Genomic DNA, 285,875 nt, shown 5'->3' with positions numbered 1-285,875 from the left:
ATGTCATTTTGGGCTTCATAAAGTGAGATGGATTGAGCATAAGAAGACGTCCCACTGTTCGGACTATGAATCATCAGCAGGATAAGGAGCCGTCTGTAAAATCTGCAGGTCACAGATCAGACTAAAGCACATGCTCCTTTAATGACTCATTATTGTAATCATTCATGACTTTGAGTTATTGATAGCAGACTGACGGGGTTGCGTCTGTAACAAATAAACGCTCGATCATAGGTCTAAAACCGCCTACAACATCATGGGTGCCATTCAGAACCGAACTGGGAATGATCATTTAATTCCTTGAATTTGATTAAGGTAGAAAACAGATGCTGAAATTTGAAATGAGGAATTTACTTTAATTCCACTGTAATTGTAATTGAATTCTAAGACATTCTTAAATCTTTAATTTCAATGAAAATACTAATTTACAGTACACAAACATGAGCATACTCTTAACATATGGAACATTATTATTAAATATAATTAATAATACTAATTTATTGAATATATTCCATTCAATAAATTCATTTTCATGTGTAGACCATAATGTAAGAACACTTGCTAAAATTTCACACATTGATTTACCAGTCAAATGACAAATAGTCCAAATTAATGTTGTAGGCCTATTTGTTTTTTTTGTGCAAAACTTGAACTAATGAAAATCCTCTATTGTATTAAAATATATTGATAAAAAAATCTTTAGAAATTAGAAAATATTTCACATTTACTCAAATTTTTTTTATGATGATTATCTTTAAATAACTTATTTGATTCCATTCTAAAATGTATTGATAAAAATCTAATTAGAAATGGCTTTACCGAAATATTTGTGTGTCTGTTTGTATGTATTTTTATATCACATTTGAGTATTGCTTAGCAACATGCTAAGGTCCGACTCCGCTGGAACGGATGGCTGAGTTTCCTCTGCGCTGCTGCCTATCACGAGAGAGCAGACTTCAAGGCACAGCTGGCTCGGAAACACAGAGAAAGTGTATTTCTTATTGCATGCTGTCCTAAAAAAACAGGCATGATTTATATATAAATGAATATTAGTGAATTTCTGAATGTAAACATGCTATTATACCATTACAAATTTGCAAGCTCCATCATAGATGAAGGTGTTGTTAATACTGCATTGACCTGTTAAGGTTTCTGAGCAGCATAAATGACACCAAATGAGAGTATACTGGGAGACAAAAGAGTTATCATGAACATCCAAGCGGCATGCACCTCTCAATGGAGCTGTATTTCGTCACATCGTTTGTCTTTACGGTTATTGGGAAGCTGTAAGAAGCTTCGTTTTTTACAGCTGAAATATACAGCGTTGGTCATGTGATCTAATTTCCTGAACCCCAGAGGAAGTGAGTCAATGCAGATATTTATGCATTCAGATCCTCGGTCCAAATGAAAACTGGTGCCGTCTGTCCTGCGATCAGTGAAAAGGTGCGTCAACAAATGACCTGTGGTTATTCCATCGCATACTGGGATGTTTCAACAGAGTTTGTGGATTAAGCGTGGCCTGCAGGTACAGATAGTGCAAACATTATCTATTTCAAACATGCATGGATTTGTCAAACAGAGCATAGACATGTAGGAGTTTCACCACGTTATTTTGAAGATATCAAGGCCAATAATGCTGCACATGCTGCTGGTCCATCAACGCATAAATTGAATAATAAAGATACTGCAGCATCTTACAAAATACACTGATTCATCATTCACATGATCTTAAATCCTATTGTTTTATGTATGTACAACAAACTCACTGGCCACTTTATTAGGTACACCCATTTAACTGCTGTTAATGCAAACATCTAATAAGCCAATCACATGGCAGAAACTCAATGCATTTAAGCATAGACATGATCAAAACGATCCGCTGAGCATTAAGCTGAGCATCAGAATGGGGAAGGAATGGGATTTTTAGAGACTTTGAATGTGTCATGGTTGTTTGTACCAGACAGGCTGGTCTGAGTATTTCAGAAACTGCTGATCTACTGGGATTTTCACGCACAACCATCTTTAGGGTTTACAGAGAATGAAAAAAAAAAAAAAAAAAATCCAGTGAGCAGCAGTTCTGTGGGCTGAAAATGCCTTGTTGATGCCAGAGGAGAACAGCCAGACTGGTTTGAGCTGATAGAAAGGCTGGTTTATGCATGTGTAGTGCTGGTCTAGATGGTGGACATGTTCTCCAGTATGGTCTTGCGGGGTTGAGTGTGAGTAAGGTGTCTGTATGCAAGCAAGCAATGTTTTGAAGACAAGCATTGCTTTGGCTTGCATATTTCTATATTGAACACATTAATGATGTAAAAGAAAAACAATATAAGGTTAAAACAGATTATTTATTGTAACTTCTGCTTCCTCGGTTGAAAGTAGAACAACATTTTTTAAATTGTTTTAGTTATGATTACATTTTTTAATCAATGTCATCTGAAGTTTTCAATAACAAAGAACAGATTAAACTGGTTAAACGTTTTAAAGGATCTGTCTCCTGTTTCAAAAGATCTGTGCAGAAATCAATTAAAAGGAGTTTGTGTACATTGCAAAACCAAAACATTTAGAGATATGAAAACCAAGAAAAATGTCAAATAAAAGCATAAACATAAGCAGTTTGTTCAACAACAGGAGTTATGAGAAGAACTCTTTCAATGGTATATCAATGGCATGCTCATCTTCCTGTATACAGTTAATAACAACTTGATAATGAAAGTTCATAATTGAAAGTTGCTGTTTTTAAAGAGTTTCATACTCATTTGGGAACTTGCGTGTCAATATCCAGCTGTCTGTCACCGATTCCAAAATATGCACATAGTAAACGGCATGTTATTGCAGTCAGGAGCATGAAATATGTGTGTTTCCCAACCTTGCACCTGGAGGCACACTAACACAACACATTTTGGATGTCGTAAAACCAAACTGTTTTTTTAATAAGTGAAGATGGTAATGCTGTTTTTACAGTTGTTTAAGCATCCTCTGGTGAGATTTCATTGGCTACGTTTACATGCAACTAAATAATCCGTTAGTAATCGGATTGACGGCTCAATCGGACTGAAATGCCTTCATGCAAACACCTTATTCAATCCGAGTGAGCTTGATACGAATAAAATTACGATCTGATTGGAAGGGGTGGTTTATTCCTTTTCTAATCTGATCGATAGGACATGAAAACACTTGATCGGATTAAAAACCGAAACTGGAAAGGACTGTGCATGTGCAATGACGTAGAAATGTCCTAATGACGCGTGGAACGAGCTGTTGTTGTTATTGAATGAAATGTCATGAATGACTGTCATGTCCTTCTAAAATTCTCCTTCCACACATCATCTGTGAAGTCCTGTCTGCTCATCTCTTCTCTTTTTTTCTGTTCTTGCTGTTCCTCTTATCTTCAGTGCTCATCTTCCTGCTTCTTAACTGCAGGTGTCATCACTAATGTTCAATCATCACTCACAGGGCCCTGTTTTAACGATCTGAAACGCAAGTATCAAACGCAAAACGCAAGCAACTTTGTGGGCAGATCTCGGGATAAATGACTCTTGCGCCCGACGCAAATCTAAAATGGGTTGGTCTGAAGTAGCTTCATTACTCATAGGTGTGGTTTGGGCGTAACGTGAAATAAACCAATCAGAGCATCATCTCACATTCCCTTTAAGAACAGGCGTGCTTGTTCCATGGCGGATTGCTATTATAACGGCGGATTTGCCAGACGCACGCCAGGAGCGGTTCACAGCCGAGGAGACTGACGTTCTCGTCAGGGCCGTAAAAGACACTTTATCAGGTGTCCTTATATCTTGCCACTATTGGTCAAACAGGTTTGATCCGTCATTACTACAATTAGCCTGAATAATTTGGGTAAATGTGTAAGCTAGATTTATGCCTATTTTTTCACATATTCATGGACACCACAATGATTTCCCTCGTGTGGTTTGCAAAAATGGGAACTGCTGCGTCTGTGTAGATGAGAGAAGCAAAGTGTATGCGCGTTGTGCACACCCTACATTATGGCCAAGCATGCGCCCTTAAAATATCATCTGAATAACGCGCCACTGACTTTAGACGAGGTTTCTCCTGGTCAGTGGCGGAATTGTTTTTTAAACCTGCAAAATAGCACCAGGGAACGTTTGCGCCGGAACACGCCTCCTCTTTTCGCTGAACCGCCCCTGGGAGCGCAAGTTCATTCCCTAATTTACTGATGTACGTCTGTGGAGGGAAAAGTCCGCTGTGCGTCGGGTGCAAAATAGGAATGATACATGCGTCGGTGTACACAGTTAATAGCGCTGGGTGCAAGATAGGGCTCGTAGAGTAAATCTACTTTATTTCTCTAACTGCAACTCTGTTTTGGTTTGTTTTAGGTTTAATTCAGGTCTCCTCTGTCGGAGTAGAACTGGCTAGGTGGCGCTGTCACAAAAAAAACGAGGGTCCTAGAAATGCGGCCCTGAAACTGCAGCCTCTGGTATTGCAGGAATAAAGAATTAGGGAAAAATTCCATCAATAGCGAGGAAAGAGTTAAGTTATCAGCCTATATAATAAAATCCACATCGCCTCAAATTGACCCGTGTCACCAGAGCATCATCACAGTTGTGATTGTTCAGATCTTTCACCTGCATTTCCAGTTGGAAGTCACTTGGTGATTTTCCTCCAATTTCCCTATTCTGAGGAGCGCTTTCACACGCCAGCGTAATGAATGAAAATCAGTGAACCGCTGAAGCTTGAAGGAGCGAACCCAGATGCAGTCGACTGGCGTCTGTCCAGCTCTGTGAACTCGTCAGGAAATCCAATTAGAGAAGTGAAAGTCATCTCTGACCTGTGCCAGTTCTCCAGCCAGTTCTGCTTCCCCTGCTATCTGCATCAACACAAGGATGAAATGAAGCCAAAGTCGGTTATTCAAAAAAAAAAAAAAAAAAAAAAAGCTAACTGGCAGTGAAAGAATAAACAATTTCACTGGAGTGTCGTCCAGTGGAGGTCTGGTCCTGTTTGGACAGCCTGCCATATGTAAACTAATTATTAAATCAGATTTACAGTATTAGAAGAGCGGGAATGAAATCTGGAGAGCAGACAAACTGGGCATCTGAAGCACTGAGGATTGTTTCCCTCTGCAGAAACACTAATTCTCTGCAGTGATCTTCCGTCAGTCGCATGGCTTCTGTCATCTTTTGTTAACGATGCAAATTTGACTGCAGTAATTAGTTGCCTGGCGTCGCTATAACCGAGAATAAATGATTTCTGCATCAATAATTCATTCAGCACTGTCAGTAGGTGTTTGAATCCCATTAATTAGCTTGAATATACATATACATATATTCAGGTTTTTTCTGGGTTTTTCCTGTTCTGCAGAACCTTCTGAACTCTGTAACTTCAATGAATCTATTTGTGTTGTCATCCAAGATCGTTTTTCTATAAGAAGATTTAGCAGCATTCAGAAATCTGTTCTGATAAAGATCAGACTGCTCTATTAATTACAACAATTATTTTCATATTGACAATGAACAGGATGGAAATAAAGAGATCAAGTGAGTCGTTACATGAAGACGTCATCTTGAAGTTAATTCTATTTTCGTCATCCTGTCAGTCATCTCTCCTTACTCTCGTCACGTGATAAGTGAAATCTGACTCTTGCTACACTGTGTTGCGACTCTAACATTGTCCAACCGAACAAAGGCCCTGTTTACACCTGGTATTAAGATGCATTTAGTACAATCGGATCACAAGTGGACGACTGTAAATACCGGTGTAAACGGGGTCTAAAACGCTTTAAGCTTGTCCATGTTTTGCCACTTCCACTTCTAAAACGCATTAGACCGGATTGCTTTCTTAGTGTAAACGCTCATGTGGTCGAATGTGTTCAAACAGCCACTAAAGACCGTCTTCTCTCCGTCTACTGACCGAATGAGTGAACATTATGGGAAGAGCGCTAGTCAGACGGGATTTAACCTTTATCGGCTGAAGACCCAAGTTTGGTTTGAAGAAGAAAATCGTACCAAGCACAATGTTCTCTCTCCATTTCCTGATTTTTAACACACACTCACAGCGTTCGGCTGATCTCGCGGCTCAGAGCAGAAATTAAAGCTTATGTTTTTCTGTCGTCTCCAGGCGGGTTCATATGTAAATTGCGTGAGCTTATTTTGCATTAGATTGAAAGATCTGAAAAAGCCCATACATTTACCCTCCCCTTGAAGAATTCAGGACAGAAGTGGTTGAAAGTGAAAACAAGAGATGGATTAAAACACCAGGTGATCCGATCGACCAAAACACATTCTAATACCAACTGTAAACAGGGCCTAATTGGTTTTTATTTCTATATAAAAGCAAAACAACAGTGGGGCGGTGCCACAGTGACCAAGTGATATAATCGCTGAACCAAGTGTGCCGCACAAGTCCTGAAAAGTGAAGCCAAAGCATTTCGATCGCCCCCTGGTGGCTGGCTGCAGTATAGGTCATAAACCCCGCCCTCTCAATGTAATCCAATGGGGCGTGAGCCAAACAAAAAAAATCCAATTACACTTTAAATTATTTTTTCTGTCATTTTAGCCAGTTCTTATCATGCAGACACATGTTCAAGTGTTTGTTTTTCCAATAAGTTTGGTTTTAGGTTATTTGATGCTATAAAAACAGGGTGTAACGTTATGATTGACAGCTGTGCTCACTAATGAGTCGCGGGAGCATGAATGTGGGCGGGACCTTGATACCACGGCTCCACCTCAGGATCAATACTGCGCAGACTCGGCTCTGAATGACGTAATCGGCAAAGACCGTTACTGGGATATTTTGGCTTCATTTATATACAGTGGAAGGAAGCAAAGACTTACTTTCTCATTCATGTACTTTTCATGTATGTCTTTTGTACCTTCAGTATTCATAAATACTTGTAATATTGAAACATTTTGTTCATCATTATTAACAATTCCTTGTTATGAAAAGGTAAATAAAGAAAAATTATTGAATAGTTTTGGTCTATAGCCCTTATTTCGCTCAGTTTTTCTGAAGTGAGAAGATCTGTTTTGTCCTGTTTGACATGACAGACACTCAGAGCAGGTTTGTGGTGTCAGAAAGGAGACACGTTTGGCCAGTCCAGCTAGTTGCTGTAAAGATAAGACTGGAGTAGGTGATTCAGAAAACTTCAAAATGAGAAATGATATCTGGATGCTCTACCACCAGATAAGCGCTTCATCATTAGGGCATTTCATTCCTTTCCCCCCCGTCAGCCATGATAGACAGGTGTGTCGCAATACCTGAGGGGATTATCCCATCCCCAAACCAGCCACAATCCATCTATAACATTCAGTTGTTCCAGCCTAATCCTGATTTTGAGCTGAAATGGCATTTATAGTCTTCCTGTAAAAGGAATGTTTAAAAAAAAACAACAAATAATAATAATAATAAAAAAAGATAATTATATATATATATATATATATATATATATATATATATATATATATATATATATATATATATCATTCTTAAATCTAGCTAAATTGCTTAATATATTAAGTCTTGTTTTCTGAAAAGTTAAGTGTTAGTTTTTTTCTCGTTTTAACCATAAACTCACTTAATTTTGATACATTAAATATCTTTTTCAAATTTGTTATAGTTTTAGAATGACAAAACATTTTTATTTTTATAAATACCAGCCTAAAGTGTTATAAATATTGAATGCTTTGGAGCACAGACTTAAATTTGGTCTCTTTATAAAGACGACACTTGGTAGATTATTCCTGCAGTCAAAAAGTAAAAAAAAGTTAACTTAAAGTTATAGAAGTTTAAAGGAACATGATGACTTTTTGGGACTTTAGCTTATTCACCGTATCCCCCAGAGTTAGATAAGTCCACACATACCCTTTTCATCTCCGTGCGTGCTGTAACTCTGTCTGACGCACCCACCGCTAGCCTAGCTTAGCACAAAGACTGGAGGTAAATGGCTCCAGCTAGCATACTGCTCCCAATAAGTGACAAAATAACGCCAACATTTTCCTATTTACATGTTGTGATTTGTACAGTCACAGCGTGAACAAATAACAAGGTCACATGAGACACAGCCATCTTCTAACTGTATACATACTGGGAACTATATTCTCAGAAGGCGAAGCACTGCTACTTGGGCGGAGTGATTTGCGAGGGAAAGTTGTGCTTTAAATTTGAGATAGATATCTCAAAAAATTAGCTTTCGGTGACATTTTGTGTGCCAAACGTTTCCACTAGATGAAATTAGTTTCCCATTCATTTCCAATGCGCTAATTTTTGACCACTAGGAGTAAAAGTGTGAATATGTTTTTCAGGACCATTTTTACCTTTTTTAATCATGTCCATGAATTTTTTTATTTTTTTCACACAATAAGTGCCAAAAACTTTACCAAATACCACTCAGATGAAGTAAAAAACAACAAACAAACAAAAAACACAAAACGTAACGTTTTTCGGTTAAAAATAACAGAAGAGCACTAGAGGGTTATTAAGGGTGCATGAATATGCATTATGTATTATAATAAATATAAAAGCATAAACTCACTTAATTTTGATACATTTTTCAGCAAACAAGACCTAATATGTTATCTCATAGTAAGTATAAGTAAATGTATCTTTATTTAAGAATGTTTAGCTATTTGTACTGGAAAACAAAACAAAGAAAATAATTTTTGCAGTGTTGGTTTTGTGATTCCGCCTTGGGAAATGTGAACCGCAATGAGATCAATCAATGGAAAGGCCAGGAGGGAAAACAGCTTGGATATACTCAGACACACTAAACCAATGGTAAAATCTTATAATAGTCTGGAAAAATCCCCAACAATGAAGACAGTGAAGACCACCGGGACGCATGTACACAAACCGGCTGAAATCCAAGACATCCCCAAGGAACAAAGAAGAAAGAAAATAAAGCAGCTCTATCATTTCACCTTGAATGCATTTCATCAGGCTTCTCTTATCCCGCTCCGGGTGGCTCTGGACCCCGTCACTCTGGGGACAATGTTGGCTGTCACGGCATGAGCGCTGCCCACTGAAGCCTGACTGCTGGATTGTCAAAGCCTTTGGAAAACAAGACCCTCCTTTTCCGTACACAAGCCTCGGAGACGTGCGCGGTGCGGAGCGTTAGAAACACGGGACTAAACGAAGTCCTGACAGTTTGACCAATTGAACCGCGGGTGTAAAAGACGTGGGGAGAAGTGAGACAATCGGAGCGACAGAGTAGGAATGAACTTAGTGAAAAGTGTTTAGCCTTAATGAAAATGTGTCACTGCAAAGCCTTTCTGCTGATTAACAGGGGACACTTTGTTTAAGAAGAAAAAATATCCCCAATCTGCTCACTTGTTTCTTTTGATTGACACAGTTACTGTTCATTTGCTCAAAGGCTTTGGTCCTGGAATTATTTTTCCTTTAATCTTAATTATTTGAGATGAGATGAATCAAACTACACTGAAAAAATATGGTTGTAAAATCAATCTTCACTCTGAAATTGCCAGTGAATTTCACAAATAATTACAAAGAAATGCCAAGTAACACATTAGCCCCTTTCACACAGTCTTTACTGGTAAATAACCAGTAAGAGATCATGTGTAAACAGGAGGACCTTTTCAAAAATACCAGTAAATTGGTTCCAGCAATTTACCAGTAAAGCCACTTTTACACAGAGATTCTGGAAAATACACTGATAATGTGTCCGGGAATTTGTCCCGTCCCGGGATCATTTGATTTGGGTTCATTCACACTGCCAGTGATTTTCTGGAATCTGCGCGTGCGTTCAAACATCAGGATGTGACGTATACTGTCTCTGCAGCGTCTAAGTTTGCTTATGATCTGCGATTTCCCGAAACCACGCTCGTGCATTTCGTTCCTGATTTGATCATAAACTAGCGCATCGCGAACCGTTCCACTGAGCTGGCGAAGGATCTCAGCTTCAGCATCATCACTACAACACACTCCTTACATTATTGATTATGGCTTTTGTTCACACAGGTGACGGGACTGATCCCGGCAATGTTACTAACCCCCTTTCACACAATGCATTGATCCCGGGAAATTGCTGTAAAATTGGTAGAGTGCCTTCTGTGTGAACGCAAACACGAACAAAAGCCAGGACCAATGCCGTAAGGGGTGTGTCGTAGTGATGACGCACGTGCTATCGCGCAACTCTGTTGCTCTTAGAAGAAAGTTTGTGTTCGTCATCAACAAAGAAAGAACGAAAAAATGGCCAGGGAGCTCCTAACTATCCGCGCTGAAGCTGAGATCGTTCGCCAGCTTTGTGGAACGGTAATCAACCAAAATTGAAGGCGCGATCTGATTGGTTGAATTCTACAGGATGTCCGGGAGACGTGTGTGTCGCGTTATTTAACGATCCGCCTGGAAACAAATGCCGTGACGCCAAAACCCTATCGTGGAAGAAGAAAGCCATTGTGTTTACAATGAGCGCTTATCTGGATCAACTAAACGCTGGATTTTCAAAAGTATGGGAAGTTCACGGCTCTATTGTTACAGTAAACTTGCACAACATTGTGAATGAATAATTTATTACATGCACACCGGTCTGTTATTGTAGGGACATCGACATGTTGTCACGCCTCTAAACATGACGTGGAACAAAACGAACTGTGACTGGTTGCATTACATGTCAGTTAAATGTACTCTTGGGCGGTCCTCGGCCAAGAAAAGCTGCAATAGAGTCCAGACCTTCTGCTGTCAGTCTGAAGCTCTGGCTACGCGAGACTGGATCAAAGATTTTATCCCTTAAAACTCATCACCCAAATGACATATTTAAACGCTTTTTCCTTGACAAAAATTTTCTTCATGTCTTAAAGGTATAGTGGAGGATTTTCTTTTTCCAGGTGAATCATCAAGACTATTGGTCCTCCTAGTTGTCAATCATTCTGGTGATATGTTTACGTAAGGCCGTCGTACGTGCTCGTACCTAGGTAGTTTTCGCTTTCTGCGCATGCGCACTTTCAGGTGTATATGTGTGGTGAGCTACGGTTTCAGCCGTTCATTGAAGCTCGCCGTTCTCACCGGGTTTTATCAAAATGTCTGAGGGTCGCAAGAGAAAAAGTGTCTATACGAATTGTATGACAAGAAGAGAAAGGCCTCTGAAGAAAGAAACAAGACCAGAGTGTTTTTGGGAGAATATTTCACACGCTGGCGTGCGCTAAAAGCACAGGCTGGGCTTCCCACTGATGCCTCAGGAGCGAAGTTTCTACTCGACAGGTAAAGTTTGGCATGCTATTTGGAGAAATCCATTTAAAATCACTGCTAGTAAAAGTTAATGTAAGCTATGATTAGCGATGCTAGCCCTGGCACAAGTCACGCGCCGCGCAGACATGGTAAACATCTCAATTTGTCTAAAGTAGCCTTATGACCAAATGCTAAAAGGTATCACGCTGAAATGTTCTAAAACCTTGTGTGTTCATTTTTGATAATTCCAATGTGTTCACCATAGTATTTATTACACAAATGCAACAAGCTACTTCTCCATTGCAGATCATGTCTTGAATCCTCACTCAATCGATCAGTATAATAAGTAAATAAAACATGGAAGGGCATTTGACATTTTTCCTTGCATGAATGTTTTTGAGTTAGTTTAAAATTTGAGTCTGACATAGTGGAAAAAGTGCAAATCTTCTTTTGGAAAGTAGGCTTGTGTAAACCATGCCGACAGCAACTTGTAAACAGAGCGTGCATGAGGAGAACTAGGCTCGTGCATGCTCTCTCGTGCACACCACTATACCTTTAAAGGTCCCGTTCTATGCCCCTTTTCACAAGATGTAAAATAAGTCTCTGATGTCCCCAGAGTGTGTATGTGAAGTTTGAGCTCAAAATACCCAACAGATCATTTTTTACAGCATGTTTAAATTGACATTTTTTGGGGCTCAGAAAAACGAGCCGTTTCAGTGTGTCCCCTTTAAATGCAAATGAGGTGCTGCTGGACGACACAGGGGGCGGAGCTTCATGAGCTCGTGCTCAGTCTGTCAGGAAAAATTCATCTCACGGAATGATGATAATATCAGAAACTCTCAGTAACGGCGTTCATTTCGAGTCGGACAATAATGCCTACAGAGTCAGAGAGCTGTATAGAGATGAAACAGGTATGGTTTAGTAGTTTAATTACGGTTATTATAACGTATTTGTCATCTGCTTGTAGGCTATGTATCCATTATTTATTAATAGCCTACAAGTCTGCTGTCTGAATGATGATCAAACATGTACTGATGAGTTTAATAAAGTTTATTGTACATCACAAAAAAGATGAAGCGTCAGTTTTACTTCAGAAAATCACCGTAAGAGCTGAGTAAACACAGTAGGCTAAGTTATAAGAAGTGCGCAAGTAGCCAGTAGAGTTGAGGGAGCATTCCTGTGGGCGGAGGTTAGTCAAGAAACGGTTCTGGTGATGTCACTAATGCAGGATGTAGAGGGGTGTAGTCCAATCGAGCCGTTTTTTGTAGTCAACTTCTGTTAAATAAAATATCTAGCTTGGCATTGAACTTTGAGCTTTATTATTTTACAGATATTATTTATGCTCAAACAGCAACATTACACACTAACTAAAGTTTGAAACATGGAATCGCATGCAACGGGACCTTTAAAATAGCTTGAATGTAACTCGACACCTTTGCCTCATTTAGTATAAGCGGTTCTATGAATATGCAAATGAGCCCCGCCTCCACTCACTCACTCAGCTCAGCTTCAAAGCGTGTTTTTGAGACTGTCTTTGGTTCACTGCAGTTTTAAGGGGAAAATACTCAGCAATGGTGTCGACTTATGAATCTGCACATGGTTTGTCTTAAAGCATATTAAAAACACCACATAGACATACACTCACCTAAAGGATTATTAGGAACACCTGTTCAATTTCTCATTAATGCAATTATCTAATCAACCAATCACATGGCAGTTGCTTCAATGCATTTAGGGGTGTGGTCCTGGTCAAGACAATCTCCTGAACTCCAAACTGAATGTCAGAATGGGAAAGAAAGGTGATTTAAGCAATTTTGAGCGTGGCATGGTTGTTGGTGCCAGACGGGCCGGTCTGAGTATTTCACAATCTGCTCAGTTACTGGGATTTTCACGCACAACCATTTCTAGGGTTTACAAAGAATGGTGTGAAAAGGGAAAAACATCCAGTATGCGGCAGTCCTGTGGGCGAAAATGCCTTGTTGATGCTAGAGGTCAGAGGAGAATGGGCCGACTGATTCAAGCTGATAGAAGAGCAACTTTGACTGAAATAACCACTTGTTACAACCGAGGTATGCAGCAAAGCATTTGTGAAGCCACAACACGCACAACCTTGAGGCGGATGGGCTACAACAGCAGAAGACCCCACCGGTACCACTTATCTCCACTACAAATAGGAAAAAGAGGCTACAATTTGCACGAGCTCAACAAAATTGGACAGTTGAAGACTGGAAAAATGTTGCCTGGTCTGATGAGTCTCGATTTCTGTTGAGACATTCAGATGGTAGAGTCAGAATTTGGCGTAAACAGAATGAGAACATGGATCCATCATGCCTTGTTACCACTGTGCAGGCTGGTGGTGGTGGTGTAATGGTGTGGAGGATGTTTTCTTGGCACACTTTAGGCCCCTTAGTGCCAATTGGGCATCGTTTAAATGCCACGGCCTACCTGAGCATTGTTTCTGACCATGTCCATCCCTTTATGACCACCATGTACCCATCCTCTGATGGCTACTTCCAGCAGGATAATGCACCATGTCACAAAGCTCGAATCATTTCAAATTGGTTTCTTGAACATGACAATGAGTTCACTGTACTAAAATGGCCCCCACAGCCACCAGATCTCAACCCAATAGAGCATCTTTGGGATGTGGTGGAACGGGAGCTTCGTGCCCTGGATGTGCATCCCACAAATCTCCATCAACTGCAAGATGCTATCCTGTCAATATGGGCCAACATTTCTAAAGAATGCTTTCAGCACCTTGTTGAATCAATGCCACGTAGAATTCGCCTTTGGCTAAGCCACACCCTAGAATGTAGATTGACCAATCACAGCGCAGCCAAGAACGAGCTCCGACAGAGGTCCGACACTTTTTCACAGCGCTCCATTGACTTTAACGCAGGCGTCTCATATTTTTGGTCTTGGCAGGCTATTACCGTCGAAGTTTTATCAAAAATATGGTTAAACGTTGTGCCTGGGGCATTTGTAACACAGATACGCGTTTCCCAGAGAGGTTGGAGGGGGTGTCCGTTTTTTCCCCCTTCCCAAAACCGAAGACAAGTCCTGACAAGTGTCGTCTTTGGATTAAACTGTGTGTGTGGACGTCCTCACAGTAAGCTAAACTCCTCAAGGATCAACAAGCACACTTTTGTGTGCTCTAAGGTAAATTTTGCTTTTAACCTTACTGTGAAGTTATACTAGTTAGACCGTTTTATGCTGTTTGTTTTAGCTAACTTTGTTATTCAAGATACTTTGTTATTCAAAATAGGATAACGTTAACGTTATGTGTTTGTATCTTGAATAACAAAGTTTGCTAACATCCAGCCGCCAGTCAAAACATACAATCCTGACTTAACTTATGTGATAACTAAACTATCGCTAAGCTTGCTTACTAGCACCTCGATTCTTCATTAATTAGGTAGAGAACCGAAATCATAACCTAAAACGGTCTAACTAGTATAACTTCACAGTAAGGTTAAAAGCAAAATGTAGCCTACCTCAGCTCAGAGCACACAAAAGTGTGCTTGTTGATCCTTGAGGAGTTTAGCTTACTGTGAGGACGTCCACACACACAGTTTAATCCAAAGACGACACTTGTCAGGATTTGTCTTCGGTTTTGGGAAGGGGGAAAAAACGGACACCCCCTCCAACCTCTCTGGGAAACGCGTATCTGTGTTACAAATGCCCAGGGACGTCGTTAGGCCTATTTTAGGGGGGCTGAAGCTACCCCAAAATATTCCTAAGCCCCCCTAAATGATAATAAGCACAACAATAACAATTTGATTTATCAATAACCGTATCCTCATTCATATTTAGACGCAACAAATATATATCCAGCTACAAAAAATAGCCGAAAAGTCGGAAGTTGGACAGAATTGCCAACTCTCACGCATTCACCGTGAGACACACGCAATTGACACTTTTTTTAATGTATATTCCTCATACATAATATCGATCAATCAGTGTTTTTTATCAGCGTGAAGAGGTCAATAACATAGCTGGAGAACAATTATGTCACATTTACCTCAGGAGAGCCATTTAATGGCCATAATATAGGCTAGCACGTAGTTGGCAAGAAAAAAAAAAGCTATAGAGAGTATTTTGCTAATTCTCTAAATATGTGTTCTATATTACATATTTATTATATTTTTACTTATATCATTAAATAAAGTTGTTGTTATTATAATAAAAAAACGCATTATATTTAATTTGAGTTATTTTTAACCTTAAATAATACTACCAGCTGATAGATGTCTGTATGTTTACAGCATTGGGTGAGTTTTTATCTTGAGAAAAATTAACACTTATCTTGAGTTATTTATCCAAATGAGTCAATATTAAATCAAATTACAATAATTGAATTGAAATAATAAAAAAGCGTAGCTTACCAGAAATTGTACCATGCACCATAAAATTTACATATTATTTTACACTTATGCTATAAAGCTTGAAATGGGCACTTTTTGTGACAGCAACCCTATAATTTTTGATCAATGGCTTAACTTCAGAATTTGAACTAAAATAATTATTCTTATGATTGCTCTGAACACTTCTGACTACGTTCAACAAACATTAAATTACTTATTCATAATAATAAAAATATAGGTGTGACGGGGTTGAGACTAGGGTAACAGGGTTGAAGATGGTAACAGGGTTGAAGAGACAAATATACAGCTAAACATATAGTTGTTTTTACTCAAATTCACTGTAAGATTTTCTATAAACGCAAGTTACAAATACCCTAGGGGCTAAGCCCCCCCTGTCTTCCAATCCTAGTGACGTCCCTGCAAATGCCCCAGGCACAACGTTTAACCATATTTTTGATAAAACTTCGACGGTAATAGCCTGCCGAGACCAAAAATATGAGACGCCTGCGTTAAAGTCAATGGAGCGCTGTGAAAAAGTGTCGGACCTCTGTCGGAGCTCGTTTCCTGGCTGCGCTGTGATTGGTCAATCTACATTCTAGGGTGTGGCTTAGCCAAAGGCGAATTAAGGCAGTTCTGAAGGCGAAAGGGGATCAAACACAGTATTAGTATGGTGTTCCTAATAATCCTTTAGGTGAGTGTATAAACAATATAAAAAAATTTAATTATTTTTTACCATAGGGGGACTTTAAAACTAAAACTATTAAATAGTTTTTGGTAATAAAATATAATTTTTACAAAAAAAAAATGGCAGCTAATGGAAATAAGCAATAAAATTACTGAAACTGAAATAAGAATAAATTAAAGCTAAATAGATATATACATAAAAAAACACAACAAAATTACAACACTTGTAATATATAAAATATTAAAATATTTATAAATACTAGTATAATAAATAATACTAACATCACAATGATTTACAGCACCTAAGATACATATTTCATTACATACAAAGAAATTTGAATGGCTAACATTTTAATTGGTATTGTTACTGCTAAAAATCTGTTTCTCTGTGATGAAAATGAACAGGATTTTTAACTCAGTCACTATTTTAGCTAATAAAAGAAACCCCCAATTGACTTGAGCTCACAATGATTCAGTAACAACATTAATATGAGTTCACTCTGGGGACACATGAATAAAAAAACAGCTTGAAATGACAATCGAAATGAACCATTTCCATCTGATCTACTGGCAGCTGCACAAACACACGTGTGAATTATGTTTCGGCAACACATGGAGGCGTAAATGAATCCCTGAAGACGCATCGCAAAACCACAGCCGAGAACAAACAGAGGACGCGGAAGGAATCGGGAAACAAACACCTACGACTGAGGGATGCAGCGATTCATCCTCTCTCTCCGTCTGGGATTTCTGGGATTGGAGGCCGAGGCCTGCGAGCGGCGATGGATTGGGAGTCCTAGTTTAAAGATCATTATGCAGATTGCTCCGTGTTACAGCATCTCCATTCCCGAAATGTAATTTCACGTTCTTCGGGATGGAACGATCGGAAGTCCATTACATGTTTGAGAAGACTAATGTTGTCAGTGTTGTCAGCTAGTCAATAAATCAGTGTGTGTCAGCCGACTGCGCCTGGCACGTTTCAGACTCCTCATTAAGTCTGTGTCGGTGGATTAAGAGTGTTTTTAAAAAAGCAGGATTAAAGATTGAATAAAACTGAAGGTGTTTATTAACACAGTCATCAAAATATGTTCTGCCACGCTAACAGCAACTGAAGGCCCTGAGGAGGAGATCTCTAAAGCACTCGGTTAACAGCCAGTTTACCTGCTGATTTCTGTATTGATCGGTGTATAGGAGGGAATATTGGCTGAACTAACTACTGTAATTACAAATCACGAGTCAGAGTCCGTCGTCAATCCCAGGAAATAAGTGGATTTAAGGAGCCACTGACAGCAGATTTATCAGGGAACGACTGCATTCACATCGATTTGAAGGTTTAGCTATTTTCTGTTGTTAATTAGTGGTGTTTGACAAGTCAGCCATTGCTTGCACAACAACATATGAAATCTAAAAATCATCATTTATTGACCTTCATGCTTTCAAAAAAATGTCTGAAGACTCCATTACTCCATTTTTTTTTTTTTTATAAAATGACCACAAGGTTGCTATATGGAAAGCAGCATGAAGCTGGAATGAATGAATTAATAAATAAAAATAAAAATAATTAATAAAAGCACTACATAAGAATTAATAAAATATGAAAAATTATTAAACATTCAATAAAAAATGAAAATGACAAAATAAAAAAGAATAAAAAATATATTTAATAAATAAATTAATAACACTAATAAATAATGAAATGACACAAATAAATAATACAATTATTAATAATAAATAAATAAATAAATACAAATAGTTCATAAAAATAATAAATAAATTATTAAAAATATTACAAATTAAATAAAGAAAGAAAAATACAAAAATAATGTAATTAAAAATGATTAAAAATATAATAAATAACTGAAATTACACAAAAACTGAAATAAATCATTTTAAAAGTAGTAAATATAATAAATAAATGATAAAAATGTAATGAAAAATAAAGAAAGAAAAAGACACAAAATAATGCATAAATAAAAAATATATAAACACTACATAAAAATAAGTGAATGATTAAAAATGGTTAAAAAAAAGTAACAATACATAAATAACAAAAAAAAAGGACACAAAGGGCTTTAGGGAGCCCAAATAAAATGACAAACTGGCTTCATTTGCATTGTTTTTGAAAGTTTTTCAATTTTCTGTTATTAGTGGTGTTTGATAAGTCAGCCGTCACTAGTTGGTTTACATGTTAAATAAAGCCCAAACACACTAACCTGATCGAGCTTCATTCCTCAGATCATCTGTGATGTTGAGGACAGGTGTGCTGTTAAACAGGTGAAAGAGTCTCAGTGATGGAGGGATGCGAGATGTTTCAGTCACTTTGGACGAAAGCATCTGCGGAACAAATAGATGTAAATGAAGTACACGTATACAGAAAAGACATTTTGATTTCATTTGTTAATATAATTAAAGTGATGCCAGTAAGTGGCAAATATTACACTTTCAAAATGCAAATGATAAACAGCACCTCCTGAACTCCTGTTGGAAATACCAGGTGTCGAGGAGACACAAAAGAGTTGGGATTGGGTCATGTTTATTCATTAGTGCATATTAGCATGTACTTATATAAATATATTGGCAGAGAAACTAAGCTCTCATTAATAAAAAAGCCGTGACATCTGGATCACAGCAATGCTGATTCCCAAATCTTTCAAGTTGTTGGCAATGTATGAGCAAATATTAGAGGTGATTATGTGCCCTTTTTAACAGGATTATGCTCAAAGTATGACGTCATCTTACCCTTCAAGGTCCAATTAAACTGAAAATCTCTCAGCTCATTCATAATTCATTCATTGCTGCATTAAAATAATAATTAATTTGCATCGTTAAAACAACATGACTGTTAAGGACCGAAACAACGACATATGAAATCCGTCATTACACGGTATTAAAGTTCATCTAAAAATCATCATTTATTGACCCTCATTCTGTTCCAAAACTCTTCCAAGAACATTTCTGAAACCATGTTTACACCATTAACTTTTATAAAAAAAATAGAAGAAAAGTTTATAATGACCACATTTGAGCTGTTGCTGGAAAAAAGCAGCATGAAGCTGAAATAAGTAAACAAATATCTCTTCATAAAAATAATAAGCAAGTGATAAAAAAATAAAAAAACAAATAATGAAAATGCCACACAATAAATAAAAATACTATAAATAAATAAATAAATAAATGAATGATACAGAAAATGATGAAATAAATAATTAGCACTACATAGAAGTAAAAGATTAAAATAATAATAAATAAATAAATAAATAATGAAAATGCCACAAAAAATAAATAAAAAATACAAATAAATGATACGGAAATGATTAAATAAATAAATATCAGTACATAAGAATATATATATAACATATAATACAAAAATAAATAAAACATACAATAAATGAATGAATGAATGAATGAATGATACGGAAAATGATTAAATAAATAAATGAATCAATATCACTAAATAAAAATAATAAGTAAATGATTAAAAAATAATAAATAAATAAATAAACATAATGAAAATGCCACAAAATAAATAAAATAATACTATAAATAAATAAATAAATACATTATACAGAAAATGATGAAAAATATAAAAATAATAAGTAAATGATTAAAATACAAATAATGAGAATGCAACTAAATAAATAAAGAAATGCTATAATAGTATATTATAGTATATAATATTATAATATAATAGTGTGTGTGTGTATATATATATATATATATATAAACAAATAATACAGAAAAATTATGAAATAAATGAATAAATAGATAAAAATAATGAAAATGCCACAAAAATAATAAATAATAAAAAAGATACGTAAAATGATGAACACATGATAAATAAAATAAAAAAATTATAAATAAAATTAAACTGCATACAATATTGGAACGATATGAAGTTAAAGAGTAAATAACAAAGCGAATTTTCATCTTGTCTCTTCGTCAAATTTGCATTCATTGGAACTTGTCAAAGACTCAATAGACCACAAAAAAATCTTTCATTTTCTATCCTTTATGTTCAAAGCGTTTGGTTCTCTTCTAGTGGTCAAAGCCACTTTAATATCCCAGTCCCTCCGCTGGCAGGATTCAAAGCCTCCTCCTCGCGTGGCTCTTTCAGAGATAAGTTAAATTGACTTTCACGGCCTAATTCAAAACGTACATGTTAAATAATTAGCATTAAGACTGTTATATTCATAGCCGAACTCTCAGAACTCTTAAGCTCGGGCAAAGTGGCTCTTGATAAGTTTGTCTGCTTAACGGAGGAGTAATTACAGCATTAGCATTCCTCACGTAGCCCGACTGGAGGCCTTTAATGAGAACTCAATGAGGAGCGCAGCGGCCGGTCAACTCTGTATAATCACACTGCTGTTTACACACACACACACACACACACCAGAAAATGAACCCTTCACTGGTGGGACCACATCACACCATCTGAGCCGTCAAAAACAACACTGTGTGTGCGCCTGACCGGCAGATTAAAGAGCTGTCATACATTATGAATCAAATAAAGCAACACGCTCCGAGAGGATGCATGGTACAGTGATTTTACTATGGTAATCTAGCAAAGTTACCCTTATTCAAGGTAAAGTCACTGTGACACACACAACATCCACGTGGATATAAATTGGCAGAAACAATATTAACCTAAAGATAACCTATTTATTAAATGATTACATTTATTATTAAAAATGAGCCAATTGATCAACTGAAGGCTGTTTGCAATTAAGAAATATAGTGCATTAATTAACAGCAAAGAAAGCAGGAAAATGTAACATTCATCAGAAATCCCTTTAAGAGCCAATCATCATTTTAATAGTTTGTTTACTCTAAAACATTTACATTTATATATTTGGCAGACACTTTTATCCAAATTTGATCCACATTGCATTTCAAGGTACACATTTTTACATTCTTATCAGTTCTTACATGTAAAGAACAGTTCTTATGTATTCTTACATCTAATAAAACATGTCAGTGTTATTTTAGTATTATTCCTATACTATTATAGTATTTTTTAATATTTTGAATTAGTTATTTTTATATTTTCAGTTTTCATTTCTAATTTTAGGTCATTTTTTTAGTGCTTTTGTATGGAAGCGTATTGCATTCACTTGAGGAAAAAAATCTACTCTGTTTTTCTGAATTAATGAGTTAATTATCTGAATTATGAGATAATTAAGTCATTAATTCAGAAAAACAGAGCAAATTTTTTTTAAATGAAAAATTATCTCATAATTCTGAGATAATTAACTCGTTAATTCAGAAAAACAGAGTAGATTTTTTTCCTCAAGTGAATGCAATACGCTTCCGTACTTTTGTCATTTTTTTTTGTTTTAATTTATATATTTTTTATATTTAGCTTTAATTTATGTTTTAGTAATTTTAACAGTTCAACTCAAACATATTTCATTTCATTTTTAACGTTTTTTTTAAGTTAACCTTTAAAATTAAGTAATTTCAATAAACAAAAATTATTTTTAATAGTTTTAGTTAGAAATAACTAGAACGTGCATGCATATTAACCACGGACCAGCTTGACTGATTTGAAATATGTTAGTGAAATGTAAACAAAGAGTTTTATGATGAGATTTAAACGTTTTTGCTCTTTCCCCAATCCCAGCAGATGTCTATTTAAAGAATTAATTTATATAATAAATAAGATGGCCACCAACTGGACTAACTTGCCTTAAAGTTGAAGTGCACAACTATAGACTGGGCTGAATATAATAATAATGGCTCAACCAATTGAGCCAGAACGTCCTTTTTATCCGACCAATAGGAGACGAGATGAGAAGTCATTATTTCTGCAGTTCTGTGTGGTGATGTTAGAGGAGCATGACACATAATAAAAGGAAATATTGCACGGCTGTGGATGGTATGCCTACAATTCACGGACAAAAAGAAGTTTGAGGTCATTACAGAAGACACTCATGCATCGCAATGGCTGTGCACTGAATGAAACCGCACTAGTCCACGAACACTTGCAAGGTCACCGGTTCAAATATGTGTCTGACGGCACCAGGGGTGTTGAATTAACCCCAGGACTGCTGGTTATATCAACCCTGCTGATCTTCTGTGGCCTTGAGCAAGATGCTTAACCTTCACATGTGTCAGGTGACCCTCAGCGGCCCCTGAGCACTTGCCAATTGGCGTAAAATAAATCAATTGAATCTGGGAAAGCATAAATTATTAAAACATTTTGATTCAGGAGCTTTTCTGCAAGAAAAATATGAATAATTAAGAACTGTCTACACTTATTAAATATATTTGGCTCCCATTTTATTTCAAACATGGAATCTGTTCCAATAAAAGAACAAATTATTTACATTTATACCATGACCATGTTTTGCTGGAAACTTCTACTTAATTAAAAGTACAGAAAATCTGTCAGTGCTCAATTACAATGTGTAAATGTGTTCCTCTTCATATGCGATGGATGTGTTTGTAGACTTTTTAAAGCTCAATCTGTTGTCGCACAAGTGACTTTGCAGAGCACTTTTTAATTGGCTCGGCCTTGAACAGGCGACAGTGGCGAATGGTAAAACAAACCCAGCCGCGGGCGCTAAACATGCGGCTTCACTTGAGTTATTATTCCAAATGAGACCCTGACAGTCATCAGAACACCAGGAGAGAGAAGTCACATTAAAAAAAAGTGGTAAATATGCTATTTCTGAAGACTGTATGTCTGATCACTTAAACAGCACACTGTTATTATAAAGTCAAATAAAGTCACTGTTATTCTAGTATTAGTAATATATTATTATAATATAAAGTATTATATATATATATATATATATATATATATAGAATGGTTTTGACCAGTAGCAAATATATAGACTACCTGGTTAAAAGTTTGGGGTTGGTAAGATTTTATTATGTTTTTGAAAGAAGTCTCTTCTGCTTACCATGGCATCATTTATTGGATCAAAAATACAGTAAAAACAGTAAAACTGTGAAATATTATTACAATTTAAAATAACTGTTTTCTAATTGAATACATTTTAAAATATATTTTATTTCTGCGACGGCAAAGATGAATTTCCAAAAAAAAAAGTTTACACTGTTTAAACATTTTTCACAAAAACTGTTTTCAACATTGACAATAATCAGAAATGTTTCTTGAGCAGCAAATCATCATATTTCAATGATTTCTGAAGGATCATGTGACACTGAAAAATTCAGCTTTGCATCACAGGAAACAAATTACATTTTTAAATGTATTCAAATAGAAAACTGTAATAATATTTTACAATATACCCCAAATGGTAGTGTATCTCTCCTCAACAAAACACATGATTTGAACGATCATTCACGTCTGGAGCACAAATGTCATTTTACACTTCAATAGGTTTTAAGTTGTATGACTTGATGTCTGCATTACACCGCATGATATTTGACGGCAATCTTTTTGTTCGTGAATGGCATGGTGTAAAAGCTTTGATAAAAGAGAAGGGAATCATGTCATAAACCTTGACATTTATTCCGCTGCCAACATTTACTCTCTGAGTGTGGTAAATACGAATGGCCTCTTTTATGACACAAGATTAAGTGTGAAGAGACCCACCATGGCGATGCGTTTAAATGTGCTTTAATGCTGTAAGGTCATGCAGAAACGCTCCATCCAGAGACATTGCTCATGTGACATTAAACAGATTCTGACAGCAAAACTGGCCGTTTCTTCATCTTGGAAATGCGGCATCTGTCTCATGTAGTCCAGAAGCCGGCAAAATACTAATCCATCAACAGTTTCTTTGTCTCGATGTAGAGCCGTGACCTTGAGCTGTAAACAACAGCAGTGATGCATTACAGAGCAGAGGGTGAATAATTACACTGAGATACCGATGCCCTTAAACGCAGCGGACGGCAGATATGAATATGGAAAACAGATGGAAGATATTGTAGAATAGATAATATAAGTGACATAAAGATGCTTTAGCAGATTATTTTGAATGTTTCATTTATTGTTAAAGTATCTCGAACTTGGTTTAAAATTTTTAAATGTTGCAAAGTTCCTTCCTGGATTATTGTATCACAGAACAGAAACTGCATAGCAGGGTGATAAAACACTCAAAACACCTTAGCAACCGCAAAGCAATAACCTGGCAACCACTTACAACTCCTTAACACGATGGAGGCATGCACTACAAAAAAAGTAAAAATCGAGCATTATTTATTTTATGAAGTAAATATCATTTTTTAGTTTTAGCCTTAAAACTGGTATTTCTGTATCTGACAGTCACTTTTCCTCAATTTCATTTATCAATTGTTTGCAATCGTGGGCGCTTCTATGTCAAAACAATAAATAAAAAAAACATTATTAACAAAGACAATCTGCTGCAATCAGTTTTGACAATCCACACGCTGAAGGTGGTTGAGGTAAAGTGATAAAACTAATGAGCACTCTTCGTATAAAACTAGGGTGTTTTAATCGATGTGAGGATGCTTTTGAATTTATGTTAAGTAGGTAAGTAATCTCAGATTGAGATTATTGATTGATTGATTGATTGTATTGTCTATTTTTGTCAAGCGTGATGTCTCGATTTTCTGTTGCTGCTGTAACACCTTAATTTCCCCTCTGGGATTAATAAAGGAAATCTAAGTCTAAATCCAAGTTTTGGAAAACAGCCAGCAAATGAAGTTTAATGTAGCTCACAGACAATAAGTTTCAACAGCAGAGGACAAAACAAGGACAATAGCTGCTGCAGTCAAGATGCGAAGATGGCAGACAGGCGTTTTTATCCAAAGTGACTTACAGTTGAGGAATACAACAGGCGATTCATCTTAAGAAGTGCCAGTAATACAAAGTTTCAGTCATCGTTCAAGATAGTGTAAGGTAACAGGGAGGGATTCTGGAATAATGAGAGCATATATACAAAGGAATAGTGAAAGAATAGAAGTCTCTTTTTTTTAGCAGGATACAGTCAAGTGTTAAAGAGAAAATTGTGAGGGATTTGGCTGTCTGGAAAGGGTTGGGAATATTATTCCACCAGCAAGGAACAGTGAACGAAAACTCCTTGAGAGTGATTTTGTGCCTCTCTGCGAAGGAACCACTAGGTGCCGCTCACTTACCGACCGCAGGCTTCTGGAGGGAATGTAGACCCGGTAGAGGTAGGAGGGCGCAGGGCCATTTCTGTATGTGTAACCCGTCCTACTCGACCCGCTCCGAGCAGGATTCGAACCGGCGTTTCAGGCATGGGAGGAGGGTACGCTAACAAGGTGCAAACACGCTAGCAGTCTCTACCGTCAGTCGCTAATGCACCTCATAATGCCAGGTGAGTGAGGTTTACATGCGCAGCTCTTAATAGCTGGCCTTTTTACGCTCAACCCCCTCACTCCCATCTGGGTCACGGCACCAAATGAGCGGGATTTGACCGGCGTCTCTGGCATCGGAGGCGGGCATGCTCACAAGGACGCACACCACAAGGTCTCTACCGTCAGTCACTAATGCGCCTCTTGAGGCCAGGGGAGTGAGGTTTACTCGAACAGCCTCTATTACACTCAACCCCCAAAACCTTACTCCAATCCGGGTCACGGCACCAAATGTAACCAGTCCTATTCGACCCGCTCTGAGTGAGATTCGAACTGACGTCTCTGGCATGGGAGGTGGGCATGTTAACAAGGACGCTAAAGACCACAGCATAATAAGGTTTACTTAGACAGCTCTTACTAGCTGACCTCCGTTACATACGCAAGCATGGATGACTTGAACTTAATGAGAGCCGCAACCAAAAGCCAGTGCAGAGAGATAATGTGACGTGACGTGGTCTCTCTTGGGCTCATTGAAGACAAGACGTGCTGCAGCATTTTGAATCATTTGCAAAGGTTTGATTACACATGTTGGAAGACCAGACAGAAGAGCATTGCAATAGTCCAACCAAGAAATGACAAAGGCATTAGCGAGAAGCTGTGTTTCTTCCTTAGGCCTGATCTTCCTAATGTTGTTCAGTGCAAACCTGCATGATCGTGCTGTTCTTGCAATATGCTCTTTAAAGGTCAGCTGATCATTAAGGATTACCTCAAGATTCCTGGCCGAACTCTGTGGGATTATTGTTGATAAACCTAGCTGGATGGTAAATGTGCTGTACTGATGGAGAGGCTGGGAAGATAAGAAGCTCTTTGCTAGGTGATGTTCTTTCATCCAGGCTGAGATTTGAGACAGACGGTGCAGTTACCGTGGGATCTGGTTGAAATGAAAATGTGTCATCAGCATAGCAATGCTAGGAGAGTGCATGTATAATGGGTCCCAGTGATGTAGTGTATATGGAGAAGAGGAGGGGTCCAAGGACTGATCCCTGAGGTACCCCAGTGACCAGTTGATGTGATTTGGATACCTCCCCCTCATCCATAGAGAAACATTTCTTCATTATCGCAGCATAGCTCTTCAGACGGGCTAAACAGCTTAACAGGAGCTGAAATACTGTAATTGATGAAAATATGAACATGCTGAATTCAAATGGCTTTTCACTGTCTTATCTGTTCTCAGACTATAATCAAAGACGGTTTCTCCTGCTGTAATGGGTTTGGTAGAAAGATGAAATTGTGTGATATTCTGATTCAGAATCACAATTAATGTCTCATTTTTTTAAATGTCAAAGAAATGTTTGTGTTGGGTCTCAAATGTAGGAATATTGCATGCTTAGTCAGTCCACATGTAATATTATTGCAATTTTTAAAGTATTAATTTCAAAAACGAAAAATTGCAACTCATTCCTCTTCATCCACAAAAAAGATATTGACAGAAATGGTCTTCTTATATTTGTTATATTTAATAATTTCATACAGAGAAGTACAAAAAGCCAATTGGATTCAACAGAAATGTAAAGTCAGTACATTATTCACACAAGTTTATATACTCATGCACATAATAACACCTTTGTTTTGTACAAAATGGAAGGAACTTGTATGATTTACTAGCACAAAACCAGTTTTATGTTTTACATTTTGTGCAGACTGATGACTTTACATTTCTGTTGACAAAAATGTCTCTCTGTGTATGAATACTGCATTTTGAGTTACGCTATTAAGTTAGTCCACAGAATTTGTCAGGTTACACACTATAAATCACACCTATGAAGTCAAATGCTCCTAAAAGTTTTTGGGAGAGAAATTAAACATTTATCACCATCTACAATAAGCTCTTAACATATCAGATTTAAAATAATGTTTGACTGGCATAGGCCTATTATAAAAAAACAAACAAAAAAACAACAACAACAGACAGACAGAACACTCCAGCAACCTGATAGCAACGTGCTGGCAACAATGCAGATCACCCTAGCAACCTCATAGCAACACCCATGGCAAGCTCACAGAACACCATAGCAACCTCACAGCAATGTATTTGCAACCACACAGAAAAACACCCTAGCAACCTCATAGCAATGCCCTGGCAACTACACAGAACATCCTAGCAACCTCATAGTAATGCCCGGGCAATCACCATTCACACTTATCCTAACAGCCTTGCAACCACCCAGAACACCCCAGCAATCTCATAGAAATGCCCTGGCAACCATGCAGAACACCTTAGCAACCTCATAGCATTGCCCTGGCATATATGCAGATCAACATAACAACTTAACGCCCTGGCAACCACCCAGAACACCCTAGAAATCTCATAGCAATGCCCTGGCAACCATGCAGAACATCCTAGCAGCCTCATAGTAATGCCCTGGCAACCACCGTTAACACTTGACCAGCCTAACACAAATCCTAACAGCCTAGCAACCTCATGGCTACTCCCTAGCAACCACACAGATCATCCTAGCAGCCTCATAGTAATGCCCTGGCAACCACCGTTAACACTTGACCAGCCTAACACAAATCCTAACAGCCTAGCAACCTCATGGCTACTCCCTAGCAACCACACAGATCATCCTAGCAACCTCATAGTAATGCCCTGGCAACCACCGTTAACACTTGACCAGCCTAACACAAATCCTAACAGCATAGCAACCTCATGGCTACTCCCTAGCAACCACACAGATCATCCTAGCAACCTCATAGTAACGCTCTGGCAATCAATCAAACAGAATACCTTAGCAACCTCATAGCAATGCCCTGGCAACCACCTTTTGCATCATGTATAGGCATAAAATATAGTTTTACCTGTTATGCAACTATAAACAACATTGTGTAACCGACCAGTGAAAAACAGCTTATCCATTTATGAAACAGCATCAACAATATTACTTAAATTTTCCCAGTATTTACTTCACAAACACAGGGAGACAGGGTCATAATTCACTTGACACTCTAAAGCAGGCAGTGTGGCTGTGAGTTTTGCTCAAGTGCTGTGGGATTATCGAGCTACGCGCGGCTGGAAAGACTTATCGCCGGGCTGAAGGTAAGGTAGGCGACTATCAATAAAACATGAGCAGCAGGCTTCACATCTAACAGATCGCTCTTATTTATGTAGGCTCCTCAGATCCGTATCTGCTGCTCACAAAACCCTATGATCTATGTCTTTACGGTATCAGATCTCTCAGGGCTTTGGGAACGCGGCTCAATTAATATCTCATGTACTTACAGATGTTACGGCCCACAGCTGCACACTGCTTTCACCGCGTCTGGGTGCGGAGGTGATATTGAAACACATTTTCTGGAAATCAATTCATTATAGTGCAACTTGAGAATAAAATGTATTTGTGCACTTCACAGAGGGAATCTTTCAGATGCCATAAAATATCATGTAGGCCTTTGTTTACTTTGCTAATATTGTATTTCACTCTTATTTCATATTGTTTATCGATACCAAACGCTGCTTCACATTTATTCCACGACTGAGACTGTAACATAAGAAAGCTCATGAGGTGATTCCGTGAATAGCATCCGTAGGAACGAGCACACTATGAGCATTCAGTCTGAGTTTTGTTGCAGTGCCCCGAACGCGACCCCGTCAGAATATACAGCGTGTTTCCCGCGGCGGGTTGACACGACGGGGCACGACGCACAACCAGAGGACCTCGGCACACCACGGGTCTCCTTTGTATCAATAAATGTCACATTAATATTCTCAGCGAACTGCACATGATGATTATGATGGATACAAACTGACAAGAGGAGTGTGTAGTGTCATTTGTAATTGGCCTGTGCGTGGAGATGTTTTCCCGTGTAGCGTTCAGTCCCACAGGATTGCTAATCAGATATAGACTGGTGGTAATTACCGAGCGAACCTTCAGTACGAGCACCGCAGAGGATGGACGGACTTCAAATGCTCTAATCAATGTTTTATCAGTGGATTTGACACCTCACTGAAAGCATTCAGATTTAATTATTGTAAACACTGCAACTTATGATGACTTTAAAAGAAGAATATGAATGAATAAACAGACTTAACAGCAGCAGATATCATAAGCGTAATCATGTTTTGATTTCAATGGAAGTAAATGCACCTGCAACACGCTCTGATGTGGTCATTCATTAACCAATGAGGCAGTTGTGATTTCAATCCAATTTGTTTTGATTTCACACCGACCCCTCAAAATGGATCTTGCACATTCTGATCCAGTACTTCTTTTAGAGTTTTTATCTGATGGATGATAGCAAAAATTGGTCATTAAAAACCCCACATACTGACAGACTTCAGTGTAGACTTTTTACATAAACCTGCAACCATTCTGAAAAAGAAACCTAGTAACACTCTAGCAACCACCCAGAACACCTTAGCAACAGCAAAGCAATGTGATAACAACCTAGAACACATTAACAACTGCATAGCAATACCCTAGTAATCACACCATACACCTCAGTAACCATATAACATTACACCGAACGTTTAGAACACTATAGCAACCACATAGCAACTCCCTGGCAATGATCCACAAAACCATAGCAACTGCATAGCAATGTGCTGAGCCCTTAATAAACACAGAACAATGCCCTAGAAACCACCTAGAACACCACAGTAACAGCAAATTAATGCAATAACAACCTAGAATTCCTTAGCAACTGCATAGCAACACCCTAGCAACCACACAGAACACCTCAGCAACCATATAACATTGCACCAAACATTTAGAACACTTTAGCAACCACCAGGCAACTCCCTGGCAATGAACCACAAAACCATAGCAACTGCATAGCAATGTGCTGAGCCCTTAATAAACACAAAACAATGCCCTAGAAACCACCTAGAACACCATAGTAACAGCAAATGAATGCAATAACAACCTATAACTCCTTAGCAACTGCATAGCAACACACTAGCAACCACACAGAACACCTCAGCAACCATATAACATGGCACTAAACATTTAGAACACTATAGCAACCACACAGCAACTCCCTGCAATGAACCACAAAACCATAGCAACTGCATAGCAATGTGCTGAGCCCTTAATAAACACAAAACAATTCCCTCCAGCAACCACTTAGAACACCCTAGTAACAGCAAACTAATGCAATAACAACCTAGAACACTTTAGAAACTGCACAGCAACGCCGTAGCAACGATCCAGAAAACCCCAACAGAAACCATAAAGTTCTGCGCCAAAAACATTAAAAACACTTTTGGATGGACAGAAATTTATAACCAAATTTTCTTCTGTGTGGTCTGTATAATCATTCACGGATTGGATCGCACTAATGCTCGAGTCAAACACCAATCTAATACTGGCATATGATGTATTTTACCATTCAGTGAATATAACACTGCAGGTTTTACACATCTAAATGAGAGTTTGACCTTCATCTTTACGTTCTAGCACGGGTGATTCACGCAGGTGAATAACTGCTCCTCCATTTCAGAGCAACATACAGTGCTTAATGTAAAACAATACTGAAATGTCATTTACATCTCAGACGAGGGGCTTGACTCTGTCACCCAACCTGTAAATGGCATGATATGAAATAGGCCATCAATAACTCACATGATGAATCTGAGCGTGTTTTATCAGAATATTTAGAGCGAGGTCCTGGTCTGAAAGTCCTGCAGAACCGCCGCAGAAGAAAGCACTCATGCAAAAAATGAGAACGTGCAATAGATTACGGCCACCGCTGAGAGAGATGGGCTTCCTCGCACACCACGATCAATGCACACATCAGAATTCACAGCAGACGCTCCTCACACTTTTCCTGCTCTGTTTCAGGTGTAATGAGAGGCTGCAGTGCACTATGGGTAACACACACGCTTCAGACAAATGTTTAGGCTGATGGTGTGAAAAGTTTGATCATTTTGAGAATAATCTTACTTTTGTTCTCTTCATTAATTCATGGAGTATATGTATAAATGACATATCTAAATTAACTTTAAATAATTCCAATTGATTCATTCGAGCCTTCAGGGGAAAAACTCACTTTAGAAGTTCTAATTTAACATCCGTTTTATTGCTTCGGTAAACATCTAAACACTCTACAGGGGTGAAGCTCATTAAAACATGTTCATATTTCAAGATGAAGTGAAAATGCATGATTTTCGGAGAGGCTAGCAATAGCGAGCTAGCTTTGAAAGCATAAGATCCCACCCTTCCCTCAGAGCATCTCCAAAGCCACACCTCCTCAAAACACATGAACGCGAAAAGCAGGGAGCAAACTAAAGCGTTAAACTACCTCAGGTCTCAAAGCACATAACATTACTATAATAATGAAAATAAACAACTTAAAGAGCGCTGACCTGAATCACCTGACTGCTGCAGATTCATTTCACCGTTGATAGTGTTGCCATTGAAATGCAATTATAATATTATGTGAATAGACTCTCAACCAGCATAACAAAAAATCAATAAAATCTGGAACAAATCACCCTGCCTGCCTTTAAACACGGTCACCGTGATTTTGCCAAGTAAGACATGTTCCTGGATCAACATATTTTGTTGATCCTGGAATAACATTCCTGCCCCAAAATTTAGTCCTAACCCTATCCCTACCCTTAAACCTAACCCTACCCAAACTTTTCCCTAAAATCAGAGGGAAATGATAGGTGAATAACACTGATGTTGAAGCACCTCACCCTGGTTTTAAGCCTAAACTTGACATAAACTGTAAACTTGTTCCTCAAATCTGATTGGTTGATTGGAAAGTTGTTCCAGGATCAACAAAGATGTTGATCCAGGAACATGTGGTACTTGGTGAAATCACATTCACCCTTTAAACACATTATTTTCTTACTTTTGGAGTGAAATATGACCCGAGTATGTTCTTCACAAGACTTTGACCATTATGCCCTGATGCTGTGCTGCGAGTGATAGTGAATTAGTGTGAAAAGCACACGCCATTAATCTTGCTCATCTGTCATGACAGGTTTAATTACGAGGGAGGGACGAGTCACTAAACAAGAGCATCATCAACTAAACATACAGTTTCCTTTCATTTAACAATGTGAAGTGCAGCGTAACTCACGGAGGAGATCCGCAGCTCTTACAGGGACGAGCTCTCGGGTTTCTGGGTTCTTGCACACGTCAGGCTGAGCGATTGTCTGAGTCATTGAGCACTTCAGTCCACTGTTATAGAGAAATAAGATTAGACAAAAGATACACTCACATGCCATTAACAGAATATGAAACACACAGAATAATAAAGGTCTTACAGAGTCATCTAACCCTGGCTGGTAGGGTGAACCGTGTTAAAATTACAGTTCTACCAGAAAGATTCTTATATTTATTTCAATGCCTTCCCATCTTCTTATCCAAAGCTTTTTTTCAACAGATTAGACAAATTATTTCCAGTTTTATAAAACCCCTAGGATTCGGAAAGAGTTTCTCCAGAAAAATGGGGGTTTAGCTCTCCCTAATTTCTTATATTATTATTGGGCTGCTCAAGTTCAAAAGATAGTCTACTGGATGCACTCATCAGATACCACTGATTTGTGAGAAACAGAATCTAAATCCTGCACAGCAAGCCCTAGTAACATCTATTCTACCTATTAAAATAGCACAATATACATCAAATCTGGTTGTTCATTCTACTCTTAAAATATGGACCAGCATTTGCAGTTAAGACAAGCACTGCTTCAGAGCCCAATATGTACTAATCATGCATTCCTCCCTGCCTAACCAAACTCCGCATTCAAACAATGGCAAGATAAGGGCATTGCTCAATTTGGTAATCTTTATATTGATGGTCTTTTTGCTAGTTTTAATGATTTGTGTTCCAAATTCAATCTTAATCAAGCTGACCTTTTTCGTTATTTACAGATATGACATTTTGTGAATGCCCGAAGCCCATCATTTCCACATATTCCATCTAAGTCCTCCTGCAGACTCTCTTTTTGAAGCTCCCCTCCATCTACAAGGTTTTATTTCAAGAATATATACAATTTTCATGTCTTGTCTAGGAACAGACAAAGTTAAAAGTGGATGGGAGAAAGAATTTGGAACAGGATTTTCAGAGGAATTCTGGAGCAATGCCCTCCATAGAGTGAATGGTAGTACCTCTTGTGCCCGATTGAGTCTTAGTACAGTTTAAGGTTTTGCACCGTAATCCTACTTTTGATAAGACCTGTATGAGATGTTACACTGGAGAAGCGGATCTGACTGTTTTGGAATTGCCCCACACTTACTGTTTACTGGTCAACCATATTTGATACACTCTCTAAAGTATGTACAACTGAAGCCATGTGCTGAATTTGCTATATTTGGTGCTCCAGGTGATGAATCGAATCTGACTCAAAGACAACTAAACATTATTGCTTTTGCATCCTTATTGGCTCGCAGACGGGTGTTATTACATTGGAAATCTACAAACCCACCTAAAGCATCGCATTGGCTTTAGGGTTTGATGTTATGCCTACACTTGGAAAAGATTAAATATTCAATTAGAGGTTCCCATAAATTCTCTTATGTCTGGCAACCCTTATTATCTTATTTCTCTGGCGTAAATGTACTTTTCCTGGAGAGTAGTGGGATTTACATTGGTATTGTAACCTTTTCTTTTACACACACCTCTCTATATCACAATCTCGTGGTCGTTGATGCTCATACATGTGCTCCAGGTGTTTTTCCAGGTATTTACATGTGTAAATATGTAGGGCTTGTGTTTATTATTGTATCATTGTTACACCTTTGATTGTGGTGTCTTTGTTTAACTGTTGCATATTTTTATTATTTTATTTTAATATTGTATCATTATTATTATTGTTATTTTCAAAAAAAAATGTCTTAGAGAGTTTGATCGATGTTTACTCTAATAAGCATAAAAATACATCACAAAATTAGATTGGATACATTTTTAATTACACATCTTTTTTTATTTATACTATTCAGTATTGCACAAAAATATTTATTTTTCTCTGACCTTATCACAATGCGTTCTGGGATTGTCTTCTCCACAAAGGATAAATGCATCATAGGAGGTTCATATTTGCGGAATAATTACTGTGTTTTGCTTAGATTTAGCAATGCTCTTCATGTCCAAAGTGCATCTTAAAATGTTCCCTACACAGGCAGCTCACTGGAACAGAACATAATTAAAGACACTGTACGACATCAGGTTAGTTTTTTATTCACGGTCAAAATCTGTACAAGAAATTCCCTCAAAATCTGGAGCTATTACTAAAAGATCCTAATGAGCTCCAGAAAAACCTCCTCTGAGAACAAATGTAAGCATGTATCTCTACAAAGCATAAAATCACTATCACATATAATTACTGGGTCCATTTTTAATTGCTCTAAAACAATTGCACAAAATATATTTCTAATCAGCATTTGATTATTTATTTATTTTTTCACTGACCTTGCACAGCTCTTCTCCACAAAGAATAAATGCATCTTAGGAGGTTAATATTAAAATGTTCCCTTACTGGAACGCATTTAAAGGTTTAGTTTCGTAATCATAAAGTCAAAATCTGTACAAGATCGCTAATGAAATTCCTTCATAATTTGTAACCAATACTAATGGGATACAATTAACATCCCCTGCGAATCTGCCAAGAGTCAAATAAGATCCTGTTGGATGAACAGGACCAGTGCCAAATTATGATACACACTCCATTAGTAAATCCTTTGGGATTTTTGGACTATGAACTAACTAGAGAACATGAATAAACTCTGGTATGCACAAACGGATCTAGATGAAGTTGTTGTTACTATAAACTGTATTATTACAAATAGAAGCTTTTTATCAGCAGTAGATGTGTGTGTTGATTCTGTCTGACAGGCAGCGTGTTACTCTGCTCTCTATAACCAGCCCAGAAAAATCATCCTTTATTCAGTGTGAGAAAGAAAGGATTGCGCAGAAGACAAGTGACCCTATTACCACCTAATGGACTCTGGGTGGTCTTTCAGCTGACGTATGGAAGTCATTCTCACAGACGCTTCAAAGAAATCAGCAGACATCCACCTGAATCACACACACAGAACTCATAATCACATCTGATATAATGACACTCATTTCACTCATACGAGAAATCATTTGGATATTATGAATAATGTATAATGATCTAGATTAATTTGTTCTCATAAAAACAGTGTGATACTCTCATGGTAAAGTGAAGAGATGTAAATATGAATACAATATTCGCACAGTATATAATGGTTCTGTATTTACAAGACACTTACCATGAAATTACCACAGTCAATGTCCAAAAACATGTTATTATTATTATAGTAAAAATAAAGAAGTGTGAAGTCCGCACACTGACGTTAACTGCTTCCAAATGGATTTTATTAAGCAAGGCAACGTTTCGACCCTCAGGTCTTCATCAGGCACGTGTTTTTGATTATTATTATAGTACCATGACCCCAAAAAGAACTGCAATGTGGGTTTCATGGTACTGAATGAACACCAACATACACTCAAAAAAATGATTCAGCCCCTTCATGACACATTTAAATTTTGTTTACTTCGCTTAAACGCATCTATATTTATATTTAATGAGTCTAACATAAAATGTAGAAATAGTGTCATCTATACAATTTATTTAAGTTTGATCAACTCAATTTAGTTAGATTTAGGAAACGCACCCCAAGATACTAAAAAGAAAAGCATGGTATTACCATGGTAAATGCCATCATACTTTACTGTAAGTATTGTTGCCATTTGATTTAAGAGGTTTCCAACGGTTTAGCCTCACTAAACCCTGAGGATACTTGATGAGTCACTCTCTTAGTGAAATGAAGGGTGATCGCTAATGTTGATTCCAGGACTCTGATGAGCTTGATTTATGACGGACCTGCAGTAGTAAAACTCCACGGATCCTTTCATTTTTCCTGTGTGACATTGAGGACGTCAGAGAGCACAAATGAGCACGCCTTGAACTGCCTATGTAGGAAGTATTTTAAGCAGCCTTTTTTCATTGTATACATATGTATATAATATATATACATACAATTATTTCATTCAATACTAAAAAGCAGTGAACAGTGAATGAGCCACAGCCATCTTCTAACCGTATACATACTGGGAACTATATTCTCAGAAGGCGAAGCACTGCTACTTGGGCGGAGTGATTTACTCCAACTCTGAGTGAACTCTGCTCCTCACCACGGGGCTTCTCTGTGAGCAAATCACTCCGCCCAAGTAGCAGCTCTTCGCCTTCTGAGAATATAGTTCCCAGTATGTATACGGTTAGAAGATGGCCGTGTCTCATGTGACCTTGTTATTTGTACATGCTGTGACTGTACAAATCACAACATGTAAATAGTAAAATGTTGGCATTATTTTGTCACTTATTGGGAGCAGTATGCTAGCTGGAGCCATTTACCTCCAGTCTTTGTGCTAAGCTAGGCTAGCGGTGGGTGCGTCAGACAGAGTTACGGCACGGAGATGAGAAGGGTATGTGTGGACTTATCTAACTCTGGGGATACGGTGAATAAGCTAAAGTCACAAAAAGTCGCCATGTTCCTTTAAAAACAGGATTACACCTAAAAATAAAAATTCTGTCATCACTTACTCACCCTTCAAGTTGTTCCAAACCTGTATGAGTTTCTTTCCTCTGTTGAACACAAAAGATATGTTAAAGAATGTTGGTAACCAGACAAATGACTGTAGCCATTGACTTCCACAGTATACCATGGAAACTCATACAGGTTTGGAACAGCTTAAAAGTGAGTAAATGATGACAACATCTTTATTTTTAGGTGAACTATCCCTTTAAGTCATTCACACAGCAACATGTTAGGGTAAAATGTATAGAATGTATCATAGGGATATCAGAAATTATGCATAATTAACATAGACGAGTTTACATGCGGTGTTTGGATGACCTTTGGATCTTCTCGAGGATCAACTCCCATAAACCATTTTGAGTCAGTGTTGCCATGAAACCGTTTTCATTTCAGCCGAGCGCGTATCATTTCAGCCGGGCGTCATTATCGCCATCATCAGCTCAAATTAAGTGTAGAGCAACACATCAGTGGGAAATCTGAATAAAACATGCAGCCTGATTAGACGCCTTAAAACCTGTGACAAGCCGGGTAATGGAGACGCCCGCGCGTAATCAGGCCTCGGTCACCGATCAAATAAACCCGCCGCTCCATATCCTTCCGAACTGAGTGTCTTATCATCCGCCATGCCAAGGTCATGATAATGTGTGCATTTAATTGCTGATACACTTGATTATGTGCAAAATATTGAGGAGGTAAATTGGAGCACGCTGCTTTGCATTTTAAAAGGTTCCTCCTGCTGTTCACGAGCCTATTAAAGTTTGGCATATTGACTCGAGAAGGTTTATAATTTGGTGCAGAAACATTTTCACTCTCCCTTGAGAACTGAAAGATTTAAAACCATTGCAAACTTAAATCAGCCACTTTCTTTAATGGATCCTTAAAAAATTTACCTAAAAAAAAAAAAAAAAATGAACACGTACTGCATTAGATTAAACTTTGAAGGGTCATAGCACTTGCATATTGTTGTCCTACTGTTAGTTTAACTACTTCTATTCTTCTCATTTGTAAGTCGCTTTGGATAAAAGCGTCTGCTAAATGAATAAATGTAAATGTAAATAAGTATGTAGCCTACTTATATTACAGTATGTAAAATCAAACAAAAGCAGTAGATAAATTTACAGTATTGATAAACAGTGGAAGTGTATGGAGGAAGGCATTTCATGTGGATAAACATTATAATTAGTGATATATTAGATATATTAGAGTATATTAGATGATTAATATATTGTTTGAGAATATGGACTATCAGCCACCTGCTCTAAAGCCCATTTTGAGCAAACTGTAGTTAAAATACACTGTTTCAAAAGTATAACAACAAAACATTATTTCTTATGTCAACATAGCATTATGTATTGACCTGAACTCATGATCATGGAAACTCAGTGACTTTTGCATGAGAGAAATGGACAGTTTCTGGACTGAAAACCAGACGTTCAAAGAGGACCCTTCACTAAAATGATAATTAAGACATTTTACATGTATTTGTACACAGACAAATTTATATGAGTGTTTTAACACAAACACTAGACTTCCGCTGAAAGTTAATTGCATTAATGCAAACTATTGTCCCCCCAGTTTTTACAGGCTGAGAGATGTTAGTTATTTTGCACAGTGACGGACAGCATATCACAGATGCAGCGCGCAGTTTAACTGGTTTTGAATGTGGAACCTTCCTTGAAGCCCATTTAAATGCATTGTAAAGCAACATTCAAAATCTGTCAACAAATATTTCATATTTGCCTGACATATTCATATTTGCACTGACACAGCAACACTCACACAGGGTAAACAGTCCATCATCCACATCCATCCATCTGAAACACACTGAACGTGTCTGAACACACTGAGTGTGGCATTACGCAATACTGATGCTTTTCCATTCTGTGTGCCTGTGAAACACACACACAGATATGTGGGAATTAACTGAATAATCAGCTGTGTAAAGATGTAGCTGGAACTATGGAGATGATAATTACTGGTGTGAGCTTCAAAATGCGTGATTTTCAAACCAGTTCAGCGTAAATCCCGCCCTGCAGCTGTTTCCATTGGTTACGGATGGGGGGGGGGGATGCTAACAGATCATAGACGGACGGACGGACAGATAGATAGATAGATAGATACATAGATAAATACATAGACAGACAGACGGGCAGATAGATAGGTAGATAGATAGATAGATAGATAGACAGACAGACAGACAGACAGACAGACAGACAGACAGACAGACAGACAGACAGACAGACAGACAGACAGACAGACAGACAGACAGACAGACAGATAGGTAGATAGATAGATAGATAGATAGATAGATAGATAGACAGACAGACAGACAGACAGACAGACAGACAGACAGACAGACAGACAGACAGACAGACAGACAGACAGATAGATAGATAGATAGATAGATAGATAGCCAGACAGATATATATATATATATATATATATACGCAATGGATAAGACACATGCCTTTGGTGTGAGAGACCCGGGTTCGAATCCACTGTGAGACACCAATGTGTCCCTGAGCAAGACACTTAACCCCTAGTTGCTCCAGAGGCGTGCGACCTCTGACATATATAGCAATTGTAAGTCGCTTTGGATAAAAGCGTCAGCTAAATGAATAAATGTAAATACAGACAGACAGACAGATAGACAGACAGACAGATAGAAAGATAGATAGACAGACAGATATATATACCGCCACAGGGCGCCAGTGGCGAATTTGCCTATCTTGGTGTTCTCTGGCAAATGCCAAACGTCCTGCACGGTGTTGGGCTGTAAGCACAACCCCCACCTGTGGACGTCGGCCCTCATACCACCCTCATGGAGTCTGTTTCTGACCGTTTGAGCAGACACATGCACATTTGTGGCCTGCTGGAGGTCATTTTGCAGGGCTCTGGCAGTGTTCCTCCTGCTCCTCCTTGCACAAAGGCGGAGGTAGCGGTCCTGCTGCTGGGTTGTTGCCCTCCTACGGCCTCCTCCACGTCTTCTGATGTACTGGCCTGTCTCCTGGTAGCGCCTCCATGCTCTGGACACTACGCTGACAGACACAGCAAACCTTCTAGCCACAGCTCGCATTGATGTGCCATCCTGGATGAGCTGCACTACCTGAGCCACTTGTGTGGGTTGTAGACTCCGTCTCATGCTACCACTAGAGTGAAAGCACCGCCAGCATTCAAAAGTGACCAAAACATCAGCCAGAAAGCATAGGAACTGAGAAGTGGTCTGTGGTCACCACCTGCAGAACCACTCCTTTATTGGGGGTGTCTTGCTAATTGCCTATAATTTCCACCGGTCGTCTATTCCATTTGCACAACAGCATGTGAAATTGATTGTCAATCAGTGTTGCTTCCTAAGTGGACAGTTTGATTTCACAGAAGTGTGATTGACTTGGAGTTACATTTTGTTGTTTAAGTGTTCCCTTAATTTTTTTGAGCAGTATATACAGACAGACAGACAGACAGACAGACAGACAGATAGATAGATAGATAATGTTCTTCCCCTGGGTCTCGCGAAGTAGGAGCGTTTAGCCTTCTGCTCTGAGAAGAAAAGCAGAAACACACACGCACACACACACACACACACACGTCTCCCAGGAAAGGTGACCCTCAGCTCACAGCTGAAATATGACATCTAAATATAAAAGATTTGATCAGTGTTAGTATCATAAAAGTAAACAAAAGCAGCGCAGCAGGAGTGTGTTCTACCGCATGTCATAGGAACCAACAACACAAGCTGTGACTGTGTTAGTGGGTTTCCTGATGCATTATTAATAATCTTTCACCAAGACATTTAGAATCTTCTTTTCTTTGGCTAGAAATTTTTTTTTTTTTTTTAATCCTTTACAAATATAGATTTTTGAATCAATATAAAAATGTGGGAACAAGTGTTGAGATTTTCTCGGAGCACATATCTGCACATTAGCTCATATGAGGAGATTATAATGTACAGTAAGAAATTATTTCATTAATAATACAAGATGAACCAGTTAACACGTGCTCAGAACACCATTCAAGACACAGTTCTCCCAAAAATCAATCCATCCATCCATCCATCCACAAAGATTAATAAATGCTTTTAAAATGTAGTGTTCATTGTTAATGCTAGCTAATGCATTAACTTATTAAATGAGACCTTATTGTAAAGTGTTACCAAATTTTGTGAGATTCACAGGCCTTGACCACATAGCTGACTGAAATTTAAGATTTCTCTTGAATGTGGATATCACACCAGTAACCTAGTCATAATCTGTGTTTTTCCCTGTCATCATCGCTCAGTTTCACAGTTTGCCACTGTACGTCATTTCTTTCAAATCACATCAGAGGCATTAGCGTTTCACAAAATAACAAATCCAGCTGCGCCGAGTGGAAGTCAGAAAGCATGCGGGAACGTTGCAGTGTTTTGTGCTTCACATGAGGCTGTCAGAGACACTTTGTTCACATGTGATCCTGTGGCTCTTGTGCTGATGAAGTATTTGACAACATGATTTAACGTCACATGCTTTTGACCAAAAACATCACAGAAAGTAAAAAAAAACATCTTTTAAATATGCCTGCAGACTTCGTTTCGGACTTTTGGAGATGCTTAGTCAACATGAAATCAAAACGCACTGTTTACTTGACTGTCTTAAAGGGGACCTATTATGCCCTTTTTCAAAGTCTTGATGTTGTTTTTGGCTCTACTAGAGTAGTTTTTGATGCTTAAATGTCCAAACAACACATTATTTTCCACATTGCTGCAGCTCCTCTCTTCCCAGTCTGTCAGTAACACTCTGTTTAGTTCCTGTCTCTATGAAAGAGACTGTTCACACACTGTCGTAATCACCATAATTAGGACATTCCAACTTGTGAAAAGCATTCACATCCTCGTAGATCTTGTAAACTCGTAATTGTCTGAGAGCTTCGACTTGTACCACATGACCGCTGTACCACCTGACCTCTGCAGATTCATGTGGGCATTGATAGTGTCACTAAAGCAATGCATTATTCCCAGTCTGAGGATATGAACTGCTCCGAGTAACGTCACCTGTTGTCATCTCGTAATCACAATATGGCATGAACGCAGCAGAAGCCCCTCCTTCTGAAAAGCACACTGTGCTCTGATTGGTCGGCTGGATCAGTGTGTTGCGATTGGTCAAGCGCTCCCAGTGTGTTTGGGAAATGTCCCGCCCCTTACCATAACCACCAGTTTCAACACACTTCTAACTAACTCAACCAGGCCCCGCCCCTTTATTCTGCATATTAATTATTTAAATGAGGAATATTGTGACGTGTTCGTTCCGGGAAGAAAACTCAAGACTACAATGGAGGAATTCTTTCATAAAAATCTAAAGAAATGAATGAATTAAGAGACAAAAAAGACTCAAGAACCAGAGACACAGGTTGTCCACAATAAACAACTGTCATAGGATGTATTTTTTTGTTCCAAATGGCAAATCATTGAGGAAAAGCACGGGAAAACGGCAAGAGTGATAAATACGGAGTGTACAGCCTTGTGCTTTTCCACAAAATCTCAAGTCTTTTGCACGAACGCATGTATTCACAACAACATCACACTCGCCAACTCACATTGATTTGGATTTAGTTACACAATGATCGCTTCTTTAACTCCGTTAAACGTAATACTGAGCACTGAATCGGTCAAAGGCAGAAGGAGAAAGTGACGTTACAAAGTTTCATTTCAAAAGAATATTTACAACCAATGAATGTCATTATACACACCTTAGAAACCGTACTATTGTGCCAAATCTCTGGACAATAAATGTTTTATGTACAAAAAGGGCATAAACCGAGGGACACGTCGCTCCTTTTCAGCTGCCCCGTCGGATGACAGTCTCTCGGACGGTTTCCCATAATGCACCGTGAATGTTAATGTCTCTAGACTCGACAAGGCATTTCAGTCCATTGGTTTAACTGGATTAGTCCGATACGAGGGGAAAGAGCGTCATATGAAATATTCTTTTTGGTTGTCACTGATAATGCCCAGTGAGTTTGGATCCGTGTTAAAGGGTGTTTCGGGACTGTCGTCTGTTTTTCCCGCTTTGGGCTCTTGGGTCTGAAACGTCTCTTTCCGCCGGTACAGGAATCGCGCCATCACAGCCAGCGCGGCGAGACTCACAAATATCACGACGGCAATGACACCTGAAAAACAGCACAACAGTGAAGAGATCTAGACGTCATGACGAGAGTACATTTCTACATCTCTGGATGATGAAACATGCAAAATGTGTGATGGTCACACTGTGACGAACTTAATAAAATAAAATATAGTAAATAAAAATATAAATTAATCAGGATAGATATTATTTTATATTCATTATATGAATACTAATAAAATATGCAATGCATTTATTTACATTTAAATTAATACATATAAATAATAAATACAAATTAATTAATATACATTATTAATATATTGTAAATTAATATACATTTAAATTAGTTATACATTGAACTAATATGCATTCATTAAATTAATATATATAATTTATAAATAATATATAAATTAACAAATAAAAATTATAAGTCATTATGAAAACTGAAAGAATTCCATATATATGGTTTATGGTGATAAATCAAAATTGGATGTAATAACAGCAAAAAAAGATTTAGGGAACTTTATGTAAATAATATAAAAATATGAATGTATTAATATAAATGTTTAAATAATTTAATATTAATTGATATTATTGTACATATAGAGGAAAGAATATTATAAATTAATATAAATGTAATGAATATAAAAATATGTGTAATGAAAACTGAAGGAATTCCATATCTTTGTTTTATGGTGATGATTCAACTTTGGATAACTACTGCAAATTAAAAAGATAAAACATTAAAACATTAAAAATTCAATATCAGATGAAAGAACAAGAAAAAAAATTGTGGAAATGTATATAAATAATATACATATACAAATGAATGAATATACAATATGAATATATTATAAATTAATTTACATTTAATTAATATAAATTAGTTAAATTAATGTATATACATTAAACTTATATTTATACATTAAATAAATAGGCTACATATAATTTATAAATGAAATATAATATAAAAATTATAATTCATAATGAAAACTGAAAGAATTCCATATATATGGTTTATGGTGATAAATCAAAATTGGATGTAATTACGGCAATACAAATTTAGGGAAATGTATGTAAATAATATAAAAATATGAATGAATTTAAAATTATTTAAAATTAATATTCATGATATTAATATACATATGTAAAAGTAAAAAATATTATACATTCAAATAAATGTAATGAATATACAAAAATATATAATTTGCAATTAAAACGGAAGGAATTCCAAATCTTTGTTTTATGATAAATCAATTTCGGATAACTACTGCAAATAAAAAAATACACAAAAAATTCTAGTCTTGCACTTAATGAGGTTAAATTGAATAAACGCCATAAAGCATTCAAAAGTAATCCCGTAAATTGGTCATTTAGTGGCGTGTGGATTGTAGCGCCACAAACTGTTTAAACCGCAGCAGGCGGACAGTCAGAGGACTGACGCTTCTATCATGTCACAATCAATCGTAATTTACACGGTGTTTCTGGACCTGTTAAATACAGACTATTAAAAAGAGAGAGAAAGTTGGCAAAAAAAACCCTTGGACTGTCGCTAACCATCAGACGTGTTGTGAATGCTTCTTCGCCCTTAATTCTACACACTGTCAGAGCGAAACGCCTCTAAAATGTTTCTCTCCTTTGTGGCCGGTTAAGCATGGCACATTTAATTATAAAGGGTAAAAGAAATGTCTAATTGAGGCACCACAATAAATCTCAACTCAATTTAATGCCACATTACGGTGGCTGTGAAAAAGGACAAAGTGTTTTCTGGATTGTAGCAGAAGCCCCTTAATCAGAAAATAATTTCTTTAAATGTTTAATTAGTTTTGAAGACCTTTGTTAATTTCATTCTATTTACCGATAACTTTGGAGAAGTCAGTGTGAATGCAACTGTTAAATCAGTCATTACCGAGGGCCACGGAGAGGTTTTCTGATTAGTTTTATAGAGTCTTTTAAATGCACACGGAGGCTGAGCTTCCCAGTTCTCTTTGCATGACAAATAATCCAACGTCTTTGTCATTCAGTGCAAGTTTTAGCTCACAAAATGGAAATTCTGCCATTGTTTACTCCGGAACGGCTCTTTCTTCCCGTTGAGCACAAACGGAGCTGTTTAGCACAATGTTGATGCTGCTCCTTTCAATGCAGTTTTCCTATAGGCCGGACATCACTTTTGCTCACTTCTGAACTTTTATTCTGCATTTCTTGTCCTTTTTGAAGCTCAACTGAATAGAAAAGAGCAGGTAAACATTTCCCTTCGTCTTCCACAAAGTTAATGAAGTCAAAGTGGATTGGAACGAGCAAATGATGTTTTGGGTGATTTGTTCCTAGAGCAAGACAAAGTCGATATGAGCAGAAAGCAAGCAAATAATAATGAATGAAATGAGGAAAGATGAGGAACGGAGTGTTTCTCGAAAGCGTGACATCCATTTACCTCCGATCAAAGCCGAGTCGCTGTTGATCGCATTGACTATGGGCTCGCCCGCACCTACTGTACCCACATGATCTACAGCAGAGGAAGAGACACAGAGATCATCAGCAGGATTGAAGCGCTTATCGCTCGCAGGTCGCGGCTCATTGAATACGCCGCTTCAAACGCAGAGGCAATACAGAAATGATTATGCAAATGAAGGTCTTTCTCACGCAGATTAATACAGCGATCAGCCTTTACGATCATTATTGCTCTAATTTAATTAGCACTGCGGATGGATTCAGTGAGCCAGCGACCAAAGTTTGCAGAAATTCCACTTTCAGGGGGAATCTTGGGAAAAAAACGAAGGAGAAGTTTGGAAAAGAAAGTCGGAGGAAGATATAGATGCCAGAGAGAGAGAGAGAGAGAGAGAGAGAGAGAGAGAGAGAGAGAGAGAGAGAGAGTGCGCTCTTGTACCTCAAAAGTGTTTTATTCAATATAAACACGTCAACAGTTTAACTAACTATAACCGCGATTCAAACTGTTGCTCTGAACAGCTAGAATCAGTACTTGAGCTGAAAGATAAAACTGAAAGTTTATACTAATGCTAAATTTAGAGTTTTATTGATATTTTTGATTGACCTTCCAGCATTAGTACAGGTTCTTAAAGACAATTATCATTAAAAACACTGAATTATGTTGTTGTTACAATGAAACATCAGGACTAGACCAACCATGTAAAACAGACAACATTTTAAAATGGACCAAAATATACAAATTAATAATCTAAAATCGAATTGCTCATATTTTCAAAACCCACAATCATTTAGGAGTCTGTACATTCAATGACAAGCAAAATTCGGTTTGCACTGAAGTGCCTGCATTCATGAACTTGTGTAGAGTTTCAGGCCTCGATAGTTTAAACGGTGGGTTGATATTTACTCAATTCACTAAAACATGATTTATTAATCCACTGGCAAAGGCTCTTGGGACTGACACAAGGATTATCGGTCGATGTTGATCTATAAAAGACCAAATATCAAGCGATTAATTGGCTTGACCAATAAACCAGTTGAGTGCATTAGTAACCCATCCACTTTTCCAGCGGCGGTGGTTGCCGAAGTATTTTTCCCACTTATTTTTTCCTTGGAGATTTTGAAAAATTCTTCATTAAAGCCATTATAAGCCATAAACCAAATCACATCATAGACAAATATACAAAACTGTGTTATTTAATGGCTTCAACAAGGGAAAGAACTTCTCAAAAAAAAAAACATCTATGGAGGAATATAAACCTATATATTTAAAGATGGTCTTTATCTACATGTATTGCAAAATGCACATACACACACATATTTAAGTAGTCTGTGAGCGATTATTTTATATTCACAGAGCTTCATGGGATTCTCTGCAGAATTATGGGTAATGTAGTTTTTCATCAGGAATTCTGTTGTTGAACATGATTATTTAAAAAAATATGTTGAAATATTGGCTTCAACTAAAGCATTTACCATTGATTAGCAACCTTGTAGCTCATAGTAGGTCATTGTTAAAAATCAATTCCCCTATGGAGAAAATGAATGGGATTTTTACTTCCGGACTGTTATGTTGTATAACTAGGGCAAACAGGGCTGTGTTCAAGTTTTGCTGGCGTTACCTGTGAGAGAATGAGTCGTCTCAGCTGCGTAGGGGTTTGACGGTACAGACGAGCCACAGCTGGATTGGGTCAGAGGTCCGGTGACTGTGACAGGACTCGTGTCTGGATACAGCAGAGCCGCTTTCAACGGAGAGATGGAGTTAAACTGGACCACAGACAGACAGCCAGTGAAGCCCAGAGCGTTCAGACGGCCGATCTCTGGATCCACTTCACCAGATTCTGCAAAGGCACACATCTGAGCATTCAATGAGATCTCAATCATATCTTCTCGAGACAAGTGGAAGCTTTTCTGCTTCTCCTGAAAAAAAGACCCCAATGATCTCTCACGTGTCTCATCTAGAGTTCAGAAAAGGATCTCTAAATACCCAATACCCTGCAATATAAAGACACAGATCTCAAAAATATTTCAATTGTTTCTCTCGTATAGCAATTACATGGAGATCTAATGAAAATGTTTGATCAAGTCACTGCTTTTTAGGTGTTTCTCTTGAGAAAAAGACCCCAATGATCTCTAGAGTTTCAGAAGAGATCGAAACATCTCAGACCGGACTCAGATTTACCAAGATAAAACAATATAAAGTAAAAGATCTCAAAAATATTTCAATTTACTTCTCTCTGAACGAAAATATGTTCTAACAATGTTTTTAGTAATGTTCCCATTAAGTTGTGAAAATGTTATTTCTGAGTGTTCTATGAATGTTCAATATATATATATATTTTATATCATTCTGTAAACGCTTTGGGAATGTTACATTTGAACGTTCTCTGAACATTCTGAAACAAGTTGTAATATTTAATACATACATCCATACAATAAAAAATGTTGGGTTGTTTCAACCCATGTTTTGGGTCCAATAACCCAACCTTTGGGTTAAAAAAATTATATATTTTTTTATCCAACGGTAGGGTTTGTCCATATTTGACCCCAGACAACCCAACATTTTTTTTAGAGTGAAAATGTTTCAGAATTAAAAACATTTCCATGAACAATCTATAAACGTTTTTGTGCTAAAGTTTTGAAAACATTATTAAAGATCAGATAACTTTAAACAAACATTCAAATGATGTTACTGGAAGAATGTTTGTTCATAACTTTGAGATAGCTTTACCACAATGTTAGCCTGAGTCCTGAGAACATCCCCTGTTTTCTGGATTAATGGAGATCTAATGGAAATGTTTGGTTAAGTTTTCTGCTCCTCAGGTGTTCCTAATGAGAAAAAGAGCCCAATGATCCCACACGTGTCTCCTCTAGAGCTTCAGACTAGATCAGAGATCTCATTATGAACTCAAACATTTCTCCTTAAATTCTCCCAAGACCAAATGATCTGAGCTGCTCCCACATTCATTTTATATGTCAACTATTGATTTATTTCTATTTTGTTTCTTCTAAGGAAACCCAGGAGAAACATCTGACACAAACTTAATCAATACATAACTTGTGAACTCCATTAAGCTTGGAAAGAGCAACCACTGAGCAACAATATTCTTCACAGCATGTTCTCACACCCTCGGCAACTATACAGTACTAGTCTCACTTCAAGCGCACACTAGAGCACAACTGAACACAAAACCATGCGATTTAGCTTTTGTGCAGGACATCTCGAGCGAAAACCGCATGTCGCATTCCATTCCGCAGCAACGGCAGAGAATTGAATTGCCTGAAGAAAGTCCTTTTATTCAGATATTGAGGCAGAGGCGACTCAATGGTCAATGGGCATAATGTATTTGACAAATAAACATGTCCATGAACATTTTTCTTTATTCAGAATCCAGATTTAAGGTCTTCTGTTTGCTTTCTTTTCGAATTCAATACATTTTTCATTACAAATTATAGTATCAGCATTGCACTTTGAGTGAAAAGTTAACCCTAAAGAATATTTAATACATTAAAAGGCCTCTAAATGGTCAACATGATCAAAACTTTCCTGAAAAACCAGTTGCACACAATCTATACATGCATGATTGATGGTTTATACTTTTTTTTAGCAAGTAAAGGCCTTTTAGTATAATTGTACAAACATCCACATTCAGGTTTGTGTGTTTTTCCTGTGAATTCTTTACTGAAAATGAATAGCAATAACTTTCATATTGTTAGTAATATTTCAAGACGAACACTTACTGGACTGAAGCAACTTATGTTAACTTGATTATCCATTGAAAAATCATGATACAATGTGAAAAATCAATCAAATTTGATTGTTGAAATGATGCAATCAAATTTGATCCATCAGGCTTTTGAGGAAAGTTTATTTGTTCATCTCTCAATCATCATTGTATTGCACTGCATTATGTTTTGAAACTTTGATCATAATTAAGCATTTAAACCATCTAAGACCTATGGGAGATATAAAGTGACAAATCGCATATAAAACCAAATTGCATATTTTTGCTCAGTTTTGGACTTTGAATAAAATTTTGGTGTTTTCATGTCCATATTTTGCACTATAACATACTGTATGAGTCATAAAAGCCTGATGCATCAAATATGATCAACAGATTTTTTTACAAATATTTAAAGGTCCAATAAACTTGCATAAAAACAGATTTTTCTGTCAGGCTTTACATTGAAAAATTGAAAAATGAACAAATTTGAGAATGTCTTGGTATTTGGAGTGTCTCTCTTCTGACACGAACCAAACCTGATGAACATGTTCTCCAGCACGATTTGAACATCTGTTCGGCATCATTTCAGCTTTGAACGGGCCTGTACTGGTCTAATATTAATCTTCAGGAGCTCACATTTGATTTAGTTTTCATTACAAGTCGATTTCTGGCCGTGATCAATAGTGTTTGCTGGAAATGACACACAGCCCACTGTCAGCCACACACTATCTGAAGGGTTACAGCAAATGCATTTCATGTCACATGTTCATATGAAAGGTCATTTGAACACACAGGCTGCCACATGAGAATGTTTCCCTCCATAAAGTGCCGCCAACCTCGACCTGTACGACATTACGACGAGATTGAACCAAGCTAATTTAGCTCATGAGCATCTCTAGGTAACTAGAAATGACTGATGGGGGAGGTACAGTATAAAACATTATAAACCATCCATCATCACTGATCATAAGCAACCATAAAAACCTCTTTATTTTCTTCATATCTGTAAACCCTGCCGGTAAACCTTACAAAATGATCATTTCCAAAAGTCACCATAAAATAAGTAATTACATTTGTGCAGTGTATTTTTTAGGACCATTAAGATTTTTTTGTCATGCAGTTGTAAAAACCATCCTGAACAAAAATGTTTTATTAAAATCAGCAAATATAAAGGAGGTATAACAAATGCTACAATGCAGTATTTATTTATTTTCACATTTCAGTTAAAAATATTACATTCAATATATTTTGCACTAGAATGAGAATTTAGCAGCAATTTATGCTACTACTAAAGTGTCATGAGAATAATGTCAATGCAAAAAATAAATAGAAAAATCCTGAATAGTTTTTTTTTTAAATGCAAGGCTGCAAGCTTCATATTTTTAAACGTCTGCTGTATTATTTATTAACTGAATGTTTTATTCATCTATTTGGGTTGTATGACTAGAAAGTTGTGTGCTTCAGATCTTATTTATAGGCATAAAAAAAAAAAATCAACCTGACCTATTTCACGTCCCCCACAGACGACAATAATAACATCTAAAGTCAATATTAGTCTTATCTGAAGTAAATAGGACAAACCGTACTCTATACACACACAGGCTGAGGAGTTCGCCTGACCGAACAAACAAACTCCTGATGCTTCCGCTTCCTCCAGACATTTTAGCATCTATGATGGCTAGAAAAGCTCTAAAAGGAATATAATAATATATAATGGCCACTTACAGTTACTGTACATAATTCAGAGACATTTCCTCCTTAATAGAGAAACACTGCGGTGATGTTCAAACTAGAGTATTTCTGCTTCCTGAATAGGATATACACTATGTAAGACTTTTGGTTTTTGCTCATTTATTTTGATGCCGGATACACACTGGATTTATAATGGTTCTTTATGACTGTTGCTTGTCAGACTGTACGAACATGATCCCTGCTGTAAGCTGTGTCACACTGTAGGATCTCAGTTGTGATTTTGATCATGGCGATTGTCGTAGGAGAAGCTACAGTGCAGGACTGTGTCTCAAAACTTTGCCAATGGCAGAATTTCATTGGAGGTCAAATTTGATCACAATGGTCATTAACCGACTGTCGGAAAAACATGTCAAACTAGCAATTTACAGACTATTTCGTCCTGGGATCATCTTTTAGGATTTGCAGAGTTGCCAAAAACTGGAATGGCCAAAACCATACAGTGTCGAAATCATACACTTTTCCAGTCCTAAAAATGTAATCCCTAATATTCCAGGTGACCGTTGACAGTGATGTTTACTCACCGAGCACTTTTCCGATGACGATAGATTTGATGGCGTTGAATTCAGTGTCTGATGTTAGATTGAAATCTTCTTTTGCATGCTGATCGACCTACAAAAGATGCAACAAGCCACAGTTAAAACGGTATTTCCGCGTCATGTTTATTCATAGCAAGGTCATATTCGTCTGGAAGGATTTGAATTAAAACTGCTCTTCAAGGCAACCATAAAGCACATTACTGCTGGCTGATTCAAAACCAGAGGATGTTCTCCGGTCCGGCCGTGTGTCTGCATTTAAAGTGTGATTATTGCGACAGTTCAGACTAAGTGCTGAGGTCATGGATGGATCCGCGCTCCCGACACGACCTGCACCGCCACAGAACATCGACTGTTATTGAGCAGCACGTGTCATGCATCAGCGCTGCAGTGTCCTCATCAAGTCCTCCTTTTCAAACTCATGAATATATGCATCACCGTTTAATATTTAGATGTACATGGTAGCCTTTTAGAAAGAGATTAAAGGAATATTCTGGGATATTATCAACTCATTTACAGACATTTCTTTGCTACAGCCATTCAAGGCACTACATGTGTAACATTAACAGATATCACAATACTCTTCCCAACCGATTAATCAAAGTAAATTAAGGCACTTTTTCTTGTATCAAGTTTTCTGAAATGTTTTGTTTAAATGATGCATAATCTAATTAAATATGCACTAATTTGCATACATTTTCAGAACATAAATCTGAACATTGATTTTGGAAACAAACCATAAATCACAAAATACTGTCAACAGCCAGAAATGTGTTTAGGAATGAAATGTTTTATAAATCAGGAGAATGATATATGAACAAAGCCCTCATTAAAAACCTTTAAAAAATAGGTAGGAAGTGTAAACTGTAACGTTTGGTGTGAGTAAATGCTACTGTCACGATCCCTGTGCTGTGTCTTGTGTTTTGTAGGACTTTTATGTTGAAGTGTTGCCTTGTACCTTGTTAGTCACCATAGTTACCCTCATTAGTTCTCATGACATTAATCACCAACACCTGTCCCTTGTTAACCTGTGTATGTAAACCTCTGTGCATCAGCTGTTGTTTGTCCGTCACTGCTCCTGTATGTGTGTTCCTGTTGTTGCTCCCCTGTCTTCTGTGTGGATTATTCTCTTGTTCCTGGACTGGATTATCCGTGTTTGTGTTTCTCAAATAAACTGGTGCTTGCATCTGGATTCTCTTCCTTGTCCCTGCTCACATGTAACAGCTACTGATATCTGGCTCATTTTGAGAAAATGGTCTTTAAAGATATACTGTATGTTGTAATTGAAATCTACAGATGCAAATAGATAAAGTGTACTAAAATAAAGACTTAAATGTGTATTTTGTATGTTTTTTTCCCCACTAGTCTTAGGTCGTGTGTCCACCAAAGCGTTTTTAGCCAGCTGAAAACGCTAGACACTCTGCCAAGCTGTGGGCGCTTGAGAGCGTTTTGGCAGCGCAGCATTTTTTCAGTTGAGACGCTTTGTTGCTATAATACAGAATATCCGTGGCACAGTTTACTTGTAACCGAGTTAATTTGTTTCATACTAAAAATAAATTTTTCATCCAATTTGTTCGGTTAGCTCTGCTGGTTGATGTCGTTGTACAGAAAGAATGTTGTGACAGTTGGTCGGTGTAGTATTTGTCCCGCCCCTCCTCCACTGTGATTGGACGGCTGGGTAAAAAAGTGACAGTAGCCGCGTTTCCATTACAGATTTGCGCAAATGTTTTGCGCTATTATCTAAATATCGATAAAAAACTATTGCGAAATGACGGCGTTTCCATTAACCGATGTTATGCGACTAAAACGTCCTTTTTTCTCTCGCGATATAAGTCATTCCAAAAATCACGGCAACTGACGTTGGTTTATAACATATCACAGCCAACGCATTAGACATTATTATTATTAATGGAAGGAGTACGTGGCGTGTTATCCAAGCATCAGGGAAAGACCTTATAATGCGAACGACACATGGAGTTTCTGGGTGTTTCGCCCTCATTTCTGCTCCGAGGTTTTGATTGTGTCATTTCTTTGAGATTTAGAATCCAGTATTCCTATAGTCTAATTATTATTTTTTTTTAATGAATTTAATAAAGAACTCTGTCTCGTATTCTGTCCAAACGATCCATGTAGGCTATTTTGTGTCCATTCGTTTTTCCTTTTTTAACCCGTAGTTGAAAAACGAAAAATGAACGGTTGTTGTCTTTTTAAAACGCAAAGTTGAACACCAAAATTTTAATTTGAACTGGCTACACCAACTGCTGCGCAAAAAAAAGTAAATATCGAAGAATTTTCAGATTTTTGTTTAGGACTTTTTGCCCCTTTATTAAACATTTAAAATAGTCACAAATTAATATGGAAAACATCTCGATTTTACTGGTTTTCTAAGGCCAAATTAGAACCTGGAATTGATGTTTTCCCGCAGTGCTGAATGAGAAGAGCCATTAATATTATTAATAAACTATTGTTTTGGCTAAAATCACATCTCCATCTCCGCTGTTAAGCAGATGCGCTTTAGAGAGAAATGCACCTTTCATACGAATTACAAAATCAGAAGGTATTAGCTTTCGATTCGAATTTGTTTGTTTTAAAGTGGACATTTCAAGCTTTATCCTATATTTTGTTTCAGTTCTCGCGCCCCAGTTTACGGAGATCATGAAAGTGCGTCTGATTGTTTTCTTTTACTTTACAAAAGCACAACGTTTTATTTTGTTATTGTGAGTTTACACAAATAAAAGTAGTTGAGAATAATGTATTATTATTTTCTGTATGGCCAGAAATGATAGAGTATTTTTAAGTTGTTTCCACTGTTGATAGGAAAATGCAAGTGTTCACGCCCGCGCCTCTGTGCCATGCAGTGCGCGCTCCTCACGCTTTGTTCTTTTTTTGCATAAAAGCGTCTTCTAAATATAGCCTATTAAATGTTAAAATAAAATAATGTAAAATAATTATTAGGCCTATTTGCGTAGCTATACATGGACCTCAAACACACCGCGTCTTCTAAGTCAGGTGACTGTAAATGCGCAAAAACTGTTTCCATTGCAGTTTTGCGAAATATTCCTTTTTCGAATTGCCTGAAAAACCACCTCATGAGAGCGTAAAAACTTTTTTGCGATAAACGGGAGTTTTTGCGAAATTGACGTGTTTCCATTGAGCGTATTTTTAATTCGCAATTTCAATTTGCGCAATTTGAAGGGTAATGGAAACGCGGCTAGTGATGAGCGCTGCGTTTTACCCAAAGTTGAACATTGTTCAACTCTCGGCGACCTGTAAAACACGCCGAGTGCTCAGCGCTTCAGCGTGAAAAAAACGCTCAGTGCCTCGTTACGCTCATGGCGTTTTAAAAACGCGGCGCTCCCATTGAAAACAATTGCAAAAATATGCCAGCCGCATGAAAAAACGCTTTGGTGGACACACGGCCTAAAATCCGGCGCAATGCAGCGGCAAGCGCAATGCAAGTGTTTTTGCTAGTTTCAGCCTGACGCAGTTATCATTTTCAAGTACTGCGCCGTGTTGTTTAAATAGCAAATGCATTTGCACCCATTTGTGCGCCCATGGGTGTGCTGGTCTGAAAACGAGTGTGTGTTCTGGTGCATTGTTGGAGCGTTGCTATTTTGAGGAACAGAAATAGACTGCGCCATTGACCAACTGAAACCTGGTCTAAAGTCAATGGCGCAATATTTTTTTGTGTGTTATTTAATGAGCGCATTATTAATGTGTGTCTATAGGCGGGTCCACAACACGCGTACTCTCTGCTTATTAAACACACAGGGACGCACAGCAGCACACAAACATGCCAAATATTTAAAATAAAACCAGCTTAGACCGGCAAAATAGGGCCCAAAATCTACCAGTGCATGAAAAAAAAAAAGGGGGTTTTGCCTGAAAAGGTTTAAGTTTTGGTGATGATTTCCCTTCACAGATGCTGTTAATCTGTGTATGTTGAAAACGCCCAGAATATCCCTTTGGTGCATTTAACCCCATCCCAGTTTGATGAGAAATGCAGAGAGATGCAGTTTCAACAGCGTCCTTCAATGGGCCACAGTACCTGAACACTGAGCGCCTCGGCGAGTCTCTGGACGCTCACTCTGTGGAGTTGCCCGTTGGCCAGGTTCCTCGCGCTGGCTCGGAAAACCTCCGCCTCTCTGTTGTGCTGCAGTTTGTACTTGATGTCCAAATGTCCTTTACAACAAAGAGCATTTGATTTTCTACATATCTGAGACAAACAGAAACATCAAAAGCAACAGAAGCGAGCACGCTTCTGCAACTATAAAGCTTCATCTTAAGAGGATTAACATTTTATCCTCTTTGAAACAAAACTGATGCCGAAATAAATGAAAAAAACGAACGTTTCATCAGTTTTGGGAGAATTTAATCATCTGTATACAAACAAAATGTTTTAAGCAGTCTTTATTTAGCTAAAACTAGATTTTTACAGGTTTTGCATGTGACAAACAGTATTCTGAGTGGTTTATAGCATGTTGCTCTGGATGGTCATTTCTATGCTAATGGGTCAGTTGGCTTTTGCTTACAATTTTTGGTGAACCAGTTAATTAATGTGAACTGCATGTAACAGGAACAGGAACAGGAAGCTGTCAGCCCGAGCGCCAGGGTTCTGGAGGCTGTTATCTAGTCTTCTGGACTTTCTGCATAATTGGACTAGCAGGTGTTATTGGCACATGCTGTCTGGAAGGGATGAGCCAGATCCAGAGTTTCCTCCTGAATTCTGCTTCTGCAGCGTGGGACGCCACAATAATTGGCATCAAACATGGTACATAAAACAAGACTATTTTGGGCAACTCACTTTGACGTTTGGTTAATCAAAATAGCATGTATTTACACACTGTCACATAAACATCCGTTCCAAATTCAATGATTAATTTGCAACACTATATTCTAACCAGTTTAGTATTATTTATATGCTATTTATTAAAAAAATATTAATATTTTGACTTAGCTTTAATTTTTATATATTATAATTTTATATATTTTTAAAGTTTGCATTTTAATTTTGTCATGTGGTTCTATTAGTTTTTGTTTTATTTCAGTTTCATTAAGTAACTTTTCAAATTTTTGTTTAAGATATCTCATTATTAGATTTTATTTCATTTCAGCATTATTTAAACGATCAGAAAGCAAAATAAACGATAAAGAAAATGAATTTTAATAGTTTCAGATCTACTTTTTGTCAATTTTATTAGTTTTCTTATAAATATTTAATTTTAGCTTTAATTATTTCAGTTAGTTGCCAAGGCAACATTTCAAATTTAAGTCTAAGTTTCTCATCGAATAATTTTTTTTTTCAGCTTCATTTCAACTATTAGTGAACAAAAGAAACAATGAAGAAAGTGATTTTTAAAAGTTTTAGATTTAGTTTACAATAACAACACTGGTTCAAAATAGAACTTATGTAATACATTTCCAGCAGCAAATATTATTTATATTATTATAATATAATATTTATATTTATAAATAATGGACATTTACATAAAAAAGGTTTTATTGCATCACACTCGGTTAGGACACTAACTAGGCGTAAGACTTCATAAATCAAACTTTCTAAGTCTTTTTGCATGATTCATTAAAAAAAAATTGACTCAAATAATCTTTTAATTGAACTAAATGTTTTGCAAAGAAGATGCAATAGAAAGATGTGTAGTAAATGTATTGTCTTTGCATTATTTAGTGGCTCGCAGCCTGTTTATCTTGTCACATTCAATTCTGTAAACTCACAGCGTAGGAAAAATATTATTTTTACATGGAAAAAACTTTTTTTTTTGCATTTTGCTTGGTTAGGAAAGTGCAAGACTGATTCAAATAAACTTCATGAGTCTTTTTTGCATATGATTCATTAGAAGAATTGGCTCAAAAGAATCTTTTAATCGGACTACAATGGTTGTGTTGTATTTATTGTCTGTGCAAAATATTTTGGTAGATTTAGGAAACCCTATAAGACGTGTCTCTGATATCCATTTGCAGTTCTGGATGAAAGTTGGGGAACTTTTTAAAAGACGAGAGCTTTTGAGAAAATTCCCTCTGAGAATTGGACAAGGAGAGCCTTAAAAACATCTCTGGCACGCAAGATCACAGACGCATGTTTACATGCAGTCATGAAAGCGTCGAGGTCTCAGGAGGGAATAAATCCCCCGCCGGCATGCGACGTGCCATTTCCCTTTATGGAGGATTTCTGACAATATACAAAGTAATTTACTGTGGCTGACATCCCGGTGTCTTCAGAGATTCCCAGACTCATGCTAATCCAAATGAATGTGCTTAGGGTGCATGGAACCAAACCAGAGAGGAAGATTAGAGAGTTTCAGACCGTTTCTGTTGAGCAGGACGGCGAGGTATTCTCTGTAGTACGAGTTGACGTAAAGCAGCAGCGCTGGCGCTTGGCTCGTCCTGAAGCTCAGCGAAATGTTCTCTCCTCTCAGTGTTAGATCAGAGTAGATGGAGGACGACAGCGCACTAATGTTCCTGTTCAGCTCGTACGGCTCTTTAAACGTGTACGTGACGGATGTTCCGGGTTTGAAGAAGGCAGAAACATCTGGAAGTGAGGTCAAACACACCTGGATTAGGATTATACATATGCAGAACTATCATCACTGTGCTATATTTACATTGACTTGGCAATTTGGCCCAATTTGTTTTCCCCCAAATAATTTGTTATTGATATTCATCAAATATTAATTTAATTTTACATGTTTGTTAGACCTCAAGTATGAATGTAAAATTAACTTGTTAATATGAAAAATCTGGATTGTGTGTTTTCTAAATTAATACAAGATTTCATCCCAAATGGTGCCTAATGAAGCGAATTTAATCAATGTTTTCAAATGTAATCAAGTGAAAATATAGTAATTCATTTTCAACCAAATTTTTTACTAAACATTTTTATACAACAAAGCGTTTTTATTTTTTGTCAAATAATAAGTGCAAGTGCAGCAAAACACAACTTGTAAGTTATATTTGTAATTAAAAATGGATGAAAAGTATCTTAATTGTATAATATTCCTTAAAATAATAATAATATCTTGAAAAATATTATTTTACTATACAATAGTAATACATTTCTGTCATAATTCCTTCAAGTTAAACTGAACTTTTATTGTAGCCTGGCTAACGTCAGACCAAGTCTCATTTGAGACTTGGTCTGGGAACCACATGTTCATTTTCTCGTATTTGAGGCGTGGTTTACGAATGCCCAGAGCCGTTTATTGGGCGCTATGAATGTCTATCAAATGCGCCTGTATGTAGCTCATAGCCAATCGCTTCAATTATACCAGATGACGTATGTAGAGTGACAGAAATTCGACGAGGAAAAAGACGATGGGTCAAAGATTTATTTGTACACGATGGCGTTTAGCGAATATGACCGTTTGTGCAAGATAAACATGAGGGTAGAAGGTAACGTCGAGTCTGATGCCATGTTGGATCCATAGATATAAACAAACTGCTTCGGTGTCGTCATCGTCTTGCTGCTCCCTCCCAGTTCTGTGATTCTGTGGTTCCCTTTTTCAGGGGAAAATTTGGTCCATGGTGTCCAGACTGCCTAGCAGCGTGAATAAAATCGCGCTGCGAGCAAGGCAGTATGGGGAAACCCAGGCTACTTTTATTGTGTATTTTATGATGGATTTTATCAAATGAAATGGTGAATTGTTGTTATTGCTAACTAAAACGAAAATCATTTTTGGTAATTGAAATTCTTAAATAAATAAAAATATTAGATGAAAAACAAAATAAAAAATAAAATGAAAATTAGAAATGATACCTTGGAAACTAACTGAAATAAGTATTAAAATGACTAAAACTAAAACTGAAATAAAAAGAATATTTAAAAAATAAAAACTAATAAAATGACAAAGCACATAAGAAAATTACTAAAACAAAAAATAAAAAATACTGTAAAATATTATGAAATATTATAATAGCATATACAGTAAATAACACTAAAATATACGGTGACCGGGAGGGGACATGTTCGGTTCACATAGTTTTGTCGTGGCCACAACATATAAACTCAAGGGAATGTGATAATAAACGGTAAATACTGTACATATACAGCAGTCGGAGATGAAGATGACTGATGAAATAACATTTTACTTTGAATTAGGAATGTCATACAAAGACAAAGACATAAAGACAGTGCGGTCTCTGGCATTAAGACATGGGTACGTAAGTGAAAGACACCTGAAGCGCATTCTTAAGTTGAATGGGCTTTTTCGTCGGAAATTTGCTGGCTTGAATGAAATACTCGGGTCACGAATAAAGTCCCGTTTAAGGCAATTAACAAAAACAAATTATGAGAAACTTAAATTAACAAATAACAAAGTAAATTATGACCGGGGTAAAAGGAGAGCCTGTGTCGCGTGTGAAGATTCGGTTCCCACATGTTATAAAACTCGTAGCTACGAGAAATGGATGTAGTTCCCTCAACATATTAAGTCGTGGATACGAGAAACGGATGTCATTCCCTCAACATACGATCTCGTGCCCATGACTTAATATCACGTTCCCTTGAGTTTATATGTTGTGGCCACGACAAAACTAAGTGAACCGAACATGTCCCCTCCCGGTCACCGTAAAAATAACACTGAAATAGAAGTATAATAAAAATATAAAGCAGAAAATATTGGTAAGCAACATTTCCTGTTTTTTTAAAAGGAGTGGTTGATTATGATTTGACTTTTCTAACTTTAGTTAGTGTGTAGTGTTGCTGTTTGAGCATAAACAACATCTGCAAAGTTACAACGCTCAAAGTTCAAAGCAAAGGGAGATATTTGCTTTTAAAGAAATCGCTTTTTAAGGACTACAACAAACGGCTGGTAGAGACTACACCACATTCCTCATGGGTTAGTGACATCAGCAACCCTAAAATTTACATAAACCCCGCCCCCAGAACACGATTTATAGATTATCAAGACAGAACATGCTAATCAATGACTAGAAGATAACTACACATAAGCTGCATAAATTCACCAACTAACCATTCAGAAATGTCCTGTTGCTTCTACATGTTGTCACTTCTTCTAGAGTCTCTCCATCATTGTCTGACTCCGGTTTAAACATAAAAGGCTATTTTTTTTTTAAATTTTCAGTGCATGTGTGTGTGAGTGCAAGCTGTTGAAGCTCCGCCCCCTGTGCCGGGAGCAGCAGCTCATTTGCATTTAAAGGAACAGACACAAAACGGTGCATTTTTGCTCACCCTCAAAAAGTGACAATTTTAACATGATATATAAAAATATCTGTGGGGTATTTTGAGCTAAAACTTCACATACACACTCTGGGGACATCAGAGACTTATTTTACATCTTGTGAAAGGGGCATTATACCACCCCTTGAAGTAAAATATTTGTGCAATGACCTTTGAGTTCATTATCGCCATTGAAGATTTGACAAATATTGATATTGATATACAGCCCAGCTGTTAGGGTTAACACATTTGTTTAGTGTACCTTTATGACAGAAGGTTCCAGTGAAGGGTGAGAGACTGCAGTCGCAGGTGAAGCCGTTGTAATTCTCCACACAGGCGCCGTGATTCTGGCACAGGTCCCCGTAGCTGCTGCAGTGTCCGGGACATCCCGGCGTCACTCCGGGCGTGATCTCTGCCCTCTCCTCCAAATCCAGCGTCTTCCCGTTCAGCTTCAGAGAACGAATGCAGCCTAGAAATCCTTTCTGCCTGGAAGCGGTTCCTCCTGAAAACACAACCGGACACAAGCACAGTCGTTCTCCAGTCCTCGAAAACACACAGCTGTCACAAAGCCATTTAAAAGACAGGATGATGACAGCAGAGTTACAGGGAAAAGACGGCTTTTATCGCGCAGACAGTGTAACCTTCGCGAGTGTTGTCAAGGGTTTGAGTCTGAACTCGTTCAAAACAAATGATCGCTGACCCTTTTTCCCCCACTGATGTGTTGAATCTTCTGTCATTTTCTGCTGTCAGTCTTTCACTGTGGTTTTGTCCTTGATATGGTAATTGCTTTTGGAGGAAAATTGTGGGGGTTTTTTTGCATTCTGTTCCTGCAGATGACAAGCTATAAATACAGAAATAATGCGCTCGGCATACATTAGTGCTTAGCGTTTTAGTGCTAATTCGTTTGAGCGAACACCTCGCTGTGCCAGCTGTGCCATATAATCATCTGTGAAATATTCAAAGCAAAGTTTGAAATGCTGTTAAAAGTTTTGACATACCAGTGATGAAATATGAGACAAAGGCAAATGTGTATTAGGTCCCTTCAATATTTCAATGTTCTTAGACAGAAATCAGAGTACATTGAGAGCAATTGGAAAGTTTTAAGTCCCCCACATTTTTTTAATGCTTTTTACATTTTCAACCTTCATTAGTGTGTAATGTTGCTGTTTAAGATACAAAAAAAAAGCACAAAGTCCCTCAAGCGGGAGTTCTTCTCTATATCAGTGTCAGTGTTTCTGAACTCCCTGAAACACTTCCATTGTAGTCTTGTAGGAACGAACACATCACAATATTCCTCGTTTAAATAATTCATACGCAGAATAAAGGGGCGGGGCCTGGTTGAGTTAGTTAGTAGTGTGTTAAACTTGCGGTTATGCTGGGGGCGGGACATTTCCCAAACACGCTAGAAGTGCTTGACCAATCACAACACACTGATCCAGTCGACCAATCAGAGCACAGTGTGCTTTTCAGAAGGAGGGGCTTCATAGAGACAGGAACTAAACAGAGCGTTACTGACAGACTGGGAAGAGAGGAGCTGCAACAATGGAGAATATGGGAAAAAATAATATAAAACTATAATACAATGGGTTTTTTTTTTTTACTCAAACCACTTAAGTAAACTTAAGGCAGTATAACTACTCGCAGTATAACATTGAATAACTACAATGATGTATGAATTTTTATTATGATTTTTGCTATATAATAATAAGAATGAGGTTTATGTCAAATTACAGCAAAGAATATACTGAGTAAATGTGGTTAATTTTCACTAAAATAATATCAAAATGCAAATTAAAAAAATAAAATAACTTAATGGTCCTAAAATATGCATCAAATATAAAAATAATATAAAATAAAACAGCGTTTTTATTGTTAACTGAAACTAAAAATATTAAAAATCATTTTCAATAATTAAAAAAAGCTGAAAAAGACTGAAGTTTGAGATCTCAATATAAACTCTCTAGATTTCTTATAAAATTATCTGAGCTGTAATCCACATTATTTCATAGCTTATTATTTGTATTTCTCCTATTGGAGAAAGGTGATACTTGAGGTGAATCATAACTGAGATCTTCTGTGTCTTGTGTCTGCGGCAGCCTCTCAAAGCGGATATCTTGATAAAAATAGCTTTCTTTGCCATGTAATGTCCTGAACATAATATACGCAATACTGAAAACGTCTCCTCCAGTACAACGACTGACATGTTTTACCCAGAAGACCTCAGACCTGCATTATAAACTGGTTGAAATGGAGGTCTTCATACACATGAACAGTCATGGGAACCTCCGGATCCAATTGCTTTTGAGTGCTGTACAATAGAATTAAAGATTGATCTATAATGACACTACTTTCTCAACACTTACTGGAAAACTCATTCCCGCTGAGTTCCTCCAACAGAGACACCTTTCAAATTTGCCAGGAGCTCGGTCAAGGTCAACAAATCTAACTTCACAGAAAACACTCGCGTTGGCTCCTGATGAAACCTCATATTTCAGGTCCATATTTTCACACCAAAAATCAAAAGAAAAAATAGAAAATTATATTTTGCATAAAGAAAATTAAGCCTGTTTTTAGAACCATTAGGACTTCTTGCATTATTATTTTTTTTCAAAATATTTTCAGGACATTTACTTACGAATTCTTCTTATTATGATGCATCCAGATGTTTTATATTTGTTATAATTCTAATTATTCTTAATTACTCTTTATAGTGAAAAATACTATAATACAATTTATCTTTCTTCATTATAAAGGCTGTATAACAAATACTACAATTATGTATGAATACCTTTAAATAATACATTATTATCACTCCATTACAATAATCCATTAAAATAATTTTGGGAAATTCAAATAGCTGAAAAAAACAAACAAATATTAGATGAAAACTGAAGCAAAAAAAAAGTTTACATTGAAGAACTAAAATCGCTAAAAGTAAAACTGAAATAAAAATAAATTAACATTATTTAAAAAAAACAAAAACTAATAAAAATGACCAAATTACTATAACTTTAAAATTAAAATGAATCCATTGTTGGTAGTATGTAAATAATACTAAAATAACACTGAAATAGAAATGTAAAAAAAAAAAAATTTGATAAATATTTTGGGGGTAAAGATTTATAACAAAAATGTCCTCTTTTTTTTAATTTGGAGTGTTATATGGTCTGGACATGTTGTTCTTCGTGAGATTGACACAAAATGGACAAATAATGGCTGTCCAAAACAATGATAACAGCGATCCGATTTCTGAACAGCACACAGGGTGAAAAGACATAATTTTTCTGATAAATGTTCTTCCTACCCACAAATAACTGGCTGTTGAGCTGCAGATGAATGTGTCCATCAGCGGGAGCTTTCTGGAGGGCAGCGGGATGGTGGTCCACGTACAGCGAGGCTTCCTTCACGTTGCGCTCGGCTCTCACATGATGCCAGCGGTTGTCATTCAGAGCGCCGGGTGTCTCAACCCTCACCTCGAAGGGACCGTTTCCCACATCGAACGAGAAGACCACTTGATTCGGAGCTGGAAAGAGAAACACATTTGGTTGATGTTCATCATTATACTAGCAGATTGACATTTCGCTCCAGTTAATAAGACGAATGAGACATGAGAACCGTTCCAAAAGGAATCATGATGAAGGAATCTGTTGAGTGGCAGATGATGTTTGAGGGTTTGAGAATAATCCAAAAACAACACGCTGTTCTCTAAACGGCTAAAACTTTCAATGATGATAAGAATGAAACATCTATCAGCTGCCTTGTGTGTGAGGTGAGCATCTCGCTGATGAACACACTCATAAATAGAGCTAAAAACCCATAGGAGAGAAAACTCTCACATCAAAGTCACATCTTACACCCGACGCAATACAGCGCCAAGCGCGACGCAAGTGTTTTTTGCTAGTTTCAGCCTGACGCAGTTATCATTTTCACGTCCTGCGCCGTGTTGTTTAAATAGCAAATGCATTTGCACACATTTGTGCGCCCATGGGCTGCTGGTCTGAAAACGAGTGTGTGTTCTGGTGCATTGTTGGACCGTTGCTATTTTGAGGAACAGAAATAGACTGCGCCATTGACCAACTGAACCCTGGTCTAAAGTCAATGGCGCACAATTTTTTTGTGTGTTATTTAATAAGCGTGTTAGTAATGTGCGCCTATAGGCGGGTCCACAACACGCTTACACTCTGCTTATTAAACACACAGTGACGCACAGCAGCACACAAACATGCCAAATATTTAAAATAAATTACAATGTAAAAGATTAATATTGTGTACATAAAGATATGGTGAATCCGGCTTGTCCTGTAGATGTTCTGCTTGCGCACTTTTACCTCGCGCACGAGCAGATCCGTTTGCGCTCTGGAGACGCGTTCGGTCTTTCCACTATCAAATTCCGTCATGTAAATAGCGAATCCGCCATGGCGCGAGCGCAACTGGCATTTAAAGGGAATGGGAGATGAGACTCTGATTGGTTTAACACAAGTAATTTCCAAAACACACCCATTACTCATTATGAGAATAGGGACAACCCTTTTAGACCATGCGGCGGGACCGCTGACCATTTTTCCCGTCGTTAAACTAGCAAAAGTGGATTCGGACACGCCCTAAGTGAACTTGCGCCCTGCGCTTTAGACTATGCGCTTAGATTGTTCAAATAGGGCCCCAGATCTCTTAGATATCAACTGCTTCTCCCAGAAACCAATGGGATGAATTGGAGTCTTTTGTACAAGTCAGGTTAAGTCTAGTTTCACGTAGCTAGACCTATAGACTGGCAGAAGGCCTTGCAGCTTTCATTGGCCTTAAACCGGCCAAGACCACATCTGACCGACATGTAAAGCAACCAATCACAGTTTGTTTTGTTTCAGTTCATGTTTCGGGGCATGGAAATCTAAAGTTGACGTCCCCACAACTACAGACAATGGCGCTGTGAACTTCACATACTTTTGTAAATGCAGCGTTTAGTTGATCCTGATAAGCACTCATTGTCACAGATATAAACACAACAGCTTTCTTCTTCCATAAGGGGATTTTGGCATCACGATGGGCGAACCATTAAAGAACGCGACACACACGTCTCCCGGAAACTTCAAAACTCCCAAAGTTTGCCATTTTGTGTGCCATATGCATCAAATATTCCATGGATGTGCTTTCTGAAGCTGAGACTAGGTCAAATCAAGACAAGTCACCTTTATATAAACACAGCTTCACAGTAATAACAAGAAAATAACAATAACGGTCACGCCATGTCACTTTGTTTCTTATCAGTGCGAAAGAGACTCAAATAACCCAGTCGATTTTTGTCTTACAGACAAGTGTTATACATCATTATAAACTGTCCACTTTTGTGTACACTCACAGGAAAAACTAAATGTTGTGCTTTTCGCAAAATAAAGAAAACAAACATGATGCTCGATCTTGTACATAAAGAATTATTAAAACGAGAAGCATTTTAGATTTATAAAATGAAATCCCTGGCTCCTAATGGCATGGATGAAAAATCTGATTTTTCTGTTTTCCTATAATTAAATGGAGAGATAATTGGATGAATACATGGTTTGTACAAATGTTCTCAAATAAATGAAACATTCTAACTGTGAAGATCGATGCTGATTAAAGAAGATGTATTTCTGATGACTTCAATCATTAGGTCTTTCACTGCTGTGTATTTGATGTGGTTCACAGCAAAAATGTATACTTAGTATGGAATTAAATGTATTATAAATAGATTTTGGTATGTTTTTTTATAGGATATGTCTTGTTTCTCATGTAAATTACTGGTGGGTGTGATTAACATGGTTAAAAAGATTATGCTCTCTGTGGATAATTGCTAATTGAAGTTGACGTTGAGTGATTTTGAAAAACCTAAGATGTTTAACTGACTAATCTTGATTACGTCAATATAATTAATTGTTTAAATAGCGGATGGAGTGGATTTAACACACTGAAAAATGCCTGTGAGCTGAAACGTACATGTTATTCAATTAAAAAGATGAGTGCGGATCATAGCTCTATTTTGTCGTAAAAAAATTACCTAGTTTTTTATTTTAATAAATTGTTTTTTTTTTTTTTTTTTTAGTAGAGTGTAATATTTGTAAGCTAAATATCCTATTTTTCATTTGATTTTGGAGTGATATGTGACGTAGACATGTTCTTGACAGTTCCTCTTTGTGAGACAAAGGAACAATCGTTCTTCCTACCAATTCCTAATTATATCTAGTTTCCACATCTTAGTTTCTTCACATATGTTGAAGACTCGGCAGAACTTCAGGCTCCCGCCGCTCCGTCTGCAGGATTTCACCACATCTGAATGAAGACCCCTCGCGGCTGAGAAAGATCGGCACCTTCTGTCATGAAGCACTTTCTAATGACAAAAATCTCTCCAAAAATGCTGATGATGTGCTAAGACCTCTTTATTATTCAGTGCACGCGCGGCACAGCTGACGCTCAGGGTGAGCTACAGAAAACACACTGCTGGAGCGTCTGTGTGGGAAATATGACACTAAAGTGAGATGCTTTTGAAAATGTAGAAGCAAGCGCATGCGAGTCATCATCTCAATCGTTATTAAAGGTTTTTTAAAGACAGAAATGAAGATTCTGTCATTATTTACTCACACTCATGTCACTACAAACACTTTATTTCTTCTATGGAACACAAGTGGAGATGTATAGATGAATGTTCATGCTGCTCTTTTTCATATATGAAAGTTCTATATTCAATATACACTATATTCAGGGCTTGACATTAAAGGGATAGTTCACTTTGAAATAAAATTTTGGTATGTTTTAGCTTACCTCAAGGGCATCCAAGATGTAGGTGTCTTTATTTCCGCAGTAGTTTCAATTTGGATATTTTTAGGTCAAACCGTTCTTGTCTGTCAGTCATATAATGCAGGTCTATAGTCACTGTCTCAAAGAGCATGCACAGAGTCCAAATTAAACAATTCCCCATCGTCCAAATTAAACAATTCCCCATCGTAAGTACACATTGATGGCCTAAGACACGAAACGAGCGGTTTGTGTGAGAAAATGAACAGTATTTATATCGTTTTTACCTCTTGTAACACAGCACACGTCCAAATGATCTGACGGCGCGGGCGGGTATAGATATATACATAGATGTCGCCTTGGCTACGGTTTTGTTCCAATGAACTGCAGTAGCAAAGGCGACATCTAGTGTATACATCTATACCCGCTCGTGGGCGGGTATAGATATATACACTAGATGTCACTTGGCTACGGTTTCGTTCCAATGAACTGCAGTAGCCAAGGTGACATCTATGTATACATCTATACCCGCCCGCGCCGTCAGATCATTTAGACGTGTGCTGTTTTCAAGAGATAACAACGATATAAATACTGTTCGTTTTCTCACACACACCACCACCATCTATAGGGGTGGTGTGGTGCAATGGATAAGACACATGCCTTTGGTGTGAGAGACCCGGGTTCGAATCCACTGTGAGACACCAATGTGTCCCTGAGCAAGACACTTAACCCCTAGTTGCTCCAGAGGCGTGCGACCTCTGACATGTATAGCAATTGTAAGTCGCTTTGGATAAAAGCGTCAGCTAAATGAATAAATGTAAATGTAAATGTCACACAAACCGCTCGTTTCGTGTCTTAGGCCATCAATGTGTACTTACGATGGGGAATTGTTTTAATTTGGACTCTGTGCTAGTGTTTTGAGACAGTGACTATAGACCTGCATTATATGACTGACAGACAAGAACGGTTTGACCTAAAAATATCCAAATTGAAACTACTGCGGAAAAAAGACACCTACATCTTGGATGCCCTTGAGGTAAGCTAAAACATATCAAAAATTAATTTCAAAGTGAACTATCCCTTTAACACCTGCCAACCCGCCAAATGCGGGTGTATTTCAACAGTGGCGTGTAACGCAGTCACTCCTATTAGACACTTTGGCAGGTTGAATTTTATATATAATATATACGATTGTAGTCTTTTAAAAAGGCATGTGAAATAATAAACTAAGTGCACTGCATTGTTGTCAAAAATATTAATTTTTCGAGACATATTGACACTGAAATATCTGAACCGCTTCCAATACTCATTTTCCGCAGAATAGAAACACGATACCAACAGCGCTTTCTCTCTCTCTTATCTTGACACATAAACCCGTCTCTCACTCTCTCACTCACTCTCTCACTCACTCTAAACCACATCTCAGTACTAAATTGATATCTTCGCTGGTTATTGTGCTTAAACAGTCAAATACATACAAAATAATATCATAAAAAATGCCGGTCTTGGCGAGAATTCATGTAAACACAGTTAGTTATGTTTTAAGTGAAGGTAAACAGTTGAGAAAGAAAACTGAAATCTGCACGTCAGGTCTTAAAGTGACAGCAGCCTAATTAATAGAACAACATGTATATACACTACGGTTCAAAAGTTTGAGGTCTGTGCGGTTTTTAAAAAATAAATTAATACTTTTATTCATTAAATTCATTTGAAAGTGATATTTTTAATCTTACAAAAGATTACAAAAAAATGTATAATGTTTCTATTTCAAATAAACGCTGTTCTTTTGAACTTTCTATTCATCAAAGAATCCTAAAAAACTGTTTCCACAAAAATATGAAGCATCACAATTGTTTTCAAAATTAATGATAACAATCAGAAATATTTCTTAAGCATCAAATCATCATATTAGAATGATTTCTGAAGGATCATGTGACACTAAAGACTGAAGTAATGATGCTGAAAATTCAGCTTTGATCACAGGAATAAATTACATTCTATAATATATTACAATAGAAAACAGTTATTTAAAATTGTAATAATATTTAACAATATTACTGTTTTTACTGTATTTTTCATCACACAAACACAGCCTTGGTGAGCAGAAGAGACTTCTTTCTGACCATCAATATTTGTAAACCTTTCTCAAACAAAGCTTTGTCAAGTCAACATTCGAAGATTTGCTTTTCCAGCTACTTACAGCAACATGAATTTCTTTGAATTTAAATTCAGTTTAATTCTATATCCTTAGATTTATATTCAAAGTGCAATTCTGCAGGACGTTTCTTCAAATCCAGGAAGAGAACTGTAATTTAAAAGGCATTTTCAATCCATCTCTGAATGGTGCACAACCTCGATATGGAAAATAACAGTTGTTGTCACATGAAGGAAATAACATACTGGCGAGCAAATCACAATTTTAGCTTGAACTATTCCAGCAGCCCACAGCTCAGATCTCAGACGTCATTGTTTTTTCCATCGACTTCTTTGAAACGAACTTCCTCCGAGTTCCCGTCCAACATGAGCCGCCTAAACAGGCGGCCAAACCAGTCAGAATATAACGAGAGGTTAATTGAGCTCTTCCAGCCAAAGGATTTGTCATTATAAAGGAACAAGTGGCAAGGCGCTGTAAGGTCTTCACATACTCTATTCTCATCCATCACACGAGCCCATTACGTCCAGGAATTTAACAGCTCTTTTATGCAGTTAAAGAGTTGCGTAATAGACAGGGACCATGTGGCGGAGGGGTGTAATAAAAATCTAGACACAGACCCAGAGGACATGGATTTTATAGGGTTCGGATGAACGCCAGACAGATAGTGCTCATCTAGCAGCAGTCAAAGTGGATTTCACATTTTGCGAGGGAAATGAAAGTGGTGTTTCTGCATGATTTTTAGTGTTTTGTAATGCGGTTTCTAGCATCTTTTGCTTTCTTCATCTGTGGGATTTTTTCAGCTGTTTTATGGTCCAGCGGGCAAAAAGAATATTATATTATGAACTCCCAATTCTCATTACTGAAACGCATCCATATATACAGTGCTATGCATAAGTTTAGACACCCATGCTAAAGTTGACTAAAAAGAGGAATAAAAAATCATCTTTTGGAAATTGAACTTAATGCCTTAATTAAAAATATTAGGAAAAATCCAACCTTTAAGGACACCAATTTTCTTTGTGAATGAATAATGTATCGTAAATAAATAAATGTTCTTCCTTAAAATACAGGGTGCATAAGTCTGAACACCCCTATGTTAAATTCCCATAGAGGCAGGCAGATTTTTATTTTTAAGGCCAGTTACTTCATGGATCCAGGATACTATGCATCCTGATAAAGTTCCCTTGGCCTTTGGAATTAAAATAGCCCCACATCATCACATAGCCTTCTCCATACCTAGAGATTGGCATGGTTTTATTTCAGTTAATAGCCTACTAGCTGGTTTGATTTGCATTGAGAGATGATCTTATGGAAAGTACCCCATGCCAATCTCTAGGTATGGTGAAGGGTGTGTGATGATGTGGGGCTATTTTAATTCCAGAGGCCAAGGGAACTTTATCAGGATGCATAGTATCCTGGATCCATGAAGTAACTGGCCTTAAAAATAAAAATCTGCCTGCCTCTATGGGAATTTAACATAGGGGTGTCCAGACTTATGCACCCTGTACTTTAAGGAAGAACATTTATTTATTTACGATACATTATTCATTCACAAAGAAAATTAGTGTCCTTAAAGGTTGGATTTTTCCTCATTTTTTTAATTAAGGCATTAAGTTCAATTTCCAAAAGATGATTTTTTATTCCTCTTTTTAGTCAACTTTAGCATGGGTGTCTAAACTTATGCATAGCACTGTATTACTTTTAAAACTTCAATTAAACAACTAGAACTATTTCTATTTTTTTAAACATATCGAAGCCATGACCTTGGCATTATTAGCGTCACACCGTGTCCTTAACCACACGCGACGCGATAAGATTCCAGCGACAGGCAGTGGGTGTTTCTCAGAACCAAGAATGCAAAGAACAGACTTGTGTTCTTGGGGAGAACGCTCTTGCTACTGTAGTTGTTCTTGGAAGAATGAACTCACAAGGTGACGAACACACAGAACACTGCTGACAGTTTGAGACGATGTGTTCTTGCTGGTATTGCGCAATAATACCCCTGCACAGACGCCGTCTGCAGCACCCAAACATAACGAGAATTATTGACGATAACAGCCAGGCTTTATCGCCCAAGCCTACCCTCAGCTCAGTCGAGTCTGTGAGCTGACTGGCCGGTTGGCTCGCTAGCTAACTTAACACCCGCAGGCGCTTATGGAGATTCTCACTTCCGAAAACGTTTGAGCACATTTTTGATTCGCCATAAATTTTCGTAAAAATGGCAATATTTGAAATCTACAAAGTTGATTTCTCGCATCAAATGTTCTCAGAAGTGAATTTAGTGATGAAATGGCGTACGAAATTGTAGAAAAACGACTTACTGTATTGACCTGCCTCTCCTTCCTCAAATGCCGAAATGAATGCTGGGATATTTCTGCCGTCAAGTTCACACAAGTTACCAACCGATGCATCCTCGGTAAAATGGGCATGTCAAGAACAATTCCGGGATTTTTAACCGTTCTTGCCAAAATGCAAACTTGTGTATATAGGGACAGTACTTGGGCCACAAAAGAAGACGTTTCACAAGAACACAAGTACAGACAAGAACACAGATTGAGAAAGGCCCAGTGTGTCTGTCCACACTAGACGCGATGCGACTGTGAGACGCCACAACGTCAATCAAAAATCACAGCCAATCAGAACGGCGTGTGGGCGGAGTCTCGTGGGAAGTGCAGAGCACGGCACTCGCAAGAAAATGGATAAGTAGCTACATAATGAAATTAACAAGTATTACACCATTTAAAAAAATACATAGGCTACTGAGTTACTAAAACAATCTTTGCCAAAGAATACACTTGTTTGTTCACAGTTTGAACGTTCTTGTTCCCATTTGTTTAATTTCAAGATCTGAGGTGAATTATATCCATTGTTGCTTTTACAGCTACAAAGCTGGAGCACTAAATGACATTCAAAGTCACATTACATGCTTTTAACATTAAATAAAGCACATAAACAGTGCCTGAGATTATCATTGCCACACTTTGTGTTTTTGTTGTTCCAGCGCGACGTCACAGAAAAATAGAAACCGTTTCTAAGATAGAATCGTCGCGTGTCGCCGTCGCGCCTGGTTAGGACAAACACTCTGATTAACCTGGAAAAGAACCTTTTATTGTGTGTTGTGGCGTCGCGTCGCGTCGCGTCGCGTACAGTTAGGACACGGTGTTAGATCTACAGGAAGACATGAGGAATCATTCATGTCTGGAGCATGAAAACAAACACTGAAATTTCATTCTTCGGTTTAGGCCTTCAGACCACGAGTGATCGAGATGCTTGACTTGGCAAACACTGCTAATAAAATGACCAAAGGTCTTAAATTGATCATATAGAGGGTTCTCACTCTGAGAGCATTGCAAACCAGTGGAGCACATCTCTACATATTGGTTCAACAGCTATTCTGTGGTAATTTCCCTGGAGGAAAGTGTTTTGTGATGTCTATATTTTCAGCCGACAGCTTCTCTGGATTATTTCTCCCTTTGGTGGATAAACAAATACTCGCTAATGTCGAAACTCAACACACGTATGTATGTAACACCTTGCAAATATGAGCACACACACACACACACACACACACACACACACACACACACACACACACACACACACACACACACACACACACACACACACACACACACACACACACACACACACACACACACACACACACACACACACACACACACACACACACACACACACACACACACACACACACACACACACACACTTCTGCTTGACTCAATCACTACATCATTACATATTGATTCATTCGAGTGTTTTTTCCTACAGGGGTGAATCTCATGAAGCCATATTTCACCACAAAATCAAAAGAAAAAATTTAAATTTAAATTTTTACATTTTTATGGCTAAGATTTTAAGGCTATTCAACATAAAAGATTAAGACATTTCAGCACATTTAAACACCAAATTATCACTACTGTAATGCATTCATATATTACTTTTACTACTCCAATTAACATACAATATATATATATATATATACACATATATATATATATATATATATATATATATATATTATAATTGAATTTTCAAATTATATTATATTAAAAACTCCCAATTCTTTTGTAATGCATACTAATGTATAGTAACAGTAACAGTATTTCAATAATTAAATGTTTAAGTAATATAATATATTATTCTCCCAATTCTCATTACTTTACTACTCCAATTAAATAGTAAAACTACTTCCATAAATTTATATATATATAAATTTATATATATATATAAATTATATATAAAAAAGTATCATGCATGTATGTTATATATATATATATACATATATATATATATATATATACATATATATATATATATATATATATATATATATATATATATATACACACACGTATATATAAACACACACACATATACAGTGCTATGCATAAGTTTAGACACCCATGCTAAAGTTGACTAAAAAGAGGAATAAAAAAATCATCTTTTGGAAATTGATAAAGTTCCCTTGGCCTCTGGAATTAAAATAGCCCCACATCATCACATAGCCTTCTCCATACCTAGAGATTGGCATGGTTTTATTTCAGTTAGCCTACTAGCTAGTTTGATTTGCATTGAGAGATGATCTTATGGAAAGTACCCCATGCCAATCTCTAGGAATGGTGAAGGCTATGTGATGATGTGGGGCTATTTTAATTCCAAAGGCCAAGGGAACTTTATCAGGATGCATAGTATCCTGGATCCATGAAGTAACTGGCCTTTAAAAATAAAAATCTGCCTGCCTCTATGGGAATTTAACATAGGGGTGTCCAAACTTATGCACCCTGTATTTTAAGGAAGAACATTTATTTATTTACGATACATTATTCATTCACAAAGAAAATTAGTGTCCTTAAAGGTTGGATTTTTCCTCATTTTTTTAATTAAGGCATTACGTTCAATTTCCAAAAGATGATTTTTTATTCCTCTTTTTAGTCAACTTTAGCATTGGTGTCTAAACTTATGCATAGCACTGTATTTATTTATATATATATATATATATATATATATATATATATATATATATATATATATATATATATATATATATATATATATATAACATACATGCATGATACTTTTTTCATAATAGTATCTCAATTATATTATGTTTTTTTTATTAATACCATATATAATACCAGAAAATATGAATGATCCTTAAAATATAAAAAAAAAACGGAGAAAAAACAGCTGTCACCTGTCTTGGCAGGTTTTGTGAGATTCCCCTGTAGAGGAAAAAGCTGGAAAGTTGAACACACTCACAGCTCAGTTCAATCCGGATGAAGTCTTTGATCCCCAAGTTCTCCAGGAACACTCCTGATGAAGAGCTGGTTTTGAAGAGGAAGGAGATATCGGCGCTCAGCTCCCCGTGGAACGTGGGAAAGTGCAGGTACGACGTCTCCTTGTTGAAGTAGGCGGCGTTCCAGAAGTTGCCTAGAGAAAGCATTTACAGTAGCACATGTCTCTAGTTCGCCGGGAACAACATCATGGTTTTTCATTAAGCATTACTGCACATGTGCCAATCGACCCAGAGCCGGTCTGACAGGCTGACAGGGTAAGTGGTTACAGTGTGATTAGAGCGGGTAATATTAAATCTGTGCGGCACTTACTGTCTCCGTGACACTGCATGGGACCCACTCTGTAGGCCGCCTCTGAACCGGATCTGCTGATGTCACCGATCGCCAGCGCTCCAACCGGCAAATGCTCTTTATGGGACAGCAGCCCGGAGTCATTAGACCTGTCAAACATCACAAAACAGCATGTTGGTACATTTGAGAACAACACATAAACTGTGAATCTCATGAAAACTGTCCAGGTCATATTTCAAAATATATCAAAATCAAAATATGAATTAATTTATTATTATTATATTTTTTTTGCATTGTAACATTATTGCATTGCAAGCACATTTCCCAATCCACATAATATGGGAAAAAGCTAATTATATATATATTTTTATATTATGTATATTGTATAACTTAATTTTTTAATAACACAATATAATACAATATAATATAATATAATAATAATCTCCCAATTCTCATTACTGTAATGCACTTTTATTACTCAAATTAAATGGTAAATCTACTTCACTAATTTATAATATATACATAAAAAAATGATATATATATAAAATACTTATGTTATAGTAGTACTTATATTATATATTTGTTTTTATTAACATGTACAGGTTTTATTTTACAGATAAATCAAAATAAATCATAAATTATTATTATTATTATTATTATTATTATTTTTGTTGCATTTTAACATTACTGCATTGCAAGCATATTTCCCAATCCCCATGTGGGATGTGTGAGAAAGCTAATTTATAAAGAGAAGCAAAATTGTAAAACTTAATTTGTTGATTGCATCATAGTGCCATTAGGATTGAATAAAGCTCGATTCCACTACAGAATAAAAAATAAAAAAAGCTAATTGCAACTTTTTATCTAGCAATTCTGAGTTTATTTCTCAAAATTGTGAGATATAACCTTGCAATTCTGAGAATAAAAGTTTTAAACTTTATAATAACAGTTATATATTGTATATGCAAGACATAAACTCAGAAGTTTATAATTCTGACTTTTTTTCTCTCAGAATGTTCACCACAATGATGATAACTATAACGATAAAGATATAGTCCTAAAAATCATTCTAAATGTAAAAAAATAGCCCAAGACCATCCAAACCATAACTATAACAATAACGACACAGAGAAATAATATCTTTGGAATCACTTTCAGAACGATTTCTTCCAGCTGATGTAATGAAACATTGACAGCCAATTAGAATCCATCCTGGAAAGAGCTCAAGCATTTAAAGTGACAGATGACAAAAATGCAGCACACGCTTATAACAAACAGAACGATATTGTGCGATAGTGTGGACACTAATATAGTTATCGATTTTGCTGTGAACAGGCCTTAAGGGTGTGGCGGGTTTGATTAAAACAAACTCTGATGCGATTGGTCAGTTAGTGCGGTTCATTTGCATAAGTGTGAACGCTGCCATCTGAACCCTGGTGCCACCAACCAAGCGGACCGAGACTCCTGAAGAGGTGGGGACAAACGACTCTGATGAGGTTCGACTGAAATATGAACGCAACACAGACCAAAGACATTTAAATGAACCAAAAACAGGACATGATGTCACAAGCTGCGACCCTAAAAGGGACAGAATACTGGTGTCGTACCACTCTTTGCTGTCGGCATCACAGTTACAGAAGTGTTCAGGATGCACACAGTTCTCCTGAAGGCCACAGGCACACTGCTGGCTCCCCGGCACTGCTCCCCCCCAGTACATGTGCGCTTCACCAGCCCGTCCCACCCACCAGCTGAAGGGGGTCCCGTCTGCAACACACACACACAGCATTCATCACGAGATCTACACAATGATGCTTAGACACTGAAATGAGACATTAGACATCATAAAAGGAAGATTTTTGCACACCCAGAAGACATGAGATTGCTCTTTTACAACTCATGAGTTCTCAGTCATTTTAACATTGTCTCAGATGTTTCAACAATGTAAAAGCTCCTCAAAATAAGTACAAATAGACACAAATGAGTCAATAGTTCAGATCATTTGACCCTGATTTGGATGATTTCTGAGTTTTGGTTGCAGACTTTTTTGAGATCTTGTCATGAGAAACATCTGGGACGCAGGGAATTAGATGTTTCTACTTCTTCAAAAGAAATAAAAAAACAGACACAAATGAATTTTTGATGAGAAATGTTTGAGTTCAACTCTGAGTTTTAGTTGCAGACTTTGGGATCTTGGAGAATCTGAGCATAATTTGACACTATAACTATGTTTTTTTTTTCATGAGAAACATACGAGAAGGAAATGAGATGTTTCTACTAAAGTTCCTGAAAATAAATGAAAACAGACACAAACGAGTCAACAGTTCAGATCATTTCACCCTTATTTTGATTAGAAATGTTTGAGTTCACATCGAGATCAATGACTTTGGGGATTCTTGTCAAATCCGAGGAAAATTTAAGATGATGTGTGTGATTTTCTCGAGAGAAACATCAGAGAAGCAGGCTTTATTAGCTCTACATTGAATCTCACTGCTGTCTAACAGAAAGAATTGAGATGTTAAAGAGACCTCATGTGTGATCTGTCATCTCGAGACGATCGCACTCCCACACATCTGTCCAGGTTTAATCGAGACTAGCGTGTTTATTCATTACTATTCACCTGACATTTCCAACATTTTCTTATTTACGCCTGACACCGTGTTCTCCTCGTCTCATGAAGAACTCCGATAATGAGACAACTAATGGACGTAATTACCGTGGGTCGTGTTTGGTGTTTATTTGAGAGACTACGAGAAGCGTTATCACCCGACTCGACCTGTGATAGAGAGCCGCTGTACCAAACCGCCCATGACAAACCCACACAAACAAACAAACAAACAAACAAACATGATAAAAGCACTTCAAAGGTACAAATGCACATGAATAATGTAATTTAATGCCGAAAAATGCGGCGGGGGGTATAACTCAATATAAACTGCCCATAACAAAGAGTATAACAATCAATTTGAGCTGTGTGCTTAAGCGTCATGCGAGCGTCTGCGGTTTTAATAAGCCTGACCTTTCATACGGAGGGGGCGATCGATATTCCTAATGAAAAGGGCTTACCTGGTGTGTTCAAGAGCCGTGACTTTTTGCAGTGGTAGGAGAGCTCCTGCTCACAGTATTCAGCCTGGGTGATTATCGCCCGGATCTGCTCCGCGTCGGCGGAATAGTTAAAGTGGGCTAAATGCTGATTCATCCCGGAGGACGCTTTTAATTTGGTGAGCTCCGTGTTATTGTGTTGTATCACCATCCATGCTTTATCTGCAGGGAGAGAGGGATTCAGACCATGAAACGAGCCAAAAAGACACACTGTGCAGACTGTTTCATCTCAGGCTTTGTAGATTTTCACCTGTGCAACAGTCACGTGACTATCAAAATGTCACAAGAAGTTCAGAAAAAAACTCAAACATGTGATATCTACTAAACAATCATAAAAATAGAGGTTCTTGTGTTCAAAGAATCTTTTTCAAGCTTCGGGGTTCTTTTTATTATTGACGTTTCATTTTAGGGTCTTTATATTGATTCTACCGGAGGCGTAATGTGTTCAAATCAACATGAAATGACATTTTCAACCGATTTTACTTTTGTAATGTGACATGAAACAGTGTTGGTACTTTAACATAAACTTTGAAAACTTCAAAAAATTGAATTCATTGTAATGAAACAAATAAAAATAACAATAAAAAATAAGATAAGAAATATCAGATGAAAAATCTAATTTTATGAATGAGAGATTTAAAAAAAAAATGTAATTAAATGAATTAAAATAAGTTTAAATGCTAAAATTACTGAAACTATAACTGAAATATAAACTAAATAGAATTATTTAAACCCCATAAACAAATAAAAAAATGACAAAAAAACAACGATATTAATAAAACACACACACACACATATATATATATATATATATATATAGTACATATTATTAGTTATTATTAGAATTATTAGTATACAAATTATCATTTTGAATGAACAAAATTTTAATAAAAAATTAAAACATACATAAAAACCAATTCGAAATATTAATAAATACTACTGTATAATAGTATATTAATAATACTAAAAGAATACTAATGTAAAATACGATATTGAATGAGAGAATAAATTAACCATTGGGAATTGATTGGCTGAGAGATAGGAAGGTAATTTGAATAGGGAGGTGGTTATGAAAAAACAATGTGTACTGATAAGAAAGTAAAAAGAGTCGATATGAATTCCATATCGATTTCAACAAAGGAAAAGTGAAGATCTAAATGTAATGTGGTGGTTTTCTAAGAAACCAAAGCACTTTAAAGGCTTGTTCTATTGCATCAGGCTGTAAAAGCCTTTCAAACTTTATTTGTAAGAGCACACGTCGCACAGACACGCACAAAGTTTGATCTGTGGGGTGTTTCTGAAGTGTTTTTCCACGAGTGACTTCCTCCGCGGGGTGTGACACGGTGTGTGAAGGATCAAAAGCTGTGGATTAAAGCCCCAATTACGGAGTGTTTAAAGGGATTTAATCAGTTTGGATAAGCTGTGTGAGATTCACCTGACATGTTGCAGTAGATTAGTTGAGGTTTGATGGGGCCGCTTCCATCCACGTCTATGTAGTAAAAGCCAGACGTGTTTCCTTTGTGTTTGTACGCCTCACACGACGCTTCATAAATGGCTGTAAACACAGAAGTAGCAGGTTTGTCAAACACAGAAGTTGTTCTCAAAATGCACGTGTGGAGAGATAACGAGGTGAGACTGTTGAAAATAACAACAGTAACATACATAAACGAGTGCGCATTCACACTGTCTGTCTACAGATGAAGTTGTGACCAGTACACGCAGCATGTGTGAAAATGCAGCTCGCAGAAAAATGTCGCTTTTTTCACACCCTGTTAAATGTTATTACATAATAAACAGGATGGTAAGATTCCAGTCCTTTAGATGATCTGGAGAAGTCAAGCTGCCCTTTAGAAAACACAGTTAGCTACCAGAAAAGGCCAAGATCTTTTAAATTCTATAATTTTTTGATCGCATGACTCAGTGTTTATCTGGCACAAAATAAGTATGATGGCAGCATTAAAACTAATATGTAAATGTGTGTCTTTATTTATAGTCATTTATATGACTGAATCAGTAGTTGGCAAAAGTTATGTCTGGCTTAAGGAAATTGAAATTGCATCCTTTATTCAAATATTATTAAATATTGTTAAGCATACTCCGTAGTTGTGCTTGCAGAGTCAATTGTTTTATTTGTGATAATAACGCAATGAAACATGCCAAATTGTGCCGACATACTTTTTGGCCAGGCTGTCATCAAAGAAATTATGAACACATGCAAAAACAAGAGAGAACCAACAAAATATTAATAACTGTGAGATTTTTCCTGTGAGCTTTTTGTTTTTCTATGCATGTGTTTTTATAGTAAAATAAAATAATTTGCCCCAAAATTTTGTTAGATAAATAACCAAGTTTAGTGTTTTGTTCTTCCCTCATATGTAAAATATTTAAAAACTCATATTTTGAGGAAAATGTATAATTTTTATCATTAATTGCATCAATAGTTTGCATAATCTTTTGTACTAGGGCATTTTTTTGCATATTTTCAAAAAGTTTGCACTTTTATCCCCCAAAAACCAAGGAGAATTGAATTCCTCATGATATGACTCCTGTAGAGAAAATATATAAAATATGACACAAGGTCAGATGCTCATTAGCTGCAGAGGTTGAGTTTTACACACTTATGGATTTACACCAAGTCTTAAATGAAGTGAATAGGCCTATTTTGGAGCCATTAAAGAGTGTGGAACAGATTCGGGTAAAATTAAGCACATGCCACTCAAATATTTAATGGCGGCAACATGAAAGACGCTCACACACTTGAGCTGTTTTAAAGGGTGAGCGTTATTGAGAGGGACTTTACAGTGCGACCTCATAATCAGATCTCATATAAAGCTGCTGTCAGTCAGAGGAGCGTTTGGAGGTTTACAAATTAAAGCACATTTCTACAGTACAGTAGCTGAGTATATCGGCACACTTACTGACATAGAATTGCAAACAACAAAACAACAACAACACATGTTTTTATGGCTTTTCTATGATGACCAAACTGAGATGATTCTCCAGGTCCTTGAACAGAATATATATATATATATATATAGTTCTGCTGTGGCTTTGTATGGAGCTATTGTTGTTGGCCAAATAGAGCAAACATAGTCAATGTTGTGTTTATGATATATGTGTATACAGTATGTATATATATATATATATATATATATATATATATATATATATATATATATATATATATATATATATATATATATAATGAAAAAAAGGAATGAAATATATTTAATTTTATTATATTTATATAATATGCAATATGTGGAAGAGTATATATATATATGTATCTGTATAGAATAATACAAAAAATGTGCTTTTCTGGGCTTCTGATCAGGTTTTTATAAAGCTTTATTGGTTCACAAATAATTCTCTATCTTGTGCATATGAAATAAACAGATTGAAAAACAGACTGCATATAGATTGTAATTATTTTCCTTGAAAGTGAAACCTACATTAATCCATTTCCCCCTAAGCACCTTAATTGATCGTTATCTTCCCCTGTCTGCATTGCATCATGAAATCAGAGATATGAAACAGATGCAGATGGTCATGATTAAAGCAGCTCTGTTTGCATGCAATATTTATGGCACCACACTTCTCGCTTCATAATACAAATACATTCGGAAGTTTAATTTTACGAATACTAAATTAAGTGTACAGTATACGATTTTGACTATTTGCTCTGAATGCAATGTCTACATAATACAAAATATATTATGTTGAATATGTGCACTGTAAAAAATTTGCTGTAGTTTTGCAGCTGTTTGCCAGTAACTTACTGTAGATTTAAATTTATGTTATTTACTGGCAACAGTTTGTTCAAAGTTAAATGAACATTAAACATTAACAAGTCTTTGTCTTTAAAGAATAAAATTATAAAATAACAATCTAATGCAAAGCATTCTGGGAACCAGAAATCTTCATCAACCTTTTTCTGTTTTTTCCTTCAGATTTTGGTTCCCAGAATGCTTTGCATGAGGATGTTATTTTAGTTTTATTCTGTAAAGATAAAGACTTGTTAATGTTTAATGTTCATTTAATTTTGAACAAATTGTTGCCAGTAAATAACATCAATTTAAATCTACAGTAAGTTACTGGCAAGTAGCTGCCAGTAATACTGTAATTTCTACAGATTTTTCTAACAGTGTGTCAAAATGAATGTGAGCCGAAGAGAAAAAAGTTTGTAGCGCGTTTAAACTCCAATATAACACAATTAGAACATACAATGTGATCTGTGGCGTAATGAAGTGAGTTACACAACCATGTCAGCATCCCGCCTTCACAGTCGCTTCACACCAATTCAATTTTCATTAAAAGTTCAAAACAACGCAGATAAGAGCATCTACATACTCATTTAAACAGTTTTAATGGCTCGAGTCTGGTGAGGAATATTAGCAGATGAACGAGATTCAGCGCCGATTGACAGGGATCGTTCTGCACGTGTTTACAGGAAAAAGCCGACATTGACTACAACATAATCAGTTATTAATATTTCGTTGGTTCTCTCTTGTTTTTGCATGTGTTCATAATTCATTTGTATGACAGCCTGGTCAAAAATGACGTTGGCACAATTTGTAATGTTTCATTGCGTTATTATCACAAATACATTTTTAATCATATTTGAATAAAGGGTGAAGATGTCAGTTTTCCTAAAGGCCAGACATTAAATAAAGTTTGTCTTGCAGATGAAGTAAACTGTTCTCTCTGCATTTGACTCCTGATCTGTCCTTGACTTTAAAGGAACACGCCGACTTTTTGTGACTTTAGCTTATTCACCGTATCCCCCAGAGTTAGATAAGTCCACACATACCCTTTTCATCTCCGTGCGTGCCGTAACTCTGTCTGACGCACCCACCGCTAGCCTAGCTTAGCACAAAGACTGGAGGTAAATGGCTCCAGCTAGCATACTGCTCCCAATAAGTGACAAAATAACGCCAATATTTTCCTATTTACATGTTGTGATTTGTATAGTCACAGCGTGAACAAATAACAAGGTCACATGAGACACAGCCATCTTCTAACCGCATACATACTGGGAACTATATTCTCAGAAGGCGAAGCACTGCTACTTCTGCGGATATGGTGAATAAGCTAAAGTCCCAAAATGTCGGCGTGTTCCTTTAACAGTGTAATGAAAGGTTTGTGGTGTGTGTATTTCAGAAGCGTTCTCACAGCTGTGACAGGTCGCTCCGCTGTAGCCCGTCGCAGAACAGTTGCAGTGAAACGTGCTCCATGACTGAGAGCATCTCCCTCCATGTTCACAATGACTCGGGGAGCATCTGGTGTAAAAAAACAAAAAAATAGGACATGAAAAATCATATTTGATGTTTGATCTCAAGGACAATCAGATATAGAGAAACACAATCATTCAGCATTACACATGCAGCCTTAGTAGAGAGTTATGCATGAAGGGAAAACCTTGCTGTTGCTCTATCTGATCAAAAGCACATGGTGACATTTTAATACACACTTTCACAAGAAACATATACAAGAAATATTGACAGTTCACTCTTAGAAGAAAAAATTCTATATAGCAAAACAAGTTCTGTTAGGCAATTCATGAGTAACACTTTACAATAAGTTTCATTAGTTAACTACTTTAGTTAATAAACTAAGAATGAACAATACATACAATACTAATCAAAGTGTGAGTATTGCATGAGAAAAAACTGAAAGTTTATGGAGTTTCAGTGACATTACTACATTAAACTACTATACCTATAATGTTGAAAATAATGTATAATAATCCAATGGGGGAATATTTGTGAGTCATGAAAATATAATAATAATAATAATACTTAAAAAAGAAGAGAAATAATAATAATAAAAAAACTCTCTTCTTTATTTTAGATTAAAATATCGTGATTTGTATTGAATCATGACATGAGTGTATCGTTACACCCCACTTGTGAAGTGCAGTAATCCGTTTGCAACGTTTACGGTTCATAACAGAACTTTCAGAATCTAAAATTGGATTGGATCCATCGTGTAAACACACTGATTGTGTTTTAAAGTAGAAAGCTGAGCTAACTTGAAAAAGAATGGCAACCTATCACATTCAACTTAAGTTAACTCAACTAATTAGCTTAAGTTAACTCATCTAATGAGTAACAGGTAGTGTTTTGAACTTCAACATTCTTGTCAAGGCAACTAAATATTGTTTTGCATTCATAATGCAAGGGGCTACAATCCTTGTTTTTTCATCTTCATGTTTGATTTTCAATGCTAACTACATGATTTAAACATAAATTTAAAGGCAAACATTTTACCCTGGCAAATATATCGCGCACAAAAGTTGCAATGAGATGCACATATATCTCAACACACAAATCTCAAACAAGGTGATGATCAACAATTAAAATTCAGTAAAAATATGAACCACAAGACAGCGAAATAACAGTGACAACAACAGCAGTCGTATAAATCAAGCCAGTAAATGCAAAGCAATGATTCTTTAATAATAGTCGCCACATCATTTTTCAAGCTGCAATGCATGCTGGGAAAATGTTTTAATCACTTAGTAAAGTCACAGCACACCTGGTTTGAGGAATTATTCATATCTGGAGCTCAAATGCATATTCATGTGCACTTAGTGACATAAACGAGAAATGCAGAATGACAGTCGCATGTAAATCGCAGGGAAACAGACATTTAGACATTCTACTAACTAGAAGTAACTTTGCAATTATTGTAGGCCATACATGTCAACTATAACTCTTACTAAAGTATTAGTAGACTATCAGCATAATAACTGCTAACACTTGATGCTCCACAACAGACATTCAACTGCTATAAGTAACTTTGCAACTACATATCAACTTATTCTACTAACCCGAACCCTAATACCTAACCTTAACCTAACAGTCTACTAACAGTCTACTAACAGTCTCCTGAAACTCATGCAATTAGTAGAATGTGTATTGAAATAAAGTGTTACCGTTTTGAAGTATGCAAATCAATATTAAAAACTAATTTAAGCAAATAATGACTTAAATTTGGTTCTGTTTCTCTCATTTATATTTTCTTTATTATGATATCAGAAGACTTGGATAACAAGAATGCCTGTTTACATAACTTGTGAAACACCCTGATGTTGACCAATCATAATCATGATCAAGTATACTTCTTTATTATAATTATTATTCTGTTTGAAGCACAAACAGCCCGTTTAATTCAGAGAAAGCCTGAAAAATGGCTATGAAAAACTAAATCACAGTTCAGAAGGGACCTTGCAGAATCAGCAAATCATTAATGATTGAAAATAATCCAAGATATCTGAAATGAACCAAGACATTTGCTTTACTGTTTTCTACCACAAGGACCATTTGGAGTTCCTAAAGGCACAGAGGGACTGATAGCGATCAAGACCTGTAGGACAAGATGTGTGTACTTTGGGGGTCGATGAATTGTCACATCTTTAGTACAATGGGGGAAGTTGTAATGATCTGATTGGTCAGTTTGAATGTCTCACATTTGGGTTTTAGTCACATGGTTAGGAAAGGATAAAAGAAGATTAAAACGTTTGCTCTGTCTCTTTGGTGCTCTGGCTCTCTTATTCTCTGGGTCCCTTTCTTGGGTCTCCTCTCTCTCTCTCTCTCTCTCTCTCTCTCTCTCTCTCTCTCTCTCTCTCTCTCTCTCTCTCTCTCTCTCTCTCTCTCTCTCTGGTAACATTTTACATGCTGGGTAAGATTAATGGTATAAGTCATCATCAGTCATACATCTATTTTGTAACTATTTTGAGAGTAACCTTGACCATATTTTGTCATTAAACCTTTTCAATTACAACTAATGTGCTAACTAGTTTTACCTCTCCCACATATTAAGCTATTGTAACTGCGTTTCCGTCATGGTATAAGTGGCAGTGGGTGGAATAGACAAGAAATACACCATCTTGCTAATAACATTTCTTTAGTCATTCGACAGTCTTGCAGACTGAAATCCACCGTTACATCATTTAAACAAAGAGGGATTATAAAATTGCATAGTTCCCGTGAAACTCTAATGAAACTGTTAAGCTTTAAAGTCCCCATGAAATCAAAGTTGACCCTATTTACTTTGTTAGCGCATATTACTAGTCTTGTGGTGAACAATTAATCCGTGCAAGAAAATATTTAAAAAAAAAATTTTTTACCATGGTAATCTTTAATCAAAATCTGAAAATGCCCCTCCCCTCTGCATTGGAGGACCTTCTCTGATGACGTAGGTTTGAGGAATTGGTTTGGGCAACGCTTAACCACTCCCCTCAAACCGTTAGTCTGTTATGAGCAGAGATGGAGAGGAGGAGCGCTAGAGTAAAACCCTGCCCTCTGTTCAATATTCCGTTTCACTGGGAAATACGTCATAACACTGGAGAAAAGTCGTTTGCAACTTCCGGTTCACGGGGACTTTAATTATTAACATGTTCTGCAGAGTGTACTAGTGTAAACTTATGACCGCAACTGCATGGTTTTGGTGCGACAAACTCGTCTGATCACTTAGTAAAGTCACAGCACATCTGATTTGAGGGATCATTCATGTGTGGAGCTCGAACGCCGCAGGATAGCGCACACACTGAACTTTAATACTTTGTGTTAGAGGTTTCATCACACCATTAACCTCAAGATTGACTTCGCAAACACCACTAATAATCGTTTATGCCACGGTGCCTTGATTTAGAAGCTACAAACTTTTGCTAAGAGCAAAATAAGGTTAACCAAGTGACTCAAAGCAGCCTCTTCGACCACAAACACCTTCCAGTTTCTCTTTGTTGAGCAAATCCTTTCAAGCCAGAATAAATGTCCTTGCCTGAGCCGAAAAAACAATTCCCTGCCTCTCCCATCTCTCCCGGGAATGCCATCGGATTATTTGCATGCTCGCATTACTAGCGCTCACTTCACCGGCGACATCTTTCACCAGATTTCCATTTGTGGCCACAAAGATGGTCTAAGAGGATCCGTTCAAACACTCTTTGTTCTGCTTTAGGTGGCCGGGACAGATACACTCTGCGCTCCGGTTTCACGCTTTGTAGCTTTATAATCGGAACAGGATCGAGTGTGTCTTTCATTGCGTTTAAATGGACATTTCAAACCAAAAAAAAAAAAAAAAAATGAAAGCACACTTTTTGGCTCACATACGCCGACGGCATACTGAGAGACACGTCTCTTTGTTGGCTGGGATCCCATCAGAGCTTCTCAGGCCCATCGCGGGGACACAACTGAACCACAGCGGTCGAATTCACTCAGTCGGATTCCTCTGTTCTCCTGTAATGATCAGACTTCACTGACTGTCACACACTGTGAGTGACCGAGAAACACGCAGAAAGGATGAATGCCACCACGACTTGCCAAACAGTTGCGCTTTCTCTAATGAGATAATCCTCCGAGACAGACAATACACAAATCATGAACAAAACACATGAAAAGGATCTCAGGGTCAATAAATAAAGACTGTAAAAGTCGTTATTTTGACCTTAAAGTTGCATTGCGCAAGTCTCTGAGTTTTTGCAGAACTATGCCCCCTTCTGGCGACACGCGAAACTGCAACCAGAGTTGTGCATGCGGTTACGTGGAGCTTGCATTGGGGTTTGGGATGAACTAGAAGCCGGTCTCTTTGAATCCATCTTCTACTTTTGCCAAAGTCGCTTGAGTTGTCTTCGCTGATGCGGATAATGGCGGCGAATACACAAACCTGCCAGACATAGCCAAGTGAGCGTGAACGCGCATGACGTCACGCCCAGTCGATTGCGTCCCGAATCCCTCTTATTTATTTTACTTTACAGGATTATAGAGGCAATCGCAGAGATCATAGAAGGGCTTATTCAGCACATCAGGCAATTGTTTAAGCATGCATGGGTTAGAAAAACAGGTATTTTTAACATGAAAAGTTGCTTAATGCACCTTTAATTACATTTAATTTTTCTTGGAAGTCCACGAGAGTTTAGAAGTTTGGGGTTTCTGAAAGTCTCTTCTGCTCACCAAGGCTGCATTTATTTGATTAAAAAAAAAATCAGCAAAAACGAAAATATTCTGAACTGGTTTTTGTTTGAATATATTGTAAAATGTATATTTATTTTCAGCATCATTACTCTAGTCTTCATTGTCACATGATCATTTCAGAAATCATTCTAATATGCTGATTTGCTGCTCAAGAAACATTTCTGATTATTATCAATGTTAAAAACTGCTTCATATTTTTGTGAAAACCGTGATACACTTTCTCAGGATTCTTTGATGAATAGAAAGAGCAGCATTTATATGAAACAGAAATATACTGTAACATTATAAATGTCTTTACTGTCACTTTTGATCAATTTATATAAATTCTTACTGCCCCCAAACTTCCAAACAGTAGTGAAATGTTAGTCAAGGTTTCTCACAGCGCAAGATGTTTTACAATACCATTTTACAACTTCTCTGTGATACTTAGGTGAGAAACAAGTACACAAACACAGTGTGTTAGAGGAAGAACAACATACATACAATTTTTATGAAAGATTATGAAGAACACAACATTTTTATAATAACATGCACTGATGAATCATTCACAATAAGACCAGGAACATGAGGTCTCAGCTAATAAAAGGCTTGACATCTGGGGATATGATATTCCACTAGCATCTCGGCTTGAAGGACACATCTACGAGAAACAACATGGAAATAGGAAAACAAGATTGCTTGAAATCAAGATTTCAAACTAAAAGCAAATACTTCCTTCTTTCAGTCACATGCTGCTTATGCAAATGACAATCACACAAAACTAGCAGTTAAAGCTATAAACTTAAACAGTTCAACTCAAGACGGCTGCGTTCTGCTCCGTTGCCTTGCGCTCTCACGAGCTGTTTGTGAATGAAGGAACGTGCTCTGTCTTCCACAAATAGAGGAAACCAATCAAAATTACTATGCAAATATAAGTGAGAAAAAAGCCCAAACAGAATTCAAATATGACTGCTGCAGTGACATCATCCTTGACAGTTACATTTTGAATTCCAAACATTCTATAAATGTAAGACAATGGGAGATTTTCAAAAAATGGAACTGAAAAGTAACACATTTCCCGAACGCGTTTCTTTCCTGAATACGTCCATTGGTCAAAGACAAATCTTTAAATATCTTAGTCACCCTGCAGTAACTTCTCAAAATGACATATTTAAACAATTTTTCCTGCGAAAATCATTTCTTCATGCTTTAAAATAGCTTGAATGCAGTGCCGGCCCGAGCCTTTTGGGGGCCCTAAGCAGAATTTGATTTGGGGGCCCCCTCCCACCACGCGGAGTCACCTGTGCTTGACGATACTTGACACAATGTCACTCTATAATGTTACATTATAAATTAATACAATGAGGTTATGTATTAATACAAAATAAATAGCCTACTTAATAAAAAATAGATACTTAAATAAAAATGTTTTAACTTTTTCTTTACTCTTTTACTAACTCTTTGAAACTTCTGAAAACAAACTGTCAAAAAACATATTAAAAAAAAATTATTTGCAAAATATCCTCCAACGTTTTGCAACCCTTTGCAGTTTGAATGATGTCTTATATGAACATGACGGAGTATGTGTTTATGTTTCCACTGTTCGATCGCGTCCGCGCCTCACACACACACACACACACACACACACACACACACACACACACACAACATAGGCTATTCCAGCACTGCAATCTTGACATCGCAGCCTGTTCGTTATAGCCGTAATAAAAAATACTAATAAAATAGTCAAACTAACATATAAAAATTACACTGCTCTTTTTAAATAGTCAGTAGTAGCCTACAATTCGTACCATTCAGTGCTGCGTATAAGCACCGCTCCACTGTGATGTTTCCAAGCACATTTTTGCGCATGTGAAGAGAATGATTTTTTCCCTCGATATTGGATTTCAAGCACATTTTTGCGCTTGTGAAGAGGATGATTTTTTCCCTCGATATTGGAACGTGGGTGAAGTACAAAGAAGCCTATAATAAATAATAGTTTACCATCCAAATCCATCGCGAATGTTGAAACATTTTGATTCTAATGAGAGAGATCTGCTTTCACTTTCGCTTTAAATTATTTCGTTTTGGCTTGTTTATAGTTATTTTTTTATTCTTGTTCTGTTCTGAATATCATTAAATTTAAAGGATAAATCATTGATCAAATCAAATTTGTGTGAAATGGCTTAACATTAGGCTACCGTGACTTTGCGCACGAATTTTATGCACGCGAGGTTATGCGCATATGACTCAAACACTGGCAGACACAGCAGCAGTTGTAGGCAGGTATATTGATCATGAAATCAGAATTTTCTTGTCTTGAATTATTAATCCATTCATTAATTTATGTCACTTGTTTAATTTAATTAGGCCTAATATGTAAAAAAAAAAAAAAAAAAAAAAACTCGCTTGGGGGCCCCCTGGTGGCGAGGGGGCCCCAAGCAGCCGCTTAGTTCGCTTATGCCTCGGGCCGGCCCTGCTTGAATGTAACTTTACACGCCTTGTTTAATTAAGTATAGAAGGTCCATGAATATGCAAATCAGCCCCGCCTCCATTCAATCACAGCCACAGTTTAAATCTGCCATATATGTTTGAACAAGAAAATGATTCAGAAGAAGAAGAGAAAGAGCGAATTATACGGGTTCATCTACAAGTCGATGTAGGTGATCAACACATTCTCATACCTAAGGCGTCACTTTTTGTCACTTTCAACCATGCTTCAATATCTGACGCTCAAAGCACCCTTTAGCGTCCGTATGTGACGCTTCGGTTATGGGTAGGTTTAGGCGTCATGTAACTGACGCTTTCGAAAGCGTCAATATCCGACGCACAAAGCACCCTTAGCGTCCATATGAGACGCTTCGGTTGGGTAGGTTTAGGTCTGTGGTAGGGTTATGCGTCTCATATGGACGTGATGCGTTTTATGAATCTCTCTCTACAACGTCAGACACATAACAGTAATTAATATATGATCAGCCTTTGGCTTGACTACGTTATCAAACAGCTAATAATGTGTTGCTATCCCGTTCCTATTCACCATCAGCAAAAATCAGCATCCTTAGAAACGCTTTGAACATCATAGAAAGTCAGTGGAGAAAAGCCCCGCATGGTTATATGTTGGTGACGGAAGGACACAGGCGGTTTCGGTCTTTGGTTCACTGCAGTTTTAAGGAGAAAATACTCATAGACACATATAAACAACATTAAAAATGTGCTTTTCACCACAGGGAGTAAAAAAAAATACATACAGTATATAACATACAAAAATGTTTGAAATTATCTACGAAACAGCTCGAAAGGAATCTTCATGTTTTGTGGAGAAGGATATATGAGGAATTTCAATGCGGCGCTCGCCTCGCAAACAAACCTAGATCAAACACAAAAAACTCCCTCAGACAGAAACCAGAATGGAAAATAAATCTATTGAAGCAGAATACGTGTGTGAGGGCAGCGAGCTCTGCACATCTGAACAGAGAACAAAATGACACCAGCTCTGAGTAGCAGCTTGACGGCATCGAAGCGTACGTGCCCCGCGCTGCCCTTCCCATCCCTCACCAACACTCCAGCAGCCAGAGGTCACTCGTCGTGACCCTAATCACAAAGAGGTGACACCAAACGCCGGCCCGCAGAGCTGAAGTCCCCTCCTGAAAGACAAGAGCAGCAGGTGTGCAGGGACGCCACGCTTCTCCACAGAGCTTGTTTGATGCATTTCTCTGGGCCGCAGGGGGAACCTGACAAGAGCTGGAAGGAGACAGACACGCCCTTTCAGCCTGGGGGTCAGAGGTCAACCGGAGGAAATCAGGACGGACAGAGACCAGGCCAACGACGCAACCTTAAGTCAACCTCATCAGCCGCTAACAGCGAAGAGAGAGAGAAGAGATGCAGAAATGCAAACATGCAACGTTTGAAAACAGGATAATAATGTTAATGCTAAAAATTGCAATGAATTATGTAAAAACAAACCCAAAATCATAAGCGAACGCAGTTTCCCACCCTGTGGATCGTTTCTAAGTGCCATAATTCCTCATAATAACTGATCAAATTTATTTAATAATCAGTTGTACAAACATGTAAATTGCACATAATGCAGTTTTTACATTAGCTTTTTGATAACAGAATGTTTTTAATCCAATTTGTTGGCGAAATATAAACATTTGAACAATAATAAGCTGTAACAACTTGCTCTCATGACAGATTAATTCAAACATTCATTAAATGAAGACATCACTAACAGATATATTAATGAATATGCAATAGTGCAAATATGCAGCTTTCTATTTTAACTAGCAAACTATCCAGTTTATGTACATTGACTTGTTTTTCTGAGGTAAATGAAACATTACGCGACCTTGTTTACAAGCTGTTTTATTGATGACTTTCCGTGGATGAAACAGCGATTAACATGAGGCATTTATACCATATCTTTAATCATGACTTCTGATGATCATTCATGTTTATTTCATGCCGTAACTAGTAAAGAGGAAGAGATGATCCGATCACGTGCCTCTGAACAGTGCAGCTGTCTGTGACTCCACATAAAGAGCCACAAAACCATGTTTATTGTCTGAATTTTGTAATAAAATTGATTTTGTTTCATATAAAAAGTAACAAAGCACAAATCTTATTATGATTTTTAGATGGCAGGCTTGCTACAATTTCTGTTTAGTGAAGTTTTATTCATGCAGCAACAGCTCTGAACACAGTCAATGATTTCGGCCCTACAAAACCACTGTTTTATTCGGACATTTCCGGTAGAGGACATTTCAGTGTAGCACTAATACTAAAATGTGTTTGTGATTCGAGCAGCTGATATGTTCCACTGTGACTGTACAGCATCACTCCTCCACTGAGATGCAGACACCTGAATCAAATGCTGAAAGCATGATGAACTACGCATCATGTCTCGATATATGACCTGCTATAAAGCTTTCAACATCATTTGATCATCATTTAATGAATTACTGCTGCCATGATCAATAGAGAGTGCAGAAAACATCAAATGAAATTCTGATTCATGTTTTAGGTGTCCACTAATGGTACAATGTTAATTGCACCCGGCAAATAGCGCTGACTTCTGCGAATATGGCACAATACTCATTTGCATACAAAGGAGGCGTGCTGAAGAGAATAAAAAAGACTTAATTTCCTGTAAAGATCCTGACGCAGCACTGCTCCAGCATTCAGCTCCTGCTTAACTGAAACAAAACTGTTGAGTGGACTCATGCTTGTAGCTGTTTTATATCATTACTCTGTGTGTTTGAGCGTCCCGACCAGCAGTAACAACCCAGACTCAACCAATGACTCTCTTAACAGAAGAAAACAGAGCATTAAATCCATGCTAAATAAGTCGAATTCATTATTAGTATTATTTCTGTCAGGACCACTACCGTCAAATACAACTGACAATTAGCATGCAGTTATGGTTCCGTTCTGGGCGAGAACAGCCATAACCCCCCTTAGGGTAAACAGAACAGAACCAACATGAATGTTTGCAAATATATTTAATTCAAGATTTTAAAGTACAACATAAATCGTGAATTTATTCTGATTCAAGGGAATCAGAATGCCAAATCTTGACTGGGCGAGAGGAGGAGCTGGGGATGGAGGAGGGTAATTCGCTCCTGAGAAACGCGACAGCTGCTGATAATACTGAAGGAGCTTATATATGTATACAGTGATGGGCGTCGTATTCCTATAGGTAGATGTGGATCAGCTGAGAGTCAGCTGATGCGAGCTTGACAAACATGACCTGCCAGAACTAACGCTACGCTTGATAACTATTATAGTTTCTAAATGTCCATAGGCTGCAATGTGGTCTATGCTTTTACTATTACTAATGTCAAGAACTACAGTAAATAACTAAATGAACAAGTATTAATAAATCCTAAATTACTATGATTTAAATCAGTAGGTCTTAACTGGTGGGTAATGAGCCAAAAATAAAAAACAAGAGGGGTAAATGCACTAATAAAATGCATTGAACTTTATACCCCTGCTAGTAAAATACATTTTTTTAATTATAATTTAAATGGACATATCCCAACACATTGCATATCTTTGGTTGTTAATGAGGTACTTTAAAGCAGAAAATTCAGTATTGAATTCAAAAGGCTCCAGATGCTTCAATGAGCAATAATAGCTTATGAAAACATAAAATGCAGTTATCTTAATTATCTGCAATTATGTAATCAACCAACTTTGCATTTGAGCCATATAACCTACCGTTCAAATGATTGGGGTCGGTAAGATTTTTTAAAACTGTTTTTGAAAGAAATCTCTTCTGCTCACCAATGCTGCATTTATTTGATCAAAAATACAGTAAAAGGAGTAATATTGTGAAATATTATTATATTTTAAAATATCTATTTACTGTTTTACTATATTGTAAAATGTAATGTATTCCTTTGACGCAAAGCTGATCATTACTCCAGTCTCCAGTGTCACATGATCCATCAGAAATCATTCTAATATGATGATTTGCTGCTCAAGAATATCATTTTCTTTGTTGAAACAGTTGAATATTTATGTGGAAACTGTGATACATTTTCTCAGGATTCTTTGATGAATAGCGAGTTCAAAAGAACAGCCTTTATTTGAAATATATATGTTTTGTAACATTAATTTGATGCTTCCTTGCTGAATAAACTTTTGAATGGTAACTGTATGTATGTACTATAAGAGCATTTTCAAGCCCTGCTGAGTGAAAAAAAAAGTGGTGATACTGAAAGAATGAAATGGAAGAAAAGTGCTGTGGTATCTGTCAGACGAGACAGGAGCAGTGAACTTCATCCATCTTGTTCACTCATCACTTCCGTTCTGCACACAGTTCAGATTTACTTTTCAAAATAGTTGTCAATAATACAATTCTTCTCATGAACACAAGTGCACCAGGAAAATGCAAAATGTTAATTAGTACGACAGGGGGATGATAAGTGGAGCACTAGAACAGGAGACACTGTTGTGTGACTCAAACCCATACAGCCCTGTTGAAATAATGAGGCACTTCTGCGTAAACACAAAACACAGATCTGTGGACATGTGGCTCTTTTACTGCGGGTGTGTGTGTGTGTGTGTGTGTGTGTGTGTGTGTGTGTGTGTGTGTGTGTGTGTGTGTGTGTGTGTGTGAATGATGCGACTCAACGGTGTGCATGATAATAGTTCAACTTCACACCTATTGCCTCTTTCTGTTTGGTTTCTTTTTGTGGCTATGCACTTTTGCAGTGACAGAATAAAAACAGGCTTTATACACTTCTGTACTAATGCTGATTATCATCAACTACTGCTCACAATTAGTGTCAGTGATTAGTAAAGTATATAACCGTGTTGAGTAACTCATCTCCACCACCCAAAACACCCTAGCAACAAGTCAAAACACTGTAGTAACAACGACAACAACCCCTTAAACCAAGACAGTGATTGGCTCTTTACACAGATAGCCAGGCCTTCATGTCAAGCATCGGTAATGATACTCTACACTTAATATGATGTTCTTATCAAAAGCACAATAAAAGCTGAATTTAACCTTGAGCAGGAGTGAGAGTCCACATGGGTCTGAGATTCAGTGAAAGTGTCGACAATGCAAAAACTCCCTCTTTATTCTGTCCATTATTCACCTTTACAATAACACTTACTCAGCACTTTAGTCAAAGTGAGCACTACATCACACACTGTTCCTCCCCGCGTCACTGTATAATCACTCTACACACCAAAACAACTTCCTCGGGTGAACCTTTAGCTTGGCACGTTATTTAAGGAACGAAAAAACGAATCAATGAACAGCAGCTCGATACGGAAAATAAAATGCAGCATGCATAGATACATGTTTAAACATGTTTGCATGCTTAGTTCAGCAACTGGTATCAAGTTTTCTGAACATTTCGTTTTCATTTCAAGTCGGGTAGTAGACAGAAGAATAAAATCAATTCTAAATGCAAATAATAAACTGCAACTAACTATTTAATCATGCTTAGGACAGTAAAATAAACAATTAAAAATGTAATTAAAATAAATAGACTTATCCCAACACATCCCATATGATTGGTTACCAATGTCATGTACTTTGAAGCATAAAATTCTGTATTGAATTCAAAAGGCTCCAGATGCTTCAATGATCGATATTCTATAAAAATAAGCTAAAATTATTTTAATTATCTATTTATTAATAATTTTTCATATTAGAAATGGATGGTCAAGTCTAGTAATGGGATACAGTACCAATGCATACAAATGACATGTAAAATAATATGTAAAAATGAATATGCAAATCTAAAATTAACATGTTTGCATATTTAATTCAGCGATCTTCTCAGAATTTTTTTTATTGTGCATTCTAAATACAATTTTGTGCACAATTTTCTGAACGCAAATAATAAAATGCAACTAACTTTATAATTGTGCAAAGTTAAATAGTAAAAAATCAATAAAAATCAATACATACAAAAAATGTTGCACTGTGCACAGTGTACATAGCCTACTGTATACTGCTGAAATGGTAAGAATAGCATGGCAGTGTTTTATTCTGAACACATGCATTGAATAATTTGTACCACAACACAGTACAAGGTCAACTTTTGTAATCCAAACCAAACCAAACGACAGCAGCACCATCAGCGTTCACCGTAAGCACACCTCAGCTCTCTTCCCTCATATTATATTTGATCTGGGGTTAATAAACCGCTCTGCTTCGGTCTAGTCCACACTTAGACTCATTTTGCACAGGGCCCGTGGGTTCATATGAGGCACATGTAAAGCCAATGAGAGCTGCTGCCATCCAATATTTCTTAGTTATGGGCAGCAATGTTATTTGAGAACAACCTACAGCCCTTTTCCAGAGGTAATAACCCTCACAGTGGAACTCAGTGTTTCTGCTTGGAGTGAGAGGACATCACCCACAGTCTGCCCTCGTCTCTTTCTTCTGCAGACTCAATAACACTGTGTGCGTTAATGAGAGCGGAGAGCTACCGAACTCCATTCAACCTTTCAGAGCACAACCAGGGGTGTGATACTGATGTAAACTGCATTTCTAAAAGTGTCAGCATGATTTATTCATTCCGGTTTTACAGTATTTAACGCAGCATTTAAAAAAACAAGTTCACCATCAAATTGAACCAAATCCTTTTACTGGCATTTTTGGGCTTGCCTAAAGTGAAGCTGAAAGTATTGGCCTTTACCTCCTTATTGGCTCGTAGGGCTATCTTACTCAAGTGGAAAGATCCTGCTCCACCATCTGAAGCATCTGATGTGCAATGTGGATAAGTTCACCAGCTCTGCAATTCACCCGGATCATGTCAACAGATAAGGTAATTAAAATTACACTGTTATGATATACAGTGAGGAAAATAAGTATTTGAACACCCTGCTATTTTGCAAGTTCTCCCACTTGGAAATCATGGAGGGGTCTGAAATTGTCATCGTAGGTGCATGTCCACTGTGAGAGACATAATCTAAAAAAAAAAATCCAGAAATCACAATATATGATTTTTTAACTATTTATTTGTATGATACAGCTGCAAATAAGTATTTGAACACCTGTCTATCAGCTAGAATTCTGACCCTCAAAGACCTGTTAGTCTGCCTTTAAAATGTCCACCTCCACTCCATTTATTATCCTAAATTAGATGCCCCTGTTTGAGGTCGTTAGCTGCATAAAGACACCTGTCCACCCCATACAATCAGTAAGAATCCAACTACTAACATGGCCAAGACCAAAGAGCTGTCCAAAGACACTAGAGACAAAATTGTACACCTCCACAAGGCTGGAAAGGGCTACGGGGTAATTGCCAAGCAGCTCGGTGAAAAAAGGTCCACTGTTGGAGCAATCATTAGAAAATGGAAGAAGCTGAACATGACTGTCAATCTCCCTCGGACTGGGGCTCCATGCAAGATCTCACCTCGTGGGGTCTCAATGATCCTAAGAAAGGTGAGAAATCAGCCCAGAACAACACGGGAGGAGCTGGTCAATGACCTAAAAAGAGCTGGGACCACCGTTTCCAAGGTTACTGTTGGTAATACACTAAGACGTCATGGTTTGAAATCATGCATGGCACAGAAGGTTCCCCTGCTTAAACCAGCACATGTCAAGGCCCGTCTTAAGTTTGCCAATGACCATTTGGATGATCCAGAGGAGTCATGGGAGAAAGTCATGTGGTCAGATGAGATCAAAATAGAACTTTTTGGTCATAATTCCACTAAACGTGTTTGGAGGAAGAAGAATGAGGAGTACCATCCCAAGAACACCATCCCTACTGTGAAGCATGGGGGTGGTAGCATCATGCTTTGGGGGTGTTTTTCTGCACATGGGACAGGGCGACTGCACTGTATTAAGGAGAGGATGACCGGGGCCATGTATTGCGAGATTTTGGGGAACAACCTCCTTCCCTCAGTTAGAGCATTGAAGATGGGTCGAGGCTGAGTCTTCCAACATGACAATGACCCGAAGCACACAGCCAGGATAACCAAGGAGTGGCTCTGTAAGAAGCATATCAAGGTTATGGCATGGCCTAGCCAGTCTCCAGACCTAAACCCAATAGAGAATCTTTGGAGGGAGCTCAAACTCAGTGTTTCTCAGCGACAGCCCAGAAACCTGACTGATCTAGAGAAGATCTATGTGGAGGAGTGGGCCAAAATCCCTCCTGCAGTGTGTGCAAACCTGGTGAAAAACTACAGGAAACGTTTGACCTTTGTAATTGCAAACAAAGGCTACTGTACCAAATATTAACATTGATTTTCTCAGGTGTTCAAATACTTATTTGCAGCTGTATCATACAAATAAATAGTTAAAAAATCATACATTTCTGGATTTTTTTTTTTTAGATTATGTCTCTCACAGTGGACATGCACCTACGATGACAATTTCAGACCCCTCCATGATTTCTAAGTGGGAGAACTTGCAAAATAGCAGGGTGTTCAAATACTTATTTTCCTCACTGTATAAGTTTGATTATAACGTATATTTGAGACTATAGACTGTATAGATCTGGCTATGTGAGACTATAGTTTGAATGAATCCCTTTCCGTTGTATACCACATTGACATTACAGTACAGGATGGCTCTTTTGGCATTATCCAGAACATTGTATAAGCATTCGTTTCATGTGTCATAGAATGGAAGGTTTTTGAGAGGTAAATGTCACATTTCACAATACTGTAAACTGGATATTTAATTGTGCATTTACTCTATTTTTACATTTAGATTACTTTTGCCTAATGCTACTTAAAAATAATACATATATTTTTAAATCTAAAGTTGATGATACTGATACACTAAGACAGTGATGTTAATGATGCAGAAATTACACACTTTAGCTTTAAAATGTATTTTAAAAAAGAAAAAGAAAAATAGTGTGTTTTTTTTAAAATAATTTTTTTTAACATTTTTTAAAACAAAGAATAAAAAAGCCTGGAAGACTTTCATTCATGTCACAAATGTGGAGGATGAGTCTATTCAATTCACTAACTCTATACCACATTAGCTTTGCAAACATCAAAACACATGAAACCAAAAAAACATTCAAACAAACAAATAAACAGAAATCTCAGAAGCTCTGAACAAGTGTGACAGACGAAAGCGAGACCTTTCAGAATGTAAACGAGTACCTAGAGGCAATACAACTTTCAGAGAAGACAAATCCACATCTACATCAAGTGTCACCACCAGCACTTTAAAAAACACAAAAACAATATTCACATGAGATATAAGTGTGTGTGCCACAGGTTCCCCTTCACTTTGAATTGCTCGGTCACAGCAGTGCATTTAGCGTCTATCAAAAAACACAGAAGAAAGAAAAAGAGCCTCTTTTTCAGGAGATTTACTTCAGTCTCAAAGCAAAATAAACCTATTTCTGCCTCAAACCAAATGAACCACACATTCACTGACATGAAACTAACAGCAGTGAACAGGACAGAGAACATGTTCACAGTGGAATACTGCAATATATACCCAAAACAACTTACTATATACTATAAACAGTGTGCAACGAAAAAAGAGTCACTATTGTCATTCAAGCAGTGATTTTGCAATCCAGTTTTGTGTAAAAAATATCTTATCTTCGGGAGTCTGACTAACTAGAAAGTTTACAATATATACAAACTGCACACTAGTAATAGACAGATATATCCACATGGCCAATATTTGGCCATTTTGAGATGATTGGCACTGGTTGAAAACCATTTCTACTTGGCAAAACAGAAGCATTACATCCTCTTTTAGTGCCGTAATCTACAGACAGCCTTGTCAATGGAAAATCAACAATTATATGGTATGAAATAAGCATTAATTTGAACAATTTCAATCTAAAATGCATAAATAGGACTGCAAAAATACAGTACAAGTTTTTCATTTTGAACTAAATTGTAAACTAAAGTATAACAACACAGTAGGCTTAGTGTTCCATTTTGATTGATCAGATGGATAAAATATTCAAATGAGGGCAGTTTCTCCCTGAGGCTCATCATCTGCGTCTTTTAGTAAATCAGTATTCTCTGCATTTCCATGGCTAATTAATCTCTATGTTTACATAATCAAGCCTAACGCATCTATTTGGCGAGGAAGAAAATGGAAAGCGGAACATTTTGCGAGTTTCACATAAAAGCGTAATTGACAGTAAGAGTGCTTACCTGTCAACTATCCCACACATGTCCATCTGTAGATCGCTAAAATTCCCAAACAACATCTGCTGCACTTTGATAAGATCCACTAAACCAGTGTCTGTTCGGATGAGGCGCATGCACCCTTGGAAAACATTGAACGGGTTTCTGCAGACAGTGCCGTCTTCCGTGTTCGGGCATCCTGCGGACAAAAACACATCATTTTTCACCTGATGCCAAATATACACTAAATAACTTTAAGCTATTGCAGTTATTTTTTAGTATAATTAATATACTATAATATATTAATGTGCAAGTGTGGCCATACTGTATATGTGTGCATTTGAGTAGGCGAGAGAGCAGGAGAGACAGAGTGTGTGCTTTCCGTACATTCTAAAAAGTAATTTTCTGGCAAAAAAAACATGGAAATAATTTGTTGTTTTAATCCTATTGTTTATTTGTGGCAAGCAGGGCGGGCCCGAGAGCTGTGGGAACGGAGCGAGTCTCACGGAGGAGCTCCGGAAGGATAAAAAGAAGGAGTGATGACAGTGAAGGATGAGAGAGGACCAGGCCTGGGACATTTATGTTGTGTTTTGTTACTTTCGTTTTGCTGTTTATTTATTTTGGTCATTAAAATTATGTTGAACGTCCGCCGGTTCCTGCCTCCTTCCTCCCTGAACTTCAACTTTTGTACATTACTATATTTATTTGCTTGATTAGTGTTGTTGTGGGTTTTGGTTCTTCTGCTGTTGTAGGCTGTTCATCATTTGGCGAGAGTGATATGGACATATGGCAGGTCCAGACCCGCCTGGAAATACTTGAACCATGCATTTCGCTGAAAATAATTGCACATCTTAGAACGTTCCTCATCCAATCAGATTCAAGCATTCAACAGACCCAAAGTATAAATGTTCTTTCTCTTTGTCTTTCTTTATATCAATGTGGGACACAATAATCCTATTCAAATCTATGTGATAAACGAGTTAGGCCAAAAGTAATCTAAAAGTAATCAAAATGTAGTCCAATAGATTACTTTAATAACTACCATTTTCATGTTATTTGTAATCAGTAAAGTACCATAATTTACCCAGCACTTCTAGGGGTGTAACGATACCCTCATGTCATGATTCGATACATATCACGATACTGAACTCATGATACGATATTATTGCGATACTCCAAGACATGTGATAAAAGGTTAGCAAAAAATGAACTGTTGATTAAAATGCTAAATTTGGTGTGTGTTTGGTGCATTACATTGTGTGTGTAAATGAATAGGCTTGGACTTGTGCTGATAACCCAAAGCACAGGACAATAGAGACACCAGAATAACAATATTCATGATTCTGAAGCTGAAAACAGATAGTGCTGCACTCTTTCACTGACTAGATATATTTAAAGTAATGTAGGACACTTTTTACTGGTAACATAAGACATTTGGCATTATCAGGACCCAAAAAATATTTTCTCATTGCATTATTATACATTATATTCAACATTGCACATAGTAGTTTAATATAGTACTGACACTAAAACTCTGTGAACTTGAATTTTTTCACGCACACTAATTTTCAGAACTATACACAATAAATATTGTCACTATCCACAATACATATTGTTGCACATTTGTATTGCAATATATTGTGACATGGTATATTGTTAAACCCCTACTATAAACATAATACGTGGTTTGACTGCGATATGATGCGTGCTCTACTGCGGCTAAGGGAAAAACATAGCAGACAAACGAGACCGCCATGCATGCGTTACACTCTCTCCAGAGTCTGAGCTAAAGGCAATTAAGCCAGCAGTCTCCAGGAGCCGAGAGCCATTCACCCCCCAAAACGCTTGAAAGGTAAACTAATGTGCTTTTCTCAGCGGAAGGTGTGTGTTGAGTGACAATGCGGATTGATTAACGTGAAGGATTGGGCTTGTGCAGAGGGAAATTACCCTGAGCTAGTTTGTTGCTTTGTGTTAGCAGAAGGCGATGGATGGCTAGAGGTTGCTCTTACCACCTAAGAATATCTGTCTGTCAGGAGCGACAGGGAAGGAAGAGGTCGCTGCAGAGCTGTCGGTTTGGTCCAGGGTGACTGTGAGACGCCCTCGACGGACAACTAGCTCCACCGAGTGCCACTGACCATCATTTAAATTGGCACCTGTGGAAAAAGAACCACATTGTGGATCAGGCAAAAAATAGCAGGCACTCACTCAGCGCTGCATTAGGGACATTATTTTTATATAAACCTCAAAAAAAAAGGACAGCTTTCAGCATTAGACTTAAAGTATATAGGGAATTGGATACTAGCAAAGTACTAGGGCTATTTCAGCAGAATGCAAAAATGTATATTTTGTATGCATGCAATACCTGTATGAAATCTGCCAAAAACTAGAGCACACTTACTGAATACTGTAAAAATACGGTATCCAACAACGCAAAGCTCATCTTTATTTTATTTCCAGTGTGTCAAGTGAACCTGAAAGTAACTCTTTCTTTATGCAATATCTGATAGGCCAAAAGTTGAGACATTTTTACACAAAATTGAATTATTTATGCATTTATAAACTAATTTGCAGTGTGTTGCACAGTATGCAAATTTTGTGCACGCACAGAATATAGTCGAGCAACTACATTTATCAAAGGTGCATTTCCTTATCCAAAGAGTTAGCGGCCATTTACACAACACCGTTTTCAACTGTTCACCGTTTTGGCTGTTCATTTAAATGACAAAAGCGTTTTAGGGGCCTGAAAACGGTTTCAAAGCACTAGTTTTTGAAAATGATAGCGTTATCATCTCCGTGTAAACTACAAAAACATGAATTTGTGAACAGTGATGTCATGCACATGCTTATTATGTTCAGTCTATAGGCACGTAGTGTTTCTTTACAAAGCGGCATCGCCAACTACTGGCCTGGCAGCAGAATACAGCGTTTTTAGTCTTTTTTCGCAGATCTGTGTGAACAGGGATCGTTTTGACAACGTTGTCGTCTGTACGCAAAACTTTTCAAAAATGCGGAGGAAAATTTTTCAGTTTTTAGTACATCGTTGTCATGTTAGATACATCCCACAGTGCAATGTGCTCAATTTTACTATCTATCACCAGGAAAACTAAAACCATAAAAAAACATCTCATTAGTTGAAATAAAATTAACATTAATTGAAATAAAATAACATGAAATTAACTTATTTTATCAGACTGCCAAGAGTTTTGAACATTTAAAAAAAAAATTTTTTTATAAAAAATAAACATTTATTTCCGAGATAATGCCTGGCTACCCAAGAGGTCACATGAGAACAATATATCATGCTACTGAAATGTTTGTGCTTGCATACTGCATACTATTTTGACTAAATAGCAGATGGTGTACCATATATAAAGCAATTCACTTTTCCGCATTCATTTGTTTTTTCAATAAAACTAGTTTTAGCCAGAAAATAAAAACCTTTCCTGATGTAAATGAAGATTTTTATACATAATGCATTTGTTTGATTTTCTCATATAAACATGTTTATAATTCCACATGCTGCATATCTCAGAGCAGCAGGTGCCATTGATGTTGACTTTGTGCTACCCTTGACTAACAAGAGATGTGTTTAGCTTTTACTATCAAACAAACTGAAACTTTATATACGTGCTTATATCTGAGTTCAACCTGCGGTGATGTCCGTCATGATCCGTCCGGTCTTGTGGATCTGTAGTCGTGCTCTTGCCTCGCTCAGATAAAGCCACAGCGTTCCTGCATTATGCTGCAGGTCAAAGGTCATCAGCAGGCCCGCTCTGTTCCACGTTCTGAATTGCAGACTGACCGAGGCACTTTCTCCACTGGAGACCCACGGCAAACCGAGGAAACTTCCAGGACTGGCAAACGTCGCTGGCACATCAATGGATTCGGTGCATGTAAAGGTGACATTCCCCTATGAAAGCACAAAATATTGTAGTATAACCAATACCATTTTTTTAATACGAGCTACATTTGTGAGAGTAAAGTAAAGCCGTGACGTCTGCCTAATAAATTATGTATTTGCTTTCCTGGCTGTTCCTGATATCACTATCATGGTCATTACGACAATGAATTAAAGGGTTGGTAATTGGTTTAACCCCCAAATTCCCAAGGCAGTGGTTGTAAAAAAAAAAAAAAAAACTTGTATAATGGAGAAGAACATGGCACGGGTCACAGAAATGCAAAGCTCTCATTATGGAAAAATTAGGCAGGCAACAAATGACAATTGCTAAGAAGCAAAAAAAAAAAAAAAGCAACCCGAAGACGTAACTGTATTAACACATGGTTTCTGCTTACTGCAAGGGCCGCTTGCTTCTCTTTGGCTCGATTAATCACGCTGATATCGTTGTAAAACACATTTTCCAAGCAGCCATGGAAGTTTCTTCTAGAATGGGATTTCTGGAGTCCGGCCAATGAAGTGCCACCAAAACTGATCTTGTGAAAGAAAGACAGATTCGTGTCAGGAATCACACAGATTAATGGAGTGTTACTCATTTAGTATAAGCTAAACTCTATCGACACACTGGCGATACTGCATCCAACAACGCAAAGCTCATCTTTATTCTATTTACAGTGAGTCAAATAAATCTGAAAGCAACTCTTTCTTGATGGAATATTGGATTGGCCAAAAGTTGAGATATGGCGTTTTAAAAATGTTTAAAAATCATTTCAACTCATCCATGAGTCCAAAAAACATGCAAAAAAACTATTGTTAAAATATTAAAATAGTTTCAAAAATATAGCTGCAAGACTTAAAGGGATACTTCACCTCTGGGAAGATGAATGTGTATTTAAAATAGGTCATTTAAGTAGAAGAAATGTGAAGAAATTTTTGAATTTGGAGCTTTCTAGACTGAGAAAAGCCAGAAAATGTATTTTTGGCTTATGTGGATGAAAGACAACAACTCCCAGAATGCACTTGCTTCGCTGCCTTAGGAGGCCACGCCTACCGGTAAGAGTGCGCAGTTGAAAACAACAAAGCTAGCCTACGTGATGAGTTTGCGAGGGATTTAGAGATCGTTCAAAATGTCCGGGATTCGGCTTTTGCGTTCTACAGTCGCCATTCATCATGTTTACTGTGGCGAGCAGGACGAGGCTGACGGCCGCGGGAGAACGGCGCGAGGCCGGTGGCGTGATTACTGAGACGCGCCGGGTCTCGCATCTCTCACGGAGGAGCGGGAATTTTCTTAGCAATGGTAAAACGCACATCAACCGATCACTTGTTTAGCGTTCATGTAAACACTACATTCAAATTCACCAATCGGAATGAATTCAGTTAGATTGAAACAAAAGGTGCATGTGCATGTAAACAATGAATGGCGACCGCAGAACGCAAAAACCGAATCCCGGACATTTTGAACGATCTCGACGGCCGGACAAGTCCAGGAAAAGGAGGATGGTACTTACTCAACTTTCTCCTACTATTCAGCTTTCTCCACAGAACAAGAGCCTGCTAGCTTAGCTTCCAAAGAAAGACGGCTGATACTGTGTACATTCTGTGAGTGAGATCCCACCCTCTATGGGCGGGCTGAACACATGCGGAACAACGCCATCTACTGGCTGTAGTTTTTAGCCTCTGGCCAGAAAATCCTCCGATGACGCAAAATGACGATTTTTGCATCATCGGAGGATTTTTTCCAGACAAAAAATACATAAATCTCTCGTCTCAGGGGGATATGAGGGTGGAAAGCATGGTAATTTGAAAATACTACAGGTTTTCTACTAATACAAAGCTTAATGCTAAATCCTGAAGTATCCCTTTAAGTGTTAACATAAGATTAGTGTGAGAAAAACACCTAGCAACTTTGTCAGTGTTAAGATATCTAAGGTATTTTGAAGAACTATTGTGTATGAAATGTGCGATAAATAAACTTGCCTTGAACATGATGCTAGTTTACTGTAATATAAGATGTGTCGAAATGAACATAAATTAGTAGTGTAGAAAGTGAATAAAGTGAAAGCTCTTACTAAACTAATTACACATGGACATTGTAGTTCATTTATGTTGTATGTATAATTCATGTTTGAGCAATTTAAAATGCTACGAGCTGCTCTGTAAGTTACTGGACTAATGGTGTGAGAGGTCTTGAAGGCTCACCTCGTTCATCTCAGAGTGACTGGAGTACTCAGCGAGCTGTAACTGCTGGGTGTTCTTGTCCACGGTGAAGTTAACTAGTCCTCGAACCCGCTCGATGGTGACGTGGTGCCAGTGCTGGTCGTCCAGCAGACTGCCTAGTGACACGAGAGGGTGAACATCCCCCACCGAACCCCTGCCTGAATCAAACACAGGATCGACTGTTGGTTAGGGCGCTTTGTTGATGTTAAAGAGTTTGGTTAAACCTTTCACGTCTTTCAGCAGAAACTGACATTAGAAAAAATGCAATGACCATTTCTAATTCTGAGATGTTCACTTGATTAACATGGAGGTCATGTGACAACAATGCAGCTGTTTGAAACATTTGTTGTTTTAAAAATAGTATTTTTTATACATAATAAGTAGTCTACATAATTTACTGTCCAGTATGTGGCAAGCAGTTTGCAGAACGTCACAAATTTTGCTAAGTTAGACACGTTCCTGTGTCAACATACTGTATTTTGTTCATCTTGGAACAACATTCCTGTTCGAAAATGTATTCCTACCCTAAACCTAACCTTAGCCATTAGTTATCCCTAAAATCAGTGGGAAATGAAAGGTGAAAAACAATGATGTAGAAGCACCTAACCCTTTCTGTAAGCCTAAACTTGACATAAACTGTAAACTTGTCCCTCAAATCTGATTGGTTGATTTGAATGTTGTTGATGTTGATCCAGGAACATGTCGCTCTTGGTAAAATCAGGTTCTGCCAACTTGCAAGTTTTCATTTCCAAATATAGCCAAGAAATTATAGCCATGTATAATTTAAGAAAAAGAAGATTGGAAATTGCAGGGTTATTACTATAAACTACAATAAAAAAAAAAAAATGTAAATATATATATATATATATATATATATATATATATATATATATAAAATAGTAGTAGTGCATATTAGCATATTAGCATATGCATATTAGTAGTAGTTTTTAGCAAAAACTTTAACAAAAATGAGAAATGCATATATATATATATATATATATACACACACATATATATATGTATATGCATTTCTCATTTTTGTTAAAGTTTTTGCTAAAAACTACTACTAAAACTTAGAAACTATAGACATATTTAAAAAAAATGAATAAAAATGACAAAAATACACAACAAAATTACTAAAACTTGAGACAATATAAAAATAAAAGTATAAGAGTGACACTAAAATATCACAGACAGTGAAATATATGTCTGCAGGAAACTTTCATTAGGAACGTGTCACAGAATGACAGCGCAGCACAGTAACAAAGAAATATTACACGAAAATAGCATTTTCTTGTAGAATGCACTCCAATAACCTTTGTTAAATTTACAACTTTGAAGAGAAGTGGAGTTGCCATGTCTGGTTGACAAGGAAAGAGAGTTAAGGTGAGGCAAACGGTACTTTAATAATCCAAACAAGACTTAAGGCAAAACAATTCAAAATATTAACAAACTATAATAGTATATCAGTGACGCTAAAACAACACATACTCACAGACACTGAAATTTAGACCTATGGAAAACTTTCTTTACAAAACGTGCCACAGAATGACCACAGAAAGCTACATGCATTTTCTCCCTTCAATATTTTACGTTACGCAACACGTCTATCAATTATTCATCAGAGTTCCAGTGACGTGCCGTCGGTCGAGCCGCTGGTCAGTTACCATCAGAATATAAACAAGCTCTGCTTTGTTTTTATGCACATGCGAGGACGGCTGTACGCTCTGATGTCATTTAACATTTAGTGTTTCGCTGCTCAATATTTCATGATCTTTGTTCCTTTTAGAAAGCATGCGGGACGGCAGATCTGCTGCTCTCAGCCTTGACCTCTCCTGTTCGCTCATACGACAATTATACTCATATTTGCATTTGAAGAGCGGGTCTAATTAACGCCATGGGCACATGTATAATAATATATGACAACACTTTTTCAATCTGACATTGAAAATTTGAGAAACGCCTGTCCTCTTCTGTTATCTCGATAAAAGTGACCCTGAATTTTTGACCATTTTTGCTTGAGGCTTTAACACTGGACATCAAGTGGCGACCTAACAAAGTACCAAAATTGAAAAAAAAAAAAAAAAATCATTAAAAGGGGCCTATTATGCCATTTTTCAAAGTCGTGACCTACTAGAATAGGTTTTCATGCTTGAATGTCCAAAAAACTCCTCATATTCTCCATTGTTGCAGCTCCTCTCTTCCCAGTCTGTCAGTAACGCTCTGTTAAGTTCCTGTCTCCATGAAGCCCCTCCTTCTGAAAAGCACACTGTGCTCTGATTGGTCAGCTGGATCAGTGTGTTGTGATTGGTCAAGCACTTCTAGCGTGTTTTGGAAATGTCCCGCCCCTTACCATAACCGCAAGTTTAACACACTACTAACTAACTCAACCAGGCCCCGCCCCTTTATTCTGCGTATGAATTATTTAAATGAGGAATATTGTGACGTGTTCGTTCCCGGAAGAAAACTCAAGACTACAATGAAGGCGTTTCATTTATTCATTTATTCTCTGAGCCACCATACTAAAGATACTTCCTACCGCTGTAAATAAACCCTTCTGAAATGTTTACCACTGTCACCTGAAAGTCGTCATGTTTATGCAATAGATACATTTGTCTCCCCAAAATATGTCAGTTCTTAATATAACCATAATAACACACAGTAGAAGTGCTGCCTGAGTGTCAAAGCAGGGGTTGAAATAAATCTGCAGTAAACATCTCCGCGTCTCCGTCAGAATCAGGAGCTGAGAGCGCTGTCTGCTTTAAGCAGTTGATGAGTAAGGCTTTGAGGCTTTAAAAAGTTACGCTTTTACACCAGCCAGTCACGGGTTGTGCAATAAGCATGAAGGGTTTTAGATTGTCTCGATGTTAATTGAGCTTGTTGCATCGATGTTTGATATTCATATATGCCAATAAATTAAGTGTTATTTTAGTATTACTTGTATAGTATTTATTATTAACACTTTAAATTAGCATTATATTTTCAGTTTCCATTGTAATTTTTTTAGTTTAGGTTTTAGTGATTATGTTAGGTGCTTTTGTCATTTTTATTAGTTTTTATTTTATTTTATATATTTATTTTTATTTCAGTTTAAATGTTCTAGTACTTCAGTTAGTAGCCAAAGCAAAAATTCAAATGCAAATCCACTGTGAATGTATTACTATGCATATTTAATGCATTTAGCTTGCAACACATGCTGCAAATAGACATGAAAGGAACACTAAATCAAAACGGATTGTTAATTCATGCTTCTGGTCTTCTTTTGAATGACTCGTCAGAAAACTCATGGGTGTGTCCAAATGAATGTCAGTGGCGACCTGCAAAATAAACGTAATATCTATATTCAGGGTCGTCAGATGGATGATGGAATTATGAAGTATTGGTCAATGCCGTCAGAACACGGGCGTAATTTCCTATGGGGACGGGGGGACATGTCCCCCCCACTTTCAAATTCGTTTGTTATGATTTTTTTTCAATCGCACGCCGTCATCGCCACGAAGGAGCAGGACACAGAGAGCCTGTGCCGATGCGCGCGTCCAGGAACGTCTCGTCCACACTCTAAAAAAAGCTCACTGAAAGGTCTAATGAGCAGGTATAGCCTGTCTGTGAATGTCCTGACACACACACACGACGCACAGACAGAGTGCCAGAATCCAGTTCTCTTCCGCACTTGAACGAACAATAACCAGGGGCGTAGCACCAAATTTTGGGCCCTGGGTACAAACCATCTTGCTGGGCCCCCGTACCAAATACCATAATGATACCAATGGGTGGGGTATTGCATTTTTATAATAAAAACATTTAAAATGTAAACAAAATAAGCCACACTCTGATTAATATATTTTGTTTTATTGTCAAAAGTACAAGTTAATTGATGATTATTTGTCTGTTTAAAATAAATGCAGACTATAGAATCACAGGGTACACTAACCGCCAAACTAGACATTCAGTCTTTGAATTACGTTTTTAAAATAAGTCATTTTCAATCATTAAGATGTGCATTAAACTGAAAACAATCATGTACTTAATGTAAGAGCGTGCGCGAGCTAATTTGCATAGTAATGCAGTAAAAATAGGCGCTAACGATCTGTGTTTTTGCGGGTGTTAGATTTTGACAATGGAGGGAAATATACAGTGTTTTTATGTAAACTTCTGATTTTTGCAGTGTAAGATTACGGTTAACACCTTTAAATATTACATAAATGTATTATTAGGCTATGTATTTTTATTAAACTTATTGAGTGTATAAATCAGCAGCAAAAAGTAATTCTTGAAAAAATCTGCACAGTAATTTTATCAAATCTACACGTTAATAAAAACAAATTGCTATTAGTACTCTTATAAAATTCAATCAGGCAATCATACATTTCTCAATTTTATATTAATATATTAATTTATATATTCAAGAATTTAGAAGTGTATTTATATAGCCTACGCTACACTAAACAGAAATAATACACAATTAAATTATGCTTATTTTAAATGTATTGAGCAGGCTAGGTATAAAAAATATAGGCTTTTAATAATCTTTCAGTGCGCAAAACCATGATAATATGAAACGCTTCAAAACAGAGCGCGTATGCGCATCGCGGGTGCAGAATGATGTGCTCAAAGCGACATGGAGTCAAAGCAAGTGTGCATTTAAAAGTTCACGGCGCAAAGCGAAGACATGTCGAGCGCACAAATCCTTGTGTATATCTGTCCAACAGTTTATTGATCATTTGTTTCTTCACAGTTTTAAATTCCAGTTATTGTGCGTTTGATGCCGATTCATAACGTTAGTCCTTGTGCTGTTTGTGATCTAACAGGCACACGGGTAGCGAGTCGTTTAAAAACAGCAACAAACTCCAACAAAATAAAGCCATTTTATGCAAATCCACAGCCTTTCTCTACAGATCAAGCATTATAATGTTAATATCATATTGGAGAGAGTTTTACCGTGCATCCTGCTGTAACCGGCAGAGGCGCGCGCGCAGTTTGAATAACGTTAACGTTAGCTGCGACTGAATGGAGAATGACTGACAGTCGCAGAGGAGGGAAAACGAGTTTCCGTAAACTTTAATGATGTAATACGACGTCTGTCCCTCACATTAAGCTATGGAATGGCTTCAGATGACTTTGTCACCCAAACTGACGTGAAAAAAGCGCGAAGCGCTGAAAAGCGCGCTGTTTGCATCCCTGTATGTAGGGTGTGATACTATAAAGTATTGGTATATTATTCAAACAGAGTACGAACATAAATGTATGTAATTCAACCTGGAGTAGATATTTATGTTAAAACAATGTCAATGCTCGATGATGCAGTTGGAGCTCACCTTTCTTTTAAAAAAACTGAGTGAGCAACTGCTTGCCCTCATTTGCCTTTCTCTCTTTAATCTTTTCTTTTCGTTTTTGAGCCCCTTATTTTCCTTTCTTAAGGAAAGACATGTCTCTTCCCCTGTCTTCCTAGTTCCTATCACGGATCACTCCAGCTCCTGTCTCATCAACTGATTCACCGCGGGTCCGTAGCAGAAGCACCTGACCTGCGGGTCGTACCATTTGATTCGAGAGGGGTGGTGGGGCCCTGCACAGCATGAAAATGACTTTTTTATACCAAACCAGTGCCTAACTACAAGTTTAGTTTTGCACAGGAACTTTTTTATTTGTACATAAATGCTATGCAAATGTTAGTGCATGTATATGTATGTATAGAAAACTGACTTCTAAGGCCCCCCCCCTGCCTCGGGCCCTGGGTACTCGGTACCCTTTATCCCCCCAGTCCGACGCCCCTGACAATAACACTCACATTTATGCCAAAAATGTCCATTTTGTCGAGTATCCTCACAAGAACAGTCTTAAATGAGTTAAATAAAATCTTAATTGAAAGTCAAGAGTAAATGAGAAAATAGGCTTGTTTGAGATGAGCAAAATCTGCGCAGAATCGATCACCGGTGATCAGCGCGAGATGCATGCCGGTTAGAAATGTGTCCGAGTGCGGTCCGCCTTGCTCTGATGTCATGCTGACGTATGTCAAAAATCTCTCGCGAGCGCAAGGCGCACCTGTCGGATTCTGCAGTCGCGCGCAGTTGCTCTCCACCGACTGCGCTGATCAAAAGCATGATGGGAAACGACTTGCTGACGACACAGCTTAATGCTCATTGGTTTAAACAACCGTGATGTATTGTTCTCTTTTAAAATGTTTGATTTTAAAACTCTGATATCATGTTTTATGTGTATAAATTATGTGTGAATATTCCCAAACTAACTAACAGTGCGATCTCTATGGGTTATGCAATGTATTTTTTATTTAAAAAAAAAACAAGTCTGTATTAAAGAAAAAAAGACTGATAAACATGTATTTGGAATGGAATTAAATAAGTAGGCTACTTTGGGTGTCTTGTTCATTCTATTTATTTTCATAAAAGCAACAGAACTTAAATTCTATCCAGTTTATTAGCAACACTGTACACAAGCGTGAATCCGGTGAATCCCGCGATATCCATCTTTGATCTCACAGGTGTCAGATCCACTGCGAGAAGAGAGAACTGTCCGTCTTGCCTGCGCTTTTTTCACTCCTCCTCTCACTGCAGCCGCCTACTCTCGGCTACATTGCAGGCGAGGCAAGGCGCATCTCAAACAAGCCTAATGAAATGCGTGAGACCCTGTCAGCAGCGGCAGATCTTAAAGTGACAGCAGCCACTAATTCTGTCTGTCAGTCAAGAACAAAGGGAACAGAGCAAATTACTCACTGATCTTGATCTCGCGTTCCTACCCCAAAGGAACAAATAAAATAAAATTCCTTATCAAAATTTATAAGGAAAGACAAGTACTTTGTTTAGGCTTGGCTTGTAGGGAATTCCAAACCTGCGTATATTCAAACGCACATAACTATAGAACCCATTCTAAATGCTCATGTGAACGCCATCAGCGTTTCTCACAGGTTCGCGTTTAAAGTCTGTGTAGAGGGAATGGTGTCGTCTTAGCGGCCCCTAATTTAATAACAAATTATCATTGCGACGGAAGCGAATCAATCAAAACTAACTTTAGATGGAAATAACTTAACTCTGCTGTAAAGCCGAAACAATCTCTGTTACCTTAAATTATACGCTTATCTCAGTAAAGCTGCTTTGAGACAATCTACATTGTTAAAAGCGCTATATAAATGAAGATGACTTGACTTGACTTGACTTGACTTGACTAAAGAACGTTTGTAGCTTTAAGGATTAATCGATATTTAATTTATAATTTATGCAGTGCGGACTATTTGATAACTTTATTCAATTTCTGTATATTTCGTACCTGTTAGACAGGAAGGGCACAGGTAAATATGACATTTATTATGGGTTTATGTGAGGATTGTTTAAAGTTCACTTAAATTAAAAGTTGTTATATTTTTGAAGCCTAATAAATGTTTAAAAAAGGAAAATTTGAAATAATTTTCATTGAGACATCAGTAGCCATTTTAATATCAGTGATACTGGCCTTCATTCATAAAAAGATGCCATTAAACAATTATTTAAAATATACTTTCTTTATGTTGTTTTTACATTGTGGAAATTGGGTCTCACGTTATTTGAATTTTATTTACACACAAAACATTAATGGTGAACATTTTTGACTTTATAAAATGATTCTCTCAAGCCTTGGCAATCGGCCCCTATTAAAAAATAAAAAAGTAAGACATATTTTTATACATAGTTTAGTAGCCTACTATTCTTTTTGGCAGAATTTATCATTATAATCAACTTAATTATCTCCTGGATTTTGTATCACCATCCCTAAATGTATGTAAATGCAGGCAATGGGATTCAAATTGAAAAGATTTTCCACCATTTTGTGTCCCCCCCCTACTTCCCAAACCAAAGTTACAGTCTTGCGTCAGAACATTGTATATATAAATCCTAACAAAGTTTGGGGCAAAACATGAAGCACTGGAGCACAACATAAACAGACATTTTGATGAATGCAAACCACCAGCAAAATGAAATAGTTTGGGATATGGGGCATAAGTCTTGATGTCACAGCATGTTTGCAGATGTATTATTCGGCACAGACAGCAGCGAGTGTTTGCCAGCGACGAACATCTGTCTCTGCATCAAAAAACAAAACACCAACATCACATAAAAAAACCCTGTTCAGCACATCTGACTCTTTCTGATTATCGGATCTTTGGCACAGTTTGCCTTCCGATACGCTACATTTCAGTCCAGTTGGTGCAGGATATTTATTTAGGCTTTAGATTGGGACGTCAGAATATTTCAAGGACAATGAAGATTAAATTAATCCACTACGTTTCTCAAACACCCCTCTGAAAATCTTTCAAATACATAATGCTGCAAACTCTAGCTAATCCAGTCAACAGGCTATATATAAATTTCAACTTTGCACACTAAAAGGCACACAACCTGCTGAGATGTGATCACTGCTTCCTCCAGTGCTGTAATCTTCACATTTACAAATGCCAAAGTCAAACGTAAATGGCAAATCGAATAAGTATGTTTAATGGTCAAACCAGTGCCGGTTCTAGACGTCTGGGCGCCCTAAGCAAACTATTAAGGAGCCCCAGTCAGTGTGTTCAGAAAACCCCCAAAATGTTTCACTGTCAACAAACAACAGTGAGTTGAAACAATAATACGATAAAAAGAAGAACATTACAAACAATAGGATGAATACAATAGAAAAAAAAATACAAATTAAATAAAAATAATAGCCTACAATACAGAAATTGAATAATCAAATGTAAAAGTTAAACTGCATATTCTTCACAGTATTAATGTATTATACATTGATTCTTACTAAAGTTATTCAGTGAAGAGCAGTGAATGATTCTCTCAATTTCAGGTTTTTTAGGCTGCTGTCACTTTAAAGATTCCATTCTTCGTAATCCCATATTTTAAACTTTAGTTAGTGTTTAATGTTGTTGTTAGAGTATAAATAATATCTGTAAAATTATAAAGCTCAAAGTTCAATGCCAAGCGAGATATTTTATTTAACAGAAGTCGACTACATCGAACAGCTCGTTTGGACTACATCCCTCTACTTCCTTCTTTAATGACGTCACTAGAACCGTTTTTTGACTAACCTCCGCCCACAGGAATGCTCCCCCTACCGAAATTCGTTTATGTACTTGCGCACTTCTAATAACGTACTGTGTTTACTCAGCTCTTAAGGTGATTTTCTGAAGTAAAACTGACGCTTCATCTTTTGTGTGATGTACAATAAACTTTATTAAACTCATCAGTATATGTTTGATCATCATTCAGACAGCAGACTTGTAGGCTATTAATAAAAAATGGATACATACAAGCAGATGACAAATATGTTATAATAACCGTAATTAAACTACTAAACTATACCTGTTCCATCTCTATACAGCACTCTGACTCTGTAGGCATTATTGTCTGACTCGAACTGAACACCATTACTGAGAGTTTCTGATATTATCATCATTCTGTGAGATGAAATTGTCCTGAGTGTGTGCGCAAGCTCATGAAGCTCCGCCCCCTGGGTCGTCCAGCAGCAGCTCATTTGCATTTAAAGGGCACACACTAAAACAGCGCGTTTTTCTGAGCCCCAAAAAATGACAATTTAAACATGCTGTAAAAAATGATCTGTTGGGTATTTTGAGCTGAAACTTCACATACACACTCTGGGGACATCAGAGACTTATTTTACATCTTGTGAGAATGGGCATAATATGGGACCTTTAAGACAGATCTAATAAACTGACTTGCTTAAGACATAAATGAATGCCTTTAAGTGAAAACTCCACAAGATGGACATTCTGACCTATATTTGTGTAGAGCTGCACAATATATAGAAATGATCAAAATATCGCAAATGTATATATTGCGATATGCATTTCGCAACGGCTTGCAATAACTGGGTCATGAACAAAAGACAAAGAGAAAATTCCCACTGCTCACTTTTGTAGTTTTAATAAGAATCAGTATATATTTAATTCATACAGTGAAAACTAAGCAGTGTTTTATTTTTACATTTGATTATTCAGTTTCTGAACCCCTAAAGTCTGAGGTTTACACTGATGTTAAAATAACACTTCTTATACTACAGTAAAACACTGCTGTTCACTTTCAGAAGCTGAAGGGATGTTTTCTTGTCACAAAAAGAATGTGAAACATATGTAGGTTATATAATTTTTTATATATTTTAAAGATAATTTAAATGTATTTTACACACTTTAAGCATTATCGCATCGCATATCGAATATCACATTATTTAATGAGTTATCGAATATCGCATTTTTCTTCAATATCGTGCAGCCCTATTTTTGTGTGTATTTGTCCGGTTCAGCACACACCCGAAGCCCAAAGCAGCCTTTAGCCTACATGTCCGTGTTTTGCTGTTCTCATGTCCGTGTTCTCCTGCCGGGACTGTATTCATAAGTGTTGGAAGTCAAAATGAAAAAGTATAGAAAGGACCTGCACTGTGTCAAACTCATATACAGAAATGAAGCATGTAAGATGTACAATCACAAGAGGAGAAAATACAGTGTAGAACAATCTGTTTCACCTTTGCAATGAGATTACATGATGTTTCATGCGTCTCCTGAGTAAAGAAAATATGAAACAAAAATGAATTAAAGAAAAATATTTCATCTTGAGGTGCAGCAGTAACAAAACGTCCACTAAAAAGGAACCAAACGTCTAAATATATATTTTTTTTACTTGTATCAAACGACCACTTTAAACGCAGACAACAACATTTCTCTAATTCAAACATAGGGATTTATGCTATAACATACTTGTCAAAAATTGTCAGAAAATTTCACAAACAATTACAAAGAAACTGCACATAAGATTGAATTAAACTAACCAACATTGAGCAGGACGATCCAAATATTGAGTTAACCTTATAAAATGTGCATTAACGTCTCCTAAACGTCAATGTTTTAATGTCTTATAAAACAATCCAGGGCGAACGCAATGTCCTTTCGGCACAGTAAATCTCATCTAAACACGAGAAAGGCTCAGCCATCATTGGACGACAGACAACAGCAAAGTGCCATTCGTATTTCTGACAAACAGTCGAGCCATTATCCGAGAGAGGCCGAGCGACCACTTTAGCACTTTCAGAAACACCACTAATAAATGACGGCAGGCATCTTCAATTTGCTTGAAATTATGGTGAAAGCAGAGAGAGCAGCAGTTAGACTTCAGTTACTTTACGATGGAAAAGCCTGACAGTAGCGGGATGTGTTGAGATTTACAGATGCGAGGCGTTCAAGCTCCTCCGTTCTGACCCAACTGAGCTCTAAGAGACTTTATAAAGTACAACCGGTACACTGTAAAGCTGAGATATGACGAAACTGCACAAGCTCGCTGAATCCTCCAGTGCTGAAATCGTCACATTTCCAAATGCCAAAGTCAAACATATATTGCAAGTCGAACACAAAAGAGTAATTGTCAAATTTAAGGCATCTTTTTTTAACATTAATGCATTAACAAATTAACAATGGCCAATATATTCTTAAAGCATTAATTAACCCCTTACCTCTCACCCCCAATTTTGGCAAGGGCTGCATACATGACATACCCAAAATAAAAAGGTTGCTGCTCATAAGTCATTCTGAATAGACACATAACCAACATATATTTAGAAAGCCAACCCTTGAGAGTTTACAGTTCAAGACTCAAAATTAACCAGACTGTTATTAATATTGAGATATATAAGCTCAAACATAAAACAAAAACAACAAATATTAAAAATATATTTATTAAATATATAAACATATTATGTGAATTTAGGATAGCAACTTATAACCACAACTAAAGTGTAGCCACAACTGTGGTCATGCTTCATTTCAAGTCTGAGAATGATATCTCTAAGATTATGCATTTTATGAAGCCTATTGTGAGACCATGTCAGGGGAGAATTCTCAGAGAAAGCAAACAAGTTTCTCAACAAATAGTTTATTGCACTCTAAACACCTATTTACTGTCTCTGACTATGTCTGGCAAAGATAACTGGCCCCATTCATGTTCTTTTCATTTAAATCGACCAAGCTTTCACACCTGTGATGGTCTTCATCATTCTTTTATTCTTATTCTTTTGTTTGAATGCAGCCATTATAGCCTTTCTTCTAGCATAATGCTTAGCCATTGACACATAATGTGTAACCCTCATAGACTATAATCCACCTATTAACTTAAGCCTTGTCAGAAAACAAACAACTAAAAAATATTCTTGGAACTTTTAAATGCGAATTATTTTTAAAAAATGATTGTATGGAATAGACAGCTCCTGCAGCAGGTGCATTAGCACAACAGTTAGCCTCAAGCTACATGACACAATTTAATTTATTAATATTACACTTTTATTTAAAGCTCACTTTAAAACACCATCGAGTGTTTGTATTATATTCCGGTCGCGGTTTAGGATGGTTTTAAGTCCGAAAGCCAATGTGAAATATGTTATTTTTAGCATTTTATATGAAGCTATGGGCTATGCTTATCCTTACCTTTATTTTTTATTCATATAAAAATACCCCAAATCGCACGAAAATAACACACAAAACACACATACTTAAATCGTGCATTTATTAGAACTTGTTTCGGTGAAGAAATGTCACGTTCGCTTTGTTTATCATGAATGTGCTGAATCAGGAAGTATACACAGGACGCGTCATGCAGAAGAGGTCACGTTGAATCACATGATGGTGATTGACAGATGGACAGCCGAATCATATTTCTTCGAGGTCATGTCTGTCTCAAATCAGGAAGAGGAGATACACAGCAAGCTCCGTGCGCTGTTTCAGCTGTTTATATGGTATTATTCAGTGAAAAATGAATAGGAATTGTATTCTGCATTGTCGAAATATTTTACTAACATATGATAATTAATCAATATTTCTCCAAATATGCGCACCATTGTAATAATTGCCCTGACGGATTCTGTTTATTATATGTATTTGAGCACAAATAAACTGGAGAAGACGAGAATGGATGTTGTGTGAGTGATTAATTCTATTCAAAATAACGATCGTTACAGATGAATTATTTTGCACTCCTGTCATAAATTAAAAAATTAATGTCACTGCAAACCAGTTTAATCATAAACAGTGGTCAAATATCGAAGCTGGAGTCTTGAACCTTCCATATGATGCTGATTTTGTCCAGATCAAGTAAGAGTGTGATGTTTTAAAATAGTAATGCATTTTGAACAACAAATAGTTGGGATCACTGGTGATCCCTGCCAGGCAAGGGGTTTAACCTTTGTTAATGTTAGTTTTGTTCATGTTCACAGTACATTAACTAATGTTAACAGATGCAATTTTTGATCTTAAAATATGCATTGAGATTAACATTAACCAAGATTAATAAATGCTGTAGAACTATTGTTCGTTGTTAGTAACTAAGGTTATTGTAAAGTGTTAACTTGAACGACAGCCATGTAAACCCGCCGGTCTGTCGGGCTGTAAATGACATCTCATCGCACGTCTAAAATAAGTCTGAAATGATGTGAGCTCACAGAAAACGGGTCTGGAAGGAAGATTATTCCCTGATGTGTTCAGAAAGCACGTTGTGCCATTGCAGTTGTACAGTTGTAAGTTCAGCCGTGTGTGTGAGGAGAGAGAGACTGTGGCGCTGGCAGTGCCACCCGAACGCTGCGATCACAGATGGCTCATGGGAATCTGGGAATCAGTGCCATACTGGCTGCTCACGACAGACTGAGTCTCTGAACGACACCTGAAGGCTTTTCTTTACAGTCTTACACCTTATGAAGAACAAGCCTTCTGAATGTAAGAGTAAGAGTAAGAGAGATAATTAATCTGCTGGAGAATTTAACTAACAATACTTAAAATACTGAATAGTACCATGGTATTGTCATATGTTGCAGATGCACCATGGTCATTTCATGTTGTTCTTTAAAGCGTCTTGGAGTAACATGTCCAGGTTTTATATATATATATACGTATATATAAGCACAAAGTCTCTCCAGCGGGAGTTCTTCTCTATATCAGTGTCAGTGTTTCTGATCTCCCTGAAACGCCTCCATTGTAGTCTTGAGTTTCTTCCGGGAACAAACACATCACAATATTCCTCATTTACATAATTCATACGCAGAATAAAGGGGCGGGGCCTGGTTGAGTTAGTTAGTAAACTGGCAGTTATGGTAAGGGGCGGGACATTTCACAAACACACTCAAAATGCTTGACCAATCACAACACACTGATCCAGCCGACCAATCAGAGCACATTGCGCTTTTTAGAAGGAGGGGCTTCATAGAGACAGGAACTAAACAGAGCGTTACTGACAGACTGGGAAGAGAGGAGCTGCAACAATGGAGAATATGAGGGAAAATGCATAACAGGTCCCTTTTAATAAAAAAAGATGGCTAACACTTTATTTTAAGGTGTACTTACTATAGTAATAACAGTAAATGATGCATAATTACAAGTAACTAACTAACTAAAAAGCAAACCCTAACTGTAACTCTATAGTAAGTACATGTAGTTAATCAAGTGCAATGTAACTACGTCACCTTAAAATAAAGGGTTACACTTTATTTGAAGGTGTCATTGTTACAGTGTAATTATATATTTAAGTACTAAGCAACTACATGTACTTACTATAGGGTTAGGATAGGATTAGGATTTGATTGAGGGTTAGTTGCATGTAATTATGCTGTTATTACTATGGTATTATTACTACTATGTAACAAGGACACTGTGTTACCAAATAATATAACCAAAAGAAGGCATATGAATATGGTTCATGCATATTAGTACCTTTTCTAAGCAGTAGTAAGAGTTTCCCTTTGAATAACTCCAAAGTGAGTGTGTGTCCGCTGTGGCCTTCCATATGAACCAGCATCCCGGAGTTCTGCAGCGTTTTGAAGTTCATGGATAACACGTCTTTGTCCGCAGGACTGGCGCTGGGATCCGGCCTGAAGAGCAAGTGACCACTGCCATCAAAACCGGCCACGTCAGAGCCTGGAAACACACCAGGAGCAAATACACTGTGATGGTAGAAAATAACTCAAAGATCAGAGACAAGAGATCCACTGCTCAGTAAAAATGCCTGATTCATGACACCTCATTTCACAACGCTTGAACTTAATTCAGCAAATTAATTGTAATGAAATAAATGAACAAGCAAGCAAACAAATAATGTGTTAAAATATATAATAATCAACAAAACTAAGTAAATAAATAATGAACAATATTACTTAAATAATAATAAAAATAATTAATAATGTAAAATAAAATAACTGATGCAAATAATGAACTACAACAAATACACAAATTCAAATGAACTATAATAAATAAACTACAATAAGCAAATAAATAATAATGAACTATACATAAATAAATAAATAAACAAACTACAATAATCAATTAAATAATGAACTATGTATAAATAAACTGAACTAGATAACGAACTACAATAAAGTAATAAAAACAAACTATAATGCATAAATAAATAAACAAACAAACTATAATAATCAAATAAATAATGAACCGTCTAAATAAATAGAATAATGAACTATAACATACTATAACAGAATAATAATGAACAATAAATAAATATAGTGTGTGTGATGTTCCGATGTTTAATTAGTTCCTGGTGTTTCAGTTTAATGAGTCGCTCCTGAAGAGTGAAACACTGGGACTCTGTGACGCTTTCAAAGCATCGATCTGTGTGTTTGAGTCAACAAAACCCCGGACGCAAAGAATTCAACTTTGTGCATTATAATTAGAGGCGTGTTTGAGCAGGTCTATTGGCACTGGTAATGTATTCAGGGACAGCTCAGCACCTTCACTGCTGTAAGTGGAGCAGAGAGAGTTTAACCTGAGATCCTCAGAGATGATGCAACCGGCTGACACTGGGCAGAACCTGCAGGATCTGTTCAATAAATTATACATCTGTACGGATGGATGGGGAAAAAAACACTCAATCCCTAATGGTCTGCTATATTTATGAACATAGAAACAATCCAAATGCTGTGTTAATGCACTTGAGGCAAATAAACATTGTGTGTGTGTGTGTTGACGGGCTCTTTGCTGACAGCTCTCGATGGCAGAAACACCAAGGCTCTGCAGTTCGGCCCCCTGTGATTTCAGGGACAATACACCTCATTCAAAAAGAGCCACAGGACAAAAGCTGCCACACAGGACCTCTGAGAGACCAATCATATATCAGCACACTGATAGAGAGAGCACAGGACACGCTCGCCTGCTCTTAGGCCATAACACATGACAGCATATGAGCTCGTAACAAGTGTTGCTTAAGACTGACATCATCCGCTATGTAAAAAACAGAAGAAAAAAAAAAACAGGGAAAAAAAGTAAGATTTAGATTAAAGGTAAACTGGCCCAAACTACTATAGTTCGCTTGATTATGAATTATAAAACAACAACAACAAAAAAAACTAATATTTTTTCAACATACATATATATATATATTTATATATATACACTACTGGTCAAATGTTTTAGATCGGTAAGATTTTTTATGTTTTTAAAAGAAGTCTCTTCTGCTCACCAAGGCTGCATTTATTTGATAAAAAAACAAAAATAAAACAGTAATATTGAGAAATATTGTGACAATTTAAAATGACTGTTTTCTATTTTAATATATTTTAAAATGTAATTTATTCCTCAGATGAAAGCTGAATTTTCAGCATCATTACTCCAGTCTTCAGTGTCACATGATCCTTTAGAAATCATTTTAATATGCCTATTTTATGCTAAAAAAACAATTATTATTTTCAATGTTGAAAACAGTTGTGTACATTTTTTTTTTCAAAATTCTTTGATGAATAGAAAGTTCAAAAGAACAGCATTTATTTAAAATAGAATATTTTGTAACATTATAAATGTCTTTACTGTAACTTTTGATCAGTTTAACTCATCCTTGATGAATAAAAGTATTGATTTATTTATTTCTTTCCCCCAAAAATAAAATTAAAATTCTTACTGACCCCAAACTTTTGAAGGGTAGTGTTTAATGTTACAAAAGCTTTAGATTTCAGATAAATGCTGTTCTTTTGAACTTTCTATTCATCATAGCATCATGAAATAAAAATGTAAAAAACTGTTTTCAACATTGATAATTATCAGAAATGTTTCTTGAGCATCAAATCATCATATCAGAATGATTTCTGAAGGATCATGTGACGCTGAAGACTGGAGTAATGATGCTGGAAATTCAGCTTTGAGCACAGGAATAAATTACACTTTACTGTGATTTAAATTGTAATAATATTTCACAATATGACTGTCTTTGTATTTTTAATCAAATAAATGCAGCTTTGGTAAGCAGAAGATACTTCTTTTAAAAACATGAAAAATCTTACTGATCTAAATATACATATATAGAGAATTTATGTATATATATATATATATATATATATAGGCTATTTAAATGATAAATAAATAAATGTTTTGACATTTCATAATATGAACGATTTTAAATCATATTTAAATCTTAAATAACATGTGATACTATAAACCATATTTAAATGATAAATAAAATTAACAAAGTTTAAGCTTGATTAAAAACTAGTAACCTGAGACATTTAGACATTTTATAACATGAAAGATTTTTAAATAATACTTCAGTGTTAAATAAATACTGTAAATATTTCATAACATGAAATATTTTAAATCATTAAATGATTGAATGAATAAATTATAAATAAAAAATTCATGTCATTTCTGAAAAGTAAATATGAAATACGTACTGTACTGGCATCCGTACGCTTCCAGTCTCAATCCCACCCTCCCGTTGGGGTTCCAGTCCAGAGGCAGTATTCGGAGATACTGAGCAATGACGGGATGCTGTAGTTTGTACATCACCACACTGTCGGCGTTGGAGTTCCCAGAAAAAGCCTCAAATGAAAAAGAACAGCGTTTCGTGACCTTTCATGGTATTTGTGGTTTGACATTGACATGATGCACTAATGCGGTCTTGCATCTTACATAATGTTGATCCCGAAAGGTGGGTTCACATACGACGAGACGAGTCGAGTCTATAACTTAAGTTCTACTTAGCACGAGGCAAGACCCTGTGGCGACCGGAGCGATTCAACATCACCATGGGTCAATGAGCAGATTCATCCACTCAGACTCTGTGTTAAAGGAAATCAATACAAGCACTTCTGTCCAGTAACGTCCACACTAGTAATAACCTGATCAAAAATGCTGATCTCACAACTAAGATAGGCTGGTTACGCTGATCTACGAGCAGTCAACTCAGTGCTCCACTAACAGGCTCATGAGTTTCTAAGGTAGTGTTTACATTAGATGCATTATTACACAGAATGTGAACAAATGCGCGCGCGCACACACACATTGTGTTTTCATGTTTATAGGGACTTTTCAGAGACATAATGATTTTTATACTGTACAAACTGTATTCTATCCCCAAACCTACCCATCACAGAAAACTTTCTGCATTTTCACATAAAAAAACAACAACAGCAACAATTTAGTCTGATTTATAAGCCGTTTTCCTCACGGGGAACAAACAATGTCTCCACAAGGACAAGGATTTTAGATTTTTGCCATCTTTGTGGAGACATTTTGTCCTCATAATGTAGGGTTTACCTGGTAGACACTTTTTTTTGGTTGATTTTTTCCTATAATTAATTTTTTTTTTAAATAAAAATAAATTACATTTTATATTACATATACATATATATACTTATATATATATATATCATTTTTTATTATTATTTATTTATTTTTTATTTTTTATATATATAATCTACCAGTCAGTTTGTCAGGCTAAGACACAAACTGAACATCCACAAAACCACCTAAAACACCTTAAACACAAGCTTGGCAAAGTTGTGAAACCAGTCAGACCAGCTTTAACCAGCTAACACCCACACATCACCTCAGTCGGTTTATATAATCAGGGTATTTTCCAGCCAAGGTCCTGCTAGCCATTTTAAGAGGCAAAGTAGAGTTATTGTGGATTATTTTGCAGGGAGGAATGTTCATCTTGTCCTTATATCTGTCAGAGATGTGTGCAATTTGGTCTTTCTTAGCTCAGAGTAATTGGGAGCTGAGTAGCGTTCTCAGTGTGTTTGAAGGGATCAGCCGTCTGGTGGAGTGGAGCGTTAAGCTCAACAAATTGCTCTGTTTCCTGCTGAGGCGGCGCATCTCATTTGCTCTAAAGTGGCCTGTGAAATATATCAAGAGTCAAGGTGCAAATCCTCCACTGGTAGAGGAGACAAGTTCTCGCTCTCAGAAGAGGGAAAAGAAGCTCACGTCTTAAACTCTAAGTGCTTCTGACGACAGACAGATTCGTGACTAACGGTTCTCTGTTGCTGTTCTCAACAGGCTTTATACCGAACGACATGTGAACAAAAGCATCCGTCTCATCGCATCCGCTTGTTGGAGAAAGTGTAAACGACACTACGAAGTGACGCTGATATCCATGGACTTTTAAAGTAATCGGCTAACCTAGCTAGATCTATTTATTATTGGCATTTTACTCAATTATCTAAATGTTAGTGAAAAGAAGAAAAAGAAGAAATATATGTGACAGTATCTTGAGTAAAACGGCTCTATATTTAATGAAGCACATACAGGCCGGTCTGATGGGTCGTAGATTGCAGTGAAAGACAATACTAGATGTAAATAATAATATGCAGATTGTATAATCATGTACCATTCAAAGGTTTGGGGTCAGATCAGTTTTTTCAGCAAGGGTGCATTAAATTGATCACAAGTAAATGCATTTCTTATGTTATTTCAAATAAACATTGTTCTTTTGAACTTTCCATTCATCAAAGAATCTTGGAAAGGAAAATGTCCTGGTTTTCACAAAAATACAGTTTGTTTTCAACATTGATAATAATCAGAAATGTTACTAGAGCATCAAATCAGCATATTAGCATGATTTATAAAGGATCATGTGACACTGCTAATGCTAATCCTTTGACATATTTAAACATGATCTACTGTTGATGAATTATGAATGTTTCCTTTTTTTAACTGAAATACCAATAATAACCAGAAGAAGATATGTTCTGCGTAAATGCAGGATTTTTAAATGTAAACAAGCATGAAATACACCAGGACTTTAATTTTGAAATGTCTTCCTGCTGCTTATTCAAGTTATGAATGTTTACTTTCATAGTTATGGTGTTTGTATTGTAATAGGGTTTAGATGGTTGTAAGAGTGCATTACTTATCTTCCTCATATACAGTGAGGAAAATACTGCACTCTTACAACCATCTAAAACTTATTACAATACAAACACCATAAAGTAAACATTCATAACTTGAATAAGCAGCAGGAAGACATTTCAAAATTAGAGTCCTGGTGTGTTTCATGCTTGTTTACATTTAAAAATCTGAACATATTTTCTTCTGGTTATTATTGGTATTTCAGTTAAAAACAAATCTGACAATTTGATTCAATGTTTAGAATATAAATAATTCTGTAATTATTTGAAATCCTAGAGTGTGCTTTTGTATTCAAATAAATGAAATAATTTGCTTGTAAAGGTCTCATCGTATCCCTTTATTAAGGAAAATAAATGATTTGATGCATTTTTATTGCGTCCCTAAAGTTCTTTATGTGCACGGAGACTGTCCAAATTTATAAAAGCATCAAGCCCTGCACTCTCTAAATCTATACATGGCGTGTACGTGTTTATCTTGTCTGGGCATGTTTCTCCTCATCTCAGGTGAAGCTGCACGGCTCAGAGGAATTAAACTCTTACCCTGATACTATCCTCCTGTCGGTACGGTCTCCAGTTGTGGCCCGTGTCACTGAACATGAGGAGGTAGCGTGTGACCCAATCTGAGCTCCCGTATCGGCCCTGGGTGGCCATGGCTGTGATCTCCGTCCGCTGCTCCAGCTTGATCTCTAGCCACTGATACTTATTGGAGTCCAGTGGAGACCAGCCTCCAGCACCTGCCGGACACGAGACAGACGAAGAGCTGGATGAGCTGAGGGCTTCACATGGCATGCTTTGCATTGCATTATGGCATACATTACATGCTGTTCATAAACGATGCAGGGGTTTATTGGGAGAAAACAACAGCTGCCTTCTAAGGAAGCATGCAAATTTAAATTAGAACCCTTATAAAGTGCCTGATTTGAAATGCTCTATATATAGACACTCATGTGAAGTGCAAAGATTCACAAGTAGTTTCAATAGTTTGATGTTAGCATGTTGATAGGCTAGTGTGCAATGTAAAACTCTAATAGCACACAAAGATTGGATGAATCATTTGAATATACGCATTTTATATATAAAACAATTTATAATAATATGGTATAAAACCTTTCCCCCCATCTTTCCTTCATGTTTTATCAACACATCTTAATGAGGATAAAGCCGTTCCACTGAAATAATCCTGTTAAAAACCTGCTTGTAGTCTGTGATAACTTGACTAGACAACAAACCGGCTAGAGGTGTTATGGCTGATTCAACAACGCAGCAAAACATTATTTTTTTCTCTCTCTTTGGTGCATACGGGGATATTTTACAAAAATAAAAATTCCTATGGAATATCATATTTCCAAATTACTACATAGTCTAACAAACAGTTGATTAGATTAGTTTATAATCTTGATCTTTTCATTTGTGAAATTCTCTTTGACCCTGTCAATATGCCACCTAAGCCTTCATATACAATCATTTGCACAAAAATGAAATTGTTATCATTATTGTTTCCTATAGAAAACTTCCATGGAAGACAAATGCAGATATTTAGCAGAATTTTGACGCATACAATGAAAGCCCATGGGAATGAAGGCAGTCAATCTCCAAAAAATGACAAAAAACACCATACAAGTAGAATAAAAGTCCCTTCAGACAACATTTTGGTGTCCTTACTGTATATATTTTCATTGTATAGAAAAGTCAACAGGCACAGACTTCAAAATATCTCCTTTTGTGCTCAGAGAAGTTTAAAATTACTCTAATTGAAAATTAAACTAAAAATTGAAACAATTCCATTAAACGGAATCCATTTTCACTCAGAAATACTGTAGCTAGTAAATTACACAAATTATAAAAAAAAATATTATTTAATGTTTATTTACAACTTCGAAAATAATACATATATAATTTTTTTTACAGTAGGGTTTGCAGTTAACTGCTGAATGATGTGGATTTTGGAATAAACTGCTGCTTCAATGTATAATCTAATAAGTGATTATAATCAAGATATTCATCAATATTTTTCCTCTAAATGTCACATGAGTTGAATGACTTCTCTAGGCTTGTGAGATTTATAAGACAATAAGTCACAGGGGTCATTGAAGTCTATAGTTTAAGGGACCATTTCTCAGTTAAAGCCTTACTTTCCAGTTAGACCGAAGTGTCCTCTCCTTGAGAGAAAGAACGTATTATCTTGATGTTTTGGGAATACTCTCCTGTTTATAGTTAGAGCCTGGCCAAATCCAGCCTTGAGGAAGCTGTGTGTCGGTGTGTGTGTTAGTCTTTTTGGTTGCAGGTTAAGGAACCACTGGCATTATGGGAGATTGACTCACTTGTTCGAGACAGACTGGCGCCAAGCAACCCAAATGTGCGACCTGGAAGGTCACGACGTGCCTAACTTCAGGGTCCGAGTGTCTGCTGCCTAACCGATGGAGATATGCTTCTGTCTATCTGTATATGTGTGGAAAATGACTATGTTTATCTTTTTCTTAGCCAATGAGAATCATTCAACCTGAAGCAAGGACGTACCTTAGACCTTGGTGAAGGGTATAACTGCTGTGATCTTTGTAACTGTAAGCGGGGCGGCCTACAAACTCCTGTGTGAGTCTTGAAGCTGACTTCTGTCTGATGAAACTGCAAACTATCTTCAGCAAATCTTTTCTTTAATTTATTATAATTCTGACTCCGGGTCTTCATTCATCACATCTGGTTCTGGGTCTTTGACTGTAAAACCCCTTACGCTACTAACAACATTAATATTCTGAGCCCATCAGAAAAAGAGTCAGCGGACACATAAATACTGACACAAATAAGCCTGAAAATCTCAGTCAAATCCCTCTTTTATTATCTGCATTGGTGAGGCCACCCATAGTGCCGTGCGGCGTCTCTGCAGATGCGGATCCTCCACCTCAGCGGCGCAGGGTAAATCAGATTAGACGGCATCATAAATGGTACCTGTCTGTCGTAAATCATGATAAAATTACCTAACGGTGGGACACCGCGCTGTGAGAACAACACCTGCTCGGGACATTGGCAGCAGAGAGAGTGAAAATGCTGAATGTGGCCAAAGATGGATGCCAGATGGATCGAGCCATCAGACAGGTGGAGCTCAGTGAACCCAAACTGAGCCGCCCTGTGTGTCTCGCTCATAATCAGGACAGACAAACTGAAGATGGAGATACTCTAGACCGCCACTGGACCAGAAAAGACAATCTTTATACCCAGAGAACCATTTTAATGCTCACATGTTGTTCTTTCATAGCTCAGAAGGGTTAACAGAGTCTTAAACCCGGTCTCAGATGTTACTCCTCTAATTCCTCAGAAGAAATAAATATAGACATGGTAACACTTTACAATAAGGTTCATTATTTAATATTAGTTAACTACCTTAGTTAAGTAAGAATTAACAATACTTCTAAAGCATTTATTAATCTTGGTTAATATTAATTTCAACATTTACTAATACATTTGTAAAATCAAAGGTTGTATTTGTTAACATTATTTAATGCACTGTGAACTAACATGAACAACCAATGAACAGCTGTATTTTATATACTGTAATAAATACTGTAACAAATGTATTGCTCATTGTTAGTTCATGTTAGTTAATACCTTAATAAATGTTAACTAATTAACCTTACAGTAAAGTGTATATAAATTTATAAATAAATATATATAAATTTAAATGTATGATGTACATTTTCCATATATATATATATATACACACACACACACACACACACACACACAATTAAAGAGATCTCAAGAACATGAATATTCTCTCATGACTCGATATGCAGTTCGGTTTATCGGGTCATGTGAGAATATTCATGTTCATGAGATCTCTTTAATTGTATCATTGTTGAACTCTCTTCTGAAACTCTAGAGAAGAGCCTTTTTCTCAGGAGAAACATCTGAGAAATGATGGTGATCTCACTGGTAAGATATACAAACAAACTGGCAGATCGAGGTTTGGTTAGACTTGTAGTGGCGTCCTGTTGAATCATGGGTGATATTGTCATGCTCACAGTGTTCACTAAAACAAAACAAAACAAAACCTGAGTTTAGAGTTTATATAACAGCCAGTTAGCCTCAGAGTAGCATAACTATAGCCTATTTTAGTATTTAGGGCAGAGCTGAATACGTGTGTCAGAAGACATTGACATGGCCACTGAAATGAGAAGTGCAGATGCTTGACCTCGGCTCATTACTGAGAGCCAAACGGAGCGACGGACAGCAGGAAGAACGTTCATACTGACACAAAGCGTGTGTTTAGAATTCAAACCAGGATCCAGAAAGTAGCTTTGTCCTTTAATATTATGGGAAAGGGACAGCAGTATGTATGATCGATTGCAGAGTGTTTCTCTAAAAGGTTTCTAAAGCCCTGAGCTCCTGTTGTCTCAGCGCTGGCGGAGAAGAGCATTCAGGAATCAGGCTTAGCTGGAAAAATGCTTGCACATCTCGGAAAAATACAAAGAGAGGTTTTATGTGTTTAAGTTATATTGGAGGTTCAACCTGAAATGACACTAGCATTCTACTTCACTTTAGTGAAGCAAGCTGATTTCCAGAAAGAAAATGGGAAGGTGGAATGAATGAACTGAAATGTCTAAAAATATTTAATTGCATTCAGATCATTCAGATGAAGACAAATAGATATAATATAAAGATAAAATAACTGCTGCTGCTACAGAGCAAGTATGGACTGACAGTCACACTGCTGTGAGCATGTAAGTATAAATATTTATTTATTTGCATATAATACATAATATAGTAATATATAATATGTAAATTGTATATATATATATATATATATATATATATATATATATATATATATATATATATATATATATATATATACACAACAGGAGCTCAGGGGTTTAGAAACCTTTTAGAGAAACACTCTGCAATCGATCATACATACTGCTGTCCCTTTCCCATAAAAAAAATATATATATATATATATATATATATATATACATACACACACACAATTAAAGAGATTTTTTTATTTTTTTTTTATTAAATTCATAATTTAACATTTTTAAGAATTTATACATGGGTTATTATAATGAACTAAAATTAAGCCATAAAAACATTTTTATTACTTCTGATAGAACTGTTAATATATATATACTGTATATATATAAAAAAACGTATATCTTTAAGACAGCCATTCTAATTTTCTTCTAATTAAAGTTGAATTAAAACTTAATTAAAAAGCAAACATTAAATGACAAAACCACAAAATTATTTTTATACTAAAATTAAAATGAAAACAGAAAATATAAAAAATAAAATCTGATTTAAAATATAAACAAAAATTATAATAGTGTATTAATAATAGTAAAATAACACAGATATATACGCATAGAAACTATCTATTTTTAAATGAAACCCCTAAACACAGAATGCATCAGAGAGTATATCCAATTCAATCTAACTTTTTCCTGGGATTGCCACTGTTGTCAATTCCACGCCAGTTTTCCCCCCATAGTGTTTCCATTAACTCTGAATTCCCATCTTAATGGCCTCTTATATGGCCCTCATTAAAGAATAATAGTCTAATTCCGAATAAGCCCCTTCTCTGCTCGGCTGTCACGTTGAATGAAGCAAAAGTCGGACGTTCATTGCACTTTTTCTGACCGGAACGGACAAAATCGTTCCTCTAAATGAAGAAAGTGATGAAGGTTAATCAGGGGTCGTTGATGAGGGCAGCCGACCGCTGGTCTGACACTCGTTTAAATGACCCTTTCGTCATATTATAACACCTGGACCAACACCAGAAACCACCAGTGACATTTCATCTGTAAAAAACAGACTAAATAGTGACTTCAATGGCTTTTTATAAGCTAATCAGTGACCTACGTCAAACTATTTAGATTGGGACTCATCATTTGGAAAAATCTCATTTTATTCCAGAATCCCATTGAAATATGAAATATATATAAAATATACTCGAAAGTTTGGAGAGAGTAAGGTTTTTTTAAGAAATGGATTACTTAAGAAAATAATATTCAGCAAGGATGCATTAAATTGATCCAAGGTGACAGTAAAGACATTTATAATGTTGCAAAAGATTCCATTTCAACTAAATGCTGTTCTTCTGAACTTTTCATTTAAAGAAAAAAATGTGTCAACGTTTCCACAAAAAATACTAAGCAGCAGCACAACAACACTGATAAGAAGAAGAAATATTTCTTAAGCAGCAATTCAGCATATTAGAAGGATTTCTGAAGAATCATGAGACACTGAAGACTGGATTTTAAAATATAAATATATTCAGATAGAATTTATATTTATATTTGACATCACAGTAATAGCTGGGAGAACATTTTGCATTACAGTAATGACATTCACCCAAATGTTTATTTCCTGGGGTGCAGTAAGTGTATGATTCATACGTCACAACCACTGAATGGAAAATGGAAGAAATGTATTACCGGCTAGCAGGATTTAAAGGTCCCATGACATGAAATTTTCACTTTCTGAGGTTTTTTAACATTAATATGAGTTCCCCTAGCCTGTATATGGTCCCCAAGTTTCTAGAAATTTCAATCGGTGTAAATCGAGCTTTTGCTATCTTTCTCTGCCTTTGAGAAAATGGAGGCTCATTCGCGCTGATCTTGAATCTCCTCTTTATGATGTCATAAGGAGGAAATGTTACCTCCCCTGTCTCTGCTTTGCCCGCCGATTTTAGTTTGTCCACGAGAGATATCATGGCTTTTGAACGAGCGAAGCATAATAATTGCTCAATAATTGGATGTACAAATGAACACCGAAGGGTCAATACAGAGCTGGGCTTGCTGAACGTCTGAAACTAAAGTCTGGATCACGCTCTTTGGCTCAGCTACACACCTCGGACAAGTAAGTCAACTAATTATATAAGTGTGTTGCTTTACTGTTTATGGTTACCTAGATTGTTACACATAGAATGTGGCTGTAACATTAGCTATGCAGCTATGCAGTTTATGTGTGTGAATACACACACTGTAACGCGAGTGTTGTACACTTCTTTGTTATTTGGATAACCGTTTTCCTGTTGGTTATACGGCGCGCGCGATATCCGCATTTCAAGATCACAGAGCTTGATGATGTAATTGTAATAAGATAAATACAGACGTTACAGATCTCTCATGAAAAGGCAACAGTAAGTTAGGTTAGCGTTAGCTACATGATAATAACTGTAAACCATCCGAATAAAGTATCCAGACATAATATTTTAAACTAACCATTCGGAAACGTCCTGCTGGAGCCGCTGAGTTGCAACTTCTTCATCCGTTGCTTCTCCATCCGGATCAGATTCTGGGTCAAACTGAAATGCTTGAAAGACTGCGTGTCTTCGTGCCATTGCTATAACAGTTATCCAACGTAAACATGCATGGTACCGTTGCGCAAGATGGTCAAGGCCACACCCACCCTCCACCTTGCACCGCCTTTCTCCTCCTCATTATCATTTAAGGCTACAGACACCGAAACGGCCTGTTGGAAGGAAGCTCATTCTGGGACTGGCTTGTAGTGGCTATAATTCTGCACCGAGGCTGAATTTTTGGAAAGAGATTTCAGATACAGTACTAGGGACCACTAAGGCCTATATTAAAGCCTACAAAAAGTAGCATGTCATGGGACCTTTAAAGTGCCCCTATTATTCTATTTTAAAGTTTCCTAATGTTGTTGTGGAGTCTCCTACAACAGGTTTACATGCATCAAAGGTAAAAAAACCTGCTTAATTTCCTCATAATTTACATTTGCACATCATTACACATTTTTCAATGATTCTCAAATGAATCAATCTCTCTAAATCCCGCCTTTCCGCAAGCTACTCTGATTGGCCAGACAGCTCAGTCAGTTGTGATTGGTTTACCATGTACAGCGCATCGAAAACAAAAACGACGTCCATTGCCATGACAACGTCAGCTCTGATTGTCCTGAGGCTTCCTATACACCTCAAACTAAAGACAGCAACGAACAATGACGTCGATTTGACCAAATCAATGCGAGCGCGAGTTCCGATGATGAAACATTGGAAGAACTGTTATTCAACCCGAACCTCCATCTCAAGGACGGCTCGAGCAGGACTCAGTGTTTCTCAGTGATGCACTACTCAGTTTGAGGTACATTATGAGATGTTGCAACTGTAATTCACCATCAGCATTAACAAGTGCATAACTGATAACGTGAGTTAGCCAGTTAGCAGGAGACCTACACAGTATAAAACTCAAAACCAGTATTTTGAACACTATCTTTCAAGAGCAAGCGGTTTGCGAATCCTGCATTGAACTCTGAGATTTGAGAAGCAGTCGTCAGTGAAATAAAGGGAACACAGCAAAAGTTTAGGATTATACTGCTGTGGTAATGTGGTAAAGATGAACTTTAACCACTGATTCTTCACATGCTCATCCTTGGGCAGTGAAAAAAAACCTGGATTTACCTTCACATTATAGAGCACAACGTCTTCTCGACATGATGCTGTCCAGTATCACAGGAATCAGCTGTTGGTTTGAGGTTCAAGTTTTCGCTGGTGTCTGCGCGCGCAATAAGTGGGCGGGCAATATGCTAATGTTTCGTCTTGATGTCACAACGAAACGGCTTATGACTCGTTTGAAAAACGATTCATTTCATTCATTTAAAGTCAATAACTTTACATACGGTGCACTTTCAGATTTAAAACTTTGCAGGATGTTTTCATTCACTTAGAGCTATGTTACACACTACATGAAAGGTCATTTTTTAAAAATCCATAATAGGGGCCCTTTAAGAAAGTTGAAGCAAGTTCAGCGAAGCAAACAGCGCTCCGATGAAGAGCAGACATCTGTCTGATGAACTGGCCAGAATCTCATCTATTATTTACCGCGTTTCCACCTGCAAGTGCCAAGGGACAAAAGCAAGTCTGGAGCGGGACGGGATAAGCAGAAATGTCTAATGAAAGTAGAAGCGACTTTTAAAACATTAGCAGACGTGATTGTAGTGCTTTTGATGAAGTTAATACAACACAAATGGATCTGGAACGCTGCCACCTGCTTGATTTTTCTCGACTCGAGTGAAAAAGACCAAGGTAACGAGGACACAAATTTAAATAGCTTCTTTCTGATTAATTGTATCTGCTGAGTTTATCTGAAAGGATTATAATTAGAATTTCACACGGATCTAATTTTCTTTTTCACATTGATTGTAGATCTGAATGCCAGACTGTTTAATCCGCATGTTGAAAGCGAAACATGTGAAAGAGTAAATTATAGGTATTATCATTTGGCCACGCACCAAAAATTCACACAAATATCTGTTTTCACACAATGCAAAATGAAATACACTAAATTTTCCTTATGAGCACATAACGTTAAAGAGGACGTCTGGCTTTTAGATTACTGGCTGTGTTATATAGTTCTTTTGCTTCAATATATAATGGCCTTGTAAGTATGGTTGTTACATCCTGGGGATAAAATCTAAAGCTGGTGGCGGCTATCATGAGATACACAATCACATTTGCATTCTAATTAAACCCTCCGTGCAGTATTCATATCTGCAACTTGGCGAGGAACAATTACACCTGCTGATAGACTAACAGCTGACGATTTAAACGACAGCTAATGGTGCCCGTAATGATACAAACACAGTGGAACGCTTCTGAGAAATCCAGCGCTCTTCACAGCGAGAGCCGGCGGCGCTCGGGGAATTAGCACAAGCTGCCGTATGAAATGAGAACGCTTTGCTTATTTATCCCATGATAAGAGCTTTGCTCCGCTATCCCGGCAGGTTTGTGCAATGAAATACAGCATGTAATCCGGCCTGCGATAGAAAGCATTCTAATGGGAAAAATACCACAAAACGGACGCCTCACAAATTCATTATTGGTCTAATAATGTTGTTTGAACTAGAATGCAGCCGTTTAGGGGCTTAAAATGTTTAGAAGCCATCAAGAGACTCATTAAATAGAAAGCCTGAAACTTCTGTGTATATAATATGATAAGTCTTGTACTGTTTCTCTGTAATCTTCTTCTGTTTTCTGGTCCAGTGGGTGAAAATGGTGCATCTGATCACTTAGCACACTTCTCCTCACCAATGCACATGATTTGAGGAATCATTCATGTCCGAACACAAACGCTGTGACTAATTCTGCCACTGTACAGAATAGAACAAAGCACTAAAATCCTCAAAAACACACAGCACAACCAATGCGATTCCCAAACGACTCTTATTAGCCGCTTATTTGGACTGAATCAGAAACACATCATTTGAATCATTTGGAGCCGAAACTGAATTAATCTGACTCACTTACTGAACGCCCAAATTCAAAATGAATCAACTAATACTGTATTATCCACTGAGACTTCAATTAGTGCATATTCTCATGGGTTGTTCATTTCTTTTATGAAATTAATTAATTATATATAATCAATTACATAAAATACGCACCTCCTTATATAGGGGGGATTTTTAATTGAAAGGGGAAGGGCTTTTTTTATTACATTTATCTCTTCTAAATGAATGCTCACTCTCTCTATGTATTTGTGCTTTTACAATGAGGTAATTTTGTTGCGCATGAGTTTACACACAGCACAAGGAAGCTTGATTTCAACCTTGAACTGAATTGATAAAATGAATGAACAAATTGCAAGCCAAGGCACAAATATCTACAAATACAATGTTTCCAAGACGCTCGAAGAAACCTGCCTGCAGAACAGTTAAAAGTTTAAGGCACTTGTGTAAAAATGCTGTATAGTGAGGATGCTTTCAAAAAATAATGTCATAAATATATTTTATTTATCAATTAACTTCTATTAACTAAATCAGATCAATATTTGGTAAACAGCTTTTGTCCAGGTAGACTTGCTTATAGTTTTTCAGGTATCTTTGCAGGAAGGTTTCTTCAAGCATATTGGAGACGTTCCCGCAGTTCTTCTGGATTTAGTCTCTCTCAGTTTTTTCTGTTTCTTCATGTAATCACAGACGGACTCCTTGTGCATACACAAATCTCACTGGATTATTACAGTTATGGCAAAATGAATGTTTGGAAATGTAGACTGATATTTCCTCCTGACACACTACAGCAAAAGATATTAATAACTGGTTTAAAACCATTTCTTTGGGGCGATAATACTAGCGTGCCTAAGACTTTTGCACAATACTGTATATATACATACATGCATACACAATGAAGTAAAGATCAACTTGATTTATGTCCCCTCTGTGCAATGTTATAATGTCTGTGTAAACTAGTCTTGCAATTATGTTTTAAGGTACCAGGATAATACAAGTGATTCAGAAGAAGAATTAGTTCCCAGGTTTGTGGCATCAGGAATGTGAAAAACGCACCAAACGTGAGGCATTTGGCACCAACTAAACTAGACATCTAGAATTGTATATTCAATGAAATCATTCCATTTATACATGTTCTGTGAGACCTGAAATGATCTCATCATCTGCAGTGAATGCAATCATTAAGGTGTTTCTTATTTACAATTTTTTTATTATCTGATAATGTTAAAAGAATAGTGTCGGAAAATCAATATGAGGAATCAGTCCCAGAATTGCTAAATTCCCATCGATGCGACTCCCGTCTCTAGTCCCCAGACATCCCATCAGCCATCATTCCACGCACGGCCTGTCGACTTCATTGTCTAGACACTTGATGTTTGTCTTCTTCTGTAAGTACTTCAGGCTAAATTAAATGCCAAGATATTAGTGGCTCCATCAGAAGCAAGAGAGATTTCAGAAAATCAATACAAATCTTAAACCAGCACCATATAGGACTCGGACTAAAGGTCAAACTGGGTGGCACGTAAAAGTTGTGGAAGCATGTGGAAAATAATAAATAGTTTGAGATTCCTCCGGGCTGATGCCTGGATCAGGTCAACAGGCACTTACAGTGAAGACGAAAGTCTTTGCAATCTCAAACCACACGTACAGAAGGGCCCATTTATTTTTAAAGAAAGGTGCAAGCCAAACATCTCACAAATGTTTGCAAGGGATTTTTCATCCCAGAATAAACATTCTGTCATCATTTACTCACCCTCATGTCATTCCAAACCTAGTTGACCACCTTTCTTGTGTGGAACACAAAATGTGATATGTTGAGAAATATCTCAGTGTTTTTTTATTCATAAAATTAAAGTCAGTTAGGTCTAATATTGTTCATCTTTAAAGGGTAACTCTCGCCAAAATGCAACCTATAGGGTCTTTTTGTTAATCTATCCGAGGCGAACTTTCGTTTAAAAGCATAATTAGAATGGAAACAACACTTTTAAGTTTGACCGTATTTTCGTTTTTGGTCAAAATGCCTTTTGAATGGGAGTGCTTGGGGCACTTCTATGATAGCATCAAAATCGCTATTTAGAAGGATCGACACATGAAACTTGGCTGGAAGTATCACCAGGGGCTCTACACATGAACTCCAGCATTGAGAACATTGTTTGTGTGCTATCATAGAAGTTCCCCATGCACTCCCATTCAAAAGGCATTTTGACCAAAAACGAAAATACAGTCAAACTTAAAAGTGGCGTTTCCATTCTAATTATGCTTTTAAATGAAAGTTTGCCTCGGGTAGATTAACAAAAAGACCCTAGGTTGCATTTTGGCGAGAGTTACCCTTTAAGGGCGAGTAGATGATCACACAACTTTAATTTTTGACTAAACCATCAATTTAAAGCATATTTGTGAAATGACTGGCTTGTGTGAAATGTGCTTGATGTATAGTTTTCTGTCAAATCTGATGTGAAATTACATAGATTGTGAAAAGTGCTAAACAAATGAAATTAAAGTTTGTTAGATTTAAAATGACAGAAAACAATATTAAACAGTAGAGCACACCATTAGCTATGCCAAGGTCATGGGTTTGATTCCAAATACATAAATGTAAAAGTAGGCAGTGCTAAAAATGAAGACAGAAAAGTAGAGACAGACTGAAATTCTTATTACAAACATCTCAGCTTCATTTTCTCAGCTCAATTTGAGAGGGGAGTTGGGGGCATTTTTAAATGCAATTTCTCCCATCCTAAAATAAGATAATATATCATCCAGCCTTAAAATGAAAACCCCAAAACTGATTAAAAAATAGAAACAAGTTGATTAAGAATCAAAGACATTAAAAAAAACCCTCCAAACCAGAAGCCCATCTCTCTCACAGCCCACAGATCCCTCATCTTCAGTTGGTTTTATTCTGAGCGTGTTGAGTTTGATGCAGGTGAGCGGACGAGGTGACGCTTTTCTCTACGGCCTCAGAAACATCAGACCGGATCCTGCAGGCTTTGAAGGGTGCTGCTCTCAGAGCCTCCTACACTGGTGTGTTTATTTGTGTGAGTGTGTGTGAGTGTGTGTATGTGTGTATAAAATCAAAGCGTGCACCTTTGAAGGCTGTTTTCCATGAGGAGCAACAATTACTCTTCCTCCTACTCCAGTCATTAATGTTCTGAGCTTCTGAGGAAAGCATATTTGCACTTAATGCTGCAGAAACATGTTATAGGCTAAAATAATTCTTTAAGTCTAGCTATTACCTCTTGAAATGGCAAGCGGGCTGTTCTTTGAATTCATCTGTAATGTGGTCACTTGTCGGTCGCATTCACTCACACACCGAATGCCACAATTCAAGCGCAACTAATGCAATAAACCGCTGAATCTTTCTGAACCTGATGAGGTCCCATAAATGACACCAGATGCTCATAGACCCATGAGGCTTTGCATGCTTAAATGGACAGTTTTTGGCCAGAATAACCTTCAAATTGCATCTGATTTAGAAAGTTCAGTTTATCAACAAATCATATATTTTATGGATCATTCATACATGCATACATAACATACATGCATGTATAACATGCACAACATACATACATATAAACGTACATACATACATACACACATACCATACATACATACATAATATACATACCATACATACATACCTACCATACATACATGACAGACATACCAACGCATTGCAACGCATTACTATATGGAAAGAACTGTTGATCTGTGATTTTCTTAGATAAAACACAGCAGACACTGTTTGTAGACTGTGTGATGAGCATTTCTGTCTAAAAGTAATTATTTTATAAATGTAACTCAAAAGCAAAGCAGAATATAAAGCTCTGCCCTAGTGAAAAATAAATATACTAAAATGTATTTGAAACACATTTATTGTATGCTAAGTATACTACAAATACATTTACATATTTATGTACTTAATATAAATACCCGGCAATTGTACTTTCAGTATACTAAATTGGTATACTTAAAATCTGCTAAATTAGAACAACTAATTTTGTGCTTAATGTGCTTTAGTTATCCGGAAATAGTGCTGAGGTCCAACTAAAGATATACTTAAGTATATTTGATTGTGCTGAAGTGGAATTACTGCAAATATACTTTAGGTACACTTTAAATATCTTGCATTTAAAGACTGATATTATACAGAGATCATACTATCTTTATTAATAATGATATTCAAAAACATTTTAGGCTTAATATTAAGAAATGTGCATTGTGAAATAAGGAAGTACTGCAAATAAAGTTGAATTATAATATTTATATCAGTAAGTCTCAAGCGATATGTCAGTAAATATGTTAAAGGATTTGTAGTATACTTAGTTTGAAATAAATGTATTTTAAATACATTTTTTGTACAAGTTTTTTCCACAAACAAAACTGAGCCTCTTTCAAGATAAACCAAATAATTAGTTTTTCTAAGAAGTGATCATTAGGTCAGCCTGGCACAGTGTAAACATGACTGGATATCCAGATAATATAAATTAGAATATAAAGTGCCAGTGAGATGCACTGCAAGTGTAGTGAAGATAAATGCAAACATTTTTAAAAACCCTTAAAGGGCACCTATTATGACTCTTTTCACAAGATGTAAAATAAGTCTCTGATGTCCCCAGAGTATGTATGCGAAGTTTTAGCTCAAAATACCCAACAGATCATTTTTTACAGCATGTTTAAATTGCAATTTTTTGGGGCTCAGAAAAACGCGCTGTTTTAGTGTGTGCCCTTTAAATGCAAATGAGCTGCTGCTGCTGCACAGGGGGCGGAGCCTCACGAGCTCGCGCTCAGAGTCAGGACAATCTCATCTGATAATATCAGAACAGAAACTCTCAGTTGCGGTGTTCATTTCGACTCGGAGTCGGACAAAAATGCCCACAGCCAGAGAATATATGCTGTATGGACATAGAACAGGTATAGTTTAGTTTAATTATGGTTATAACTCATTTGTCATCTGCTTTTATCCAATATTAATACAAGCCTGCTGTAGCAGACCCTGTCCGAATGATGACCAAAATATACTGACGAGTTCAGTGAAGTTTATTGTTCATCACACAAAAGATGAGTGTTAGTTTTACTCCAGAGAATCACTGTAAGAGCTGAATAAACACAGTATAAGAAGTGCGCATTAAAGTCTCATCCATAAACTCTCTCTCTCTCTCTCTCTCCCTTTCATTATCAACAACATACACAGCGAAGTACACAAAACACTCGTTACAACTAACAGTAAACAAATATACACACCTTTTCAGTGGGTGCTTAATAAACTGGTAAACCTTATATCCGTAAAATGACTCGAAGAGCTGTCATAAAGAGCGCGCTCGCACTTTCATTTCTTCCATGTCCAGTCACGTTAGTCCTGTCGCTCCGGAGAGTGTAAGCTTGATCACAAACAGTTCAGATCCATCCTCGAGTAACAACGGGAGTAAATGAAGACTGCTATGTTCATTCTTACATCCAACAACAACACACCTCAATCGCTTAGGAGACATTCTTGTCTACAGCGGCTCAAGCGTCGAACAATGGTGGACTCTGTGTCCAGCTCACTCAGGGCGGGTCTGGGCTCAAACTGCGGTGTCAATCAACAGTCGTGGGAGGGGCCTGCTCAATTCTACGTCACATTGTGCCGAATCTGAGCACAGCTCATTCTGAGACAGTGCTTATGATTTATTGAGATTGTAAAAAAAAAACACTGGGTGGATTTTTATCATTCTAGGGTGGTTTTGCTCACACACTGCCAACACACATTTATGTTCAAACACCATGTAAAAGTGAATTTTGCATAATAGGTGCCCTTTAAAACTGATTTTTTTATCCCACAGATTTAAATTGAAGCTGATAAACAAGTCACATCTTGAGACCAGGATCCGAGTAACAGAAACTACCAATCTTAATTCTATTGCCTTTTTCCTACGCCCCATGAACAGGGAGTAACTTCTGGCAAGCTAAACAATCAGTGAAAGGCAATAATGAACGCAATAACACTTTTATTTTAAAAACTGTGTACAATGAAGTGACATTATTCTACTCGCCCTTCAACCATCAAACATTAAAAGAAAACTAAACCGTGGAAAAGCATCACCAAAATACTTTCAATAAAACACGAATGGCCCTAAAAGCTCAATATTACAGACAGGTTAAATATCACTGAGTAATATTTGTCTATATTATATAACATACGTTGCTTTAACGTTCATTAACTTTAGCATTAAGTGGTAATATTTCAAAGTGCTTTCCGTCATTTTGACAGATAACACATTGTATTTAGTAAATATTCGCACTGTTAATAGGGATTAGAAGTGAAAAGGGGAGAAGATTACATTTTAAAGCATCCGTGTGAAAAAAACCTGGAAGGTGAGGTTTTCGGGAGAGAGAAAAAGAGATCCTCAGTACAATCCAGTGAATTATTCATGGGATATATTGTAAATGAAATCGGGAGAGCAGACCACAAATGCGCAGTATAATATATGTTTGTCTTTCATACCGTTACAGTCGAATACAAAGAAAATAATCAGGAGGAAAAGAATGAAAAAAAAAAACTCTTGCCACAGATTCTTATGATTTCACGTCACATTAAAGGGGTGGTTCGGGATTTTTGACATCGGACCTCATTTTTAAGTCAGCCTGGTTGTTATTCATCAGTGGAGACATTTTTTTTTTTAATTATCCAGTCCTTATATTTGGATAGTTAGCCGATGCTAGGCTAGCGCGAGTCAATGGTAGATGTTAGCCAGCCATTAAAAAACATTTTACCCACTCCACAGTGCACCAAACGCAAATCAATTATAACACTAGACTATCGAAGCAAATGTCCGTTGAGAGAATAATGTTAGAAATCAAACTTACCTTTCATCACATTGCATTAGTTATAATTTGTTCCCTGTAATCATAAACCTTGTCTACAGCAGCAGCGGAGTGATATTGATTACCTAGGCAACCGAGTGAGCCGGTACACACATGTACTGCACACACTGTAGTGCGCTTCTGTTCTGTGTTTACTTTTTGCCGCATTACTAACCGGAGCAAAGTAAAATTCCGCAGCTGCTGAGAAACTAGTTCCTTTGGGATCATTGAGATGAAAGGTAAGTTTGATTTCTAACATTATTCTCTCAACGGACATTTGCATCGATAGTCTAGTCTAGTGTTATAATTGATTTGCGTTTGGTGCACTGTGGAGTGGGTAAAACGGTTTTTAATGGCTGGCTAACATCTACCCTTGACTCGCGCTAGCCTAGCATCGGCTAACTATCCAAATATAAGGACTGGATAATTAAAAAAAAAAAATGTCTCCACTGATGAATAACAACCAGGCTGACTTAAAAATGAGGTCCGATGTCAAAAATCCCGAACCACCCCTTTAAAATAACAAGCGTTATGTTATTCTTCTGATGTCTAAAAATAAAACATGAAGGAAAAATGACTATCTGTAGCTCAACCTTATCATTTAAAATGATTCATTTGAGTCTTTTTAAATGGAAGTTCCCCAAACCGGAAGTGCAGGAAGTACAGTAGGGTCATCAGGGAAAAGGAGGAAAAGGTGGATACTTTAGCAACCACATCGCAGCAAGTTAAAAAACAACAGCCACATAGCAACACCCTGGCAACCGTCAACAGCTGCCTCGCACTATGGTGGCGAGTTTCACAAAACCAAGTTTAATCATCACACATCACACAAATGTGCAAATGGGGAAGCAGAAGTGTCTCTTTAGCTGTGAATAATGAGTAAAGGTGTTGAATTACCATCTCTGCGGTTGAGTTTGGCGAAGCCCGGCCCATGACTGCTCGACAGCTCCGACGAACTTGTGAAGACCGACTGAGGCAGACCGGACACCAGCGGAGAATCACAGCTCTCTACAGACACACATCAACAGACAGAGTTCACATATACTACTGCTCAAAAGCTTGGGGTCAGGAAATTAATATTTTTCTTCAGCAAGTAGGCTATGCATTAAATTGACAGTAAAGACATTTATATTGTTACAAAGTAATCTGTTTCAATGAAATGCTTGTTTTCAAAACAACAACTTTCTATTCGTCTAAGAATCATAAAAAAAAAAAAAAAAATGCATCATGGTTTCCATACAAATATGAATCAGCACAACTGTTTTCAACATTGATAATAATCATAAATGTTTCTTGCGCAAAAAATCATATTATTAGAATGATTTCTGAAGGATCATGTGACACTGAAGACTGGAGGAATGATGCTGAAAAAATCAGCTTTGATCACACGAATACATTACAGTTTATAATATAGCCACATAGAAAACAGTTACTTTAAATTGTAATATTTTTACTCCATTTTTGATCAAATAAATGCCTTGGCCTTCTGAAGAGACTTCTTTTAAAAAACGTTAAAACATATTTTTTGTCATAACGCTGTGTTGTAGAATGCAATGATGAAGGAAAAGATTATGTTTAATAAATCCACAAGAAGATAAATCACACAAAGAGAACGTCTTACATCACATATATCACAAACGAGACCCAACAGCAAATGAATAGACAGAGGACTTAAGTATACAAGCAAATGAGGATAATTAACAACACACACCTGAACAAAATGACAACTAATCAACAGTGGAAAAGGTGCAAATTGAAAACAAAGTCCAAACTAAGTGAGTGTGACGCTTTTACAAAAAAAGTCTGTATGTTCCTGAATGTCTTCTTTGACGTACACTGTAAAAAAATTATCGTGATTTTAATGGTCAAAGACTGTAAAAATGCTACAGTGAAAAACTGTTAATTGGTTGAAATTGATAAAGTTTCCTTACTATATACGGTAAACAACTGTGATAGATCTAACGGTACATTTAATGTAATTTTACTGTAAAATACCATTAAATTTAGTTTTTGGAAGTGAAAAAGAACAAGTCATTGTATAATTTACAGTGAAAAAACGTAAATTGACGTTCCCACAATTCCCTGCGTGACACTTCACATTTGATGTATTTTTGTTTCTTCAGTTTTTTTTTTTTTATCAGTTATGACATTAGGGTTTATGTTACATTTAATGTTGTTAAATTAATGTTTATTGCATTTTTTAAATTTCATGTGTGTTACCATGATGGTTTTTGTGTGAATGACACTGTGCAGCTTCTATATATTAGTATTAACTTTCTTGTGAAAGAGCTGCTCGTGATGAGCTTTAATACATCATGTGATTTTCATCTCCACTGTGATTAGTGGTTGTCAGTGTATAACTATGGTACAAAACAGATATTAATACTTCAATAGGTTAGTAGATTAACATTATATCAGATAATTAAATACGGTTTATTACTGTAAATTTAAGTAAAGTCTGTAAAATCTAAAATGTTGCTACCATATTTTTTACGGTAAATTTCTGGCAACCACAGCTGCCAGTTTTTTACTGTAAATTTAACAGATTTGTTTACAGTGTACACTGTACAGTAAAAGCACTTTGTAAACATTGTTACATTTTCTTTTTAACCTCAACACTGCATACAGTACAGTACAAATTAACTTTTCAGAACATTAGTTTTTCACATTCAGCTGCAATGACAGTTTCAATTTTACTAATAAAAAATACATTATACAATAATTGTAGTTATCCAAGTGATGCAAAAAAAAAAAAAAAAAACAGGGAAAAGAAGATGAAAAATGGGGAAATAAAAGTAAAAAAATAAATAAAATGACTTTATCAGATCGACTTTATCTGTATTTAGTATTACTTGATGCTTAAAACCATCTGTTTAATAGTAAACATGAAGCAACCCATTTACTTCCATAACGTGTCAAACTTCTGGATAAAACATATTATACAAGATTAATTATACATTGGAATGGATTGGATGGTGAGAACAGTCTCAATATGACAGACATGTAAAACGGTGACTGATGATGCAGCTGAAAAGGAAAGATGTTTCAGAGATTTTGATAAAAGTCTATTTTTAAATAACATGCAATAACATATACCAGTCAAAACAAGACCCGGAACATGCATTAAATAAGTAAATAGAGTCAATTTTGATTTCATGTTGACTTTAACGACACCGAGACCGTTTGTAAATATCAGGACGCTCGCATTCGCTGACATTTCCCAGAAACACTGCAAATTTACCTCCTCACATTAGCGCTCTGAAATTGGGGCACTAGAAGATGTTTTTCCAAGCCCATCCAGCTTTACGGTTATTATTCAAGTTCATAAGAAATTTAAGACTGTTTAAAATGCTCTTACTTACAGAAAAAAGTCCTTTCCACAAAGCTGACCCATTTTCCTCCATATGAAACACTAGGTCAGGCAACCTAATTTATATAGAACTTAGCTTTTTTTTTTCCAAAGCGCATTATTTATATATATGTGAGAGTCTGAGCCGGTTAAAGCCGTATTTCTTAACTTATTTAAAGAGAAAGTGTGTGTGTGTGTGTGTGTGTGTGTGTGTGTGTGTGTGTGTGTGTGTGTGTGTGTGTGTGTGTGTGTGTGTGTGTGTGTGTGTGTGTGTGTGAATATTTTGTACATTATTTTATATAACAAACCGCACATAACCGTAGTCTTGTTTGCATTCCCACTGGAATACAATAACACTCCCTATTACTTTTATGGTAATAGTTATTCCCAGAGTGCGTACTGAATAATATACGTCGGAACATAATTGTTCTTCTCCTGATTTGTATAATCAGCTTCTGAAGCTCTATATATTGTGTTTGTCTAGTGTGTAAAGCACAGGAACAGTCAATAGGCCCGAGCTGGACGGCTGCAATAATTTTCTCTGAGTCTCAGTCACACTGTTTGCATCAAGACCGTACGTTTTCCTCAAACAGTGAAAGCTCTGGGCTCAGTAGTGATTTTGTCATTTTTTTCCTAAAACACGTTCTTCTTGCACACAAACGGTTATTCTTCTCTTCTTTTGGGTGTATTCAGTGAGGAAAACAGAACAGGAGGCAGTTCCAGATGCCGATCAATAGATTCTGCGGTCGCTGATTGCGGAGAAGATTGTGTGGCAGGATCATCTGACATTGAAGACTGGAGTAATGATGCTGAAAATTCAGCTTTGATCACAGGAATGAATTACATTTTACAATATATTCACATAGAAAACCGTTATAATATTTCACAATATTGCTGTTTTTACTGTATTTTTGATCAAATAAATGCAGCCTTGGTGAGCAGAAGAGCCTTCTTTCAGTAACACTGTACTTGGTGAATGTATGTGTGAATGTCTTTGACATAAAAGCATTTTTTAAACATTTTTATATTTTCTTTTTAACCTCAACATTGCATAAAGTACAGTACAATTTTACCTTTGAGCACATTAGTTTGTCATATTCCAGCAGCAATCGACAATGGTTCAATTTTAGTTATATAAAATACATTGTATGTTATTATCCAAGTACGTTTGATGCAAAAACTGGAGAAGATAAAAAAGAGGGGAAATAAATGTATGAATGAATGGAATGAATGAAAAAAAAAACTGTTTTAAAAGGTAAATGAAATAATAGGTTACTTCTACACAGAAATTAGATTAAGGGTGTGTTCACACTTGTTGTTCGGTTCGCTCGGTTCGTTTGGACCGGACCAAAAAACAACACATTTAGTCCTGGTCCACTTAGCATTCACACTGGCATTCTAACACCTAAAGGCATAGGGATTTGTTCACAACCTGATTGGCTTTTATGATGTATATTTCGTGAAGGAACTTACTGAACATCCAAAACAGTGCCGTGTTCTGGGATAAATGCGCTCTTGTGTGTGTGTAGCTACATATGATGGTATTCTGACCAGCTGAGAACTCGTGAAGAGCCTTTAAAATGTGTAAAGTAGTCAAAACAGTGTCAGGAATCACACACACACACAGATCTGCTGTGAGGAGAAGCGGTTCTGATGTGTGATGGACAACATCACGACTATGATGATAAAAACCAGCTATGCTTGAACATTCTGTCCTTTTTAGGGTCACATCTGGTGACATCATGTCTTTTCTAGGGGTGTAAGCCGCCTTCACACTGGCACTTGAAATCAGCTCCAATACAGCTTCGAAACGACCGGAAGTCATTCATTTCCTATGGAGATTCGCAGACCGCATGCGAATGGGTCCGAACGAGTGCGGTGCGAAAAAAATCGTGTCAGTTGGTCATCCAGATGCGTTAAAAAAACTCTTGCGAAAGGCTACGGACGGTTCCTATCCGACAATTCCAGCGGAAGTTAGCGTTGCTATGGTACTGATAAACAAACCTGAATTCTTAACTTTTAATCAAATAAATAATGATTTTATAGCGATATAAGTTGTCATGTCATTTTTTTTTATTTTCATGATTTTCTAACATTATTAGGGCAGTTAATACAATTAAAATGTATAATTAAATATTGTGGCCCCCGCTCATTAACATACAGCCAGAAAATTCCATGATGGCAAATCGTCGGCTGGTCAGTGATTAATGTCTCTATAACCCTCATCAGAGAGATCATACAGAATTGCACATTCTGACACTGACAAAATCAACCATTCTAATCTCTCCGCCATTTTTGTTCTATTCGCTTCCGACGCTTTCCAACGGTGTAGAAGGCTACGACGTCCACTGGGGGCGTATTGCGTATTACGGAGCTGATTTCAACTGCCAGTGTGAAGGTGGCGTAACGATTCGGTACGCATTACAAACCGAACGGTTCGTTAGACCATTTTTCCTGCCGACCAAAATTACGTTATTTCAAATGTAGGTGATATTGCCCAACATCAAATGACAAACGTAATGAAGGCGGAACGAAACTGCGCTACTTCTTATTTTGTGCTTCATCAGTTTGGAGCCGATCTTGATCAAGCGACACTGTTACTACACAGCGCTAGGAGATCCAGTAAAGAACGCATTTGAATTCACCACTGAAGTAAAAACATCGCTGCGAGATCTAGTGAGAAGCATTCACATTTCTCCGATATTAACGGATCAAACAGCGCTGACGTGGAAACCAGGAAGAAACATTATGCTTTTGAGTAACGTCGGTTTTATTTCGACATTATGAATAAAATTGCTGCCCTCAAATGTTAATCTGGAATAAAATACAATATACTACAATATTACATTAAAAAAAATTTTTATAAGGAACTGTTTTTGTTTTATATGCTCCTAAGAAGAGTCAAGTATAGCTCCATCATTGCTCAAAGTAAAAAATGGTCATACTTCATGATGTTAGTTTTAATTAAAAAAATTAAAATCAAGGAAATTTCTCTGGCATTACTTTCTTTTTGCTGTATCGAAAACGTACCGAACCGTGACACCAGTGTATCGCACCGAACCGAACCGAATCGTGAATTTTGTGAACCGTTACACCCCTACTGTTTTCGCTTCGTTTACATGTCTTTGATGTCATGTCACCAGAGTTCGTTTGAAAGCGGATTGAGACCCATCTTTTCCTGAGTCTTGCTCGGTTGCTCTGCTATTTTGGTGACCACCAGGTGGCAGCGTTCACACTTTTTTTTTTTTTTTTGCACTAACAGAGCTATCACACCAGAGTTCATTTTAATCCAACCAAACCTGCCAAGTGTGAACACACCCTAAACAGAGAACAAGGTTTTGCAGCTTCTCAAATGTTTATACTGAGGGAAAAGACTCATTAATCTCACGTGTCTCTTCTAAAGTTTCCCAAAATGTCTGCAATCAAAAGTCAGAAATCTCAATGTAAACTCAATCATCTCTCATCAAATGATCTGAGTTGCTCTCCATGTTCATTTTATATCTACATACTCACTGCATGTCCATTTTCTCATTTCAGTTTTATGTCTCTGTAAGGACCTTTAGGGGAAATCTGACATACCAACTATGAAACAAACAAACCTGCACTATTGAAGAGCAACAACTGAGCAATGAAATTGAATTGAAACGGATGTTCTCAAATGAATCGACTTGTTCCTGAGAACCTCTTAAAATTTATTATGGAGAAGGAAATGAACGCAGGATGCCAGCGAGACGCTTTTGATTGATAGGAACCCGTAACATCCTGACAGATATGAAGGCCACGCTAATCTCCACTCTGGGTTTACAATTTGCTTCCCAGTTCCAGAAACACCTCGAAGTCTAAATGATGCCAGGAGAGCAGCGCTAATGATGATAATTCATCATACATGCGGCCCGCGATGTGATAAAACCTCCTCATAACGTTTAATATCACTTTAACATATTCAGACTTATCTGCGGACGCAGTGACAACCGAACGTTCCCCTCGTTTCTCTCGCAACAGCTGCTGAGGGACTATTAAACCATTTCACACAGTCAAAGAAGAGTTGAACTCAAGAGATGAAAACAAGGAAACGATCAATTCATGAACAAGAAAGTTCAAATGAAATCAAGACAAACTCTTGCAAACAGTGCAAGTTAGACATTCTTCTCGGCCAATTTCTTACAGATAAAACTCTTTTTTTCACATTGAATATCCGGTTGTATTCATACATGCATATGATTATGCAATTAAAATGGGTTAAAAGCTGGTTCATGCTGACATGTTTATGTTGTCATTAAAAATCTGAGCAAGGGGTTGTGAATGCGCATTTAAAAAACAGATTGTGCATGTGTGAGCGCATCTGTTTTCGCACTGGCCTCTGTTTTCCCTGCATGCGAGCCAATTCATTCATTGTTCTACACAATGATTAGCAATGCGTCTGTATACAGCTCATGTGCATTGATTGGACAGACTGGAGATGGCTTCAGCCAATAGCATGTGTTCAGAAAGGTTTCTGTGTCCAATAATTGGCAAAACAGAGCGAGTGATGAGCTCTTCAGAGACTTCCCTCAATGACGGCATCTCCATCTTTTCATATTGATTCTGACAAGCCACTTGATGCAATCAGCAGCACTCTAAATGCAAATAAAACCAGATTAATACATTCTCAGCATTCATGTCATGCGCTTGAGGTGCAACATGGGATGCTTTGTACACGGTATTGAAGGAGGCCACTTGTTGCCAGTTTTTTTACAACACATCCATAAAAAATATTATTATTAATAATAATAATAATAATAACAGTGCATAAAATATGTATTGATATTTAAAAAAATGAAATAAAAATGATCAAATTATGTGAAAAAATACAGAATAATGAAAAGAAAAAAACATAAATGTAAACAAATAATTTAAATAAAAACAACAGATGAATAAATAAAATAATAATGAATACAATAAATATAACATTTTTTAAATCATTAAAAAAATATGATAATAATAAAATAAATATTAACATTTAAAACAAAACAAAAAATATAAATAAAAACAGACAAATAAATGTAAGCAAATAAAATAATAAAATCAAAAATAGAATGTAATGTATATAAAATTACAATTACAATATAAAAATGATAAAATAATACATAAAATAAATATAATATAAATAAATATAGAATAATGAAAATAAAAACAACAAATAAAATAAATATTACTAATAATAATACATAAAAGTATTACTATTTAAAACAAAAATTAAAACTAAACAGACAAATAAATGTAAAAATCATTAAAACAATAAAACAAAAACAACAGTTGAATAATACTACCTAACAACAACAACAACAATACTAATACATAAAATAAATATTAATATTTAGAAACAAAAAAAGGAAATCATATGTTGGCACAATTCATATGTCTAAACAACTAATTTCAAGCATTTAAGGGGAATACTTCGGATCAAAAGGTTTTTGCAAGTTCTTGAAAGACAAATTCAGTGAAGTGTGTCCCAGTTTACAGCACACCATGGTCCCGAGTGTTTACCATACTTATATACTATATCATGCACCAAGGTACTTCACAAATACCATGGTATTACCACCACAGTACCATGTCCAAAAAGTAATAGCACGTGCTGTTTTCTTGAGATACAGTGCATTATGGAGATCTCATATAAAAGCCCCGAGGTGTTGGACAGTAAGAGGAGCAGACCCAGCGTTAACTGTATGTCACTGTCTGTGAAGACGAGGATACGTCTGAACCCCCGCGCGTCTGAAGCTGCCAGAGCTCTGCGACTCAGTGACTAATGCTGCTATCTGATGAGTGGCTACATCCAATCTGCCCCCATTATTTATTCAAACTTACAAAGAAAGTACTGAGCAAACTCCCGGAGCCACATACTGTCAGCACGTCAGCCCCGGCACATCTCGCTTTGATCCGAGCCTTTATCTCGGGTAAACACACCTGACAGCTGGGCCACAACGCAGGGAATTATTCTGTTTAACAATGCAAAACAATTAAGGAAAAATGTCATGATGACAGACTATCTTCTAAGCACAATGCACGCCCAGACATCAGAAACACATCAGCAGCCATCAGATTAACTCAAAGCTACATTATCTAACAAGGTGGGCACACGCGTCAAGAAAGCCATGCATAATATATAAATAGTGAGACAAGCGCAGCCTTGCTTGGAACAAAACAAGCATAACGAAATGCATATGAGACGACACATCCCTCTTTTTATTCTTCTATCCATATGAATGCATTGTTTTCCAGTGACATATTTCCCTGCATCCTAACAGCTTTGACATCATTACGGGGAGAAACTTAAGATTCACCGAGACATTTTCCATCTGTTCTTTCGCTTAATTCCCTGTGCTATGCAGCACGTATGAATTATGCAACGAATAAATATCAATTGACGCTGCCAGTAGAAGTTAACGAAGAGAATTGGTTTGTAACTCAATACATCTAGGTGTGCATTCATCTTGCACAGATCTCAGCGGAAGTTTAACCTGTTTTATCGTCCAGCAGGTGGAAATTTTCCTGTTCTATTGCTTACGAACCCCATTCGTTTCTGACTTAAAAAGAAATGGCCTGAAACTCCTTTTTTTTCTGCAGCAAAAACTTCTTTTTCTGCAGCATTCATAATTCAGCACTAGTTGAGATTATCATAAGCTCTGGAGTCAGGCCTGATCTGTGGGTGGTAGTTTGTGTTCTGGGCTTATACGGACGCCTGAGACGGCATGACTTCTGAAAGCGTTCTTGATCAAACGTGTGGCATTAAGTCATATTCCTCTGGATCTCCCGTTCACTGGTATCATGCTATTTTTAAACCGCATGGCTGCAGAGAGCATCACTGGCGTTAAAGTCCTTACAGTCCTTCAGTGGGTCTGTGCAGCACTTCAGATTCAGAAAAGATGATGAACCCTTTTCTTTGTGCTGTGTAGGGCACACCGTGGCCAGTTGTCACAAAAGTCCAATCACACAAATGCCTGTTTTCTCTATCAACAGTAACTACACTAAACAGGAATGTAGGTTAAAACTGCACATTTTAGAGTGGCCTTTTATTGTGGGCAGCCTAAGGCACACCTGTGCAATAATCATGCTGTCTAATCAGCATCTTGATATGCCACACCTGTGAGGTGGATGGATTATCTCGGCAAAGGAGAAGTGCTCACTAACACAGATTTAGACAGATTTGTGAGCAATATTTGAGAGAAATAGGCCTTTTGTGTACATAGAAAAAGTCTTAGATCTTTGAGTTCAGCTCATGAAAAATAGGGGGCAAAAATAAACGTGTTGCGTTTATAATTTTTTTCAGTGTATAAGGCTGAATTGTGTTCTCAGGATGGGAAAGTTGTTACATTTGTTTATTACATGGCTTGGTTGAATTCTAATGTAGAATGCGGTCTGTTATTTCTTGATAACAGACCGCTGCGAAGTATAACAGACCGTTGCCATGAAAAACAGCGCGTTGCTATGGACGCGGAACGGACTATTTTCTTTGGTGGAAGCAATACATTCGTTTTTAAATCAATAAACTCCTTTTTAAATCAATAATTCGTGTCAAATGATTTATTTATTTTGTAGGTAGCCATGTAATAAGCGGGATAATGTATAGAGAGGCGGTCGTTATAGCAAATAACAACCCCTTCAGGCTGATTCAAGACCCCTCCGCTTTCGCGTCGGGGTCCTGTTCAGCCTGTCGGGGTTGTTATTTGCTATAACGACCGTCTCTCTATACATTATCCCTTACATATTAGAGCAAGTTAGTTGATGTGTTACAATCAGTGCTGGGTAGTAACTGAATACATGTAATCTGATGTAAAATGATTACATGAACCCTGATGTAATGTAATGTTTAAAGGGATGGTTCGTAGTAAAATCAACCCAGGGTCCTTTGCACCATGACCTCGAACCAAGCCTTTTTTCCCTTGGTCAAACATTATTAAAGTTAGAGCTTATTTCGAGATATCAGCCGAATGCTTAGTGCAGGCGCTAACGGATCCAAGGATGTATCTGGTAAATTACCCCACTAATAATGCCCAGAATGGGACCAAACTTCTACAGGAGTACAAATAGGTTCTGTACTCATGAAACAAGGCATTGGAAAGTCTGTAAGTACATCAGAAGTTTATTTAAATAACACTTGCCTGATGGCTAATGCTACCGCTAACCCGGACGTTGACGTCACTTCCGTGATTTGGGAAAAGCCCGTAAAAGTCCACGCAGAAAGCGATGCATAAGGATGTAGTGTAACGATGAATTATAATTTTTTTCCGAAGTGTTGATAACTTAGTGTTAACTAATAATTGTTGCAAACTGGTACTACCAACAAAATATTAGTGCATTCCTGGAACTGGGCGTCGTTACACTACATCCTTATGCATCGCTTTCTGTCAGGACTTTTACGTGCTTTTCCCAAACCACGGAAGTGACGTCGACGTCTGGGTTAGCGGTAGCATTAGCCATCAGGCAAGTGTTATTTAAATAAACTCCTGATGTACTTACAAACTTTCCAATGCCTCATTTTATGAGTACAGAACCTATTTGTACGACTGTAGAAGTTTGGTCCCATTCTGGGCATTATTAGCGGGGTAATCTACCAGATACATCCTTGGATCTGTTAGTGCCTGCACTAAACCATTCGGCTGATATCTCGAAATAAGCTAATAATGTTCGACCAAGGGAAAAAGGCTTCTGGGGGGTGTTTGGCTCGAGGTCATGGTGCAAAGGACCCTAAGTTGATTTTACTCGGAACCATCCCTTTAATTCACTTCATGTTTATGACAATGAATGAATGTATTTCCTTTCCATTTGTATTTTTATAGTAATATGCTACAAAATAATATGATTTAAATCTATGTTTTAAACAAGGTCAAAAGTAATCATTTAATTAGCATTTCATATTTTTGAATAAAATACATACTCCTGAGATCAGTGTCAATAAACAGCATTATTTCCAATGTGACAGCTTTCCTCTTATATTGTGACAACATGCCCCACGAGAGGGATCAACACTTGTTAAACAAACGGCGTCTTTTTTTTTTCTTTTTTTCTTTTTTGTAGTCAAGACTTTAAAGTTTGTCTCTATATAGAACGTGAAAGTATTCACTGGATTAAAAAGTGTGACAACTAGCTCCAGCGTCCCAAAGATTATTACATTCTTGATGTTTGATTATTACAACTTCTTCAGATCAATGTTTTGGTTTCTGGGATCTTTAGCACCAGAAAATTAAAAAGACATTTTTTAGCTTTTTTTCAAACACCTTGGGAATGAAAAGTTCTTTCTGGAACATCAAAGATTCTCCAGTGACACCAGACTGGTTCTAAATAGAACATGTATTTTAAAATGTATTGTTTCTAAAAGCTGCAGTGCAAGTGAAATATAAACCCCAAGCCAATCTCCCACTTCTACACGTTCATGTTCTGGTTCTCCAGGGACGTCTGTTTCATCTCATGGTGTTTTATCTGCATACTAAGGAGCAACGACTCCTCAAATCAAGCCGTTTGAAACCCGCTTGCAGGGGTTTGTTAGATGATGAATGCTTAGTTTCTTAATAGACGGACACCCTCAGAGAGTAAATCACATTAAACATACATTTTCTTGACAAGCATGTTGTAATTGCTTGTTTTAACTACTAATGAGGTGCTGTCATGAAAGCCAGTGATATACAGTACTCATCTGAGCGAGTGACATCAGCACCATAGTAAACATGAGTAAGAGTCTCCGCAGCAGGATCAGGGTGTGAGCGGGACTCGCCATCAAATCTAGCAAACTTTGGTGGCTGTAAGCAAGCAAACAACACACACACACATGCATATGGGACCATGGCTGTGCTCAAAATGGAATACTAGCCTAACTTACTGCACACTGCATTATATTTGTATTTAAAAGAACTGAAACAGTGCGCAGTACACAGTGATAAATGTCACTACAACAGTGCCAGGCATCATCCTGCAAATAAAAATGAATATTTCACAACCGATGTAAATAATAAAAATAAATAAATATTATTTACTTATACATGTTAAAAATAATACAAATATATACAAAAATATGCAAATATTTTATTTGTATATTTTTTTTATAAATAATACTATTTATTTAATTGTATGTAAAATCAGTATAATATATATATATATATATATTAGTGCTGTCAAACGATTAAAATATTTAATCGCGATTAATTGCATTAATGTCATAGTTAACTTAACTAATTAATCGTAATTAATTACACATTTTTATCTATTCTAAATGTCCCCTTGATTTCTTTTTGTCCAATTATTTTTTTCTCATTTTAATGCTCTTATCAGCATGGAAAAGTGGATCGGCTTGCTTTGTGCAAATGTTTTTTTTTTTTATTGAAAACAACATTGGCATATACTGTAGTGTTCAATTTCACACTAACATTCTCATTGGAGCAAATAATCGCATCAGAGAATTTGCATCAGCTGTGTTCTTGGACGTCAAGTGGTATTTCAGACTGGACGTGCTGCGGTGATAGCTCAGTTCACAACGACAAAACACACAGATTGCTTTGGTCTTGTCAATGGAACCATTTGGCAACTTTTTAAAAGTAAACTTTCCATTCAGAATCTTATTGGCATCTATTTCGGCGTCTCGCGCTCATCATTCATCCACTCAAAACGTAACGTTAGCCTAGTACTCTTTGGCCGGCTCTCAAGCCCAAACAAGTGTGTGCGGTGTGCCTGTTGTTTTGTTTCCGGTCTAGCTAGATCCAGTGTGGTGTTGTAGTTTTTCTAACGTTACTAGTTGTAGCAACAGCATGTGATAAAACCAAAAAGTTTGCTAGGCCAAAAAAGTTTGCTAGGCCAAAAAGAACGTTAATCTCGCATTTAAAAAAATTTACGCGTTAACATGGGTTTAAGTTTAAACCCATGTTCCCGTTTAACTGACAGCACTAATACAGTATATATATATATATATATATATATATATATATATATATATATATATATACACTCACCTAAAGGATTATTAGGAACACCTGTTAAATTTCTCATTAATGCAATTATCTAATCAACCAATCACATGGCAGTTGCTTCAATGCATTTAGGGGTGTGGTCCTGGTCAAGACAATCTCCTGAACTCCAAACTAAATGTCAGAATGGGAACGAAAGGTGATTTAAGCAATTTTGAGCGTGGCATGGTTGTTGGTGCCAGACGGGCCGGTCTGTGTATTTCACAATCTGCTCAGTTACTAGGATTTTCACGCACAACCATTTCTAGGGTTTACAAAGAATGGTGTGAAAAGGGAAAAACATCCAGTATGCTGCAGTCCTGTGGGTGAAAATGCCTTGTTGATGCTAGAGGTCAGAGGAGAATGGGCCTACTGATTCAAGCTGATAGAAGAGCAACTTTGACTGAAATAACCACTCGTTACAACCGAGGTATTCAGAAAAGCATTTGTGAAGCCACAACACGCACAACCTTGAGGCGGATGGGCTACAACAGCAGAAGACCCCACCGGGTACCACTCATCTCCACTACAAATAGGAAAAAGAGGCTACAATTTGCACGAGCTCACCAAAATTGGACAGTTGAAGACTGGAAAAATGTTTCAAATTGGTTTCTTGAACATGACAATGAGTTCACTGTACTAAAATGGCCCCCACAGTCACCAGATCTCAACCCAATAGAGCATCTTTGGGATGTGGTGGAAGGGGAGCTTCGTGCCCTGGATGTGCATCCCACAAATCTCCATCAACTGCAAGATGCTATCCTATCAATATGGGCCAACATTTCTAAAGAATGCTTTCAGCACCTTGTTGAATCAATGCCACGTAGAATTAAGGCAGTTCTGAAGGCGAAAGGGGGTCAAACACAGTATTAGTATGGTGTTCCTAATAATCCTTTAGGTGAGTGTATATATATATATATATATATATATATATATATATATATATATATATATATATATATATATATATATATATATATATATATATATATATATATATATATATATATATATATATATATATTTACATAAACAAGTCAAGTCACAAGTCACAAGGGGACAAGTCAAGTGCATTGTGGGATATAGTATTGCACGCAGTGTGGACTGGCTGTATGCTTTGTATTTTGGCAAATGTAGTTGGCTATCAAGGTTTTCTATGTATACAGAAAATCTGCATACTAGACACATTATATATTGCAGGACTAATACACTAAGTAAGTATGCTACTCTGAACATTTCTAAAGTGTGTGTATAGTAACAGAGAAAGAGCGAAAACCACACAACTCTTGATATCATGGGCCTTTCAACCACAGGCCGTTAAACAATTTACAAAGTGCCTATTTGCGAGACGGTTCAGTCTGTGTGTGATACCAGGCAGGGTCGAGCTGTGTCACTAAAACCTTTCCTTTCCATTACCAACAACTAATCAGCTTTCCCTCAGCTCACACATCCAGACGCCTGACATGAAACTACTCGAGAGCTCTGACGCCTCAAGGCTAAGAAATATCTGATTAGCTTCTTTCTTCATGGGTGAAAATGGTGCACGCTTCGCCTTTGACCTAGTTTGCTAGCAGGTCACTCTGTGCTCCTAACCTGCCACAGGGGAAGCACTGAAGAGCGAAATGAAATACGCGTGTAGAATGTGACACAGCAGCCGCTGCTCCTGCAGCATCCCGTCTATTTTCCTGTGTTTTATCCGTTCTCCTTCAAGGTCACATCTGTGACAGTCTATTTGTGAGTTTGAGGCTGCTGATATAAAACATGGAAAACATTTAAAGGAATAGTTCACTTCAAAATGAAAACTCACTATTTACTTGTTCCCAACCCACAGGCTGTTATCTTTTTCTGTAAGACACCACAGGAGGTTTTTTTAAAGGGAATTTAGACAAACAAAAATAGACCAATTAGAGTGTCGAATGATGTCTTACTCTTATCTGTATGACCATAAATGACGGAGTATTTAAAAGGGCTGGTATAATGCCCTTTTAAAATAAGTCATGTAAAATAAGTCTCTGATGTCCCCAGAGTGTGTATGTGAAGTTTTAGCTCAAAATACCCCACAGATAATTTTATATAGCATGTTAAAGTTGTCACTTTTTGAGGGTGAGCAAAAACGCACCATTTAGTGCCTGTTCCTTTAAATGCAAATGAGCTGCTGCTCCCGGCACAGGGGGCGGAGCTTCAACAGCTTGCACTCACACACACATGCAAAATGAAAATTTCAAAAACTTTTAGCCTTTTATATTCAAACCGGAGTCAGACAATGATGGACAGACTCAAGAAGAAGTGACAACATGTAGAAGCAACAGGACATTTCTGAATGGTTAGTTGATGAATTTATGCAGCTGATGTGTAGTTATCTTCTAGTCACTGATTAGCATATTCTGTCTTGATAATCTATAAATCGTGTTCTGGGGGCGGGGTTTATGTAAATTCTAGGGTTGGTGATGTCACTTACCCGGGAGGAATGTTGTGTAGTCTCTACCAGCCGTTATACTTGCTGAATAATTCATATGTTTCGGAGAATTACTATCTTTTTTTTGTGCCTGTTTTGCTGCTGTAAGAGATTCTTATAAAACATCAATAAGCAAGTAAAAAAGAAAATACAGAAATTTACGTTATGAGTGAACTATCCACTTTAAGTGTTTTGGATTCAATGCTAAAGTGCACAGAAAAGAAATTACATTTCTTTCCAAACATGCTCCACAGCGACAGCTAAAGAAATATTTGATCAAGTGCGGTATATTCTGTAGACAAACTATCGCTCAGGATGATGAATTCTCCGGGCTGTATCACCGATCAGCCGTGGCAGGTGTGCGAGATGAATGTGCTTTGGTTTGGGTGCTAAAGCCTTGAGAGATACTCGGCCTTGAGTCCCTGACAGCTGCGCCGTAATTTCCTGCCAATTTTGTGCTTAAATACTGCGGTCCGTATTAATAAATGCAAATGCATGAGAGGCTGCCAAGAGTTCAACAAGAAAAAAAAACACAACTGCCACTAGTGTGCAACCTTGACTCCATGAGAATCCCATTCAGCGCTTGACTTTCTATTCACACATTTTCATAACTGACAGTAAAGAAGACGTATGACGGTGATTTGTTCTCGGCTTCGCCCCGTGCCGACGTCCAGGCTCTTTGAGACACTGCGCTGCCATGAATCATAATGGACAATGTGCTTTGCGGGGAAATACAGAGAATATTCACAGCAAATTGATCTTATGCCGAGGGTTCATGTTGCGTTCCATACAAACAACTAGTGGAATTGATAAACGATAATTCCTGATGGGGCAAAGACCTCACTGTAGGAGATACAAACCATATTTCCACGTACAGTTGATGGACAAAAACTGGAACCCAACTAGCCATCAAACCTGTTTAACAACATAGAAGTGTGTCGTTTCAACAGATCAATGTTTTAAAAGTGTCACAATGTTGCACTCTATTTAAACATTTTAACTTCTTCCCTCGTGCTTCCATTCATCAACACGACCTACTTCCCAAACATCTAGAGGAGCTGAAACCCAGCCAAACCCGATCCCACACTTGGCATCTCCTTTCTTCCAGCTCTTTAATTGATTCTATTGCAATAAATGACAAGATACTTCACAATTATGACTAAGAGTCTGCGACACTCTGGTGGCAACTTGGTTTTTATCATGAAGCGCACCACTCCGGCAAGCATAAGCAGCCACATAGTCATGATTAAATTGAACACTTCAATGCCTCCAAACCAGCTTTCGGCAATGATAAACGACCTGGAAATAAAGATAACATAGCAAGGGATGTCAGTCTTTCTGACCTGAGATCAGATAGGAAAACCCTCCTGATATGTTTAGTGCAGACACTGAGTGTTTAGACGTGATTGGCAGGAGGATTCTGAGCCAACAAACCAGCCCTGGATCTCACCGGTGTGACTCGGTCCTGAATATAATTGCCTTGGCAGAAAGAACAGCTCAGGCTTAATGTGAAAAAACTGCTTCTGCGCTAATTCACTGACCGCTCCATTTGTCATCTGTCCTAGTAACAGTCACATTTCTGTGCCTATTACTATTACAAATAGGTAAACAACGAGTATGCACAAAACAATCTCCATACAAGAGTTTATACACTGTTAAATAAAGGACATTTTACAGCCTGATGCAACACAAGAAATCTCAAAAAAGAGCTTTTAATTCTCTTAGTTCTCTAGAAAAACATTTGCTAAAAGAACCAAGAAACCATAACATGGATCTGAAGACCCTATGAAACCTCAAGACTGTTTTAACCTCCAAAGAACTAAAGAGCATCTAAAACACCTTAAACAGCCAACAATTATTACATTGTTTAACCCTTACACTGTTGAAGACCCTGTAACACCTTTGATATTCCCAGTCAAAAATGCCTGGCCTTTTAAAAATTGCTTAGGCTATAAATAGTTTGTTATGCTATATTATGGCCAAATAATGGATTCAATCTTTTTGTCAACTTGTTTTCTTTCATTTAGGACAGGTTTTGTATTTCTTTTTAGAACTTTTTGATCGTAGCACCACAAGCGTGACTTTGTGCCATTTTATACAAGATAAAAGCATTTCAAAACAAACTTCCTGGTTGAACAATAACGCAAACTAGTGTGAAAACTTTTTTTCCCGTATTTTATTGAATATTGACAAAATTATCCACAAACAATGCTCAGATCAATGAGGCCTATACGATAAATAAATTCCAAAAATAAATATAAAACCTGTCCTAACTAACTCATATAGCATAATAAGAGATTTATAAGATATTTTTTGTAGGCTGACCATTTTTTAACGTGAACACCACAAGTGTAACAAGGTGTGTGTGTGTGTGTGTGTGTTGGGGGTCTCGACAAATTATACCCCAAAAAATTGGGAAGTACTTATACTCTATGTGAGTGATGTGAGTCCAATGCGATAACATTAACTATCATTTTCAGGAAAAAGAAAATCCTCTCCGGGTAAAAAAGACCTGAACACAACATTGTTCATGACAACATTGTTTACATGCTATTTACAGAATAAGAACAATTTTAAATAAGAAACCGCACAACATATTGTGACTCTGGCAATGATTGGATTGTAAATAATGCAATGAGAAGACTCAAAAATAAAAAAATATGGTTTTAAGTAAAATATCGTATAAATAGAATACGTATACTTTAAATAATAAGCAAATTATACAAAAAAATATTTATTTATTTATTAAGTAAATAAATATTATAATTTGTGTAAAAGATATTTTAAATAAAAATGTCTAAAGTATAATAAATAAATAACTAATAAAATAATAGTTATTATGCTTCTTTAGAAAACCACAAAGCCTACAGTATGTTCTGGTGCTTTAAAGAACCCAGAAACCAAATCACTGATCTGAAGAAACTAGAAATAAAACATCAACAGCTCATTTTTATCTCCAAAGAAACGAACAACTCAAGAGCACCAAACAGCCCACAATGCTTTGCTGCAAAGAACCATTAAAAAGCCTTTATACTTAAGTGTGTACTCCAATATGAAACTACACAACCGAGCCCCTGAGTCTATTCTCAAAATCGAGATATAATAATATCCCGCTAAATTTACCTTGGAGGTTAAAAGAAGAATGGAAGTGATTTCTGTTGATGGCTCTTTAGGGCACAAGGACTTAAAAATGAAGAGTGAAAGTGGGTCATTGGATGTAAACAGCCCATGCGGACTACAAAAGCACATGTTAGTTTTGCTCAGTTATGTTCAGCCCACTTCCACCAGAGAAACCAGCTGGGTCCAGCATGGCTTTGATTTCGTTCTGATTCTGAGTCTCATATGGACATGAACAGGATATTTCAGGCTTGTGCTTTATGGAGCGCAGAGTGCTTTCCATACAGAAAAGATTAAACCAAAAATGACCTTGTCACTCAAAGTTTCCACCAACATTTTAGGAGTGCTGTTACTTTACTAAGGCACTGTCAGACCAAATTCAATTATTTATGTATCCGATTGGAATCTGATCTAAAATTATTGACCGTCCACAATTTGTGTGTCCCAGGGCCGTTTCTAGCCTTTTTGGCAGCCTTTTGGCTATTTTGGAGAAAAACACATCACCATGCTGATCGCATGAGCAAAGTGCGCACTTTTCTTTAAATCACGCAGCACAAAAAGAATGCCTATATAGGCTACTTAATTAAAGTCTTGTGCTGTTTTATAAAGGCACAAAGCCATATCACAATTTCGATTTTAGTTTGTTGACAAAATATAACGCTAGAGACCTTTATGTTAGGTTATAAATTTTACATCTCATGTGTTGGGAAAAAGGAGAAGAGCGAGTTCGGCAAAAGGCGGATTCGAACTCGGGTCGAACGCATTAAAAGCTACTTTTAGGCACCTCACGCCTTACGCCCTATGCCACTGTAGATATTTAGTAGTGGGCGTCTTTTTGCCAAAAAGACGCACTTAGTGCAAATATACGCTCCATTATCGGAAATGTAAAAAAATAAGTATTTTTCTTCCACTCGCTTGGGTGAGAAAAAAATTCTTGGTGTCAAGTCAAGTCAAGTCAAGTTTATTTATATAGCGCTTTTCACAACACAGGTTGTATCAAAGCAGCTTCACAGTAATAAATTAGAACAATACATCAATGTTTGTTTCTAGTGGAACGTCTACGTTTGGTAATGCTGATCAATAGTATCGTTGATTGATTAATTCAATTAAATATCCCCAAATATCCCCAACTGAGCAAGCCAAAGGCAACAGTGGCAAGGAACCGAAAAACTCCATCAGGTGACCTAATGGAAAAAAAAAAAAACCTTGGGAGAACCCGGGCTCAGTCGGGGGCCAGTTCTCCTCTGACGTTTATGAACTAGAGGTCGGATTTAACTGTAGGATTAAAAGTATTATATGAATGCCTGGCTGAAGAGATGCGTCTTTAAAGGAGAACTCGGCAACTCTAGCGAACTCTAGTCACTTCTTCGCTGATTTTCCCTTTTGTTGTCGCATGTTTTCCCCACGAGCTCCCCCTACAGCTGTGGGGGGGCGTATATTTCACAACACAGTCGTAAAAAACTCACTTGCGGCGGCCTCCTCCCCCTCTAGTCAGGTCCGGATCTTCAAGATTGTGTAACCCTGTAGGCATTTTTGAGGAAAAGTTGTTATACCACATTTTTAGAAAGTTCTATGTCTCCTGAATAAGGATCCACCGTATAACATTTGAAATAAGGGTCCCATTTTCTTGTAATTGTTATTGAAAGAATAGGTGCATTATTCACAGCCGAAACACTAGAGGTGGATAGGGTAAATTTTTGAAGTTATAGATATTACCATAAAACCTTTCCAGTTTTTCACTTACATAGAGACAGACATTTTTTGTATTACAAGTTTTCTGAAATGTCATGTTTACATATGCAAATGAGGCATACCAGTATATATATATATATATATATATATATATATATATATATATATATAAATAATTCGAGGGGCAGGCATACCAGTACGCGGTTCTCCCTTTCGGGCTAGCCCTGTCTCCTCGCGTCTTCACGAAGGTTGTCGAGGCAGCCCTTGTTCCTCTCGACGCTTCAGCTTTGGCTACGCGATTGAGTCCCGAGGTGGGCAAGGCAACACGGCATGCTCCGAGTCCCAGTGACTTCGACCTGCCGTCAGACCTTCACCCCGTGGACGAACCTCAGTCTTCTATGGGCTGGAGTGCCTATAGAACGAGTTTCCTGGCATGTTGTTGTATCAACAGATGCCTTCACAATGAGCTGGGGCGCCATGTGCAATGGACACGATGCCGCGGGCTCCTGGACAAGCGCCTTTGGCATGTCAATTGCCTCGAGTTGCAGGCTGTACGTCTCGCCCTGCACCGCTTCTGTGCGTTGCTCAGGGGTCAGCACGTATTAGTCCGATCAGACAATACCGCCACAGTAGCGTACATCAACCGACAAGGTGGTCTGCGCTCCCGCCGTATGTCGAAACTCGCCCGCCACCTCCTCATATGGAGTCAGAAGCATCTGAGGTCGCTTCGAGCCATTTATATCCCGGGAGACCTGAACCGTGCAGCTGATCTGTCTCGGTTTCAGCCTCTCGCTGGAGAATGGAGACTCCATCCCCAGTCGGTTCAGCTGATTTGGGATCAGTTCGGGGACGCACAGGTAGATCTGTTTGCCTCCCACGACTCGTCCCACTGCGACCTGTTTTATTCTCTGACCGAGGGCACGCTCGATCTTTGAAACCTCCATGTGTGGTTCCTGGACAGGACGAGGCAGGTTTGAGTACCCTACCACCAGCGGTGGTGGCTACCATCACTTCCGCTAGAGCATCGTCCACGAGACATGCCTATGCGTTGAAGTGGAACCTCTTCGTCAACTGGTGTTCTTCTAAACTTCAAGAACCCACGAAAGGCCCGATCAGTGTCGTGCTTTCCTTCCTGCAAGAAGGGTTGGAGAGAAGGTTGTCTCCCTCCACCCTGAAAGTGTATGGTGCCTCCATTGCCACACATCATGATGCAGTTGATGGTAAGTCCATTGGAAAGCACGACCTGATCATCAGTTTCCTGAGAGGAGCGAGGAGACTGAATCCTCCTCGCCCTCCTCTCGTTCCCTCTTGGGACCTCTCAGTGGTTCTGACTGCCCTGCAGAGTGCTCCCTTTGAGCCTCTGCAATCAGTGGAGCTTAAGTTCCTGTCAATGAAGACAGTGCTCCTGGTTGCATTGGCCTCCATCAAGAGGGTAGGGGACATGCAGGCATTTTCAGTTGACGAAGCGTGCCTGGAATTTGGACCGGCTAACTCTTACGTCATCCTGAGACCCCGGCCTGGATATGTGCCCAAGGTTCCCACCACACCCTTTCGAGACCAGGTGGTGAACCTGCAAGCGCTGCCCTTGGAGGAGGCAGACCCAGCCTTGGCACTGCTCTGTCCAGTACGCACCCTCCGTGCTTACGTAGACAGAACGCATTGTTTCAGGACTTCAGACCAGCTCTTTGTCTGTCATGGTGGGAAGCTGAAGGGAAAGGCTCTCTCCAAGCAAAGGTTGTCTCACTGGATAGTGGACGCCATTGCTTTGGCTTACCAGCAGCAAGGTCGACCATGCTCCCTTGGTGTGACGGCCCACTCCACCCGGAGTGTGGCATCCTCTTGGGCTCTAGCGCATGGCGCCTCGCTAACAGACATCTGCAGAGCTGCAGGCTGGGCGACACCTAACACGGCCTCTGGGCGACCCCCACGTGTGTAGTCCACTGTAAGCCTCTCTGAGCATGTGTCTTTCCCTCGGCAAGCCACCTTGCCACCCCTGGGTTTGAAATATTCCACCTGCGGCTGGACACCCCAGTGATTCTCAATATGCAGCCCCCTGGGGTCATGTGTATTCCAAGTCCCCCCCCTTCGGGCTGGGCATAATTGCATATTTCCACTGATATATGCTTCCCAGTGTACCTTGGTACCTTGGCATAATTCCAGCAGCTATTAAAAACTGTCCCTTTCATGTAAATGTTGTTTTTTCATTGTTTACATGTTTAAATATTCTGAGAATGCATAGTTTAGTTCTAATGTTTAATGTTTAAAAAGCAATAAATGCATTAAAACGTTTTTTTTTGGCAGCCATTTTGTTTTTATTGTTTATGCCAAAACAGTGATGTTTACAACTTGTTATACGGCAGAAATGGATTCAGCACCTAAAAATCATATAGAAACAACACTTGAAGTACTTTTCCTCAAAAATGCCTACTGCATCTTATCCAGGGCTATTTATCTATTTTGGGACTCGACTACTCTCTACCGCTGCTTATGTGCGTTTGTTTTGATCGGAGCAAGCCAACTGTATCGTGTGGAGCTTTGTCTACCGAGGTGGGTAATCTGGTAATACATCATGCATGCGTGTGTGTTTATGTCGAATTGCCATAAAGCAATTTGTGTTTCGCGCTCGTTCTCGTTCTAGTTCTCGCTTCTCACGAGACTTCCAATTTCTATCTTGCCGGGACGGTAGTGAACAAGTTGCAAGGTTGGTTTTCCGCCTGGGAACGCTGGGGGGAGCGGGGAAAGTCACCAATATCACCAGAACAGGTTGTTTAACCATCCAAATGATTTCTAGACAGTTTTATTAAGTTAAAAAAGCTACCAAGTTCTCCTTTAATCTAGTTTTAAACTGGGAGAGCGAGTCTGAGCAACGAACAGTATCCGGAAGACTATTCCAGAGTTTTGGTGCTAAATGTGAAAATGCTCTCCCTCCTTTGGTGGACCTAGATATCCTAGGTATGACCAAAAGCCTCGAATTTAGTGACCTTAAAGAGCGCGATGGATTATAGGGCGATAGAAGATCCGTTAAATAGACTGGAGCTAAGCCGTTTAGGGCTTTATAAGTCAGTAGCAATACCTTGTAATTAATACGGGACTTTATAGGTAACCAATGTAGAGATGATAAAATCGGTGTTATATGATCATATTTTCTTGATCTAGTTAGAACTCTAGCGGCGGCATTTTGGACTAACTGTAGCTTGTTTATTGAGGATGCAGGACAACCGGCTAATAACGCATTACAGTAATCTAGTCTCGAGGTCATGAATGCATGAACTAACTTTTCTGCATCAGAAACAGATAGCATATTACGTAGCTTAGCAATGTTTCTAAGGTGGAAAAAGGCTGTTCTTGTAACATATGAAATATGATTTTCAAAAGACAGGTTGCAGTCTAATATAACACCCAGGTCTTTTACTGTAGAGGATGAAGTAACAGGACATCCTACTATGTTAAAGTTGTATTGTGAGAGGTTTTGTGGGTGGTTTTTTGAACCGATAAGTAGTACCTCTGTCTTGTCTGGATTTAATAAAAGAAAATTATGCGTCATCCAATCTTTTATATCTTTAACACACTCTGTCAATTTGGATAATTTAGCGTTTTCATCTGGCCGTGATGAAATATAGATTTGAGTGTCATCAGCATAACAATGGAAACTAATTCCATGTTTCCTTATAATATTTCCAAGTGGCAGCATATATATTGAGAATAATAGAGGGCCTAACACAGATCCCTGCGGCACTCCATAGTTTACTGGAGTTATGATAGATTTTTCTCCATTTAAATAAACAAAATGGTAGCGGTCAGATAAATACGATCTAAACCAGCTTAATGCTTGTCCTTGAACACCAGTATAATTTTGTAGTCGATCTAAGAGTATTGTATGATCTATAGTATCGAACGCAGCACTAAGATCAAGTAAAACTAATATTGAGATACAGCCTTGGTCAGAAGCTAAAAGTAAATCATTTGTGATTTTAACGAGCGCAGTTTCAGTGCTATGATGCGGCCTGAACCCAGACTGAAACTTTTCATAGGTGTCATTTTCTTGTAAGAAAGAGCCCAGTTGAGCGGACACAACTTTTTCTAGTATTTTAGACATAAAAGGTAGATTTGAAATGGGTCTATAATTTACTAGATTATTCGGATCTAATTGTGGTTTCTTAATGAGAGGTTTTATAACTGCCAGTTTAAATGTTTTTGGAACATAACCTAAAGATAAAGACGAGTTAATAATATTGAGGAGAGGCTCTTCCACTACAGGTAACACTTCTTTCAATAGTTTAGTTGGTATAGGATCTAGTAAACATGTTGTTGTTTTAGATGAAGTAAAAAGTTTATTTAACTCTTTTTGTTCTATAGTTGTAAAGCACTGTAATTGTTCTTGCGGGGTGATAATTGAGTGCTGAATTATAAGGCGCGATTGAGGATTGAACGTTTACAATTGTGGTTCTGATGTTTTCTATTTTCTCAGTGAAGAACTTCATGAAATCATTACTACTAAACTGTAATGGAATATTTTGTTCAGGAGACATCTGTTTATTTGTTAGTCTCGCCACTGTGTTAAATAAGAACTTAGGATTGTTATGGTTGTTTTCTATTAGTTTGCGGAGATGCTCAGCCCTGGCCGCTTTTAGGGCCTTTTTATAACGTGACATACTGTCTTTCCATGCGATTCTAAAGACCTCTAAGTTGGTTTGTTTCCATTTACGCTCTAAATTACGGGTTTCTCTCTTTAGAACACGCGTAGTATTGTTGTACCATGGTGCTTTACTTTTCTCTCTGACCTTTTTTAATCTAATGGGCGCAACAATATCCAATGATCCAGAGAGAATGGTGCTCATAGTGCTAGTTAATTCCTCAAGTTCATCTGTTTGTTTGGGTTCACTGAGCAGCTGAGACAGATCCGATAAGCTGTTTGAAAAATTATCTATGGTGGATGGAAGGATTGTTCTGCCTAATCGATAACGCGGCGCAGCATGATATATTACAGGAGTACGTAATATGCAAGTTACCATGTAATGGTCAGTGACATCGTCACTTTGTGGAATGATATCTATATCGGTTGGATCGGTTCCATGTGATATAATTAAATCGAGTGTATGAATAAATCGATGAGTCGGTCCGGTAATGTTTTGCTTGACCCCAAAGGAGTTTAATAAATCAGTAAACGCAGCCCCTAACGCATCATTTTGATTATCTACATGGATATTAAAGTCTCCAACAATTAATGCTTTATCGAAGTTAACTAATAGGTCTGAGAGAAAATCTGCAAACTCTTTTAGGAAATCAGCGTAAGGCCCAGGCGGTCTATATACGGTAGCCAAGGCTAGAGATAATAGGGATGTTTTTCGAACATCTAAGAGCGTAACATTTAGTACAAGTACTTCAAATGAAATAAACTTATAACCCGTTTTCTGAGTAACATTGAGAAGATCTCTATAGATTGTTGCAACACCGCCGCCACGACCATTCAGACGGGGCTCGTGCTTATAGGAGTATCCTGATGGAGTAGACTCATTTAAACCGAAATAATCATTTGGTTTAAGCCAGGTTTCAGTAAGGCAAAGTACATCGAAGCTATTATCTGTGACTATTTCATTTACAATAACTGCCTTAGGTGTGAGTGATCTAATGTTTAGAAGACCTAGCTTTAAAAATTGTTTTTGATTACCAATAGCAACATTTTCTGGTTTAATAACAATTAGATTTTTTCTAGATCCTGCAGTAGATTTATGATTTGATCTCACTAAACGAGGAATAGACACAGTTTCTATGCAATGTTCTAAACTATTTATATCAGTTAAATTGGTGCAGCAGAGACTATGATTTGGACTTTTGGTTACTAGTCAAAATGTATTTAACATTTTGGAGATGTTATCTGACAGAAGATCCGATCCGAATCTGCTTGGGTGTAAGCCATCAGCACGGTAAAGCCTAGGACGCTCCCAAAACAGATTCCAATTATTTACAAAGAGAAGTTTCTGCTCATTGCACCATGACATTAACCATTCATTAAGCGCAAATAATCTACTAAACTTTTCATGACCTAGTCGGTACGTGGGAAGCGGTCCTGACACAATAATCGTTATATCAGACGATGTGCTGCGTACCGTATCGATCAGATTCCTGAAGTCTTTCTTCAGAACTTCCGTCTGGCACAGCCTGATGTCGGCCCCTCCCGCGTGCAGGACAACAGTTCCGACGCGCTCGTTCAAAATCTCGGGAACGTGAGCAGCGATTTCAGAAACACGAGCACCAGGAAAGCAGTGACTATGCACCTTACTTTTATTTAACGTAGCGTGTACGTGTCGAACGATGGAATCGCCGATGATCACAGCATCGCGTTCTGTTTCGCGAAGAGGGGAGAAGCGGTTTTGTGTGGATATCTCGAAAACCGGGAGGGTCGGAGAGAGTTTTCTTGGTCTAGACCTGGCTCGCGTCTTCCGCTGCGGAAAAATCCAGGCTTCGTGATGGCATGTTGGAGCCGGAGTGAACGAGACCATGGCTGATCGCGACCTCGACGTTCGGGACCGATGTTGAGGAACGCACGGAGTAGACGAGGTCGGAGTCATCGGGTTAGTAACGTTAGTCTCTGATTTGTGTGCCTCGGCACGTGATGTTTCAAGAGCTAACCGCCGGTCTATCAGCTCGGCTTTTCTTACTAAAAGGTCGTGGATCTGTTTCTCAACAGCTTCCAGCTCAGACTGCACCGCGTGCAGCTCAAATGTGTCCTCACCTGCACCAAAAGGTAGACTACTTACATTTGATATATTCGCCATTTTAACAGATGGACAGTAAGTTAAGTTAGCAACGACGCTACCAGTGGTGCTATCAATATTAATACTAATGTATGGCTTAAGTCTTGGATATAATCCGTCTTTTCAGTGGTACGGGTGTAGAGTAGACGCACGATAGGCGAAAAAATGTTTGTTTGTAAATGAGTGCGGAGAAGACGCGTTCAGCCGTGATCCACGGACGTAACCTATAAGAGTATCCAGCGTTGGATCACTAGGCTTGAGACGCGTCTGCTCAACAATCCGCGTTATAACTATGAGGTGAGGAAAAGTAGAAAATGTTCGTTGTAAGTGAGTTTAAAGAGAAATCAAGAATTACAAATCAATCGATGGAGCTCCAAAGACAACAACGCGCTCAGACGCGACGCATGCGCATTCCATTCCATCGCACACCATGGTGTGGTGGGGGCTCTCAATGGCGCCCCCCAGCTGTTTGCGCCCTAGGCAACCGCCTAGTTTGCCTATGCCTAGAAACGGCCCTGGTGTGTCCCATGCCGCTCTTTCGTTTTCCAGAATATCCGCATTGGCTTCTATGGCAATGACGTTGCATTGGTAGGTATATGCGAAAAACAACAACAACAACAGCCGCAACATTTTTTTCACCACGCATGCATTTGAAAATCTCACTGCACGCAATTGGATAACACTACGACCAATCACAACAAGTTATCGCTTAGCTACCAGCGGAGCTAACTGGTTGATTAGACTCTTACCGTATCCAGTTGGCAAAACAGCAAAAACGCCCTTCTTGCAAAGGAACGATTCGAGCGGCGTCTTCTGTTCCTCTTTTAGATAAAAAGTCTAAATCTTTCATTGTAGCGGCCAAAGCCGTTTCAAACAACTGGTGTTTATCCATAGCCAGCTTACAATGTTTACTAATGACTTCGACGTCACAGCGCTGTCGTCTTCTGTTTAGCTCGCCTCTGGCCCGCCTATATCAGATAACCCGATGTGATTGGTGCAGCTCAGATCGAGGGGCATATTTAATGAGCTTCATTACTTGACGCCAGAGTAACTCACTGAGCAGATTCAACTTGTGCTCTCGTGAGAACTCTGGATTACCAGGGTAGGCAAAAGTAGCCTAATGATTATGAATGTGTCGGGAAAAAAAAGGAGGGAGACATTTTAATTGTTTATTATTAGACAAGTGTTTTAGAGTCAGTGTTGGCTGCAAAGATGAAGTTGACGATGCTGACTTATCTTCACAGTATAGTGAACACGCATATAGAGAGAAATGCACCTTTCAGTTGGATACATAATCAAAGAAAATTTGTTTTCAATTCAAATTATTTTGTTTAAAAGTAGACATTTCAAGCTTTCTAAATGCCTATTTCTCATGTCTGTGAGGCAAGTATCCTATTCGCTGAGATTCGGTTCATTTTGCTCTAGTTGTAGTTGTTGTAGTCGAAGACGGAGTAATTTTCTCCTCTTAAGTTTATTCCGTGCCCTGTCAAGTGCTTCATCAGATCTGTCGTGTTGCTGGTCTTGGCAGCAATTATCTTGCCGCAAATATTGCATCAGGCACTGTTGGCATCGAGCCTGATGAAATGTAGCCACTCTTTTGATCTTTTCCACATCTTTTCATCTATGGGGTTGGGAGGCTTACACGAGGGCCACTGTCCTGCAGAGTTTATTTCCATCCCTAATCAAACACACTTGAATCAGCTCATCAAGCTCTTCAGGATTGCTTGAAAATGCAAAGGCAGGTGTGCTGAAGCAGGTTAGAACTAAACTCTGCAGGACAGTGGCTCTCCAGGAGCAGGATTGAAGACATGTGAGCCACGTCTCTGGGCGTAACCGGCGTAGTGTTTTTAACCCCTTAGGTATCGAAATTTGGTACCGAACGACAAGACATTTTTTGATATCCGATGGTATCGACGCAATTCGGTCAGTGCCTAAAAAGTATGGAACTCTATACCCAGCCCTAGGTATGAGGGGCTTTATTCCGCGCTGTCGTCTCCGCCGGTTTCAAAACATGTCTCCGTTGTATTATCATTTTCTCCTCGTTCGGCACTTTGCAACAACATAACCTTGTTTCTGCAGCGACTCTGAGCATGTTTCCTAAAACAACGTCTGACGTTTACATTTTACGTGGCGTGAGAAAGTAAACCACGTGAAATCCGATCAGTGCAGACTGAAACGGATTTCCACAAATGCGATTTCAATAGGATTTCAAACCACATATGAATGCAGCTCAAAACGGATTTGTAAAAATCGCTTTTGATGTGATTTTTTTGCTGTTCACACGTGCAAAATCTGATCGGATTTCAATCAGATATGCACAAAATCGGATTTGGACTAACAGTCTGAATGAGGCTTTAGTGATCAGACTCACAATTTTCACCTGCTGGATGATAAAACAGATGAAAAAATCCCACAGACGCACACTGAACAAGGAAGACACAAATTCCCGAAGATCACAGAAACTTGAGAGAGAACTCGCCCTAGCAACCACATAGCAAAAAAAACAAAAAAACAATTAGCAACACAGTTCAACACAACATCAGTTTCTTCAAAAAGGTTAATAAAGCTATATCACTAGTCTATATCAAATTGTACAGTATTATAAAGACAAAGTATAAATATATAAATAAAAATCTTAAAAACATAAAAATGCAGTTCAATATTCATGTTATGCAATATAAATTGAATTCCAACCACAACAATAAATGCTTAAAAGTATCTACAAAACCATGTCATCTACATGCCAATCATAGAATAATCACTTGCAATGGAATGTAAATAGAATGTAATGAGAACAGGACTGAATTGGAAGATGAGTTCAATATTTTTATGTATATATTTATGCTTATTCCGTATTGACTTAGAGACACACGCTTGATGAGGATCCCAGAAGATTAAAGAAACATGAAGGGTTTCTTTAGCAAAACGCTAAAAAGCAATTACAGCAAAACCCTGGCAACAACCTTAGTATCACAGTTTCACTAAATAAATGGAAACATCTATATCAAAAACAAAAATGTAGCAAGAAAATACCATGTTTTTCTTTGTGTACCATGATATTCTCTGAAGTATCTCGGAGTGGAGACATCATCACTGTACCGTGATACAGCTACAATAATAATAATAATGTTTATTTTCTATAGCACCATTCTACAAACTCAAGGTCACTTTACAATAGTAAGTCCATTAAACATGACAGTAGGCATAAAGACAGATGATAAGTGATGAGATATGAGGAGAGAAAGAGAGGGAAGAATCGAAAATGATAGGAAACCAGCAATATCAATACTGTCAACACAGAGACAGAATGTAAATTGAGGAGGACCAACCAGAAATAGATTTGTTTTGTGTAGTTTGAGAAAATTACTGGTCATCCGTGCATTTATTTCATCAATACAAGCCGAAATGGAGTTGGCAGCACTTCAACGTAAGGTATGTCTGGCCTCCAGCTTGCTCTCGTTTCTAATGCATCCTCAATCTGTGCAGACAGAAGAGGAGAATCCAGCATCCATCACTTCAGATATTGTATCCTGAAGTGCTGTGTGTGGTGGAGAGCCAGGGGCTTTCAAAGTTCATAACCATCTGTTTCAATTACAACACATATGCATCTCATTACGAACCCCCTCACACACATATACACCCATGTCACTGTCTTCTTCTGGAGCGACACACAGTTCGAGCAAACGTTTATAGTGGCGGGCATCACTCGGCATTAGACTGCATCAGTGTAATTCCCCGTGATCCACTCTGGTAAGCTCATTCTGATGTATTCCTCCATTCCAGATTCAACATCCGTGACCAAATACAGCTGAAAGCCTCAAAATAAATGCTAACACCCCATCTGCACTGGAAACGCTGAAGTCAGTCACCTCAGTCACTGACTGTCTGATGCAAAACTGCACGGAAACATGCAACCAAACATAATTGGTTGAATTCATGCACCTCATAGGTAGAGATGCAGGACTAATCGATATCGCGATATGGCTTAGAGCGCTTATGAAATTGCAGAGCCTGCGATTTAATTACATAAATGAGAAGCGCTTGTCAGCTCCCTGCAGTTTACAGTCAAAATAAAAGTTGGTTGGTTTGATGATGATGATAATAATAATAATATATAATTGTTATTATATTTTCTTAAAGGGGGGGTGAAATGCTATTTCATGCATACTGAGTTTTTTACACTGTTAAAGAGTTGGATTCCCATGCTAAACATGGACAAAGTTTCAAAAATTAAATTGTACGTTTGAAGGAGTATTTCTGTGCCAAAAATTGTCCTTCCGGTTTGTCACAAGTTTCGGAAAGTTTTTTTTCGAGTATGGGTATGTGTGACGTCAGATGTAACGGAATTTCCTTATATGGATCCTAAGGGCACTTCTCCGGTAAGATCACGGGCGCGTGCGCACTCGTAGACCAGAGCAAGAGAGTGAAAGCAGTTCGCCATCAAAGCGCCCTGCCCGGCTTTTGGGAAGTCAATGTAGCCAAAGAAGTGTGTTTTTGGCTGCCAGGGCAAGACAACCCTGCACAGATTCCCAAAGAACCCAGCGTTAAGGAACCCGTGGATGGAGTTTGTTTTCCTGAGCATAAACAGAGTTGTGTAAGACTGTTGTTTCCTGCATTTCGACGATGATTGTTTTATAAACAAAGCCCAGATCGATGGATTTGCAGATCGTCTAATGCTTAAGGATCGAGCAGTCACAATGATAAAGGTTCGGCGAGTAAAACTGCTTCTAATCTATTGTCTCTGTGTGTTGTTAGCTCGGCGCGTTACCACAGCTTTAGCTCCGCCCACACGGCCCGCGTCCAGCCGCTCGTTTTTTTCCGAAACGACTCGGTACATGTTATCTTTCTTAATATAATATAATAAAACTAAAGACTTTTTGGAGATATGAAGGATGCAATACTACTCTATAGGTACCAAAGATTAACAGGAGATTGAGTGAAAATGAGCATTTCACCCCCCCTTTAAATATTTAATTAGTTTTTATTTTACAGTGAAATATTAATATAGTATTAAATAGTATTATTTATATATATTTAAATATAATTAGTTTGAATTATTTTAAGTGAAGTGAAAATGTATTAGTATGTATTAATTACTAAATGAATTATAAATTATTTTAATTGAATTCACATATACATATATATATATATATATATATATATATATATATATATATATATATATATATATATATATATATATATATATATATATATATAATTTTTTTCAGTAATAATAATTTAAGTTATTATTATCATTATTTTTACTAATACTACTGCAACTATTATTATATATGGCTATATTGATAATCACAAAATTATGGCCAAATTGTGCAGCCCTACAAATAAGCATAGCAAACCTGGATCTTTTTTTAAAATTGCACTGTTTTTATCAGAAACAAAAAACATTGCAAATAGACTAGTCTACACACTAGGGTGGTCAAAAGTACCGGTACTTCTGTACCAAGTCAATCCTCTTTCTGCTGTACACACTAGTACACACTGCAAAGTTTGGGAGTGACAACCATATTAGAATAAGGGATTGAATCTGAAATCTGAAAAGTTTGACAACGGATGGGACAAAAAAAAATCTGATATGTCAAAATAGATCTGTGCGTTAAGTATAAGGGTGTGTTCATACTTGTTGTTGGGTTCGACTGGTTCGTTTGACAAGACAAAAAAAAAAAAAAACCTTCAGCCTTGGTCCGCTTAGCATTCACATTAGCATTTTAACACCAAACCTAAAGATACTGAACCTAAAGGCACAGGGATTTGTTCACAACCTGATTGGTCGGCTTTTATGATGTATATTTCGTGACTGAACTTACTGAACATCCAAAACAGTGCCGTATTCTGGGATAAATGCGCTCTTGTGTGTGTGTAGCTACATATGATGGCATTCTGACCAGCTGAAAACTCGTGAAGAGCCTTTAAAATGTGTAAAGGAGTCAAAACAGCGTCAGGAATCACACACACACACACACAGATCTGCTGTGAAAAGAAGCGGCTCTGATGTGTGATGGACAACATCACGACTGTGACGAGAAAAAAACAGCTACTGTATGCTTGAGCATTCTGTCCTTTTTAGGGTCACATCTTGGGAAATCATGTCCTGTTTTTGGTTAGTTCACATGTCTTTGGTCCGTGTTGTGTTCATATTTAATTCGAACTGTTCGTTTGGAAGCGGACTGAGACCCATCTTTTCAGCGGTTTCCGCTTGTTTGGTGCGCACCAGTTCACACTTACTCAAATTGAACCGCACTAACAGAGCAATCGCACCCGAGTTCGTTTTAATCCAGCCAAACATTCCAAATGTGAACACACTCTTGAAGTGTAAGTGCAACAGACTTTTCTGCTTTTCCACACAGACGGACAATACTGTGAATTTATATGAATGAGTTTCTACACTCTTTTCAGACTGTGATGATGTGTCTTCACAGTTATTAACATTGTAAATCTAACAATGTTTCTTTTTAGATTTTCATTTTTTTTATGTAATGCACACTTAAAACAATGTACTTTGTATTATATTATGTTGGCATTAACTTACAGAACATGCAACGGCTGAGGGACTGCAAATTTGACATTCTCTTCTGACCGATATGATCAATTCTCTATATTTATTCCTCTTTTGTAAAGTCTTAGAAATACTATCATGGATTTTTTTTCTTTTGCTATCAGACTAAATGGGAACACAAAAATGAGATTTGTTGTAGTTTCCATTCACCACTATTGAAGTCCACCCTTCTATGACAATTTCCGCTTCTGAGAACGCCAGAAACGTGAAAAGGTTCTTCTGTGGTTAATGTAAATCCACCCCCATAGGACGCTAGAAACAAACTGTTCACAGCCACAGTCGAATAGATTCCCCTTTAGATTTAACATGAAACTGTTACTAAAGCAAACCGTGAACATAGTCATGCTGAGGATGTGTAGTTTGAAAAGTGTGTAATTTCTGTTGGTGCATGGCACTGATGTTATCTCTTCTACTCGTCAGTGCTGTTTCTGACTCGTTTCTCCTCCTAATCTCCTCCATCGCTTTAAAAGATATCATTCCTTGTGCAGATTTCAAATGGGTCCAATACATCACCGAATCGAGCATATGATCCGCTCTGTGCTGTCGTGTCTCTGGACTGGAGCTGCGGCAGTTTGCGTGACACTTACAAGAAAAGCATCGTTCCCTATCCCCTATACAGTGCACTGTGTGCTATTCACCATGTAGAAAATAATAAATGTGTGAACAAATGACCGATTGCAGCTTCAGCATCTATTTATTATGTAGGGGGCGGAGCTTCAGATTCTAGAGAGCATTTGATTGCACAGTAAATCTGATGAGAAACTGAAGTGCAGAGTGATGTCCTCAAAATCACTGATCCATATTGGTGGAAGTGAGAGACTAAGTTTTGAATGCTTATATCTTCTTAAATGTGTTTTTTTGTAATTGTTTTGGAGCACACTAACTAATAGATAACCTTAAGCCTTAACATATTCATACTAAAAACCAAAAAAACGTACATTTTGATTTCATGGGGACTTTAAACATCAAATAAGTTCTGATGTTCCAATCAGCTCAAGACTAGACTAAAATCCACCAGTATAAAACAAGTGTACACATAATGTTACAACCTTCAACATTTCTAAATGTCTACATTAAGGTGGTTTGCGGGTTAAAGCGGATTTAGCTGGTTAGCAAGCGAGTCTCACATCCTGACCACCAAAAAAATAAATAAATAAATAAATAAATAAATATATATATATATATATATATATATATATATATATATATATATATATATATAACCGGCAAACCAGAACAAACCTGACCAGGAAACCATCCTAGGCTGTTTTTAAGATTGTTTTCCCATAATTTATGGGCGCGATCGAGTTTTGTGACGTCACAACCAGCCTCACGCATCAGGTAAATCTAATTATATTTATGATACCTTGAAGCTCTAAACTCCTGCGCATTAATAAAAAACTGGGCTATTATTAATAACGTTTTTATAATTAAATGTAATTGCTAATATTTTAATATGCTATTAATGCATTAATATTAAATCTTGTAAACATTATTATTAAATATTATGATATAATTATGTATAATTTAGCGGTCATAAATGTGATGATGATGATAATTAATCCATTCCACCATCTGACACGAGCGCATTAGACACAATGCAGCGTATCCGACAAGCTCACCATTTCAATACATAAAAAAGACAAAACTGCTCATTTTTGAGACTATTTGAAATAAAATCACACAACACATATTCCTGATTATATAAACTGAATCAAAGTCATTCGATGCGTAAAACCCCGTGACATTATCTGTTGCATTAATGAATCAATTACGTTCTCGAAATATCACATTCTATGTAACACAACATCGAAACATAATGTAATAAACTATATCAACTAATATAATAAATCAAAATCAGATGAATGAATAGTTTAATATCAGGCTGGCGCAAAGCAAAGTTCCTCCTCAACTTACTGCCGTTATTCCAGTCAGCGCAAGAGAGCCTCTCTCGCGCACACAAATCCGAAAGAAAAGTCATTTTTAACCTCAGATTGCTCTAAATAATATGAATGATGCGATACTCACCTTTACTAATAGAGCCTGTGATGAAGTAAAATATTAGATATAGCGGTAAAATCATTCCAATAGTGTGTGAGCCCCGCAGATCCATGATGCTCGACTGATGCTGGAATGAGACTGACTGACTCAGCGCGAGTCTCTGTGAACGAGCGTGATAGTGTGTGTGTGTGTGTGTATGTGTGTGCGCACGCGTTTTCTGCTCTCAGTGGCTCTTTCACGCCATCCTGCTGCCGAAAACATCTGAATACAGTCTGCAAGAAACACACACACTCACACACACACACAGCGCGCGCGCAAGCACACGCTGTATGAAGCTGTTGCCCCTTTAAATTATTATTATTATATATTTTTTAAATGTATTTATTTATAAAGGGACCATGTACAATTTTTAACATAAATGTTTCCATTTCATGCATTTAGGCTATACAAAGGCTAATTTTCATCCGTAGTCCCCAGGCAGGTCAACACTACCATTAAATTACACAGACTATGTGTTCACATACAATAAAAACATACATACACACACAAACTATCAGGGTCTCACACACACACACACACACACACACACACACAAAAAAAAACTTCAATTTAAAAAGACCAAGAGCTTTACACCCTTTTATATCCTCTGGTAGGGCATTCCACTGATTATAGCTTTCACTGCGAAAGACGGCAGTCCAAATGCAGAACGACTAAAGGGAACCAGACAATTACTCATGGATGATAATCTGGTAGATCTCACTGAGTTTTCAGAGCGAAAATGAACAAAGTCAGAAGGAGCCAAGCCATTTAAGATTTTATAAACCATTCACAAACTTGAAAAAGTCTAAAATTGTGATGAACATTTTGAAAATGGTTTGGTTTTTTATCTAAGATTTTTAATGTCTGTTTAAATAGGGATTTTAAGGGTTTAATCAAAGCTTCACCAGCTTGACCCCAGCATGTCAGACAGTATGTGAGAAAGGATTGTAGTATGCATAAAAGTCTTAGCTACATCAACAGAGAGACATTGTCTAATTTGTCTAAAATTTGCCAAGTTATATTTAATATTCCTCACCATTTTCTTTACATGTTTTTTAAAATTGAGATTTGAGTCCAAATTATGCCAAGATAATTGAACTCAACTATTTCTATTTTTTCACCATTAATAAACATATCAACATCAGGAGATTTAACATTTGTTTTTGCGAGACTTTTGTTTTACTAATGTTCAAGCTAAGACATGATTGTTTCAGCCACTGTGTAATCCTTTCTGTAACAGCTTTTAACTTCTCGCATGTGTAAAAATAACAGTATCGCAGCATACATTTGTACTTGTATCCCTTCACACTGTTGTGGGAGATCATTAAAATACAGACTAAATAAGAAGGGACCTAATACTGATCCTTGGGGTACACCCACTGTATAATGTAAATTGCAGGACTTAACCCCTTTCATTTTTACACTTTGTTCTCCATTTAATAAATATGAAGATACCCATGCTAAAGCTTCAGATGAAAACTGAAATGTAGATAGTTTAGAAAGGAGAACGGCATGATTAACTGTATCGAAGGCTTTAAGTAAATCTAAAAATATAGCACCAACAAATCCTCCTTTGTCAACTTTAAATTTGATTTGCTCTATTAAATGTTAATTAGCTGTCTCAGTAGAATGATTTACTCTGAAACCAAACTGCATACAATGTCAGCCAGACTTAACTGTGTTAAAATGGGATGTCAGTTGTTCAAAAACAATCTTCTCTGCAACCTTTGAGAATACTGGCAGTATGCTTATGAGTCTGCAATTACAAACTTCATTATGATCTCCAGATTTAAAAATAGGAGTAACAGTGGCTTGTTTCCACGAAGTAAAACAGTTAAAGTTCATTAAATGAGTGATGACAGGGGTTAAAATATCTTTGTGAGTTTTATCAGACATATTATCCAACTGATGAGCATCTACATTTAGAATTTTTCATCGAGCTAATAACTTTGTTGACTTGCATTTCATTTGTCTTGGTTGGATTAAAACCTTTACCTACATCATCAATCGGACTAATATTTATTTCCCTTCTCGAAAATGTTTTCCCTAAGTCTTTAACTGAGTTAATAAAAAAACGATTAAAAGTAATAGCAATGGCACAATCATCTTCAATTTGCTTTCCCTGAACTTTAAGCTTAACATCTACTATAATATTTGGTTCCTTCCGTAAAAGAGTATTTATGTTTTTCCAAATTAGCTTCCTATTGACTTTTGCCTCATTAATTAGATGAAGATAATAACTGGATTTGGCAACTCTCAGCTCTCGAATAACTTTGTTTCGCAGACCTTTATAACAGTGTCTCTTCCAGACCTAATAGCTTACTTTAATACTGAATCCCTCTTCTTCATCAGCTTCCAAAAATTCTCGTTGAACCACGGTAAATTATTTTTATGCTTGAATTTTTTCTGAACACTAACAGTAAATTTATCTCTTACAGAATTAATTCTATTATAAAATGCATTACAACCATAATCTACATCCTTGGAAGATAAGATATCATTCCACTTTAGATCAGCCATTTCCTCATCAAATGATACTAATTTTCCTTTAGGTATACAATGAAAAACATTGGTAGAAGTTACTATATTATTTTTAAATATGTTTTTCGTTAACTTCCGTTCAACTAGTTCAATTATGATCAGATGACCCAGTGAACAAATGTCATCAGGATTTAAGAAAAATCAGCAATGCTGTCAGACGTCACTTCATATTTAAAATAGTTGAACTGATTCAGAGCTCACAATGACTTTGAAATTTAAATTCGAATTTAAATTAAATTGAGTTAGCCTATAGCATACAGGATGCAGAATTGCATATATATGGATTTAAATGCAAGAAAATCAACTGCTAAAAGTGCAGTTTTAATATTATTATTATTATATCCATTATAAAAATTCAATAAATGAACATGTTATTTTCCAGAAACATTATTATATTAGCAATAAATGCCATATACAGAAATTTTACTAAATATATACATATTTTATTATATTTATTAATATAACTTTCATTAAAAAAAGATCTATTATGTTTATATTTATCTTACAGAAAACAATGTGGTGGACATTATGTGTTGCTGAATGACAAATAAATGCTGGCTGTGTTAACTGTTTTGATAGTACTGAACTGAATTTACAACTTTTGAAATATGCTGAATATCTATAAATACATAAAACAAATAATAAAATGTTAAATAAATAATAAAAGGCATAATTAGTCAAATGTAATGGTGTAATCATTACTATTTTGTCACAATCTTTGAACTCAGGTATATTCATTGTCATTCCGATTCATCAATTAGTTCAAATTCACACTCATGAATTAAAACGAGTCACTTTTTAAATCCCGAGTCTTGTTTAACTTTGATATCTGGAGATACTTACAATAGGCTAGTGTATATGCAGGGTCAGGATGGTTTCCGGTGTCTCCTCTTCTAAACAGTGCTTGGTCTCTTTACATGCCGGTCAGACGCTCTCTTCCTAAGTGGGCAGTTCGTGGCTGGAATCAGAGGCAAGGTGAACCAGACTTTCACGTTGAAGTCTCTCTAGGAGATATAAGTCTTGTCGCATCGATTAAACTCTCTTTCATTATCAATATAAAGACGACAAAACAATTATCTCCAGCATGTGAGATATGCAAACCTTAAATCAGTGGTGTGAATCACCATGCCAAGTTACCTCAGATGACCGTACTGTACCTGTTCCAATCGTCTGATGCAGATGATCAAATGAGGCATGCATTTGTTCTATTTGTGATAACAGAGAAGAGTTGAGGAGCGAATCAACATCAGAACTCAGCTACTGCTGCTGTGAATGAGGTGCAGCGTCTCATTACCACGCAGTACATCTGTGTGTGACAGAAACACTTCAAAAAAACACACACACACACACACACACACACACATAGAAGGTACAATTTATTACAAGTTTAAGGAATAAATCAAAGAATAAAAAAGTTTCCTGGGCAACACAAAAGACTAATCTTGAATTATGCAGCTCCTTTCCATACAACAACAGATCAGTGACCACATCTCACATGTCAAGCTTTAAAAAAAAGGGGGGGGGGGGATCGGGGATCATGAAAGTATAAAAAGGAAGCCCGTGTGACTCATGCAGTATATTACAAGTCTTCAAAAAGAAGTAAATGTTACACACTGAAAATATTCCCCTCCTCCAAAGCACTGAAAATGTCATTGTTCGTACATGTTTCTTATCTAAAAGACAGCCACAGTTGATGTGCGAGTTCATAAAATGTGTTTCATGTCAAAGTTAAATTCAGATCTAAGTTTATACCATACATGCTGGTGAATTGTGAGTGCATTTATGCTCTGCTAACAACTAATGCTGAACTAAATACAGAACATGTGAACTAGAGACTGTCACACGCACTCAAAATAAAACCAATTTATTCTTCTAAATTATTCAGTTCTTCACAAAGGTTTGGACAAACTGTTGCTGGAATAAAAGCTATTGGGAAAACCTTGCTAGAGAGGTCATGAGTCACAGGTAAAGCGAATATAAATGATCATCTCCTAATAAGGCCACATATTAAGCTCTGGGTAGATTACATGAGCAAATAATCCATTCTTATAATCAACAAGCAGGAGGAATGGGCAGGAATAAAGATCTGAGCGACTTTAACTAGGGTCAAGTTGTTCTGGCCAGGCGACTGGGTCAGAGTATCTCTGAAACGGCAAGGCTTGTGTGTTGCTCCCTGTCAGCAGTGCTGAGGATTTACCAACAGTGTCCGAGGAGGGACAAACCACAAACCGGCGACAGAGTGTCGGGCGCTCAAGGTTCATCAATGCATGAGGGCAACGAAGGCTATCCCGTCTGCTCTGAACCAACAGAAGCTCTACTGTGGCACAAGCCACACAAAATATTAATGATGGTTAAAGGAGGAATGTGTCTCAAGGAGTGAACGTGTGCGCTGTTTACCTGGGGAAGTGATGCACTGTGGGACGATGAGAAGCCACTGGAGGGAGTGTGATGCTCTGGTTACAGCTACACTGTGTAAGATTTTCTCCCGTCTAGTGGTGAAATTGTATATGACTACCAACTGAATATTACTTTCTATCCCCTCCCATTCAGAGGGCGTATTATTCTAAGATTAACATGGCTTCCAGTTCGACTTCCTAAAACTATTCATTAAGGTAAACAAATCCTTTTTCATCATTGACGAGAGGAAAAGTATCCTAGACGTCGTTCTAGCGTTCTGCACAACCATGCTATAGTTAGCCAAGCAACTATAAAACTTTGAATTTACACAAATAGGCTGAATTACCTGTCGAGAAGAAAGCATGCAACTTCGGAGTCCCTTTTAAAACCCTTGCTCCTCATGAGCTCTTTCCATCTTGGAAAAGCCACTCCAATATTGACTTTGGTCTTGTTGATTTGCCTGTTGCGCTGTCGTTTTAATTCTCTCTTTTGCTTCCTTGGCAACTCTGTTACATGTCCTTGAGAATAGGCGTGATCCTCCATCTTCAACAGGCTTTCAAATCTGCCGGCAGTCGCGAGTAATCTCCCCCTCGCATTCGTCACGGTGCCACTGAGTATTGAGGTACTGAGAATTTCCAGGTATGTCCCTCTTTGGCTAATGTATTTTCAAGATGGAGGCGCAACATGGCTGCCGCCATTCGAGCGACTCGCTCATATGTATTCTGAATGGCAGATTCTACGTTTACGAGAATACTAGATTAGTTGGTGGAAGTAATTACACATGAATGTGCATATATCATTTTGAAAGATTTATATGTTTTTTTGCTAATAATAACAACTTAAAAACAATTACACAGTGTAGCTTTAATGTTCTGCTGGAAACCCTGGGTCCAGTCACTCATGTGGACGTCAGTTTGACACATGCCTCCTTCCTAAACATTGTTGCAGACCAAGTGGTGTTCCCTGGTGGAAGTGGCTCTTTCAGCAGGATAATACACCCTGCCACACTGCACATATCGATCAGGAATGGTTTGAGGGACATGATGAAGAGTCAAGGTGTTGCCCTGGCCTCCAAATTCCCCAGATCTCAATCCAATTGAGCATCTGTTGGATGTGCTGGTTCAATCCACCTCACAACCTACAGGACTTAAAGGATCTGCTAAAGTCTTGTTGGCAGAGACCACAGGACACCTTCAGGAGTCTTAAGAGTCTTAAAGAGTCCATGCCTCAGCGGGTCGATATTGTTTTGGCAGCACGCAGAGGACCAACAGCATATCAGTCATCACTGTAACATTTATTTTTTTTTTTTTTTGCTTTAGAGCAGTTAGGATGATATTCAAGACTAAATAAGATTTCACTCACTTTACAATAATGAGAACTTGAAGGTAAATTAATTTTTTGAGGTGAAATATGACCCAAACAAGTCTTTATGTCTTCAGCTTCCTGCAATGAAAACACAATCAAAGAATGGGAGGCTAATTGTTGAACAGCAGCTGTGAAACATAAACCCTGTTTTACGGTCTCCATCAGGGTGTCTGATGTCATGCTCACATGAGCTTCACAGTCGAGCGCACCACTGACAGACGCCTCTCACTGCATCCACTGGACTATTAAATAGCCATATCACATGTCCTCTCGGGTATAAATGCTGTTAAACAATACTGAGGAGGTCGTCTGCAGACAGCGGGAACATGAGAGTCAGAGGCCAGACCTCTTTTCCTCTGAGGAGAACCGTCTGACAGGTTAACCATCATGAGGAACAGCCCTGGGTTACATGAGCACTGCAGCTTTATTACAACATGGATTTATTCTAAACTATGTCCAAATAAATGTATTAAATAACATCAGTAAACACTGCTGTAGAAGTGCAGTCAACAAATGTATTGCACTATATCATAAACAATAGAATGACGGAATAAAGCAAGAAATTCACAAGACGAGATAAAACTCACAAAACTGACAGACAGACAGACAGACAGACAGATGGATGGATGGATGATTGACATCATGTCCTGTGACGTGTTTCCAGATAAACCTCCTCCGTCACACATTCTTCTCTCTGATTGACAGGCGGCAGACGCATCAGACCAGCGATGAGAAACTAAATCACTTACCAGCCAAGACCTCTCAACAAAACCTCAGAGGAACTCCACGCCGGAGTGTGTGTGTGTGCGCGTGTGTGTGCTGTTACGCTGAGGAAACACAAATACAGAAACTAATGAAAGAGTTATTTGGACCAAAGTCCCTCTAATACCCGTGTGCTTGTGAATCCAGAAGGGGACGGGGACAAAATAGAGGTTTTGTTTTGAATACAGTGACTATTTTGGACAGATCTGTGCATGTGTGTTCAGCGGATCTTTTTAAAGCCTTGGGGGAAAAAATCAAATGTAATTTGTATTTAAATACATTTAAGATGAGTATTTTTGTATTTTCAAAATAAACCTGTTTATCAGGGTACTGATTTCGTGCATCGACTAGTTCAGACACCCCCTCCCCCCAACATTCATGCATTGACTCAGCATTGGATCAGCGATTTTTCTGGAATAAGGTGAGGATGTCATGATGAATTCTACTTGTTGATTAAAGTTAAAATAGTGCATTGTTCAGATTTGCCTTTGGTTAACATGAAAGAATAAAAGAGCACAGACAAGTGGGAAAATAGTGTTAGCCAATTCTTGGCCAATTCAATCTTGATCGGTTGTTGATTTTTATCAACTATCTTGTCATATGTATTTAAAGCATTAGTGCACGTTAGGGCTGGGTGATATGACACTACATATCATAGCGATGATATAAAGTGTGAATCGATGGAACCTTTTCTAAATTGTTTACAGATAGGTAGGCCTATCAGGGTAAGCAAATTTATCCGTTACGCTGATTATTGGAACGTTGAAGTGGAAAAAGAAGCACTGATGAATGATACACCACAAACATCTTCAGCTTTTAGTTGTATTGTTCATAAAAAAATAAAAAAAAAACTTTGGGTAAATAGTGTCAAATTCATCTAAATGAATTCTAATTTTAAATTAAACTTATAGAAACAAATACACTTTACATAAAATAAATGTAAAAATTACTATACTGGACTACCTGCAAAAAAAAAAAAAAAAAAAAGTCTTTTGCTGTGGTATCAAAACTATATATATATACATACATACATACACACATATATATATATATATATATATATATATATATATATATATATAGTGTTCACCACAAGTAATAGACTACACTGTAACCAGAAATAAGTAGCCTATATAAATGGCTGCTATTTGCTACAAAGTTTATTAGTAATTGCAAGAAAGAAAGAAAGAAAGAAAGAAAGAAAGAAAGAAAGAAAGAAAGAAAGAAAGAAAGAAAGAAAGAAAGAAAGAAAGAAAGAAAGAAAGAAAGAAAGAGATGCGGTTAGCAATTGTAAGTCAGTAGTTTCTTCATTCACTGTGACCTATTCCTGCACTGAATGGGCAATTTCACATGTATTTTTTGTATTTTCAAAATACAAAATACTGTATTTGTATTTAATTACATTTTTCCACACAGTGTTTAATATTTTTTATTTTAAATACATTTCCATGTATTTATGCCCATCTCTGTACACAACAGCCTCAACAGCGCCATTACATCTCAAAATAAAAAGTCATTATTCACTGACAACAACGCATGTTTCCACTGAAAGTGCATAAGCAAATTCAATTTGAGCTATAGGGAAGTTTATCAGTGAAAAACTTAAATTTGGATCTGATCCTCACACAAATGACCATATGAATCTGGAATACAGCATATGCATCGTATGGACTCTTTTTATTGTGCATTTTTGTCATTTATACCTTTTTATAATATGGAAAAAGAGCATGTTGGAAATTCTACCTTTGTGTTCAGTGCAAGAAAGAAAATTTTTAAATGTACATAATGAATCAAGGTTATTATCGTTAACTAACTTAAACTATTAAAAACATTTTTGTTAATAAAGATTAAATAAAATACAAATACGAGTTAAAAACCAAACTAAACAAAAATTAGAAAGGTTGCCTTGAAAATAAACAGAAATATGTTTAAGTTGCAGCACTAAAATTATTAACTGGAGATAAATAAAAATAGAATAAAACTAAACTGAAATAAAATTAAATTAAATCTAAATCGATCTAATCACGATTAATCACACCTAAAACAAATGTTTGTGTGTATATACACTGTAAAAAATAATTCTGTGGCTTAGTAAATATTACAGAAATTTTTAACTTTATTAACTTCATAAAATCTCTGTATATCGTTTACTTGATTGTTTGAGTTAAACATACCAAAATAATTGAGTAAAAATCCAACAGTTAATTTTATCTAAAATTTACAGATATATTTAAGTTTTTTTCAATAAAATAATTTAGTATTTGACTAACCAATTATTTCTTTATAATATACTTAATATATATGTGAAATTTCTATCAAAATATTTGAGAATGTTTAATTAAACTGATCTGTTTCAAGAAACAAAAAAATTACTTAATTCAAATCAATATTATTAATATATTTAACACGCTCTTAAAATTGAGTAAGTTTACTCAATTAAAACAATGCCCCCCCCCCCCCCCCCTAAAAATGTGCTGTATTGCTGCACTCATTGAAAATAAAGGCCAATGTAATGTATAATGGTGGTTGTCTGGAGTACTATTTTACAAAGGTTTAGAGAAAATAAAATAGTTAATATTACTCATTAATAAAAACAGTTAATATTACTCATAAATATTGTTTTTTTAATGTTTAAATGTTAAATTATTTCTACTCAGTTTTATTTGTTAATGTACCAGATGCAGTTACTCAGATTTACTTAATTTTTTTACTTGCATTTACTCAATTCATACAGTATATTTCATTGATTTCACAGCTTTAAAATTTACTCAATTTTTTTGAGTGTAAAAATGTTTCACCAATAAAATTGAGTAAATAATAGTTAAACTTTTTACAGTGTACAGTGAGGAAAATAAGTATTTGAACACCCTGCTATTTTGCAAGTTCTCCCACTTGGCAATCATGGAGGGTCTGAAATTGTCATCGTAGGTGGGCGATTCCACAGTTTAGGGCTAACTGCAAGGACAACAGCCTGCAAAAATCAATCTTCATGGAGAAAGCCATTGTCCTCAGGTTAACATCCTGAGAAAACCTGGGGTACAGCTGTGTGAAAGGATAAATCTGGCAATGGTAAACTAGTAAACTTTGATCAAAGTTGAGTTGATGTCAAATTTAACGTATGTAACATGGACGGAAAAACAATGTAAGTTCAAGCAGAAAGTGTACTTAATCTAATTCAGTTTAATAAAATCTGGTTGAATCCCAGTTCATGTTTTACTTTGTTCCTAATTTGGTATAGTTATGAGTCATGCGTTGTGTATGGTTCACAAAACTGCATAGGACTTCCATGCAGGCAGGGTGGCCATCTAATATTATCTGTTCTATAAACTTAAAGGTGCATTTTTGAGTCTGGTATGTTCATAAACTGAAAGCCAGCAAAATTACTAACAAATACCACAGGTATATTTTTCTAATTTATTTGCCAAATGTAGAAGACAAAGGAACTCCTACAAGTGTGCTAAGTTATAACGTGTGTAACGTGGACGGAAAAAATTAAACAATCCTGCAAGATTGCCTTTGTAACACAAAATAATACCATTTCATGAAAACTGGCATAGAATAGAACAAGAATAGAACAAGTTCATAACACATTAAAATAACCTGTCATCATACTATCAAATTTAAAGATCATACAGATTGTGTTAACGCACTATTAACGTGTTAACTTCGTCAGCCTAAGCTATATTCTTACGAACATTGGACAGAAAAAAAAATCATCAAAAAAAAAAAAATAATAAAAAAATGTCATTGACGATGTTGACTTTCATGAACAGCTTATTGGGTCAAAAATACGCAGAAAACAACGTTGGAAGTTGGACAGACTGAAAATTTCCGTCTAAGTTACGAACAAGATGTGCAGAATCTGTCAAAATGTATAAAACCACCATTCATGCATGCTCTTTCACAATGAACGACGCTTTCGGTCCGAAACCACTCGCAATCATCCGACTTGCACACTCTTTTATCCTTTCTCACCACAATGATCCTATTTAATGTTTACTTAACCAAAGTTTACCACGTTCGTATCATTTTAACGTTCGTAACCTTTTGGACAGAATCCACAAACTTACCCACATTCGTCGAAATCCGTGAAATCCTGTTAACCCTTTCTCACACGCAGAGCGACCGTGACCTAGACAATCTTATTTCTTTGATGAGAACCGTTGAGACATTAGGAGATGGAAATTCAGCGTCAGAATAAAATGTTCGAGCGTTATGATTTTTGGACAGAAAATCTCGGCCCCTGTTTTATCCCGATTTATTAACAATTTATCATGTAGCAACGCATATGAGAATTTTACGGAAGCCCTAAGAGGCCATGGATTGTTCTTTTTTTTCTGTCTTGTTTTCTCGTGATCACGACTTAATTTTCTCGTGATCTCGAGATAACAAAAGTTGTTTTCTCGTGATCACGACTTAATTTCTAATATATGATCCCGACATAAAACCGTTTTCTCACGCCGTCATGTGTATGTATCGCGATTCGCGAGAAAATCTCGCTCCTTCTGAATGTTGTGTATATCATGATTAGCCTTCGTGCGAGCTGGCTTCTTTGATTTTGAAATCTACTTCATAAAAAGCCCGCAGAAGAGATGGATTTTATAATTGCTTTAAGAGAGAGAGAGGTGTCCCAGAGGAGAACCTGGCCAGACTTAACTGATCTCTGACCATTTCTCGGGTCAGCCACAAAAAAACATTAATCTGCATCTTTCAAACATAATTCCGGTAGACATGCAGACGTTCAGGACCTGAAGTTGGCTGGCAATGAAACTGACTACACGTTCAGGGTAGCTATATTGTCTTCTACGATAAAGTTGCAGACCTGACAGCCTCCTCCTTCTAGTGTCGGACACTAATGTGGAAGTCGCCAATCACTGACAGACATAGAACTATTTCATTTTGAGTGAGCCCGTTATCAAAGTAAAAGCGAATGCGATCATCCATGATGCTGCTTTATTCTGCTTTTGGTGCTTATACTGTTCTTGCCGACTACGCAGAAAAAAACAAGTCGTGATCACGAGAAAACAACTTTTGTTATCTCGAGATCACGAGAAAATTAAGTCGTGATCACGAGAAAACAACTTTTGTTATCTCGAGATCACGAGAAAATTAAGTCATTATCACGAGAAAACAACAGAGAAAAAAAATATTATCCATGGCCTCTTAGGGCTTCCGTAGAATTTAACCCACACAAGATGGTTTTATCGTTATGCTACTGATAGAATTACATGGAAAAATTATATCTCCGCTTCCTTTAGAATCATATTTTAACGTGCGTAACTGCTTGGACAGAAAGTGTAACGAACATTAGTAAATGTTTCCATTGCATCGTGGTGGATTAAGGGAATTCTACTTTCAGTGTTAGTAGTAGTATTTTGTAGAAGACACACCAAAATAAATGTTTTGCGCCAAAATTCAGGATTTTATTAAAGGAAATGAAAGAAATGACTTAGGAAAAATCCAGATGCACTGAATGTCCCACCGTGACATCCGCAATTTATGGGGACGGAAATAAAATAAAGTCTCATTACATGATAATGCCAAGGCCTAGTGGGATAAAAGTAACTTTATTATTTCTTACATCTATCTTTAACAAAATAGTGAACTAAAAATAAAAAAATGACAACAACTGGGTATTGTTCAATCTATATTGTTCATTACACCCCTTGTGGACAGATACTGTGGAATCGCCCAGGTGCATGTCCACTGTGAGAGACATAATATAAAAAAAAAAAAAAATCCAGAAATCACAATATATGATTTTTTTTAACTATTTATTTGTATAATACAGCTGCAAATAAGTATTTGAACACCTATATATCAGCTAGAATTCTGACCCTCAAAGACCTGTTAGTCTGCCTTTAAAATGGCCACCTCCACTCCATTTATTATCCTAAATTAGATGCCCCTGTTTGAGGTCGTTAGCTGCATAAAGACACCTGTCCACCCCATACAATCAGTAAGAATCCAACTACTAACATGGCCAAGACCAAAGAGCTGTCCAAAGACACTAGAGACAAAATTGTACACCTCCACAAGGCTGGAAAGGGCTACGGGGAAATTGCCAAGCAGCTTGGTGAAAAAAGGTCCACTGTTGGAGCAATCATTAGAAAATGGAAGAAGCTAAACATGACTGTCAATCTCCCTCGGACTGGGGCTCCATGCAAGATCTCACCTCGTGGGGTCTCAATGATCCTAAGAAAGGTGAGAAATCAGCCCAGAACTACACGGGAGGAGCTGGTCAATGACCTGAAAGAGCTGGGACCACCGTTTCCAAGGTTACTGTTGGAAATACACTAAGACGTCATGGTTTGAAATCATGCATGGCACGAAAGGTTCCCCTGCTTAAACCAGCACATGTCAAGGCCCGTCTTAAGTTTGCAAATGACCATTTGGATGATCCAGAGGAGTCATGGGAGAAAGTCATGTGGTCAGATGAGACTAAAATAGAACTTTTTGGTCATAATTCCACTAAACGTGTTTGGAGGAAGAAGAATGATGAGTATCATCCCAAGAACACCATCCCTACTGTGAAGCATAGGGGTGGTAGCATCATGCTTTGGGGGTGTTTTTCTGCACATGGGACAGGGCGACTGCACTGTATTAAGGAGAGGATGACCGGGGCCATGTATTGCGAGATTTTGGGGAACAACCTCCTTCCCTCAGTTAGAGCATTGAAGATGGGTCGAGGCTGGGTCTTCCAACATGACAATGACCCGAAGCACACAGCCAGGATAACCAAGGAGTGGCTCTGTAAGAAGCATATCAAGGTTATGGCATGGCCTAGCCAGTCTCCAGACCTAAACCCAACAGAGAATCTTTGGAGGGAGCTCAAACTCCGTGTTTCTCAGCGACAGCCCAGAAACCTGACTGATCTAGAGAAGATCTATGTGGAGGAGTGGGCCAAAATCCCTCCTGCAGTGTGTGCAAACCTGGTGAAAAACTACAGGAAACGTTTGACCTCTGTAATTGCAAACAAAGGCTACTGTACCAAATTTTCTCAGGTGTTCAAATACTTTGTGATTTCTGGATTTTTTTTTTAGATTATGTCTCTCACAGTGGACATGCACCTACGATGACAATTTCAGACCCCTCCATGATTTCTAAGTGGGGGAACTTGCAAAATAGCAGAGTGTTCAAATACTTATTTTCCTCACTGTATGTGTGTGTGTGTGTGTGTGTGTGTGTGTGTGTGTGTGTGTGTGTGTGTGTGTGTGTGTGTGTGTGTGTGTGTGTGTTCTCTTGGATTAAAACCTTGATCTGAAGACCCCAGAATGAGAACTTGCATTTTTAAGAGCGTAAACACATTTCCACAACAATCTTCTTCTGTACTTTATAACATAAGCAGCATTTGTGCATCTCACGTGTGGATGAAGGAAGTTTCACAGGAGTGAGTTTTGTTCTTCCGACTCCCCGTTGAGCTCAGCGACTCGGATCACAGTTGTGCTTCTTTTTTCCGATGGCTATTTCGGCTATTTCCCATGGTAACGCCCTATCCTGCAACAACAGCCATGCTGAAAGGAGCTCTTAAAAGAGTAACGTGACACGAATGTAGATCAATGCGGCCCCAGAAGACGAGCTTCACTACAGAGCTGAACTTCCTCCAGAAAAGCCCAGCACTGCTTTGAAAACCAAATTTAGACCGTTACCGATGCTGCCACACTCTAAATCAGCCACAACCGCTGTCGTATCGACACTAACACACACGGAGAACCACACAAAACAAACACACTAACACTTTACATGGCCTCTGAGAGCACACGTTCGCAAAAATACACATTTATTTTCCCAAACATCCTCTGATCTCAGTTTTGTATGCTTTACAGTAATCAAACTAATTTCCATTTCACACACTCTTGTGAGCACAAGATCCCGCCGTCGCATGTAAATAGCTGAATAATTTATGCAAACATTAATATAGGATTATCAGATAATGCTCCAGTGTGTTTTGATTTTGATGGGAACAAGTGGATGCGGCATCAATCTGAAACAATGATGCGGCACGGCTCGATTATTAATCGTTCCTGCATTCATGCATATTCCAAACACATACGTGCAAAAACAATTATTTATAAATTAGCAAAGGAATAAGCTAAATTCACAAATGAGTGCGTGCGCTCGAAGTCTCAAGGAAGATTTAAAAACAGAACATGATCATGAAGTGTTAATTAGATTAGAGTTAGATCGAGTTTTTGGAAGTCATGGGTTAAACAACATGATACTTTTTGAATTTACACCATGATGCCTGAATAACTTTTCCCAGATATCCTTTTCCTGTATTCAACACAACTATTTATGTAAAATTGACTGACAAATTCATCTGAAAATCTCCAATGTCTTACTAACTAAATGAAGAGAATGACAAACACACTTTTTAATATGCAAAAATAAATGAATCATTAATAATTAAAAGAATAATTAAATCAATCAATGAATCGAACTCGATTTACTTTCTTAATTCATGCTCCTGGTCTTATTGTACATAATTCATCACAAAATGTTTGTCTTTATAATCTGCCATGAGCGCAACAGTCGTGTTCCAAAAGTAAATGCTCCATTCAATTTGTCCATGGGGAAATTAATTTATTGATAACTTATAAACCTTTAAAGACAGACTTATTGAGCTACGAGGTTGTTAATCTATAATATTTGCTTCTCTTGCACCCTTCAACATGAATAATTTCAATTTAAAGGTCCCATATGGTGAAAATAAGTTTTTATGGGATTCTGTGTGTCATATAGGCTCGGGGGTGTAAATGAAAAGCTGTGAAAATATGAAATCGCTCACTGCCGCCATTTCTCCACCCCCCACAAAACTAGACCGCCTCCCAGCTAAACGGGCCAGTTAGAATTTGATGTAGTTTGCAAAGTAGAACCCGGGTAACCAATGGGTGTCGTGTTCCAAAACTCGACTTAGCCCCGCCCCCTTTCTCAAATCCGAGAAGAAGCGAGAGTCATGTCTGGAGTTAAGTCGTCCCTGAAAACCGGCCATGAGAAATGCATCCTTTTATAAAACTACAAATAAGGTTGTACTATATCGTCTACCAGCGGTCACAGGGGACCTTCATGCTGCTGACACCGCTGCCTTTTCCAGGCAACAGCGGCGCACAGAGAGCCGGGGATAAGAGTAGCTGGGCGTGTGTCAGGTAACGCCATGTGCCGTGCACCGGAACATAAACACAGACACATCACCGAAAGTATGATAATAACATGAAAACACATCATTCACTCTAGTCCAAGTGGTTTCTGTGACTTTCAAACATGAACGTGAACATTCCATCCAGCAGCGAATCCAGGCGTTTGTGGGAGGGGAGAAAAAAGGCTCTCAGAAAAGTGTGGGAAAATCAACCCAACTCTATTTTTGGTAACACTATTAAATTAGTGTTTAATAGACACATATAAACGGTACAAATATAAGTTTAAGTGCCACCATATGGGACCTTTAACTGTGTTTAACAGCAGAATTTGTGGTGAAAAACTACATTAGTCAAGATGATGTACAGACAATTCCACCAATCAGAGTCAATCTCTTTAGCCCCGCCCACTCCCGTGAAGCGAGTCAGTCTCGCTACGCTCTCAAAATACTTAAATATTTCTCCATCGTTTTTAATTCAGTTAATCTGTTTGCAATGCTTCATGGGATTGTAGGTCTTGTACCTTTTGTATTTTTGTCCGATTTTCAAATACTTCTATGATTCACCTCTTAGCTGGTTCGTTTGGTTAATGGCTTATAACACTTTAACAGAGACTTTTTTGAAATCCCTATGGGATAAAATTAATGGAAAAAAAATACTTCTGACGACCGACGCAACTGTAAAAGTAGCCGGACACTGTTGCCTCTGAAACGACTTAAATCCCTCTTATTTTCATTCGCCTGCCAAACAGACACTTTTCACCGTCCAATTTAGCTTGGGTTTCCCCATGCTGCCTTGAGCGCAGCGCGATTTTATTCACGCTGCTAGGCAGCCTGGACACCATGGACCAGATTTTCCCCTCAAAAAGGGAACCAATCACAGAACGGGTAGGGAGCAGCAAGACGATGACGACGTCTATGCGACACACCGAAGCAGTTTGTTTATATCTATGGATCCAACATGGCAGCAGACGCGAAGTTACCTTTCGATGCAGCCTTAGATAGTGTTCTAAGTAGTTTAGAATGCAAGTTTATTTCGTCTTCTTCCTCGTCGAATTTCTGTCGCTCTACATACGTCATCTGGTATAATTGTAATGACTGGCTATGAGCTACGTACAGGCGCATTTGATAGACATTTGTAGCGCCCAATAAACGGCTCTGGGCATTCATAAACCACGCCTCAAATACGAGAAAATTAACATGTGGTTCCCAGACCACGTCTCAATGAGAAAGAGGTCTGACGTTAACCAGGCTACGTCCAATTATTCCTGACGAATAAAATCAATTCATGTGCGAATCCTGTTTTGACTCTGAATTTGTCTCAAAATGCCATTTCATGCTGATTTTATAAGCAAAGTTTTTAAAGAAATTGTATAAAAATGAATCAGTTTTAAGTCAAGCGGTAAAACAAAGGGTGGAAATGTCATTCTCAGCCTTAGTTTTAGAGTAACAGGTTTTAATTTAAAGCCCTCCGTCACCTTCAGTCATTTATACCTGTCGGCATCACTTCCCTGATGTCATACATCACAATCACATTCAGCGCAAAAATACTTTGCTTACATTACCCTTTACTCAGGAATAAATTACATCCTAATCAATGTCTTGCCGAGGGCTTTTCCAAGAGATCTGCCACACACACACATCCGCGACTGGATCAATCTTGTTCTGGTTGCTTTCGGATCCTAATGGAAGTAGGTCTGTGTTATTCGACACTGTTGTTGTCAGCAAAAGGCATGTTGTCGTGTTCTCCAGCAGTTTTTATGGTCCGTGTGGCGCGCAGAGGGCAGCTGCTGTAAACTTACAGTTCTGTGAGAAAAGGGCCAAAGATCAAGGTATTTATTATTTTTTTTTCAATACAGAAAGTAATTCATCCTTTGGGAATGGGGGGCATTTCATAGGCCACATTGTAAATTAGACGGCGTCTGAATGGAGGTCACTCGGTGAATGTGACACTCGAGTCTTGAAAGCCGCTAAACGCGCGGGGCGCTAAATTTGTGGTCTAACTGTATGTTGCTTTTAAAGACCAAATAAATTCACGGTCCACAATTCACAAAGCACAGCAGAAGAACATAAAACCTGGAAGGCTTCGGTGTACTAATTTATGACATTCTTTTACCATTCAAGGAGAGATCTGGAGATATTATTTACCTGGGCTGCCCAGAGCACAAAAGAGATGAGATTTAGTGTAGATTCAAAAAGCAGGAATTTGTTAACAACAACAACACAACATGATTAAAATAATAATTACCTAAGTACTGAGATTTGAAAAGATCTGTCGTTTCAAACCTTCCATTTTCCAAACTCCACTGGAACACTTTGAAGGTCACGTTCCCACTGGATTAGCAAGGAATCTAATGGAATATAAACCACCTGAAAAACACAAATCTAAAACTGAGATGAGAGGCTCTGCATATTACACCAATTAATCTGACAGACATGGCACGAAAACAAATCATACGGCAATTGAATTCACAACACGCTTCCCTCCAGACAGACCTGTCAGCATTGAAACCATGAACTATTTGCTCGAGGTATCAGACAATACCAGAAGAGATCAGGGTGAAGAGGCTAAAATGTGTTACTGTTGAGCTCCTCAAAAGGTTCTTTCAATACAATCAAGCATCCAACCGTTCAGAAACGGCAGCTACGCCACATATTTCACACTATACATTTTGGAAGCCCATTTCTACCACATAAGAAATAAAACATGCTTCGCTAAATCATAATTATGACATACAATGTCAATGATGCCATTAAAAATTCCTATTTTTGAGATAGTAAGTCATAAATATGACTTTTATGTATTTTTATTATCTCGATCATTTTGACTTTTTTTATCTCATAAAAACTTTTTAAATCTCATTTTGACAGGTACTTGTGATTTAGTGCCATAATTTCAACTTGTTATCTCAGTAATCAGTATGTTTCAATATTTTAATTTCAAATTTGTATCTCATAAATATGACATCATAATGTAATTGAATTTAATATGATTCATAATTATGAGACAAAAAATAAATTATGCCATAAGTCATAATTATGACTTACATAATTGTGACTTTATCTCATAAAGACTTTAAATCTCATTTTGACTTATGATTTAGTGCCATAATTTCATGTTTTTAATGTTAATTTCAACTTTTTATCTGACATAGTAGTCATGATTATGACATAGTCATAACTATTATTAAAAAGTCGAAATAGACATACTCAGCCATAATTATAAGACAAAAAGTCATGTCGCTGTTATAATTATGAGATAAAAAAATCAAATGACAGTACGTCATAATTTAGATTGACCTTTTAAGTTAAAATTATGCCATACGATTTTTTGACATTTTATCAAAAACAATTATGGTTGCACTTTATTTTACAGTATGTGCACTTACATGTACTTACAGGTAATATAAGCTAACTACATGGGGTAGGGTAAGGTAATGGTTGGTACTTAGTTATTACACAGTTCATATAATTACGATAAGTACATAGCATGTACATGGGGAACAGGACTGTAAAATAAAGTGCTACCAAAATTATATGCCTCAGAAAGTATCCAGATATTTTTAATGGTGTCTTGAATTCAAATAAGTTTTGGGGAAGTTTCAAGGCTTAGAGGATATTTGACCTGTCTGTATGTACAGTCATACTGCAGAAATGATGTGTATTTTAAGTCTCTGTAATTTAGATGCCGCTGGATCAGTTCTGTGCATTGAGAGCAGAAGATGCACAGCTGCTCGCTGAGGAAATGGTAAAGGACACAGGTGTCTGAAACTAATGTGAGTGGCATTTAAACTCCAGCGTGAAGAGGGATCTGCCTCGCCGTGCTATATAAATGTCAGCCAAGTACGTGCTTTATGAGAAAATGCAACGTGTCTACGCGCTGTAATTTTCCCTTCACAAATATTCCTGCAATACCTCCACAAAAGCCATTAGAGCGAAGCACTGGGAACCATTTCAAATCCTCTGCTCTTTTAGCTTTAGACCCTGTCTGACAACTCGTGACATGACGCGGGGTCAGTGTGTTCGCTGCAGTGGGAGAACGCTGCTAACATATAAATATTTACATGAATTGTATGAGAGAGGAAAAAAAAAATAGGTGATACATTTGCCGTGCAAATGTTAAAGACATGCAACTGATATACATGAAAAAAAAAATGTATATATATACACAAGAAAAGTACATAATACATATCATTATAAAATGGACATGTCTGTTCATTATGTAAATGTGCATTCCTCATATTTTTTTTTAAACTGGAGGTGGTGCTGTATTGTAAATATAGTTACTGTCTGATGATGCCCTTTAGCTGTGACTATACTCACAATCTACTGCAGTCTCTCACTCCTTATTGCTTAATTAAACCATATTACCACAAACAATCTCCTGAAATCATGATTCACTGCTGAAAGCAGGTAGGATGTTATCAGTAGAAGAATGGCTTTATCGGTCTAATCATAATTACCTGAGAATGAGTTTGTTTTGCTGACATCTTCACTTCAGATATAGAGATAAACGCCTGTGGAGATTATATCTAATGATGGCAATGAGAGCAAAGGAATTACAGAATACATTCATCAAGATGCAAAGAACATTTTTTGGAGGTTATCATCACTATTTCTCCAGGATGTATGCTGTGATTTTTTTTTAAATGCATGGCTAGCTAATTTTAGTCAAATGTGAAGTACACAAGAAGAGCACAGTGAGTGAGATACGGTGTCCCACAATGCACTGCACTCGACCTTCAATTTCTAGTGAGATAAATGAACTAATAGAAATATGAGCCATTTTTAACATCTCTTTCTTGAGTGATTATTGTAATTTTCAGCATCATTGCTCCACTCTTCAGTGTCACATGATAATAATGGTAAATAACGTTTCATTAGCTAATTTTAGTTAACACATATGTTAACATGAACTAAGAATGAACAATACTTCTACAGCATTTATTAATCTTAGTAATGTTAATTTCAACTTTTACTACATTATTAAAATCAAAAGTTGTTAATGCTAACATTAGTTAATGTTTAATAAATAATATTAGGATATTTATTAAATAACATTAACAAAGATTATAGACTATAACAAATGTATTGCTCATTGTTAGTTCATGTTAGTTAATACATTAATTTTAACAAATGAGACCTTATTGTAAAGCGTTACCATAATGATAATAATAATAAGTTTGTTTATAGCGCCTTTAGTCGCTTTACAACATTATAACAAATAAACATGACAGCAGACAAAGAAACAATACAGATAGACTGAGCATAACATAACATACATAGTATGAATCAGATCATAAAGTTATGGATCAGAGACACAAGAAGCGAAAAGAGATGTTTTAAGGTTGGTTTTGAAATCATGTCATGATTAGAGGTCGCGAATGGGTTGGGGCAGAGATACATAAGGCCACATACAATGCTAGTTTGTGACGTGGGATCAACAAAATATTGGTGAAAGAAGATCTAAGTGTGCGAACTGGGGAGTAGGTATGAATGAGATCAGAAATAAATAAGGGGGGCAAGACCATGAAGGGCTTTGAATGTGATAAGGAGTAGCCTATCTTACATTGAATACGAAAGCAAACAGGTATCCAATGCAGTCTAGCTTTTGAGTTCAGAATATATTGGAGCTTATATTGTTGTTTTGGATAAGCCATAGAAAAACGAATTTCAGTAGTCAAGCCGAGAAGTAATGAAAGCATAAACTAGGGTCTCAGCATCATTTATATTTAAAAACGGATGTAAACGTTCAATATGACGGAGGTGAAAGAAGGCAGACTTAGTGAGTGAGGAAATGTGAGGAAGGAAGGCGAGAGAAGAATCAAAGATTATACCCAGGTTTGGAACAGTTGTGGAAGGTCGAATCAAGACTCCAGCAATATTAACATTGTCAACACAGAAACGGGATGTTATTTGAGGTGAACCAACAAGAAGTAGATCTGTTTTATCAGTGTTGAGTATGAGAAAATTACTGGTAATCCATAGCCTGGCAAGCCAGACCCACATCAAGATGTAGAGTCTGGGAACACACCATTGGCAGGGCTCAATCCGAGGAGGGATAAACGGTTGTTTTTCAAATTCCCTCTGCACACAATAGGATAGCGCTACAACCAATCAGAGCGTTTTCCCACCAGCTGAGATAGTTGATAGATTAAACTTTTGCCGTATCCGGTCGGCAAAACTCCGAACACATCTTCCTTTTTTAAGAATGACTTAAGGCGAGACACTACAGGTGAATAGGGTAAAGTTTTTAACTAGCAGATATCACCATGAAACTTTCCCAGTTGATTACCAACATTAAGATGAGAAAAAAATGTATTAGGCTGTAATTTAATGTTTAAATATGCAAATTAGGCAATATCTAATTAAATATGTGCTAATTCGCATATATTTTAAAAAACAAAATCTGAGTATTGGATAAAGCCAGGTTAAAAATAATTTTTCCATTGTGTTCACATATTAGATGGGGAAAAAATTACAGAGGGATTTATGGATATCTACTTTTGTTATCCTGTAAATCAGAATATACTGTCAATAGCCTTAAAAAATTATTTTTGCCATGTTTTTTGGAATAAAATGTTATATAAATCAGGCTAGGAATATATTTACAAATCCCTCTGTACATGTCTTCATAATATAACTAGGTACAAGACTGCAAAGTTTGGTGTATATCGGTGCTACTGAAGTGGAGATTTCGGACTTGGAGAATGAGAGAAAAGTCATTTTGAGGAAACGGGCTTTAAAGATTTATCATCAGCCAATGAGATTGTGCATTCAGCCCTTTTACTTTCACGATTGGTTGCTGATAAAAAGGAAATGACCATATTTGGATCCGACAGCATTGTACAGGAGAGAGAGAGCTTCCTAACGGTGTGTGTGATGACAGGCTACCGGCAGCGATCGCGGAGCAGCATGTTGATTAAGAACGGCAACTTTTGTTGAATTTATGAGAAATCTACAGGGTGGGCCATTTATATGAGTGGGAGAACAGGGTTGCATTGACAATCCAACACAATGGGCAGCACATTGAACACATTTTATAAGTGGTCAGAAACTTGTAAATAACTCATGAACGAATAAAGTTACGTTATATCGTAATATACGTAATATCACCAACCATTCCCATGTTATTACGGTGTATCCATATAAATGGCCCACCCTGTACAGACGTAAACAGACAAAGTGTAGTAAAATAAAGACCTAAATGTGTATTTCGGACTTTTTTTTTCACTACATGTCTGAAAGAAGACATGTTATTGAAGACAAATATCCAAAAATCTCAAAATTGATTTTTTTTCTGCTGTGTCTTGCCTTAAGTGCCGTTCTTTGTTCTTTTCTCAAAGAAAAGCTAAACTCCAAGTCCTCCAGAGTCGCGGCTAAAGTTGATTCGAAAGACTGCTGCTAAAAAGTAGCAGGGAAACGTTGCAACTCTGCCGTCATTATGTTAAGCCCGCCCACTGACTCTATACACGATGTGATTGGCCTGCCTAGAGTTTGGTTTTTCCAGCTTGAAAGCCAACGGAGAGTTGCTAGACGACCCTGGCTGCAAAATAAAATTTGCTGCCGCTAGGGTGCATCTAGATTTCTAGGCTAAGTAATCCAAGCATTCATACTATCAATACAAGCTGAAATGGAGGTGGTGGGGAAAGGATGAAAAGTGGGGTGTCATCTGTGTAGCAATGGAAGTTAAAGCCATGATGACGGATAATGTTACCTAATGAAAGCGTGTAGATGATGAAGAGTAAAGGCCCAAGAACAGATCCCTGGGGCAGTAGTGGACTTAGTCTGGCGGATAGAGATGAAATGGTGACGGCCAGTGAACCAGGAGAGAACAGTTTCAGAGATACCCAGAGCAGAGACGCGTGAGATGAGAAAACTGTGAGAGATGCTGTGTCAAATGCAGAGGAAAGGTCTACCAGAATTAAAAAGCAGATGGAGCCTGGGGTCATTGGCCATAAGGAGATCCCTAACATCCCTAAGAAGTGCTGTCTCAGAGCTGTGGAGAGTGCCAAAGCCAGATTGGAAACATTCATGGAGGTTGTGAGATAACAAATACGTTTGGAGTTGAGCAGAGACCACTTTCTCAAGCAGCTTTGAAAGAAACAGAAGATTCGAGATTGGTCTGTAATTGGCCATGTCAGACGGGTTTCTGTAGGACAGAGGCGACAGATGCAGTTTTTAATCACGATCCTTCAGGAATCATTCTAATATGCTGATTTGCTGCTCAAGAAACATTTCTGATTATTTTCAAAGTGGAAAACGGTGTTCATATTTTTGTGAAAAACCTGAAATATTTTTTCCAAGATTCTTTGATGAATAGAAAGTCCAGAAGAACAGCAGTTATTTGGAATGGAAATATTTTGTAACATTATAAATTGAATATGTCTTTGCTGAACGAACGTATTAATTTGACCCCAAACTTTTGAACTGTAGTGTATTTATTTGCAAGATAAAATGAATGTGGAGGTCTACTGGTTGAAACAATTATTGTTGTATAAGTTGTTTGTAATGTATTACCAATTTTGGTTACACTTTACAATAAGGTCCATTAGTTAATGTTAGTTAATGCATTAACTACATTTGCTACAGTATTTATGAATCTTTGTTAACACTAGCTAACTGTTTATTGTTAGTCCATGTCAGCTCTGGGACATTAAATGAGCAGTATTTTTCATTGTTAGTTCATGTCAACAAATGAAACTTTTTTCATATTTTATATATAGTATGCTAGATAGTATATCTCATTTTAAACAAACACTTTGATCTTCACACAGTATTTAAAAAAATCAAATGCCATTGAAAGCTTTTAGTTTTTTGCATAAACTAAGACATCAATGGACATTTAGTGAAAAGAATATCAGTGAATTTCCAAGGTGCTTTTAGACCCAAAGCACACACATAATCTCAGAGAGTAACAATCATCACAACAGGAGAATGATGGACCCCAAAACAGCATTGGACTGAACTCAATAACTGCAGCTTGACAGAGCAAGAGAAAAATGGCATTGGATCATTGCACTGGTCATTCATCAATGTCAGCAGACCAGTCAAATGAGGGCCAGACCTGTAGCTACTGTCAGCCGTCCCGTACACAGCAGTGCATGCTGGGAAAGGCCGTTACATTTATGTGCACGGCAGAAAACAAGCAGTGCATTTCTTTCTTCAGATTTATGCACTTAAAACAATGAAGCTCAATCTTCCTTGTAGTCCTTGGAGAGGATTTTGATGTAAAGTCTGGAGTTTTTTGGCTATTGCATTCACTCTAAAAAATGCTGGGTTGTTTTACCCCAATTTTGGGTCAAATATGGACAAATTCAAACATCGGGTTAAAAATGTAATAAAAAACATAACCCAATGGCTGGCTAATGGCAAATTTGGGTTAAAACAACCCAGCAAAATTTTATAAAAAATTTAACCCAATGGCTGGGTTTGTCCATATTTGACCCAAATTTGGGTTAAAACAACCCAGCAATTTTTAGAGTGTTGTTAACAAAGGAATAAACGCACTCGCACACATGCCTAAAACTCAACACTGAAATATTACATTTTTGTGTGCTGTTTCAAATGATGCTAGTACGACATTCACACTGAAGCATTTTCATTCTCAAGGTCAAAAATTAAACTCACAACATGAACGCAACAAAACCTTTTAAAAAGCTGCTTTTACCTTGAAATACCTGAAAAATCTCGAGCGCGTGCTTGAAATGATTGTTTCTGCATTGTCATTCAGGCACTTACAGTAAGCAGTCAGGACAGATGTCATTACATTCTTGTTGTGTGTTAGATTTATCGGCAATAGAGAAATATCTCAAATGAATGAAGCTTGTTTATGCCACATACAAAAAAAATAAAGGTAATTGTAATCTTTTATCTGACAATTCTGACTTTTGTTCTCTGAATTGTGTGATATAAAGTAGCAATAACGAGGAAAAAAAGTAAAAATTCCAAGAGAAAAAAAAGTCAGATTTGCAAGATATTGCGAGAAAAAAAGTCGCAATTAGCTTTTACATTGTTTTATTCCGTGGCGGAAACGAGCTTCCATACAAATCTCACCTAAACTCTATTTCATGAAAATAGGTGCATGTAAAACTCAGAATCAAGGAATTGGCTCCTTTTCAATTTAATTTACAATTTGAATTGAATTGGCCACAACACACAGGAAGTAGAATTGCAATTTGAATGGGAATGACAGGAAGAAAAATGAACTGAATTTCAAAGAAAGTGTGATGCATTCCAGTGTTGTTTTAGTATTTATATAGTTTTTACTTATCAAAACACTCACACGCTCTTCCAGCTAATTAGATGATGAAACCTGTTTTTTTTTTTAGTTAGACAATACAAAGGGTCTACACTCTAAAACAAATGTATTCTTTATCACAAAGTTCATTTTCTGGTTGTCATACAGTCATACTATCATTAAGTTACAATTAAAGTTAGTGAATCCATGCTAACGTACAAACCTAAATAACTAACTGTTCTCATGTCATCATGTACAGTGTAGATCAAAAACACCCGATGGCTCAAAAACAGACGTCTGTGATCGTGACGACCGGAACATGAGGATTCTCCCGCTTGCATTGTGATCCGTAAACCCTCGCTTCCAAATTAATCTTGTTACCTACCATATTTATTTTAAAATCTTTTATATAACCCTCCCTAAGTCCCACTTGAATGCTCCTCGACATGAGGTGGTCCTTGCGTGTCCAAAATTTATCAAAAACATCTTGGGACAAGGTTTTCACACTGACTGCTGTCATTAGTAAACCCTTTTTCAGAGGTAGTTGGTAATGATCAGCAGAAAGTAATGTACAGTATTTGTCTGTTGGTTTTCGAAACAGCGTGGTGGAGATAGTATTGTTAATTTTCGTTATCAACACATCTAGAAAATGAAGAGAAGACAAATTATATTCAACTGAAAAAGTAATGGTATCTTATCTTGAATTTAAAAACTGTACAAATCCATGCAATTCCTCTTGACTACCTTTCCAAATGAGAAAACAGGCATCAATGCATCTAACCCAGGACTTGATGTCCAAAAGGATTATTCTTATAAAGTCCAATTCAAATTTACCCATGAACAAATTAGCATAACTTGGTGCCAGAGGTGTGCCCATGTAGTGCCTTGTAGCTGCAGATACAGTAGTTCACTTTATCAAATAAATATATATATAATTAACAAATATTATAAAGTTGTTACTTAACATTTTGAATTAGCTTTTATTTTTAGCTTCAGTTATTTTGTTATGCTTTATTTTAATTAGTTTCAGGTTTTTTAAATAGGTTTTTTTAGGTTCTATTTAGCTTTAATTTATTATAATTTTAGTTTTAATCATTTTAGTACTAACTTCAACTTATTTCAGTTATCTACCAATGCAACATTTCTAATTGTCATCCAAGTTTAAGTTTTTCATCTAATGTTTCATTTCATTTCAGCTTTACTTCAATTACCAAAAATAATTTTTAATAGTTTTAGTTAAAAATAACAACACTGATGCATTCCGGAAAATTATGTATTTTACACTCACAAAACTACACTTAAACAAAACACAAATTTATATAGGTGGCATTTCAAACATATCATCCATCCATCCATCCATCTTTCTGTCTTTCTGTCTGTTTTATTGTTCTGTTTGTCTGTCTATCCATCTTAATTCTACTTCCTTACATGTATCATGTTAGCAAACTCAATTTAAATTCAGAAACTAAATTGGAATTTAATAGGCATAGTTCTGAACGGTACAGTAAGAAACCACCTAGCAACCACTCTAACTACTGCATAGCAACAAGGTAAAAACCAGAACAATATCACACCAGTGTCTCTAGCACCACTCGTGAATATGTAAAAATCTAGTTGCATTTTGTTCCTGACAGAGATGAAACACTCACATTCATCGTCGACCCCACAGCCGAGACTTAATTTCAATAATGACTTTCCTAAAATATCCAGTATAACCGAATTGAATCTCAGTTCAATCACAGCGACGTTCACGAAGGGTCACCTTTTTAAACAAGGACATTTCATTCTTTCCAAAAATTCACAATGTGTCGTGTTAAAAACATGTTTTGTGACTTTTAATACGTGTTGAAGCACCTCAGGGTCTTTTTCCTTCATTTGATTTAATTTCCTCTCTCAAAGCCAATTTCCTCTTCCCTCTTGTCCCTGGCAGAATCGCTCTAAAATGCGACTCTTCACGCGACAAATGGCTATTTCCACAGCGCTGATCTGACACCTGTTTCCATGCACTAATCTGCCGATGACGAGAGCCGGGCTAGCAAACTATTTATCGCCCCCATGTAAATACCCATTACCCTGAAAAGTGTCTCTCGCACCCCGTCCTCGGAGGAAACGCTTCTTCTGGTATTTTGAGCTGCAGCACAGAGCTAAGTGCTGGTGTAGAAGCCGTCATAATGTGACGCGGAGAACAGAAAACACATGGATTTGCATTGCAATAGCAGGAACAGTGACAAGCGTGACAGTGAAGATGGCCACATGTGGCACAAATAAATATTTATGAGTGTCACTTTGGTTCTCGGTTCGGTTTGGCTTGAGCTGTATACTATCTATTAGTAAACACTATTAGTCTGCACTGATATTCACTGATCAGATTACACAGCAATTTACACTTATAATTTAAAATAGTTCAACTACAGCCCAGCTACCACTTTGAAAAGTTACTCACAAAATTAAGCTTTACTGGGGCTCCTAATAGGGCGGTATATTTAGAAATATGTAACTAGTAAGGTAGGATTTGGCGCGAGGAAGCAGATAATGTAAAAAGTGCAAGAAAGAAAATCCAGCAATACTTGTGGTAAGCGGAGCTTTAATAAATTCTAAAAATGATCGACGCATTTCGGCTTGAGAGTCCTCTTCAGGGTATGCAACAGATAAAATGCATGAACATTTTAAGAATACATCTCAAAATATGTAACAATCCAATTTAATATAGTTTCTAATTTAATGACAACCAAATATATGATCTCGGTTAGTGTGATGATATTAAAATGATCCAATTCAACAGGTGAAATTACACTAAAAGACAATCAAGTCTTTTAATGCTAGCTCTATTTCCACATGCTATAGTTTGCTTTCATTAAAATGTGCACATTTACTAATATAGCAAGAAGTCATTGCGATTTATTAATTTTAATATTAAAATAAAATCAAAATCAAAATAAATATAATGTATTTTTGTGCAAATTGTACGTATATACACACCACATCCCAAATGTGCTCTATTGGATTGAGATTTGACTGTGGAGGCCATATGAGTTTAGTGAACACTGTCATGGTCAAGAAACGTACTCGGTTACTAACGTAACCTCGGTTCTCTCTAGAAGAGGGAACGAGTACTGCGTTTTATCAAAACGCTACGGGAAAAGTCTCTTTTCACGAAACACTGAAGCAAAAAATTATCCTTTAATTTTCATATATGTAAAACGCGTTGCGGCAGCAGCAGACAGCTATGGCGAGACGGCTTGCTCGCTCATTGGCTGCTCTGCGGCAACTGCTTAAGCCTATCGAGCGAGGCCTGAGATGGCATCAGGCCAATGAGGGCGCTTCGCGCCCTCCTCGCCACTTCCCGCCGAAACGGGCGTGGCTTACCTCTATAAAAGGAGCTCGAGAAGGCTGACTCACTTGATTTTGATCGCCGAAGCGAACCAGAGTGAACCGTACGCACGGCAGAGAACGCAGTACTCGTTCCCTCTTCTAGAGAGAACCGAGGTTACGTTAGTAACCGAGTACGTTCTCTTACGAGAGTCCTCTCGTACTGCGTTTTATCAAAACGCTACGGGAACCCCTTGCAAAACGCCGTGCGAGCTGGGATAAAAAACACTGATCACCGGAAACTATTTCAGGCATACAGTGCATAATCACCAGATTGACTCACACAGAGTCAGGGAATAAGGGTGGGAGCCTTAATTCCCTAAACTGTAGCGTCGTAGAATAGACATGTCCACAGACGCAAGTATAACATCACATAGACAGGGTAGGGAACCTGAACTAATGCGGAAAATGTGGGTCTTACACAGTTCTGCCCAAGATAGTCGGTAGCGCATAGCGCATGAGTTTCAGCGGTCTGACTAGACGGCTGAACGGATTACACCGACAAAAGCTTAGCCTGCAAGGCGGGAACCTCTAGGTTATAAAACCTGATAAATGTAGACGGCGAGGCCCAGCCTGCCGCCGTACATATATCCTGTAGGGAAATCCCGCTGGACCAAGCCCACGAAGAAGCAACGCTTCTCGTAGAGTGCGCTCTGACTCCCAACGGGCATGGAATGCCCTTGGCAGTATACGCCAGCGCTATGGCGTCAACTATCCATCTGGATAGACTTTGTTTCGAAACAGCCATTCCTTTGGAACGTCCACTGAACGAGACAAATAGCTGCTCTGTCTGTCTGAAGACAGCAGAGCGGGACATATAAGCTCTTAAAGCCCTAACAGGGCAAAGAAAACTCGAGTCCCCTTCCTCACTCGATGCCGGCAGGGCAGCCAGGGAAATGACCTGAGCCCGAAAAGGCGTGTTGAGGGATTTCGGCACATAGCCGTGCTTAGGTTTGAGTATGACTTTAGAGTCATTAGGACCAAACTCCAAGCACGCCGGGCTCACAGAGAGCGCGTGCAGGTCGCCTATGCGCTTCACTGAAGCGAGAGCCATCAAAAACACTGTTTTGAAAGACAAGTGTTTGAGGCTAATAGACTGGATAGGCTCGAAAGGGGCACCTTTCATGGCCGCCAGGACCGTAGAAAGGTCCCACAAAGGAACTGAAGGAGGTCTGGGCGGATTCAGTCTCCTAGCTCCCCTGAGGAAGCGGATGACTAAATCATTCCTTCCCAGCGACTGACCCAGCGTTGAACCAAAGAACGCTGAAATAGCCGCCACATACACTTTGAGCGTGGAAGGGGATCTGCCCTTATCCAACAGCTCTTGTAGGAAGGAGAAAACCTCCGTTACCTCACATTCGAGGGGTGAAATGCTCCGAGCTGTACACCAGCCGGAGAAAACCGACCACTTCGAAGCATAAAGCCGCCGTGTCGACGGCGCTCTAGCCTGAGTGATGGTATTCACGACTCCCTCTGTGAGACCAATGGGTATCCGTTGAGCACCCACACATGAAGGGACCACAGTTCCGGGTGTGGGTGCCAAATCGAGCCCCCGGCCTGCGAGAGGAGATCTCTCCTCAACGGCAGTGGCCATGGATCGATATCTGTCAACTGCATCAGAACTGGGAACCATATCTGGTTCTCCCAGAACGGAGCTACAAGCAGGACTGGGCATTTCGTTTCCCTGACCCGTTCCAGCACCTGTGGCAGGAGGGAGACGGGGGGAAAAACATATAACGGGCAGCGCGGCCACCTTCGGGACAGCGCGCTGTCTTCTGTACACATAGCATCATCGGCCGTGGCCGGGACTTCGCTCGTGGGCTGCAAAACAAACACTTCTGCAGTTGCCTCTCGGGGAACAAACAGAGTGATTTGCATTCGGCGGCATAAATATTTTCTGCCGGCAGACCCGGGATTCGAACTCGGATCCCCCGCGCGAGAGTCTAATAATCTACCACTGGACCACAGTGAAGATACATAGACAAAGTCAGCGCGAGTATTATCCACACTGGCGTTTGCTTGCAGGCATGCGAGTAAGCACGACATGCAATACTAACATTTTCAGACGCCTGAAATATGCCAGAATGTGAGAAGAGTGGATATCGCCCGGTTTCAGCGGGGCTGAAAACACTCCATTCCCCTTTCGCCAGTGACGCACGGGAACCGTAGAAACGGCGTTCGGTTGCAGGCAAGCGGGTACTACGCGCTCGCTGGCTGCAAAATGCATCTCTGCAGTCGCCTTCAGGGGACTGACAGAGTGAAGCATTGGCGGCAAAGGCGGCGTCAACATGTATTCTTCGGCGTTTGCTGGCAGGCAAGCGTGCTATAACAGACTCACTTGCTGCAATAATATTTCCAGTCGCCGAACAGGGAACTGAGAAATATGAGAGAAAAGAGGTGAGGCCGACCAATGGTGGGACTGAGAACACTCTTTTCTCCTTCGCCGATGAATGACGCGCGCGGAGGCAGGGTAGCTTTTCTTGTAACGTAAAGAAAAACTAATCCCGCCGTCCGCTTCCAGGAAGGGCAGCCTCGGAAGGATGCCTGGCGAGTCCTCAGAGTCACCGTAGGCAATTGGCTCGGAGTAAGGGCATTTCGCCGTCAGCGAGCGCGAGCGCTGCATGAGAAGGCGTCTTGAAAAAGACGCAGCTCTTTTAGGGGTGAGTGTTGCAGCGAACACACACACACACACACACAGAAAACAGAGCAATATAGCAATAAAGGATATAGGCGTCGGAAAGCGCAGCAGGTACGGCTGTAGAAGGCGGCGTTGGCCAGCGGCTTCGAGGGCTCGTCCCGCTGAAGTGCTTGCTTCGAACGACGCTTGCTTCCGTGATCCAGCGATGCGTGCGCTTCGCTGAAGAGATTAAAATCAAGTGAGTCAGCCTTCTCGAGCTCCTTTTATAGAGGTAAGCCACGCCCGTTTCGGCGGGAAGTGGCGAGGAGGGCGCGAAGCGCCCTCATTGGCCTGATGCCATCTCAGGCCTCGCTCGATAGGCTTAAGCAGTTGCCGCAGAGCAGCCAATGAGCGAGCAAGCCGTCTCGCCATAGCTGTCAGCTGCTGCCGCAACGCGTTTTACATATATGAAAATGAAAGGATAATTTTTTGCTTCAGTGTTTCGTGAAAAGAGACTTTTCCCGTAGCGTTTTGATAAAACGCAGTACGAGAGGACTCTCGTAAGAGAACCAGATGATTTGAGCTTTGTGACATGGAGCATTATCCAGCTGGAAGCATCCATCAGAAGATGAGCACACTGTGGTCATAAAGGGATGGACATTGTCAGCAACAATACTCAGGTTGGCTGTGGCGTTTAATGATGCTCAATTGGTACTAAGAGGCCCAAAGTGAGCCAAGAAAATACCCATTATACCATTACAACAGCAGCAGCCTGAACCGCTGATACAAGACAGGATGATCCATGCTTTCATGTTGTTTACGCCAAACTCTGACCCGAGCATCTGAACGACCCAGCAGAAATACAGACTCATCAGACCTGGCAATGTTCTTCTAATCTTCTATTTTCCCAGCCTGATCTCATGAAATGCGTCTCTATAGCACTCTTTGTATTTATCGTATAATTAATACGCGAAAATGAAGTGTTTTCATTACGCAGTTTTCGCGTGCATATGCACTTTATGGCGTGTAATACACACGTACCCACACCACTAAACCTACTCAAGGGGTTTACAGTGCGTATCATATGCACGTAAAAACACATTTTCGTCTTTTTTTTATTGCACAATAAATACAATGCATGCTTATAGAGACGCATTTCATGAGATTGGCTTGATTGGCCAGTTTTGGTGAGTCTGTGTGAATTGTAGCCTCAGTTTGCTGTGTCGCCAGTGTGTGTCTTCTACTGCTGGAGCTCTTCTGCTTCAAGGTTTTACGTGTTGTGTGTTCAGAGATGCTCTTCTGCTTCAAGGTTTGATGTGTTGTGTGTTCAGAGATGCTCTTCTGCTTCAAGTTTTGACGTGTTGTGTGTTCAGAGATGCTCTTCTGCTTCAAGGTTTGACGTGTTGTGTGTTCAGAGATGCTCTTCTGCTTCAAGGTTTGACGTGTTGTGTGTTCAGAGATGCTCTTCTGCTTCAAGGCTTGATGTGTTGTGTGTTCAGAGATGCTCTTCTGCTTCAAGGTTTGACAGGTTGTGTGTTCAGAGATGCTCTTCTGCTTCAAGGTTTGACGTGTTGTGTGTTCAGAGATGCTCTTCTTCTTCAAGGTTTGACGTGTTGTGTGTTCAGAGATGCTCTTCTTCTTCAAGGTTTGACGTGTTGTGTGTTCAGAGATGCTCTTCTTCTTCAAGGTTTGACGTGTTGTGTGTTCAGAGATGCTCTTCTTCTTCAAGGTTTGACGTGTTGTGTGTTCAGAGATGCTCTTCTTCTTCAAGGTTTGACGTGTTGTGTGTTCAGAGATGCTCTTCTGCTTCAAGGTTTGACGTGTTGTGTGTTCAGAGATGCTCTTCTTCTTCAAGGTTTGACGTGTTGTGTGTTCAGAGATGCTCTTCTGCTTCAAGGTTTGACGTGTTGTGTGTTCAGAGATGCTCTTCTTCTTCAAGGTTTGACGTGTTGTGTGTTCAGAGATGCTCTTCTTCTTCAAGGTTTGACGTGTTGTGTGTTCAGAGATGCTCTTCTTCTTCAAGGTTTGACGTGTTGTGTGTTCAGAGATGCTCTTCTTCTTCAAGGTTTGACGTGTTGTGTGTTCAGAGATGCTCTTCTGCTTCAAGGTTTGACGTGTTGTGTGTTCAGAGATGCTCTTGTTCTTCAAGGTTTGACGTGTTGTGTGTTCAGAGATGCTCTTCTTCTTCAAGGTTTGACGTGTTGTGTGTTCAGAGATGCTCTTCTGCTTCAAGGTTTGACAGGTTGTGTGTTCAGAGATGCTCTTCTTCTTCAAGGTTTGACGTGTTGTGTGTTCAGAGATGCTCTTCTTCTTCAAGGTTTGACGTGTTGTGTGTTCAGAGATGCTCTTTTGCTTCAAGGTTTGACAGGTTGTGTGTTCAGAGATGCTCTTCTGCTTCAAGGTTTGACGTGTTGTGTGTTCAGAGATGCTCTTCTTCTTCAAGGTTTGACGTGTTGTGTGTTCAGAGATGCTCTTCTGCTTCAAGGTTTGACAGGTTGTGTGTTCAGAGATGCTCTTCTGCTTCAAGGTTTGACGTGTTGTGTGTTCAGAGATGCTCTTCTGCTTCAAGGTTTGACGTGTTGTGTGTTCAGAGATGCTCTTCTGCTTCAAGGTTTGACGTGTTGTGTGTTCAGAGATGCTCTTCTGCTTCAAGGTTTGACAGGTTGTGTGTTCAGAGATGCTCTTCTGCTTCAAGGTTTGACGTGTTGTGTGTTCAGAGATGCTCTTCTGCTTCAAGGTTTGACGTGTTGTGTGTTCAGAGATGCTCTTCTGCTTCAAGGTTTGACGTGTTGTGTGTTCTGAGATGCTCTTCTGCATACCTCGTTTGTAACGAGTGCTTATTTGAGTTACTGTTATCTTTCTATGTGTTCTCCTCTGGCATCAACAAGGCGTTTTCTCCCACAGAATTTCCGCTCACTGGATATTTTCTGTTTTTTGGTCCATTCTCTGTAAACCCTAGCGATGGTTGAGGGTGAAAATCCCAGAAGATCAGCAGTTTCTGAAATACTCAGACCAGCCCATCTGGTACAAACAACCACATTCAAAGTCTCTTAAATCCGATTTCTTCCCCATTCTGATGCTCAGCTTAATGCTCAGCGGATCGTTTTGATCATGTCTACATCTGAAATGCACTGAGTTTCTGCCATGTGATTGGCTAAATAGATTTGCATTAACAGCAGTTAAAACATGTGTACCTAATAAAGTGGCCAGGGAGTGTGTGTGTATACAGTACACACGCAAACACACACACATGTCAGCTATCTTGTAAAGTGATCTTGAAATACCGTCATCACACTGAAAAAAGTAAAGTAAGTACCACTATTTATAGTCACCAGCACTAGCCAGATCAATTCAACTGGATTATACTCAGTCCTCACATTTACATAGTTTGTTTGCTGTGATGCATTCTGATATCAAGGCAAAGTGTCCATAAAACCTTCAGCCATCAGGCAAATAAATAAATATTCCTGTGAATGCTCTCAGATCCAAAAGCGCACTCAATCAAAACCGTTTAGAGGCTCATTTCGCAAAAGCGGCAGCTCTGGACGAGTTCTGCAACATAAAAGAAAGATGACTGCAGATTAAAGATGGAGCGCGGCAGATTGGCAGTCTTGAAGCGCGCGAGTGACACGAGTGAGGGTGACAGTTTAAGACCCATCTGTGATTCCCCACTGGAGCTTCAAGGATGAGAGATTACGTAACCAGCGCCACGCGCTCCTCCCAGTGCTCACCACAACTACAATTATTAGATAACTCATTTGTTCAAAGATATGCTAATTTATACGCCTCCCAAGACTAATTGCAGATTTAATTTTCCCTTTCATTTTGATGTATAAACACAGCCTGACTTTCTCAAACTCAAACTTTTTTTTTTTTGTCCTGCAGTTATGAATATCTCTCCAAATGAGATCTGACAGCTTCCTGTTTACACGTGTTTGTCCGGATCTGTGATTCAGATGTTCAGAATATTCTACGGTGTGGTAATTCAGATCTAATCTTGAGCTCCTGAAATGTTTTATCTGAAGCAAAAGGTCAAAGCGACGATTCCTACACTGGGGATCCAAATATTGCCAGGGATAAATTGATTTATACTTTCATGCTTCTGAACTTGAACACACACTATGAGTCAAAATTTAGAGTCAGTTTATTTTTGTTTGTTTTTTAAAGAAATTAATACTTTTATTCAGCAAAGACACATTAAAATGATCAAAAGTGACCTTCAAGACATAATCTCACAAAATATTTATATTTCAAATAAATGCTCTTTTAAAATATGAATACCCTCAAAAATATGAAGCAGCACTGTTTTTAACATGGATAATAATATAAATGTTTCTTGAGCAGCAAATCAACATATTAGAATGATTTCTGAAGGATCACTGAAGACTGGAGTAATGATGCTGAAAATTCAGCTTTTAAAAATAAAGAAAGGTGTTATGTTCGTTTGTAATAATATTTCACAGTATTACTGTTTTTCTGTATTTTTAATCAAATAAATTCAGCCTTGGTGAGCAAAAGAGACTTTTCCAAAAACCAAAACATCTTACCAACCCCAAACTTTTAAACAGTTATGTATATATTAACTTTTTCCAAGTCAGAAATATGAATGTTAAAAAACAGCGTTAAGATCAGAATCTTAAAAGAGTGCATCATCTTACAGCTGAAAAAATAAATCACTACAATGCCCATACAGTATGCTCTTATGTTCTTCTTTCTGCAAAACTGTTTAGTCCTAAACCAAGGCCATGATCGCACTGCAGGATTTTGGGAGTGACGTTGCATTTAAATGGATACTTCACCGATTAGCATTTAGCTTTGCATCAGTAGAAACCCGGTAGTATTTTGGAATGACCGTGCTTCCCTCCCTCATGTCCCCCTGAGACGAGAGATTTCTGTATTGTGCGTCTGGAAAAAAGCCTCAGATGACACAAAAATCATCATTTATCGTCATTGGAGGCTTTTTTGTCCAGAGGCGAGAGACTCCAGCCAGTAGGAGGAGCTCGTTCCGCATGTCTTCAACCCGCCCATAGGGGGATCTCACGATAAAACGCCGTCTTTTTAGTTTCGAGTTCGACTTGTAGCCTAGCTGTATCATTTCTCCCGATACTGCCCTCTGTAACCGGTAGGCATGCCTTGGGAGTGTCCTCGTAGGGCAGCGAAGAAAGTGCATTCTGGGAGTTGTTGTCTTTCATCCACATGAGCCAAAAATACATTTTCTGTCTTTTCTCAGTCTAGAAGGCACCAGCTTCTAAAATAATTTCACATTTCTACTACATAAATGACCCAATTTAAATACACATTCATCTTTCCAGCGATCAAATATCCCTTCAAATCCATTTAATTAATGTTCTGTGTACATAAATAATAAAGGATTCACTGTCAAAATTACAATTAAACTAGAAACATGGATGCCAACAGTTCAACCCGCTTGGTGTTACTTATTATTTTCTTTAAGAAATAAAAATGACAGCATTTAATATGTCTTAATTTAAGACATGAGACTAAACACTCACATATGGGGTGACAACTGTATTTGGCTGCAGTGTGAATGTGAAATCTGATATAACCTCTTTCATTGGACCAATCCAGTTTATCCCAATCACTAGTGTAATATAAATTTACGATCAGCGTCTACACTCCATCCTGAACGAAACGCACAAACCAAAACAGAAAGATCACAGCAATCGCAGTTACAAATGCCTCAATTCCTCAATTCATGCAGTGCGGTCGACAGACTGGCCAATTACTTCCTCATGTTTACAGGTCATTTATTCTCTCGGAGCGATTTACCACCAGAGAGAAATCAACACAACGAGCTTCACTGATCACATATACAAATAAAACACTCTAAATCTAATCAACAGCGTGAGGAACATGACTAATTAAATGATTGCTTTGTGTCTTCTCTTTCAGCCAATATGACACTTCTGATTTCATAAACTTTACGGTTGTTTCTCAAGACTCACATGCAGTGACTGGGAAAAAAGTGGCGATTAACTAAAACTATTTTGAGCTGAAATTTAAACTGAAATTGAGCAAGACATTTATTACAGTATTTATTCATCTTTGTTAACCTTACTTAATAAAAATACAACAGTTCATTGTTAGCTTAACTCCATTAAATAATATTAACAGATACAACTTCTGCTAAATGTTACTAAAATGTACTAGTAAATGTTGAAACAAAAAAGTTAATAAATGCTTTACAAGTATTTTTCTTTGTTAGTTCATGTCATATAATGTAGTTTTTAAACTAATTTGTTAACTAATGTTTACAAATGGAACCTTATTTTAAAATGTTTAGCGAAAAACAAGTTGTCAAGGGATTTATTTATTTAAGTTTTAAGTTCAAGTACTAAAAAAAAGAATATATAAATATATATAATAATATATAATAATATATATATATATATATATACAGCTTTAAATTTTGCATTAGAATACCTTTTAACTTGATTTAACTTGGGATAACTCTAATATATAAGTTGTGTGTAGAACTTCACATTTCAAGTTGACTAAACTTTAAATTTGCATGAACACTTCTTTTTTTACAGTAAAAACTAAAACTGAAATAAAAGATAGAAGCTACATAGAAATATTAAAGAAAACTAATAAGTGAAAACTGAAAATATCATATGAATCTGCCGATGTTGAACACACAAACAAATAAATCTTAATGAAACACAAGTCTATGTTGTTAGATATTAAATAAATAGTTATGGCAGTATTTACTTAGCCTCACATCATTCTCAACTCAAATAACTTTTCATTTGTGGAATCCAGAAGTATATATGTTTTAAAGAATTTCCAAGGTGCAGTTTTCATTAAAATGATGACCAGTTCTGGAGAAAGTTACTTTTAAAAGTAATGTGTAACAATATTGCGTTACTCCCTAAAAAAGTAACTAATTGTGTTACTTATTTACTTTTTATGGAAAGTAATCTTTTACAATACTTTTGTGTTACTTTTTCTCACCTGGGATGGGCTTGCTTTTTTTTTTTATAGCAAAAAAAAAAAAAAAAAAAAAAAAGAGTTATATTTTTGGCAAATGCAAAGACCTTTTCACACCAAAAGTGAAAAGAATAAACCTCAGGCAGAAGGAAATGCAAATTTACTCCTGTACAGAAGCAGCTCTAAGAAACCTTTCAGCGGCGCTGCCATACTGGACTGCAGAAGATTAGGACACAGGAGAAGAAAGTTCAACTCTCTTACCACAGCAATAAAAACAACAAAATGAAATACACAAGTGATGTTTGACTAAAGTCATTTTTGCTTATGGCTGAATTGGATCATCAAAGGTCAGCAGCAAAAACATTGGTTAATAAAGTGAGATTAAATACATAAAGTATATTTGTGTTATTTAACATATTTGATTTTAGCATGTTTGTGTAATATTCTGAATTTGCATTTCACTATTTTTATGCTTGCTCACATTTAGTCTAGATCCTAGAACTACAATACCCATCATGTTTACGCCTCTACACTTACTCCTGATTTCTCTCAACATGGGGACAATAGAGCTGTCAGTCCATAAATGGGGAAAAAAGTAACTTGTGACACTTATTTGAGAAAGTAACTTAGTAATTTAAGTAATAAAAGTAATTTAAAAGTAATGTGTTACTTTACTAGTTACCTCAAAGAAGTAATCTGTAGGCGTGGCTTGGGAGTGGCCTCGTAGGGCAGCGAAGCAAGTGCATTCTGGGAGTTGTTGTCGAGTAAACACTCGTTACTTGTAATGCGCAACACTAGTGATGACGATGGGCTGTTGAGCTCCAAAACTGACAGAAAAGCTCTGAAGATTGAGCACACAGCAAATGTGGATGTCAGAATGGACATCGACAGCTGAAGTAAAGCGTCCAGTCATGCTGTCAATCATATGATGATATATAAAAGTATGATGTAAACATACAGTCTGACATAAAGGCCAGTTGATGTTTGCCTCGGCTTACACAAGATCTCACTGGGGTTGTGTCATACATTCTGACAAGGTAAACCAATCGTAACGCATACAGAAATAAACTGCATTATGGGTCGAACACTATATGAATAGTAAAGTCTAGATGCACAAGATGAATGAAGCGATCATGATGCCAGGAGAGAGATGCCGCAATATGAATGTAAGAAGTGTAGTGTCAACAGGAGAAGCTGTCCAAATGTCTATTATTACGTGTGTTGATAGTTTGCTTTGTTCACAGTGTGTGTAGATAACTGAAGATTTAGGTCTGAAACATATTCAAGTGCATTGCCATTTAAAAGTTTGGGGTTGAAAGGATTGAATATATCTGCTCACTGAAGCTGCAGTTATTTTATTTAAATACAGTAAAAAACAGGAATATTGTGAAATATTATTACAATATATGTTCAAAACTTCAAATGTAATTCATTCCTGTGATCAAAGCTGAATTTTCAGCATCATTACTCCAGTCTTCAGTGTCACATGATCCTTCAGAAATCACTCTAATATGATAATTTTGTGGGAACTGTGATGCTTTTTTTCCAGAACTCTTAGAAAGTTTCAAAGAACAGCATATATTTGAAATAAAAATCATTTGTAACATTATCAATGTCTTTATTTGAGCAATTTAAAGGGATAGCTCACCAAAAAATGAAAATTACAGCATTTACTCACCCTCAAGCCATCCTAGGTGTATATGACATTCTTCTTTCAGACAAATACAATCATCTAAAAGTTATATAAAAAAATGTCCTGGCTCTTCCAAGCTTTATAATGGCAGTGAATGGCCGTATAAGCCCATAAAGTGTAGCCTGGCAAGCCAGACCTACATCAAGATGTTAGGTCTAGAAACTCACCATAGACGCGGTTTAATCCGAGGGTCGGATAAACGGCTGTCTTTCAAATTCCCTCTCTACGCAATAGGACAGCGCTTCAACCAACCAGAGCGTTTTCCCAACAGCGGAGCTAACGATAGATTCAACTCTTGCCATATCTGGCCGGCAAAACGACGAACACATCTTCCTTTTTTTAAGAATGACTTCAGTGCCGTTCTTTTCTCAAAGAAAAACTTAACTCCAAGTCCTCCAGAGTCGCGGCCAAAGCCGATTCGAAAGACTGTTCTCCAGAAGCAGCCGCCATTCTTTGTTTTCAAGTCGCAGGTAACCGTCGCAACTCTGTCGTCATATGTTAAGCCCGCCCCGCCTACTCTATACACGACGTGATTGGCCTGACCCAATTTAGGTTTTTGCAGCTCGAAAGTCTATGGAGAGTTTCTAGACTACCCTGGCTGCAAAATTTTGCTGCCGCTAGGGTGCGTCTAGATTTCTAGGCTACATAAAGTGCATCCATCCATGCTAAAAATGCTCCACACCGAAGCGAAGCGATGTGTTCGTGTGAGCAAAATATCCTTTATCGACTAAAATAACTAGCTTCCGATAGCCGGCCGCACGCATCGATTTACGGCGAAAAAGTAACACTTGAACTTGACGCACAACACATTGACGAACGCGGAAGCGCAGAGGATAGAGCAAAACAAAACACCAGTCACGTATAAGAAGTCTAAAACGAGAGTTTTAAAGAGAAAGGTCAGAGGAGCTTGAGTTGCCCAGCCATGTTTGTTTGAACCGCGAGAGGCGTCAAAGCTTTTCCAACTCCTACATCCTACATCAAACATCGTCAAGTGATAAGTCTCTTGCCGTAAGTCGACTTGCGTAGGCCGTCTGCCTACATACACCAAGGATGACTTGAGGGTCAGTAAATCATGGGGTAATTTTAATTTTTGGGTGAACTATCCCTTTAATGTGTCCTTGCTGAATAAAAGCATACATTTCTTTCAAAAGCAAAAGTGTGTATGTGAACAAATAAATAATTGTGCTACAAAATGGGACACAATGCAATTTAAAATGCAGTGCACACTCGTATTGCATTTTAAATTGCATTGTGTCCCATTTTGTAGCACAATTATTTATTTGTTCACATACACACTTTTGTTTTTGAAAGAAATGCTTTTATATATGTGGGTAATATGTACAATGTTTTGGCCAAGCTTGCTCATCTGCATTAGTGTACTTGCATACAGTCCGTCTCAGGCCTAGAGAGGGACTGTAGTCGCACTGATGCTCTCAACACACGCCTGTGTTTCAGAGGTGACAAATGAGACTTCAAGCTAGATAAATAAACAGTCCCACTAGACCTGGAAGGGAAATTGGGTCGGAAAAAATGAATCATTGAGAGTTATGACAGTGAGAGCGAAGCCCTCCCTGGGTGCAAAAATTATGACAAAATATTTAATCAACAGCTGTTAAATCATCAGTCCATCTGAAAGCGCCAGCGCAGGAACCGTGCGGATCCAGAGGTTACCTGAGCGCTTTTACAGCTCACGAAGAACCGCAGCTGTGCCGGACACTATTTCAATTAGCATTAATAAGAGGACATTTGGGGTCTTTCAGTTCTTTGGAGGCAGCGTCAGATTAATGCTTTTCTCATTAGATAATAATCTTTCCATCTCAAGAACATTTTTAATCTTATTCACCTCTGGCAGGCGATTAGGTCATTGATCAGCGCAAACTCTCGTTCGGTTAAGGAGCTCGGGTCAGTCGCCTGAATGACGCACTTTCCTGCTCATGTTTAAAACATCCTGCGGGCGTCCAGTCCAAATGAAAAGGAATCGGGGTTTTGCTTCTTAGAGGGAGGTCAATAAACTGTGAATGCACATTTGTGGCGCAAGAATGGAAAACCTTCAAGGACTTTATAGCCGCGTGATCCGGAGTGACTTCTCATTTGTACCTCATAATAAGCCAAAGTCCAATATGAAGATCTCTATTGTGCATCGACTGAAAGAGTTTGATAGCTATGGCTGTGTGAATAGAGGGGCTCAGTACGCCACTGACAGCAACTGCGACAAGCAACAGATTGAATTATAAGTAAGAAGGTGGTGTCCAAAGATTTAATACAGTCAGATGTGAAAATGTGACTGTAGAAGAATATGCAGGTGATTTGGGAAACAGTGAGTTACTGTACATCAACAAATTTACTGTGAGAAGGGTCTTGTGCTGGGACCGAACAATGAAATTACTGTGCTCAGATATTACTTGCATAAACGGACAACATGCAAATGCTTTGTTTGTGAGATTTGGATAAAATGCAAAACAAAGCTGTTGTGATTCAGTCAGGAGGAAGTTTAAAGACACAAGGGAACTTGATTCACTGAAATGGATGGTTCTGACTCTAGATTCTCATGAGCCACATGCATTTGAATTGCAAATTCCAATTCAATCGAATAGACTTTTGAAGGAAATGGAATTAAAAAGATTTGAAATTCAAAGAAATTCATTACTGAACTTTTTACTATACAAACTTTGAAGACTTCTAGCCATCACAGAGAAACAGCAGAAGGATGCAAAGTGGGTATATAATGAGCATAGGTAAGGTAGATAGACAGAACAATAGAATGCTCGCTAGATGGATAGAACGATAGTTAGATAAAATATAGAATATATAGATAGTGTTAACAAAGAGATAGATAGAACGATAGATTGATAGAAACACAGTTAAATAAATAGAATGATAGAATACTCCCTAGATAAATAGACATACAGAACAATAGACCGTTCTCTAGATAGGTAGAATGATATAGAAAAGTGATAGTATAGATAGTATAGATAGTGATAACAAACAGACAGATAGAACGATAGATTGATAGAAACAGACAGATAAATAGATAGAACGATAGAACACTCCCTAGATAAATAGACAGACATACAGAATAATAGACCGTTCTCTAGATAGATAGAACGATAGGAAAAGTGATAGAATATATAGATAGTAGATAGATAAACAAACAGACAGACATAAATAGATAGAATAATAGATTGATAGAAAGAGACAGATAAATAGATAGAACACTCCCTTGATGAACAGACAGAGAGACAGACAGACCCTGTGAACTGAATACACAATAGAAACAGAACACAATGCAGTGACCTCAGAGAAGAGTGGAACAAAACCACACACACACACACACACACACTCAAGTCTTTCAACAGCACTTCTCTAGAGCAGTAAAGGCCACACGGCCCCGCTCGCGTACAGGACTGAAAGAGTGGAGCGCTCATCAAAGCCTTCCGTTTAACACGCGTTTAATGTATTCTATCTGTTCCTCTTTTTCTCTCGTGTGCATTGCAATGTGTCCCTACTGCACCGGCTGATAAGACATGAAGAAAGTGAGGTTTGGATCGCGTCCCAGTCCTTGTGAAATTATGTTCCTTTCTTTCCTTCTTTCGTTGGTTCATTCATCCCTCCTCCCGCCTTTCTTTTATGCGTCTGAGCGTGTCTCTGTGCAGGAAGCATTTCACGCTGTATTTTATTTGTGAGGGAGTGCGTCACACACAACACAGGGATATTTGTGTTTTTTTACTCTCTTCAATCAGAAGCGCCAGACATCTTTGATTACAGCCGAGCTGAAATTGCTGTTTACCGGGGCATCAGGACCAGGCTTCCCTCAGCTTTAAGGTCTTTCATTTTTCTGAGGAACTATGTGATTGAAGATGATAACCTTCCTCTCAGGCTATGAACAGCTCATCAACCTCTGACTGTCTGTTCTAGTCCAACTATTATCTATTCCTTTCAAAAGGAACAACTATTTCCGGATATGATGCAGGGCTTTTTCAGATAAGCATTTCCTAATGTTATTCGCCCTGATTTCTGCTTGATAAGCATCCGAGTTGGTTGTGTCTGACACATTTGCAGATTATACTATCAGTCCAGATCCTCTTACATAAATCTGAGAGATTATGATATATAAAATTATCTGGTGCATTAACATTGTCTAGACTTGCACGGCTAGAGCTTGTGTCTCCAACATGTTGCTTAACCAACAAGACTTCCTTGGTTGACCAAGTTCATTTTGTGACCAGAACCAAATCACCACTAACCAGCATAAAGAGCCCTTACTAGTTTGGAAGTTGTTGGACTGGTAATGGTGTTTTCAGTCTATTCTAGGAAACGTACTCGGTTACTAACGTAACCTCGGTTCTCTCTAGAAGAGGGAACGAGTACTGCGTTTTATCAAAACGCTACGGGAAAAGTCTCTTTTCACGAAACACTGAAGCAAAAATTATCCTTTAATTTTCATATATGTAAAACGCGTTGCGGCAGCAGCAGACAGCTATGGCGAGACGGCTTGCTCGCTCATTGGCTGCTCTGCGGCAACTGCTTAAGCCTATCGAGCGAGGCCTGAGATGACATCAGGCCAATGAGGGCGCTTCGCGCCCTCCTCGCCACTTCCCGCCGAAACGGGCGTGGCTTACCTCTATAAAAGGAGCTCGAGAAGGCTGACTCACTTGATTTTGATCGCCGAAGCGAACCAGAGTGAACCGTACGCACGGCAGAGAACGCAGTACTCGTTCCCTCTTCTAGAGAGAACCGAGGTTACGTTAGTAACCGAGTACGTTCTCTTACGAGAGTCCTCTCGTACTGCGTTTTATCAAAACGCTACGGGAACCCCTTGCAAAACGCCGTGCGTGCTGGGATAAAAACACTGATCACCGGAAGCTATTTCAGGCATACAGTGCATAATCACCAGATTGACTCACACAGAGTCAGGGAATAAGGGCGGGAGCCTTGATTCCCTAAATTGTAGCGTCGTAGAATAGACATGTCCACAGACGCAAGTATAACATCACATAGACAGGGTAGGGAGCCTGAACTAATGTGGAAATGTGGGTCTTACACAGTTCTGCCCAAGATAGTCGGTAGCGCATAGCGCGTGAGTTTCAGCGGTCTGACTAGACGGCTGAACGGATTACACCGACAAAAGCTTAGCCTGCAAGGCGGGAACCTCTAGGTTATAAAACCTGATAAATGTAGACGGCGAGGCCCAGCCTGCCGCCGTACATATATCCTGTAGGGAAATCCCGCTGGACCAAGCCCACGAAGAAGCCACGCTTCTCGTGGAGTGCGCTCTGACTCCCAACGGGCATGGAATGCCCTTGGCAGTATAAGCCAGCGCTATGGCGTCAACTATCCATCTGGATAGACTTTGTTTCGAAACAGCCATTCCTTTGGAACGTCCACTGAACGAGACAAAGAGCTGCTCTGTCTGTCTGAAGACAGCAGAGCGGGACATATAAGCTCTTAAAGCCCTAACAGGGCAAAGAAAACTCGAGTCCCCTTCCTCACTTGATGCCGGCAGGGCAGCCAGGGAAATGACCTGAGCCCGAAAAGGCGTGTTGAGGGATTTCGGCACATAGCCGTGCTTAGGTTTGAGTATGACTTTAGAGTCATTAGGACCAAACTCCAAGCACGCCGGGCTCACAGAGAGCGCGTGCAGGTCGCCTATGCGCTTCACTGAAGCGAGAGCCATCAAAAACACTGTTTTGAAAGACAAATGTTTGAGGCTAATAGACTGGATAGGCTCGAAAGGGGCATCTTTCATGGCCGCTAGGACCGTAGAAAGGTCCCACAAAGGAACTGAAGGAGGTCTAGGCGGATTCAGTCTCCTAGCTCCCCTGAGGAAGCGGATGACTAAATCATTCCTTCCCAGCGACTGACCCAGCGTTGAACCAAAGAACGCTGAAATAGCCGCCACATACACTTTGAGCGTGGAAGGGGATCTGCCCTTATCCAACAGCTCTTGTAGGAAGGAGAGAACCTCCGTTACCTCACACTCGAGGGGTGAAATGCTCCGAGCTGTACACCAGCCGGAGAAAACCGACCACTTCGAAGCATAAAGCCGCCGTGTCGACGGCGCTCTAGCCTGAGTGATGGTATTCACGACTCCCTCTGTGAGACCAACGGGTATCCGTTGAGCACCCACACATGAAGGGACCACAGTTCCGGGTGTGGGTGCCAAATCGAGCCCCCGGCCTGCGAGAGGAGATCTCTCCTCAACGGCAGTGGCCATGGATCGATATCTGTCAACTGCATAAGAACTGGGAACCATATCTGGTTCTCCCAGAACGGAGCTACAAGCAGGACTGGGCATTTCGTTTCCCTGACCCGTTCCAGCACCTGTGGCAGGAGGGAGACGGGGGGAAAAGCGTATAACGGGCAGCGCGGCCACCTTCGGGACAGCGCGCTGTCGGTTTTTGAAAAGAATGCGGGGCAGTGCGCGTTTTCGCGGGACGCGAAAAGGTCCACCTCCGCTCTGCCGAATCTCTCCCACAACAGCCGGACTGTTTGTGGGTGTAGAGACCATTCGCCCGGGGGAACATTGTTCCTGGACAGTCTGTCTGGGCCCACATTCTGAAGCCCAGGTACATGCACTGCTCTCAGCGAGCGTAAGTTGTGCTGAGCCCACAATAGGAGGCGTTTCGCCAGCCTGTACAGGGATATGGATTTCAGACCGCCCTGGCGATTTATGTAGGACACCACAGCCATGTTGTCCGAGCGGACTATGACGTGTTCGTCCTTGATGCGGGGACAAAAACGCGTCATCGCGTTGTGCACTGCCAGCATTTCTAGGCAGTTTATGTGTTGGAGCTTTTCTCGTTCCGACCACAGGCCGAAGAACGGTCTGCCCTCGAGCAGAGCTCCCCATCCCGAGGTGGATGCGTCTGTAGACACCATCCTCACTCTCGAGGAAGTCCCCAGGCTTACACCTGATTGGTACCAGTCGTCCGCCATCCAAGGCGTCAGGGCTGAAACACAGCTGTGATCGACCTTGAGGCGTAATCGACCGGTCGCCCACGCTCTGCGCGGTACCCGCGCTTTCAACCAGAACTGCAGCGGGCGCATGCGGAGCAGGCCCAGCCGGAGAACTGACGATGCTGAGGCCATGAGACCCAGCATCTTTTGAAACTTCCTGAGCGGGGTGACAGCGCCGCGGCGAAAAGACCTCGCCGCGCGCTGAATGGCCAGCGCGCGCTGTGGTGACAGCCGCGCTGTCATAGACTGTGAGTCCAGAACGACACCCAGAAACGAAATCGTTTGACTGGGGTTCAATGAACTCTTCGTCCAGTTGACTGTGATACCAAGATTCTCGAGGTGATCGAGTAAAATGGTTCTGTGCTCCACGAGCTGTGATCGTGATTGAGCTAGGATCAGCCAGTCGTCCAAATAGTTCAGCACTCGCATGCCTCTGAGTCTGAGAGGAGCGAGCGCTGCGTCCATGCATTTCGTAAATGTACGAGGTGCTAGGGACAAGCCGAATGGCAGGACTGTATACTGGTATGTCTGACCCTCGAAGGCGAATCTCAAGTATCGCCTGTGGTGTGACGCTATCTGTATTTGAAAATACGCGTCCTTCAGATCTATCGACATGAACCAGTCTTCTCGGCGAACGTGCGCGAGAATTTTGCTGGTTGTGAGCATTTTGAAACTGCGTTTCACTAATACTCTGTTCAGCCGTCTTAGATCCAGTATGGGTCTGATACCGCCGTCCTTTTTGGGGACTAGAAAGTATCTGCTGTATAGTCCCCCTTCGCTTAGAGCTGGGGAAACGCGCTCTATCGCCCCTTTGCTTATCAGTTTTGATATTTCGGCTCGAAGTAGGTGAGCTACTTCCAACGAAAACGTAGTTTCGACGCGCGCTGTGAAGCGGGGAGGGCGTCGGCAAAACTGTAGCGAGAAGCCTCTCTTTATAATGCCTAGCACCCAGTCCGAAACCCCTGGGAGCGCTGCCCATGCATCTGCATGGCTGGCTAGGGGCTGGATACGGAGCGCGCTCTGATCGCCGTGCGACAGAGGCGCTTCGGGGGATACAAACATAGGCGTTATGCCTGTGGCATTTGAGGCGGGGCGCGCGCTTAATACAGCGGGCGAGACGCTCATCCTCGACCTCGCTACAGTGCTTAGCTGAGTGAGGGAGGACTGAGAAAGTCTCATAGGACCCATGTGAGCGAGTAGATGTGGGCTGGGAGCGGGCACATTTACTGCTTTGGGCGCGGCGTCTGCCTGAGCAGAGCGCGCGCTCACAGTTCTCGTTTTTACAGAGAGCCTGTGATGTGTTAGACATAGTGTTCGTGGGCACTGGGAAGTGGGCACTCTCACTATGCTGGAAGCGCAATCGACCTGAGTCGATTTTATGTGCGCGAGCCCTAAGTGTAGGGCTGTGCTTACGTGCAGTGATGGGCACTGAGGAGTGGGCATCGAGACTACATTTATAGCACCATCGGCCGTGGCCGGGACACCAGAAAATACACTCTTTCTGAGATTTATCTGGGTAGCCGTGAAAACGGCTTTTGTGTGCAGGCAAGCGGGCAGCAGTGCGGGCTTGCTCTCTGCAGAAAACACTGGAACAGTCGCAAATCTTGGGACTGAAACAGTGGGGCGCTTGGGTGAGAGGCCGGCCGCAACGGGACTCACACACCTGCGCTTTCCTAGGCTTGCTAGGACTTCTTCGGCACTTCAGGCTTTACCACGATCTTCGATCGCGGCCCGCGCGAGGAGGGGCGCCGGGCGCTGGACCGAGAGCGGGGCCTCGAGCTGCGCTGCTGTGGCTGCTGCGATGAGGCGGCCGAAGGCGGGGGCTGAGGCTGAGAGCTCCGCGGGGTCCGTTTGTCACGACCCGCTGCAGAACCGGAGCGCTTCGGCAGGAAGTGCTTGAAGGCTTGAGACGCTTTTTGGGCCTCGGTAAATCTCTCCACGAACTCGGAGAGAGAAGAACCAAAAAGGCCGGTGGAAGACAGCGGGGCATCGAGAAACGCAGTGCGCTCGGAATCGGCCATCTCCGTGAGCGTCAGCCATAAGTGTCTCTCAGCGACAGTGGCGGAAGCCATACAGCGTCCCATGGCTTGTGCGGCGGCTTTAGTAGCTCGGAGCGTGAGATCTGAAGCGCTCCTTAAATCCGCGATGCAGATAGCGTCAGGTCCCATCTCGTCCAGTTTACGGAGGAGATCACCCTGGTAGATCTGCAGCGTAGCCATGGTGTGTAGCGATGACGCGGCCTGCCCAGCGGCGGAGAAGATTCGCGCGAGCAGCGTCGACGTCATGCGGCAGGCTTTAGAAGGCAACACCGGTTTAGCCCGCCGTCCAGCAGAGGGCGGGCAAAGGTGGGTCGCTATCGCCTGTTCCACCGGCGGAAGAGAGAGGTAGCCTCGGTCTCCGGCATTATCCAGAGAGGAAAATGCGGGAGACACAGATGAGCGCGTCCGCGCAGAGAAGGGCGCGTTCCAGGCCTTCGCAACTTCTTCATGTAACTCAGGAAGAAAAGGAGCGGGCTTAGATTCCGGAGAAGTGCGCTCACCAGGGAGGAAGCTACCATCCAGCCGGGTTCGAGAGGGGGGCTCCGGTGCAGACCACTCGAGGCCGAGGCTCGCCGCGGCCAGCGCGAGTACTCGCATGAGCTCCTTCTCAATGTTGGCTCTCGTTGAGGGCTTGCGGGCAGGAGGCGCGAGGTCCTCAAAGCTCGCCCAATCCTCGCTGCCTGAAGCTATCAGAGAGCAGGAATCCTTCTCCCCCGACGCAGCCTCTGAACCGACTTCCTCTGATGAAGCGGCGGCAGACTGCGGGCGCTGAGCATCAGGAAGTGATTCGAGAGAGGCCGGTGAAGCTGGCGGGCGAACCGGCGAGCTTGGTCGGGCTGGAGCGGGTTCCGGGACCCGCTGCGAGCGGCGCTTTTTACGGCGCGGCATCGCGGCGGTGAATGCAGGCTTGGAAAAGGATGCCAGGCGAGTCCTCAGAGTCACCATCGGCAAAAGCTCGCAGTGAGGGCATCCGCCGTCAGCGAGCGCGAGCGCTGCATGGTCCTCACCCAGGCAGGAAACACAGATGACGTGCTTGTCTCCCTCGGTGAGTGGGGCTCGGCACGAGCCGCAAGAAGGCATCTTAAAAAAGACGCAGCTCTTTTAGGGGTGAGTGTTGCAGAAAACACACACACACACACACAGAAAGGCAATGAAAAGGATATAGGCGCCGGAAAGCGCAGCAGGTACGGCTGTAGAAGGCGGCGTTGGCCAGCAGCTTCGAGGGCTCGTCCCGCTGATGTGCTTGCTTCAACGACGCTGCTTCCGTGATCCAGCGATGCGTGCGCTTCGCTGAAGAGATTAAAATCAAGTGAGTCAGCCTTCTCGAGCTCCTTTTATAGAGGTAAGCCACGCCCGTTTCGGCGGGAAGTGGCGAGGAGGGCGCGAAGCGCCCTCATTGGCCTGATGTCATCTCAGGCCTCGCTCGATAGGCTTAAGCAGTTGCCGCAGAGCAGCCAATGAGCGAGCAAGCCGTCTCGCCATAGCTGTCTGCTGCTGCCGCAACGCGTTTTACATATATGAAAATTAAAGGATAATTTTTGCTTCAGTGTTTCGTGAAAAGAGACTTTTCCCGTAGCGTTTTGATAAAACGCAGTACGAGAGGACTCTCGTAAGAGAACTAGATTCTCTGTTGCTGAAAGCCCCATAAAATTAAAATTGGAGTTTAATGGCTAAAAGCTGTTAGCTTTGAGGCCACTAATATGCTTGGTGTACCACCGCCGTACCAAAAATTAAATCCAATATAAAAAGAAAAGAAGATAATGGTGTCAATGTTCAAGGTTTAGCTGGTTAGCATGGGCCAACAAGGTCTAAAATATTTACCATAAATGAGCAATAAAATAAAATAAAATAAATAAATAAAAATAACAAAACAAAAACAACAACAACAACAACAACAACAACAAAAATAAATAAATGAAAATAACAAACATATATAAAATGAAATAAATAAAACAAGCAAATAAATAAATAAATAAATAGAACGTAACAAAAAATAGAAAAAAAAAGGTGTCAATGTTCAAGGTTTAACTGGTTAGGATGGGACAAAAAGGTCTATAACTCTAATAAGAGAGCTATTCATATAAATGAGCGATAAGATAAAATAAAATAAATAACAAACAAATAAAATAAAAAGTTGTTAATGTTCTAAGTTTAACTGGTTAGCATAGGCCAAAACGTTTAGAGACAGCTATCCATATAAACAAGCAATTACATAAAAATGAATGAATGAATGAATGAATGAATACAAAATAAAATAAAGGTGCCAATCTATCTGTATAAATGAGTGCTAAAATAAGGTTCAAGGTTTAGCTGATTAGCATGCGCCAAAGAGGTCTCAAATACTCTCTCTTTTTTTCTTTCTTTCTTTCTAAAGCACAATTTAATACTAAGCCACTTGCCCAAAGTGCTGTACAAAGAAATTAAATATAATTCTAATAATACATAGAACAAATAATGCAAAAAATAACATAAATGCAAACTAAAACATGCCTCAGCACCTAATCTAGTTAAAAGCCCAGGATAATAAATGAGATTTTAACTGAGTTTTAAAAATGGATATAGTTGGAGCCATTCTAATATGCAAATACTTGTATACCGACAGAGTTTTACAGTTATGAGTTTGCATTTCCATCTAGCTTGGCTAGTTCACGAAGCGCAGGAACACTTCTGTGGTTCCCATGAGTGAAAAAGGCAGGTTTCAAATCACGTATCCGACACCAGATGAATGGGGAATACCAACGAATGGCTTCCTGCATGTATTACAGACATCCTTGATGTGCTGTAGACAGTCGACATCAAGGCCTAAAGATGTAAATCATATCATCTGAGCAAACCACATTAACCTACTCAAACAACAATAAATCCCTCCTTGAATATTCTTCCAACACTGCAGTCCAAAATTGAAGCCAAGTTTCAGCTCTCTCAGGAAAACAAGGACTTGAAGGACAATCAAGTCTATTTCTTTCAGATCAGCACGATCACATCAGCGGAATCAAAATGAGAATCATCGGTTGGCGCGGTTCGCCGTGTGGATTCCAGTCATTAGTGAACATCGTTATGAATGAACGGTGTTTGAAATGTTCCCAGAACCCCGGTGCAGGATGAACAGCGTTTCAACACAATCCTTCTTTCAAGCAAATAACTGTTCAAAGCCTCTCGAACATCCTGCATCCAGCCAATTATAAAGAACTGAGCTATTTGAACACAGTCACACAGGACGCGGTAAATAGGCACGGTAATATCAAACACTGCAGTGGTCCATGAGTAATTAGCGTTCTGATACTCATTTAGCTGTTAATAGGTAGAGGTGGGAAGAATCGCATTCAAATCAGCACGTCCAAAAGCAGCTTTCATCCGGAGAGGGTGTTTGCTTCTCACACAACAGCTCAATGAGATTTTCTCCCAACAAGCCTCCGAGCGGTTAGTGCTGTTAGTACACCCACTGGAAAGAGAACAACTCCAATTAGACCAGTTTAACATCTTAACTCTCTCCTTGGACTGAAATGAGATTGAATGGAGAGCAAATTGAGACGTCGAAAAGACTAAAAAAGTAATCTCACATGCATCTCCTCTAGAGATTTAAAAAGATCTCAACAATAAAACCTGAAAACAAAAGTCGGAGATGTCAATTTCTACTCAAACAATTCTCAGAATGCAACACTACTTGAAAACAATGGAAAGAATAGATCATTTATGGGACTTTTAAAGGTTTTAAAGAAAAATAAGGTGCTCATTTGTCGCCACACCACAACCAGCTGATGAACGATAAAAACATTGACAGCCAATCAGAATCCGTCCTGACTTTAAAGTCCGCGTGAACCGGAAGTTGCAAACGACTTTTCTCCAGTGTTGTGACGTATTTCCCAGTGAAAAGGAATATTGATTGAACAGAGGGCAGGGTTTTACTCTAGCGCTCCTCCTCTCCATCTCTGCTCATAACAGACTAACGGTTTGAGGGGAGTGGTTAAGCGTTTCCCAAACCAAGCCGTCAAATCTACGTCATCAGAGAAGGTCCTCCAATGCAGAGGGGAGGGGCATTTTCAGATTTTGATTAAAGATTACGAAGCCAAAAAAATTTTTTGTGTGGATTGACTTGCATGGATGAATTGTTCACCACAAAACGATCAATTTAGGCAAACAAAGTAAATATGGTCAATTTTGATTTCATGTGGACTTTAAAGAGATCGAGCATTTAAAGTGACAGACGACAAAACCGCAGCGTGTGCTTATAATAAACAGAATGATATCGTGCATTACAGTGGATTCTAATATAGTTACCGTTATAGTAATCTTTATCGTATACCTTCTTGGTGTGAACGAGACTTCTGAGTTTTGATTTTTGTTTTGAGGAGAAATAAAATTGTGGTGAGCATTATCAGAGAGCCTACATTATAAGACATCATTATTTCTATACCCACTGAGTATGTGAACACTTTGTTGAAGATTTGTTGAAGCCGGCCCATCTGACAGCCCCATCTTGATTTATCAGCCTGCAAATTTCAAAACTCTCAGGGTCGAAACTTTTAAAGAAATTGTGTTGAGCTGTTACCGCATGCGTCACTGGACTTAAGATGCTTCGTTTAGGTGGTTGTGGTCACTTTCTCTTCTGGCTGAATGCTGATTTGATTCTGCACGTCCTGTGGGGAATCGTGCTCTTCTCTCTGAAGCGACAGTGGCTCACAGAGGTGTGCTGCTGGATACAATTTGTTACACATGAGTAGCCGGGCTGCTTTGCCATCTCCTCTAGGGGTTTTCACTGGGATAAATAGATCAATTCTTCTCTCAAGCTCTTAAAGTGACTGTTTGCCAGTCAATGCGCGACTGATGCGGCAGTATCAAGACTTGCATGCTGGGATCAACTGCCACAATACCTTTATTCCCAAGTGGCCTATGTGAGAGTGAGACTAGAATGACTCAGATAATTCTCAGCGGGATACGTACTGAAGTATATAGCTGTTTTAAAGGTCCATGACCTCCAATTCTTTTCATTTTAATGTTCTGTAAATTTTTGTTGTATGTAAAAAGTTACTAGCCGCCATCTTCACAGGCCACAATTTTGACATCGATACCATGGGAAAAAACGGCCATATAGATATTTTTAATATTATCTCATAATTTGGCAGTAGGAATATTAGGCTGCTGTCACTTTAAGACCTGACGCACGGATCCATTATACTGTTATGCACGCGTTTTATTTCTCACCTGTTGATGTTCACTTAAAACATAACTGACTGTGTTTACGTGAATACTCGCCAAGACCAGCATTTTGACATTATTTTGTGTGTTTGACTGTTTAAGAGCAATAGGCTGTGAAAAATAACTAAATTTAGTACTGAGAGGTGGCTTTATTTGTGAGCACTTTGGCTGTGAGCACAATATCTGCGGGAATGAGTAAAATTATGCGCAACATGAGCAATCCCACACCGAAATTAAAGCCCTGTAACACCAACAATATTCATCCTGAGCAAAAGAAAAGGGTGAGTGAGGAGAGGCGGGTTTGTATGTCACTCACTGACGGAGAGATGAGAGAGAGAGAAAGAGCAGCTGGTATCGTGTATCTATTCTGTGGAAAATAAGTATTTGAAGCGTTTCAGATATTTCAGTATCGTTATGAATCAAAAAATCTATATTTTTGACAACACTACATTGCACTTAGTTTATTATTTCAGATGCCTTTTTAAAAGACTACAATTGAAAAATCTATATTATATATAAAATTCAACCCACCAAAGTGTCTATTAGGAGTGACTGCGTTACACGCCACTGCTGAAATACACCCGCATTTGGCGGGTTGGTTGGTGTTAATGTCAAGCCCTGAATATATAGCTAAGCATAACACTTACGTTCTGCAAGAGAATGTTCTTAAAACCAACTGATGGTGAGGAAGAAATAATGCAAAATAACTAACGCCTCACTTTCCATACAAAATAATGCAATGTAATGAGTTAAAGTAATGTTCCCAAAAAATTAGTTTCAGTAATCGCACCTCAATAAACATGAAATTTTAGGATGGACCACTTGTACACTTTATCGTGTTGATTGGCGCAGCGGCTCTCATAGTGATGAGCCGCCTCAGGGTTTTGAGTAAATCTGGGAGAAACAGCATGAGTCTGAAGCCGGTTACACACCCTCAGCGATGCCTGTGAGCGAGGCATATGGCAGCCTGCATGCACGTGACAAAACACACAGGCTCATCCGAGACCTCATGCACTGCTGTGTGAATTGTAGGTTTAAAAAACGTAGAAATGAGCTCATTTGAGAAGCAGCATGAGCTTAGCTGAATATTTATAATCTTAAAGAGACAATAGCACTTATTTTAACACAAATTATGGCTAATGTATAAAACAGGAGCTCATGGGATTAGTGGAAATCTCACACAGGAGACTCAACTCACAATTGCTAACAACTCTAATTAGCACAAACAAATATTAGGTGTTGTTATTGAGTCAATTCATGGCTGAATCCTAAATCTTTTTTACTTGTTCCAATCTGCGATCTTCTCTGCAAAAGATGCATGTGATGCAGTCTTAGAATTTTTCCAAAGGAAGGTTGGATGATCATGCCCAGGAAAGATGCCTGAAGCAAATAAACCAGCTAAACACAAGCTTGGCCAGGTTGGGAGACCAGCTAAACCAAGACCTGCAAGCCAATCAGAGCACATTGCGGTTTTCGTAAAGAGGGGCTTCATAGAGACAGGAACTGAGGTCCGTTTCCAGTTCAACGATGTAACTTGCTGGTTAACTACCATAGTAGGATAGCCTGACGTCGTCATACTCAGATTCTAGTCAGAATATGAGTCTGATATTGCTCCATTGGGCTGTGATTATGGGGCGTTTCAACCGAACCAGGAAAGAAAATGCCTCTGCACTCAATTGGATAGGCCTACAACCAATCAGAGCAACGGAGTAAGTGATGTATGTTATTCATTTAACATTTCCGATCGACAAATGCCTTGATCGCGGTTCTCTGTTCCTCTTTTAAAATTAATGCGCTGTCGATATCTTCTATACCAGACGCGATGGCGGGATCTACACATCTCAATTCTCCAGCGGCAGCCATCTTTGTTGTAAACGAATTCAACCCAAGCGCTCTTTGGTGACGTGGATTATTATGTTACTGTTGATCATCTGTCCATCGTCGTATAAAGCCCACCCTGACAATTTGATTGGTCCGAACAGCTCCGGTTCGAGCATAATTGCTCCACAACGGATCAAGTCCAGACCGAACTTCCCGACCTCAAATGTTGTGGGCGGGGCTAAGTTCGGCCGGCATCCAGGCTAATAGTACGATGCATCGTTGGAGAAACTAACCAACCAGACACAACTGTTTCCTGAAAACCGTAGTAGCTTGGTCACACCTCTGTCATTTAAACCACACTGGTTCAACAATATAGGCCTGTCATTAATGACGTCACGTGCAGGGCTGAGGAGTAACGACTTCTGCTGATTATTCTATTCAAGATCCCCGAGCCCCTATGCCCAATGACTTCACTGTTTTGTTTCATGTAATTTTGCTTTAACTGATGTTTTAATAATCGTGGGTTCCCTCATACTTCATACTCTGGAGTTCCCTTGTGCATTTTACACACATGTGCACTATTCAAAAATCCGCTGATTGTTGACACGCAAAAATATACGCTGAAAGATAATGTATATTATATGAAGAATTCATTTATCAGGAAACTATGCTTCTAAACAAAAATCAAGAGCTGTAGTGCTAAGTTTGCGATGCTGTTTGCGAATGTTCGTTGGAACTATTGTTTTGGGAAACGTCAAATCATTGAACTACGTTGATAACGATGGAACTTGCGACAATAGCTGGCTAACTATGCTTTCAGGAAATGCACCCCAGAGCCTTACTGACAGACAACGGGGACAATGGGGAATATGGGAAAAACAATGTTTGTTGAACATTAAAGCATGAAAATTTATTCTAGTAGAGCCCAAAAACAAAATCAAGACTTTAAAAAAAGGGCATAATATGGTCTCTTCAAAAAAACAAAATGAAAAAATAAATAATAGTACTAAAAATGACCAAAAAAAAGATTAAAACTAAGTAAAATATAGCAATAGTCTAGAACAGAAATCCCAAATAGTCTCTCAGTGGCTCTAAACCAACACTGGCATTGACACAAAATGCCTCTTTCAACATCAATTTGGCACAAGATTGGCCTCTAGTGTAGGCTAAATCATTAACATCACATAATTAAAACCCCTTATAACGATAATCCAGCGCTATCAGGAGGAGCACATAATGAAGGAGCATTACATGAGGATGGAAACACACACGTGTGCAGAGGAGAAAGAACATGTCTAGGTGAGAGCAAAGATAAGATCACTGAAGCTGGATGAGATAAGTTGCATAATGGATTACACGTTAAACTTTAGAACTTTAAGCAAATCACACACACAAACACAGATCCTGCGGTCCATTTGCAGGACTGATTAACTCTACGTGGGCTTTTCTGCCGTGAGGGTGATGGATTCAGCTGTGTCAGGAATCAATCGTTCTCTGCTTAAGACAACTGTGGAGCTCCGAGAGAGGTGGTGTACCTCACAACAAGGTTTTTTTCGTGATGAATGAGAGAAAGCAGCACAGTCCCAAAATGTCTGAAATTACAAGCTCAAAAGATTACATTTTGTGTTATTGAAGCTGGGTCGGGCTTTTGTGGCACTGATATTAACAGAGTGTTCGGCTCTCAAAGTGTTGGATGACCGTGCGTTCAGCCTGACTGCAATACAGGCTCATAAACAATTGATCACAGGACCATGAAAGGAGCACAACAGCGCAATATATACAGTGTTTGCAGTGCAGCAAAATATTCTTCTACATCATATTCTGCACATTATTCAGATACAAATATACAAACTTCATTCACTTTAATTATTTGGAAACACAACAAAACGGTTCTATTTGTTACCATTAGTTTACTACATTAGGCTAGTTAACATTAAAGGTGCTGTATATATATTTTTTTTGACTGTAAGCACAGGCTCACATGCTTGTTTCTCTGAAAATCAATGCAACAGCCAGTTATTCAACTATGAAATGCATGTGTGTTTCCTGACAGAATGTCTGTTTTTGTTTTTGTCTGTGTGATTTGCCAATTTACCCAATAGTATTTCAACCCCCCCAGGTTGCTAGTTGGCAGAAAACCCAGCGTATTGTAGCCAATGAAGCCAGCAATCAAACTAGGTCAGAGATCACAGATTCTACCTGACCTAAAAAGCCATGGCCTCCATCTAAAAAGCTCTATGTCCAGAGGCATTTTAAATGGCTTGTTGCCTTCTATTGTCAACTGCGCAAGCTCCTGTTGCATGTCCTCAATCTGGCAACAGGAGAAACAACTCTCTCCAATATTTTGAATTTGGACTGCAGTACCCATTTCAACCACTAGCTGTCAATTTCATCAATTTAGTCAATTTAAGAGAAAACATACTGGCGGCTAGGGCTTCCCCCTAATAGTCAACTAAAGGCTTAGTAGACAAAAATAGTATTAGTATTAGTTAGTTGCAGAAATAAAAACCTGGTGGCGATGTCACATAGTCTGTGAGGGACAGATTGTTCACGGCAGTTCTTGAGGTATTACATATCGAGCACGAAATCCAAACGTTTCCCTATCATCCATCAACCTCAAATATGGATAATCATTTGAAACATGTTAGTAGCAACTTTGCATGGCCACTTGCTCTAACGTTAACCTAGATAAATGTCCTCTATTATTAGGCATATATTGTACCACTTTACTGCATGTCATGGAGGCGCCGACGCGATCACTCGCATTTTTTCCTGACAACAGCAGAAACATCTTAAAATAGGGTCTACTTTTATTTGTGTAATCTCACAATAATAAGAAAATGTTGTGCATTAATGGCTTAAATGAATGACTACTAATCAACTTGAAAAAGCTTTAGTAGGGGCAGCCCTACTGGAAAAAACATGCAAAAACCGCTCTAATCTATTTTAAAGTTTCAGTAAAACGATTTCTGAAAAACACTATTGATTTAAACACGCCCCTCCCTTCATTGCTCCGCCCCCAAAATGCATGAACACGCATTGCAGTGGATGCCTCTTTATCATAGCTGAAGCTAAGCCAAATAATGACAAGAAAGAACAAGAAATAAACATACAGTACACAAGAGTATTTACAAGCAAGAGTTAATACAATCTGACATTAATTCTAATCATAAATGGCATTTTCCAGGCTAGTCTAGCTCATTAGCATACACATTCTAGAGTAACTGAACAAGGTTGGTTCTTCTATCTGCACATTCATCTTATTGAATGTTATATGTTTCCTTCAGGTAATGCAAATCTAGTTTTATCATTAATAAATTCTGTTAACATGGCTGAATATATTAGTGTTGAATTTCTTTACAAACTGCCTTACAAAGCATCTAACAAACTAAAAGAAAAGATCCTTTGATAGCAGTCGTTCAAAACATGTCCTTCCCACTGTGGCTTCACTTTGCAAGGTTGCAGTTATAATGTTCATGGCAGCGTCTTGCTGGGCGACGCTTTTCTCAATTATTACCACATTCATGAACGGACTTCTGCATTAACAAGTGTTATTCAGTTATTCAGGCCTCTTGTGGACAGCTCGATTGTTTAACGCTAAGCTCCGGTTTATTTTTGAGGCTGTTTTCCTCAGTGCTCTGAGGGTATTTTATGAGACAAAGAACACAACAGAACAACGCGTTCAGACTACTCTCTCACCTGAGGGACACATCGTTATCACAGCATGTTTCTCACTGAAACTGCATTCATTGTGAAAGCTACCTTTCTTTAGTTAGTCCTGATTGACTACAGCATAATCACTTATTAATATTTCATTGGTTCTCTCTTGTTTTGTTCAAAATTTCTTTGTATGACAACCTGGCCAATGTCGGCACAATTTGGCATGTTTAATTGCGTTATCACAAATAAAACAATTGACTTTAAGCACAACTACACAATATGCTTACAAATTTTTAATATTTGTTGAATTAAGGTTGAGAATGTAAATTTTCCTACACCTGACATAATTTTTGGCCACTAGATCAGCGAAAGTACAGATTCAAATGAATCGTTTCTAAATAATTGACTCAAATGAACTGAACTGAAAGAACTGATCCGAAGAATTTGTTCGTTGAATCAACTCATTCAAATGGACTCGTTTGAATCAGTTCTTTTGAATTAATTATTTAAACCAGTTCAGAAATTCAAAATGATTAGTTAAGGAATCAAAGTCAATTTTAAAGATGGGATAGTAATCCGACACAAATAGAAACACCTGGCCATATCCAAAAAAAAAAAAAAAAAAAACTCCATGGTAGTCTCATGATAGTTTTTGATTGATGGATTGGGATTGACACATGCACACACCGGCTTGCCAAACACACACAGAACAAGTGTCATTCTCCGACTGGTGTGAAAATTCACAACTCATAAGAATCAGCCAAGAATATTTATCCGACCTAATTACCATCTTGGTTTCTCGTTCGTTCTCTGGCAGTGTTGAGGACCATCTGTTTGGATTGGAAGGTCAACATCTAACTGATTATACTCTCACTTTTAGAAAACGAGTGCTTGCAGCTCTCACTCTATCCTCAGACGCCAAACTGGCTGTCGAAATTACCATAATTCCCATCATTCAAATGCTATGCAAATGTGTGGTGAATGCTGGCAACACATCAGCATTTGCACCTATAAGGAAGGTTACAGGCATCATATATGTGTTGACAAATATGAGTTGATAAATCAGTTGAGCAAGCATCACGTCTGTAGAACATCACTCCTACGATGATTGTTCTAAGCATGAAAAGAACAGCTAGATATGGATATTAAACATCCTCAGACGATTATTAAACTACTGTACACTTTGTGATTGGATACACCGGATTTTGATGTATTTAAACACATAATAGTATATAAATAAAGCAAACATGGTTGTACCGCGATACAAACGGCAAGATGATCAAACCACAGGAGAAACTTATTGCTTAGATAACTCCGCAGGAGAAATAAAAAGACGCAAATGAGTCATACAGTATATATAGTAAAAAATATGATCATGTTTTACCATTACTTTAACTCATCAAAATAATTTTACCATTTCAACTTAATTTTTTTAAGGTTACATGAGATTTAATTAGACAAAAAAAATCGTTCAAATGACTTATTTAGGCACTTTGAGTATACTTCAAATCTGAATTTAAATTAAGTGGAGATTTTTTAGTGTATACGGTTTACAATAAGGTTCCATTAGTTAAAGTTAGTTTATAAAAAATACAACCGTTCATTTGTTGATGTTAGCTCAGGTCAATTAAATAATATCAACAGATACCATTTCAGATTTTAATAATGATAAATGTTAAAATTAACCAAGACTGGAAGTATTTTTCATTGTAAGTTCATGTTAATTAATGTAGCCATCTAATTTTAACAACTTAATAATAACCTTATAGAGTGTTTCCGTATACAGTATAGTGCTATAAAATGAATGTTGATAGCAGTTCAGATCATCTGATCCTGTAAAAACATGATGATAAAACAAATCTGAGACAAATGTTTCCATTTCCTCTTCATTTAACATCGATAAGAAAGACTTGAGAAAGTAAAGAGATCTCACTGGAGATTTTCTCACCTACATGATGGTACTGGTATGCTAAAATGTTATTGCCATCATGGTGGTGTTGTAAAAAGAATGTTTTTTTTATTATTATTATTATTTGGCAAACTCTACTCGTTGCTCTTAACTCCGTCAGACCTCATAACACAGCAACTCATTCAGTGGATGCTGCAACATGCTATCAGAGTCACAGTAATGCTTCACCAGTCCCCGTGAGACTGAAAACTGATCATTTCAGCGGCACTTCCACATCTAATATAAACAAACTTCCTTAAATCTCTGGATCACGGCTCTGGCTTTGCTTCCACATATTACGCCGGCTGGGATTTTGTTCCTGGAAAGCTCTGCTTTAGTTCCCTTGTGCTGCTGTGCTGGATAACAGATGATAACACGGGTGAGGAAGTGGAAATAACATTAAAGGTTGTTTGTTATTGACACACTGCATCTGCTATGCCTTAAGATGGGTAAGTAACACATGTAAAGATGACACGGCAGCACAAACACACACATACAGAACACTAACATAAAGAAATATATACTATACAGAGGGGAACTGCCAGAGAGGGCCCAAACAAATACAATATTTAATAAAAAGTCATCAGTTGTAATGTTATTTTAGGAATTATTTTAGAAATATAATATAAAAAATAAACATCTAAATCTTTTTGAGGAAATAACCCCTTCAAATCTGCCTTGTTATTGCTAAGATTATAACGCGTTCCGCCCACTGGGGAACATGATAAAAAAAAATAAAAAAAAAAGACGCTGATAAAATAGTTAATAAAAGTTGATGCATTGCTTACATTGAATTTTGTTGGTTTTGTGGCCAGTTGTCACCATATTCCACTGAAATGCACACACCGGTTGTGTGATAATGCAATTATTCTATTTTGGTGATATTTGCTTGTAGCATTTCCTGTCAAAGGAAACATGCAGTATTATAGAAGAGGACGCGTAAGCTTTTTTCCTGATGAGGGAAGGGGTGAGAGGGCCAAGTTATAAGTGTCACGGTTCGCTACTGATAATATAAAGCAAAAACTTGATTGTTTATATCGCCACAAAATGTAAATACTATATTATTGTCCAACTGTAATCTGCTAAATGCAACTATAAGGCCATGAAGATATTAAGAATAACATATTTTGAATATTAAAATCATAATTTTCTGTAAAGCTGCTTTGCAATGCAAGACAAGCCACTTTGGATAAAAGCATCTGCCAAATGCATGGATATAAATACATTATATAAAAATTTCACTGTGTTCATTTTGTACTGAAATGAAGCTGTCATATAACAGGATGTCCTTTTAGAAGCTTGACGGCTTAACAGTTATCTATTTTTAGTTAATAAATGCTGTTGCATTTATTAAAATCCCCCTGTAGTCAATAATTGTATCCCTTAAAACTCATCTTTGAACACAAAATGACTTATTTAAAAGTATTTTCTTTTTGCCTTAAAATTGCTTGAACATAACTCTAAACTCTTGCCTCATTATATGCGGTTCTGTGAATATGTAAATTAGCCCCGCCTCCACTCACTCACTCCAGCTCAGAGATCCACTCGTTGACGATCACACGTTGATCTGATTGGTTACAAGGTAGTTTGTGATGTCAGAAACACCATCAGCCTATTGTTAACAAATGAGACTTTATTGTAAATGTTACCAAAAGATGCAACATAATTTGTTACGAGACTATAATGACATTTGATGGTATGATGCATCTTAATGCAGCAACGTCATGGGTTTGAATCAGAATGCATGAATTGAAATTTGGATAAAACTTTGGATAAAAGCATCTGCAAAATGCATGAAAAAAAATTAACTTTGTTACTGTAACAAAGCTGTCATATAACATGATGCTTTTTGTCCTTTTTGAAGCTTGACGGCTCCTGCTCACTGTCTGTTTCCTTTGTATAGACAATGACAGCGTGGGCAATGTGCTAAACGTCTCATTTCATAATTCACAGAAGACAGAAAGTCATGCAGGTTTGAAACGACATGAAGGTGAGTAAATGATGACAGCTAGGTTCATTTTGGGGTGAACTATCCCTTTAACTTGTCATAAAACCAGAGCTCTCAGATATAGCAAGAGTGATTTCATGTTTGATCGAGAGGGATTGGGTTCACAGTTCACCGCACAGCACATCTGAGCCGAGACGTTCTCGAAACGGCGGTACGACGAGGGAGAAACACCTTCATGCTTCGTTTGAGGGACAATTTGTCAGTCAGAAAGAAGTTAGCAAATATTTTGAGGGCAAAAAAACTGATTCCACCAGCAATTACTTGGAAAGCGGCCCGCAAAAATATTTACAGCGGCGTAGCAGCTTGAAGAGTTGTGCATTACCTCTTTAATTAGTTGTTGCTGTTAATTACAGTTGCTAAGAGCGTGTCCCATAGCAACTGCGGCAAAATGGCCTGTTTATTTAAGAGTCTCTAATGCTGCTTAGCAGATAATTGTTCATTAATATATGGGTTTGTGCATAAATGCATGACCCGGCCTTTGCTGCAATGCTCGCTAATTCAAATGACTTTTCGCCAAAGTCACACAAGTATGAAGTGTGCATGAAAATAAGGTCTCTGACATGCTAACAATGAAAACTATTAGATGAGCGTCAATTCATAAATAATCCCGGGAAACACAGTAGAAGGGATTTGCATAGATGTCATTGTGTGTCAACAATGGACTTCATTCATTTATGATAAACAAACAAGCGATGCCATTTAGAGGGCACTGTATGCTTGGCCTTTTAAAAACAGGAAAGGTGTTGCGTATAATTACATATCTGAATATGGATTGCTTTTTCTTATGTGATAATTGGATTTACTCTGAAGTGGGTTTATAACAGCCCACGTTGACAGCGAGCCATTTAGGAGAAATATGAATTGCTCAACCTACATGCGGTTCTGAATAATCACGATTCTTCAATGCTGTCGGCAAAACGCTTCTGACAAAATAAACATAAGCAAGGGTTCTGCTGGGCTGCAATTTACTTTTATAGATGTCTGTTTTCTTCCCAAACTACAGCGTTTCAAGAGCACGACATGGAAAACATTTTACGGATGCGTATCAGAAAAACGTTAACAATTGCAGACTCCCACCCCCGTGATCTATTCGTCCTGTGCCAAGAGCCGCCGGTCGAGCCGAGGGATTTCATGCATATATATATATATTGCTCTCATCTAAACACGGCCACTTTTGAACTTGTTCCTGGAGGCATTGCAGGGAAACATGTACTGTAGGAAAAGGTGCTTTAAGCTAAATACTCGTTCCTCTCGGAGCGTAACAGTCCGCTGACTGGCAAATGAATCTGTGACTCTCCACTGAAGCATTATCAACACCGAGCAGCAGTTTATCACACACAGGCGAAGTAAACAGATGTGCCACAAAGCTCAAAGGAAATATCTGGAAGACCTTTCATTCTTTGTATCTCAAAGTTATTATTAGTGCTGTTTGTTCAGTCTTCACTATTACTATTGCTCAGAGTGATGAGATCCAGGTATTAAATTAAATCTATTGGCAACATCCTGAAAAAAACCCTAGCAACCACCCAGAATACCCTACCAACTGCATAGCAACACACTAAAACACTATTATAACAACTGCATACAGTAGCAATCCCCTGGCAATTACCCCAAATACCCTAGAAACACCCTGGCAGCATACTTAATCTTAGCAACCACTGAGCAACAACTAGCAACCCCCCAGTATATGATAGCAACACCCTGGCAACATCGTATAATATTACTGTGCAATGGTGTAGCAATTATCCAGAATACCCAGGCAAATACATAGCAACAACCTGACAGCATACTTAATCTTAGGAACCACTTAGCAACAACTAGCAACCAAACATTACACCATAGCAACTGCATAGCATTACCCTGGCAACATCATACAAACATCCTAGCAACAACTGTGCAAAGCCGTAGCAATTACTCAGAATACCATAGCAACTATATAGCAACACCCTGATAGCATCCTATAACATCCTAGCAATCACCTAGAATACCCTAACAACTACATGGCAACACCCTGGCAGCATATTTTATCTTAGGAACCACTTAGCAACAACTAACAACCAAGCATTACACCATAGCAACTGCATAGCACTGTGCAATGCATAGCAACCACTGTGCAATGGTGTAGTAATTGACCGTTCGCAAAACCCCGCCCTCGAACGGTCCTCGTCCAATCCTAGCTTAGCAACTGTAACTAAGGAGAAGGACCTCCGTCAAACATTGCGATTTCAGCACATGGTGAAACGATACGCCTATGGCACCTGCAAGTCTGACACTAGGTACCCCAAAAGTTTAGAGGGAGGGATTTTTTTCGCCTTTCCAAAACCCAAGACACAAGCGGAAAGATGCCGACAATGCAGACCTCACTCACAGCTAAATGCCTCGAAGATTAATAAGCATACATATGTCAGCGTATATAATATATAAGCGTCAGTCACGCCCGTTTCACATATACTCCGTAGTCCGTTTACAGTGGGGTTTTTTTTTTTTCACACCCGTGTTAACAGGTAAAGCTTTCACACTGTACGCGGATGCAGCAGTCGTTTCTGCACCGAGTCTATTTTTGCTGTGCTGCACGCGCTGAATTAAAGTGACAGCGCATGGTTCTTGGTCAAAACGAACACAGATTGACATGAAAATATAATAATCTCACCATAAATGCATTTAATAAAATAAAATGTAGTAAACTCACCATAGCCTAAATGTATTTTGGACTTGCAGACTTGGAGGAGTTCCGTTTGCACACAAGCACACACACACGACTTGTTTAAATACATTTATATTAATAAATAACAATAAATTGTTGTTGTACCAGCAATATCTTCAAGTTTTGTTTTTTACTGTATTAATCTCAAATGTCATGATTTGCCAATGCAAGAGAGTAACAGTTAGCCTACTGGCACCTTTTTCCCCCACTTCAAGCACTGGCCTCGATTGTTGTAATATTCCCGTCTTTGCTTATTTTACCATTTTGAACATATCCCTCCACTGCATATTGCAGCCCTTTCTGTCGTGCCCTGGAGGATATGTCTGCTGCATTACTCCAAAACCAATCACTTATACCGGTATGGAGCTCAACCCAGCCATGTGTCTGTTTCTCAATTGTTTGACGGGCGTAGTAACAATAACTAGGGGGCGTGGCTTTTGCGAACGGTCAATTACCCAGAATACCTTAGCAACTACATAGCATCACCCTGGCAGCATACTTTATCTTAGGAACCACTAAGCAACAACTAGCAACCACCCAGAATGCCCTAGCTACAGCATAGCATCACTCTGACAACATCCTAGCAACCACAGAGCAATGCCCGAGCAATCACCCAGAATCCCCTAGCAACTAAATAGCAACAGCCTGGCAGCATGCTTAATCTTAGCAACCATGAGCAACAACTAGTAACCACCCAGAAGCCCTAGCAACTGCATAGCAACACCCTGGCAACCACCCAGAATAACATAAAAACGGTAGAGCAAAACACTAAAAAAAGAATGGCATTATCTTTTGTGCAGACAAACATGTTCATTCAAATATGCATAAATCTACTGCAGCTCAAATGAAATGAAAACACAAACTCAGCATGTGAATAATGTCGCTTCAGAAGCGCCGTTGATCATTTGCATGAGTGTCGTGTCTGCAAACATTCTTCACTGCATTACATGATGTGTCACAGGAAGCCCTCTGGACCGTGAACGACCCACAAGATGCTTTAACTCTCCCTCATTTTTCTCCGCAATAAAGAAATTACCTTGTCAAACCAAAAAGAAAATAAAGCAAACTTCTCAGGCTGAGGGTTAGTGGATGAAGATGGCCAGAATGAGACAGCGGCTCGTTTAGCATTATTGGCTGCGGGCTGTTCTGAACGTCTGCATCATTACTCTTGGACATACATAAGTCAGTCCAAACGTCTGCAGATCATTCAGAGTTCACAACCTGAATAATGCAAGAAAGCATTGCAGCACAATGCTCTCTGTCCGCTAAAGTACATCCATTCAGGAAAACGTGCCTGTTAAAGGTGTAGCCTTGACATGTCAATCACTGGTTATTGCTTCATTTATGACAGATGTCAGTTCAGAACGAGTGCATGAAGGCCGTGCACGTTACATTTTCACCAAATTCATGGCTGTGTCTGAAATTGCCCCATACCTGTAAATAGGGCACTTTTTGAAGGGACAGCCATTTGTTGTGGTGTCTGAAACCGTAGAGGACTCATTCAATCCCACAATGCACCGCAATAACAAGTGTCCAACTGATACAGAATACCCATATTGCACTGTGAGAGTCGCTCGTCGAATGAATTCCCGCGTCTCACCAGTAGATGGCGCCGTTGCTGAATCATCCATCCATCCATTTTGCAATCCGCTGGTCCAATGTGGGTACAGTGTAATATCACACAGGTATGAATTCCTTTTTAATTGATTATTAAATTGTTTAATTAAGGTTTATGCAAGTTTCCATGACAAAGTTGAAGATAAATCTTTTCATTACTACTAGAGCTGCTAGTTTGCTAAGTTTCCAATGATTATTAAACAACAAGCACAAACTACACAAAAGCAGAAGCCCGTCCGAATTCACTCACTCGTTTTCATTCACTCCTTCAACTGAACTATATTAGTGTAGTGATGTAGGGAATAGTGAATGAGGGTATAGGGGGAGATTTCGAACACAGCTCATGTCAATCTACGCTACCGTTCACGCAGAACCCCTGTCAACGTCATAGTGGTACAAACCACATCATCAGTCACAGGAAATGACATGCTGAATTGTAGTCAAATATTGTAGTGCAGTTTGACAGGAGTGAGAATATGTGCTTGTTACTTTGTTACTACTAAATCAAGGCACTGATGTTTGTCTACAGAACGACCACTGGCTCTGCACGCATATACCTAAACTCACTATCATAGACTTATGTGCTCTCCAAAATCTTGCATTCTGCAAGTGAACGGCGTCTTGTGGTGCCATCATCCCAAAGAGGCACAAAATCTCTTTCCCGAACCTTAACCTGGACTATTCCTTTAGCCTTTAGCCATCTTCAGGAAACTGCTAAAGACGCATCTTTTTTGTCAACACTTGACCTGTTAATAAAAGCAGTTACTAATCTGTTATTATTCTATGTATTTATTTGTTTTATTTAAAATAAGCTGGACTAACTGGGACTGGTCACAGCACTTGCATTTTGTTGCCCTACTGTTAGTTTGATTGCTTTTATTGCTCTCCTCACTGGTAAGGATAAAATCGTCTGCTAAATGATTAAATGCAAATGTACTAATGCTGAAGATCATTTAACAATCCTCAACAACATGAGAGATTTTCATAACACAAATATCCAGAAATACTCTTGACAGTGATTATAATGAATTTTGACATTTCTGACAGATAATGCCTTGGAGTTTATTTTAGATCTAATATGAAGCACGAATACTGTCACACAAAAAAAAAAGTATTTTAAGAATGTGTTTGATTCAATACGCTTGTATCTGTGACTAAAGGAATATGTGATGTGCTTTTATTTGTAGGCTACAAATTAACAGAAATAATATGTTTATGCCAAAGTTTCTTCGCTCACAAAGTTTTCGTAAGTAAAAAAAAAAAAAATAATAATAATAATATATATATATATATATATATATATATATATATATATATATATATATATATATATATATATATATATATATATATATATATATATATATATATATATATATATATATCTCAAAAACCTGCAAAGCTAAAAATCTATCTATTTTTATAAACAATAAAAGATTGTTTAAAAATGTAACGCCTTTCAAACTTTTTAAAAAACTTTCCAAGACTTTCAAAGTTTGTCTTGATGAACTTTTTATTTTGAGTTAAAAACGACTGGTTCTTTGAATTTTGATGTATTTTAATTCTGCTTTCTTACATTCAAATTCGAATTGCAATTTGCTTACTGTTTGCAACCTCAATTCAAATTCAAGAATTTAATTGTAATTTTAAAAGGCATTCTCAGTTAAATTCAGAAGGGATTAAAGGGATAGTTCACCCAAAAATGAAAATGCTGTCATCATTTACTCACAAGTTTTTCCAAACCTTTCTTCTACTGAACACAAAAGAAGATATTTTGTTGATCTGACTTTGTTAACATATTAACACATGCCACAACTAACCAGACAAGCAACGGATGTAAAAGACCATTTATAGTAATGCTCACAGCAACAAAGCAAGTGTACTTGCATTGCATTACTGTGCGGATTGTAATTCTAACTATCTAAAAACACATGAAGTTTATGTCGCTAGAAAGCATGTGCATTCATTCATGTATGTAGAATGTAGGAATTTCTTTTACCAGAGTAACATGGAAAAGTGTGGGGATATCAGTGTGAAGCTCTGATGACTCTGATAAAGCACATGTTCGTACGGTTGAGAATATTCGCCTTCAGAAGTGCCTGGAGAACAAACGATCGTACTTTAATACTTCCAACCTGACCAGCACTTTCATCTATTTCAAAAACTCTGGAAAACAAAAGGAAGCCCGGGACAATTGGTTATTGTATTTCTTGAAAAGAAAACCATAAAATTGCACAACGGCTATGACTGTATGGAGAAAAACAAATTATAACTCTAAAACCAATTTAGGTTTCTATTAACGTTCCAACTTCTGTTCAGCTTCTGAGTGTGGAGGAATTGGTTTTTGGGGGGGGGGGTTCTGCAGCTGGAATTTCCTGAAGCTCTCTTTAACTGGACTGATCGCTCAAAAAGATTCATGATTGTACCTGTTATCCAGTCCGAGTTGCCAAGACGGGTCAATTATCTGTCTCAGCCAGCTGGAATGCACCAAAGCTCAAGATGCTTGTTTGTGTTGTTCAGGCTATATTTAGTTTGCTTATCACCACTGAACAACACTGGATTCAGTGCATGAGGGTAATTTTCTCATGTAACTTCTTCTCAAACTGTAAAGCAAGAAAACAAAAACACCAAAATGGCCATTGTTTATTGTCCCCTCAGTTTATTTCAAACCTGTGTGACTGTTTCTTCTGTACAACACAAAAGGAGATAGTTAGGCAGAATGTTTCATAGGGGTCTTGATGCACCCTTTTTTTTATATGCACAAGGGATACAAGTTAAACAACTTTATTTTAAACACTCTTTAAAATAAAGGATGCAAAAGAGGAGTTACACAGCACTGCAATAAAATAACTACTTTGAACCTTTCAGTGAACAGCCCGGTCTCACCCCAAAACGTCACATACTGACGCGTCTTGACCAAACGGCAATATACGACGAAAAGGGTACCCCTAAAACGTCCACATGAGACGAAGACAAAAGCGCACCAGCAGCGCCTCTTAGCGGTACCCTAACGCATACCTAAACCTACCCATAACCCGAATAGTCACATACGGACGTTTTAGGGGTACCCTTTTCGTCGTATATTGCCGTTTGGTCAAGACTCGTCAGTATGTGACGTTTGGGGGTGAGACTGTGTTACAGCCAACAGATCTTAAAAGAAAAGTTTTGCCCTGTTTACACCTAGTATTAGGGCTTTGACTCCGAACTTCATTATTCGAATATAATTCGAACATTTAAAAAAGAGAATATTTTAATGAATATTAGGTAGCCTTTTTCACGCCTGGTAAAGTTGTGAATCGCGAGCTCATTAGCAAGGCTATTATTGGTCATCTGGGCTCCTGTAGGTGACGTTAGCGCCAATTTTGGTTAGCGCCAAATCCTACAACAACCACGCCTGACGAGGAGTTCGAAATCTACACTCCTGACAATTTGAAAAGCAACGTGTGGCGCCACTTTGGGTTCCCAAAGAAACAGGGAAAAATCACGAGTAAGGACAAAGTTATGTGTAAAATATGTAGGACCAAACTCACATACCACGCGACGACCAGGAACATGAGAACCCACCTGTCAACACTACATCCCGGCAAGCTGGAAGAGGAGGAGGGGGAGGGATAGGGGTCTTACTGAAGGCATTTAATGGTCGAAATATTATTAATAAACATTCGAATATATCTGAATATTAATATATATTTTAATATTAATATTAATAAACAAACAAACTTCGAATATGATTTTTGGGCAAAAGTCAAAGGCCTGCCTGGTATTAAGACGCGTTTTGGTCGATTGGATCACAAGTAGACAAGGGAGACACATTCCCGTTTACACCTGTGTATTAATCTTCTGTCCACTTTCAACCACTTCTGTCCTGATTTCTTCGAGGGGAGGGTCTATCCGGGGTAAATGAATAGGCTTTTTCAGATCTTTCGATCTAATGGGCAAAATAAGCTTACGCAATTTACATATGAATGTGCCTGGAGACGACAGAAAACATACAGAGAGAATCTGCTCTGAGCCGCGAGATCACGCCGAACGCTGTGAGTGTGTGTTAGAAATCAGGAATGGTGAGAGAACATCGTGCTTGGTACGGTTTTCTTCTTCAAACCAAACTTGGTCTTCAGCCGACAAAGTTTAAAGCGTGATTCCCATAATGATTTTGCGTTAGATCAGTAAGGTGGAGAGTAGGCGAATGAATGAATGATTCAATGACAAATACATTGTTTTAACAGTCCCTTGTCGTCTACTGGTGTAATGGTGTAATTGATACATTCTTTAGATGAAGCATCAAGTTTCAATAGGTGAATTACTCGATTTTGATCACAACCGTAGAGCTATACACTTTTATCCCAGTACTTCTATAGTAAAATAGTGATAATGTGTGGTTGAAAAGACTGTTTGTTCAGCTGTGATCGTTCTTTTCCAAGATTCCGGCTGTGTTTTCGGCATCACAGAAATCATAGGGCTCTAAATATAGTGCACAATTCATACAGACAACTTTTATGTTACTCATTTTTTGGAGCACAACAGCACCCATTTTTGGACAGTTTTGGAATGACATGAAGGTGGATAAATCATGGCAGAATTTTGCATTTTGGGTGAACTATCCCTTTAATAAATTGAAGAAAGAAGTGGAGATGTTTGTGTTTTTGAGAGTGTAGTGTCAGGCCGAAGTCTGAGATTTTTATTTCATCCTTTTCCAAGGACTCATGGATTTTCTCATTCACAGATCCAAGGCAGAAAGCCAGGACGACGCAAAACACCATTAGCCTAAACGTCACGCCAACGGCATAGAAGAACTCTTGAAAAGGTCTTCCAAAAATGCAATGATTTATAGCAAAGCAAGGCCAAAATCTAAATTCCCAGCAGGTGAGTCGGAGAGCAGTCACATGAAACGGTTAGAAAATATGGTTTTGAGGAATAAGATTCAGCTCCTGAAGCATGTCTGCTCGCTGCAGTTATTGATCACACAAACGGGGGGGAAATGTCAGTGGTTTCATTGTCCTTCAGTTTAGTTTGGCCTTTGGTGTCAAATCCTATTAAAGAAAATCACAGCACTCTTGCTGTCTATCAAGCCATCAAAATGCCACGGGTCAGAACGGCACCTGTGGCATCACATACAAACAGAATCCAAAAGACACAAATGCTTGCCCTTTCTCCACTTAATGCTAACTGTGAATGATTTTACATTTCAAACAGCTCAAAGATTGCCCTTTCAAAGCTCAAGAGTCTTTATGGAGTTTCCAAATTTCGACGGCCTCTATCCACAGGATCAAAACTTTGCTGAAAAACCTGTTGCACATAATCTACTACAGTACATGCCTTCTGTAATCTGACTGATGGTTTATCCTTTTTAGCAAGTAAGAGCCTTTTAGAATAATTGTAAAATGTCCACATTCAGCTTGTAGTATTTTTGCTGTGAAATTTTTACTGATTTTAAACAGTAAATGTAAGAATAACATTTATATGATTAGTAATATTTCAAGATGAACATTTACTGGACTGAAGCAACTTAGGTTTACTTCATTAACCATACATCCTTTTTTTTTTCTTTTTTTTTTTTTTGAAAAATCATGTTACAATATGAATATCGAATATGATCCATCAGGCTTTTGAGAAACATTTATTTTTATCTCTCAATCATCATTGTATTGCATTTACATTATAAAACTAGAGGTTTGATTCTAAAACTTAGCATTTAAATATCATTTTACTAAGGCGTTATTTGGAGATGTAGAGTGGCGACTGATATTTATATGCATTTTATGTAAGAAATCTGCAATACTGTTATAAAGATCTCATTGATTTACATTAAAAGCAATGACTTTTTGACGATATGAATATCAGCAACTGCACCAAATAGCAAATTTTTGCTGTTTTTTTATTTGTTGCTTTGAGTCTGAAATAAAAGATGAAACACATAAAACAAATATGCAAACTTTTTTTATTTTTTTATTTAAAAATAGATTTTGACAATTCATCTGACAATTATTTCATGTCAGGCTTTACAGGGTTAAGTATCAACATGTCTCAGATGTTTCCCTTAAATTTAAGGAAAAATAGACCCAAATGATTCAATAGTTGTCACACAGAAAGAGAAAAGAGCTATAAAAAAGTGAATAGCAGCTAAGATCATTTGATGAGAAATGTCTACGTTTATATTGAAATCTCTGACTTTTGACTGTCGTGTTGTTGAAAACTTCACCAAAAGTCTTCATTGGCTCTCTGGAGCAGAAACAACTGAGATATTCATTTAATTCATTTTTTGCTTTCCTATGGTTAAGCTCAATAAGTTTAAAACTCCCCTGAAGGATCCAATCCGTATCATTTCTCAAGCACTAATGCAATCTGAAAAAGTATTAACCAGCAGTCTTTTCTTCATCCTGTGGCCATTAGCTAAATATAAAGGTGAATTATTTCCTCGTCTAATATCCAGCGTGAGCCAATTGTAGCTCCTACGAGGATCTGAAAGTCAGCAAATGTATAAGGGTAAATTAGAAAATAACAACCGAGCAAAGGAGCAGCCATCAGCGAAACCCAAAGACGTTCAGCAGGACGGATGTTGTGGAGCTCTGATACAGATAACCTTGTAGCGGTGATGAGAGCTTGAAAAATTTCGATGTATTTGTTCTTTAAACACACCGTGGACGTGCTGAAGCAGCATTTATGGTCCAGCGTACTTGGCTGCACTTGATTGTATTGATTTCATTATGCAGTCTTGTCCGTACATTTCCAAACACACACACACACACACACACACACACATGACTTGTTATTAAATTATTCATTGCATCCCCTTTACGAATGAGAAATTGAACATTTTGAAAAGAAGACATCAATTCAATAGATGCAAGATGCTGATAATGTACAACACTGACTGAACTAGCGAGAAATAATTGTTTTGCTTAACGGTACGTCCACCTGAGAGCATCTAATCTATACGTGCCATCTCTCTATTAGCCGCGCTCAAATCAGGGGCGGCACTGAATGAGCAAGTTATTCAAATGAGTTTCTTTACGCCTCATAAGACATTAAAGAAATACATTAGACAGCAGGTCAAAAGGTCAAATGTGTAAACATTTCCTTCAATATCTCAATGTGATTCACTAAATAAAAATATAGAAATATACACAATCTACACTGATGAGCCAAAACATTATGACCACCTGCCTAATATGCTGTTGGTCCTCTGCATGCTGCCAAAACAGCGATGACCCGCCGAGGCGTGGACTCTACAAGAGCCCTGAAGGTGTCCTGTGGTCTCTCTCTGTTAACAAGACTTTAGCAGGTCCTTTAAGTCCTGTAGGTTGTGAGGTGGATTGAACTTGTGGGTCCAGCACATCCAAAAGATGCTCAATTGGATTGAGATCTGGGGAATTTGGAGGCCAGGGCAACACCTTGACTCTTCATCATATCCCTCAAACCATTCCTGATCGATATGTGCAGTGTGGCAGGGTGTATATCCTGCTGAAAGAGCCACTTCCACCAGGGAACACCACTTGGTCTGCAACAATGTTTAGGAAGGAGGCATGTGTCAAATTGACCTCCACATGAGTGACTGGACCCAGGGTTTCCAGCAGAACATTAACCAGAGCGTCACACTCCCTCCAGTGGCTTCTCATCGTCCCACAGTTCATCCTGGTGTATCACTTCCCCAGGTAAACTGCATAGAAACAAGTTCTGAAGCTAACATCAACATTTTCTTAAGCTTAAGCACCTCTTTTAATTTGTTGGGAAAAAAAAAATTCAGGCCAGTATTATATTTTTGGAAAGTGCCTGGCATTTTTAATGAAAAAACTGATTGTTTGTTTACTATCTTATCCAGACCTTAATATGTGGCCTTGTTAGGAGATGATCACTGATATTCGCTTCAGATGTGACTGGTCATAATGTTTTTGCTAATCAGTGTATATTTTTGTTGCTTATTCAATAATTACATTGGACTTAAGGCAATGCAATTCTTGAACGATGCATGTACTACAACATAACACTAGCAGATTTACTCAACGACACATACTTGAATTTACTGGAATTTACTCAATGTGAGCGAGCTGATATAAATTGACTAAGTTTAATTAAAACTATGTAAGTGCAACCACTGAAAAAAATAGAGTAAAAATCAATAAACCATTATTTTCCAGTGTATATGCTATTTAAATGTATTCATTTAGCAAATGCCTTTATCCAAAGCAAAATAAGGAACATTACAAGCAATTTATTAAAGAAAACTCAACAATATTTGCTGTACATAATGGGAAGTTTCAAGTATAAGCTAGATAAGTAGCGTGTGTGACCTGTGCTTTTAAAAATCTGATGAGGAATCAAGGAATAAGAGATTTTTTACCATCTGTTAACTGGTTAGTCCACCCCTAAGTATCATCTTGGACCTCTAAATCACTTCAAATCCGTATGCGACACTGTTGTGGAACTCAACATTTTGTTTTGTTTTTCATCTCAATTTACTCGGTTAATTGAGATCTTAACACTGTCCAACAGAAAGCAGCAAAATGCATTTAGCAGTGTTCAGTTCTCTGTGAGAAAAAAAGGCTAGAATTAACATAAAATGAATTTGTGGCCCATTTTGAACAAATTATGTTAATCAAGATAATTGGTGTAGGACATGTGCTGTTCCTTAAAGGTGCAGTAATCGATTTCTTAGAAACAAGAGAAAGATTTGAAGAAAGACTGTAGAAAAAGAGATGGCTGAGAGACATTATAAAATAAAAAAACTCAAAGGAATATCACTGGAAAAAGAAGGGTTATGCTTGAGCTTTAAGATCTACATTAATAGAAGAAAAGCATGAAGGTCTGAAAACATACACCAAGGTTGCGTTTCTGCTCCATGTGTGAGTAACTTTGGTTTTGCTATGTTTCACATAACCCAGATATGCTGTTGTAATGTTAGCTACAGTATAGAAACAGGACAGTGGCATTAGCCGCTTTCTGACCGGAGGAACCTTTTCACAGTTCCTAGAACTATTGGCTAAAGTACCCGTATGTTCCTGCGGTGCGAACACGCCGACTAGGAACGACTTTAGTTCTAGGAACTCCATTTGGAGAAACTAATTTAGCTCCTACTTCAGAGTAGGGTCTAAACCAGCACTATAGGAACTACCCGTGACGTTAGTGTACGATGACCGAACGCACGCAAAACACCAGCACCTGCCATTTTTAAAACAGCTATATGTAAACACACAGATTATAGCCTATATATTTACTCCAGAAACTAGATACAAACATGGAAAACAGTGATAGATGGGGATGGGTCTCTAAACCTTTATGCTGAAGAGAAACTCCAACGCAACTTTGAGGGGACCAAGTCAAACATGATTATGTATTTCTGCTCAGCTAGAAACACTGGACATCAACCACACGGCATAGGCTAATAACTTTTTTTTCATATATTGTGTACTTTCTATAACAATTCTATCTAATAACATGTTAAACAGTACTGTTAGACAGATCGCTAACTAATGAACACAGAGAATGCAAGCATTGTTTGCTCTGGCGTTGTCAGCGCCGTCAAAATAAAAGTCGCCGCGCTTGTGTCACTCCCTTAACCCTCCTATCAGTTCCTATGGCCACTTGGCCAGTGCGAACGCAAACAGCAAAACCGAGTTTGGGGGAGAGTAGTTCATAGAACTGTTTAGAAGTGGACCGTTCCTATAACTAAGTTCCTGTAACTACTTGGTCGGAAAGCGGCTATTGTTTGTCTGGAGCTGCTGTGCTAGTGAAGACTAACAACCAACTCTTGCATGTATATATACATTCATTTCTTGTTCTTCCTTGTCGTTCGTTTGTCATCTTTGCTTTATTTTTCACAAAGAATTACTTTGCTTCACTTCAGCTATGATAGAGAGACATCCACAGAAAGCGCGTTTTCATTACAGATTTGCGCAAAACTCTTGCGATTTTTTTCTAAATGTCGACAAAAAACTATTGCGAAAAGACAGCGTTTCCATTAACCGATGTTATGCGACTAAAACTTCATTTTTTCCTCTTGCGAGGAAAGTCATTCCAAGAATCACAGCAACGGACGTTGGTAGGTTTATGTATCTCAACCACCGCACTGGCCATTATTATTAATCAAAGGAGACGTATATGTGTGTTATCCAATAATTAAAGGAAAGACCCTTAGCCTATACTTGAGAGCGGCACATATGAGGTGTTTCTGGGTGTTTCTCACTCATTTCTGCTTCGAGGTCTTGATTGTGGCATTTCTTTGAGGTTTAGAATCCAGTATTCCTGTAATTCTTCTGTCTTTTATGAATTTAATAAAGAACTCTGTCTCGTGTTCTGTCCAAACATACAGCATCATCTATGTCAGGTGACCTGTAAATGCGCAAAAACTGTTTCCATTGCAGTTTTGCGAAATATTCCTTTTTCGAATTGCCTGAAAAACCACCTCATGCGAGTGTAAAAACTTGTTTGCGATAAATGGGAGTTTTTGCGAAATTGACATATTTCCATTGGGCATATTTTCCATTTGCAATTTCAATTTGCGCAATTTGAAGGGGTAATGGAAACGCGGCTACTCTTGCATTGAGTGTTTTTGCATATGGGGGCGGAGCAATGAAGGGAGGGGCGTGTTTGTTTGAGTTGAATTCAAATATCAACAGTGTTTTTCAGAAAACGCTTACTGCACTTTTAATTATTCAAAATACACAAAATATATACATTATAGTGGTGCTTGCCAAAGCAATCATCATCACTATTACTATTGCACACACTCAGAGCTATTGATCAAAACAAAGCTGAATTAAATTCAGTTTAACTTAAAGCGATATAAAGTAATATGTTGATATAATGCAGTCTGTCTGAGAAGTTTTGCAGCACCACTGACCTTAATTTATGACTGAAAAATTGATTGTTTTGGTTTTGGTCAACCATACGGATTTGTTCGTTTGTGGCCTTTTTCACAAAGCCATCTTTTGTAGAAATTGAAATAAAATATGGTTAATCATACAGCATAAAATGTCATTACAGTTTCTGCAACAATTCACACGGTGACAGATTGAGATGAGTGGTGTTTGGTTGTAAGGAAGAAAGAAAGGGAAAATAACCCCAGATTTGATTCTTTTCACTCTGCTGAATGCGTCTAGCCGGGGCTTTGTAAATGCTGTTTCTTCGAGATGAAATGCCCCACTCTCATCTTCTCCAAAATAATCACTTTCATGGTTGTGTTATATTTCATGCCTCTTTTTTCATGATGAATGATACACACAGGATGCTGGAATGGCTAAAGATGCATAAGTCTTCAGTGAACTCACTAATGTTTAGACATCATGGGCCCTATTTTAAAGATCTGAAACGTAAGCATCAAACGTGAAACGCAAGTAACTTTGTGGGCGGATCTCGACACAAATCTAAAATAGGTTGGTCTGAAGTAGCTACATTACTCATAGGTGTGGGTTTGGGCGTAACCTGCAATAAACCAATCAGAGCGTCATCTCACATTCCCTTTAAGAGCAGGCATGCTTGTTCCATGGCGGATTGCTATTAAAACGGCGGATCATCTGGCATCTGAACATGCCACTGACTTTAGACTCGGTTTTTCCTGGTCTGTGGCGGAATTGTTTTCTGAAACTGCAAAATAGCACCAGGGAACATTTGCGCCTGAACCCGCCTCCTCTTTTCGCTGAACCGGCCCCGGGAGCGCAAGTTCATTCCCTAATTTACCGACGTGCGTCTGTCGAGGGAAAAGTCCGCTGTGCGTCGGGTGCAAAATAGGAATGATACATGTGTCGCTGTACAAAGTCAATTGCGCTGGGTGAAAGATAAGGCCCCGTAACTTATATATTATATACCTCAGACATTATTAGGCCATTCTGGAACTTATATATAGCAGTTACAGTTTCAGTGGCCTTGGTTTCAGAAAGTATTTCTCCCATTTATTTTACCAACAGGGGTTTCAAAACATCCTTAAACAGAGTTAAAACATGAAACAAACTATCTAGATCTGAATCAGATCTTTTATTAAACAAGATCATTACAAGACTGTTATGCATGTAGAAAATTGGATTTTACTTCCAGAAGCAAACTGTTGCGTTATACAGCGGCACATCAAAATTAAAGGTCGAAACGCCATATTTAGACCTGGTTTCAGAGACAGGGCTTTAACTGAGCCAGGATTAGGCCTTAGTTCAATTAGGGCATTTAAGTAGCTTTTATAAACGTGCCCTAGAAAAAACATTACTGGTGTTCATCTTGAGATGAAACAATGGCACATATTTTAAGATATATCAGTGCAAGTTGCTTTCAGCTAAAACAGCTCAAACATGCATTTTAGTCTGGGACTAGACTTATGCTTCGTCTGTGAAACTGGGCATTAGAGTTTTATTTGGTCACTGCTGTCATCTCTCTGGGGTTTGTTCACTTTTTCACTAGCCTATTGTCGTACCTCCTCATGGGACCACATGAGCGCTCGAGTTTGATTTGCCATGAATTATCTGCAGACCGTATTCCCTGCACTCATAACTCAACCTACAAACACAGATAACATTGAGCTTCTCAAGGGGAGACTTCAAATGTACAAAACAGGAAGATTTCTTATCCAGTCCTATGATATATTACGTCTGAATATTTTCTGGTATGTGCAAATACAAACACTTCTAAAACTCAATAGAAGTCTATTAAATTTACAGTCAATTAACTTAAAACAGAAAAGGTTGTTAAGTGCTTTTAATCACACTGGCCTCATGTGTAAAAGTCTATAAATATATATATAAAATATTTTTTTTAAATGCATGAATAGAAAAATATATACAGTTAAAATAAAATTCACCCAGTTGACTGGCTCATAAACTCTAAAACTTTCACTTCATCATATAAGAACATCCTTAATCCATGGTGATTTTAATGCACAGACGGTTGCTGCTGCACTTTCTTTGAAGCCGTTTGAACAAGAAGAAAAACTGCATGAAAAGGATAAAAGGGCCATCAAACAGCTGTGTGCTAAAGAGGTCACCTCTCTAGTGTGCACTCATAAGGGGAACAATGTCTGAAGAGGAACAAAGTTACCAGGACACCATCCAGCAGTGGACAGTTTAGTGTGGGAGGCTTAACTTGAAATCACAAAAACCTCTAGACACCCACATATTGTCTTAAAGACAGATGCTTGACTGAGCTCGTGGGTTGACATAAACGGATCGTTCTGCGGCAGGTAAGTTGCTCGAGCTACAGCTGAGATTGAGTTTTGTGGTAGGACGCTGTCTGTCAGCTCTCCTTACAGTACGCTTTACAGCAAATCTCCACAAACCAAGTGATAAGTGTTATTTAAACATGTTATATTCAAAGTCCACTCCAAAGTGTACGTGTTTGTCAATCATCTCTCTGTGACTATATCATAAGTACTGTATGTTCCTTCGACCCCCGTGGTTGACCGTGTGCTCCTCTGGGACAGTGACGGCGTAACTACATCAAACCAGTGGCCCTGCGTGGGCTCCCGGTGTCATCCGACACTCCATTATTGATGTGAGTAATATTCCATCCATCCCTGGGCATATCTATCAGGACCTTCCCCCTCTGATGTTATGAAGCCATTTAATAAAATATAAATGTCTCCCATATTACTGAAACTGTCCTCTGGCTTCTGTCTTCATTTCAGATCTCACCCGTGAACTAGAAACAAAACATCCGACGCCTAGAGTTTTAAGAACTGAATTGCAAATTCAAATATCCAAGATTACTTTTACAGAAGCTTTGTGCAAAATATGCATAAACTGACCATATCTACAAACTTAAAATCTGCATCTCTCAAATGTTTTGTTATTCTGCCACCCAGAATCTGAACTTCTCTTCAGTCACATTAAACTCACGCTGGGCTGGAGAGACCGGCCAAAGATCTGTCAAAATCATTATGTGTTTATTTTCTCCTCCGGCACTGATTTAATGACTTATAGATGGAAGAAAGGAACACAACTGAAATTGGAGATTAATTTGCAAATGCTAAAAGTCCATGCATATAAATTTAGAAGCGCTACTGTTGGTCTTTTAATAGAACTGTTTTTGCTGCTGTTTTTCTACCACCCACAGCGAAGCGCCAGAAATTTCATACAGTAGTTATATCCAGTGATACTGTTTCCATCCAATTTCTGCAAACGCCGGCCTGGATATATTCGTTTTCACTTGAATGAGATGTAATTTGCAGTAGCATCCTGATACAGATTGCCACTAGCGGTCATAATTTCTCAGGATGCAGAGATATATGGGAATTTATGGCAGATACAGAGAGGGTGGCGAGGGGAGGCGTTTGAATCATTTTATTTGTGTTTTCCACAAAGACTCATTCTTAAAATAAAAAATAAAAAACATTAATGAATGATATGTCTTTCCTGTAGCTCAAACAGTAGAGCGTTGGCGCTTGCAATGCTAAGGTCATGGGTTCGTTTCCTAAGGAAAGCAAGAATTGATAAGAATTGATAAGAATGTAAATGTGTATAAAAAGTTTGGATAAAAGCGTCTGCCAAATGCATAAATGTAAATGTAATGAATCGTCCAGGAGGGAAATACCCCATATTCATTATATTTTTCTATACTTCTTGTAAAATGGGTTGTGGATAGAAACATTGTCTTGGACCTGTAAGAAACCACCCAGAACACCCTAGCAACCACTTAAAACACTAAGAACTGCATAGCAACAGCCTGGCAACCACCCAAAACACCAGTGCATTGTGACTTATGAGCCACTTCTTCAGATAATGTAAAAATGTAGCTGTACAATAATATCTTTCTGAGAGATAAATGTAACAACCTTTACAATAACCTTCCATTAGTGTATTCCAATGAAACGATTTCATTAAAATTATCTCGGTACACTTTACATTTCACAGTCAGAGGTCATTTTAGGATGATTTCACTTGCAAAGAGATTGGCTTTCTTTAGAATAGCATCATTGAATGCAAAAACATCGTTTTCAGAGTCGTCTTTTGCAGTTCGTCTCGCTAATTCACAGCAGCACAATTACGTTCTCAGCTGCGCTCATTTGTATGCAGACAGATGCAAATCCTCTCTCTCTTGGGGCGCAGTGAACCTGCAACAATAAGCGGCTGGTTATGGCTTAGATAGTGTACATGCACATCACTCACGGATGGAGAAAATTACACTACAAAAATTTACATTTGAAAATAGAGTATTTGTGACTGTCAACTCAACACCACCATGATCATAACACTCCAAAAATCATTCTGAGTGGTTTATCCTTTCCAGGATTTCTATAACGCTTCGAATTAATAATTTATATTATATATGTGATCTATAATAATTATGCAATTTTAAAGGCTCCTAGTTTTGTTTTTGAGTCTCCTACAATAGGTTTACATGCATCCAAGGGCAAAAAAACACTACTTTTCCCATAATCTACATTGCAGCATCAGCTCTTTTCTTACAGTGACTAAAACGGTTCCATAAAGGATTCAGTCTCTCTAAACCCCACCTTTCTGAAAGCCTACTCTGCTCTGATTGGTCAGATGGCCCAGTCTGTTGTGATTGGTCTATCATTTACAATGCATGTCGGAAAAAGAAACGCCAATTACCATATCTGAACTTCAGCTCCGGAGGATTCCTCAGCACTTGATACACAGTGATACGAACAGTAACGATGGCGTCAGTTTTACCGTATCAATTCCAGCACGAGTTTCATCCTTTGGAAGTGCAGCAAAGTGGATTTGCTTTCGCAGCGCAGAAAACAGCTTCTTCTCGACATGAACAACACAAACCAAACTCTTCCAGTCTCCGCTACAACTTATGCCTGGTTCAGATTACACGATTTTATCACGATTTTGGCACGATCCGTTTGACGAAGGGTGTCGTGGGGATTTGTAAACGAAAACGGGCGTCGGGACGCAAGATTCAATCGTTTCATCTCATATAGTTCGTCATAGTGGGCGACTACCTACGTCGCGTCTGCAATGCTTCACGATATCACAATAAAAAGACTAGCATTTCTTATTTTTTTCGGTCCTCCACGACGAGTTCCATCAAGAGTGAGTGAATGAGTGAGTGTGTGTGTGTGTGTGTGTGAGTGGGTGAGTGAGCGAGTGAGCGAGAGTGAGTGAGTGAGTATGTGTGCGCGAGTGAATGACTGAGCGAGTGTGTTCGTGCGTGTGTGTACGTGTGTGTGTGCGAGTGAGTGTGAGTGTGCGTGTGTGTCTGTGTGTGTGTGGGAGTGAGCGTGTGTGAGTGCGTGCATGTGTGTGAGTGAGCGAGCGTGTGTGTGTGTGTGAGTACGTGTGTATGTGTGTGAGTGAATCTGTGTGAGACAGCACGCGATGACTGGTCGGAAAGCAACGTGTAGTCCGACATGTTTCTTGTCCACGACAAGATTTTAGGAGTCAAAATCGTGTAATCTGACACAGTGACTATCGTAACAGACAAAAAAAATCGTGTAATCTGAACCAGGCATTACAGAGTTTGGGGGCGGGGTCAAAGTAGACGTTGTTCATGGGCAGCCAATGAAGAGCATAGGCTGGCATTACGCAAATTTGTTACAACTTACGTAGGTTCGAGCGGGAAGTAGGACTGGAACGTCTCATTTCAGGCAGTTCAGATTCGGTTATTATTCTTTTGGTAGACAATAACACCATTTATCATGTACTTTGAGAGCTTTTACATTCACAAACAGCTGTATTACACACTACATTAAAGATAAAATCCAAAAAAGATAAAGGAGGGCACGTTAAAAATTTGCTCTTATGAGTTAACCTACATATCTAGCATTAAATTGTTGTTTTAACTACTTGCAAGATTATGTGGAAAGACTGCTTTAACAGTAGCCAAAAAGTAGACTAAATAGCTTGACTATATTATTAACCAATAACGGACAAGGCTTGGCATGACTTTTCTTATGGCATGACAAGTTATGTCAGCAATGAGGATTATTTTCTTTAGAATATTAGCATGCATCGATGAATTGTTCACAATAAGACCAGGAGCATGCGTTAAAAAAGTCCAATTTAATTGTATGTCAACTTTTAGTCCAGGTTGAAAGTAAAGGTCGTTTGATCAGCGAGAAATCCCCATTATACACTGTATTGCTTTTATAAGACTCTATGGATTAAATGCTTATCGACACTTCAATAAAATGCTGGAATAAAAGAGGTATTTGAATGTCACCCCAGCTTTGTGGATTTAGCAATATCTAATTCCTCCTTTATTGTTTGTCGCTCCACCTAAATAATGTTTTCTGAGGGATTCTTTTATCCTAATACGAGTTCTTTTTACGACAGCTTTGGCTGCTGTGAGTAACATCATTTTCGTTTTGAATTTATCTGCGATACTAAAAATCTGCGTCTGTGCAAACACCATCCTCCATTACTGCACAATGCCATTTTGGGACAATTTTAACATGCCTGTCTGATATTCTCTGAAATTAATTACCATGTTTTTATAACTGTGTTCCTGCATGCCATTGCTTTCTATTCCAGCACTGGAGCCTTTTAAGTCATATCAAATAAGTTTAAGACAGTTTAAAGGTTAGTTTGACGTTTCTAGAAGTTTTGCGTATTTTGAAGAAAGATTTGAAGGACTTGCAAGATGGTTGCTAATGTGTTCTGAGTGGTTACAAGGAATTCGTTTTCGTGGTGAATGCGAGTAAATTGCTAATGAGTTGCTAGAGTATTCTGGGTGGTTTCTAAGTGGTTACTAGGTGTTCATTGTGATTTCTAGACAGCTCTGGGTGGCTGTTAAACTTCAAATCTCTTTTCAAACTATGTAAAAAAAAAAAGTCAAAATAAAAATGTCAAAATAACCTTTAAACTTCCAGAGATGCTCCGTTCAAAGTTTCCTTTCCTAGTTTATTTTTGTTTCCTTTTGATGTTGAAGTGATATATGACCGAGGCTCATAAGATACTGTGATTGCACGAACATATAGACACCTCATGCATGCGGTGGTGTGACATCTAACGGTGCGTGTTTGTTATAAGTGCATGCTGACAGCATGAGCGCGTTTGTTCATTTTCAAAACACTGTCGGTGTGATCTGAACTGCAAATGGCACCGACAGCTTTCTTCATAGCGGGGGGCGCATGCATCATTTCCTCATGGCGATGGAGGAAAATGTAGATATTTCAGTGCTGGAGGTCTAGAAGTGCAGTCGTGAAACTGATTCACCCCTCGTGTATGTCTCACTGACAGCTGAGAAAATCTTACAACTTGTCTTCTCGCAGACCGCTGACCTCTCGGTCCGTTTGAGAAGTCGTTCTGTGGAAACAGCATTTCTCAGCCGCACCAGCGGCGCAGCGCAGTCAAATTCTGCCAACAAAAGCACTTTCCTTCCCTTCAAGCAAAACACACATTTGATGACTTGAGATTAAAGCTGAAATCATTAAGAACATGTAGATGACGCTTCCCTTTCCAGCCTGCCATTTCCTATTAACGAGTATTCCAACAGAAAACAACGTTGAGTAAATGTACCAAGCCTACCAGGACTCAAAAGAAGGAAAAGAGAAAATAAATAAAATCACTGAGATCTCTTTAAAGTCCCCCTGTGGTGAAAATCAAGTTTTTAATGTTGTTTATATGCTATGTGGTGTTTTTAATATGCTTTAAGACAAACCATGTGCAAATTCATAAGTCAACACCATTGTAGAGTATTTTCTATTTAAAACTGCAGTGAACCAAAGACAGTCTCAAAAACACGCTTTGAAATCGCTGGTGTTTCTGACGTCACAAACTACCTTGTAACCAATCACGTCAACGCGCCAGCGGGCTTTAGCATATCATTAACTATGCTGTGAAGCAGGGAAGTCTCAAGAGAAGCCTGGTTATCCCGGTATATTTTAACATTAGCAACACATTATTAGCTGTTTGAAAATGTAGTCAAGCAAAAGGCTAATCATATCATTACCGTTTTGTGTCCGACATTGTAAAGAGCGATACCATTGTGCAGCGTTTACCTCAGTAAGTGGGCCGTGTGGATCTCTGAGCTCGTGCGAGTGAGTGGAGGCAGGGCTAATTTGCACATTCATGGGTCCGCATACAGTATACTAAATGAAGCAAAGGTGTAGAGTTAAATTCAAGCTATTTTAAATCATGAAGAACATTTATTCACAGGAAAAAAAACTTTAAATGTCATTTTGGTGATCAAAGAGGAGTTTAAAAGGATACAATTATTGACTACATGGGGAGTCTTCGTCATTTCTCCTAGATACAAATGAGATTAAATGGAAAACAAATTTGCAAACTTACAAAACAGAAAACTAAACCAAATAAGTGCAAATGCACCATCAATCAAATCAGTAATGTAGAGTGTAATGTAGAAAAGACCAGCAATATAAACAAACAAAATGTGGAGCGCCGAGGAGTAGTAAAATGGCTCCTTTTAAAGGGCATTAAGATAGGGTGATCCAGGTGTGTGTGATGTAACCACTCATGGAATCACCCATCGTCTAGATACGGAGGTGTCACATACCGGAGCGTCACACTATTATAGCTTTTATTAATATTTTGAATTAGATTTCATTTTTATATTTTCATTTTACCATTTTTGTAAAAAGTTTTTTTTTACATTTTTGGGTTATTTTATAGTTATCATCAAGTTTTAGCATATTTAGTGTTATTTATTTTAGCCCAGTGTCTAATAAAATAAAACTTAAAATTCCCAATCTAGCATTTTCACAGCACAAGCGGAAGCTGATCTTCTAAAGAAACTACCAGAGGAATATCTCAATCTGTGATGAAGAACAAGATCTTGTATCTCACATCAGTCAGAATCAGACGCAAACATATTTTGCCTCCCCTCAGGCTGATTTCTTGAGCAGTTGGTGTAAGGCAGTCTGGCATAGATCCAATAGGACACATTATCGCAGAAAAGGAGCTCGGGTGAATGTATTCAGCTGTTTTGCATATCTCAGAGGGATTGAGCAATTGGCATGAGTGGGAAATGTAAATCCTGAAGCGCGGCACCAGCTTCTGAACACGGCTGCAGGCAAAGTGTGGGATATTATCAAATGAAGTTGCAATCTGTGAACGTGCAATCTGCCAAGAACAAACATTTAGCGTTCCTGTAAATTTGCTCAATAGTGAAGTCAGATGGGATGTTTAGAAGGGTGAAAGTGGAGTTCAGCGGGACACGCACCTGAACACTAGCTAAGAATACTTACTGTTTACTGCCTACTTACAACTAGAAAACTGAGTGAAAGAGCACGTTATGTAACATTCCAAACAATAGTATACTACATTGTCACATCATGACCTCACCATGTTGCACGTGAGAGCCATCCAGTTCATCATGTTGGAAACAATGCAATAATTATTTTGCATTTTAAAATCAATCTTGTGTAAAAAAATGTCTTATCTTCTGGCAGTCTGATCAAAATCTATTCTAATAAATATATGATTAATAATAAATATTAATAATCTATATTAAAATGTAATTGTGGCAAGCAAGGCCGAGAGCCTTGGGAACAGAGCGAGGCTGGTGGAGCGAGTGTTAATGAGCGCCAGCTGTGCGCCACACCGGTCTCAAGGCTCCGGAAGGACAAAAGGAGGAGTGAGGACAGTGAAGGATGAGAGAGGACCAGGCCTGGACTTTATGTTGTGCTTTTATTATGCTTATATGCTGCGGCAGCCGTCCGTAAGGGGCGTTTTGTAATTTGTTTATTTTATGATTAAAGTTATGTTTAACAATAAAAAAAATTCTTGGTCCGGTTACCAGACACACTGCCGCTCGGTCCTCAACGGCAGCAAGCTCTCCATCCCACCTGTTGCTAAATTGCTCCAGCACCACCACCATTTTATTTGTGCTGTAATATGCGGAGAGAGAAATATAGGTGTTAAAAATACCCTTCTACCATACTATTTATTCTAGCCAAAAATGGTGCCATTTCGCATTGTGTTCATGCACATCTTATATTTTTGTTCCGAATGAAGTCATTAGTTTAGTTTAATGTCCAACACTATCAGAGCAGAAGGCACTTTAAAAAGTAGCTGTCTATGTAGATAACACACAGCTCACTGGGTTCTGCAACAGAGCTTGTGTATAAATAGGCAAAAATCACAACATCCTGTATAAGTGCCTGACTTTAAAGTCAGCAGGGCCGTTTTTGACACGTTCACTGCTGTGGAAGTTACACATTATAACAGCTGACTATCACTAAGAGTTAACAGGCATCTTGTTTTCTCCATGGTCATCTGACTGATGGTGCGTGTTGAGGTTGAGTGATCTGTTGAGGTAAACAATTACCTTGCTATCACAGACCTGTCATGTAGCGTATCCATCTAGTGAGATCTTATTTTCCTGTTCTGCATGAAAATAAACGCAAAAGCATCCCAGCGTGGATGACAACATGAAAACACCCCTTTATACTGAGACTTTTTCATGGCAGCTGGTGCGTTACAGGTTACAAGTTGATATGGCATTTAAGAGAGTCGATACCTTATAAAAAAGTTCATTATTTGAATCTAGTAGCTTTGTTCACGAGTGCAATAACAGCAAAGGTTTTTATAAAAGCATCTGTTCAATAAAATGTTATTGAAGGAACATATTGCATCTCAAAATTGGTTGGTTAGTGGTGAGCGTGCTGCCTATCCTCCAGCTTCGGAGGTCAATTACTTGCTTATTTTCCTTTCATGCAATTAAGTATGATGCTAGTCATTACAGTACATCAAACATCTTATTATGTACGCGGATGGGAGTAGATGAGATGCGGTTTTCTGTGCCTCTTACAAATGCAAACATCTGACTTCAGCAAGTATATCAGGTCACACGCAAGGTCATTGTCAATGGCCACAGATTCACGGGTTGATAATTACGCTAGAACGAGGTTCTCGCAGGGCTTCTTCGTTTGTCCGAAGACACTTCTCCTTATCAGAGGTAAGGGCATGAGCGCATGTAGGCAGAAGATGAATTGGCTCCAGTCATGCATGCACTGTTTGGCCATAATAACTTGATGCCCATGATAAATGAACGCGTCAGTGAATAGTTAAGGGTTTCATCTTCTAATACATATGCATAGGGAGTTTGGGTGGGCGGAACCTTGTGATCAAACTACAACACTTTTGTTCTCCAAGGGCTTTTCAGAGGACTTTTGTTTCTTCTTATGATGTTAAAAACTGTTTTTGCTGTAAGACTTTAAAACAAAGAAAAAGAAAGGAACGCTTTTATTCAGCAAGGGAGCATTAAAAATTGTTGCTTTGTAATTAACCAGACTGTAGACAGTTTAAGCATCATGGCTTGCATCAAGTTCCAGATAATCAACTGCGATAAATGATAACGATATGTCTCGCGATAGACACGTAATAAATATCAATAAAAAATGCATTCGATAATTTTTTTTTCTTCGTCAGAAGAAACCAGAGGTTGCGAAGCAAGTTTGATTGCATGAACAAAGGTGTGAGTGCCGCAGCGAGCGAGGAAATTGTTGATAAAACAGGAAAAGTCAGCTCGCCAGTATGGCCGTTTTTTGGATTTTATAAGTCTGACCGTAGTCAGACCAATGTCGTCTGCAAATTATGCAAGACCGTCGTCGGTTTCTCTATGTTTATATGTAACACTTTGCACTATTGTATTACACTTTATTAAGCATTTCTTACGTATTCTTTAATTTTGCACCTTAATGTTAAGAGATAATTGTTAAGTGTTCATTGTGATAAGTGTTTAGACTTATGTTCACAATTTAATTATTTGAGTGTTTTCCATGGTTGTGTTGACATTCCTGCCTTTATAACTGAGGGAATTACAATCAGAGGAAGGTTAAGTTTAAAATAAAAATGTTTAAATGTAATCTATTTTTCTCCTGGTCCTTATTTTAAATAGGTCAATAATTATCGATATTATTGACCGATATGAAACACTTATATCGTGATACATTTTTCAGCCATATCGCCCAGCCCTAGTAGGAGCTGCCCCTTATTAAATCCTGTGTTGGGAGTAACACGTTACAAAAGTAGTGTAAGGCATTACTAATCAATTTTCAGTAATATTTTACTCAGTACATGTTCAGTAACGCTTGCGTTACAACACACTTTTAGCCCAAAATTGAATTGTTCAAAAAAAAGAAAAAAGACAACAACAAAAAAAGGCCGCGAGACAATAACGAATGAAAAATGCAAGTAAGTTATTAGCTGTTCGTGGTCAGTCAATAGCCGCGTGTGGTGTCCAAGTTTGTAAATAAAGAGACTGATTGGCAGCTTCTGATATATTTGTATAGCTTTATTTAATTCTTCTCCCTCTTACTGGTGTACCTTTGTATTGTGTGACATAGTCCAGTGAAGCCGTGTTTAGGGCATGATTTCAGCCTCTGTGTTCGCGCTGGCCAGTGGGAGATGGACGTATGCGCATTACTTCGAGTTTGTCCGAGATAAGGATAAGAAGAACGTAATAGTATTCTCGAAAAATGTCAAGTCTAATAGTTTCATAGAGCCATTTGCAATCTGTCTTGTTGTTTTAGCCTAAGTGGATTTATTTTAACCTGCCTTTATTTGGTAGCCTGTTTTAGTCTTTTTAGAGGCATATAGGCCTTAGGGTCTCTATTTGTTCTGTGTTTTCTTTCTAAGCAGTTAGGCCATGTTTAGCCTATATGTTCATTTCTATGGACTAAAATTACTGAGGCTGAAGATTGGTCCTCCAACTGCACTATATACTTCCCGAGAAAGCATAAGCTATGTTTACCTCTTGAATTCAAAGAGAATAAAATAATGGCAACAATAAGAAAAGAACAAATGTGCATCTTGTCATGGCATTACATACAGTTCTGTTGTGTCTAATATGAATAGACCCAAGCTATTCCCGGATATTACCAGATAATCACTTTACCTCTACCATACTTTTAACAGACTTGGATCGTTTGTGATTCTGTCTGTCATCCTTTCTTGCACTGTCTTGAGCCTTCACTTTGCCAATTATATGCTATATTGTTAGTAGCCTGGATAGCCCTCGCCTTCTACTGGATGTAAAATGCTCTGTAGTACATTTTGTCATTTTACAATGTTAAGTTCTACTTCTGTAGTTATTTTTGGTGAAAGTAACTCAAAAGTAATACATGAGTAATGTAATGCATTCCAATTCTGAGAAAGTAATATTGTAAGGTAAAGAATCACTTTTAAATAACAATAACAAGCAATCTATAATGTATTACAATTTGGAAGTAACTTGCACAACACTGATTAAATCAAATGTTAAAATGTGAAGAATATCCTGTTAATAGATGTCACTGCATTCTCATTGATGAGGTAGTGTTGGCTCTATTTTTGCACACAGCATGGAGTAATTACTATCTCACGCCATCTAATCACGAAAAAACTTCACCCGAGCACAAACTACCTCAGTCCAAATAGCTGGTCCACTCATTATAGCTGATGACTAAAGGACAAGTCTGTGTGGATAGTTAGAACAGGGTCATCACATGGGCAGCCGCGGCGTGCTGGTATCGCAGAAGCTCTCTCATTATAGTACAGAACGCAAAGCTTGATGACTTCTCTTCCGCAGTCGTCGACCGCCCTTTTGTCAGCAGCTTTCTGAGATGGAAAGTGGGAGGACGATACAAGTGGAAGAATTTCAGGTTGAATAACGCTATCTTTATCTGTCATTACCCTTCAAAGTGTTATTTGGGAAGATTTGGCCTAACAGAATGATAATGAACTTGTTAATTATTCAGAGCGATACAAAACTATCAAAGCCTCAGACAAAATTTACATATCATTCACCACCCCATCTGACAGTTATTAATCTCACACATTTACGTATTTAAGGTAATGCACTGAACTTGATACGACGTTATATTCCCGAAAATCAGCTATTCGTCACATAAAACGAAGCGTTCTTTTAAGTGTGAGTAATGATCTAAGTAGTCATGCAGTTGGTCCTAATTGAAAATATTATGGTAATTTAAAGTGAACATAGAATGCCTGTGAATTAAAATTTAATTAATGTTGTAACCCTGAGGAGAATATTAAAGTGATTTCTTCTATAATTAAAGAAGCCAATCCTTACATGACTATAGATACAGTTCACTTCTGTGATTTTGTGCAGATGCTTATACTAAAAAAATGCCAACTACAGTACAACTGACATTAAGCAACAAATGTTCAAGTTAAAGAAATGCTAGGTATAGACAAAGCAATGACCATGAGTGAATCAACACAATTAAACCCCAAACTAGCAATGAGAATTGTAAAGAATTTCATGATTCTGGCTCCAATTCTGATTAAATTTGACAATACCATTAAGATTTCTTTTATGAAAGATCATATTCAGGCCCAGACAGAATTGACGTTTTACACATTTCCAGCACTGATTTGGAGGGAAATGAGTGGACTTCTGCAGAATGGATATAAACATGGTAAACTAAGCTGAGAGAACTGCACTGAACAGCATTTGAGTCCTTTTTTACATTTACATTTATGCACTTGCAGGCACCAAATCCAAAGCGACTTACATTTCAAGGTACACATTTATATTCTTATCAGTTCTTGCTTTCCCTGGGAATCAAACCTATGACCTTGGCGTTGCAAGCGCCAACGCTCTACTGTTTGAGCTACAGGAAAGCTACTGGATAATTAGCTTTTGAATACTTTTCATAATGTACACAACACAATTTCAGGTTTATGAATTTGTGGAAGTAAAAAAAAAATATATATATATATATATATATAGGGTCCACTTAGGGTCCAATTCTCACTATTAACTAACTATTATTAGCTATGAATTTTGCCTCAATAAACTCCTATTTAGTGGTTATTAGTAGTAAGGTGTTAAGTTTAGGTATTAAGGGATGTAGAATATGGTCATGCAGAATAAGGCATTAATATGTGCTTTGTAAGTACTAATAAACAGCCAATATCCTAGCAACATGCATGCTAATAAGCAACTAGTTAATAGTGAGAATTGGACCCTAAACTAAAGTGTTACCAAAAGTTATCAAAGGTCTTCTCAAAAGCTACCTCAAAAAATATTTTTTCCAAAGCAACAGCATTTTTTCAGAGCAGTCTGAGGTGCCTTACAGTATTACATCAAGTAGTGTTCAATCCACATCAACAGATGTTCAAGAACCATTAGTAGAATCGAACACATCAAAATAATTTGGTATAAATGGATAGCCCAAAATATCCTGCTAAAAGCAAAGGTTTGACTCTCTGCAACAAATCACAGACATGGAGATGTTGGCCCCTGGCACTGGAGCGCTCAAAATCCTCAGTGTTATCCCAGACGAACTTAGGAGTGAGAGAGAACTTGACTAGCTTCAGACAAGTGCATTTAGAAACACTGGAAGCTCTAAAAAATAACCAGCAGGCCAGGCACTGACATGTTGATAAAAGCTTAAAAAACACACACACACACACACACACACACACACACACACACACATCAGGATACTTCTACAGAAACCTTCAAATAACTGTAAGGAAATCCTATGCGATCATGTTTCATGGCAGGGTGAAATTTGTTAAGAGAAAGACATTGCATTTATAACCCCTGATGGCATTTTAGGTGTTCGTACCTTTGGCCTCTGCGTAAACACGATCGTTCTTCATGGATCTCATATTTATACCGAGAGCAAAACCTACAGGAGCATTTCACTTAAAATTCATGGAGTTGTTAGTTCTAGCAAACTTCTGCGTGACTGATTTCACAGCAAAAGTATATTTAGTATTTATCTCAAACTACTTTATCTCTTTGACTGAGTGAAATTCTCAGGTACCTTCAAGGGGTCCGTCAGTCTGCAGAATACAGATTACACTAAACTATCTCTGATATGCGTCGACCTGTTTACTTGTAACACCACCATATACTCTTTCTTTATGTGTTTGTTTACTACACTTTAAAGACATAAAACGGCATCAGAAGTGAGCTAAATCTCTCTTTAGGGAGGCATCCTTGAAGGTAAAAATGATTTATGATTCAGTAAGTAATGTTTAAGTCTTTCATATGTCCTTCATGACATCTTTTGGCTGTCACTTCAACCACATTTCCCTTTGAGTGAAGAAAGGAATAGCATACTGTGCAGTGCATACTATAGTTATCTAAAATAGATAGGGTACAACGGGGCTAAAGGCAAACCGGGGTAAATGTGCATTTGACTTTATTCACTTTTAAACCAGATGGCACAAAAATTTAGCTCAGCACTTTTCTTAAAGAACCCCAGTGGTGAAAATCAAGTTTTTAAATGTTGTTCAAATGTCTATGTGGTGTTTTTAAAATGCTTTGAGACAAACCATGTGCAAATTCTTGAGTCAACATCATTGCTGAGTATTTTCTCCTTAAAAACGAAAACAGTTTTAAAAATGCGGTTTGAAATCGACAGTGTTTCCTAGATCACAGACTACCTTGTAACCAATCACGTCAATGGGCGGGAGGCTTTAGCATATCATGTGAAGCAGGGGAGTCTCAAGAGAAGCCAGGTTATCCCAGTAAATCTTTCTGTTGATATGATAAATCGGGTACACTTAGCAATATAGCGGGTGAATTGTGTATATGATGTATAATTTTGATGGTATGATGAACTATGTCTTTCTCCATTGACGTTCTAAGTTGTTCACAGCTTTTCTAAGGATGCTGATTTTTAGAAGCCAGCTGTCTGACTCTGAGATGGCAAACGGGAACATGGCTTGTGTAACATTAGCAACACATTATTAGCTGTTTGATAACGTAGTCATATGAATTACAGTTATGTTTCCGACGTTGTAGGGAGTGATACATAAAATGCATTACCATTCTGATACATCAACTTGTATACAAGCCTGTATGAATGAGTGGAGGCGGGGCTCATTTACATATTCATGGATGACATTTAAGATATTTTAAGGCATGAATAATTTTTTTCATGTTTAAATGTCATTTTGGTGATCAAAGATGAGTTTTAAGGGATAAAATTATTGACTACAATGGGACTTTTAACAAATTATTTTGCTGATGCACGTGGAAATTTGTCTGATCCTTGACGCTCTGATCCTGATTGCGGACAGCAATGCGAAGTTGACTCTGAGCTAATTAGATCTAATATTTAATGTGTTTTTTCAATGTTGTAGATTTATGTAGCAAATGAGAATCGATAACATTATTGACTATATTTTGAGACAAAGGTCTTGTTAATGATTTTCAGTTTTGTTCAAGTTAATTAAAGCAACAGTTTTTCAATAACGGAGGAATGTGTGAAAGTATGGTATTTGGGGTAACTGGTAGCTGCACATTATGGCAAATGTAGTATGACATGGCATACTGCATGCATACTGAAAATCTACACTGTGCACACAGTATTCACAGTCTTTACCGCAGAAGCAGTGCTGTTCTGAACACGACTCCTCACTAACATGACATCACACTCAGTCTTAATATTTTCTTGAGCATGTTTGGCATTGTGACATTATGTAAACAATACACTGTTTAGTAATGAGCATCTGTGCCGGGGTTCCTCATGTCGTCTAATTACTTGCATTAGGCCACATAAATTATTCTTTGTAAGCCCCTCTGGATAACAGCATGTGTGGATCCATTATGAATAAGATCATTTCAGCCAACCAATTATGACCTCTCATTTCTACAGAGAGTCAACAGTGTCAGCTCAACAAATCTGCTTTGAGGTTATAATTAAAGAAGATTAAAACTTCACACCCTAAAACTATAATGTATATTATAGACTAAAACATGTTTTTTCCCCCTTAAATAAAAAAGTTCCTTGGCGTACCATGCAAGTACAGTACTATGGTGCATGCCAATTTTAAAAATGCATTTGTTTCCCCACAAAGACAAAAAGGTGAATAAACTTCACAAATTATACATGTATAATTATATATTTCAATTGTATTAAATATATGAATATATATTATATAATGCATAAAAAGAATATGCTCTATTGATACATTTTTTATCTGGTACTGCACGTCGCTAATAGCCCTACATATGATCATTTCTCCACACATCTACAGATAACACACACTGATAGTGTTAACACTTCATATCCAGCTTCACATTTCATATTCTCCATGAGACACAATTATGCTCTTAATCTCTAAAACTAGAGCATCACCTCAGATTCTCCAGCACTCTTGTTCTCTTTGTCCTTTCACACAAGTCATTGTTCTCCTCTCAGTTCTCTAGTTGCATTTACAAATTGCTGGCTGTTATCACGTAAGGGACAAACAGCAGATAGGACGTGTAGGATAGCAGGAGGCAGAAGGGCTCTTTGATTTTAATGGGAGGTTTCGGAGAATAATGCGAGCGAGATAAGATCCACGTTTCTCCCCTTCCAATGAGACGTCCCCGGAGAACAGGGCAAAAAGAGCAAATGTTTAATCTGCACGTATTTCTACACCTCTTAGTGTTTGGCGGGCTGCCAGTCGCCACCATCACGTTTCGGCGTAAAGTTCGGTGTCTCATTGACGCTCTGTGCTGTAACAGTATCGCTCACATCACTGGATACTGTTAGTTAATGGTGCCCTGGAAACCAGATCAAGAGTACAGTGTCATCTGAGCAGATACCGGTTCTACATCTGATTTCTGAGAACTTTTGAACTAGGAAGTGGTGCTGCCTTCATCTGAACAATCACAAGAAGATTATATTCAAATTCAAAATTAATTTGAAAGCAAAAACCAAGACATGTATTTCCATGTAATGGTAAGACATGTAAGTTTGGAGTAATCAAGATTTATATCTTAGATCATATATTAAGAATATTATAAAAGAAGTCTCTTATGCTCACCAACAAGGCTGCATTTCTTTGATCAAAAATACAGTAAACAGTAATATAAGAAAACAACTTTCTAAATGAATATTTTAAAATGTAATTTATTCCTGTGATCAAAGCTGAATTTTCAGTCTTCAGTGTCACATGATCCTTTAGAAATAATTCTAATATGCTGATTTGCTGCTCAAGAAACATTTATGATTATTATCAATGTTGAAAACGGTTGAGCAGAGCTGCTTCAGATTTTTGTGGAAACCGCGATACATTTTTTGTCAGGATTCTTTAATGAATAGAAAGTTCAAAAGGACAGCATTTATTGAAAATAGAAATCTTTTGTAACATTATAACAAGTCTTTACAGTCACTTTTGATAAATTTAATGTGTCCTTGGCTGAATAAAATTATTAACCTAACAAAACGTACACAAAATATCCAGCTGCAACTCTTTAAAAATAATTTCTCTTCCTAACAAACTGATCAAAAACCTCTGCACACAACCATCAGTGCAAAACACTTCAGTTATTTGTTGCCTCAGAGGCAGTTGAAGTGAACTTCTAACATGGAAGTGCATCATAATGTATCGTTTCTGTGGCTCTTACAGTAGAGCACCGCGTTAGTTAGTTAGTTGATTCGATTTGCATAAAAGCATCTGCCAAATGCATAAATGTAAATGTTAGTTGTTGTGTTCAGTAACACCTGGGCGTTTTTGGCTTTCAGCATCAGTTGGGGAAAAAACTTTTAATAAACATGAATATCAAATGTGTCCTAATCCAAGTCTGCTCACTATAAATAATGAAATCGCAAAAGCAAACAAAAGAGCTCACTTATTTAAAGGGATGGTTCGGAGCAAAATCAACCTAGGGTCAGGCAAGTGTTATTTAAATAAACTCCTGATGTACTTACAAACTTTCCAATGCCTCGTTTTATGAGTACAGAACCTATTTGTACTACTGTAGAAGTTTGGTCCATTCTGGGCATTATTAGTGGGGTAATTTACGAGATACATCCTTGGATCTGTTAGCGCCTGCACTAAGCCATCGGCTGATTTCTCGAAATAAGCTCTAACTTATGTTCAACCAAGAGAAAAAAGGCTTCTGGGGGGTGTTTGGCTCGAGGTCATGGTGCAAAGGACCCTAGGTTGATTTTACTCTGAACCATCCCTTTAAGCTTACAACAGAAAAAAAAACGCCTAGTGGAAAATAGCTAAATCAAATCTATAATATGCACTGAACATGCATTGCTAGGGGTCGAAGTTAAAGCTATAAGTTTGAATGTTGTTGTAACGCTGTAGACTGATGCGTGAGATATAGAACCCGGCTTAAGTCTCCATTTTTCCTGAGTTCAAGAATTCATTGCTCCTTTGCTAATATTGAGAATTCCTATGGTTTTATTGATAGGATTATTATGCAGAGTTAATTTTATGTTTGACTGGGCACCTCCAATTAGTCTGTCCCTCAAACAATCCAAACGGCTTTTACTTCCAAATAAATATGCATGTGAAGCTAAAACCCTATAATGACAGAAATCACTTTCATAATTGAAACCTATTCTATGCCGTTAGACAGAATGCATATTTGAATAAATTACGCTTATCAATGGCACAGCCATTTCCATTATCGATGGCATTGCTTACGTAACCCAAACGAACTGTGTAACTTTAGACTAAAACTAAGTTTTAAATGGAGTAAGTAACTTTCCCGTGATTAATATGCTGCTTTTAAAAGGAAAGCAGGTGGTAGAGTGTTTGTCCTTATTCTTTGGGGAAATTGAACACCAGCATCCAAAGAGAAGAATGGGGATAATTACTCGGCTAAATTGGGAAAATGTTGCTTAAATCAGAAGAATACACAGGAATAGATAAATTCTGCTCCAGGCTGAAGTATAGTGTTCGGTCCATTTGCACACCTGACACCCGTTTTAGTTGTCTAATAAAAATGTGCCGTCGTTTATGCGATGCCCACAGCCTTTTCTAATTAGTTGAGTCTTAATGAATGAGTTTTGCAATATCATATCTTACAATTTCACCTTGTGAGCATTTAATGGAGCAATGCTGAAATCTAATTTGCTGAATCTCAAAAAGTACAACTTGATTTAATAGCAAATTTTCCTCCATGACATTTCCCTCTCTGCTGCAGTCTTTATGAGGTTGACAACAGCCTTCAAATCCACTGAGTTTACCCACAATTACTCAAAGACCTCAGCTGATCCGTATTGTGTGTTTGTCAGGACTCAAGCTGCATCTGGATCGGAGCTGTTGCCATGTGATCAGAAATGCAGATCTTACAGCACTGAAACTTTGGGTTGAGCTCTCTTCAAAGGCTTCAAAGACACTTGCTGCTCTTTTGAGAAGCAGAGAGGACTATGCCCTTGGCTGGACGAAATAACACCCCAAAAAACTTAAAAGCAGCCTTTCATTTTTTTTTTTTTTATAAGAGCTCTTACGGGAATAGTTCAACCAAAAGTGATCATGCCATCAAAACTTGTATGATTTTCTTTCTTGCACCAAACACAAAAGATATTTTCACGTAGCTCTTTTCCATACATGGCCTCTCAAGTAGGGCTGGGACGATACACCTATCTCCCGATTCGATACGATCACGACACTTGGGTGCCGATACGATATGTAATGTGATTTTTAAGAACTGAGATTTAAGTATTGCGATTCGATATTGCTTTGTATTGCGATTTTTGTTTGCTGACGTATCTCCGTCCATCATTTTTCACTTTCTCGTGTCCACTAGTAATACCCACCAATTCAACACATATCACCCTCTTAAGGCTTAATGCCAAGGATTTTTTCTACTGGTCCCAGCTGAACCAGTGGTTCAGATTTTTACTTTCTCTGCCAAAATTTTCACTGGCCCCACCACAAAAAAAGTAATAAATAGCCTAAATAAAATAGGCTTAGTAATTAACTTCATTGTTTTTGACCCATAATCTTAATAAATAAGGTTGTGACACCAAAAACTACAAGACAAGTGAACTGTCAGTAATAAAGTAAGAACAAATAATCAAATTACGAGCAATAGCACAAATACAATAGAACAAACATACAAATAAAATAAACACTGCTTTTCATATTTTTCAGGTAAGTATAACAGTAATTTTCAGATTTTCAGAGAAAATGAATAATCAAATGTAAAATAGCACTGCATAGTAGTGTTGTCAAAAAGTACTGACTTCGGTACTAAGTCGTTACTGAACTTATTAAAATGTGACGCTTTGAGCGCTGTTGAGCGGAATCGTAAACACCTCTGATTGGCCATTGTACTGACGCGCTCATCAAATATGTCTTTGATTGGCTACAATGATCAGCACTTCAAAAACATGTTTTAAATATACATCAATGACGCTCTTCAAAGATACACACGGGAGCATTTGAAAGCAGGCGTCTATCAGCAGACCGGCCCTCTGATAGACCATAAATGCTCCTGCCCCAAAATTCAGACATACTACATCTGCCATGTTGTTACTGCCATGTGACCTACCAGCGCTTTACTGCCATACAAATCCTCTCCTGTGGCCTCATGGTATAGTAAAGTGTTCATCGAATGCGCACTTCAGAACCTCGGCGAGATTAGTAGGTCAATTGGGTACTTTTTGCCTAATGGTTTGTGAAAACTATGTATTCAGACGCACTAATCTTTTGGCGTACTGTATTTCACATACCATATGAAAGTATTCGATTTTGGACCCAGCGAGTCAGTTACACATATTTGAAACAACATGATGGTGAATAAAATGGTGCATCTCATTATATCAACTCTCGTTATCTGTTACTCGCCTTTTTAAGACATTTATTTTGGTAACGTCATATAATGAATTAATTGTCAGTTGAAACTATCGGCATTGCATCTGTGGTTCTGATGCTGTTGTCATCAGGTTTCTCCATTTAAGACCAAACTATAGAGTTCAGCGCAAACCACTATCATTCTAAGCCCTTGTAAATTGGAAAGGAGAGATCTCGCCCGCTGAAGATCAATTGGAAAGTGTTTGTGGCTCGCAGCGCAGCTGTTGCAAACATAATGACGCCCTCATCGTTTCATCACTAAAGGGTCTGTGACATCAATTAAATGAGATACTCAAAAGGGCTTCAACTCAGCACAACTTTGGAAGTAAAGGGAGAAACGTTTCACAGCGAGGGAATCGTGTCTTTCATCATCTCCTTTATATTTGATCGAACACATGCTTCCATTTCGCTCTTTGCCCCCAAGAGTTCTTTTGTCAACTTCAAAGACTGTGCATTGTGGGACATTTGTTTCCAACACATTATCCTTTTAAGTCCAATCAGTTGAGAGGAATACTGGGTCTCTGGTCTGTTCTGATGGGATGCGGACAGCATGGATGAAACAGAGCTAAATGCAAATAATGCAATAAAATTAACCATTTAATCGTGCATGGTTACAACAGAAAATAAATAGCTGTATTAACTTTTAAAATGGAAAAACACTCCAACTTTTGACATCATAGGTCATAACACGTCCAATTATACTACGATATTCTCTTGCAAATTTATTTAAAGTAGTTTCTTCAGGTCAAAAATAAACAGTTGTCAACATGGACAGGTTGTGTGGCAAGCTAAAAACTATGCAAGGTAAATAAACATTTCTAATTTTAAACTTTTAAAATTTCTAATTTTGGTCGTGAAGCAAATATAGTTATGCTACAAATATCTTTATAATTGATTTTTACATTTAAGTTTATAAGATATTATATTATGCAAGTATTATAATTTTATTTTTATTTTATTTTTAATTACAATATTGTATTGAATCTGTTTTTACATTAAATGCCAACAGGACATAGTTGAAAATTTCAAATTTAAACTTCTAGTCCAAAAATAGAACCAGTTAAGTAAAGCTAAACAATTAATTTTAAATATTTTTAATCATTTGTATGACATTGTATTATTACACCAGTAAAAATTCTGTTTCATTTTTATATTAACTTATTTTAATTTAATTATATTTACCTGTTTGTTCGTTTATTTTATTAGTTACAATGTTTTACTTTAAATGGGATGCCAACAGTAAGCAGAACATTTCTAAATATTTAAGGAAAAGCATATCTACAATTACAGATTCCTATCAAGGAAAAAAAAAAAGTAGACAATTTGCCCAGCAGCATTACAGAGGTTGTGTGAGAAAACCGAAGGAGATTTGAAACTTCAAATCTCTGAAACACAAATTCACCAAACCTCCTCAGGAGAAAAACGAATCCTGTACAAATAGTTCAGCGTATGAATCCCATGCAAACTGTCCTTGCTTAATAGCTCTAATGTGTTCAGGTAAATGGATGTCTGTGCACTGAAAACTCCAGTGTGTTGTGGACTATTTTTTATTTACCAAGAACAGATTTCATTTCTGATATCATAGCCTGTCTTGGTTCAGTGTAGCTCCAGGCAAGTGAACCAAAAGACACAAAGTCCCAAAAAAAAGGCCTCAATAAGTCACACAGGATCCAGTCAGACATGCACAAAGAGACTCGTTGTCTGGCCTTACAGAAGCCCGAGGCTAACGTCAGGCCTTAAAGCAAGAGAGAACGAAATCTTGAGCATTCAGACAATGTGCGTTTGTTTCCATTTCAAACTCCCTAAAAAAGCGTTTGCATTTGATTTCATCTCAAAGACCGCATTCACACTGCAGTGTTGAGAGTAACAACAAGCTGAGTCATATAAATTATCACTCATCATGTCATTCCATCCTGACATTGTGATACAGCAAATTTCAGCTGTGAAAATTAACTACTGCAAATTAATATTAGGCGCTCATGGGCGATGGCTCAAGGCGCCTCACTGACAGATATATGTAGAGCTACGGGTAGGGCGACACCTAAAGCTAGGTTTATACTCGCCACGTCCGCACGAGCGCGAAGCAAAAATGACGTCATTGACGTGCGCATTGGGTGCACAAGACACGATTTCACTTGGCGGTGTGCACGGCTTTTTTTGTAACGCGCGTGGCTCCGCATCGAGCCGAATCTGGCCGAGCATGTACGTCTCACCGCACCGGCACCCAGTTTGTGCGTCTTA

The 285,875-nt window shown here is 38.0% G+C and overlaps 1 protein-coding gene across 2 annotated transcripts; it reads right to left on the bottom strand.

The window, feature by feature from the left end:
• Positions 1-42,398: 42,398 nt before the first annotated feature.
• cntnap3 (contactin associated protein family member 3) lies at positions 42,399-181,290 on the bottom strand. Of its 2 annotated transcripts, XM_081353586.1 has the most exons (25): positions 181,204-181,290; positions 145,155-145,265; positions 127,713-127,906; positions 124,716-124,863; positions 121,759-121,962; positions 107,010-107,185; positions 105,209-105,346; positions 104,564-104,825; positions 102,925-103,068; positions 100,943-101,114; positions 83,547-83,653; positions 79,810-79,929; positions 78,339-78,536; positions 76,883-77,039; positions 75,297-75,424; positions 74,950-75,120; positions 64,057-64,275; positions 61,015-61,254; positions 57,882-58,106; positions 55,608-55,741; positions 51,548-51,635; positions 47,172-47,390; positions 45,539-45,610; positions 45,017-45,431; positions 42,399-43,153 (listed from the first exon to the last, which is right to left on the bottom strand). In XM_081353586.1, exons 1-24 carry the CDS (start codon positions 181,286-181,288, stop codon positions 45,244-45,246), a joined length of 3,900 nt encoding a protein of 1,299 aa, XP_081209712.1. In that variant the 5' UTR covers positions 181,289-181,290; the 3' UTR covers positions 42,399-43,153; positions 45,017-45,243. The 2 variants fall into 2 exon arrangements, with proteins under 2 accessions (XP_081209712.1, XP_081209713.1); XM_081353587.1 differs by lacking the exons at positions 45,017-45,431; positions 45,539-45,610; positions 181,204-181,290 and adding an exon at positions 145,879-145,903.
• Positions 181,291-285,875: the final 104,585 nt, after the last annotated feature.

This window comes from Scardinius erythrophthalmus (assembly GCF_964197995.2).
Source record: "Scardinius erythrophthalmus genome assembly, chromosome: 23".
In the NCBI taxonomy this organism is placed as follows: Eukaryota; Metazoa; Chordata; class Actinopteri; order Cypriniformes; family Leuciscidae; genus Scardinius; species Scardinius erythrophthalmus.
This window is presented reverse-complemented; position numbering and strand designations above follow the sequence as displayed.

What these genes read in the sequence shown, in the direction of transcription:
- cntnap3 (XM_081353586.1), bottom strand. Translation starts at nt 181,288, where the DNA reads ATGGATCTGCGGGGCTCACACACTATTGGAATGATTTTACCGCTATAT. An exon ending in GACAGGAGGATAGTATCAGG is followed by an intron (nt 124,864 to 127,712) that starts GTAAGAGTTTAA and finishes TTTTCATTTGAG; the next exon opens with GCTTTTTCTGGGAACTCCAA. An exon ending in CATCCGGATTGAACTGAGCT is followed by an intron (nt 64,276 to 74,949) that starts GTGAGTGTGTTC and finishes TTCTCTTTCCAG; the next exon opens with CTCCGAATCAAGTGGTCTTC.